General features: G+C 41.7%; 3 protein-coding genes, 1 non-coding gene and 4 pseudogenes across 9 annotated transcripts; 6 read left to right on the forward strand and 2 right to left on the reverse strand.

Annotated features, from left to right (window-relative positions):
* The first annotated feature begins 11,146 nt into the window (after positions 1-11,146).
* On the forward strand, positions 11,147-12,599 carry LOC129018651 (6-phosphogluconate dehydrogenase, decarboxylating-like; annotated as a pseudogene).
* A 3,376-nt stretch (positions 12,600-15,975) lies between these two features.
* Positions 15,976-16,576, forward strand: LOC129018772 (epsin-2-like; annotated as a pseudogene).
* A 59,173-nt stretch (positions 16,577-75,749) lies between these two features.
* RNF125 (ring finger protein 125) lies at positions 75,750-129,296 on the forward strand. 2 transcript variants are annotated; one of them, XM_054460313.2, is made up of 6 exons: positions 75,750-76,347; positions 94,093-94,246; positions 98,846-98,940; positions 102,270-102,360; positions 122,164-122,271; positions 124,563-129,296. In XM_054460313.2, exons 1-6 carry the CDS (start codon positions 76,184-76,186, stop codon positions 124,647-124,649), a joined length of 699 nt encoding a protein of 232 aa, XP_054316288.1. In that variant the 5' UTR covers positions 75,750-76,183; the 3' UTR covers positions 124,650-129,296. The 2 variants fall into 2 exon arrangements, with proteins under 2 accessions (XP_054316288.1, XP_054316289.1); XM_054460314.2 differs by lacking the exon at positions 122,164-122,271 and having other exon boundaries at positions 75,897-76,347.
* A 2,698-nt stretch (positions 129,297-131,994) lies between these two features.
* LOC129018773 (small ribosomal subunit protein uS8-like) lies at positions 131,995-132,391 on the reverse strand (annotated as a pseudogene).
* A 15,861-nt stretch (positions 132,392-148,252) lies between these two features.
* RNF138 (ring finger protein 138) lies at positions 148,253-188,016 on the forward strand. 4 transcript variants are annotated; one of them, XM_054460286.2, is made up of 8 exons: positions 148,253-148,692; positions 149,157-149,342; positions 168,334-168,499; positions 170,343-170,458; positions 180,100-180,156; positions 181,312-181,423; positions 183,268-183,375; positions 185,660-188,016. In XM_054460286.2, the coding sequence occupies exons 2-8, from the start codon at positions 149,233-149,235 to the stop codon at positions 185,726-185,728; spliced, it is 738 nt and encodes a 245-aa protein (XP_054316261.1). In that variant the 5' UTR covers positions 148,253-148,692; positions 149,157-149,232; the 3' UTR covers positions 185,729-188,016. The 4 variants fall into 4 exon arrangements, with proteins under 4 accessions (XP_054316261.1, XP_063509592.1, XP_054316262.1 ...); XM_063653522.1 differs by having other exon boundaries at positions 148,553-148,692; positions 180,106-180,156; XM_054460287.2 differs by lacking the exon at positions 180,100-180,156 and having other exon boundaries at positions 148,553-148,692.
* On the forward strand, positions 151,015-151,117 carry LOC129019208 (small nucleolar RNA U13). The gene has a single exon (XR_008495553.1). It is a non-coding gene; the product is annotated as a small nucleolar RNA U13 (small nucleolar RNA).
* A 59,081-nt stretch (positions 188,017-247,097) lies between the features above and the next one.
* MEP1B (meprin A subunit beta) lies at positions 247,098-277,930 on the forward strand. 2 transcript variants are annotated; one of them, XM_054460289.2, is made up of 15 exons: positions 247,098-247,192; positions 248,858-248,876; positions 249,693-249,737; positions 249,821-249,864; positions 252,910-252,988; positions 260,375-260,492; positions 261,668-261,846; positions 264,733-264,951; positions 265,600-265,752; positions 267,988-268,203; positions 270,615-271,058; positions 272,590-272,769; positions 274,500-274,626; positions 275,272-275,476; positions 277,751-277,930. In XM_054460289.2, exons 1-15 carry the CDS (start codon positions 247,130-247,132, stop codon positions 277,763-277,765), a joined length of 2,106 nt encoding a protein of 701 aa, XP_054316264.2. In that variant the 5' UTR covers positions 247,098-247,129; the 3' UTR covers positions 277,766-277,930. The 2 variants fall into 2 exon arrangements, with proteins under 2 accessions (XP_054316264.2, XP_054316266.2); XM_054460291.2 differs by having other exon boundaries at positions 277,754-277,924.
* Positions 253,318-256,023, reverse strand: LOC134738490 (clustered mitochondria protein homolog; annotated as a pseudogene).
* Positions 277,931-288,358: the final 10,428 nt, after the last annotated feature.

A 288,358-nucleotide genomic window follows, 5' to 3' on the forward strand; every position in this document is an offset into this window, starting at 1 on the left:
TTTAATGGCTCATGTAACTACAGATAGAGGTGGGATAAAGGTCACAGGAAAGAAGGAAGAGCTGCAAAAATAATGGCTTCAAGGACCGAAGGCCAGGACTTGTTACCAGCAAGTCCCTCTATCTCTAATTTCTAATTCTGTTAGGCTTCATTCTTCAGGAAGCCTCTGTCTACATGATAGGGTTTGCCCACATCCCCAGATCATATTGTTGAGGCTCAGAATGTTGACAAAAAGAGTCGAACTCTGTAAAATTTTTGAAGATATTTATTCTGAGCCAAATATGAGCGACCATGAGGTCCTGAGAACATGTGTCCAAGGTGGTCAGGCACAGCTTGGTTTTATACATTTTAAGGAGGTTTGAGACATCAATCAAATACATTTAAGAAATACACTGGTTTTAAGGGAGGAGAGCACCCCTCATATTGTCTTATGCCCAATTTCTACCTCCAAAGAAAGAAGAAGTAAAAACTAAAAGGCAGAAATGAAATCCACCAGCAGACAGCCTGGTGCCGCATCCTGGGCCTGGTTAAAGATCAACCCCTGAACTAACTGGTTATGTTATCTATAGATTCCAGACATTGTATGGAAAAGCATTGTGAAAATCCCTGTCCTGTTCTGTTCCGTTCTGATTACTGGTGCATTCAGCCCCCAGTCAGATACCCACTGCTTGCTCAATCCATCACAACCCTCTCACGCAGACCCCCTTAGAGTTGTAAGCCCTTAAAAGGGACAGGAATTGCTCACTCTGGGAGCTCAGTTTTTGGAGACGTGAGTCTTGCTGAAGCTACTGGCCGAATAAAGCCCTTCCTTCTTTAACTAGGTGTCTGAGGGATTTTGTCCACGGCTTGTCCTGCTACAGTTTGATCCGGAAAGATGGGACAACTCAAAGTGGGGCAGGGCGTTTGGGTTACCGAACACTTTCTGGTTGATAATTGGTTGAGTTTGACTAACTGGGATTCATCCGCTTAGATCGCACCACTGCACTCCACCCTGGGCAACAGAGCAAGACTCCATCTCAAAACACAAAAAACAGAAAGGGAATATTCAGGTTAAGATAAAAATTGTGGCTGGACGCAGTGGCTGACGCCTGTAATCCCAGCACTTTGGGAGGAGGCTGAGGTGGGCAGATCACCAGGTCAGGAGTTCAAGACCAGCCTGGCCAGCATGTTGAAACCCCATCTCTACTAAAAATACAAAAATCAGCCAGCCAGGCATGGTGGCATATGCCTGTAATCCCAGCTACTCAGGAGGCTGAAACAGGGTATTCGCTTGAACCCACGAGGCAGAGGTTGCAGTGAGCCAAGATCGTGCCTCTGCACTCCAGCCTGGGCGACAGAGCGAGACCCCATCTCAAAAAAAAAAAAAAAGAAAAGAAAAAAAAAGATAAAGATTGTGGAGGTCAAAGTTCTTTCTAAGTCTTATAGTGGCTGCCCTTAGAGACAGTAAACAACAAATGTTTTCCTATTCAGATCTTAGTTAATCTCTTTAGGATTGGGACAGTCTGGAAATGAAAGAACTAGCTATGTTAATAGAGATTTTTTTTTTGGGCAGAATCTCACTCTGTCACCCAGGCTGGAGTAGTGGCGCAATCTTGATTCACTGCAACCTCTGCCTCCTGGGTTCAAGTGATTCTCCTGCCTTAGCCTCCCAAGTAGCTGGGACTACGGGCATGTGCCACCATGCCCGGCTAATTTTTTTATTTTTAGTAGAGACGAGGTGTCACCATGTTAGCCAGGATGGTCTTGATCTCCTGACCTCGCGATCTGCACTCCTCGGCCTCCCAAAGTGCTGGGATTACAGGTGTGAGCCACCGGGCCTGGCCAGAGATTCTTTATAGCTGCAAATTTTCCCCCACAACTAACAGCTTTGCACGGCCGTTTCAAAGTATGCCCCCATTCTTTCTGTGCCTCAAGATGGTATATAATTAGCCGGTGTGGTGATTCTGTTGTCCTAGCTACTCAGGAGGCTTGGGTAAGAGAAATACTTGAGCCCAGGAGTTCAAGGCTACAGTGAGGTGTGATCCTGCTACTGTACTCCAGCCTGAGCAACAGAGCAACCTCATCTCTATTTTAAAAAAAAAAAAAAAAAAAAAGAGATGGTATATAAGCTTCTGTAACTAACTGAGGGGTTGAGTGGTCATGCTGAAGTCTCCACGTATATACGTTAAATACATTTGTATGTTGGCCAAGCCAGTGACTCATGCCTGTAGTGCCAGCATTTTGGGAGGCTGAGACAAGGGCTTCACATGAGCCCAGGAGTTCAAGACCAGCCTGGACAACATAGTGAGATGCTGTCTCTACCAAAAGAAAAAAAAAATTACCTGGGTGTGGTTGTGCACACCTATAGTCCCAGCTACTTGGGAGGCTGAGGTGGGAGAATCACTTGAGCCCAGGAGGTTGAGGTTGCAGTGAGCCGTATTCACGCCACTTCACTCCAATCTGGGCAACAGAGCGAGAACTTGTCTCAAATGAATAAATAAATAAATAAATAATAAACTTGTATGCCTTTTCTCCTATTACTCAACCTGCCTCATGTCAGTGATTTTCAGTGAACCTCCAGGGGGTCTGGAAAGGATCAATATATCAATCCCAGGGAATGCCTCTGATTTTCCCTGCTTGTATCACCTGCCTTTCCCTTGAGGACTAACCTCTGATGTTTTTTTATCTTGCCCAAATTCCTAAGGAGTCTGGGAGTCATGCCCTACAAATTCTAAATTATCATCAGATGGGTTTTATTTAACCCTATATATCATAATTTACTTTCCAGCCTGACTCTGACATAACATTACGAGACAAAGAAGAAAATCAAAATATTTTACCCCAAAATATGTTTCTTTGCCATACTTTGAAATGGCCCTGCAAAGCTCTTCTTTGTGGGGGAAAACTTGCATCTGTAAAGAATCTCTATTACCTCCTGGCCAACATGGTGAAACCCCGTCTCTACTAAAAATACAAAAATCAGCTGGGCATGGTGGCGCACGCCTGTAGTCCCAGCTACTCAGGAGGCTGAGGCAGGAGAATCACTTGAACCCAAGAGGCAGAGGTTACAGTGAGCCAATATCCCACCACTGAACTCCAGCCTGGCAACAGAGCTAGACCCCGTATGGGGGAGTGGGGAGAAGAATCTCTATTAACATAGCTAGATCTTTTTCTTCCAGACCCTCCCAATCTTAAAGAAATAAACTAAAATCTAAATAGGAAACATTTGTCACCTATTGTCTCTAAGGGCAGCCACTATAAGACTTCAAAAGAACTTTGGTCTCCACAATCTTTATCTTAACCTAAACATTCCCTTTCTAGCTGTCCCAGATCTTTAGACAAACTCAACCAATTGTTAACCAGAAAATGTTTAAATTCACCTATAGTCTGGAAGCCCCCTGCTTTGAGTTGTTCTGCCTTTCTGGACCAAACCAATGTATTTCTTAAATGTATTTGATTTATGTCTCATGCTTGTCTAAAATGTATAAAACCAAGCTGTGTCTGACCACCTTGGCCACATGCTCTCAGGACTTCCTGAGGGCTGTGTCATGGGCCATGGTCACTCATATTTGGCTCAGAATAAATCTCTTCAAATATCTTACACAGTTTGACTCTTTTTGTTGACACCCTGAACCAATTGATTTCCAGGTAAATGGGCGATATTACTAGCCAGGCATAGGTCATATTTCCATTCCTGTAGGCAGGGAGATAGAAACTATGATGAGTAAAATGGGAATGGGAAAGTTTGCTGGCTAAACAAAAACAATACCCATCATATACCACAAATTACCCATTGGCTTCTCAGCATTCACACATACCCTTCTTCTCATATATATGATTCCAAGAATGCTGCTAACTAGTAATTATCCCCTTTAAAACTGAAAATAGGCTTATCCTGCATCCAAAGGAAAACAAGCAAAAAATCACATCCGGCCAGGCACAGTGGCTCACGCCTGTAATCCCAGCACTTTGGGAGGCCGAGGCAGGCAGATCACAAAGTCAGGAGTTTGAGACCAGACTGACTAACATGGTGAAACCCCATCTCTACTAAAAGTACATCTACATCTCTACTAAAAATACAAAAATTAGACCGGGCTCAGTGGCTCACGCCTGTAATCCCAGCATTTTGGGAGGCCGAGGTGGGCAGATCACGATGTCAGGAATTCGCCCAGACCAACATGATGAAACCCCATCTGACTAAAAGTACAAAAATTAGGCCGGGCTCGGTGGCTTATGCCTGTAATCCCAGCACTTTGGGAAGCCGAGGCAGGTGGATCATGAGGTCAGGAGTTGGAGACCAGCCTGACCAACATGGCGAAACCCCGTCTCTACTAAAAATACAAAAATTAGCTGGACGTGGTGGTGTGCACCTGTAATCCCAGCTACTTAGGAGGCTGAGGCAGGAGAATCACTTGAACCCAGAAGGCAGAGGTTGAAGTGAGCCCAGATCACACCATTGCACTCCAGCCTGGGTGACAGAGTGAGACTGTCTCAAAAAAAAAAAAAAAATCACATCCAGTCACCACACGCAGTTCCAAAGCAAGGGATCTCTTGAGGATGTGTGCTCTTCTTGGTCAGGTCTTCATGGTCCTATTTCAAATGACTAAATTTTAAATAAAAACAACCCCATTTCATCTCAATCCAGACCTTAAAAATAAAAAGTAAAAAAAATTAAAACAACCCTAGTCAACAGTGGAAGAATACAGGACAATCTTTTAATACCATATTTTAAAGGAAAGACAATTTACAATGGCCACTGGACAAGGACAGCAAAAATTCATTCTCCAGTCAGTGGAATGAATCTTGTGGTCTAACTGATCTACTTCCAGTCCTGCTTGCTAGGAGGATATCCCTTAGTCAATATCCTCCAAGGCCATTCCTAAGACCTAAGAGAGATGAAAAAGGCAGAAGTAGAATATTCTCTTGATTCTGCAACTACTTCTTGTTTGCAAAACTATAAGGACTTGGGAATGATCATAAGGTATTTTCTAGAGGAGTTGGAGACAAAAGTCAATAAGGAACAAATCTTTCTAGCTTATTGGTCTACCATCTTCTAAGATGTTATCCTCTTCTACAGGATTAAAGCTGAGTCACTGCCCCATCTGCTTTCTGGCCTGTAGGAATAGGGAAAATAGAATGAAAAAGTACATGTCTAATGGTTTAAAGTCAAATCATAGCTGGGCGTGGTAGCTCACACCTGTAATCCTAGCACTTTGGGAGGCCGAGGCGGGCGGATTGCCTGAGCTCAGGAGTTCAAAACCAGTCTGGGCAACACGGTGAAACCCCATCTCTACTAAAAAATACAAAAAAATTAGCCGGGCTTAGTGGCGGGTGCTGGTAGTGCCAGCTACTTGGGAGGCTGAGGCAGGAGAATTGCTTGAACCCAGGAGGCGGAGGTTGCAGTGAGCCGAGATTGTGCTACTGTACTCCAGCCTGGGCGACAGAGTGAGACTCCGTCTCCAAAAAAGAAAAAAAAAATTTTTAAATTTAAAAAGTCAAATCATAGAAATGCCATTCAATAACTTCAGTCAATCCCACTGGCCCCAATGAGTCTCATGGACACACCTATCTCAAAAACAGGCTGGAAAACAGGCCCAAGGATTCTGTTGCTAAAGGAAGAAGAGTAGAATGAATGTGGGATAATAGTTAGTGATCTCAACCACACTTTATTAGGAAAGAGGTAACCAGCAAGAGGTATTTCCTTGGGGTCTAGGATATCACGTTACTTGTCTGTGTCTCTGAATCATCTGGCATTGGGCCCTGCTTGCATCACATGTCCTTTGGACAATTTATCACGTCCAGTAAAAGTGAGAAGCTATGATTACCCAGGTTTGGTCATGTGCCAGCCTTCAAGGCCAAGAGGACAGGGTCTGTCACTAAAAAAGAGGAAGCTTGCTGGACAAATTAATAACAATAGCACAAGCAATTAAGGACCTCTTTTCCCAGTACTGAAGATGAAACTTGTCAGGCCTCTGAGCCCAAGCCAAGACATCGCATCCCCTGTGACTTGCACGTATGCATCCAGATGGCCTGAAGTAACTGAAGATCCACAAAAGAAGTAAAAATAGCCTTAACTGATGACATTCCACCATTGTGATTTGTTTCTGCCCCAACCTAATTGATCAATGTACTTTGCAATCTCCCCCACCCTTAAGAAGGTACTTTGTAATCTCCCCCACCCTTAAGAGGGTTCTTTGTAATTCTCCCCACCCTTGAGAATGTAGTTTGTGAGATCCACCCCTGCCCACAAAGCATTGCTCTTAACTTCACCACCTATCCCAAAACCTATAAGAACTAATGATAATCCACCACTCTTTGCTGACTCTCTTTTCGGACTCAGCCCACCTGCACCCGGGTGAAATAAACAGCTTTATTGCTCACACAAACCTTGTTTGGTGGTCTCCTCACATGGATGTGAGTGAAAAAACTGTTTCTTTCTCTCCTCAAATGGAAGAATCCTATCAACTGTATGCTATGCCAGTATATAGTTTAATATATATATATTTTTTTGAGATGGAGTTTTGCTCTTGTCGCCCAGGCTGGAGTACAATGGGGCGATCTCGGCTCACTGCACCTCCACCTCCTGGGTTCAAGCGATTCTCCTGCCTCAGCCTCCCCAGTAGCTGGGATTATAGGCACATGCCCTGCCGACTAATTTTTTTATTTTTAGTAGAGACAGGTTTCACCATGTTGGCCAGGCTGGTCTCAAACTCCTGAGCTCAGGCAATCTGCCTGCCTCGGCCACCCAAAGTGCTAGGATTACAGGTGTGAGCCACTGCACCTGGCCTGAGACTAGCATTCTTTATCTTTAGGCTTAGAAAGTTGGGACTCGATTTCTTGTATTCATTTACATGTGAAGCTCTGAGTCTGTCATTCTTTTCTTAAAAAAAAAATTATCTTCTTCCTAGAGATCAACACCAACCAGATATTATTCCGGCTATTTTTTTGTTTTTTTTTTTGAGACAGAGTTTTGCTCTTGTTGCCCAGGCTGGAGTGCAATAGTGTGATTTCGGCTCACTGCAACCTCCGCCTCCCGGGTTCAAGCGATTCTCCTGCCTCAGCCTCCCGAGTAGCTGGGATTACAGGTATGCGCCACCACGCCTGGCTAATTTTGCATTTTTAGTAGAGGCGGAGTTTCTCCATGTTGGTCAGGCTGGTCTTGAACTCCTAACCTCAAGTGATCCGTCCACCTCAGCCCCCCAAAGTGCTGGGATTACAGGTGTGAGCCACTGCGCCCAGCCCGGCTAACTTTTTGTATTTTTATTACAGATGGGGGTTTCTCCATGTTGGGCAGGCTGGTCTCAAACTCCTGACCTCAGGTGATCCGCCAGCCTCTGCCTCCCAAAGTGCTGGGATTACAGGCATGAGCCACCGCGCCGGCCAATAACTGTACATTTTAAACTAAAGAGTGTAGCCTGGGCACGGTGGCTCATGCCTGTAATCCCAGCACTTTGGGAGGCTTACATGGGTGGATCACCTGAGGTCAGGAGTTCGAGACCAGCCTGGCCAATATGGTGAAACCCCTCCTCTACCAAAAATATAAAAAATTAGCCAGATATGGTGGCAAGTGCCTGTAATCCCAGCTACTTGGGAGCCTGAGGCAGGAGAATTCGCTTGAACCCAGGAGGCTGAGGTTGCAGTGAGCCGAGATGGTGCTACTTCACTGCAGCCTAGGTGACAGAGCGAGACTTTGTCTCTAAATAAATAAATAAAATAGTATAATTGGTTTGTTTGAGGGAATGGATACCCCATTCTTCATGATGTGCTTATTTCACATTGCATGTCAGTATCAAAACATCTCATGTATCCCATAAATATATACACTTAGTACCCACAAAAATAAAAACTAATCAATAGAAAAAAGAATGCATGATGAAGTCAATGGACAAGGAAATGAAGATGTATTCTCATGCTGATCACATTTCTCTGTGGGGATCTTCAAACTACTTGCTGGAAGTCAGGGTGTGAAAAACATCTTAAGTTATTTATTTATTTATTTATTTTGTAGACAGAGTTTTACTCTGTCACTCAGGCTGGAGTTCAGTGGCACAATCTCGGCTCACTGCAACCTTCACCTCCTGGATTCAAGGGATTCTGGTGCCTCAGCCTGCCGAGTAGCTGTGATTACAGGCATGTGCCACCATGCCTGGCTAATTTTTGTATTTTTAGTAGAGACCAGGATTTTGCCATGTTGGCTAGGCTGGTCTCGAACTCCTGACCTCAGGTGATCTGCCCGCTTGGGCCTCCCAAAGTGCTGGGCTTATGGGAGTGAGCCATCACTCAAGGTGTTAAGTGATTCTTTTTTTTTAGACGGAGTTTTGCTCTTGTTGCCCAGGCTGTAGTGCAATGGCGCCATCTAGGCTCACTGAAACCTCAGCCTCCCAATTAGTCAGGATTGCAGGCATCTGCCACCATGCCCACCTAATTTTGTATTTTTAGTAGAGAGGGGATTTCATCAAGTTGGTCAGGCTGGTCTCGAACTCCTGACCTCAAGTGATCCACCCGCCTCGGCCTCCCAAAGTGCTGGGATAACAGGCGTGAGCTGCTGCACCTAACAAGTGACTTTTTTTTGTTGTTGTTGTTTTTGAGATGGAGTTTCACTCTTATTGCCCAGACTGAAGTACAGTGGCACAATCTCGGTTCACTACAACTTCTGCCTCCTGGGTTCAAGTGATTCTCCTGCCTCAGCCTCCCAAGTAGCTGAGATTACACAGGCATGTGCCACCACACCTTGCTAAATGTTTGTATTTAGTAGAGACGGGGTTTCACCATGTTGGTCAGGGTGGTCTCGATCTCCTGACCTCGTGATCCACTTGCCTCAGCTTCTCAAAGTGCTAGAATTACAGGCATGAGCCACTGTGCCCAGCCTACAAGTGATTCTTAAACAAAAGTCTTATGATTCCAATGTCAGAGAACCTGTCTGTAGGAACAAAGGGGATGCAAATCAATTCTTTTATTTATTTTTTCTTTTTTTCTTTAAATCTCCTTCCTCAGGTTAAAGCAAATCAATTCTTAAACAGTCTTACAACCCTAACTTCAGAAATCCTATCTATAGGAACAATGGGAATGCAAATGGTCAGTACCTGGTGCTACCTGACTTTTAGCAACAAGGAAGTGGGCCAAAGTACAGCCTGATTAATACTTAGTTATAACTACATATCTGTCCAGAACCCTACATGCAATTCTTGTCAATCCTGTGGGGGTGGTTTCGTATATATATGTATGCGTATATATATATTTATATATATAATCCTTTAATATGTTGTTGGATTAAATTTACTAATATTTTGTAAAGAATTTTTGAGTATGAGGGATATTAGCATATTTTATAATTTATGAGGGATAGTAGCATATTATTTTATTTATTTAATTTTGTAATATATTTGTCTAGTTAGTGGTTATTATGGCCACATAAAACAAATTGAGTAGCCAGGTGCAGTGGCTCACGTGTGTAATCCTAGCCCTTTGGAAGACCGAGGCGAGAGGATTGCTTGAGCCCAGGAGTTTTAGACCAGCCTGGGCAACATGGCAAGACCTAGTCTCTACAAAAAAATTTAAAAAATTAGCCAGGCCTGGTGGTGCACGTCTGTGGTCCCAGCTTCTCAGGAGGTTGAGGCAGGATGATGGCTTGAGCCCAGGAGGTCAAGGCTCCAGTGAGCTGTGTTCACACTACTGCACCCTGCCTTGGGCAAGATAGTGAGATTCTGTTTCAAGAAAAGAAAAAAACAGCTGGGTGCAGTGGCTCATGCCTGTAATCCCAGCACTTTGGAAGGCCAAGGCAGGTGGATCACCTGAGGCCAGGAGTTCAAGACCAGCCTGGCTAACATGGTGAAACCCTGTTTCTACTAAAAATACAAAAAAAATTAGCCAGGCGTGGTGGCGGGCGCCTGTAATCCCAGCTACTTGGGAGGCTGAGGCAGGAGAATCGCTTGAACCCGGGAGGCAGAGGTTGCGGTGAGCCTAGATTGCGTCATTGCACTCCAGCCTGGGCAACAAGAGCAAAACGCCGTCTCAAAAAAAAAAAAAAAAGAAAGAAAGAAAGAACAAAAAACAAATTGGGGTTGAGCTCAGTGGCTCACTCTTGTAATCCCAGCACTCCAGCACTTTGGGAGGTCAAGACAGGAGGATCACTTGAGCTTAGGAGTTTGAGACCAGTCTGGGCAACAGAGGGAGACCCCATCTCTAAAAATGAGGAGTCGTTCTTTTCTCCTCTATTTTTGAAAGAGTTTATATATGATTGATGTTATTTATTTCCTGAGTATTTAAAAATTTTCAGCACTGAAACTGGGGTTTCTTCATGGAAATATTTTTTTCTTTTTTGAGACAGGGTTTTGTTTTGTTTTGTTTGTTTTGAGACAGGGTTTCACTCTTGTCACTCAGGCTAGAGGGCAATGGCACAATCTCAGCTCACTACAACCTCTACCCCCCAGGCTCAATCTATTCTACTGCCTTAGCCCCCCAAGTAGCTGGGACCACAGGTACACACTGCCACGCCCGGTTAATTTTTGTATTTTCTGTAGAGACGGGGTGTCACCATGTTGCCCAGGCTGGTCTTGAACCCCTGGGCTCAAGCCATTGACCCACCTTGGCCTCCCAAAGTGCTGGGATTACAGGCGTGAGCCTCCGTGCCTGGCCTCTTTATTTATTTTTAATAATGTCAATACTCTTAAAATATAAAAGCTGAATTTAGATAGAAGTTATGCTATCACATGAAATGACAGGAGCTAGAGTTCTTTTTTTTTTTTTTGAAACAGGGTCTCGCTCTGCCACCCAGCCTGGAGTGCAGTGGCACAATCACAGCTTATTGCAGCCTAAACTTCCCAGGCTCAAGTGATCCTCCCACCTTATCCACCTTACCCTCCCAAGTACCTGGAACTACACAGGCACCACCATACCCAGCTAATTTTTCTTCTTTCTTTCTTTTTTTTTTTTTTTTTTGAGACACAGGGTCTCCTTGTGTTGTGTGGCCTGGTCTCAAACTCTGGACTCAAGCACTCCTCCCACCTCAGCCTCCCATCATGCTGGAATTACAGGCATGAGTCACCACACTCGGCCTAGGGTTCTTATTTTTGGGTAAAATGCCTTCACAGCATTTCCTATTATCAGTTTTAAAGATCAGACTCTTCCTCCGTGCCTCGTTGCTCTTCGGTTCTGCTCTGTTCACCGCCATGGCCCAAGCTGACATCGCGCTGATCGGATTGGCAGTCATGGGCCAGAACTTAATTCTGACCATGAATGACCATGGATTCGTGGTCTGTGCTTTTAATAGGACTGTCTCCAAAGTGGATGATTTCTTGGCCAATGAGGCAAAGGGAACCAAAGTGGTGGGTGCCCAGTCCCTGAAAGAGATGGTCTCCAAGCTGAAGAAGCCCCGGCAGATCATCCTCCTGGTGAAGGCTGGGCAAGCTGTGGATGATTTCATCAAAAAACTGGTACCATTGTTGGACATTGGTGACATCATCATTGATGGAGGAAATTCTGAATATAGGGACACCACAAGACAGTGCCAAGACCTCAAGGCCAAGGGAATTTTATCTGTGGGGAGCGGAGACAGTGGTGGAGAGGAAGAGGCCTGGTATGGCTCATTGCTCATGCCAGGAGGGAACAAAGAAGCATGGCCCCACATCAAGACCATCTTCCAAGGCATTGCTGCAAAAGTAGGAACTGGAGAACCCTGCTGTGACTGGGTGGGAGATGAGGGAACAGGACACTTTGTGAAGACGGTGCACAATGGGATAGAGTATGGGGACATGCAGCTGATCTGTGAGGCGTACCACCTGATGAAAGACATGCTGGGCATGGCGCAGGACAAGATGGCCCAGGCTTTTAAGGATTGGAATAGGACAGAGCTAGACTCATTCCTGATTGAAATCACAGCCAATATTCTCAAGTTCCAAGATGCTGATGGCAAACACTTGCTGCCAAAGATCAGGGACAGTGCAGGGCAGAAGGGCATGGGGAAGTGGACCACCATCTCCGCCCTGGAGTATGGCGTACCCGTCACCCTCATTGGAGAAGCTGTCTTTGCTCGGTGCCTGTCATCTCTGAAGGATGAGAGAATTCAAGCTAGCAAAAAGCTGAAGGGTCCCCAAAAGTTCCAGTGTGATGGTGATAAGAAATCATTCCTGGAGGACATTCAGAAGGTCCCTCTACGCTTCGAAGATCATCTCTTATGCTCAAGGCTTTACGCTGCTAAGGCAGGGGGCCACCAAGTTTGGCTGGACCCTCAATTATGGGTGGCATCGCCCTGATGTGGAGAGGGGGCTGCATTATTAGAAGTGTATTCCTAGGAAAGATAAAGGATGCATTTGATCGAAACCCAGAACCTCAGAACCTCCTACTGGACGACTTCTTAAGTCAGCTGTTGGAAACTGCGAGGACTCTTGTTGGTGGGCAGTCAGCACTGGGGTCCAGGCTGGCATTCCCATGCCCTGTTTTGCCACTGCCCTCTCCTTCTATGACAAGTACAGACACGAGATGCTTCCAGCCAACCTCATCCAGGCTCAGCAGGATTACTTCAGGGCTCACACCTATGAACTCTTGGCCAAACCAGGGCAGTTTATCTACACCAACTGGACAGGCCACAGTGGCAGTGTGTCATCCTCGTCATACAATGCCTGATGATGATGATGCTGCTCCTGTCACCCTCCACGATTCCACAGACCAGGACATTCCATGAGCGCCTCATGGCACTGCCAGCTGGCCCTTTGCCCTATTTTCTGTTCAGATCTTTTTTTTTTTTTTTTTTTAGTCGGAGTCTCACTCTGTCGCCCAGGCTGGAGTGCAGTGGCGTGATCTTGGCTCACTGCAAGCTCCGCCTCCTGGGTTCACGCCATTCTCCTGCCTCAGCCTCCTGAGTAGCTGGGACTACAGGCGCCTGCCACCACACCCGGCTAATTTTTTGTATTTTTAGTGGAGACGGGGTTTCACCATGTTAGCCAGGATGGTCTCGATCTCCTGACCTCGTGATCTGCCCGCCTCGGTCTCCCAGAGTGCTGGGATTACATGCGTGAGCCACGCCTGGCCCAGATCTTTTTAAAAAGTGTTGTAAGAGACTCCTGAGGAAGGCACACAATTTATTCGTAAAGTAGCTCTGTGAGAGCCGCCGTGCCCTCTGCCCTTGCCTCTTGGGACTGACCAGGAGCTGCTCATATGTGTGAGAGTGGGAACCACCTCCTTGCAGCAGTGGCTTCTGCATGCCCCATGTGCTGGTGTGGTTCCCATCATGCAGACGGGAAGGGTGTTTGTGCACTGTGATCAATTGGAACCTCTGTATCATGCGGCTGAATTCCCTTTTTCCTTTACTCAATAAAAGCTACATCAGACTGATAATAAATAAATAAATAAATAAATAAATAAATAAATAAAGATCAACACTGATTCTCCCTGGGTAGCCAATTGAGGTAGTTTGGATAATTTAGTTCTTTATCTACTTTTATTGCCGATCCTCTAGCTTCAAAAATAAGTAAATTTAAAAATAAAACAAAAAAGGCCAGGTGTAGTGGCTCACGCCTGTAATCCCAGCACTTTGGGAGACCAAGGTGGGCGGATCACTTGAGGTCAGGAGTTTGAGACCAGCCTGGCCAACATGGTGAAACCCTGTCTCTACTAAAAAATACAAAAATTAGCCTGGACGTGGTGGCTCACGCCTGTAATCCCGGCACTTTGGGAGGCAAAGATGGGCAGATCACAAGGTCAGGAGTTCGAGACCAGCCTGGCCAATATGGTGAAACCCCGTGTCTACTAAAAATACAAAAATTAGCTGGACATGTGGCAGGCGCATGTAGTCCCAGATACTTGGGAGGCTGAGGCAGGAGAATCGCTTGAACCTGGGATGCGGAGGTTGCAAGTGAGCCGAGATTGCACCACTGCACTCCAGGCTGGGTAACAGATTGAGACTCTGTCTCAAAAAAATTAGGCCAGGTGTGGTGGTTCACACCTGTAATCCCAGCACTTTAGGAGGCCAAGGCAGGGGGATCACCCTAGATTGGGAGTTTGAGACCAGCCTGACCAACATGGAGTAACCCCATCTACTGAAAATACAAAATTAGCCAGGAGTGGTGGCACATGCCTGTAATCCCAGCTACTCGGGAGGCTGAGGCAGGAGAATTGCTTGAACCCAGGAGGCAGAGGTTGCAGTGAGCTGAGATTGCACCATTGCACTCCAGCCTGGGCAACAAGAGTGAAACTCTATCTCAAAAAAAAAAAAATTAACCAGGCATGGTGGCACATGCCTGTAATCCCAGCTTACTCTCAGGAGGCTGAGGCAGGAGAATCGCTTGAACCCAGGAGGCAGAGGTTGCAGTGAGCTGAGATGGCGCCACTGCACTGCAGCCTGGGTGACAGCGAGACTTCCACTCAAAAAAAAAACAAAAACAAAATAAAACAAAACCAATTTAGTCATAGTTATTTGGATAGTTCAGGCCAAAACAGGTCATTTGGCTTGAATTACATGGTTTCCTTTTCCCAGTTTAATTATTCTACCTTGCCTGGGTATGGATCCTGTCTTAAAGTTGCTGGCACGGAAAGGCAAATGAGAGGTAAATGACTCAATTCACTAAGATAAATTCACCTTGGACTTTAACTCACTGTATTAGTCCATTCTCACACTGCTAATAAAGACATACCCTAGACTGGGTAATCTATAAAGGAAAGAAGTTTAATTGACTCACAGTTCCACAGGGCTGGGGAGGCCTCAGGAAACTTAAAATCATGGTGGAAGGGGAAGCAAACATTTCCTTCTTTACATGGCATCAGAAAGGAGAAGAAGAAGAAGGAAGCCACTTATAAAACCATCAGATCTCATGAGAACTGACTTACTGTCATGAGAACAGGATGGGGGAAACCATCCCCATGGGTCATTTATCTCCACCTGGTCCCTCCCACACATGTGGCAATGATGCAAACTATAATTCAAGATGATATTTGAGTTGGAACACATCCAAACCATATCAATCACTTTCCATTTAAAACTATGTTTATAAAGACACCAAAGGGCACAAAAGCATTAGTAATATATGTAACCCAAAATAAGCTCTGGGTATTTATTTACTTTTGCTTGAAGATTATGGTTTACATGTGTAAGCAATGCTCTAGAGATTATCAGACTATCAGAAGATGGAATCCCTATGCCAGTCTTCCTCATTCATTCCCTGGGCAAGTCCCTTAATCTACATATATCTAAATTCTCTATTTTTTTTTAAAAAAAAGATGATACATATCTAAACATTATATTTACTTTTGTCCATTAATGAAAATTCTGAAAACAGAGGCAGACGTGGCGGCCGTGGCTCCATGGGCTCTGGTAGCTCCCACCTCCCCAGTGCTGGCGGCACACCCACGCCAGCCCGGAGGAGCAGAGGATATTGCAAAGGATACAGATGAAGAGATGCATAGACCAGGTATGGGAGGAGTGCAGAGCTTTCATGCCATACCTAGGTGCCACCCTTCAAGAACCTTCATGTGTTCAGCCATCCAGAAGCTTCCTGAACCTGTCCTTTTACGTTTTTCTGGGGGCTTCATTATGGAGACAAGATTGACTAAATGATTGGCCATTGGTGATAAACTTAACCTTCAATCCCCTCCCGGGACTGATCCTGCTTTGGCCTTTCTGGTGACCAACCCCATCCTGAAGCTGCGTAGGGGCTGCCAGCCCTCAGTCAATCATTCACAGGCAAAAAGACATCACTGTGGAGAGTCCAAGGATTTTAGTGTTCATTTCTGTGTCGGGTGCAGTGCTAAGTGCTAGGTGTTCACTGGTGATGAGGCAGATGGAGGTTACCAAACTTGTGGACCGGAGCCTCATAACAGACATGGACCTCACGGTAGCCTAGTCATGGCTTCCAGCTTTTTGGATCTGAGGCTCCAAAGGAGGAAATGATCGTTCAGGGTTCTTGCTCCAGCTTGATTATGGAAACTGAACCTTCACAGGGTGTGCACTTACCAAGGACAGGAAAGTTTCTCTCTTTGAAGGGCTTTAAATGTGTAACAAAGAAAAATGATGACTTTGTCTATGAGATAGCAGATGAAAAACATTGTGAACAATTACTCAGAGGCAGAAATCAAAGTCCAGGAGGCCACCTCCAATGACCCATGGGGCCCATCCAGCTCTCTGATGACCGAGATTGCAGACCTGACCTACAACATGGTGGCCTTCTCGGAGATCATGAGCATGGTGTGGAAGCGGCTCAATGACCATAGCAAGAACTGGCAGCATGTGTACAAGGAGCTGCTGCTGCTGGACTACCTCATCAAGACAGGCTCCGAGTGCGTGGCCCAGCAGTGCCGTGAGATCATCTTTGCCATCCAGACCCTGTAGGACTTCCAGTACATTGACCAAGACGGCAAGGACCAGGGCATCAATGTGCATGAGAAGTCAAAGCAACTGCTGGCGCTCCTCAAAGATGAGGAATGACTGAAGGCTGAGAGGGCCCAGGCTCTCAAAAGTAAAGAGCGCATGGCCCAGGTTGCCACTGGCATGGGCAGCAACCAGATCACCTTGGGCGAGGCTCCAGCCAGCCCAACCTCTCCACCAGCCACTCGGAGCAGGAGTATGGTAAGGCCAGGTGTCCCCGGGCTCCTACCATGGCTGTGAGTAATGGAAGTGCTTCTCACCCTTTGCCAGAGCAGCAGCAATGGGTGACAGGTGGGATGGGTGTCCCCGGGCTTAGGGAGCGGTGGTCCCCGCAGAGCTTGAATCTATCCTCGGTACTGAGCCTTTGGCAGTCCAGGCACATTGTCCTTGGTCTGGATTGAGTTTGGTTATAAAGGGACTTTCAGCCCCTTGGCTGCTCTGGTTCAGGGGTCTCTAATGCCCTTTGCTGCTCTGTGGGTCTCATTCTGTACATCTGGGCAAAAGGTGGGCAGAGGCAGGTCTTGTCTGCTTCCTCCTCAGAGTGGGTCTGGCAGCAAAGGGTTGTCCTGCTGCATATCCAATGGGGAGTTGACTCTGGTAGCCAGGAGGAAACAAATGCTTTTTCTTGATAATCTTGTTTCTTTTTTTTCTGAGACAGAGTCTTACCCTGTTGCCCAGGCTGGAGTGCAATGGCACAATCTCGGCTCACTGCAAACTCTGATTCTCCTGCCTCAGCCACCCGAGTAGCTGGGATTACAGGCACCCGCCACCACGCCCAGCTATTCTTCATATTTTTAGTAGAGACGGGGTTTCACCATGTTGGCTAGGCTGGTCTTGAACTCCTAACCTCGTGATCTGCCTGCCTTGGCCTCCCAAAGTGCTGGGATTACAGATGTGAGCCCCTGCACCTGGCTGATAATCTTGTTTGTTTAATCTCATATTAAATGTCTTTCCACTGACTGAAAAAAGTAATAAATAAAAATAAAGTAAAATATTGAAAACAGTAAGAAGCATACTTTCTATAAAGGTCTAAGTTTCTAAAATTCTTTTCCTGTTCTTCAAACTCTGTGGTAAGTTAAGAAAACTTGGTGGGGTGTGGTGGCTCACACCTGTAATCCTAGCACTTTGGGAGGCCGAGGCAAGTGGATCACCTGAGGTCTGGAGTTCGAGACCAGCCTGGCCAACATGGTGAAACCTCGTTTCTACTAAAAATACAAAAATTAGCTGGGTATGGTGGCATGCGCCTATAATCCCAGCTACTTGGGAGGCTGAGGCAGGAGAATTGCTTAACCCAGGAAGCAGAGGATGCAGTGGAGATTGCACCATTGCACTCCAGCCTGGGCAACAGGGCAAAAACTCTGTCTCAAAAAAAAAAAAGAAGACTTTTGCTTAATTCTTAGAACTCCAAGTACACATCCTTGAATAATGATAGCTACCATTTACAGAGTGTTTACCTAAATCCAAGCAACATCAAAGTGTTCTACATGTATTGATTCATTGAAACTTCACAACACTTCTCAGAGGTAGATCTTATTATTCACAACTGAGGAAACAAAGGCACAAAATTAATTGACTTCCCTCAGAAATTCCATGTAGTAAGTGGCAGACTTAGAATTTAAACAGTATGGCTTGACTCCCTACTCTTACTTTTTTTTTTTTTTTTTAGATAGGGTCTCACCCTGTCTCCCAGGCTGGAGTACAGTGGCACAATCTCAGCTCACTGCAGCCTCGACATTCTGGGCTCACACGATGCTCCCACCTCAGCCTTCCAAGTAGCTGGGAATACAGGCACACACCACCACACCCAGCTATTGTATTTTTTAGTAGAGACAGGGTTTCGCCATGTTGCCCAGGCTGTTCTCAAACTCAGGGACTCAAGCAACCTGCCCACCTCAGCCTTTCAGAGTATTGGGATTACAAGTGTGAGCCACAGCACCTGGCCAACTCCATACTCTTATCCATTATATGCTATATCCCTTCTGTTGCCATGATGCTTCATAATGTCATAACTGGAATTTTGGCTGTATCCTCAATAAATACTTGTTAAGTGGGTCTGAATATAATTCTTAATATGTATTTGAGAAATAATAGAGTTGGCATTTTCAGAGAAAGACCTTAAGTTATGACTATTAATTTGTGGCCATTAATATATATTCATTGTGATATATAATGAGAATGCTGTTTCTTTGGATATAGTTGAAGAGAGCTGGCCAGCTTTTGCATGCCCTGATAATCTGCCCTTCTCTTGTCCAAAAATACACATCTTCTTTAGCACATTCCTTTATGTATGATTTTAAACTCCCTCTCCATTTTCCCACTCTTCTATATGAATATTTTTGGGCCGGGCGCAGAGGCTCACGCCTGTAATCCCAGCACTTTGGGAAGCCGAGGTGGGCGGATCACAAGGTCAGGAGCTTGAGACAAGCCTGACCAACATGGTGGAACCCCGTCTCTACTAAAAATACAAAAATTAGCCAGGCCTGGTGGCGGGCGCCTGTAGTCCCAGCTACTTGGGAGGCTGAGGCAGGAGAATCGCTTGAACCTGGGAGGTGGAGATTGCAGTGAGCCAAGACTGTGCCATTGCACTCCAGCCTGGGTGACAAGAACAAAACTCCCTCTGAGACGGAGTCTCACTCTGTCGCCCAGGCTGGAGTGCAGTGGTGCCATCTTGCCATCTGGGATTATAGGCGTGAGCCACCGCACCCGGCCAAAGGCTTTTAGTTATTAATTTCAAAAATAATACTCAACATTTCTGCTTTAGTTTGAGGAATCACTGGCACAAGACCTAAAACTACATTAACATAAAGTTTACTAGAATAAACCAGAATAAATATATAAAATGCATCCTAGACCCTTCATGCTTTTAAGCATTTGAGTGAGTGTCCTGACCAAACTCTCTTTGGACAATATTCTGCACCACATAACTACAAACTCTAACTTTCCAAACTACACAGTAGGCTGGAATGTGAGGTTGGGAACATGATCTTTGTATTAGTTATTGCAGGAGTAAAATGCAGACAACATCACGGACACCCACTAAATTCACTGACCATTAATGACATTTGATACTCTGAATTTGGCAGTCAGCAAGCAGGTTTGGGGCTTCAAAAAATTCAAGAAAATATTAACATTTCTACAATGTTATGTTTGGTCCCATAAAAAATGTGAAAGAATTTTGAAAAATATAAGATAGCATTGAGACATAAAGTAGTATTATTACCATCATCAGAATCTGTTAAGTGTCTCCATTTTCAACATCAATGGATTGAAATCTGATTATACAATTCTCCTTTCACCCATCTAAGTGTCCTTCTGGAAAGGGAAAGACACGTGCTTTTTCCACAGTCTCCTTGCATGCATCTTTGCACAATCTCAGCTGCTCTGCTAAAGGTTCTAACCACCACTTTCTGTGACACCTGCCAGTCCTCCCCCTCTCCTGCTGATCTGCATCCTCCTACTTCTCTCCTCCCTGCCCCACCCCTACATATGCATTGTCTGGATCCTGTGACCCTCACACTCATCCCTCACTCAGAGCAGTGCATCCCTGAGTAATACTTTCTAGGGGCACTCTGCCCATCCACCGGATGCGATATACATAGAATATGATTTCCATTCTCCTTCTGAAAGTCAGAGAGCACTTCCCAGGATGAGTCTCTGAAAACTGATAGCAGGTTTTCTTCCAGAAAATTGCAGGACAGGTTGGACTCTATTTTTAAAAAATACCCTCGAAGTTTCAATTTTTAAAAAGCTGAAAAGCTATATTTCTGGCTCTGTAAGTAATCCATGTCTCTGAACTCTGTCCTTAAGGTCATGAGATATTTTACAGTATTTGTCCTTGGAAATATACATTAGAAATACAAATGAGATCAGGCACAACTTTGCAATTAGTTAAGAGCAGTGAGTAACAGGGTTTCAAAAAAAATACCTAGGTTTATGTCAAATTATATAAGCTAAAGCTTTTCAAATGCATTGTAGAATTACAAATTGTGGCCTAAGTTTTCATCAGATTCTGAGTTTCACATTGACTAAAGATCAAGAAGGAACATAAAATCTAATATTCAAAACAGAATTAAAAGCTACATGCCAGGCCTGGTGGTTCACCCCTGTAATCCCAGCACTTTGGGAGGCTGAGGTCGGTGGATCACTTGAGGTCAGGAGTTTGAGACCAGCCTGGACAATACGGTGAAACCCTGTCTCTACTAAAATTACAAAAATTAGCCGGTGTGGTGGTGGGTGCCTGTAGTCCCAGCTACTTGAGAGGCTGAGGTGGGAGAATTGCTTGAACCCAGGAGGCAAAAGTTGCAGTGAGCTGAGATTGTGCCACTGCACTCCAGCCTAGGCGACAAAGTGAGACTCTGTCTCAAAAAAAGTTACAATATTCCAGCAATGTGGTAGTCTAGTCTAAGCCTGTTTACTGCTGATAATCCAGAAGTCATCAAAGCAAAGACCTAATCTAGATCTTAGATTGAGTTGAAACATGACTCCTCATGACTTCTAGCCTTTTTCTGGGTTTTACTTTCCATTGCGATATATAAAGAGAATGCTGTCTCTTTGGACATAGTTGAAGAGAGCTAGCTAGCTTTTTTGTACCCTGATCATCTGCCTTTCTCTTAACACACCGTTTTTTTTTGCGGGGGGTGGTGGGGACGGAGTCTCGTTCTGTTGCCCAGGCTGGAATGCAGTGGTGCGATCTCGGCTCACTGAAACCTCTGCCTCCCGGGTTCAAGCAATTCTCTGTCTCAGCCTCCTGAGTAGCTGGGATTACAGGTGCCTGCCACTACGCCCAGCTAATTTTTGTATTTCTAGTAGAGATGAGGTTTCACTGTCTTGGCCAGGCTGGTCTTGAACTCCTGACCTCGTGATCCACCCGCCTTGGCCTCCCAAAGTGCTGGGATTACAGGGATGAGCCACCGTGCCCAGCCCAGAATAAACACCTTCTTTAGCATGTTCCTTTATGTATGATTTTAAACTCCCTCTCCATTTTCCCCCTCTCTTCTATAAGAATATTTTTATTTGCCTGTGTTGCCCTAAAAATGCAATGCTTGGAATTGAACATGCAGTTCCAGATGAGATCTGACCAGTGTGAAGTACAATGCAATGTTCTCTTCTACCATCTTGACAGTGTACTTCTTCTAATGTCATTTAACAAATAGAAAGTTAAAGAAAAAAGTTTTACAGCTATTGGAATGTATGTAGCTGGCAATCCAAAAGTATTTCTGAATGTTGTTAAATGAAAAGCCAGGCTGGGAATGGTGGCTCATGCCTGTAATCCCAGCACTTTAGGAGGCCAGTGTGGGAGAATCACATGAGCCCAGGAATCAAGACCAGCCTGAGCAACATAGCAAGACCCCTTCTCTACAAAAAAATTAAAAATTAGGCATGGTGGCATGCACCTGTAGTTCCAGCTACTCAGGAGGCTGAGGTGGGAGGCATGCTTGAGCCCAGGAAGTCGAGGCTGCAGTGAGGTATAATCATGCCACTGCACTCTAGCCTGGCCAACAGAGTGAGACCAAAAGAAAGAATAAAGAAAAGAGACCGGGCATGGTGTCTCACGCCTGTAATACCAGCACTTTGGGAGTCTGAGGCAAATCACGAAGTCAAGAGATCTAGACCATCCTGGCCAACATGGTGAAACCCCGTCTCCACTAAAAATACAAAAAAATGAGCTGGGCATGGTGGCACATGCCTGTAGTCCCACCTACTCTGGAGGCTGAGGCAGGAGAATCCCTTGAACCCGGGAGGTGGAGGTTGCAGTGAGCCGAGATCATGCCACTACACTCCAGCCTGGCAACAGAATGAGACTCCATCTCAAAAAAAAAAAAAAAAAGTAAAAAAAAAAAAAAAAAATCTAACCAAACAAAACATGCCAGCTTTTCTATATTATTTATTTATTTTTTGAGATGGAATCTCGTTCTGTCGCCCAGGCTAGAGTGCAGTGGCGCAATCTCGGCTCACTGCAACCTCTGCCTCCTGGGTTCAAGCGATTCTTCTGCCTCAGTCTCCCAAGCGGTTGGGACTACTGGCACCTGCCACCGCATGTGGCTAATGTTCGTATTTTTAGTAGAGATGGGGTTTCACCATATTGGCCAGGCTGGTCTCGAACTCCTAACATTGTGATGCACCTGCCTCAGCCTCCCAAAGCGCTGGGATTACAGGCGTGAGCCACCGCAGCCAGCCTATTTTTGTTTTTAAGAAAACGTGCAGAACAAGGCCAGGCACTGTGGCTCACACCTGGAACCCCAGTGCTTTGGAAAGCTGAGACAAGAGGATCACTTGAGGCCCAAAGTCCACCACCAGGATGGGCAACATAGTGAGACCCTGTTTCTGCCAAAAAAAAAAAAAAAAAATTTTAAATTAACCAGTTATGATGGCTTGCACCTGTAGTCCTAGCTACTCATGAGACTAAGATGGGAAGTTTCTTGGGCCCAGGAGTTTGAGGCTGCAATGAGCTATAATGTGCCACTGTACCACAGCCTGAGTGATAGAGTATGACACTGTCTCTTAAACAAACAGGCTGGGCTTGGTGGCTTATGCCTGTAATCCCAGCACTTTGGGAGGCCAAGGTGGGGAGATCACTTGAGGTCAGGAGTTCAAAACCAGCCTTGCCATCATTGTGAAACCCCATCTCTACTAAAAATACAAAAATTCACTGGACATGGTGGCACATGCCTGTAATCCCAGCTACTCAGTGTTGGAAATAAGAGCTCAGAGTTGTAAAGAAAATGAGCATTCAAATAAAAGATTTCTCAGCAAGGCAAATTTACTTCTGTAGAAGGGTGCTGCTCATTCTTGTCACTGCAAGAGCACACTGAACAAAGAAGGGAATGGGTTTTTATCCCTAACACAGTCAGTCCCTACTACTGTGTCCAGTCCCCATTGGCTGGGGTCGGACTGCACAATCTAAGCTGATTCCGATTGGCTACTTCAAAATGGAGCAGGGGTGGGAGCTACAGCAATGGGAAGAGCAGTTTCGGAACTAAGGCTGCCAAATAATGCACAGATGTGGGTTGTTACAGATTGGGAATGGATGTGGGTTACAGATTGGGAATGGATGTGGGTTACAAATTGGGAATGGCTGGAAATTGTTTACTGTAACTAGGGGCAAGGAGGCAAGGAAGATAGGCTTTGAAAATAGAGGACAATGGATCTTTGAAGAGGAACTCAATGTTTCCTACAACTTCCCCGTCTTGATTTTCATAATTCTTCCTCTTCAAACTCTTTAGCATGTCTTGACTCTGCTGTTCTGCTTGGTTTTCTAAAAGTAGGAGTTTATCTGAGTAAGGTGGGGGAGAATTAAAGGTTTTGGTGAGAGCTGTTTCTGTAAGTCTCTGCACCAATCCATGAATACAGGGTATGATGCAGCATCCTACAAGAATAAGTACACCTATAACAATTGCAAGAGGTAAGGCCTTGTAATGCCTTTGTAATTGTTCCATTGGGGGCTATGTTATTAGGGATGGAATAGGGACAGGACAGACTGGTTTCTAAGCTCTTGGAAGGGCTTAAGCTCACTGCATCCCATTACGTCTCCAAGGAATGCTAAGTTTTCCTCCTGTCATGAGAGACAGGAGGTAAAATTGACATCAGGAGACAGAGGCTGGATGGCCCTCGGAGGCTGACCCACAGGGTGTCAGACTTTAGGGAGTAGCAGAGAAAGAGATCAGCAGAATTCATTACCCCAGGCTGTGGGGTCTTGGAAGAGAGTTACAATAAAGCTCATGCCCTGTCGAATGGAAGACCATCCAAGTGGTCATTGGGTATGGAAGGGATAAAGGAGGTATAGTAGGGTTAAATTGTTATTAGCTTTAGTCTGGTAGGACTCTCCTCTGGAACAATGGCCCATGACTCTGGAAGTGGTGACACCTTCTTGACTCGGGTATGATGGATGAGTCCATCCTCTTTCTGCTGTTTGGACTGCAGTTTTAGTGGTTAGAAGCACTAGGTAGGGTCCTTCCCAAGCTGGTTCTAGTTTTCCTTCTTTCCAACTTTTGATGAGGACATAACATCCAGGCTGATGCTGGTGTGCTGGCAACTCTTAAGGGTGGTACCTGTGCTAAAAGACCTTTAGTTCTGAGAGAAGAGAAAGTGGAAGATAGACCAAGTATATAATTTCTGAGAAACTGATCTTTTGTTTCAAACATAGGAATGTCAGCAGTGGAGTGTAAGTAGGGCAACCCATATAGCATCTCATAAGGAGATAAACCAACATCTTTCTGAGGGGCAGTTCAGATTCTTAACAAGGCAATGAGTAGGCATCTAGTCCATGGCAACCGAGTCTTTAAGACTAATTTGGTTAAGTGACTCTTTATTTTCTCCACTCTTCCCAATGAAGGTGGGTGCCAGGGAGTATGGTATTCCCATGTTATGTCTAGTGCTTGGGTTAATTTCTTAATGACATGCACAGTGAAATGAGTCCCATTATCTGAATCAATATTTTCTGTTAGTCTATACCTGGGTATAATATTTTCAATCAATGCTTTGACTACATTATTAAGTTGCACTTGAAAAGGGAATAGCTTCCACCCAGTGAGTAAGGTGATCTACTATCTCTAATAAGTACTTTAGGCGAATGATTGAGGGCATTCCAGTGTAATCAGCTTGGACACTTTGGAATGGTCTTAATCCTGGACTTCTTCCCCAAGGTGTGGTTTTCTCAGGTCTACTTATTAGTCTTTTTGCATATTAGGCAACTATCTGTAACTTGTCTTGCCAGAGTATAAATTCTTATACATCCATAAACCCTGAGAACTGCATCACACATAGCTTGAGGTCCCGTTTTGATGCAGGTGAGATAAGACTTCTCTTACAAGGGGTTTGGATAACATTCATCTTTGGTCTGGTAGCACCCATTTCCCTTCTGATTTTCTTTGGCCCCTATTTTCATTGATTTCTCCCTTACAGTGGAAGAGAAGATGGGGACTGGTCAGGGGAGGAAGACAAGGGATTAGGTGAAAAACGGGTGTTTCAGAGGAAATGGCAGCTTGTTTGGCTATTTGATCTGCAAAGTTATTCCCTCGACTTTCAAAAGAAAGACCTTTTTGGTGTCCTGGGATATGGACAATAGCTGTTTCTTCTGGCAACTGGAGGTTATCTAATACTTGAGTGATTAATTCCTTGTGGACAAGGTCTTGGCCTTTGCTATTGAGACCTCATTCAGTCCAAATTTTCCACAGGTGTGAGCTACCCCGCCTCCAAGGCGTACTTGGAATCAGTATAAATAGTCCCTTCGTGGTTTTGCAAGTGTTTCAAAGCCTGATTTAATGCAAACAATTCACAAGTTTGGGTGGACGAATTATTAGCCAGTCTTCCTGACTATATTTCTGCAAGAGCTTCCCCATCAACTACTGAATATCCATTATGTCTTTTTCCTCCAATTACCCAGGAAGGGCCATCTGTAAATAAATGCTGTCATGTTTTGAAAGGGGTCTCTCTTAAATTGGGCCTGACTTTTGTGTGATAATCAATTAAATCTAAACACTGATGCTCAGGTCCTTTTAGATTTGGATTCCCTGTTAGAAAACCTGCTGAGTTAAGTGAATTATCAGGGGTTAGTGTTAAATCATCTCTTTCTAATAGGATAGCTTCATACACTAAAATCCTTGAGTCAGTGAGCCACCTTCCTGCTTTCTGGTTTAAAATAGTTCTAACTTGATGGGGTGTGCTTACAACCAAAATTCCCCCCAAAATTAGCTTTCTGCTTTCTTCAGTTAACAAAGCAGTGGCTGCAATAGATTGAACACATTCGGGCCATCCACAGGTTACGGGGTCTAAAACCTTTGATAGAAAGGCTACAGGTTGCCGGTGGCCCCCATGTTCTTGGGTAAGTACCCCTAAAGCTACCCCCTTGTTTACATTAACAAAGAAATAAAATGGCTTTTCTAGGAGTTCCTGCTTAGTTTTAGGCAAAGGTAGGGATACAATTCCTTCAACTCACTCAGGTCCTATCCTTCGTTTGTCCTTACTTATTAAGTGCCCTAAGTATTTAACTTCAGGCTCTACAAATTGGAGTTTTCCCTTTGAAACCTGTAAGCCTTTTTATCCAGAATGGTTAAGGAGGCCAATGGAGAGTAATTTCAGTGGGCCTTATCCTTTGGAGACCCCTGCTGGAAGGTGGATAACATAATACTTGCTTTTTGTTTTTGCCTACGTATACTTTCTGAGCTTCTCTAAGGAGTTCGTTCATGGGACAGTCTTTTCAATTCTCTGTCTTTTGTCTTTAGCATTCCCTGCCCAAGGGGATCTTCATATTTTCCCAGTGAGCTGCATTGTTATTGTCCCACCGGGGGTCTTAGGCGGAGAATTTTTGGTCTGCGGTGGGAACATTTTGACGTGAGAATGTTCATGTTCCCAAATTACCATAGCAGCTCTACAGATTATTCTCCTTTCTTCCCCTGAAAAGAGGATGCCCATGATGGACATTAATTCAGCCCAAGTATATAATTGGGGTCCTAAAAATTGGTCAATTTTATCTGCCACTCCATACGGGTCATCTAACAGTGGCTTGACTTTTTTTTTTCAAATTTCAAACTTCTGAGCTGGTTAAGGGGACATTCACAAAGCCAATGGCTCCCCTTCCTATGGGCACCTCTCTTAAGGGGAAGAATGTTGGAGCTGATTCCTTAGAGGTAGAAGGGAAAGGGAAATTCTGAATATCCTTTTTACATTGCTCTACCTCACGTTGAAATCCTTTCAGGGAAGGGTACTTAGGAGCAGGCTCATGGAATGACAGTTCCCAAAAGTCAGGGTTGTAAGAAGGAGGAACAACATGAGTAAGGGAAGGATCTGGGGCGGCAGTGGCTGTCTGAGGGGGAGGGAGGTTAGGATCAGAGGCATTAAGCAGGGGAAGGTGGTCTACAGGATCCCATACTCTGGTGGACTGTTTGGAGGTAGGGACCCTATTCTTTTCTGAGGAGTAGGTTTCTGACTTACTTCCTGTAGTTTTTAGGGGATAAAGGAGACTTGGGGTTTCCCATCCTGGAGATTTGACCTGAGGCCCAATCCCTTGTCCTAGAGATTTCTTACCTTTCCTTTCTCTAAAGGCTCAACCCCCCTTACTGGAGATTTCTTGCCTTTCCTTTCTCTAAAGGCTCAACCCCTCTTACTGGAGATTTCTTGCCTTTCCTTTCTCTAAAGGCTCAACCCCCCCTTACTGGAGATTTCTTGCCTTTATCCCAACCACCAAGGAAATACTTTGTCACCCCCCACGACATTTCTTACCTTGGTCTGTGCACAGAGTTACCTGGTTGCTGCAGTATGTGAGGATCCTTTCTGCCCACGTTGCTGAGTGTCCAGGTTTATTCATCAAACCGGGTAGGGCCCAATTCCTTACCCTGAGGCCACCACAGCAAGGCAGTGGGATGCTTCTCCTCATGGGAGGGGACTGAAGACCTTTTCCCAGAGGAGAATGGGAATCCCAGACGAGCCCGGGAAATAAGAGCTCGGAGTCACAAAGAAAATGAGCACTCAAATAAAGGATTTCTCAGCAAGGCAAATTTACCTCTGCAGAAGCACTGCTCGTTCTTCTGATCACTGCAAGAGTACACCAAACAAACAAGGGAATGGGTTTTTATCCCTAACACAGTCAGTCCCTACTACTGTGTCCAGTCTGCATTGGCTGGAGTGGGACTGCATAATCTAAGCTGATCTCAATTGGCTACTTCAAAATGGAGCAGGGGTGGGAGCTACAGCAGAGGGAAGAGCAGTTTCGGAACTAAGGGTGCCAAATAAGGAACAGATGTGGGTTGTTACAGATTGGGAATGGATGTGGGTTACAGATTGGGAACAGATGTGGATTACAGATTCAGAATGGATGTGGGTTACAGATTGGGAACAGCTGGAAATTGTTTACCATAACTAGCGGCAAGGAGGCAAGGAAATTAGGCTCTGAAAATAGAGGACAAGCAGAACCTTTGAAGAGGAACTCACTGTTTCCAACATCGGGAGGCTGAGGCAGGAGAATCGCTTGAACTCAGGAGGTGGAGGCTGCAGTGAGCTGAGATCGTGCCACTGCACTCCAGCCTGGGTGACAGGGTGAGACTCTGTCTCAAAAAAAAAAAAAAAAAGCAAACTTGCAGTATATGAGGCTAAAGTTTTATGGGACCTTTAATTTTGTATCCACCTTCTCAGTATATTTGATATACTGGCTTCACATGGATACTTCACCTTTTTCAAGGATCAATTTCATTAGCATCAGTAGCCACTTTCTTTTTTATTTATTTTAACTTTCATTTTAGTGTCAAGGGTACATATGCAGGTTAGTTATATGGGTACACTGCATGTCTCAGGGGTTTGGAGTACAGATTATTTCATCACCCAGGTAATAAGCATGCTATCTGATGGGCACTTTTTCAGTCTTCACCCTCTTCCCACTCTCTGCCCTAAAGCAGGCCCCAGTGTCTGTAGTTCCATTTTTTGTGTCCATGTGTATTCTGTGTTTAGCTCCCACTTACTACTTTCATTTAACTCAACTTTAAAGCAATCTGCCAGCTCAGAAGTGATTCTTGCCTGAACAGAATTCCACTGGATAAGACCTACTCCAAGCATGAATACATAGTGAATGTTGACCAGCTATTGTTGGGTATTGGCAGCAATAAATGATGTCATGTTTTTTCTCCAAGAGGGAAAGGAGAATGTTATCGGAGGAAGCATCCACAACAGGAAACTGGCATGATCTGTTTTCTAATGTCAATATGAGTTATATATTTATTTATTTATTCATTTATTTATTTTGAGATGGAGTCTTGCTCTGTTGCCCAGGCTAGAGTGCAGTGGTGTGATCTTGGCTCACTGCAACCTCCACCTCCCGGGTTCAAGCAATTCTCCTGCCTCAGCCTTCTGAGTAGCTGGGATTACAGTTGCCTGCCACCATGCCCAGCTAATTTTTGTGTTTTTTACTAGAGATAGGGTTTCGCCATGTTGTCCTGGCTGGTCTTGAACTCCTGACCTCAAATGATCCACCCACCTTGGCCTCCCAAAGTGTTGGGATTATAGGCATGAGCCACTGTGCCTGGCATAGATTTATTTTTTTGAGCAGATTACATGTTTCTCTGAAATGAGGAAATGTTTTCTGTGATAATGATAGTGATCATGTAAAAGAATGGCCTGATCTAAAGGAATCACCATTTTGTCCAAACAGGTGATTACCGGGAACAGAATGTAAAAATAATTTGCTCACTGTTGTATCTCCAGCAATTGATACAATGCTTGGTAAAAAGCAGATCCTCAAAAAACAACAACAACAACAACAACAAAAACTTTAGAAAGTAAATAAAGAAAGGGGGAAGAGAGGAAAGCCAAGAGAATGAGGAAAGACGTTTCAAGAACATCAGATAAAAGCCCAAATATTGATGCAGGAGAGGATCTCCAAAATCTATGTCCAACTTCCTTATTTTAGATATAGTAATTGCAGACACAGAAGAGTTCACTAACTTCCCAGGATTATAATATCTCAAGCTAGATGGTTACTGTGTCATTCCCAGATGTTAAGATTTTGGACTGGTGTGTGTGTGCGTGCGTGCATGCACGAGAGTGACTGTTGCCCAAGCTGGAGTGCAGCCTCGGTAATTTTTATGTTTTTGTAGAGACAAGGTATCCTCCCCCTGTTGCCCAGGCTGGTATTGAACCCCTGGGCTCAAGTCATCCACCAGCCTCGGTCTCCAAAAGTGCTGGGGTTACAGGCATGAGCCACTGCACCTGGCCAGGACTTTGGACTTCAGTCTTCTTAATATAACACTAGTGGAGCTGCAGGAAGTATCATCAAAGGAATACCCTGGGATCTTGCACTCTGACTCCAGATTAGCATGCTGAGATTGCAGGAAGCTTGAGAAGAAGTCTTAGCCACAGACTTAGAAGAAACTCTGGGATTTAAATGAGAGAGCAAAAGCAAGACATAGTGGAGCAATTTAATTCTAAACACCAGACTAAGATTGAGCAAATCGACAGGTGCTGTTATTTCCTTACTGTCAATGGTCTATACTTCTCTACACACTTGCATCATTGTCCGCTCTTGCTAACAATCTGGGTTAGACTGCAGTAGTTAAAACTCAGGGATAAAAATTAGCTCTCTTAGAGATTATAATTTGCCAGTAGAATTCAGAGACTGTGATGGCACAGATGACAGTGGCTTGTCTCGACATCAGTACTGGGGCATGTGAATAGATGTAATCCTTGGAATACAGCAAAAAGTTCTGCAGCCAATCATTGGAAAAAGTGTAGTTATGCAGATTTCTTCACAGCAAGACTTTATAAGGCCTTTAACATACTAATATGAGTTTTGAATCTCCAAAAGGCAAATTGGTTCTTAGACTTTCTAAACTTATTTGACCCATATACTCCCTACTTTGATTTTGAAGACTTATTTTCCAAGGGAATATACTTGGGGACAATGGTTTTTCTTTTTAAACTGTGATTTCATATCATAAACCAGTACACACATACTTCTAAAGGTAAAACTAAGACAAAGTTTTCATAAAATATTACCTACTTTTTCTTTTTTTGAGATGGAGTCTCGCTCTATTGCCCAGGCTGCAGTGCAATGGTGCGATCTCAGCTCACTGCAACCTCCGCCTCCCAAGTTCAAGTGATTCTCCTCCTGCCTCAGCTTCCCGAGTAGCTGGGACTACAGGTGCGTGCCACCACACCTGGCTAATTTTTTGTATTATTATTTTTTTTTTTGAAATGGGATTTCGCTCTTGTTGCCCAGGCTGGAGTGCAATGGCACAATCTCGGCTCACCACAACTTCTGCCTCCTGGGTTCAAGTGATTCTTCTGCCTTAGCCTCCTGAATAGCTGGGATTACAGGCATGCACCACCACACCCAGCTAATTTTTTGTATTTTTTTTAGTAGAGTTGAGGTTTCTCCATCTTGGTCAGGCTGATCTCGAACTCCTGACCTCAGGTGATCCACCTGTCTCGGCCTCCCAAAGTGCTGGGATTACAGGCTTGAGACACCGTGCCCACCCTCCCACAAGGTTTTGAGTGTTTTGAAGGTGAGGACTATGTCTTATTCTTCTTGGTGTCACCAGCACCTAGCATAACACTGTGTACAAAGTAGGCCTCAATAAATGCTTGTTGAATTTATTTGAGTTTCCAGAAATGGGGAGGTCATCAGAGAAATGTACAGGCCAGGAAAAGGCGATTGAACTCACTCCAAGGAAGTATTTTTGTTTGTTTGTTTTGTTTTGTTTTTGAGACGGAGTCTCGCTCAGTTGCCCAGGCTGGAGTGCAGTGGTGCAATCTCAGCTCACTGCAACCTCTGCTTCCCAGCCTCAAGCCATTCTCCTGCTTCATCCTCCCAAGTAGCTGGCATTACAGGTCCCCGCTACCACGTCTGGCTAATTTTTGTATTTTTAGTAGAGACAGAGTTTCACCATGTTGGCCAGGCTGGTCTTGAACTCCTGACCTCAGGTGATCCGCCCATCTCGGCCTCCCAAACTACTGGGATTACAGACATGAGCCACCGCTCCCGGCTAGTGTTTTTAAATAAAGGGAGAATTATAGTGACAGGCAGATATGTTTTGGAAAGTATTTTCGTGGCAAGTGCCTAAAAGTAGGAGTCAGAGAAACCCAAGTCCATGAGTTGGCCAAGAGACTGAAAGACCCTCAAGAGAAAAGATGGGATGGGAGGAAGGCAGCTGGAATCACAGTCAAGGCAGCACTACAATGTGCTGGAACTCCCCAGCATTCTGACCCAATACCTACTTCGTGCAAGGTTGGGAGTGCTGTAGATTACAGCAAAGTGTAACAACAGAGCCCTTTAAGTGCAAAATACCCTGTGCCTACGGGCTCTGATTTGAGAACTACTTGTACTTTAACCCGATGATTGGATTAACAGCAGCACTTGCCCTATTGCAGGAAGTGTGACTTTTTTCTCGGAGTAAAACAGGCACTAATTTTGGGACTTGGCCCTGGCTCACACAGGAAGGGGGAGGGAGAGTCTGACTCAACTGACAATGGAAGTCCAGCCAGGAGAGCAAAGAACAATGTCCTCAGGTAAGGCCATTAGTGTCTGGCACATCTGTGGCTTGGTGGTGACTTCCATTCACCAACCAGCCTGGGTTTTGGGGACAGGCTCTCAGGCCCCAAGGAGAGAGTAGGCAAATGCAGGGCAAAGCTCTCATGCCAGAAGAAGTATGGAGAGTGGGCCTGGCAGTACCGTATGATGCCTGCTGTCTTGATATAATGATAAATAACATGCTTTTTTGTCCTCAACGGGTCCTACTTAGGACAATAAATTATATGTCATTTTCCACACAGAATACTTGGAAAAATCCCAGAAAAACAACTTTGCAACAGGAACCAAGGCAAAAGCCAGCTTTATAAACTGGGGCAAGAAAGAATCAAGGTGGGAACTTTGGCCCACCTTGCATAGAAGAAGCAGGCTGTCCTTGTAGTTACTAGAAATCTCAGAGACAGTACTACCCATATCCTGTGCAGAAAGCAACAGGATCTTTGTCCTTATTAACAATGGCGCCTGCAATCCTCCAAAATGCAGGGGGAGAAAGTCTTCCTATATCGGTATTTCTATTATCAGACTCATCATTGAGAATCACTACTATTTATTTAACATTTGAAAGAGTGTTAACTATCCCTGAAGAAGAGAATGTTTTTGCACAGGGTATTCTTTCCAAATATATGGACAAGACACTGTGCTACATCATGCAGAGGTTGCAACTTGCTTATAATCTAATTGGAAAGTTAAATAATTATAAAAGATTTAAATAGTAGTCCAAGAGAGCAACAGAAGAGTTATTAAAAACTCATGCCTGGTTAATAGTCAAACCAGTTGTGTTAGCTGTAATTTTTATGAGAGTTCAAAGAGAAAGAGTAACCACTTCAGATTAGGAAGATAAAAAAATATTTTGCAGGAAATGGGACATCAAGTCTTTTTTTTTTTCGAGACAGAGTCTCACTCTGTCACCCAGGCTGGAGTGCCGTGGTGTGATCTTGGCTCACTGTAACATCTGCCCCCTGGACTCAAGCTATTCTCCTGCCTTAGCCTCCAGAGTAGCTGGGATTACAGGTGCGTGCCACCACACCCAGCTAATTTTTGTATTTTTAGTAGAGACGGGGTTTCACCACATTGGTCAAGCTGGTCTTGAACTCCTGAGCTCAGGTGATCCACCCACCTCAGCCTCCCAAAGTGCTGAGATTACAGGTGTAAGCCATTGTGCCCAGCCGGGACATTAGGTCTTGAAGGACTTCCCATTTATTAAGTACTTACTATTTGTCAAACATTCATTTTCACATATGGATTATTATTTCTCAGAACAATCCTATGAAATAGGCATTGATATCCATAGTCTACAAAGGAGGGAACTGAGACGCTGAGAGTTTAAGCAACTTTTCCTAGGTCACCCAGCCAGTAAAAAGCATAGAGGCTCAGACCCATATGCATGTTACTTCAAAGTTTCTATTTTTTCTGAAGGGGGGAAAAAAAAAGAAAAAGAAAAAGAAAAGAAACCAGAGGTTTCCAGTCAGGTTGAACAATGTGAACAAGCTCACGTAAGTCTAATAATGGAAGATATGTTTGGAGTTCTGCAAATAGCCCTATTTGATAGGAGTAGAAATTTCAGGAAAGTGGAAGGGTGGCATTCCACCTAAAAAGTTAAGGAAGGAGTAGTTTGTGAAAGGCCTTAAATAGCAGTGCAAAGAGTTGTGGGGAACTATTTGTGTTTCAGCTTGGCCCTCTATGCGTGGAGCCAAAGATAGGGCATGGAGCTCAGGGTCCTAGGTTGTACCCATTCAGGTTGAAAGGGCAAGGGCAAGGTTTCTGACATCAAAAGAGAATATAGGCTAAAACTAGAAGGTACAGATAACCTGCAAACTAGAAAGGACAATAAGAAATGCTAGTGTCGAGCACCCAGATTCATAAAGCAAGTCCTGAGTGACCTACAAAGAGACTTAGACTCCCACACAATAATAATGGGAGACTTTAACACCCCACTGTCAACATTAGACAGATCAATGAGACAGAAAGTTAACAAGGATAACCAGGAATTGAACTCAGCTCTGCACCAAGCGGACCTAATAGACATCTACAGAACTCTCCACCCCAAATCAACAGAATATACATTTTTTTCAGCACCACACCACACCTATTCCAAAACTGACCACATAGTTGGAAGTAAAGCACTCCTCAGCAAATGTAAAAGAACAGAAATTATAACAAACTGTCTCTCAGACCACAGTGCAATCAAACTAGAACTCAGGATTAAGAAACTCACTCAAAACCGCTCAGCTACATGGAAACTGAACAACCTGCTCCTGAATGACTACTGGGTACATAACGAAATGAAGGCAGAAATAAAGATGTTCTTTGAAACCAATGAGAACAAAGACACAACGTACCAGAATCTCTGGGACACATTCAAAGCAGTGTGTAGAGGGAAATTTATAGCACTAAATGCCCACAAGAGAAAGCAGGAAAGATCCAAAATTGACACTCTAACATCACAATTAAAAGAACTAGAAAAGCAAGAGCAAACACATTCAAAAGCTAGCAGAAGGCAAGAAATAACTAAAATCAGAGCAGAACTGAAGGAAATAGGACAAAAAAAACCCTTCAAAAAATTAATGAATCCAGGAGCTGGTGTTTTGAAAGGATCAACAAAATTGATAGACCGCTAGCAAGACTAATAAAGAAAAAAAGAGAGAAGAATCAAATAGACACAATAAAAAATGATAAAGGGGATATCACCACCGATCCCACAGAAATACAAACTACCATCAGAGAATACTACAAACACCTCTACGCAAATAAACTAGAAAATCTAGAAGAAATGGATAAATTCCTCGACATACACACTCTCCCAAGACTAAACCAGGAAGAAGTTGAATCTCTGAATAGACCAATGACAGGATCTGAAATTGTGGCAATAATCAATAGCTTACCAACCAAAAAGAGTCCAGGACCAGATGGATTCACAGCCGAATTCTACCAGAGGTACAAGGAGGAGCTGGTACCATTCCTTCTGAAACTATTCCAATCAATAGAAAAAGAGGGAATCCTCCCTAACTCATTTTATGAGGCCAGCATCATCCTGATACCAAAGCCGGGCAGAGACACAACCAAAAAAGAGAATTTTAGACCAATATCCTTGATGAACATTGATGCAAAAATCCTCAATAAAATACTGGCAAAGCGAACCCAGCAGCACATCAAAAAGCTTATCCACCATGACCAAGTGGGCTTCATCCCTGGGATGCAAGGCTGGTTCAATATATGCAAATCAATAAATGTAATCCAGCATATAAACAGAACCAAAGACAAAAACCATGTGATTATCTCAATAGATGCAGAAAAGTCCTTTGACAAAATTCAACAACGCCTCATGCTAAAAACTCTCAATAAATTAGGTATTGATGGGACGTATCTCAAAATAATAAGAGCTATCTATGACAAACCCACAGCCAATATCATACTGAATGGGCAAAAACTGGAAGCATTCCCTTTGAAAACTGGCACAAGACAGGGATGCCCTCTCTCACCACTCCTATTCAACATACTGTTGGAAGTTCTGGCCAGGGCAATTAGGCAGGAGAAGGAAATAAAGGGTATTCAATTAGGAAAAGAGGAAATCAAATTGTCCTTGTTTGCAGACGACATGATTGTATATCTAGAAAACCCCATTGTCTCAGCCCAAAATCTCCTTAAGCCGATAAGCAACTTCAGCAAAGTCTCAGGATACAAAATCAATGTACAAAAATCACAAGCATTCTTATACACCAATAACAGACAGAGAGCCAAATCATGAGTGAACTCCCATTCACAATTGCTTCAAAGAGAATAAAATACTTAGGAATCCAACTTACAAGGGACATGAAGGACCTCTTCAAGGAGAACTATAAACCACTGCTCAGTGAAATAAAAGAGGATACAAACAAATGGAAGAATAGTCCATGCTCATGGGTAGGAAGAATCAATATCGTGAAAATGGCCATGCTGCCCAAGGTAATTTATAGATTCAGTGCCATCCCCATCAAGCTACCAGTGACTTTCTTCACAGAATTGGAAAAAACTACTTTAAAGTTAATATGGAACCAAAAAAGAGCCCACATCGCCAAGTCAATCCTAAGCCAAAAGAACAAAGCTGGAGGCATCACGCTACTTGACTTCGAACTATACTACAAGGCTGCAGTAACCAAAACAGCGTGGTACTGGTACCAAAACAGAGATATAGATCAATGGAACAGAGCAGAGCCCTCAGAAATAATGCCACATATCTACAACTATCTGATCTTTGACAAACCTGAGAAAAACAAGCAATGGGGAAAGGATCCCTATTTAATAAATGGTGCTGGGAAAACTGGCTAGCCATATGTAGAAAGCTGAAACTAGATCCCTTCCTTACACCTTATACAAAAATTAATTCAAGATGGATTAAAGACTTAAACGTTAGACCTAAAACCATAAAAACCCTACAAGAAAACCTAGGCAGTACCATTCAGGACATAGGCATGGGCAAGGACTTCATGTCTAAAACACCAAAAGCAATGGCAACAAAAGCCAAAATTGACAAATGGGATCTAATTAAACTAAAGAGCTTTTGCACAGCAAAAGAAACTACCATCAGAGTGAACAGGCAACCTACAAAATGGGAGAAAATTTTCTCAACCTACTCATCTGACAAAGGGCTAATATCCAGAATCTACAATGAACTCAAACAAATTTACAAGAAAACAACAAACAACCCCATCAAAAAGTGGGCAAAGGATATGAACAGACACTTCTCAAAAGAAGACATTTATGCAGCCAAAAGACACATGAAAAAATGCTCATCATCACTGGCCATCAGAGAAATGCAAATCAAAACCACAATGAGATACCATCTCACACCAGTTAGAATGGCGATCATTAAAAAGTCAGGAAACAACAGGTGCTGGAGAGGATGTGGAGAAATAGGAACACTTTTACACTGTTGGTGGGACTGTAAACTATTTCAACCATTGTGGAAGTCTGTGTGGTGATTCCTCAGGGATCTAGAACTAGAAATACCATTTGACACAGCCATCTCATTACTGGGTATATACCCAAAGGACTATAAATCATGCTGCTATAAAGACACATGCACACGTATGTTTATTGCGGCACTATTCACAATAGCAAAGACTTGGAACCAACCCAAATGTCTAACAATGATAGACTGGATTGAGAAAATGTGGCACATATACACCATGGAATACTATGCAGCCATAAAAAAGGATGAGTTCATGTCCTTTGTAGGGACAAGGATGAAATTGGAAATCATCATTCTCAGTAAACTATCACAAGGACAAAAAACCAAACACCGCATGTTCTCACTCATAGATAGGAATTGAACAATGAGAACACGTGGACACAGGAAGGGGAACGTCACACTCTGGGGAGTGTTGTGGGGTGGGGGGAGGGGGGAGGGATAGCATTAGGAGATATACCTAATGCTAAATGGCGAGTTAATGGGTGCAGCACACCAGCATGGCACATGTATACATATGTAACTAACCTGCACATTGTGCACATGTACCCTAAAACTTAAAGTATAATAATAATAAAAAAAAAAAAAGAAAGGCTAGTGTCATGTCATATAAGAGCTTTAGAGTCAGTTGAGTTTAGATCTTGGCTTTCCCAATTATTATATGTATGACATTCAGCTGGTCACTCAACATCTTTCAGATTCAGTTTCCTAAATTATGAAATATGCCTACTTTATGTTAGACTTTGTGGTTGACTCCCCCAGATCCTTTCCATCTCAGTTGATCCATCTAAAGCCATCATGATAATCCCGTTCTCCTTGCTAATGATTGGTCCAGGGATGGCTAATGAAATATGCAGAAGAATACAATGGACCAAACTGTGTCGTCCCAAAATTCCTATGTTGAAGCTCTAACTCCCAATGTGATGGTATCTGAAGATAGAGCCTTTGGGAGGAAATTAGGTTTGAAAGAGGTCATGAGGGTGGGGCCTTCATGATGGGATTAATGTCCTTGTGAAAAGAGACACCAGAGAACTTGCTTGTACTCTCTCTCTCTGTGCCATGTGAGGACACAATGAGAAGACGGCCATTTCCAAGCCAGAAAGAGAGTCCTCATCTCACCTTACCACGGTGGCACCCTGCTCTTGGACTTCCAGCCTCCAGAACTGTAAGAAAATAAATTTCTGTATTTTGTTATTTCAATCTGAGCTGACTAATAAAAAGGACTTAATGGGCCCGACATGGAGGCTTACGCCTGTAATCCCAGCACTTTGGGAGGCTGATCCAACATGCTCGAGACGAGCCTGATCCAACATGGAGAAACCCTGTCTCTACTAAAAATACAAAATTAGACAGGCATGGTGGTGCATGCCTGTAATCCCAGCTACTCGGGAGGCTGAGAGAGGAGAATCACTTGAACTCAGGAGGCAGAGGTGGCGGTGAGCCGAGATCGCGCCATTAACCTCCAGCCTGGGCAACAAGAATGAAACTCCATCTCAAAAAAAAAAAAAAAAAAAAAAGGACTTAATGGAGGCTGCTAGGTAAGTAGGTAAGTTTTCCCTTGCTCTTCTAAGGGAAACCATAAGTCTCTTTTTAACTTCATATATGAAAAAACACAGAAATAGTGCCAACTGCTACCAGTACCCATTCCACCCCACCAGAGAAACAAACTTGAGAACAAAGCTGATGTATATAATTGGGCAGAATTTCAGGGAAATGGAGAGAGAACCCTGATCAAATCATACCTGAAGTCAATAGTGCAATATTATGGCACTTCCTGTTATTTGAGCCAATATAATTTCTTTTTTTTTTTTTTGAGATGGAGTTTCATTCTTGTTGCCTAGGCTGGAGTGCAATGGCACAATCTTGGCTCACTGCAACCTCTGCCTCCCAGGTTCAAGCGATTTCTTCTGCCTCAGCCTCCCGAATAGCTGGGATTACAGGCATGTGCCACCACACCTGGCTAATTTTGTATTTTTAGTAGAGACAGAGTTTCTCCATGTTGGTCAGGCTGGTCTCAAACTCACCACCTCAGGTGATCTGCCTGCCTCAGCCTTCCAAAGTACTGGCATTACAGGCATGAGCCACCATGCCCAGCTGAGCCAATACAATTTCTTATTGTTTAAGTGAATTAGAGTCAGGTTTATGTTACTTGCAGATTATAGCAACCCAGGGTGACTCGGTTTATTAGGATTTATTAGAATAAATCCTAATAATTAAAGATTTTAGTGTAGTGTGTAGTACATATATATAAAAATGATAGCTATTAATATTATTTTACGTAGAGACCTAATTTGTAAGTCACTCAATGTAGTGATCATGACTGGGAGACCCATTAGAAGTCACCTATTGGTTCCGGGCATGGTGGTTTATGCCTGTAATCCCAGCACTTTGGGAGGCTGAGGCGGGCAGATCACCTGAGGTCGGGAGTTCGAGACCAGCCTGACCAACATGGAGAAACCCCGTCTCTACTAAAAATACAAAATTAGCCAGGCTTGATGGTGCATGCCTGTAATCCCAGCTACTTGGGAGGCTGAGGCAAGATAATCGCTTGAACCCAGGAGGTGGAGCTTGCCATGAGCCGAGATTGTGCCATTGCACTGCAGCCTGGGCAACAAGAGAGAGATTCCGTCTCAAAAAACAAAATGAAACAAAACAAAACAAAGCAAAACAAAAAAACACCTATTGATAAGGGTTGTGATAAGAAGACTCAGTCTCTGAAAAATAAAGAAGACTGGAATAAGAGGTAGAGAATTGATTTGAGATTTGCCTCTGGCAAACCAGGTTTACATTCTGGTTGACAGGCAAGACACTAGCAGAAGAAACAAAGCAAAACTGATATAAATGTTGAGGATGTAGTACCCTTCCTAATTTCCAGATTTCAGCTAGGAGTTTTTACATGGTCCTAATAACTCAAACAGCCGGCTCTGCTTTAGAAACTTCCTTATGTCCTTTCTTTGCCCTCATTAGAGCTCCCATTATTGGTTTCCCTGGAATGTGCTCTTAGACAAACACTACTTCTGTTTAAATGTTTGCATTATTTAAACAGGTGAAAACAGTAAAATTAAAGGAGCTCATTTCATTCTTATTCAGTTGTACTTTTTTAAAGACTCAAATGGCTTAATTACATATTTTAAGCCAAGCAATAAAAACATCTAAAAATTGTTCCAAAACCACATCGTTTGCTTGATGGTGAACAGTTTCTAAACAAAACCAATGTAGCCAGGAAAATAGTTGTCCTAAGCCACTGGACAGCTCTTCCTTGAATTGTTGTAGCTGGTAATTAAGCTGGTATACATGGTATGATTGTTAATATTTTCTATTTTTATCAAATTGCTCTTCCAAATTCTGAAAACTATTCAGTCCTTCAGGGCATATGAAATCATTTCCTTGTTACTAAGAAACATGTAAAGCAGATTAAATTAGCAATTATGATCCTAAAGCAAAAATTAAGGAAATGTGCAAGGTTTGACTACCAGGATGTTCATTGAAGCTTTATTTATTTATGATTTATTTTATTATTATTTTTGTTTTGAGATGGAATCTTGCTCTGTCACTCAGACTGGAGTCCAGTGGTGTAATCTCGGCTCATTGCAACCTCCGCCTCCCAGGTTCAAGCAATTCTCCTGCCTCACCCTCCTGAGTAGCTGTGATTACAGACACATGCCATCACTCCCGGCTAATTTTTGTATTTTTAGTAGAGACAGGGTTTCACCATGTTGGTCAGGCTGGTCTCGAACTCCTGACCTTGTGATCCTCCAGCGTTGGCCTCCCAAATTGCTGGGATTACAGGCGTGAGCCACCGTGCGTGGCCTATTTTTTTTTTGGAGATGGAGTCTTGCTCTGTCACCCAGGCTGGAGTGTAATGGTAAGATCTCAGCTCCCTGCAACCTCTGCCTCCCAGGTTCAAATGATTCTCATGCCTCAGCCTCCTGAGTAGCTGGTACTACAGGCATGCACCACAACACTGGACTAATTTTTGTAGTTTTAGTGGATGGGGTTTCACTCCGTTGTCCAGGCTGGTCTCAAACTCCTGACCTCAAGTGATCCTCCCACCTCAACCTCCCAAAGTGCTGGGATTACAGGCATGAGCCACCGCGCCTGACCCTGAAAGATGATTATGAATATGTGTGCATGTCTTCTATAGACAGATAAAGCATTGGAAAATTTACTCATTTTCACTTTTCCCAAAAAGAATAATTTTCACTACATAAATACAAATGATATATATTTATACATTTTAGAAAAACAAATTGTTTTCAACCACTTTCAACTAATTTGGAAGACTTATTTTGCTAATGAGGTGATGTTGACATTAATATTAGTAATTTCATTTCTCAAGAACTCACTGTATTTCTGCAGTTTATGCTAGGTTTATAGATAGATGAGAAAAAGTTTCATCCTGAAGAGTTCATTTTTAAAATATTAGTAAATGTAGAATAATTGTGAACAACTAGTTACCAGGAACTTCCATTTGCCATTTAACAATCTTTATTCATGTATGTTTGTGTGTGTGTGTGTTTTTGTTTTTTTTGTTTGTTTGTTTGTTTTTGAGACAGGATCTCACTCTGTTACCCAGGCTGGAGTGGAGTGGCATGATCTCAGCTCACTGCAACCTCCGCCTCCCGAGTTCAAGCGATTCTCATGCCTCAGTCTCCTAAGTAGCTGGGATTTCAGGCACGCACCACCACGCCCGACTAATTTTTTTGCATTTTTAGTAGGGGTGGTTTTTCACCATGTTGGCCAAGCTGGTCTCAAACTCCTGGCCTCAAGTGATCCGTCTGCTTTGGCCTCCCAATGTGCTGGGATTACAGGCGTGAGCCACCACGTCTGGCCTTTGGTCATGTTTCCACCATGGTTAAGACCTTGTGATAAATTGTCAGATTTATAAAGCTGAATGAGATCAAGTTCCTAATTGGGGAAACAGACACAACACCCTACTTTACTTAACCATGGACATTATGCATTTTTATTGATTTTTTGGCATTTTTACTTCTCCTTTGACAGTAATGATTGCAAAATCATACCATCTAATGTAAAATGAATAATAAGCCACCATTATAAAAGCAATATAAGTAAAACCAAATAAATTAATTTGCTAATTGCCTCTCCTGGCCACTAATAATCACCTGTTAAACATTTATCTCTAAACTATATTCTAGAATAAATTATGTCTCTTTAGCAATTATTTTGGCTGAAAGTACAGTTTCGGATTCTTGAGTACAGTTGAAGGAGATTATACTGCAAAATTTTCCAAATTTATATCTTGCCCATAAAACCAATCAATCCAATTGAGTCACTAATGATGATTCCTCAATATCCATTACTTCATTTACTATTTTTTAAGCCAAATTATTGAGAAACAGGGAACAGTTATAGGGATGTGCCCCAATTAGATAAACCCATTCCATTCCCCAATTATTACTTCAGGATCCCAGGCCTAAATTATTTAGACCATTCTTATTTTGAGACTGTATATAACCTGATTCAGATTAATAAGATAAATTTGTTAGGACTTTTTGAAAGTGTCACTGTGGGCCAGGAGCGGTGGCTCACTCCTGTAATCCCAGCACTTTGGGAGGCTGAGGCGGGAGAATCACCTGAGGTCAGGAGTTCGAGACCAGCCTGACCAACATGGAGAAACTCCGTCTCTACTAAAAATACAAAGTTAGCCGGGCGTGGTGGTGCGTGCCTGTAATCCCAGCTACTCGGGAAGCTGAGGCAGGAGAATCGCTTGGCGGGAGGTGGAGGTTGCAGTGAGCCAAGATTGCGCCATTGCACTCCAGCCTGGGCAATAAGATTGAAACTCCATCTCAAAAAAAAGAGAAAGTGTCATTTTGAACATCTTATGACCATTCAGTTCTCAGGTAATCTCCATGACCTGGAAAGTCTATCATCAGGAAAGAAGTTGCTTAATAGATATTGCTGTTAGAAGAGGATCTATGCTGATGGTCAAATATGGACAAGGACATGGGATGAAAGAGAACCTTCTAGAAGACAGAACTAGGGCTCAATAAGGGGAATAGAAAGGGCAATCCTCTCAGGGGTACTGCCTGAGACTGCCAGTGTGGTTAATCAAGAGTCTCAACCCTGTGCATGTCACAGAGCTCTTGCTATTCCTGTCCAACAGGATGTGGTATGTGTTCTGGAACAGTGGACAGTGTGTGTTGTTGCCCAGTCTCTTATTTTCTAACTTTTTTTCTAAGACAGAGTCTCACTCTCTCACCCAGGCTGGAGTGCAGTGGCGTGATCTCAGCTCGCTGCAACTTCTGCCTCCCAGGCTCAAGCAATTCTCCTGCCTCAGCCTCCTGAGTAGCTGGGATTACAGGCACGTGCCACCATGCCTGGCTAATTTTTTTATTTTTAGTAGGGATGGGTTTTCACCATGTTGGCCAGGCGGTCTCAAACTCCTGACCTCAAATGATCCACCCACCTCAGTCTCTCAAAGTGCTGGGATTACAGGCATGTCCCACAGTGCCCGGCCTATTTTCCAACTTTTTAATCAGTAATCTTGTTCTTTGAGTACTGGGGTGTTGGGAGGTAAGTTATCATTCTGAGAAGCTATAGCCAGGACTGATAAACATGACAACACAATGCCCAGATTGCTCAGCTTGGTGCTGATATCACAATTAGATGGGTCTTTGGGTTGTCTTCTAGGTGAATGCGTCTTATATAAGTGGGGTTATGACCAAAGCACTCATTCCTGCCAGCTGCCAGGAGTGAAGTCAGCTAATGGCCCACAGCCAAGTCCCACTCTAGGAATTGTCATGTTTCCAAAGTATACCTGTCCTCAGGGAAAGCCTACACCCAACATACTCTCAGGGAAATAGGGAAACAGAAGTGTGGAATGATGAGTGGTACAAAGGCCTCAAGTGTCATCCCTGCTGCACCTCCCCCCTGGGGATAGGCTGAGGCCTCTGTGGCATCTGCATCACTGTTCAACCCCTCTCTCTGCCCAATCCTGCTTCTTTCTCTTATTCACAGTGGTTGATCCCAAAAGTACTACCCAATAACTTTACTACACCCAAATCCTATCTCAGGGTCTAACTAGGTGTCATCCCAGCTACCCAGGAGGTTGAGGCAGGAGGATCACTTGAGCCCAAGAGTTTGAGGCTGCAGTGAGCTGTGATCACACCAATGCACTCCAGCCTGGGCAAAACAGCAAGATCCTGTCTCTAATTAAAAAAAAAAAAAGTTAATATAAAAAAGTCTATCTCAGGCCAGGTGCAGTAGCTCATGACTGTAATTCCAGCACTTTGGGAGGCTGAGGCGGGTGGATCATGAGGTCAAGAGATCGAGACCATTCTGGCCAACACGATGAAACCCCGTCTCTACTAAAAATAAAAAAATTAGCTGGATGTGGTGGTTCACGCCTGTAGTCCCAGCTACTCTGGAGGCTGAGGCAGGAGAATCACTTGAACTCGGGAGGCAGAGGTTGCAGTGAGCCAAGATCACACCACTGCAACTCTAGTCTGGTGACAGAGCGAGACTCCATCTAAGAAAAAAAAAAAGTCTATTTCCTAGGAATGCAACCTAAGATAATACATAATAATGATAATAATGTTAGGAAGCTGGGTGCGGTGGCTCACATCTGTAATCCCAGCACTTTGGGAGACCAAGGCAGGTGGATTACCTGAGGTCAGGAGTTTGAGACCAGCCTCACCAACACGGAGAAACCTCATCTCTACTAAAAATACAAAATTAGCCAGGCATGGTGGCGCATGCCTGTAATCCCAGCTACTCAGGAGGCTGAGGCAGAAGAATCGCTTGAACCTGGGAGGCAGAGGTTGTGGTGAGCCAAGATCATGCCATTGCACTCTAGCCTGGGCAACAAGAGTGAAACTCCATCTCAAAAAAATAATACTACTACTAATAACAATAATAGTAATAATGTGTTAGGAAATACTTAGGACTTATTATGAGCCAACCACTCTTCAAAATGCTTTACATATATTAACTCACTTAATTCTCACTGCCCTATGTGGTAGATGCTATTATTAATTTTGTTTTATGGATGGAAAGAATGTGGCACGGAAAGGTTCAGTTAACCTGTCCAAGTTCACATGCTGGTAAGTGCCAAAGCTAGGATCCAAGCCTAGGCAATCTGTTTGCAGAGTACTGCACTCTTTACTATCATGGAGACACTTGGATAGTATTCATGACATGCTAACACCTTGCACCCAGCACCACTACAGAGAAATTCAAGGCCAAGAAAAATATCAAGTTGCTGTAAGAAGCAGGTGCAGACCAGATAAAATGTGGCAGTGGGCTCAGCTTGTCCATGGCCAACAGGATCACCAACTCTAGGCGTTCCCCGGCTCACCCCTAGCTTCTTGGGCTGTCCCGGAAGGGGCAGTCATTGGCCATGTAGAGGTTCCGGGGAGCACAGGCTCCTTAACACAGACCAAAGACTCCAGTGTCTACTTTAAACGAAGAATGGGACAGGGGCAGCTGCTGCTGAGAACAGGAAAAAGACCCAGAGGAAAGCAAAGAATCTGAAAAATCTCAGGCACTCTGGCTTCACAGCCCGTGCTATTCATACCATATGTATTGCTTCTCAGTAAGGAAGGGGAAGGGGCATGTGTAAGGCCGATAACAAACCCCTGGCTGAGCCCAAGGTGACATTGTGGTAGAATCTCCGTCATCTATTCTGCCAGGCCCTAGAGTGGCAGCTACATCCTTCCAGAAAGTGACCCTGATGCATCTCCACCCTGCTTACCAGATGCTAGTTCAGGGCCTAACCTCAGTACATGACTGTCCCCTGGTCACAGGAATTGCTACAAGAATTAGGACCAGACTGGGCATGGTGGCTCACACCTGTAATCCCAGCACTTTGGGAGGCCAAGGCTGGTGAATCACCTGAGGTCTGGAGTTCAAGACCAGCCTGGTCAACATAGTGAAACCCTGTCTCTGCTAAAAATACAAACATTAGCCAGGCATGGTGGCAGGTGCCTATAATCCCAGCTACTTGGAAGGCTGAGGCAGGAGAACTGCTTGAACCTAGGAGGTAGAGGTTGCAGTGAGCCAAAATCACACCACTGCACTCCAGCCTGGATGACAGAGTGAGACACTGTCTAAAAAAAAAAAAAAGAATTCAGCCCAATGAAAATGTGCTGGGGAACGTTGGAAAAGTTTCCTTGCACTCATAGGCAGCAGTTATCTCACCACTTGCCCAAGGATGAGGTGGACATGGAGGAGGCAAATCAGAAGAACAGCAGTGAAATGGTGCTAGAGTCCCTGGATTAAGTCATCCCAGAAACCTGCACTTCCTCCAGACTCGTAGCTTCCTGAACCACTAAGTCTCCTCACCATTTAAGTCAGCGTGACTTGGACTATCTCCCCTTTTGGCGGAGAGAAGGAGCATCTTCAGACTTCACTCCAACCCTTTCCCCTCCAGACCATTGAGAAAATGTTTACGGCATTTAAAAAAGTATTAATTTGGGTGCTTTTGGTTGCAAGTAACAAGAGTAAATTGTAGATAACTTAAGCAAAAGAGAGAACTTTTCTGGAAAATTGGGACATTTCATGGAATCCAAGGACAGAGTCACAGCCTGGCCCCTGGAATAAGCCAATTGTAAGGAATTCAAGAGTCCTTTTTCTTCATCTTTTTGCAGTGCCTTTTTCTTACTGACAAAAAGGCTTTCTTTGTTCTTCAGTCCACAATTAAGAACATAACTACACACAGCTTTTGAATTTTCTGTGTTACAGCTAATGCAGAGAGAGACTGATTTATTTTCTCTCCCTCTCTTCCTCCCTTCCTCTCTAACTTTTGAAATCTCTCTGTCTGAATTTTGAAATTCCTACAGAACAAACTTAGCCCAGCTTGGGTGAGGTAGCCATACTTGAACTAATGAACAGTGGCTGGTGACTGATGAAGGGGTGTCGGGTTGAAGGCCACTTCTAGGAAAGTGGGTACTATTGCTGTACCAAACGGATAGAGCGGGAGTGGAGAACAATAAAGAGAAAAGAAGTTCTTAGCAACATACACTTGAACAACAATGAAAGGGAATATGAGAAAACAAAAGCATTTATCAAAGTTATGAGATTATTTATGAGGTTATTCTTTTAAATTTTGTATTTTAGGACAGAAAACATAATGCAGGTCGGTAGTGGTGGCTCACGTCTGTAATCCCAGCACTTTGGGAGGCCGAGGCGGGCAGATTGCTTGAGGTCAGGAGTTTGAGGCCAGCCTGGCCAACACAGTGAAACACCATCTCTACTAAAAATACAAAAATTGGCCAGGCCTGGTGGCTAACGCCTATAATCCCAGCACTTTGGGAGGATGAGGTGGGCGGATCACCTGAGGTCGGGAGTTTGAGGCCAGCCTGATCAACATGGAGAAACTCCGTCTCTACTAAAAATACAAAATTAGCTGGGCGTGGTGGTGCATGGTTGTAATCCCAGCTACTCAGGAGGCTGAGGCAGGAGAATCGCTTTAATCCGGGAGGCAGAGGTTGCCGCAAGCCGAGATCATGCCATTGCACTCCAGCCTGGGCAACAAGAGTGAAACTCCATCTCAAAATAAAAATAAAAATAAAAATATACAAAAATTAGCCAGACGTGGTAGAGTGCGCCTGTAATCCCAGCTACTGGGGAGGCTGAGACAGGAGAATCACTTGAACCTGGGAGATAGAGGTTGCAGTGAGCCGAGATGGAACCACTGCACTCCAGCCTGGGCGACAGAGCAAGACACCGTCTCAAAAAAAAAAAAAAGAAAAAAGAAAAAAGAAAAGAAAACATAATGCAGCAGATAGAAAACTAAAACTTTGTTGTCACACTCACCCCCCGCCACCCCATCTGCATTCCAGCTGCACCACCTACAAGCTGCATAGCCTTATGCCATTTATTTAACTGTAAATGAAGATAATACCTGTCCAAAAGGTAAGGATGCAATGAATGAGTCGAAGTAATATTCTCAGCACCATACTGGTACATAATGAGTGCTTTACAAGTAGTAGCTGGTATTATTTATAAATTTTCCTTAATTGGTTAAAATACCATTTAAAAACAAATAAAAGGTGGAAAGGGGGGGATATTTCTGCTGCTTCGTCTGAACCAAGTTATAAATTATTGGTACCATAAGATATAGTTTTTGCTGGGGCCTGTGGGTTGACACTGAGCCGGGTGGTCACCTATGATGGAGGTCAGTGGTTCCTGAGATGGAAAGTCTGTAGAGCTGCATTACTGTATTGATTAACTGTGAGGGAATTTTCTCCACAGGGGGTTTAACAATAGCAGAACCATTAGCAGCATCTCCTTGAGCGCCATCTGGCATTGATTTTTCCACCGTACTTCCTGAGGGAGGACTCTCTGGGGGCCTTAAAGAGAAGGAAACAATGATTCTTCTCTTACCTCTGCAACTGCTGACTTAGAATCATCTGTTTCAGTTTTTTTTTTCTTCATTTATTCACTTCGATAACACAGAGACAAGCTAGAAAAAGGGCACTGCTATGCTGTATTAAAAAAAATCACTTCCGAGTTAGGTCTTATGTGTGCCACAAGCCCTGTAGTTCAGTTTTTATTCCGACAAGACTTATGTTTAGGGTAGAATTAACCCATTATTTACTTACAGTGTCAGCACAGGAAGCAATCACATTATTTGAAAGTAAAGTCTGTAGGTGGGCATAGTTGCGGGCACCTGTAATCCCAGCTACTCGGGAGGCTGAGGCCGGGGGAATAGCTTGAACCCCAGAGGCAGAGATTACAGTGAGCCAAGATGGCACCACTGCACTCTAGCCTGGGCGACAGAGCAAGACTTCATCTCAAAAAAAAAAAAAAAGAAAGAAAGAAAGTAAAGTCTGAAGCATTGACATTCTTCTGAGACAAAATGACAAAAGATGGTTAGTTGTGTAGGTAATAGAAGAATGTCCAATAGAAAACTATTGATATAATTGTTGGTGTTGTGCAGTAAAAAATAAAAAAATTACAAAAAGGCCGGGCATGGTGGCTCACGCCTCTAATCCCAGCACTTTGGAAGACCAAGGTGGGCGGATCACAAGGTCAAGAGATCAAGACCATCCTGGCCAACATGGTGAAACTCTGTCTCTACTAAAAATACAAAAATTAGCTGGGCGTGGTGGTGTGCGTCTGTAGTCCCAGCTACTCGGGAGGCTGAGGCTGGAAAATCGCTTGAATCTGGGAGGCAGAGGTTGCAGTGAGCTGAGATCGTGCCACTGCAGTCCAGCCTGGAGACAGAACGAGACTCTCTCTCAAAAAAAAAAAAAAAATTACAAAAAGATCTTATAATTGCCTGCAATTAATCATGCATGGACTGCTTTGTTATATTGCTTCTAATTTTGTTTTATTTATTTATTTATTTATTTTGAGACAGTGTCTCACTCTGTCACCCAGGCTGGAGTAGGGTGGCATGAGCAGGGCTCAATGCAGCCTCATGCTGCAAACTTAGCCCCAACTAATTTTTTTTTAAAAATTTTGTACAAACAGGGTCTCACTCTGTTACCCAGGCTGTTCTCAAACTCCTGGGCTCAAGCGATCCTCCCACCTCAGCTTCCCAAAATGTTGGGATTACAGGCATGAGCCAACACGCCCAGGCTAATTTTGTTTTAAACTACTATTTAAATAGTTTTTTTTTTTAATGTTTTTACCATTTGTGGTTTTACCTTACCAAACAAGTTACATCCCTTCTAAATAGGCTAGTGCTTTCTAAGTACTGTACTTAATGACTTAATTTTTATTTCAAATGTGTTGATCTGGAATGTTGAAGGATGTAATATTCCAGATACAATATGCTTTCACCTCACTGAGAGTCAGTTTGCTTCTCTGCAAAATTAGAGAATTGGGTCAGATGCCCTTTTTGACTTTTCCCATTCTAAATATGCCATGATTTCATGCATATTGAGCTAGAACACCCCAAATGTGGAGTTGATTCAAACATTACCCAGTTTTTTTGTTTTTCGAGTCTCGCTCTTGTTGCCCAGGCTGGAGAGCAACGGCACAATCTCGGCTCACCACAACCTCCCCTTCCCAGGTTCAAGCGATTCTCCTGTCTCAGCTTCCCAAGTAGCTGGGATTATAGGGCATACACCACCACACCTGGCTAATTCTGTATTTTCAGTAGAGACAGGGTTTCTGCCTGTTGGTCAGGCTGGTCTCAAACTCCCAACCTCAGGTGATCCACCCACCTCAGCCTCCCAAAGTGCTGGGATTACAGGCATGAGCCACCACGCCTGGCAAACATTACCCAGTTTTGTTGCCAACTGACGGCTGCTGAAATATTCACTGAGTTATTCCTGGAAGAAGACAGCATGCTTTGAAGATATGCTGTAATGTGACTGCCCACAGTTGAAGTAAGCTGCAACGGTCAGAATGTCAAGAAGACAGCTGCCCCCAATATGCTATCTGGGGGGCCTAGCAACAAATAGCAATGAGATTGGCTAGCAGAAAAACTGAGGGCAATATGCAAGTTTGAAAATCCAATTGTGCCAAAATCAAGGCAGAAGATTCAGGTTCTTGGCTGTCTTACCTGGGTGAACTCATAAATCCTTCATTCAGCAGAATTTTATTTGTGATTATGTCCTTCTGGCTTTAAGAGATGGTGCCTTGTTTTACCATCAAATGTTGCTTCGGATTGAGGAGGTGTGCTTTTCAAATTCATATCTCAGATGTTTGTATTTCTGTAGAAGAATGTGAAACTTTATTACTCTCAATAGGTTTATAGATAAGAATTTTTTAAAATTATCTTATTAACTGTAGATATATCTATGTTTCAGTGCTAGGATATTTAACCAGTGTAATGTCATCCAGTAGTAAGGAGGCAGAGTTGTGGGCAGAAGACATTAGAATAAATGTGAGTAACTCCCTCCTGCCTCCTGACATCCCTCCTGCTGTCAAGGTAACCTGCAGAGTCTGCTATGGTCCATCACGTAGGACCATATATCTCAAAGAATGGTCTGCTGACCCCTTCAGAATCAGCCAGGCACTGCTAAAAAATGTAGCTTTTGCAGCTCACCCCAACGCACTGAATTGAAATATCTCAGAATGGGGCCATTTTAACAAGCTCCCCAGGTGATTGATGCAAGATAAAGTTTGAGAACCCTTGACTTAAACCGAATGACTTGTCAAAATTGTAGGTATGGCTCTTTCCCTCTTCTATCTAAACCCTTAATTGGCTCCACAAAGCCACAGAAGCATGTTGAAAGTTTTTAACCTGTAAAATACAGCTTTAATGACTTCTCTGCCTAGGTCTCCAGTTTTATTCTCTCCTCACTGTGTGCTGTGTGCTTAAAATTCCAGCAACAACGAACTGTTTGCAGTCTCTGAAAACAGATCTTGCTGCTTCTGGGCTCCTTGTCTGGGCTGACCAGGTCCCCTCTATCTGGAATGCCCACCCACCCTCCGTCCCTCCCTCCCTTCCTTCTTTCCTCCCTCCCTCTCTCCCTTCCTTTCTTTTGTCTCTCTTTTTTTTTTTTTTTGAGATGGAGTCTTGCTCTGTCACCCAGGCTGGAGTGCAATGGCACGATCTAGGCTCTGTCGCCCAGGCTGAAGTGCCATAGCACAATCTCGGCTTACTGCAACCTCCGCCTCCCGGGTTCAAGCAATTCTCCTGCCTCAGCCTCCCAAATAGCTGGGATTACAGGCACCCACCACCACACCTGGCTAATATTTGTATTTTTAGTAGAGACAGGGTTTCACCATTTTGGCCAGGCTGGTCTCAAACTCCTGACCTCAGGCAATCTACCCATCTCGGCCTCCCAAAGTGCTGGAATTATAGGTGTGAGCCTCCGTGCCTGGCCTCTTCCTTTCTTTTCTTTCCAGGCCCCTCTATCTAGAATGTTCTTTCTTTCTTCCTCCCCTTCATTATATCCCCTAAACTAAGTTAACATGGCTGCTCTTTCTCTTTGTAGATCTGTATCATCAGTCTTATCATATTGAATTACAAATGCTAGGGCTATTTTTCTTTTTTTTTCCTAAGATGGAGTTTCACTCTTGTTGCCCAGGCTGGAGTGCAATGGTGTGTTCTCAGCTCACTAGAAACTCCGCCACCCGGGATCAAGAGATTCTCCTGCCTCAGCCTTCTGAGTAGTTGGGATTACAGGCATGTGCCACCACGCCCGGCTAATTTTGAATTTTTGGTAGAGACGGGGTTTCTGCATGTTGGGCAGGCTAGTCTTGAACTCCTGACCTCAGGTGATCCGCCCACCTCAGTCTCCCAAAGTGCTAGGATTATAGGCGTGAGCCACTGCGCCTGGCCTCAAGGGCTATTTTTCTATACATATCACATAATAGGCCATGAGTCTTGAGGACAGGATAAATGTGTTGGTTAGTTTGGTTGCAGGCAACAGAACTCAAATCTGAAGAAAGAAAGAAGTATTGGTGAGATGCTGCATAGCTAAGAGGTAAAAAAGAAGTATTTGAACTATGCTTAGGAAGGACAGACACTAGGGAAGCTGCAGGTCACAGCAATAGGAACTCCTACTCATGCCAAATGAGGGACATGAAAGATAGAGAGTGGAGACTATCAGTGGCAGCCTCAACAAGTCATCGTTATATCACTGAAACATACACATGCATACATACACATACATTACATTTAACATTGTGTGTGGTTCATGTCAGGCCTCTGAGCCCAAGCTAAGCCATCATATCCTCAGTGACCTGCACGTATACATCCAGATAGCCTGAAGCAACTGAAGATCCACAAAAGAAGTGAAAATAGCCTTAACTGATGACATTCCACTATTGTGATTTGTTTCTGCCCCACCTTTACTGATCAACGTACTTTGTAATCTCCCCCACCCTTAAGAAGTTTCTTTATAATCTCCGCCACCCTTAATAAGGTTCTTTGTAATTCTCCTCACCCTTGAGAATGTACTTTGTGAGATCCACCCCCTGCTCCCAAAACATTGCTCTTAACTCCACCACCTATCCCAAAATCTATAAGAACTAATGATAATTCCACCACCCTTTGCTGACTCTCTTTTCAGACTCAGCCAGCCTGCACCCAGGTTGTTGCTCACACAAAGCCTGTTTGATGGTCTCTTCACATGGACACGTGAGACATTTGGTGCCGAAACCCAGGATGGGGGACTCCTTCAGGAGACTGTTCCCCCGTCCTCGCCCTCACTCCGTGAGGAGATCCACCTATGACCTTGGGTCCTCAGACCAACCAGCCCAAGGAATATCTCACCAATTTCAAATCGGGTAAGCGGTCTTTTCACTCTTCTCCAGCCTCTTTTGCTACCCTTCAGTCTTCCTCTCTCACTACCCTTCAATCTCCCCGTCCTTCCAATTCCAGTTCTTTTTCCTGTCTAGTAGAGACAAAGGAGACACATTTTATCTGTGGACCCAAAACTCCGGTGCTGGTCACGGACTTGGGAAGACAGTCTTCTCTTGGTGTTTAATCACTGCAGGGATGCCTGCCTGATTATTCACCCACATTTCATTGGTGTCTGATCACCACAGGGAGGCCTGCCTTCATCATTCACCCATATTCCCTTGGTGGAAAATCAATTGCAGGGACATCTGCTTTGGCTGCTCAGCCACATTGCAGCCCAGGGCTGCTCACCCACCCCCTTCTCCTTGTCTCTACCCTTGTCTTTAAACTTGCTGCCTTCACTATGGGCAACCTTCCACCCTCCATTCCTCCTTCTTCTCCCTTAGCCTGTGTTCGCAAGAACTTAAAACCTCTTCAACTCTCGCCTAACCGAAAATCTAAGCATCTTATTTTCTTCTGCAATACCACTTGGCCCCAGTACAAACTCGACAGTAGTTCCGAGTGGCCAGAGAATGGCACTTTCAATTTGTCTATCCTACAAGACCTAGATAATTTTTGTCGAAAAATGGGCAAATGGTCTGAGGTGCCTGACGTCCAGGCATTCTTTTACATGTTGGTCCCTCCCTAGTCTCTGCTCCCAATGTGATTCGTCCCAAATCTTTCATCTTTCTCTCCTGTCTGTTCCTTCAGTCTCCACCCCAAGCTCTGAGTCCTTTGAATCCTTTTCTATGGACTCATCTGACCTCTCCCCTTCTCCCCAGGCTGCTGCTAGGTCCTGGTTCTTCCTCAGCCTCTGTTCCCCAACCCTATAATCCTTCTATCACCTCCCCTTCTAACACCCAGGCCCGGCTTACAGTTTTGTTTTGCGACTAGCCCTCTCACACCTGCCCAATAATTTCCTCTTGGAGAGGTGGCTGGAGCTAAAGGCATAGTCAGGGTACATGTGACTTTTTCTCTGTCAGACCTCTCTCAGATCAGTCAGCGTTTAGGCTCTTTCTCATGAGACCCCACTAAATATATACAAGAATTCTGATATCTAACTCTGTCCTACAATTTAACCTGGAGTGACTTAAATGTCATCCTAACTTCTACCCTCTCCCCAGATGAACGGGAAAGAATTTTTTATCTAGCCCAATTTCACGCTGATAACCGCTGGCTTCATGAGCCAGACCTCCAGGAAGGCATTAGAGAAGTTCCCTGAGAAGATCCCCAAAGGAACTATCAGGCAGATTCCCCAGGTATAGCTAGGCGAGATTACATGGTTTCCTGCCTAGTTGAAGGGCTTAAAAAGGCAGCTTACAAAGCTGTTAATTATGACAAACTTAAAGAAACTACCCAAGGTAAAGAGGAAAACCCAGCCCAGTTCATGGCCCGCTTAGCAGCAACCCTTAGATGCTTTACCACCCTAGACCCAGAGGGGCCAGAAGGCCGCCTTATTCTTAATATGCATTTTATCACCCAGTCAGCTCCTGACTTTAGAAAAAAGCTTCAAAAATTAGATTCTAGCCCTCAAACCCCGCAACAGGACCTAATTAACCTTGCCTTCAAGGTGTACAATAATAGAGTAGAGGCAGCCAAGTTTCGACTATTTCTGAGTTGCAATTACTTGCCTCCGTTGTGAGAGAAACCCCAGCCACATCTCCAGCACACAGGAACTTCAAAACGTCTGAACTGCAGTGGCCAGGCATTCCTCCAGGACCGACTTGCCCAGAATCTTGCTTGAAGTGCCGGAAATCTGGCCACTGGGCCACCAAGGAATGCCCGCAGCCTGGGATTCCTCCTAAGCCGTGTCCCATCTGTGCGGGACCCCACTGGAAATCGGACTGTTCAACTCACCTGGCAGCCACTTCCAGAGCCCCTGGAACTCTGGCCCAAGGCTCTCTGACTGACTCCTTCCCAGATCTTCTCGGCTTAGCAGCTGAAGACTGATGCTGCCCAATCGCCTTGGAAGCCCCCTAGACCATCACTGATGCTTCGGGTAACTCTCACAGTGGAGGGTAAGTCCGTACCCTTCTTAATCAATACGGAGACTACCCACTCCACATTACCTTCTTTTCAAGGGCCTGTTTCCTTTGCCTCCATAACTGTTGTGGGTATTGACGGCCAGGCTTCTAAACCTCTTAAAACTCCCCAACTCTGGTGCCAACTTGGACTGCATTCTTTAATGCACTCCTTTTTAGTTATCCCCACCTGCCCAGCTCCCTTATTAGGTTGAGACATTTTAACAAAATTATCTGCTTCCCTGACTATTCCTGGGCTACAGCTACACCTCATTGCTGCCTTTTCCCCCAGTTCAAAGCCTCCTTCACATCCTCCCTTGTATCTCCCCACCTTAATCCACAAGTATAGGACACCTCTACTCCCTCCTTGGCGATGGATGATGCACCCCTTACCATCCCATTAAAACCTAATCACCCTTACCCTGCTCAATACCAATATCCCATCCCACAGCATGCTTTAAAAGGATTAAAGCCTGTTATCACTTGCCTGTTACAGCATGGCCTTTTAAAGCCTATAAACTCTCCTTACAATTCCCCCATTTTACCTGTCCAATGACCAGACAAGTCTTACAGGTTAGTTCAGGATCTGTGCCTTATCAACCAAATTATCTTGCCTATCCACCCTGTGGTGCCAAACCCATATTCTCCTATCCTCAATACCTCCCTCCACAACCCATTCTGTTCTAGATAAACGTAGCTGACCCCATAAATCCTAAATCCTTTCCCCACTCCCCTTTCCATTCCTTAAAAAACAGCCCTAAAAGCTGCTCACATACTAGCTCTCCCTAACTCATCCCAACCCTTTTCATTACACACAGCCAAAGTACAGGGCTGTGTGGCCAGAATTCTTACACAAGAGCCAGGACTGTGCCCTGTAGCCTTTCTGTCCAAACAACTTGACCTTACTGTTTTAGCACAGCCCTCATGTCTGCATGCAGTGGCTGCCACTGCTTTAATACTTTTAGAGGCTCTCAAAATCACAAGCTATGCTCCACTTACTCTCTACAGTTCCCATAACTTTCAAAATCTATTGTCCTCCTCACACTTGACACATATGCTTTCTGCCCCCCAGCTCCTTCAGCTATACTGTCTTTGTTAAGTTTCCCACAATTACCATTATTACTGGCCCGGACTTCAATCCGGCCTCTCACATTATTCTGGATACCACACCTGACCCCTATGACTGTATCTCTCTGATACATCCGACATTCACTCCATTTCCCCATATTTCCTTCTTTCCTGTTCCTTACCCTGATCACACTTGGTTTATTGATGGCAGTTCCACCAGGCCTAATCGCCACTCACCAGCAAGGCAGGCTATGCTATGGTATCTTCCACATCTGTCATTGAGGCTGCCACTCTGCCCCCCTCCACTACCTCTCAGCAAGCCAAATTCATTGCCTTAACTTGGGCTCTCACTCTTGCAAAGGGACTATGCATCAATATTTATACTGACTCTAAATATGCCTCCCATATCCTGCACCACCATGCTGTTATATGGGTAGAAAGAAATTTCCTCACTATGCAAGGGTCCTCCATCATTAACACTTCTTTAATAAAAACTCTTCTCAAGGCCACTTTGCTTCCAAAGGAAGCTGGAGTCATTCACTGCAAGGGCCATTAAAAGGCATCAGATCCCATCGCTCAGGGCAACACTTATGCTGATAAGGTAGCTAAAGAAGCAGCTAGCTTTCTAACTTCTGTCCCTCATGGCCAGTTTTTCTCCTTCTCATTGGTCACTCCTATTTACTCTCTTACTGAAGTTTCCACCTATCAATCTCTTCCCACACAAGGCAAATGGTTCTTGGACCAAGGAAAATATCTCCTTCCAGCCTCACAGGCCCATTCTATTCTGTCATCATTTCATAACCTCGTCCATGTAGGTTACAAGCTGTTAGCCTGCCTCTTAAAACCTCTCATTTCCTTTCCATCATGAATATCTATCCCCAATCCTCCACTCTTGACTCCCTCTTTGAGTGGATAAATGATCTTTGCTGACAGGACACACTCCAACACTTTCACCCTGATGAAGTCCTATTCTTTACTTTTATACTCACTCTTATTCTCGTTCCCATTCTTATGCCACCCTCTACCTCTCCCCAGCTATCTCCACCACACTATCAATCTCACTCACTGTTTCCTAGCCATTTCTAATCCTTCTTTAACAAACAATTGCTGGCTTTGCATTTCTCTTTCCTCCAAAATCGCCGAGGCCTCAATTTACTCATTGCTGAAAAAGGAGGACTCTGTATATTTTTAAGTGAAGAGTGTTGTTTTTCCCTATATCAATCTGGCCTGGTATACGACAACATTAAAAAAAAAACCTCAAAGATAGAGCCTGAAAACTTGCCAACCAAGCAAGTAATTACGCTAAGCCCCCTTGGACCCCCTTGGATACTCTCTAATTAGATGTCCTAGGTCCTCCCAATTCTTAGTCCTTTAATACCTGTTTCTCTCCTTCTTTTATTCGGATCTTGTGTCTTCCATTTAGTTTCTCAATTCATACAAAACTGCATCCAGGCCATCACCAATAATTCCATATGACAAATGCTCCTTCTAACAACCCCACAATATCACCAGTTACTACAAATTCTTCCTTCAGCTTAATCTCTCCCACTCTAGGTTCCCATGTTGCCCCTAATCACGCTCGAACCAGCCCTGAGAAACATTGCCCATTATCTCTCCATACTACCCCCCAAAATTTTTGCCGCCCCAACACTTTACCACTATTTTGTTTTATTTTTCTTATTAATATAAGAAGACAGGAATGTCAGGCCTCTGAGCCCAAGCTAAGCCATCATATCCGCAGTGACCTACATGTATATATCCAGATGGCCTAAAGCAACTGAAGATCCACAAAAGAAGTGAAAATAGCCTTAACTGATGACATTCCACCGTTGTGATTTTTTTCTGCCCCACCCTAGCTGATCAATGTACTTTATAATCTCCCTCACCCTTAAGAAGTTTCTTTGTAATTCTCCCCACCCTTGAGAATGTACTTTGTGAGATCCACCCCCTGCCCCCAAAACGTTGCTCTTAACTCTACCGCCTATCCCAAAACCTTGTTGCTCACACAAAGCCTGTTTGGTGGTCTCTTCACAGGGACACGTGAGACAGTTCATAGTAATCAATCAAAATGCTATCTGTTGGATATTGGCTTGATGAAAGAACAATTCCCCCAAAGGAAGGGTGTATGGTGTTGTTACAGAAGAAGGTGAAGAGATGCTTGGCAGCCCAAAACAATAGCTGTTCACTCCATTGGGCCTTGCTCTGGACTGTGCCCCCAGTGTCTAATGAGGTGCTTAACACAAATTAGGCTTTTATTGAATATTTTCAGAATGATTGAAGTCAGAGAGAGAGAGAGAATTGATACTTACTTAACACCACCTACCAGGCAATGACTCAAGGATTTACTTGCTATTGCATTTAACCTCTCACAACAATTCTGTAGGTAAACACTGTGTTTTTTCAGATTGGGAAACCAAGACTAAAGAAAAAACTTGCCAAGGACATTCAGCAAGAGAAAGCTGTGGTCTTGAGTGTGTGGGCATTGACTTCCCTCAGTGAGAAATATAGAATCTTTTTTCTCCATAAGAAGTATATGTGGCCACGCACGATGGCTCACTCCTGTAATCCCAGCACTTTGGGAGGCCAAGGCTGATGGATCACCTGAGGTCAGGAGTTCAAGACCAACCTGGCCAACTTGGTGAAATCTGTCTCTACTAAAAATGCAAAAATTAGCTGTGCATGGTGGCGAGTGCCTGTAATCCCAGCTACTAGGGAGGCTGAGGCAGGAGAACAGCTTGAGCCCAGGAGGCAGAGGTTGCAGTGAGTCAAGATTGTGCCACTGCACTCCAGCCTGGGGGGCAGGAGTGAGACCCTATCTCAAAACAAAACAAACAAAAAACTGAAAAATTTGAAAGAGCACTTAAGTAGAGAGATATACCTTATTTATGGACTCAGCACTGTAAACATGGCAGTTCTTTCCAAATTAACCTGTAATTTAATGTTAAAGTTAAGAATATAAAGAATTATAAAAGGGACACACTTCCAGGTTTGCCAGGAACAAGTAAAGCCTGCTGTCCACAGTTTTTTTTTTTGTTTGTTTGTTTGTTTGTTTGTTTTTTCTGAGACTGAGTCTGGCTCTATCGCCCAGACTGGAGTGCCGTGGCGCAATCTCAGCTCACTGCAACCTCCGCCTCCCAGGTTCAAGCAATTCTCCTGCCTCAGCCTCCCTAGTAGCTGGGATCACAGGTGCCCACCACCATGCCCGGCTACTTTTTATAGTTTTAGTAGAGACAGGGTTTCACCGTGTTGGCCAGGTTAGTCTCGAACTCCTGACCTCAGGTGAACTGCCAGCCTCGGCCTCCCAAAGTGCTGGGATTACAGGTGTGAGCCACCACGCCTGGCCTGATTTTTGTGTTCTTCAGTAACGTCTCTTTTTAGTTAACAATGTCTTGGAAAAAATAGAAGAAGGTTAATATTGCGTAGGGGTTAAGTTCATTGACATTTAGAGTCAGAATTCCTGGCTTCAACTCAGCTGTTTTTTTTATCATAAATGTAATCTGAGGCAAGTTTTTAGACTGTCTGTACCTCTGTTTCTCTGTAAAAGGCAGGATGATAATATTAGTTACCTATTTCATAGAGTTATTATGATGATTAAATGAGTTAACACATATAAAACACTTGGAATAATACCTGATACATAGTTAAGTGCTATCAAAAGTTTTGTTTGTTAGGCTAAGCATTGTGGCTCATGCCTGTATTCCCAGCACTTTGGGAGGCTGGGACAAGAGGATAGCTTGAGCCCAGGAGTTTGAGACCAGCCTAGGCAACATAATGAGACCTCGTCTCTACTAAAAATAAAAAACTTAGCCAGGCGTGGTGGCAGGCACCTCTAGTCCCAGCTACTCTGAAGGCTGAGGTGGGAGGATTGCTTGAGCCCAGGAGGTTAAAGCTGCAGAAACAGTGAGCCACTGCACTCCAGACTGGATGACAGAGCAAGATCCTGTCCCCACTGCCCCCCCGTAAAGTTCTTTTTAACTGCTGCATTTAATATTTATATTTTAAATATATTACACTGTAATATATTTAATTATCCCTCTAATAAATATTAATTTTGTTGCTTGCATATTTTTGGTACTATAGACTGTGTTTCAAAGAACAACAGGCTGGGGGCAGTGGCTCACACCTGTAATCCCAGCACTTTGGGAGATTGAGGAGGGGCTGGATCACCTAAGGTCGGGAGTTCGAGACCACCCCGACCAACATGGTGAAACCCCGTCTCTACTAAAAATACAAAAAAAATAAGCCAGGCTTGGTGGCGGGTGCCTGTGATCCCAGGTACTCGGGAGCCTGAGACAGGAGAATCACTTGAATCTGGGAGGTGGAGGTTGCAGTGAGCCGAGATCACACCACTGCACTCCAGCCTGGGCAACATAGTGAGATTCTGTTTCATAAAAGAAAAAAAAAAAAAGAACAACATTTCTGTTCAAACCTCCTTGTGCACATGTTTGCCTACACATTGGTTCAAGAAGTAGAAATGTTCAGTTAAAGGGTACATGTATGTTAAAACTTATTATTAGGCCGGGCGTGGTGGCTCATGTCTGTAATCCCAGCACTTTGGGAGGCCGAGGCGGGTGGATCACGAGGTCAAGAGATCGAGACCATCCTGGCCAACATGGTGAAACCCTGTCTCTACTAAAAATACAAAAATCAGCTGGGCATGGTGGCACGCACCTGTAGTCCCAGCTACTTGGGAGGCTGAGGCAGGAGAATCGCTTGAACCTGGGAAGTGGAGGTTGCGGTGAGCTGAGATTGCACCACTGCACTCCAGCCTGGTGACAGAACAAGACTCCATCTCAAAGAAAAAAAAAAAAGTTATTATTATGTTTATTTTATTTTATTTTACTTTAAGTTCTGGGCTACATGTGCTGAATGTGCAGGTTTGTTATATAGGTATACATGTGCCATGGTGGTTTGCTGCATCTATGAACCCGTCATCTAGATTTTAAGCCCCACAGGCATTAGGTATTTGTCCTAATGCTCTCTCTCTCCCCTTTTCCCCAACCCCCAACCCCTCTATTTTTTTTTTTTTTTTTGAGATGGAGTCGTGCTATTTTGCTCAGGCTGGTCTCAAACTCCTAGGCTCAAGCAATTCTCCTGAAGCTGAGGGCAAACCTGACGCTGATGTCACTTGCTTTTAGCTGTTTTTTGTTTTTTTTTTTTTTTTCCCTAAAGAAAGGGCCCCTTCAGCCTTACTATAAATAATATCTCTGATGTATGGGTCACAAAGGTAATAGTTGCCTAAGTTGTTTTTCAGGAACATAGAATCAGTTTTGGTTCAGCTCAAACCAGGTGGGACCACTGATCCTTCAACTGGGCCTGCGCGCATGTCTGATGGGTGACCTTTGACATCAGAGGGCTGAGAGCTCCACCTCAGATCATGCTAATGCTGCCATGTTTTTCTCTTTCTCTCTTTCTCTGTTTCTTTCTTTCTTTCTTTCTTTCCCTCCTTCCTTCCTTCCTTTTCCTTCCTTCCTTCTTTCCTCCCTTCCTCCCTCCTTCCTTCTCTCCCTTCTTCCCTCTCTCCCTTCCTCCCTCTCTCCCTCTCTCTCTTGATTTCTTTCTTTCTCTCTCTCTCTTTCTTTCTTTCTCTTTCTTTCTTTTTTTCTTTCTTTCTTTCTCTTTTTTATAGAGACAGGATCACCCAGGCTGGAGTAGAGTGTTGTGATCATAGCTCACTGCAGCCTCAAACTCCTGGGCTCAAGTCATCCTCCCGCCTCAGCCTCCCAAAGTGCTGGGATTACAAGCCTGAGCCACTTGCCCGGCCAGTGCTGCCATTTTTTGAACATGTGTCCTATGAAGAACCAAAAATCTAGACTACACTTTTACAGAACACTGATTACCTCACTTTTCCTTACGCCTAATTATCTTTCCCCACACCTTAGACCACCCTGCTCTTCTATCCCATAAATGTCCCTAAACTCCACCTTTGGGGAGGCGGATGTGAGACCTGTTCTCCCATCTCCTTGCTTGGCAGCCCGCATAAATAAATTCTTTCTCTGCTACAAAACTCATTATGTTCATGGTTGGCTTACTGTGATGTGGGCAAAACAAGCCTGGTTTTGTAACTGCCCAAAGGGTTCACCCTGCCCTCTGCCCAGACAGAGCCGATTCATCAGGACAGGGGATTTGCAACAGAGAAAGAGTAATTCATGTAGAGCCAGCTGTATGGGAGACCAGAATTTTATTATTACTCAAATCAGTCTCCCTGGGGAGCAGAATTTTTAAGGACAATTTGATGGTGGAGAGGGGAGGCCAGTGAGCCAGGAGTGCTGATTGGTCAGAGATGAAATCATAGCAAGTTGAAGCTGTCTTCTTGCACTGAGTCAGTTCCTGGGTGGGGCCGCAAGATCAGATGAGCCAGTTTATTGATCTGGGTGGTGCCAGCTGATCCATCAAGTGCAGGGTCTGCAAAATGTCTCAAGCACTCATCTTAGGAGCAGTTTGGGGAGGGTCAGAATCTTGTAGCCTCTAGCTGCATGACTCCTAAACCATAATTTCTAAACTTTTGGCTAATGTTAGTGCTACAAAGGCAGTCTAGTCCCCAGGCAAGGAGGTCTGCTTTGAGAATGGGCTGTTACTGTCTTTGTTTTAAACTATAAACTAAGTTTTTCCCAAAGTTAGTTCAGCCTATGCCCAGGAAATGAACAAGGACAGCTTGAAGGTTAGAAGCAAGATGGAGTCAATTAAGTTAGATCTCTTTCGCTGTCTCAGTCATAACTTTGCAAAGGCAGTTTCAGTTCAGTAACACTCTCACCTTAGCCAGCTGAGTGGCTGGGATTACAGGCACATACCACTATGCCTGGCTAAAATTATTAATTTTTATTTATTCATATTTAACTTGGCACTGCATACAAACAGTACAAATTTCAAGATGCATAAGAGATCTTACAGTAAAAGTCTTTCTTTCATTCCTCTTCCCCAGGAATCAGTTCCCCTCCCTAGCAACAACCACAGTTATTCATTTCTTGTGTATCTTTTCAAAAAATCAATATGCATAAACAGTATATATACATATTGTGCACCTACATATGTTATACATACACACAAACACTTATACCTATGTGTGTGCACATGTATAGTCTTTCAAAAAATCAATGATAGTGTACAATAAATACAGTTGTGTACTTTGCTTTTTTCACTTAATAATACATCTCAGAGGGGTTTCTCTAGGGCAGTTATAAAGCTGCCTCACTTTTTAATGGCTGCATAGTATTCCATTGTATGGAGATGCCTTTATTTATTTATTTATTTATTTATTTTTGAGACAGAGTCTCGCTCTGTCGCCAGGCTGGAGTGCAGTGGCGCAATCTTGGCTCACAGCAATCTGGAGATGCCATAATTTATTTAACCAGTCACCTATTGGTGGATATTTAAAATGTTTCTAGCTGGCTGCAGTGGCTCATGAGTGTCATCCAAGTGCTTTGGGAGGTGAAGGCAGGAGGATCACTTGAGCCCAGAAGTTCAAAACCAGCCTGTGCAACATAGCGAGACTCTGTCTACAAAAAATTTCAAATGTTTAAATTACCTGAGCATGGTGGCATGTGCCCATTGTCCCAGCTACTCAAGAGGCTGAAGTAGAAGGATCGCTTCAGCCCAGGAGGCCAAGGCTGCAGTGATGTGTGAGCCACTGCTTTCCAGACTGGGTGACAGAATAAGACAGTGTCTCAAAATAAAATAAATACATAAATGAATAAATAAATAAAATGTCTCAAAAATAAAGTGTTTCTAATATTTTGCTATAACAAACAACACTACAATAAATATCCATATGTTATCTTGTCTACGTACTTTTTTTAGTTTATGAAATACTTTCTAATGGACCTAAAAATGGTGGGCCAAACATTTTTAACATTGTTTTATCTATTCATTGAGTGAATTTATCATACTTTACAAAAACATTTCTCTATGATGAACATTTGGGTTTCTTAATGGTTTTGTTAATAAATAAACTTCGAAGAATATAAGAATGTTTTTCTTATTTCTTCAACACTGCTTCAAATTATAAACTAATTTCTTTTCATCTCTTCCATGGAAATAAATAAGTGAAGTACGTATTTTTCTAGATGTTTTAAAGAGTTGTAGCTTTGCTTTCCTTTGGGTTGGTTGAGAGATACATTAGTCTTCTTGGTGACAGGATGTTGATCATAGGCCTTTCAAATTTTCTTTGTACTAATCTATACTTTTGATATACTTCGGGGATTAGAAACTGAATTGTGAATTTATTCTCAGGCTGACACCATCACCATCACTGTTATCATCATCACCCTTGTCATCTATAAGTTTAAAGATTGACCAGCCTGGGCAACACGGCGAAACCCCATCTCTACAAAAAGTACAAAAAATTAGCTGGGCATGTTTGCGTATGCCTGTAGTTCCAGCTACCTGGGGGGCTGAGATGGGAGGATCACTTGAGCCTAGGAAGTGGACGTTGTAGTGAGCCAAGATCGCGCCACTGCACTCCAGCCTGAATCACAGAGAAAGACCCTGTCTCCAAAAAAATAAAGAAAAAGAGAAAGAAAGAAAGAAAAAGATTTATTAGGAGTCTTATTGGACTGGTGTGGTGGCTCATGCCTACAATCCCAGCACTTCGAAAGGCCAAGGAGAGATTGCTTGCGTCCAGGAGTTCAAGACCAGCCTGGGCAACATGGCAAGACCCTGTTTCTTTTTTTCTTTTTTTTGAGACGGAATCTCATTCTGTCACCCAGGCTGCAGTGCAGTGGCATGATCTCGGCTCACTGCAACCTCCGCCTCCCAAGTTCAAGCGATTCTTCTGCCTTAGCCTCCTGAGTAGCTGGGATTACAGGCATGCACCACCATGCCTGGCTAATTTTTTTGTATTATTAGTAGGGACGAGTTTTCACCATGTTGGCCAGGCTGGTCTCAAACTCCTGACCTCAGGTGAACTGCCCACCCTGGCCTTTCAAAGTTTTGGGATTACAGGCATGAGCCACGGTGCCTGGCGAGACCCCGTTTCTACGAAATAGTCTTATTATATCAGATGCTTTTATCCTCCCATATCCCATTTGCCTGCCTCATTTTGTTTAATACTATTTTATTATATTCTAAGAATTTTTATGCTTCTCATACCTACAGCAGAGCCTTAGTGAAAAAATGCATAGATTTTTTGAAAATAAAAGACAATCTAGAATTAAAATCTGGTTCTACAACTTATTTCCTATGTGACTTTTGCTAAATTAAATAATCTGAGCATACAAAATGGGAATAATAATATTCACCTTGTGGGAGCCAGAGGAAGAGAGGCAGAGAATAATTGCTTGGCCAAAAGAAGTTTATTCTCCCTCTCCCTCTCCCTCTCCCTCCTTCGGTCTCCCTCTCCCTCTCCCTCTCCCTCTCCCTTCTTTGGTCTCCCTTTCCCTCTCCCTCCTTCGGTCTCCCTCTCCTTTTTTCGGTCTCTCTCTGTTGCCGAAGCTGGACTGTACTGCGGTGATCTCCGCTCGCTGCAACCTCCCTGCCTCGGGCTCCTGTGATTCTCCTGCCTCGGCCTGCCCGGTGCCTGGGATTGCAGGCGCGTGCCGCCATGCCTGACTGGTTTTTGTGTTTTTGGTGGAGACAGGGTTTCGCCCTGTTGACCGGGCTGGTCTCCAGCTCCTGGCCTGGAGTGATCTGACGGCCTTGGCCTCCCAAGGTGCTGGGATTGCAGAGGGAGTCTCGCTCACTCAGTGCTCAATGTTGCTCAGGCTGGAGTGTAGTGGCTTGATCTCGGCTCGCTACAACCTCCACCTCCCAACTGCCTGCCTTGGCCTCCTAAAGTGCTAAGATTGACTTGGCGATGCGGGCTCTTTTTTGGTTCCATATGAACTTTAAAGTAGTTTTTTCCAATTCTGAGAAGAAAGTCATTGGTAGCTTGATGGGGATGGCATTGAATCTGTAAATTACCTTGGGAAGGATGGCCATTTTCATGATATTGATTCTTCCTACCCATGAGCATGGAATGTTCTTCCATTTGTTTGTATCCTCTTTTATTTCCTTGAGCAGTGGTTTGTAGTTCTCCTTGAAGAGGTCTTTCACATCCCTTGTAAGTTGGATTCCTAGGTATTTTATTCTCTTTGAAGCAATTGTGAATGGGAGTTCACTCATGATTTGGCTCTCTGTTTGTCTGTTATTGATGTATAAGAATGCTTGTGATTTTTGCACGTTGATTTTGTATCCTGAGACTTTGCTGAAGTTGCTTATCAGCTTAAGGAGATTTTGGGCTGAGACAATGGGGTTTTCTAGATATACTATCATGTCATCTGCAAACAGGGACAATTTGATTTCCTCTTTTCCTAATTGAATACCTTTGATTTCCTTCTCCTGCCTAATTGCCCTGGCCAGAACTTCCAACACTATGTTGAATAGAAGTGGTGAGAGAGGGCATCCCTGTCTTGTGCCAGTTTTCAAAGGGAATGCTTCCAGTTTTTGCCCATTCAGTATGATATTGGCTGTGGGTTTGTCATAAATAGCTCTTATTATTTTGAGATACGTCCCATCAATTCCTAATTTATTGAGAGTTTTTAGCATGAAGGGTTGTTGAATTTTGTCAAAGGCCTTTTCTGCATCTATTGAGATAATCATGTGGTTTTTGTCTTTCGTTCTGTTTATATGCTGGATTACATTTATTGATTTGCATATATTGAACCAGCCTTGCATCCCAGGGATGAAGCCCACTTGATCATGGTGGATAAGCTTTTTGATGTGCTGCTGGATTCTGTTTGCCAGTATTTTATTGAGGATTTTTGCATCAATGTTCATCAAGGATATTGGTCTAAAATTCTCTTTTTTTGTTGTGTCTCTGCCAGGCTTTGGTATCAGGATGATGCTGGCCTCATAAAATGAGTTAGGGAGGATTCCCTCTTTTTCTATTGATTGGAATAGTTTCAGAAGGAATGGTACCAGCTCCTCCTTGTACCTCTGGTAGAATTCGGCTGTGAATCCATCTGGACCTGGACTTTTTTTGGTTGGTAAGCTATTGATTATTGCCACAATTTCAGCTCCTGTTATTGGTCTATTCAGAGATTCAACTTCTTCCTGGTTTAGTCTTGGGAGGGTGTATGTGTCGAGGAATTTATCCATTTCTTCTAGATTTTCTAGTTTATTTGCATAGAGGTGTTTGTAATATTCTCTGACGGTAGTTTGTATTTCTGTGGGATCGGTGGTGATATCCCCTTTATCATTTTTTATTGCATCTATTTGATTCTTCTCTCTTTTTTTCTTTATTAATCTTGCTAGCGGTCTATCAATTTTGTTGATCCTTTCAAAAAACCAGCTCCTGGATTCATTTGTTTTTTGAAGGGTTTTTTGTGTCTCTATTTCCTTCAGTTCTGCTCTGATTTTAGTTATTTCTTGCCTTCTGCTAGCTTTTGAATGTGTTTGCTCTTGCTTTTCTAGTTCTTTTAATTGTGATGTTAGGGTGTCAATTTTGGATCTTTCCTGCTTTCTCTTGTGGGCATTTAGTGCTATAAATTTCCCTCTACACACTGCTTTGAATGCATCCCAGAGATTCTGGTATGTTGTGTCTTGGCTAAGCCAAAAGAACAAAGCTGGAGGCATCACACTACCTGACTTCAAACTATACTACAAGGCTACAGTAACCAAAACAGCATGGTACTGGTACCAAAACAGAGATATAGATCAATGGAACAGAACAGAGCCGTCAGAAATAATGCCACATATCTACAAGTATCTGATCTTTGACAAACCTGACAAAAACAAGAAATGGGGAAAGGATTCCCTATTTAATAAATGGTGCTGGGAAAACTGGCTAGCCATATGTAGAAAGCTGAAACTGGATCCCTTCCTTACACCTTATACAAAAATCAATTCAAGATGGATTAAAGACTTAAATGTTAGACCTAAAACCATAAAAACCCTAGAAGAAAACCTAGGCATTACCATTCAGGACATAGGCATGGGCAAGGACTTCATGTCTAAAACACCAAAAGCAATGGCAACAAAAGCCAAAATTGACAAATGGGATCTAATTAAACTCAAGAGCTTCTGCACAGCAAAAGAAACCACCATCAGAGTGAACAGGCAACCTACAAAATGGGAGAAAATTTTCGCAACCTACTCATCTGACAAAGGGCTAATATCCAGAATCTACAATGAACTCCAACAAATTTACAAGAAAAAAACAAACAACCCCATCAAAAAGTGGGCGAAGGACATGAACAGACACTTCTCAAAAGAAGACATTTATGCAGCCAAAAAACACATGAAAAAATGCTCACCATCACTGGCCATCAGAGAAATGCAAATCAAAACCACAATGAGATACCATCTCACACCAGTTAGAATGGCAATCATTAAAAAGTCAGGAAACAACAGGTGCTGGAGAGGATGTGGAGAAATAGGAACACTTTTACACTGTTGGTGGGACTGTAAACTAGTTCAACCCTTGTGGAAGTCAGTGTGGCGATTCCTCAGGGATCTAGAACTAGAAACTCCATTCGACCCAGCCATCCCATTACTGGGTATATACCCAAAGGACTATAAATCATGCTGCTATAAAGACACATGCACACGTATGTTTATTGCGGCATTATTCACAATAGCAAAGACTTGGAACCAACCCAAATGTCCAACAATGATAGACTGGATTAAGAAAATGTGGCACATATACACCATGGAATACTATGCAGCCATAAAAAATGATGAGTTCATGTCCTTTGTAGGGACATGGATGAAATTGGAAATCATCATTCTCAGTAAACTATCGCAAGAACAAAAAACCAAACACTGCATATTCTCACTCATAGGTGGGAATTGAACAATGAGAACACATGGACACAGGAAGGGGAACATCACACTCTGGGGACTGTTGTGGGGTGGGGGGAGGGGGGAGGGATAGCATTGGGAGATATACCTAATGCTAGATGACGAGTTGGTGGGTGCAGCGCACCAGCATGGCACATGTATACATATGTAACTTACCTGCACATTGCGCACATGTACCATAAAACCTAAAGTATAATAATAATAATAATAATAAAAGAAAAAAAATAATAAAATAAAGTGCTAAGATTACAGCCTCTGCCCCGCCGCCACCTCGTCTAGGAAGTGAGGAGCGTCTCTGCCTGGCCGCCCATCGTCTGGGATGTGAGGAGCCCCTCTGCCCGGCCGCCCCATCTGGGAAGTGAGGAGCGCCTCTGCCTGGCCGCCATCCCCTATAGGAAGTGAGGAACGTCTCTGCCCGGCCGCCCATTGTCTGGGATGTGAGGAGCGCCTCTGCCCGGCCGCCCCATCTGGGAAGTGAGGAGCACCTCTGCCCAGCCGCCACCCCGTCTGGGAGGAAGTGAGGAGCACCTCTGCCCGGCCGCCCCGTCTGGGAAGTGAGGAGCGCCTCTGCTCGGCTGCCACCCCGTCTGGGAGGAAGTGAGGAGCGCCTCTGCCCGGCCGCTCCGTCTGGAATGTGAGGAGCGCCTCTGCCCGGCCACCCCGTCTGGGAGGTGAGGAGGACCTCTGCCTGGCCGCCCCGTCTGGAATGTGAGGAGCGCCTCTGCCCGGCCGCCCCATCTGGGAAGTGAGGAGCGCCTCTGCCCGACCGCCCTGTCTGGGAGGTGAGGAGCGCCTCTGCCCAGCCGCCGTGTCTGGGAGGTATACCCAACAGCTCCGAAGAGACAGCGACCATCGAGAACGGGCCATGATGACGATGGCGGTTTTGTTGAAAAGAAGGGGGGGAAGTGTGGGAAAAAGAAAGGAGAGATCAGATTGTTGCTGTGTCTGTGTAGAAAGAGGTGGGCGTAGGAGACTCCATTTTGTTCTGACTAGGAGAAATTCTTCTGCCTTGGGATGCTGTTGATCTATGGCCTTTCCCCCAGCCCCGTGCTCTCTGAAACATGTGCTGTGTCAACTCAGGGTTAAATGGATTAAGGGCGTGCAAGATGTGCTTTGTTAAACAGATGCTTGAAGGCAGCATGCTCTTTAAGAGTCATCACCACTCCCTAATCTCAAGTACCCAGGGGCACAAACACTGCAGAAGGCCGCAGGGACCTCTGCCTAGGAAAACCAGAGACCTTTGTTCATGTGTTTATCTCCTGACCTTCTCTCCACTATTATCCTATGACCCTGCCATATCCCCCTCTCCGAGAAACACCCAAGAATGATCAATAAATACTTCATAAAAAAATAATAATAATATTCACCTTGTGAGATAATTATTGAAAGACATGTATAAATATGAATATATTTGTCACCTCTCATATGCCAGGTCCTTTAGCCCTCAGAGTAGCCACAAGCCGGATAAATAGGAAGGCAAATATAGCAGGCTATGAAAAACTAAGACGATAGTATGAGATGACTGTGATGTGGAAAGGTTTCCAAGGCCAGGCATTGTGGCTCATGCCTATAATCCCAGTACTTTGAGAGACCGAGGCAGGAGGATTGCTTGAGCTCAGGAGTTTAAGACCAGCTTGGGCAGCATATCGGGACACTGTCTCTACAAAAAATTCAAAAGTTAGCTGAGTGTGGTGACACATGACTGTGGTCCCAGGTACAGGAGGCTGAGGTGGGAGGACTGTTTGAGACCATGAGGTTGAGGCTGCAGCAGTGAGCCATGATGGCATCACTGCACTCCAGCCTGGACAGCAGAGCAAGACCCTATCTCAAAAAAAAAAAAAAAAAAAAAAAAGAAAGAAAGAAAGAAAAGAAAGGTTTCTAAACTAAGACCCAAAATTTGGCCAGGGGTGGTGGCTCATGCCTATAATCCCAGCACTTTGGGAGGCTGAGGTGGGTGGATCATGAGGTCAAAAGAGAAAGACCATCCTGGCCAACATGGTGAAGCCCCATCTCTACTAAAATTACAAAAATTAGTTGGGCGTGGTGGCTCACACCTGTAATCCTAGCTACTCAGGAGGCTGAGGCAGGAGGATTGCTGGAACCCAGGAGGCAGAGGTTGCAGTGAGCTGACATTGTGGCACTGCACTCCAGCCTGGAGGACAGAGCGAGACTTCATCTCAGGGAAAACAAAGACAAAAACAAAAACACCAAAATTTGAGAAAGTTGAGTTATGAATGGCAGAATGTTAAGTAGGAAGTGTTAAGTCCAAGAGAAAAATAAAAGCATGGATAAAGGCCTTGAGTCAGAGAGAACTTAACACATTTGAGGACTGAAATAAGTAGAGAAATTCAGGAGCCTGAAAAATAGGGAGGAGAGTGAAAGCAGCTAGGACCCCCAAATAGTTACTTTGGGAAAACTTACTGTTGGTCCATCCGATTGTTTCATCTCCTTTCTTGGTATAAGAACCCTATTTATGTTGTTTCAGACAGCTGAGGTGCCAAGTCCTATGGAATAAATAATGAGTTTAAGCCAACCAGAGTGCTCCCATTCTCTTTTGCTAGTGATTGATTTAGGATGGCAAGGGTGCCCAATTTTGACCAATTAGATAGGAAGGGAAGTCTGCAGAGGAAGGCCTCTAGGAAGCATTTTTCTCCCATATAAAAGAGGAGAGAGCTACAAGGGGGAAATCTTACCCTTTCCTTTTTGTTTTTGGAGGTTGTGTATAAAGGTGACTGTTTCAGCCATAAGGGAGACATGCTGAGGATGGCAAGGGGCTGAGGCTGTGAGGACATAATTGAGCTGCTGAGACATCTCTGGAACTGTTTACACCTGGACTAGTTTACCATATTCGATAATAAATATCTTTTTTTTTTTGGGACAGATTCTTGCTCTGTTGCCCCAGGCTAGAGTGCAATGGCATGATCTCGGCTCACTGCAACCTCCACCTCCTCGGTTCAAGCGAGTCTCCTGCCTCAGCCTCCTGAGTAGTTGGGCTTACAAGTGTCTGCCACCATGCGCGGCTAATTTTTGTATTTTTAGTAGAGACGAAGTTTCACCACGTTGGCCAGGCTGGTCTCGAACTCCTGACCTTGTGATCAGCCTGCCTCTGCCTCCCAAAGTGCTGGGATTACACGTGTAAGCCACTGAGCTGGGCGATAATAAATATCCTTACCGAATGAGGCACTTTTAGTTGAATTTCTGATTCCTGCCATCAAAAGTAAGTCTTGCAGGAATTTTTAGATAACATTAAGGATTTGGAATTTAATCCTAAGGATTAGGAGAGCTATTAAAGGATTTTGTGCATGGGGTGACACAAGATGTCTGCTTTTCAAAAGATCATTTTAGTTGCCATATGGATAATAAACTGGAGAGAGGCAATGATGGATGCAGGTAGAGCAGTTAGGAACTATTGCCATTAAGTCACACAAGAGAATGCAGTGATTTAAAATAAGCGGTGGCTATGGAAATAGAAGAAAATGAGCACGGTGGCTCACGCCTGTAATCCCAGCACTTTGGGAGGCCAAGGCAGATGGATCATGTGGTCAGGAGTTCAAGACTAGCCTGGCCAACATGGTGAAACTCCGTCTCTACCAAAAATACAATAAAATTAGCTGGGCGTGGTGGCGTGCGCCTGCAATCCCAGCTACTCGGGAGGCTGAGGCAGGAGAATCACTTGAACCCAGGAGGCAGAGGTTGCAGTGAGCTGAGATTGCGCCACTGCACACCTCCAGCCTGGGCGACAGAGAGAGACTTCATCTCAGAAAAAAAAGAACTACTGAGATACATATTGGAGGCAGGATTGTGATTCTGATTGATTCAATGTGAATGAGGAAGAGGAAGAAATCAAGGATGACTTCCAGTGTCTAGACTGAGCTATAAAGTGGATCATAGTGCCATTTGCTAACAGAGAGATCAACCACTGGAGGAGGTGAGGAGGTGGCTACTATAATGAGTTCATTATTGGAGACCTTGGGCTGAGGGTGTCTATGTCAAATGGTCAGTGATGTAGGCTATTAGGCTATTGGGCATTTGAATGGCCTGGGGTAGAGATAAAGATGTGAAAGTTTTTGGAACCGAAATAGTGACAGAACCTGTGTGATTTTTGAGAGAGAGAAAGAGAGAAAGAGAGAGAGAGGAGAAGGGAAAAGGTCCTAAGACAGAATCCTAGCATCTCCAGCCCAGAGCCAGTGTAGAAGGAGACTCTGGCAAGGGAGAAGAAACAATAGCCAGAAAGAAAGAAGGAAAGTCAGAGTGTTTCCAGAAGGAGGGGATGGTCAGCACTGACAAACATAGTTGAGGGGTCAAGCAAAAAAATAGCTGAAAAGAATCTATTGGAATTAGTTACATGAACATCACCAGTGACACTGATAATAAAGCAGTTTTTGGACAGATGGAGGTGGAGAGGTTGGTTCAGAACCCAGAGTGGACTGAATAAGAAGTGAATAACTAAGAAATGATGACAAAATGTACAGGATCAGATCAAGAGATTTGGCCTTGAAGGGGATATGGGGCAGGAGTTGAGGCATAAGTGGGATGAAAGGGAGGTTTTTGTTTTCCTTTTGAAGATGGGAATGACTATCTTTTCATCTTATTTCCCCCCACCGCCTGCCCCCCACCACCCATGCTCCAGCTCCGTAGGTCTTTCCTTTCTTTGGTCCTGCCTCATTCACTGTTCCCAGTCCACGCTTTTTCCTAAATCTTTGAATGGCTCACTTCTTTTCATTATTCATGGCTCTGCTCAAATATCACTTCATCCAGAAATTCTTCTCTGAGCTTATTCTTCTCCTCATTGTCATTTACTGTTTTATCTTCTTCGTGGCTCTGATTATCTGAAATGATTTTGTTCATTTGTTTATGGATTGGTGACATATATCTTCCTTTTGTTTGTTGTTTGTTTGTTTGTTTTTGAGACAGTCTCGCTCTGTTACCCAGGCTGGAGTGTAGTGGCGTGGTCTTGGCTCACTGCAAACTCCACCTCTTGGGTGCAAGTGGTTCTCCTGCCTCAGCCTCCCAAGTAGCTGGGACTACACGCATGTGCCACCACACCTGGCTAATTTTTGTATTTTTAGTACAAAAATTTTTACTAAAGAAGTGTTGTATTTTTAGTAGAGACGAGGTTTCACTATGTTGGCCAGGCTGGTCTTGAACTCCTGACCTCGTGATCCACCTGCCTCGGCCTCCCAAAGTGCTGGGATTTCAGGCGTGAGCCATTGCACGCGGCCTGTTTTGGTTTTTTGAGACAGGGTCTCCCTCTGTTGCCCAGGCTGGAGTGCAGTGGCATGATCTCGGCTCACTGCAGCCTCCACCTTTCGGGTTCAAGCGATTCTTGTGCCTCAGCCTCCCAAGTAGCTCACACCCAGCTAAGTTTTGTATTTTTAGTAGAGACAGGGTTTCACCATGTTAGCCAGGCTGGTCTCAAACTCCTGACCTCAGGTGATCTGTCCTCCTTGCCTCCCAAAGTGCTGGGATTACAGGCGTGAGCCACTGCCCCAGCTTGGTTTGCTTTTTGAAACATGGTCTCACTCTGTTGCACAGGATGGAGTGCAGTAGCGTGATCTTGGCTCCTGTGCTCAAGTGATCCTCCCACCTCAGCCTCCCAAAGTGCTGAAATTACAGGCGTGAGCCACGGTACCTGGCCTATATCTCCTAATTAAAAGTAAAGCCTGGGGTAAACTGGGTGAAGTTTACGGCCTGTTAAATACGTACATGTATTATATGCGTTATTATATCCCATGTGTTATATTACATATTATTGTATATATGTATTATATACTATGTACTATTCTTACAACTGTATGTAAATCTATAATTTTCTCAAAGTTTTGGTTTTGTTTTTTAAAGTAAGTTCTGTGAGAACTGAGATTTTGTTTGCTTGTTGACAATTGTGTCTTCATTGTCATAGAACTGAGTCTGGCGTGCAGTGGGCACTAAATAAGTCTTCGTAAAAAGTGTGAATTAACGCCGGGCTAATTTTTGTATTATTAGCAGCGACGCAGTTTCAACATGTTGGCCAGGCTGGTCTCGAACTCCTGCCCTCAAGCAGGAGTTTCAAGCCCGCCTCGGCCTCCCAAAGTGTTGGAATTACAGGCGTGGGCCACCGCGCCTGGCTGATCACGTTTAAAGGGCGGGGTGGGGAGAGTACAAACAACAGAGGAAATCCTGAGCCGCAGAGGAAACTGGAGATGGCAGGGTTTAGCACTAGAATCTCTGTAGGAGAGATAGGATCTCCAGGACTCTTTCCACTACCCAGGCTATCTCTCCATTAATGGGCTATTGATTGGATGACAGAGTAGCCATAGCACTGTCTTAGGAGACGCCCAATCATAGGTCATAGGTCATTTTTGCAGCTTATTGTGATTACAACAGTGGAGGATGGTCCTATGCATCACCTTATAAGCGGCTGTTCTGTGATTATCCTTAAGCATGGCCACGCCCGCACTTAACTTCTGACGGTGGGGAAAGCAGCTGTGTGTGATAGCTTGGAAGGTTTACTGCTGCAAGTCCTCTTCTCTGCAGTTGAGGTTTCAGGTTTCAATCCTCCCAATACCACAAGACAGAGCACCGGGCGGCTGCCGCCTCCGCCTCCGCGCCTTAACCTAGGCGGCTTGCCGAAGATTTCAGCCCCGCGGCCGCGCGCTCGCTCTGCCCTAGACCAGGGTTGGGCGCAGCGGCGGAGGTGGCTTCTGGGCTGCGCGAGCTGGGCGAGCTGGGAGGCGGCGATCGCAGCTGGGCCGGGACTTCCTTCCTCCACCGCACGACAACAAAACAACCCTGCGGCAGGCACTGAGTGCTTGGCAGCTGTCTGGGCGAGAGGCACAGCGATGGGCTCCGTGCTGAGCAGCGACAGCGGCAAATCGGCGCCCGCCTCTGCCACCCCGCGGGCCCTGGAGCGCAGGGGGGACCCGGAGTTGCCTGTCACGTCCTTCGACTGCGCCGTGTGCCTTGAGGTGTTACACCAGCCTGTGCGGACCCGCTGTGGCCACGTGTAAGTTCCAGGGGAGCCCGGTTTGCGCCCACCCCTAAGGAGGGCGATGTGGGGAAGCTGAGGGCATGGTGTGGGGAAGGAGGGGGACGGAAGACAGCGTCTTAGGAAATTGCTGCAGGGAGAAACCTGGACCCGTAGGATGCAGGACCACGGGGAAAACGCTGGTCGGAAGGTGACACAGGATTTCGGGAGGAGAAAAAAGAAACAAGCGGGCCCTGTAGCCCCCTTGCACTGCCTCCTCCCGAAGCCCAGGTGCGGAACTCCGGAGAAGGGGATCCACGCACGGGTCCCGCCCAGAGCCAGGGCTTGCCAACTGGGGAGTGCTGGAGAACCAGCGCTCGCCCAGGCACGGAAAGGAAACGAGCTCCAGCTACAAGGCAGGGGCTCCCGCAAAGCGCAGTTACCCCGCTGAACACGGTGGAACGGGCTGCGCTTCCCTCCGCCCCAGAAACCCGGGACCGTTTTGTTTTGCTGGAGCTGTGCACGTGTTCCCAGGATGCCCACAGAGGCTCGTCTTAAGCAAACAAGGATCTGTGCAAAGTGTCTTTCCACCCCCACCCCTGCTACCCTTTCCCAACACAGACACCCAGCCCCTCAGAGGGCAAGTCAAACTGGAGCTTCCGAGTGACTTTCCACAGTCGTTAGAGTTTAACAACCTGCTAGGGTGGGGCTTGGACGTTAGCCGCAAGCCCCTGAATGTACTCCTTCAAAACCCAGCCTCAACGTGACAGGAGGTGGCAGGCTACCTGCTTTACGCACGGTCTCTCCAAACCAGCGGAAATTACAGAGTAAAATAACTTTCTCAAAACCGCATAGTACTTAGCTAAAACTCGCAGTTGGTGCAAAGCCGTGGTCGTTTCTAAGAAGAATTTAGAAACAAAGTCCCTATATAAAATTGGCACATCCGTAATGTGTGTTTGAGTAACCGGTGGAGTTGGATCTGTGAATTTGTGCGCTCTGTTTACTTTGTGTGTGTGTGTGTGTGTGTGTTTGAGGGAGAGAGAGAGAGACACGTAGTCTGGCTCTGTCGCCCAGGCTGGAGTGCGGTGGCGCTATCTCGGCTCACTGCAACCTCCGCCTCCCAGGCTCAAGTGATTCTCCTGCCTCAGCCTCCTGAGTTGCTGGGATTACAGGCGCCCACCACCACACTCGGCTAGTTTTTGAATTTTGAGTAGAGATGGGGTTTCACCACGCTGGCCAGGCTGGTCTTGAACTCCTGACCTCAATTGATCCACCCACCTCGGCCTCCCAAAGTGTTGGGATTAAAGGTGTGAGCCACTGCACCCAGCCTTCTCTCTTTGCTTTGAATTTTGTTCGCGGATACGTGTGTGTGTTGTGTCTGCACAGATCAGGAGCGGAAGCCTACTTAATGTCCTTTGAAGGGTGACTATAGTATGATGAAGCCCTGTGTGATGCCACAGTGGCTTGTACCAGCATTTGGCTTAGCAGGAAGAAAGAAATAGCGTTTTTATGAATGCAAGTGCACAACATGTTTTTGAGGACCACTTTTGAAAGGATTTAGGTAGTCCTTAACATGTGGTGCACTTGCATTCAAAAGTTTTGAGGCCGGGTGTGGTGGCTCACACCTGTAATCCTAGCACTTTGGGAGGCCGAGGTAGATGGATCACCTGAGGTCAGGAGTTCGAGACCAGCCTAGCCAGCATGGTGAAACCTCATCTCTGCTAAAAATACAAAAATTAGCCAGGTGTGGTGACCCGTGCCTGTAATCCCAGCTACCTGGGAGGCTGAGGCAGGAGAACTGCTTGAACCTGGGAGGCAGAGGTTGCAGTGAGCCGAGATGGCATCATTGCACTCCAGCCCGGGCAACAGAGCAAAACTCAGTCTCAAAAAAAAGAAAGTTTTGAAAGGACTTAGGTGATCCTTAATACCTATAGCCTTGCAACTGAAAAACAGTTTTCACCACTGCCCGTCTGTGAGCCAGGGACAAAAGTGTGCAGCCTGCACAATGTATAAATAAAGAGTGCTTTGGGCATTATTTCGTAGCTGTATTTTCAAGGCCTGTTGTTTCAGCTTTGTTCTTAAAACTCGAGGCTTAAATTTACCCTCCTTTCTGATTACTGATGTTGTTGCTCAGCTGTCCAGATATAGCTTATTAACATAATATCCACAGGCCAGTCTGGAAGCCAAGATGGGCTGTGTGAGTCATAAAATATATTGATTATTTTAGGGCAATAACAGCCTAAAGATACCTCCATTAGAATTGAATCATTATTAGCATTAAAACTTTAAAGTTGTGCAAAACATAAACAGTGGGCGTTTTGAAGATTCTTTTTGGAACAGACCGCTTTGCTATTCAATGATCTGACTGGAGATTGTTTTCCCGGTTTAGACTTTGAATATTATAATTTACCATTTACAATATTTTTCCTTCTACTAAAGGATAATATAAATTTGCAAAATGTTAAATTTTTTGTTTAATCTTTTTCTTTGTTAAAGTGAATAGGAAACTAGCAACTGGAAAAATAGTCATAAAATAGCATTACAAGGGCTGAACAAATTGCCTTTCCTCTCTTTACTGTTCTTTGTTTTGACAAATCTATGTCCATTGTTCTGGCTGTGGGCAGAATTTCCATATTCCTCCTTTTGGCAAACTTACTTGGTCCCCTTCCACTTTATAAATGTTAACCAGAGTCCTTTCTGCAGTAGAGATTGTGAGCGTTAATACCATTTGTACATTCTAAATGAATTACTCTTTTCCATTGAAATTAAGTTGGAAAACGAATAAATGCAAATGAACCTTCTGTATTTTATTATCCCACATTGAAGCTACATTTTCAGACGTGTTAAACTAGGTGGTTTATGCTGATTTTTGTTTGTAAACCTATTTCAAGTCAAACAAGTTTAATAATAACAACAGTACCTTGAATGAATATGTACAGAGCACTTTATAAGTTGTATTGTGATGCAGTAGTAACTGGCCCTTACAGAGAGCTGGATTTGAAATTCACCTCTGCCACTAGCCAGCTGTGTGACCACTGTAGGGAAATTTGAATTTGATTTTTTCCCCTAAAGGTTTGATCATTTGAGTCTATGAAACAAACTGCTAATAGATTAACAAGGGGGGAAAGGCCTACAAATGTATTAATGTGCATAGGGGCATGGGAGTCATACAAAATATGAAAACTGAGAGAAAGGGCCAGATGCTTGATGCTTTTATACCATCTTGAGGTTACAGCAGAATAGGGGCTTGGAACATGGTTATGGGAGGGAGAGAGAAAGAAGCGGCTGGGGCAAAGATGGTCTAGTTATGCAGATGAAACTTCATAGATAGCAGCTCCTAGAAAGAATAGGCGTGAGCCTGTGTTAAGTTGCTCTGTCAGACCTTCACAGGTGTCAGACTTTCAGTTAATAATTTCCTAGGTACAGATAAGGGGGTGCCTCCAAGAAAGCCTGGTTGTTTATTTCACCAGTGTAGATTTTTCTCTACAGATACAAGTCTCCTCCACAAAAGGCAGCTTTTCAGGGTTATTCCTGTATGCGGGAATATATCAAAGAAGTACATTTTGGGGTGAAATATTTTCAGTTTCCTTTAGTCCCCCATTTAAAGCTTAATTTTTAGAACATTAAACATTTCCTTTATTTATTTTTATTATTTATTTATTTATTTTTAGAGGTGAGATCTCACTCTGTCACCCAGGCTGCAGTGTAGTGGTGCAATCATGGCTCACTGCAGCCTCTACCTCCTGGGCTCAGCAATCCTCCTGCCTCAGCCTCTCACGTAGCTGGGACTACAAGTGCCTGCCACCATGCCTGGCTATTTTTTACTTATTTATTTATTTTGAGACGGAGTCTCGCTCTATCGCCTAGGCTGGAGGGCAGTGGCGTGATCTCAGCTCGCTGCAACCTCCGCCTCCCAGGTTCAAATGACTCTCCTGCCTCAGCCACTCTAGTAGCTGGGATTACAGACACGCACCACCACACCTGGCTAGTTTTCGTATTTTTTGTAGAGGCAGGGTTTCGCCATTTTGCCCAGGCTGGTCTTGAACCCCTGAGCTCAGGTGATTTGCCTGCCTCGGCCTCCCAAAGTGCTGGCATTACAGGAGTGAGCCACTGCACCCAGCCAAGAAAGTGACAATTCTTTACATACCGCAAGGTCAGGAATTTTGTAAGGGAACTATATACACAGGGTACCAGGCCAATCTTTTTCTAAGTCTGTTGGCTTTTTAATGTCAATTTCAGTCCCTCAAAACAGTTTGATCATGTATCTAAGTATGACATTCCAGTTAAAGCCTTGCTAAAATAACCACTGTCTCCAATTATGTCCTGTTCAGACTGTTACTGAACTTATGCATGTAACTATATTGCCATGAAATAAGAATACTCAAAAACCGGTTTGTGAATCCAAAGAGAAAAAGGTAAATTATTTTGCTCACAAACGTATACTTGGCCAGGTGCAGTGGCTCATGCCTGTAATCCCAGCACTTTGGAAGGCCAATGCAGGAGGATGGCTTGAGACCAGCAGTTTGTGACTAGCCTGGGCAACACTGCGAGACCCCATCGCTACTACACAAAAGTCTTGTTCAAAAGAGAAAACCATATTTTACTTTTGAATCAATATATCATTTATAAAGCTAATTTAAATAAAACCTAATAAACAAGTCCATCCAATTTCAGTCAGCTTTGACCACACAAGATAAAATTTACATACCTTTTATAACTTCTTACGATTTTTCTTCTATTTCCAACTTTCTATATTCATTTAGTTTTATCTATATCTTTTTTATTCTTTCAATTTGAAACAATCTTTAAATAACTTCTAAACTAGACACAATTAGTTTTCCATTAACAAAAAAAATCACACTTCATACCTTTTTTTTTTTTTTTTTTTTTTTTTTTTTTAAGACGGAGTCTCACTGTGTCACCCAGGCTGGAGTGCAGTGACATGATCTTGGCTCATTGCAACCTCTGCCTCCCGGGTTCAAGCAATTCTCCTGCCTCAGCCTCCTGAGTAGCTGGGATTACAGGCGTGCACCACCACACCCGGCCTCATGCCATTCTTATAACCTTTCTGTCCAAAAACATATCTTGCTTTTTTTGTATATTCTGCCTGAAGAATTGTTTGTCTTATTTCTAGTAGTTTTATTTGTTTGTTTTTAGAGATATGATCTAAGAACAAACTACTCAGTGATGTGATCATAGCCTACTGCAACCTCAAATTCCTGGGCTCAAGCAATCCTCCTACCTCAACCTCCTGAGTAGCTGGAACAACAGGCATGCCCCACCACATCCTGTTAAAATTTTATTTTTTACAGAGACAGGGTCTGCCTATGTCACCCAGGCCAATCTTGAATTCCTAGGCTCAAGTGATCCTCCTGCCTTAGCCTCTCAAAGAGCTGAGATTACAGGCATGAGTGCTCCCAAACTGCTGGGATTACAGGCATAAGCCACCACACCCAGCCAACCAACAATTTAAAACTAGCTTTATTGCTGGGCACAGTGGCTCACACCTATAATCCTAGCACTTTGGGAGGCCGAGGCAGGTGGATCACTTGAGCCCAGGAGTTGGAAACCAGCCTGGTCAACATGGCGAACCCTTGTCCCTACTGAAAATACTAAAAAATTAGCCGGGCATGGTGGCGCACACGGAGGCTGAGGTGGGAGAATCGCTTGAACCTAGGAGGCAGAGGTTGCAGTGAGCTGAGATCGCACCACTGCACTCCAGCCTGGGTGACAGATCGAGAGTTGTTCTCAAAAAAAACAAAAACAAACAAACAAAAAAACCTAGCTTGATTTACCAAAGATTACTGAAGTCATATGAACTTTGAAAAACATTTGGGATAGTTAATTTGTGAGTACTCATTTATTTAGAAGTCAGTTTGGTACTACAGACTATACAAACCCATGTGTAAACATATATATACATGTAGACACAACATATATCACATGCACACACCAGTATCCAAAAGCCAGAGAGATTAGCAAGTTTAATGCAGGAGAGCAGAATATTAGATATGAGAGGATGGACCCTGCCCATGGCTTCTGTGGCTCAGTGAGAAGACAGAGGACCCCCAATGGCCAGGCGTGGTGGCTCACGCCTGTAATCCCAGCACTTTGGGAGGCTGAGGTGGGGGGATCACCTGAGGTCAGGAGTTCGAGACCAGCCTGCCCAACATGGCGAAACCCCGTTTCTCTAAAAATACAAGAAAATTAGCCAGGGGTGGTGGCAGGTGCCTATAATCCCAGCAACTCAGGAGGCTGAGGCAGGAGAATCACTTGAACCCAGGAGGCGGAGGTTGCAATAGCCGAGATGGCGCCACTGCACTCTAGCCTGGGTGACAAGAGAAACTCTGTCTCAAAAAAAAAAAAAAAAAAAGAGAAGACAGAAGACCCCCAAAGAGGGGCGATTGGTGGCTTTTGTGTTTGTGTATGCATGTGTGTGTGTGTTCCTCAAGGGGTCTCAGGGTTCACAGAAGTCCCCTCTAGGCCTCTTCATGTGGTATCAAAAATGGCAAAAAGGAAGGGCAGAAGGGGAAGGAAATGGAAGAACAACTCTTACAGGAGCCAATTTGGGGAGATTTTAAGCTTTCAAAAGGCCAATACAGTTTTAGTTAGTAGGAGTCTGAGTAACGAAAAAAAGTCTAGTTGACTAAGAAGTTCCCAAGGGAGAAACAGGATTTGAAAGAGAACAGAGAATATCAGCTATTAATTAAGCTGGCTTTTGACCACAGAGCCATCTTTCTTAAAAAAAAACTTTTTTTTTTTTTTTTTTTTTGAGATGGAGTCTTGCTCTGTTACCCATGCTGGAGTGCAATGGCGCAATCTCGGCTCACTGCAACCTCCGCCTCCCAGGTTCAAGCGATTCTCGTGCCTCAGCCTAAAAAATCCTTTTAAATATGCAAGCAGCAAACATTTTGTCCTCTGAGCACCCAGTCTGTCTTTTTTTTGTTGTTGTTGAGATGCAGTCTTGCTCTGTCGTCCAGGCTAGAGTGCAGTGGCCCGATCTGGGCTCACTGCAACCTCTGCCTCCCGGGTTCAAACAATTCTCCTGTCTCAGCATCCTGAGTAGCTGGGACTATGAGGGTGTGCCACCATGCCCACCTAATTTTTGTATTTTCAGTAGAGACGAGGTTTCACCATGTTGCTCTCAAACATCTGACCTCAGGTAATCTGCCTGCCTCGGCCTCCCAAAGTGCTGGGATTACAGGTGTGAGCCACCGTCCCCAGCCTGAGCACCCAGCCTTTTGTGGGAGCAGAGAGAATGGTAGCTGTGGCATTTCATGCCTCTTTCTCCCCAGACCCTCCCAGCACCCCCTCTCTAGGGGGTACACACCTCTCCTCACCTGTTTGGTTCCCAGCCGTAGCAGGAGGTGTGTCTCTCTGGCCCCGTAAAGGAAGCAGATTAATGGGGAAAATGTTACTATCACACTCTAAATATAAACCAACGTTTTAACCAAAGGAAATAACTCAAAATCAAAACAAATAAGAACATTTGAGACTGAAACCAAGAAGCTCTTGATGGCTTCAACCAAGGTTTCCTAAGAGGGAGCAAAAGTTGCAACCCTTTCAAAATCCAGATCATTCCCTACAGCAGCTTAAAGAAAGCAAGGTTTTGCCAGCCGCAAATGGGGTACAACCCACATTTTTGTCTGGCCATATTCTCTAGGGTTTAAGACAGAGGAAAACAACAGCTGGATGAGAGGCTTACAAAATGAATGGGTACCCCAAAGGTTAAGAAGTCATACAAACATAAATTAAAAACAATTCAAACTAATTTTTTCCAAGTGTTTCTTTTATTTTTCCTTCATGAGTTAAAGGATTTACGTCTCCTAGGGACTTGTTCCCTGAAAGGGAATTGAATCCAGACTGCAGTGGTGAAAGTGCAGAATCTACAGGATGGAGTCTTTTTTTTTTTTTTTTTTTTTTTTAACAAATTTCATAAGGAATCTAAAGCATGCAGTTTGAGTACAAAGGATTTTAACTTTGTTTTAAATCTGATTTCTACTTTTCAAAAATCTTGCCGAGGGAGTTTCTAAACCTGTATTCCTTTTGTATCATTTCATAGGTACCAATAAGGTAGCTATTTAAGATGTGAGCTCTAAAAAGTTTTCTTTTAAATATAGCCACTCATTTATTTTAAAAGCGATTCAAACCAATACAAGAACTAATTTATATGTTTTTCTCTGTTGATCCAAATTTAGAAAGGGTAAAACACACAGACTCATACCATCCACATTTGACCAGGCACTATAGGCAGAGATCGGAGAGGAGAACTGACTTGGTTAAAAAAAATCAGTTTACCTTTCTTTGCTGGCTTTTCATCCGTTGTTCCAAGATCCCATTCATTGGCTCTAGAATGAACAAAATGACTTACATCCTGATCACAACACCAAAAATGTAGTGAAGCTTAAATTTTTCTCCTAAAGATTCGATACTTTGAGTCTATAAAACAGGCAGATAACAGATTAATGGGATAAAAGCATACACATTTATTAATGTGCATATGGGCTTGGGAGTCATAGAAAATATGAAAACTGAAAGAAAGGGCCAGATGCTTGATGCTTTTATACTTGAGGTTACAGAAGAATGGGGGATTGCAAGATGGCAAAACAGGTTATAAGAGGGAAAAAAAAAGGTAAAGGGCAAAGCTGTTCTTGTTATACAGATGAAACTTCACAGGTAGAAGCTCTAAGAAAGAATAGGTAGTAGTCGGCTGGGTGCAGTGGCTCACGCCTGTAATTCCAGCACTTTGGGAGGCTGAGGCGGGTGGATCACGAGGTCAGGAGATCGAGACCATCCTGGCTAACATGGTAAAACCCTGTCTCTACTAAAAATACAAAAAATTAGCCGGGCATGGTGGCAGGTGCCTGTAGTCCCAGCTACTCGGGAGGCTGAGGCAGGAGAATGGCGTGAACCCGGGAGGCAGAGCTTGCAGTGAGCTGAGATTGCACCACAGCACTCCAGCCTGGGCAACAGAGCGAGACTCCATCTTAAAAAAAAAAAAAAAGAATAGGTAGTGGTCCATGATAAGTTTCTTTGTTAGACCTTCAAACATTTCAGACTCTTGGTTAATCTCCTAGATGGGACAAGGGAGACCTCAGAGAAAGCCTGCCTATTTATTTCACCAATGTAGACTTTCTCTACCAATGTAGACTTTTCTCTCCCCCACAACATGCAGCTTTTCAGGGTTTTTCCTTTCTGCAGGCCATCTCAATAGCCATCTCGAAGTATGTCAAATAATTATTTTTTGGGGTAAAATATTTTGTTTCCCTTTTTTTTTTTTTTTTGAGATGGGGTCTCACTCTGTTATTCTGGCTGGGGTGCTGTGGCGTGATCTCAGCTCACTGCAACCTCTGCCTCCTGAGTAGCTGGGACTACAGGTGTGTGCCAACATGCCCGGCTAATTTTTGTATTTTTTAGTAGAGATGGGGTTTTGTTATGTTGGCCAGACTGGTCTCAAACTCCTGGCCTCAAGTGATCTGCCCACCTCAGCCTCCCAAAATGCTGGGATTACAGGTTGAGCCACCCTTGCCAGCCAATTTTCTTTACCACTAAGTTGCTTAAACTCTTTGAATCTGTTTCTTCATTTGTAAAATGGGGTGAGTAGTGCCATTTTTATGAATATTTAAAATGTAAAAGTATCCCATAGTAAAGGCTCAAAACATGGTTTCTCTTTCCTTCAGTCATTCCATAAGCAAAACCCCAGGAACAGATATTATTTCTTATCTCTGTATTTCTTTTGGAAGAACACTGTGCCATGAAAAATTGATCTATGACATTTCCAAGATGTCTCAGATAGCCTCACTTTTAGCTTAGTTCTTTTTCCTTTGGTGGACTTTAATTTAAGAAGTTTCACTTTAATGTTTTATAATTTTAAATGAACTTTATTCATATTGCTGTATCAGTTGTAAAAAATAGATTTGAGGGAAGAGCCTTCTCACTTCTGCCTTATCTTCTATTAGAGAGCTGGGGTGAGAGCCAGTAGATAACTTGGAGCTGTATAAATGGAGCTTAAAAGGAGTCTGGAGGCTGGGTGTGGTGGTTCATGCCTGTAATCTCAGCACTTTGGGAGGCTGAGGTGGAACTGCTTGAACCCCAGAGTTTGAGACCAGCCTGGGCAACAAAGTGAGACCTCGTCTGTACAGAAAAAAAAAAATAGCTGGGCATGGTGGGGCATGCTGTAGTCCCAGCTACTCGGGAGGCTGAGGTGGGAGGATCACGTGAGCTCGGGAGGCTGCTGTGAGCAGTGATTGCACCACTGCACTTCAGTTTGGGTGACAGAATGAGACCCTGCCTCAAAAAGAAAAAAATGATTTACATTCAAAGGAAATACTCAAAGACATTTGTTGTCAGATTGAAAACAGTAGATGCAAGGGAGAAAGGTATCAAAGCCAATCACTGGGCTTTAAGGCTGGTGAATAAACAGGGGCAGAGAGACTGGCACAGGAGGAAGTGAGTGCACTCATGAATGGGCCTGCTGAATGTACAGCAGTCTGATAGGCAGATATCCAAATAGAAATATCCAAAGGCTCTAGAGGAATAGACTGGGGGAAAGAGATCAGGGCTGGAGACTGAGTTATCTAAAAAGCGTATAGAGGTTGAGAATGGGCTGAAGAGAGCTAAATGAACTGGAGCACACCGTAAGATAGAAAGAGCCAAGTCTCCATTGACCTCAGATACAACTGCTCTAAGTCATAGAATGTACCTAATTTTTATTTTTATTTTTTATTATTTAATTTAATTTAATTTTTTGAACCAGAGTCTCGCTCTGTCACCCAGGCTGGAGTGCGGTGGCACGATCTTGGCTCACTGCAACCTCCACCTCCTGGTTCAAGCGATTCTCCTGCCGCAGCCTTCTGAGTAGCTGGGACTACTGGCGCATGCCGCCACGCCCAACTAATTTTGTATTTTTAGTAGCAACAGGGTTTCACCATGTTGGCCAGACTGATCTCGAACTCCAGACCTCAGGTGATCCACCTGCCTCTCCCTCCCAAAGTGCTGGGATTACAGGCGTAAGCCACCCCACCCAGCAGTGAATGTACCTAATTTTTAGAAAATGAAACTCTGTTTAGGATAATTCTGAAATACTTTCAGGTAAATGGATTGAAACGTTCAATTTGTGGTCAAGTATGAGCAGTAAAGCCTACATCAAATTGGTGGTTTCCTAAGTAGAGTCTGAGAGTCTTCCTGATGAGTTTTAAATTGATCCAGAAATATGCATGAGTGGCTTTCATTCTTACAGGACATTTGCAATCCCAGTGTAAACCAAAAATAAAATTCTAAGGCCCCCAACCAACTGAATGGACCTTTCCTCTCCGCCAAGGGCATTCTAAAGTAAACCAGAAACACTAGTTCACGCCATGATGGGAATGGGTATTTATCAAATACTACAGACTGGGTAATAGATAAAGAAAAGAATTTTTTCAGCTCACAGTTCTGGAGGCTAGGAAGTCCAAGAGCGTGGTGCTGGGACCTGGCTAGGATCATCCCCTGGTGGAAAGGTAGAAAGAAGTTGGCAGAGTGGGAAAATGCACGTGAGAGAGCTCGCTTATTATTTTATTATTTTATTTTTCAGATACGCGGGTCTCACTATGTTGCCCAAGCTGGACTCAAACTCCTGGGCTCAAGTGATCCTCCTGCCTCAGAGAGTTGGCTTTTATAGCAAAGCCACTTCTGCAAGAACTAGCCCACTCCTGTGATAACGGCATTCATCCATTCATCACAGTGGAGCCCTTATGACCTAAATGCCTCCTGAAGGCACCACCTCTCAATACCACCACAAGAGGAACCAAGTTTTCATGCTTGAACTTTGGGGGGACACATTCATTATATCAGGCCTCCTGGTTATACAGGCACATTCATGGTCTTATATTTGTGGCTTCTGCTTGTTACTGGGAAGAACTGAGGTTTCTTGAAAAGACTACAAAATTTGAGGCCCTACCCAAACTGTTTAAGGATCAGAGCACTACTGTCTGTGGCTGCATAAACTTGGCACATTGCTACACTACTCTGAACCTTAGTTTGCCATCAATAAAATGAGGAGAAAGCACAGCAGCATTTTATGAATTCTTGTAGGAGCCTACAAAAATAGGGGATAATGTATACAAGTGTCCCCCATAGGGCTCGGCACCAGTATTACTATTCTGCTTGCATTGGCATACAACTCAAATTGTGGAAAAAAAAAAAAAAAAAAAAAAAAGGGGAAAACTGCTAGTTGACAAAAACAAAATGTTATCTGCTTGCCTCTAAATAATGTAAGCAAATAATTCATGTCAGAACCATAAGTGTTATATTAGAAATGTTAATTGTGAGTTGAGCATTTGAACCATTTGTCGTAAATTTCATTCAAGACTACACTTTGAGAACTCATTCTTAGAGACTCAGAGACATCCAAGGTCAGATTGTACCTTAGAACTTATAATCAGCTGAGACAGAAAGAAGTAAAATATGTATAGCAGAGAACTTAGATTTCTTGATCTTAAAATATTGATCCTTCCAACTGGGGTAGCTGTGGTGGTGGAATAAAAGGTTACTGAAATTTGGGTCAGAAAACCCCAGCTTAAGACCAACCAAGTTCAAGCACTTTCTTTTTTGAGAGAGAGAAATGGAGTCTTGCTGTTGCCCAGGCTGGAGTGCAGTGGCGCGATCTCGGCTCACTGCAACCTCCGCCTCCTGGGTTCAAGTGATTCTCCTGCCTCAGCTTCCCAAGTAGCTGAGACTACAGGCATGCACCACCACACCCAGCTAATTTTTGTATTTTTGTTTTGTTTTGTTTTGAGATGGAGTCTTCCTCTGTCACCCAGGCTGGAGTGCAGTGGCACGATCTCGGCTCACTGCAACCTCCGCCTCCTGGGTTCAAGTGATTCTCCCACCTCAGCCTCCCGAGTAGCTGGGATTACAGGCACCCACCACCATGCCTGGCCAATTTTTGGTATTTTTAGTAGAGATGGAGTTTCACCATGTTGGCCAGGCTGGTCTCGAACCCCTGACCTCAAGCGATCCACCTGCCTCAGCCTCCCAAAGTGTTAGGTTTACAGGCAGAAGCCACCATGCCTGGCTGTATTTTTTTTTAGTAGAGAGAGGGTTTCACTCTATGTTGGCCAGGCTGGTTTCGAACTCCTGACCTCAGGTGAGCCACCTACCTCCCAAAGTGCTGGGATTACAGGCGTGAGCCACCGTGCCCGGCCAAGCTCAAGCACTTTGTATTTATGTGATTTTTTCCCCCCAAGCCAAATTTTATCCAGCTTTATTAAAGATACTTTCCATAAAGAGTCATGGTATTTCAGGCAGGACATGGGCAGACAATCCTTAACAGTATACAACAACTTTCAAACTCCCTTCTTCAATGGACTACCAAAAAACATAAAGCCACTTTAAAACCCAGTGGAGGGCTGGGCTTGGTGGCTCACGCCTGTATAATCCCAGCTACTCGGGAGGCTGAGGCAGGAGAATCACTGGAACCTGGGAGGCAGAAGTTGCAGTGAGCCGAGATTGCGCCATTGCAGCCTGGGCGACAGAGCAAGACTTCTGGCCAAAAAAAAAAAAAACCAAACCAAAACAAAAAAACCCAATGGAGTATTCATTTGATACTCTGAACAAGAAAGTTTAGGGTGAGGTTTGACATTTCACATTTAGCAAGTTGTTTAACATGAGCCGACCCTGACTTTCAGGGAGTAAAATGAAAATGGCAGAATTTGTCTGACGATACACAATGTAGAAATTGAACCACTGCTCTTTTGAGCAGCCCCATCTCAGTGGCATCACTGGAAAGTCCAGATTGCCTGACATGCTGGTAACCAATTATTGGGGGCCAGGCCCCAACAGGTGTCTGGGTTTAACGGAGTTAAGTTTATGCTGAAGATGGAAAGGGAGAAGAGGACATAGGAACAAATTTATTTTTCCATACCACAAGGCTCTTGTGCCAAGGTGTCTGTGTTTGTCAAAGTCAGGGAATCCCTTCTCCTGGGAGCCAAGAGGAAGCCTCTCAAAACTAGAAGGGAACACCAGCCTGGCCAGCATGGTGAAACCCCTCCTCTAGTACTAAAAACACAAAAATTTGCCGAACATGGTGGCACATACATGTAATCCCAGCTGCTTGGGAGGCTGAGGCAGAATTGTTTGAACTCGGGAGGTGGAGGTTGCAGTGAGCTGAGATCATGCCATTGCACTCCAGCCTGGGCAACAAAGCAAGACTCTGCCTCAAAAAAAAAGTCTGGGCACAGTGGCTCATGCCTGTAATCCCAGCACTTTGGGAGGCCAAGGAGTGCGGATCACCTGAGGTCGAGAGCTCGGGACCAGCCTGACCAACATGGAGAAAACCCGTCTCTACTAAAATACAAAATTAGCTGGGCGTGGTGGTGCATGCCTGTAATCCCAGCTACTCGAGAGGCTGAAGCAGGAGAATCATTTGAACCTGGGAGGTGGAGGTCGTGGTGAGTCAAGATCTTGCCATTGCACTCCAACCTGGGCAACAAGAGTGAAATTTCATCTCAAACAAACAAACAAACAAACAAAAAACTAGAAGGGAAAGGTGTTTTCCCCACATCAATCCAGCTTCTAGACGGTGTTTTCCCCACATCAATCCAGCTTCTAGACGTTCTATTAGTGACAGTGACTGATATCCCATCCCCAGGAAACAATAATGAAGTGTACTGTGTGCTAACAACATAACTTAAAAAAAAAAAAGAAAACCAAATTCTGCATTTTTATGAAACTTGATAAAAAATAGTATTTCAAACTGTACAGTCACCACAAATACATAGTTATCACAAATGCACACACTTCACCTGGCACCTCCAGCACCTTGGCTTCCTGTGCCTGGTCTGTTTAGGCATCTGCATTCTCTGCAGGGTTATTCCCCTCCTTGCCAGCATCAGTTCTTCCCTTTTTCTCTTTGGGTACCTTCTCTCCCTTCTTTGCAAGGGCCTCCTTAGACTTGGCTTTGGAGAAGCAGGTTTAACAGACAACCTTGCAGATCTTCTCTGTGGTTCATCCTTCACCTTGGCGTTATCTCCTTAGCATCCCGCTCAGTCTTTCTCTTGAGCAGGGCGGCAGCTGCAGTGGGACATAAGCCCTGGGTAAGGGATGCAACAGCGCATAGGTTATAGTCGGTCTGGGGGTTGTTCTTGCTGCTGCTTCACACTGTTCCTTTATGTGATCTTGCAGAAGCAACTTACCCTGTATGTGCCTTGGTTTCCTTATCTATAAATGGAAATAATGATCTTTCTTGGGAGTTTATTAAGATTAAATGAATTAAGGTATATGGAAGTGTTTTTAAAAACTTTTGTAGAGAACCAGTGTATCAAGCTTCAAATTAGACATAAAAAATTACTGGCCAGGCACAGTGGCTCATGCCTGTAATCCCAGCATTTTGGGAGGCCGAGGCGGGCAGATCACTTGAGGTCAGGAGTTCAAGACCAGCCTGGCCAACATGGTGAAACACAGTCTCTACTAGAAGTAAAAAAAAATTAGCCGGGCATGGTGGTGCACACCCGCAATCCCGGCTACTCGGGAGGCTGAGGCAGGAGAATTGCTTGAACCTGAGAGACAGAGGTTGCAGTGAGCTGAGATTGTGCCTGGGCAACAGAGCGAAACTGCATTTCAAAAAAAAAAAAAAAAAAAAAAAAATTACCATACAATAACAAAAATAGCTAGAAGTAAAGGGTAGGAACCAAGGCAGATATGGAGTTCTACGTAAAGGGAGAAAAGTTCCATCTGGTTGCTACTGAATCAGTCATTATGTCACTGTGTGCAGTGTTCAACTTCCAGAGACACGGTCTATACTTGACTTGGCTTGCCAGGTGCTCACGCCTTCAGCAGGAGTTGGTAGGCACCTTGATTGAGGTCCCACTGAGACTATATGTAATATAAGAGGTATTGTTCCTGCAGAGCAAGAGCAGGATGCTATTGTAAGAAAAAGGAGGAATGGATGCTGGACAGGTATAAACAACAAGTAGATGTCTCAATCACTGCACAAGTGAGCATCCTCTGTGTGCTTTTAGTAATTTGATAACAGATGCAGAAGAGAATACTGTTATGAATCAGTCATGATCCAAGCCAAATTCAACCATAATAAGAAAAAAATAAAGAGGAAAATAATTGGTAATGACTAATATAATTAGGAGTTAAAGAAGAAAAGAAGAAGAATGGTTTGGAAAATAGCTGTGCCTACCCATCACTAAAGTTTATCATCAGCAAGTATTTAAATACTACCCAGATGCCCATTAACAACAGAAGGGTAAATAAATTTGGGTGTATTCATACAATAGACTTCACAAAATTAGAATGGACAATCTCAACTATATACAACAATATAATGAATCTTTTGACCATAATATCGAGCTAAAGAAGACCAAGAATACATACCAGAGGGTCCCATTTATAGGAAGTACAGAAACAGGTAAAACTGATCTTTGTTATTAGAAGTCAATGATTACCACCCTCAAGGATAGTAAGCAGGGATGAGAAAGCTGCGGTCTATAGGCTGGTACAATGTTTGATAAGTATAATTTTTATATATTAAAATACATTTTAAAAACTTGATGATTACTTTGGAGGGGATAGAATTGTGTCTGGAGGCCGGGCACAGTGGCTCACGCCTGTAATCCCAGCACTTTGGGAGGCTGAGGCAGGTGGATCACCTGACGTCAGGACTTCGAGATCAGCCTGACCAACATGGTGAAACCCCGTCTCTACTAAAAACACAAAAAATTGGCCAGGCGTGGTGGTGGGTGCCAGTAATCCCAGCTACTTGGGAGGCTGAGTCAGGAGAATTGCTTGAACCCAGGAGGTGGAGGCTGCAGTGAGCTGAGATCGTGCCATTGCACTCCAGCCTGGGCGACAAGAGAAAGACTCCATCTCAAAAAAAAAAAAAAAAAAAGAGAAGGAAACAAGAGGGGAAATTTTAGGGGCTGGCCATGCTGTTTTTGTTATAGGTACTGGTTATATGGATGTGTTCAGTTTTGAAATTTCATTCAACTATATGCTTATAAAAACTTTCCAGTATGTACAGTATACTTAAAATTTAAAAAGCCTACCTTTTGACATGCATTAATACTCCCAAATAGATATTATGTGCTGAGTAGTTTAAGAGGCATCAGGTCATGCTGATGTGTATAAATTACCTAAATGCTCATTTTTATTTCTATGTTTATGGAGCCTTCAACAACTCCTATAAACAGGTCAGAATTTTCTGGAAATGTTGATTATGTCAAGATTTCATAATGAGGACCTTTAAATAAACCAGAGAACATATTTCTTGACTAGGAAGGAAGGAAGGAAGGAAAGAAGAAGGGAGGGAGGGAAGGAGGGAAGGGAGAGGGGAGGGAGGGAGGGGAGAGGGGAGGGGAGGGAGGAAGGGAGGGAAGGAGAAAATGGTTTTATAGAGAATTATAATGTGTCTGGTATTTTTACTTCCTTGACTTCCTGCTGTTTTCTTATGTGACACACAAAACCCCACAGAAGAAAGACATATTTTCTCAAGAAATTTGAGGTAAAATCCAATTTAGACATTCTTTAAAGTATCCTTTAAACTTAGCCTATAGGAAAGCTATTTCACCCACTTTGAATTCTTACTTTTCTTGAAAGAATGTGTGATTCCAAAGAAGTCTTGCCGGGAAGGTAAGCAATTCTCGGGAAGTGCAGGGTGCAAGTGGACCTGTAATTTGGTAGTATGACTCATGGGGTACAAAGTGTCATTAAATTACAGTTTACACAAATGAATATACATAGTGGTGGCTCCTTATAGCTTTCAAGGAAAGTGATATATTTTTGGTCTGTTTGGGGTAGATTCTGCCGTTCCTGTATTGCTACCAGTCTAAAGAACAACAAGTGGACCTGTCCTTATTGCCGGGCATATCTTCCTTCAGAAGGAGTTCCAGCAACTGATGTAGCCAAAAGAATGAAATCAGAGTATAAGAACTGCGCTGAGTGTGACACCCTGGTATGTGACCCCACCTATGTTCATGGTTACCAGCTTAAGTCCCTGCGAAAGTTATCATTTCACCTCTGCTTCTGACCCCATGGTACCCACCTTTTTTTTTTTTTTTTTTTTGAGACGGGGTCTCGCTCTTTCACCCAGGTTGGAGCGCAGTGGTGCGATCTCGGCTTACTGCAACTTCCACCTCCCGGGTTCAAGTGATTCTCCTGCCCTCAGCCTCTTGAGTAGCTGGGTCTACAGGCACGTGCCACCACGCCTGGCTAATTTTTTGTATTTTTAGTAGAGACACGGTTTCACTATGTTAGCCAGGATGGTCTGGATCTCCTGACCTCGTTACCTGCCTGCCTCGGCCTCCCAAAGTGCTGGTGAGATGTGAGGACAGCTGGACTTCCTGGGTAGAGTGGGGACTTGGGGAACCTTCCTGTCTTACAAGAGGATTGTAAAACACACCAATTAGCGCTCTGTAAAATGCACCAATCAGTGCTCTGTAAAACGCACCAATCAGCGCTCTGTAAAGTGCACCAATCAGCACTCTGTAAAACACACCAGTCAGCAGGATTCTGAAAGTAGGCAATTGCGGGGAGGATTGGAAAAAGGGCACTCTGATAGGACAGAAACGGAACATGGGAGGGGACAATAAGGGAATAAAAGCTGGCCACCCCAGCTAGCAGTGGCAACCGGCTCGGGTCCCCTTGCATGTTGTGGGGGCTTTGTCCTTTTGCTCTTCACAATAAACCTTGCTACCACTCACTCTTTGGGTCCATGCCATCTTTTTTTTTTTTTTTTTTTTGAGACAGAGTCTTGCTCTGTCGCCCAGGCTGGAGTGTAGTGGTGCCATCTCGGCTCACTGCAAGCTTCGCCTCCCAGGTTCAAGTGATTGTCATGCCTCAGCCTCCCCAGTAGCTGGGACTACAGGCATGTGCCACAATGCCTGGCTAATTTTTTGTCTTTTTAGTAGAGAGAGGGTTTTGCTATGTTGGCCAGGCTGTTCTCAAACTCCTGGCTTCAAGTGATCTGCCCACCTTGGCCTCCAAAGTGCTGGGATTACAGGCGTGAGCCATCTCGCCCAGCCTCCAATTTCATATATATACATATATCATCTGCAGAAAACCCTGAACTTCTACCATCACCCCTAATTTGTGAAACAAATGCTTTCATTGACCACCTCCATTTTCCCTTCTTCTCATTACTCCAGTGATCCTCTATGATATGTCCTCCAGTTCTGCTACTCTATTGCAGACCACTAATGAATAGCTTTGTTATCAAACCCAGTGACATATTTCCACCTGTATTGATCTGGACTTTGCAGTATTTGTCTCTATCAAGCACACCTTGCCTGTTGCAATTTTCAACTTGGATACTGTATCAGCTTCCCCAGATCATGTGAGGTCTTGAAGGTTATGCAGAAGATTCTAGATTTTATCTTAAATGCAATAGTAAGCCAGAGAAAGAAAGTTTTGGAGTGCCAAGATCGGGCTTATATCTTTATTTTTATTTTTATTTGAGACAGAGTTGCACTCTGTTGCCCAGGCTGGCATGCAGTGGTACGATCTCAGCTCACTGCAGCCTCCACCTCCTGGGTTCAAGTGATTCTCATGCCTCAGCCTCCCGAGTAGCTGGGATTACAGGGGCCCAACACCACGCCTGTCTAACTTTTCTATTTTTAGTAGAGACACGGTTTCACCATGTTGGCCAGTCTGGTCTCGAACTCCTGACCTCAGGCGATCTGCCCGCCTCGGACTCCCAAAGTGCTGGGATTACAGGCATGAGCCACCGTGCCCAGCCCACGCTTGTATCTTTAAGATATCACTCTAACATACACATAGAAAATGGTTTGGAGGCCAGGCGCAGTGGCTCATGCCTGTAATCCCAGCACTTTGGGAGCCTGAGGCGGGAGGATTGCTTGAGCTCAGGAGTTCATGACCAACCTGGGAAGAGACCTTGTCTCTACTAAAAATCAAAAAAATTATCTGGGGCATAGTGGTATATGCCTGTAGTCCTAGCTACTCCAGAGGCTGAGCAGGAAGAGCGCTTGAGCCCGGGAGATCAAGGCTGCAGTAAACTATGATCGTGCCACTGCACTCCAGCCTGGGCAACATAGCAAGACTCTCTCAACAAAAAAGAGGAGCTGGGGAGAGGATCATGTTCATGTTCGTGTTAGAGGGTGGTTTTAAAGGTAAATGATAAATATATATGTGATATATATAACTGATGATTGGCTTTTAACAGTGTCTGGAATATAGTAAATGCTCAAAATCAATAGCTTTTTACATTCTTAATAATAGATTACTGCTTATTTTTACTTTGTCTTCACATAAAATTCATACAGAAAATCAAACTCATTATATTGTTTAATCATCCAATTCTTGATCCCACCTTGGTGTCTGTCAGAAACAAGAGGATTCTCTCAATTAACTTGTGTGGAAATCCTTTTTTCACCACCTCCCCCTCCCCCATTATCTGATTAATCACAAAGATTTTGATTTTTTTCTTTGAGATACTTTTTTTTTTTTTTTTTTTTTTTTTGAGATAGAGTCTCACTCTGTTGCCCAGGATGGAGTGCGGTGGTGTATGATCTTGGCTCACTGCAACCTCCACTTTCCAGGTTCAAGAGATTCTCGTGCCTCAGCCTCCCGAGTAGCTGGGACTACAGGCATGCACCACTATGCCCGGCTAATTTTTGTATTTTAGTAGAGATGGGGTTTCACCATGTTGGCCAGGCTGGTCTTGAACTTCTGACCACAGGTGATCCGTCCACCTCGGCCTCCCAAAGTGCTAGGATTACAAGCATGAGCCACTGCACCCAGCTTTGAGATACTTCTTATATTCTGTCTTTTCCTTTCTGTGTTATCCCTCTTTCTAGGAATGCTCCCCATTCCTTCTACGCACATTTTGCCCTCTCCCATTTTGCACTCTGTGTGTTCTTCAGAGTCCCGGCCAGATCTCTATTCCTTGAGGCCTGGCCTTAGTATTCCAGTTCCCTATATCAAACAATGTCTTTCTTTTTTTTTTTTTTTTTTTTTGAGACAGACTCTTGCACTGTCGCCCAGGCTGTAGTGCAGTGGCACCATCTCAGCTCACTGCAACCGCCGCTTCCTGGGTTCAAGCAATTCTCCTGTCTCAGCCTCCCAAGTAGCTGGGGCTATAGGTGCACACCACCACACCCGGCTAATTTTTGTATTTTTAGTAGAGAGGGGGTTTCACCATATTGGTCAGGCTGGTCTCAAACTCCTGACCTCAGGTAATCCACCCACTTCAGCCTCCCAAAGTGCTGGGATTATAGGCGTGAGCTACCACGCCCAGCCCCTATATCAAACAATTTCTTATCTACTTGTCTAACATCCTTTTTTCTTCTGTTAGATTGTAAGCACCATTAGAACAGGCACAATGAATTGCATTTCGTTTGCCATTTTTTATAATGTCTCAGATAATTTTGTGTCTAGACTATGAATTGATCAATTCATTTGTCAGTAGATAGTCCACGGCTTGTTAATTTTCATGACTAATGCTTATCTTTGTTGAACAAAGAATACAAATAGAAATTTTTACTAGCAAAAGTCATAAAGACATGAGAGAACGCTAATGTGCAAAGTTGGATGTTACAGATTGTAAAATACATCTGTTTAAGACAGCTTATGCACATCAATCCTAGTTTTTATATCTTTTAGGTGGATATTTGTAAAGCCAGGGCTTTGTTCTTCCTTTTCACTTGCTTTTATTTTTGCCCTTTGTTAAACAATTATAACTGTTTCCTTGACATGGCAGATTTCATGTTTGAGGTTTAACTTCCGTAGCTTGGGCAAAATGAAGCAGAGTGGGTCGGCCACCTTACCACAGCTGTACAGAGCTTCCTTTAGCACAAGATCTTATCAGAGTTTCTAATGAAACATTTAATAGGATGTGTTATGTTAGCAACAGATCCCTCATGGTTAGGCTCTCTGAATGTATATGTGAAAGAACAAGGGCTCTCTATTCTGCATTGATAAAAATGGACTGCAAGAGCTGTCTTTTATGTTTGCTCTTAATGGGACCATTAAGTATACTATGTATTGTGAATTCATGTAATACTGTTGGGTGTGTTATAAAACCATGGTATTTATATCTTTCCCTAAGGCACAGTGTTTCATTTAACTTACTATGGGCACCTCTAAAATGTATCCATTTATTCTTCTTATCTCTCCATTTCTTTTTTCTGTCTCTTTTTCCATCTTAGATTGTTTCTTCTTTCCTCTCTCGTGCTCTTTTTCTTCACCCATTTTTTTCCCTTACTTCCTTCTTTCTAAAAGCTGTTTATGTAATGGCATGCAAAAGAAGTAAATTTGAGTTACCACACATCTATCTACTTTAAAAAATGTATATGCTTTTTAGAAGAACCAAATTCAAGAACTTAACAGTTGGGTCTTCTAAGTGTTGGAGAATTTGAAAAATAGTAGTATTCTTGATAATGCCTTAATTTTTGGTGGTACTGGTGTTACGAATGCATCTATTTAGTTAATTGATCCCACAATATGACCTTATTTGAAAGTTAAAAGGCTGGATCGCATAAGCTTTCAATGAGCCCTTTTTTAACAGTGAGTTTATTTTGAATTTGTTTTTATGTAGGTTTGCCTCAGTGAAATGAGGGCACATATTCGGACTTGTCAGAAGTACATAGATAAGTATGGACCACTACAAGAACTTGAGGAGACAGCAGCAAGGTTTGTTTCAATACAATATAGTTTAATGCTAAAATTGATAATGTTTATAAAGAATTTAATGGGCTGGAAACTTTAACATTCTTATGAAAATATTTACATATTTATGTTTATGTTCTTAACTATGATACCTGGTACTGGTAATCATTTGTTGATAGCAATCATTGTTAAGGAATTTTGCACGCTCTACTTTAAAAATTTCCAGGGGTAACCAACCACAGACTGGAGAGATTGGGGCAACTTCCTCAAACAAGTTTGTGTTAACACGGATCCAAAAATAGAATGCAGAACTGTTACATTTCTGCTAGGCTTTGTTTTCTAATAGATTCCTGAAGTAAATCGTGTTTGGGATTATCCATCTTCTGTCACCACTGCTCATTTCACCAGCTCATTCCTTATCATTTTGCTTGTTTCTCTTTAGAATATAGACAGCAACATCTCAGTATACAAGAGAACAGGCTGGGCAGGCATCCTGAATCCTTTGCCTTTTTGATGGGTAATCTGGTGTGGGGGTAGGGGAAAGATGGAGGTAGCTGGCAGACGTAATGGAGGATATTGATAGTATTTTGTTCTTTAAAAAAAAGGAGAGAAAGAAACATTCATGGGGTGTGGTGGCTCACACCTGCAATCCCAGCACTTTGGGAGGCTGAGACGGGCAGATCACTTGAGGTCAGGAGTTCAAGACCAGCCTGGGCAACATGGCGAAACCCCGTCTCTACTAAAAGAACAAAAATTAGCTGGGCATGGTGGCGCACACCTGTAATCCCAGCTATTCTGGAGGCTGAGGCACAAGAATCACTTGAACCTGGGAGGCAGAGGTTGCAGTGAGCTGAGATCTGGCCACTGCACTCCAGCCTGGGTGACAGAGCAAGACTCTGTCTCAAAAAAAAAAAGAAACACATCTAAGTTGTTATTCTCCTGATGAGAAAGAGAAAGGTAATTTAGCTGCATCAGAGTAGTTATAAATTTGTAATCTGCCCCTGCTAACCAAATAAAGTGATCTGTGCTTTCTAGCAAAGACTGATGGCTTTCCAGCCATTAATCTGCCTATGGATTCACCAATATTGGTATTCTGTATAATTTCTCTCTCCCGGAGAAAAATGTTAGCTCTGCTCATTTTTAGAAAATATACGCAAAATATAGCTTACATTTCTAAACCTAAAAGTCTAAACAATCACCTCATTCTTTTTGTTTTACTAGAGATCGCCTTGCAAAAGTACCTTTTATTATAGAATTAGCTTTATACCCTGACATTATAAATTTCAAATGAGTATTTTAGCTATAAACAGAGTATGGATCCTGTTAGATTGACCACAATGACCAATAGGAAGGAAGGGTTACCAACGGGTTGAGAAAGTGTATGGGTTTGATTGCAAGGTTGATGGCTTTTATGAAAATTTAAAAATATATGAAAGCTAATTTGAATCCCAATTTCTTTTACTCATTAGAATTAAATAGTAAAGAATTAAAGTAATAGAAAATGGAGAGGGTTGTTGATTATTTTACAAGATATATTAATATTTGGATTTATGATAAAAATCTTTGCTTTACAGAAGAATTTACCACATAATTCAAATTTTAAATTTTGAAACAAGTTTTGGGGGACAGGAAGTTACATCTGTAACAGAAAGTGAGCAAACAACTCCAAGACTCCGTATTGTCCCTAAGAACTTAAGGCAGTGTTGTCCAATAGAAATATAATGGTTTTTTTTTTCTTTTCTTTTTTTTTGAGATGGAGTCTTGCTCTGTCGCCCAGGCTGGAGTGCAGCGGCACAATCTTGGCTCACTGCAACCTCTGCTGCCCGGGTTCAAGCGATTCTCCTGCCTCAGCCTCCCGAGTAGCTGGGATGACAGGCGTGTGCCACCATGCCTGGCTAGTTTTTGTGTTTTTAGTAGAGACAGGGTTTCAGCATCTTGGCCAGGCTGGTCTTGAACTCCTGACCTCGTGATCCACCCATCTTGGCCTCCCAAAGTGCTGGGATTACAGGCCTGAGCCACTGCTCCCGGCCTAGAAATATAATGTTAATCACATGTAATTCAAAATTTTCTAGTAGCGACATTTAAACAAATAAGAAGATAAAGTCTAAATTACCTTTCAATATATTTTATCTAACCTAATATTGCCAAAATATTATCATTCGAACGTGTAATCAGTATAAAAATTATCAAGATATTTTACATTCTTTTTTCTTTTTACATTAAGCCCTCAAAATTCAGTGTGTATCTTATACATCCAGCAAATCTGAATTTTTTTTTTTTTTTAAGATAGAGTTTCATGCCTATTGCCCAGGCTGGAGTGCAATGGTGCGATCCCGGCTCACTGCACTTCTCTTTAGGAGAGAAGTGCAATCTGAGCATGCATTAACTGAGAAACTGAGTATTGCAGCACCCAGCTGTCCTTGGATTACCTTTTTCTTCCTCCCTTTCCTAATTCACATAACATTTAGATGGGGTGTTATTTGTTTTCCAACTTCACTAGCATATAACTACGTGCATCAGCCTGTATTGTTAGTTTCCAGTGAAGAATGAAAAGTGACCTGCAGTCCGGGCAAGGTGGCTCACACCTGTAATCTCAGCACTTTGGGAGGTCAAGGGGAGGATTGCTTGAGCTCAGGAGTTTGAGACCAGCTTGGGCAACGTGGTGAAACTCCCACCTCTATTAAAAATACAAAAAATTAGCATGGTGGCATGTGCCTGTGGTCTGAGCTACTCGGGAGACTGAGACAGGAGGAACATTTGAGCCCAGGAAGTGGAGGTTGCAGTGAGCCAAGATTGCACCACTGCACTCCAGCCTGGGTAACAGAGTGAGACTCCCTCTCCAAAAAAAAAAAAGAAAGAAAAAGAAAAGTGACCTGCAGCTACCTTATTAAATCTTTATGTACATTTAGGAATATTTGTCCCTTATGTGTGCTGTCCAAGATGTGTCCACTGGGCACTTGAAATGTGGCTAGTCCAAATTCAGATGTGTGGCCAGGTGCGGTGGCTCATGCCTGTAATCCCAGCACTTTGGGAGGCCGAGGTGGGTGGATCACCTTAAGTCAGGAGTTCAAGACCAGCCTGGCCAACATGGTGAAACCCCATCTCTACTAAAAATACAAAGATTAGCCTGGTGTGGTGGTGGGGGCCTGTAATCCCTGCTACTTGGGAGGCTGAGGCAGGAGGATCCCTTGAACCCGGGAGGTGGGGAGGTTGCATTGAGCTGAGATCATGCCACTGCATTCCAGCCTGGGCCACAGAGCAAGACTCTTGTCTCAAAAAACAAAGAAAAAAAAAGTGACTACTATCTAGTTGCCAGCCATTTTAGTATTATTTGTATTCTGTGCTATTTCCAGGTGTGTATGTCCCTTTTGTCAGAGGGAACTGGATGAAGACAGCTTGCTGGATCATTGTATTACTCATCACAGATCAGAACAGAGGCCTGTGGTAAGGATTTTTGTTACATGTATTACAGCAATGTCTGAATTCAGGACACATTAGGAAAGCCATTTAATAGATTTCTATTTATAGACACATTATAAAGGATAATGATTTAAGTTAAGGTTATGGTAACTCTGTGACTGTTTGCAATATGTGAAAGTGTTGAGTTGAAACTGGTAAGAATGACTAATGTGTAATCACTCATTTATGAAATTACACATTATCTCTAACAGGTAATCGTGGGCATAATCAACTAAAATGATCCAAAATGCACAGTTAAGATCTAAGTTTACCAGCCGGGCCAATATGGTGAAACCCCATCTCTACTAAAAATACAAAAATTAGCTGGGTACGTTGGCGGGCTTGTGTAATCCCAGCTACTAGGGAGGCTGAGGCAGAAGAATCTCTTGAACCTGGGAGGCGGAAGTTGCAGTGAGCCGAGATGGAGCCACTGTACTCCAGCCTGGGCAACAGAGCAAGACTGTCTCAAAAAAAAAAAAAAAAAATCTAAGTTTAGTACACTAACTATGGTTATAGCCTATGTTTAGAACATTTAAAAATAATGCAAATAGTGTTATTATGACACTACACTAGAAACAAAAAGTAGACATTCATCTTCATTAATGTGTCGTTTTATTCATGGTTAATATTTATCCATATGTTTGCATAGTAAATGTACATATTGCTCATTATTTCCTATATTCATTGTGAATGATGCTTTTTTCTTTTCAGCCTTGGCGTTTTAGTTCTTCAAGTGTCTTTTATAATTTTCATTTTTGTATAGTTGTGAGGTAAGGCAGAGTAGATACATCATTGTTTACTTAAGCTATTTTATTTTTATTTTTTTGAGACAGGCCGTAGTGCAGTGGTGCCATCTTGGCTCACTGCAACCTTGTTCTCCCAGGTTCAAGCGATCCTTCTGCCTCAGCCCCTCAAATAGATGGGACTGCGGGCACGTGCCACTACACCTGCCTAATTTTGTTGTTGTTGTTGTTTTTGTTATTGTTTTTAGACGGAGTCTTGCTCTGTTACCAGGCTGGAGTGCAGTGGCATGATCTTGGCTCAATGCAACATCTGCCTCCCGGGTTCAAGCCATTCCCCTGCCTCAGCCTCCTGAGTAGCTGGGACTACAGGCGTGCGCCACCATGCCTTGCTAATTTTTTGTATTTTTTTAATAGAGACGGGGTTTCACCATGTTGGCCAGGATGGTCTTGATCTTCTGACCTCGTGATTTACCCGCATTGGCCTCCCAAAGCCTGGGATTACAGGTGTGAGCCACCGCACCTGGCCTGGATTGTTAACCAGTTTTTAGAATTTGAGTTCATATTCTTGTATGCTTTAACTTTTCCTTATATTGGAATTTTTCTAAGAGGAAATTCCTTACATTACTATTTCTGCAATTAATAATGCAGACTTTTTAATAGCTCTTGAAATGACTTTTAAAGTGCTTTCCAAAAAGTCTGAGTCAATTTATATTTGTGTCAGCAATGTATGAGTAAACCACTTTTACCTTAATCTGACCATAATTGGGAACATTTATTTTTAATTTACCCTGGCTCAACAAATATAAAATGATACTTTGAAGATTATTTTATGTAATATGTAGTTTTATGTAATATATACACAAATGTGTGTGTGTTGTTTTATTATATGAGTTTTTAGGGGTTTTTTAGTTTTAGGGTTTTTTCCATAAAATCCTTTCAGAAAGTGGATGAAATTGAAACCTAAGTATATTAGACAGGTAGGTAGATAGATAATGGATAGAAATAAAGATGACAGAGAATAAAGAGAAAGATAGATACAGCTGGGCACAGTGGCTCACACCTGTAATCCAGGACTTTGGGAGGCCAAGGTGGGCAGATTACTTGAGGCCAGGAGTTTGAGACCAGCCTGGCCAACATGGTGAAACACCGTCTCTACTATTAAAAATACAAAAATTAGCAAGGCATGGTGGCATGCGCCTTCAGTCCCAGCTACTCGGGAGGCTGAGGTGGGAGGATTGCTTGAGCCTGGAAGGACGGAGGTTGAAGTGAACTGAGATGGTGCCACTGCACTCCAGCCTGGGCAATAAAACAAGAACCTGTCTCAGGCCAGGTGCGGTGGCTCATGCCTATAATCTCAGCACTTTGGGAGGCTGAGGCGGATGGATCACCTAAGGTTAGGAGTTCAAGACCAGCCTGACCAACATGGTGAAACCCCGTCTCCACTAAAAATACAAAAAAAAAAAAAAAAAAAAAATTAGCTGGGTGTGGTGGGGGGCACCTGTAATCCCAGCTACTTGGAAGGCTGAGGCAGTAGAATCACTTGAACCTCGGAGATGGAGGTTGCAGTGAGCTGAGATCACACCATTGCACTCCAGCATGGGCAACAAAAGCGAAACTCTATCTCAAAAAACAAACAAACAAACAAAAAACGAAAAAACCCCAAAAAACCTGTCTCAAAAAAAAAGAGAAAATCCTCACAGCAATCCTGTGAGATAGGCTTGATGATTATCCCCATTTTAAAAATGATAAACTGAGGCTCAGAGAGGTTAAGTCAATCATACAAGGTCACACAGCTGGTAAGTAACAAAGACACAATTTGAATACAGTAATCTAGCTCCAGGGCTGTGTGGGAAACCCCTGTGGTCTATAGCAAGTTCAAGAGAAAAGCATGCAGAGATATTTGTTATTGATCTTAATGGCCTAGGGAGTTGGCAGTTGGATTGGCTAAGTAGGAGCTTGTTAAGTGTTGAGGGAGCAGAGGCAATGGTCACGGGCTTTTCCTGCTCAAGTTGCTCTGTAGGAGGAACTGGGCTAGGGAGTTGTGTCACAATAGGTCCCTGGGGAGCTAGAGGAAGTTAGAAGAAAGCATAAGGATGGAATGACAGTGACTACTATCACTGAGTTTACTGAGTTCTAAGTATTTTCTTGTCTCCTAGCAACTCTGTGAAGAAGGTTGAACCCTGACCATTAGTACCCAGGGTGCTGCTTTGGCTGGAAGAATGCCAGGACCTCTGGACTGTGGTCCTAGGCTGCATCTAAGCAGCAATCTGGGGCAGGCCATGTACTGGTCAGTTCCGTGGTACTGTGTACCTGCTCCAGCAGAAATCCAGTCCACATCCTGCTCAGTTTGGCCCAAATTGAAGGTGGCCCATGAAGCTAGGTCCTCCATGATTTTACAGGTCTTCAGGGTCATTGAAGACAGCTGACCTAAGCAGGGAAACAAACTAGGAATGGTGGAATCAGATTGCCTGTGGGATTTTGTAGTTAAATCCTGGGCTTTAAAGGGGATAGGCTTGGTTGTAATCCCAGGAAGTCTATTAAATTCTCTCTGTCACTGTTTCATCATTTGTAAAATGGGGATGGTGATGACATTCATGCCTTTTTCACAAGTAGTAAATGAATCAGGCATATAATAAAGTAAGCACTCTGTCTCCTGGTGATCACTCCATTAATAGAAGATGGTGGTGGTGATAGTGGAGGTTCACTACACTTTTTCAATTCTATAAAATCAGGCCTAGAGAAGATTTCTTAGAGGAAGTGATGTCCTCTCACAGAGAACCCACATGGGGTGGTGGTGTGAGTTGGGGGGGTGGCGGGGAGGAGGAGGATGGGGAAGTGAAGTGGTAAAATCTCTTCGCAAAGACCAGGATGCTATCATGGCCTTGAAGCAGGAGCAGATTGTTCAGAAATCCAAGGTTCTGTAATACTCTAGGGCTGTCTAGAGGTGGTAATTGGAACACAAGACCTTCAGGTGTCCTGTGTTAGTGTTTCACTCTTGAGCAGAAGCTCAAGAGCATGTCACTCTGAAGGGTCTAGAGCCACTAGAAGTCATGATTTACCCCATGGTTAGGAAAAGGCAGGGGACAGATATGTGGTATAGCTGGGGTTCACATGCTTAGGGATCCCTAATGGGGACATGTGGGTGAAAACACACTGAGGAAAGTCCTGGACAAGGAGGGCTGGGTCCAATGCTGATTCTGGATGGGTGTGGAAGTTAACCAGGAATTATTGCTTTAAAGGACTGGATTACAGGTTTTGCAAGCAGATAAGGTCAGTGACATCATCTGACTTACCTCACATAAGAGGTTTCCTGGCAGTTAGAGATTTCCTGGGTAAATGATTCTTCTGACTTCCAAAAATAATTAGATAACTCAGAGATCAAACCACAAGATAACCATCTTTTCTTTCTGAGCTGCTCAAGAATGATAAAATGTTTGTTAAAAACATCAGGGGATTTTGACTTTTCTTATATGCAGCCTTAAGAGCCAATAGCTCCTTTTTGTCAAGCAGTAATTATATTGTTATATGCTGCCATTTTTTAAAAGTTGGAGACAGGGTCTCGCTCTATCACCTAGGCCGGACTGCAGTGGTGCAGTAATAGCTCACTGTAACCTTGAACTCCTGGGCTCAAGTGATCCTCACCTCAGCTTCCTGAGTAGCTGGGACTACAGGTGTGTACCATCACAACTGTATAATTCTTTAATTATTATTTTTTTATTTTTTATTTTTGGTAAAGATGAGATCTTGCTATGTTGCCCAGGCTGGTCTCAAATTCCTGGCTTCAAGCTATCCTCCCATCTTGGCTTCTGAAAGCATTGAGTTTACAGGCATGAGCCACTAAGCTCGGTCATTTATTTTTTTAAATAATTCTATCTCTGGAATATTAGACTCAAAGGAAGCAGATGACACAAACAGCATGCTTTAGACTGAATTATGAGACCACTTTTTTCTTTTTCCTTAAATGTAGATAACATTAATGAGACCACTTTTGAGAGAAATGTATTTTATTCTGTAAAGGGAAGATGTTTTAGCAAGAACCTTGCCCTCCAGCTAGTGTCTCTGTCCAGAGTGCTTTTTTTTTTTTTTTTTTTTTGAAGAGACGGTGTTTCATCATCATGTTGCCCAGGCTGAGTCTCGAACTTGTGAGCTCAAGCGATCCACCCTCCTCGGTCCCCCAAAGTGCTGGGATTACAGGCATGAGCCACCGCGCCCGGCCTCAAAGTTCTCTTTCTTTCACTGGTTGGCTCTTACTCATCCTTTGGAGCTTAGCTTAAATTTTACTTCCTCAAGGAAGCCCTCCCTGACACTCGTTAATTTCAGCTTTTGCTTTTCTCCCGTCTACTTTTCAGTATTAACCACAACTTATAATTGCATATTCATTTCATGTCTGTCTCTCCCTCTAATTTATTAGGCTTATGGAGTCATGGGACCTAAGTCTTTCGTTTAACACGGCATGCCCAGTTCTTTGCAGAGTGCCTAGAACATAGCAGGACGTAGTGATGTGGAAAAAAGATAGTAAAGAAAGACAGGCTGGGCGCGGTGGCTCACACCTGTAATCCCAGCACTTTGGGAGGCCAAGGCAGGTGGATCACCTGAGGTCAGGAGTTCGAGACTAGCCTGGCCAACATGGTGAAACCCCGTCTCTACTAAAAATGCAAAAATTAGCTGGGCGTGTTGGCAGGAGCCTGTAATCTCAGCTACTCAGGAGGCTGAGGCAGGAGAATCACTTGAACCCAGGAAGCGGAGGTTGCAGTGAGCCAAAATCATGCCATTGCACTCCAGCCTGGGCGACAAGAGCAAGACTCTGTCTTAAAAAAAAAAAAAAAAAAAAAAAAAGACATAATTCCATTCACCCTGATTCAGAGGTTCCAGTGAGTTCTATATTTTGGTTTTTTTTTTTTTTTTTTGAGACGGAGTCTTGCTCTGTCGCCAGGCTGGAGCGTAGTGGCGCGATCTCACTGCAACCTCGGACTCCCTGGTTCAAGCAATTCTCCTGCCTCAGCCTCCCAAGTAGCTGGGATTACAGGCATGCACCACTGCACCCAGCTAATTTTTGCATTTTTAATAGAGATGGGGTTTCACCATGTTGGCCAGGATGGTCTCGATCTCCTGACCTCGTGATCTGCCCACCTCAGCCTCCCAGAGTGCTGGGATTACAGGCGTGAGCCACCATGCCCAGCCTGAGTTCTATATTTTCTACGTTACCCTGGGGGCTCATTCCTTAAGGAAGGGACAGGACTTTTGGTTTGAAGTGTAAACTGTGATGATTACATCCTGGGCTACCCCTCTCCATAGCAGTTAATTTCCGTGAGTACTTAGAATATCTGTGACTTGATGCCACAGTGGAGATCTATGTGGTAATAATTCTGGAAGGAAAAAAAAATCCCCTATAGATTTGCTTTCAGTGGCTGGGTGTGGTGGCTCATGCCTGTAATCCCAGCACTTTGGGAGGCTGAGGTGGGCAGATCACAAGATCAGGAGTTTAAGACCAGCCTGGCCAATATGGTGAAACCCTGTCTCTACTAAATATACAAAAATTAGCCGGGCACGGTGGCGTGTGCCTGTAGTCCCAGCTGCTCAGGAGGCTGAGGCAGGAGAATTTTGAACCTGGGAGGTGGAGGTTGCAGTGAGTCGAGATCGTACCACTACACTCTAGCCTGGGTGACAGAGAGAGACTCTATCTTGAAAAAAAATATATATATATATTAGGTATGCAGTCTTGTACCTTGATTTTAATTACATAGTTGCCTGTGAGTATTTTCAGTGTATGTTCCTTTTTTCTTCTTTGGGTATTGGATTGAGTAACCTTTAATTACCTCCTCAAATGGCACTTGTCATCACGTGGAAAGTGTTCTATAATCAGCTGAGTTGCTGTGGAGGTTAATCTAAGCCACAGATAGAGTGGAGTGTCCATTAGAGATATTCTGAAGGATCGAATCCTTTGCATCTTGGGATGGCTGTAACATGAGTGCACTGTCATCCAGCTCTTTTACACTTGTACTCCTAGAATCATCTTCTGACTTCAGGAGAACTTGATAGAACATGCTGTTCACTAAGGATCATTGATATTAGATTGCATACATAGTACTTGGCAACTGAAATCCCTCAATAGTAAAATATGGTGTTCATGCATATGTGCTGTTAGAACCCAAGAAAAGGGTACCAGAAAAAAATTAAGTTCTGACACACTTATTTTCTATTAAATATTAAATCAGTCATGCACAGACTTTAGAAATGGAATTCAAGTTTTATAGTAGAAAATAGATGTCATTGGCTGGGCGTGGTGGCTCACGCCTGTAATCCCAGCCCTTCGGGAGGCCGAGGTAGGCAGATCACCTGAGGTCAGGAGTTCAAGACCAGCCTGACCAACATGGAGAAACCCCGTTTCTACTAAAGATACAAAATTAGCCGGGCATGGTGGTACCTACCTGTAATCCCAGCTACTCGGGAGGCTGAGGCAGGAGAATCGCTTGAACTCGGGAGGTGGAGGTTGTAGTGAGCCGAGATTGTGCCATTGCACTCCAGCCTGGGCAACAAGAGTGAAACTCTGTCTCAAACAAAAAAAAAAGAAAGAACATATATGTCATTCACAGTGAGGGCTGTCAGACCTCCACTGAGTATGATATTATTTTAGGGATTCCCTATAACAATACAAAAATGGGGAAAAACGATCAACTTTAGGCCAACTCTTCAGGCATAGTGGCTCACACCTGTAATCCCAGCACTTTGGGAGGCTAAAGCAGGCAGATCACTTGTGGTCAGGAGGTCAGGAGTTCAAGACCAGCCTGGCCAACATGGTGAAATCCCATCTCTAGAAAACAATTTTAAAAATTAGCCAGGCACATTGGTGTGTGCCTCTAGGAGGCAGGAGGATTGCTTGAGCGCGGCAGGTAGAGGCTGCAGTGAGCAGAGATCGTGCCATTGCACTCCAGCCTGGGTGATGAGAGTAAAACCCTGTCTTAAAAAAAAAAAAAAAAAAAGGAGAACTAGAAAGCCGACTACCCTGTTGGTTATGATCTGTCAGTATTGCCTTTATTCTTAATGGGATAAGGGAGGGGTGTCTTACTGAAAACCCTGGTAAGGACCAGTTCAGAAAGACTAGGGGGAAGACAGGATATTTGACTCCATGTATCTATGAAGCAGTATCAACTCCATTTCTGTGTCTTTGGTGTTTGGTGTGAGAAACTTGAGGAAATGTATCCTAATAGACCTATGTTAGATGCTCTCACCTATGATCCTGATGATCAAAACTCATATGATCCTGTGAAGATGTTTGTACTTTTTTACTTTTTTTTTTTTTTTTTTTTGAGACAGAGTTTCACTGTTGTTGCCCAGGCTGGAGCGCAATGGCGCAGTCTCGGCTCAGAGCAACCTCCACCTCCTGGGTTCAAACGATTCTCCTGCCTCAGCCTCCCAAGTAGGTGGGATTACAGGCGTGTGCCACCATGCCGGCTAATTTTTGTATTTTTAGTAGAAACGTGGTTTCACTATGTTGACCAAGTTGGTCTCGAACTCCTGACCTCAGGTGTTCCTCCCACTGTGGCCTCCCAAAGTGCCACGATTACCGGCATGAGCCACTGCACCTGGCCTGTACATTTTATGTATTCTCAGAAGCCCTTACATTGGTGATTCCTAATATTTTCTCTGTCCCATCACATCTAAAAAATATAATACTGAACAAAATCATTCTTATTTTTCCATAAGTAATAGTGATGCATGAGAGTGGTGAGAACTCCTCTGGGGAGAAAATATGGTTGTATCAGAATTTAGGGAAGGAAGGTTATATCATTGAAAAAGAACTCTCATCTGATTCTGTGTATCAACTATTCTTCTCCTATTTCTGACCTGCCCAAGTGCTCTGTTATAGGAACTGATATGAAGTAGAAGACATTTGGAAAAAACAAAAAGCTAGCAAAAATCCATCAGAAGAGAAAGAAAAGTACTAGAAATCTTTTTCCTAAAAGGAATTCTTTATTCATGAGGTGTCTACTGTGTGTCAAGTTATGCTAGGTCTAGGCATAAGGAAATAAGATAAATATGATTTGTTCTTGCCCTAGGATCCTTTATTCTAAGGAAGAAGAAAATTTGAATAAAATATATATTATCTAATCTGCAAAGTATATATTTTATTCCTACTTTAGATATGAAAAATTGAATTTGAGCTTCTATTATGTGCCAAATCCTATGCAAGCTAACATAGCAAGAATTTAGGCCAGCTGCAGTGGCTTACACCTGTAATCCCAGCACTTTGGGAGGCCGAGGTGGGGGGATTGTTTGACCCCATGAGTTCAAGGCCAGCCTGGGCAACAGAGCAAGACCCTGTCTCTACAACAACAACAACAAAATTAGCTGGACCTGGTGGTGCACACCTGTAATCCCAGCCGCTAGGGAGGCTGAGGTGAGAGGATCCCTTGAGCCCAGGAGTCTGAGGCTGCAGTGAGCTATGATGGCACCACTGCACTCCAGCCTGGGCAACAAAAGGAGACCATGTCTCTAAAAAAAAAAAAAAGAAATTAGACCAAGTTATTCTTATTTAGTTTTTCCTATTCCAACATCTTGCTCCCTGTATTCGTTCTCACACTGCTATAAAGAACTGCCCAAGACTGGGTAATTTAGAAAGGAAGGAGGTTTAATTGACTCACAGTTGCACATGGCTGGGGTGGCCTCAGGAATTATGGCAGAATGCAAATGGCAAGCAAGGCAGCTTTTTCACAAGCAGGAGAGAGAATGAACGCAGGAGGAACTACCACACACTTACAAGACCATCAGATCTTGTGAGAACTCATTTTTATGAGAACAGCATGGGGGAAACCGCCCCCATGATTCAATTACCTACACCTGCTCTCTCCCTTGACACTTGGGGATTGTGGGGATTATTAAGAGAACATTTAGGCCAGGTGCGGTGGCTCATGCCTGTAATCCCAGCACTTTGGGAGGCCAAGGCGGGCGGATCACCTGAGGTGGGGAGTTTGAGACCAGCCTGACCAACATGGAGAAATCCGTCTCTACTAAAAATACAAAATTAGCCGGGTGTGGTGGCTCATGCCTGTAATCCCAGCTTCTCGGGAGGCTGAGGCAGGAGAATCGCTTGAACCTGGGAGGCGGAGGTTGCAATGAGCCGAGATCACGCCATTGCACTCCAGCCTGGGTAACAAGAGTGAAACTCCATCTCAAAAAAAAAAAAAATTTAAAAATTAAAAGAAATTTAAATCCTAATTTTAAGAAACTTAAGAAATCCATTATTATTTCTGGCTGCCTTTATAAAAGACACTTTTTTTTTTAACATCATATAGGACTTTTTTTTCCCTGGAATTTGCAAGGACTCTTACTCTCTTCAATATTCCTGAAAATGAAAGTAAGTGGCTCATGTAGGAAGAAGGAGAGATTTTGTAGACTTTCTGTAAAGCGAACAGACTTTAGGTACTGACTCCTCGTAAATCTAGACTGTTCTAAAATTGCCCTACAAAGCTCTGAGAAAATGACTTACATGAATAAAGAGAAAAAGGACTGGCCTGGCATGGTGGCTCCCGACTGTAATCCCAGCACTTTGGGAGGCTGAGGCGGGCAGATCACCTGAGGTCAGGAGTTTGAGACCAGCCTGACCAACATAGAGAACCACCCCCCCATGTCTACTAAAAATACAAAATTAGCTGGGCATGGTGCCCCATGCCTGTAATCCCAGCTACTCGGGAGGCTGAGGCAGGTGAATCACTTGAACCCAGGAGGCAGAGATTGTGTTGCAGTGAGCTGAGATCACGCCATTGCACCCCAGCCTGGGCAAAAAGAGCAAAACTCCATCTCAAAAAAAAAAAAAGAGAGAGACAATTTTAGAAAAAAAGATAATAACATTAAAAAATAAAAAAGATAACAGCAAAATTCTGTCTCAAAAAAATTTAAAAAAAAGAGCACAAGGAGTGGGAAGTTTTTCTAATTCTCATGGATTATAGTAAGAGAATGAGAACAGGTGCAAAAGGAACTCAATGCCCTTGGCTTTATGCCAACAATGATATTTTTACACAGCAAAAAATTACAAACCTTCTTCCTCATCTCTCTTCCTCAAGCTTATACATAATAGACATACAGCAGCATTTCTATTTCTACAATATACTTGGGCTGTTTATAGTATTGAGCTCATAAAGATTTTTATGCAGTCGTAGAGAAAAGTGTCCTCAGAGGTGATCTAATGTAGCCTCCCTCTCAAGGTGATAAGTAACTTACTGTGTGAGTGCTTGAAGTTTTCCAGAATGGTAACCCAGTTATTACAAGGATTTTGTTTCTACACCTTTCAACATCTTAATTTCCCTTCTGTGTCTATTGCAGTTTATTGATGTTTTCCTTACCCAGCACTTAAAATAGAACACAGCACTCCAAGAATGGTCAGTGAATGCAGAACAGAGGAAACAACCATTATTCTAGATAATTGAATGTTATCCATACAGCACTGTACTAGCTTTTGTATGATTGAGTCATATTTCTGGCCTAATTATGATTCTCAGTAAAATAGAACCCCAAATGACTTTTTTTTTTTTTTTTTTTTTTCTGAGATGGAGTTTTGCTGTTGTTGCCCAGGCTGGAGCGTAGTGGCGCGATCTCGGCTCACTGCAACCTCTGCCTCCCAGGTTCAAGCGATTCTCCTGCCTCAGCCTCCCAAGTAGCTGGGATTATAGGGCCATGCCTCCACACCTGGCTAATTTTTATATTTTTAGTAGAGACAGGGTTTCTGCATGTTGGTCAGGCTGGTCTCAAACTCCAGACTTCAGGTGATCCACCCACCTCGGCCTCCCAAAATGCTGGGATTACAGGCGTGAGCTACCGCGCCTGGTCCAAATGACTGTTTTTTTATAGGTACTGGAGTTAAGAAAGGTGTTCTCCATTACAGCCTAGGTATTAGATTTAGAATTTCTCATTTGTTCACCTACCATTTTATCTTGTTTCTCTGAAAGAAATTATATTGTCTTTAAGGCAGTGGTTCTCAAGCTTTATCATGCATGAGAATCATCTACAAGACCTGTTTAAACATAGATTGCTGGCCTCTGCCCCTAGAGTGTCTGATAAAATAGGTCTGAGCTAGGGCCTGAAAATTTGCATTTCTAACAAGTTACCAGATGGTGGCAATGCTGCTGATCTGAGGACCCCACGCTGAGAACCATTGCTTCCTTTAAAGCGCTAAAGTGGCCAGGCACCGTGGCTTATGCCAGTAGTCCCAGCATTTTATGAGGCCAAAGTGGGAGGGTCACTTAAAGCCAGGAGTTTGTGGTTACAGTGAGCCATGATCATACCATTGCACTCCAGCCTGGGTGACAGAGTGAGACCCCATCTCTAAAAGAAAAAAAAAAAAAAAAAAAATTAGAGGGCAAGTGAGAAGTATGACCATATATGTACTTTCAATTTTTGTGGATGCATAGTAGGTGTATATATTTATGGGGCACATGAAATACCTTGATACAGGCATGTAGCGTGTAATAATCACATCAGGGTAAATGGCATACCCATCACCTTAAGCATTTATCCTTTCTTTGTGTTACAAACAATCCAATTATACTCTTTTTTTTGAGAAGGAGTCTCGTTCTGTCGCCCAGGCTAGAGTGCAGTAGTACAATCTTGGCTCACTGCGACCTCTGCCTCTCAGGTTCAAGGGATTCTCCTGCCTCAGCCTCCCAAGGAGCTGGGACTACAGGCTCATGTGACCACACCCAACTAATTTTTGTATTTTTAGTAGAGACAGGGTTTCACCATGTTGGTTAGGCTGGTCTCAAACTCCTGGCCTCAGGTGATCCACCCACCTTGGCCTCCCAAAGTGCTGGGATTTCAGGTGTGAGCCCCTGTGCCTGGCCTATACTCTTAAATGTACAATACATTATTGTTGACTTTAATCACCCTGTTGCGCTATGAAATGCTCAATCTTATACATTCTATCTAACTATATTTGTGTACCCATTAACCATGCCCACGTCCCCCAATCCCCACTACCCTTCCCAGCCTCTGGTAACCATCATTCTACCCTCTATCTCCATGAGTTCAATTGGTTTAATTTTTAGCTCCCACGAATAAATGAGGACATGTGAAGTTTGTCTTTCTGTGCTAGGCTTATTTCACTTAACATAATGTCCTCCAGTTCCATCCATGTTGTTGCAAATGACAAAATCTCATTCGTTTTTATGACTGAATGGTACTCCATATGTACCATGTTTTCTTTACCCACTTGTCTGTTGCTGGACACTTAGGTTGTTTCCAAATCTTGACTGTTCTGAATAGTACTGCAATAAAAATGGGAGTGCAGATACTTCTTGAATATACTGATTTCCTTTCTTTGGGGAATATACCTGGGAGTAGGATTGCTGGATCATGTGATAGTTTGATTTTCAGTTTTTTGAGGAACCTCTAAATTCTTCTCCGTAGTGGTTGTACTAATTTACATTCTCACCACCCGTGTATGAAGTTTCCCTTTTCTCCACATCCTCGTCAGCATCTGTTATTGTGTGACTTTTGGATAAAAACCATTTTACCTGTGGTGAGATGATATCTCATTGTAGTTTTGATTTGCATTTCTCTGATGATCAGTGATGCTGAGCACTTTTTCATATGCCTATTTGCCATTTATATGTCTTCTTTTGAGAAATGTCTGTTTAAATCTTTTGCCTGTTTTTAAGTTGGGTTACTAATTTCTTTTCCTGTAGAGTTGTTTGAACTCCTTATATATTCTGGTTATTAATCCCTTGTCACATGAGGAGTTTGCAAATATTTTCTCCCATTCTGTGGGTTGTCTCTTCACTTTATTGATTGTTTCCTTTGCTGTGCTGAAGCTTTTGGATGTGATTCCATTTGTCCATTTTTGCTTTGGTTGCCTGTGTTTGTGGGGTATTACTCCAGAAATCTTTGCCCAGATCAATGTCCTGGAGAGTTTCTCCAATGTTTTCTTTTAGTAGTTTCATAGTTTGAGGTCTTAGATTCAAGTTTTTAATCCATTTTGATTTGATTTTGACTATTTTTTTAAATTTGATACTATCTTCACCAACATTGAATAATCTATATCCTAAGGATTTGGAGGGATAAATATCCTTTCAAAAGAATCTTCCTCATCTGATTAAAAATGGAAAGAAACATCTGTTTCCACCCACATCAAGTGTTGTTTTGTTTTAATCCTATTAAAGCAGCCTTGGTCAGGAGATCTTTCCCCTTTTCCTAGCAAGAGGGTTTCTTGGTTTTACATTTGTAAAACAAAGGCAGAGAAAATCTGCTCAATGATTTTGGTTATTTTTGGCTTTATGGTTTCTTGAAAAGAAAGAACAATAAATGAAGATTCATTGCATGCTCAAGGCCAGAAAATAGAAACCACAGGGCTAAGGGGATCAACTGAAGGCATCAGTAGGATGAGGTGAAGCTCTTCTAAGCTGCCAGGTCTCAAATCAGGACAGGCAGATGTCCGGTCCCTGACACACCGGCCTGCACAGTGAATGGGCTGTAAGCTTATCCACTAAAGACCTGTCATTGTTGGGGGTGGGTTGGTGGGAGCATAAGGACATGATAATATCACCATGTCTAGTAAGTGGGAGGCTAATCTTAGAAACAGTTTTCAATTCTCTGAAGTTGGTAGTAGCTTCTAATATGGTAGCTATTATTCACCCATTGCATTCACCATCAGAAAAAGTCCATACAGAGATGAAGCCAGCATATTTTGAAAGTACACTGTACAGTTGTTGGCTCTTAATATAAGTAGTATGGCCTGGGAGCATTGAGTAGAGACAAGTAAGAAAGGATGAGCTGATGTTAGGAAATGGACAACATTGAGTGTAAGTCAATACTTAGGTAACCTTCAGTCTGTCTCTCACCTACCATTTCTTTCTCCTTCCTATTCTTACCCTCTTCCTTCAGGTTTAATCTCCCAATTTAAGAAACAAAAGAAGTTTTTCCACTAGTACCGACTTCAGCCCATTGTTTTGCAATGTCGTTTTGACAGATGTGTCTTTAGTCACACAATTAAATTTTATGTTGACCAGAGACTGAAGACTCCACTAGTTCTCTATTAATGTCAGACTAACAATGGCTTGCACCTGTGATCCTAGCTACTCAGGAGGCTGAGGCAGGAGAATCGCTGGAATCTGAGAGTTCAAGGCCAGCCTGGTCAACAAAGTGAGATCCCATCTCAAAAACAAAACAAAACAAAACAAAACAAAAACTTCTTTGCTTAAAATTCCAGTGTTTTTTTTGAGACAGAGTCTTGCTCTGTTGCCCAGGCTGGAGTGCAGTGGCACGATCTCGGCTCACTGCAAGCTCCACCTCCCAGGTTCATGCCATTCTCCTGCCTCAGCCTCCCCAGTAGCTGGGACTACATGTGCCTGCCATCACACCCGGCTAATTTTTTTGTATTTTTAGTAGAGACAGGGTTTCACTGTGTTAGCCAGGATGGTCTCGATCTCCTGACCTAGTGATCCGCCTGCCTCAGCCTCCCAAAGTGCTGGGATTACAGGCGTGAGCCACCGTGCCTGGCCTAAAATTCCAGGTTTTCTGTATTTGTCTTCTCCACTAGACTCTAATCAGCCCCTTAATGGTAGGGATCAAGGTAACGGATATCTCTGTACCTCTGACTCTTTGCATCAAGTCTACCAAAACCATGTCAGGTGCTTGAATAAATACGGAGCACAGCTAGTTCCAACTTATCATTCCAAACTCATCCCCTACCACTTCCCCAACTTGCCCTACCTTCAGTTACACTGAGGTTTTTTCCATTGCCCTAAGCAGGCCTTTTTCTTTTAGGATTTACTGCCTTTTCCCACATTGATTCCTCTGCTGTGATGCTCCTCCCTGCTGGCCTGGCTGGCTCATTCTTCAAGACCCACTTCAGTTACCAGCAGCTCTGCTGGAGCCTTTCCAAACCCTTGGGCAAAATTAGTAATTCCCTTTACAGGTCTTGAACAGTTGTCTGTTCACACCTTGAGTATGGCACTTGATACACTATTGAAAGTATCTGCTTAAGTGATAATAATGGCAGCTAAAGACTGAGCTAATATAATGACTGAGCTTTATAATAGTAAATGGTGTATTATTTTAAATCTAACAGCTCTGAGACACAGAAAATCAGCGAGAGGCTGAGATGAAATTGGAAACTATTTTCTGGGTACTAAGAATGTAGGGATCAACTAGACACATGGTAGTTTCTTCCCTCGGGGAGCCCCAACTCTTCAAGGACAGGGATCAAATAGTAATAAATATGTGGCATTTATTGAATGTTTGATGTTTACCTGGCACACTGAAGACATTATCTATAAATATTACAGCTACTCTACAAGGCAGGTGTTATTATCTCCATTTCACAGAAGGGGAAACTTACATGCTCAAGATCACACTGCTGGTGCTAGGATTTGAACCCAAAGTGTCTAACTTCAAAGTATCCTACTGATCTCTATATTCTAAGTGCCGAGCATGTAGTAGGGGCATAATAAAGAGTGTTGGATGAAAAAATTTCTATAAGCAGGTTCCTTCTCCCACACTACAGATATTAATAGTGCTCTTTTGTTGAAATATTTCTTGGTCTTAGCTCTGTTCTCATTATACATAGTGGCATCAGGGAAAATTAAATGTTGTCTTGGAATGACCAGTAGTGCCAATTAACCAAGAACATTAGGAAATTGTAAATGATTATAATTCAATAATAATTAGTTAAAAGGATGTAATTTTACTAAAAATAAGATGCAAAAATTAGCAAAGTTGAGCAAAATTCAGAAATAGACCTTTAATTATAGAAATTGAGCATACTGAAACTGAGATCCTCATAAAACAATAAGAAAAGAAGTATATAAAGACCTCATTTAAATAAAGAAAAACATTATCACCCAAATTGATAAATTGGACACTGTTAGAATGCGAAAAGAACATTGGAGGATCAGCGACATTGATTCCAGATCTGATACTTACAGCTGAGTAAATTCAAGCTATTTTTTTTTCTCTCTGAAATTGGGTTCATCAACAAAATAAGGATAGCAATTAATTCACTGAGTTGTTGTGAGGATCAAATGAGAATACTACCTAATTTACTACCTAACAACACATACTTGGCACTCAGTAATAAGTCTGCATCTCGTACTTTAAAAAATGAATACATGGGCCGGGTGGGGTGGCTCATGCTTGTAATCCCAGCACTTTGGGAGGCCGAGGTGGGTGGATTACCTGAGGCCAGGAGTTCGTGACCAGCCTGGCCAAAATGGTGAAACCCTGTCTTTACTAAAAATACAAAAATTAGCTGGGCATGGTGGTGGGCACCAGTAATCCCAGCTACTTGGGAGGCTGAGGCAGGAGAGTTGCTTGAACCCAGGAGGCGGAGGTTGCAGTGAGCCAAGACCACGCTATTGCACTCCAGCCTGGGCAACAAGCGCAAAACTCCATTTCAAAAAAAAAAAAAAAAAAGAATACATGAAGAAATATAATTTTTAAAAAGTGAAACTTTGTTAAAATGTGATAAAGTAATATATGTTAAAAGAGTTATTTATATTAGCCATCATAGAAGTGCAAATTAAAACCATGGTGAGATACCAGTACACATTTAACAAAATGGCTAAAATAAAAAAATTTGGACAATACCAAATGTTGGGGAAAATAAGGAAAAACTGAATAATTCATACATTGCTGGTGGGAATGTAAAATAGTACAGCCACTCTGGAAAACAGTTTGGCAATATTTTACAAAGTTAAACATATACTTATCTCATAACCAGGCAATCACACTCCTGAAAATTTATCCTAGAGAAATGAAAACTTATGTTTACGCAAACATTTGTACACAAATATTTCTTGCAGCTTTATTTGTAGCAACCAAAAACTGGAAACAACCCAAATGCCCTTTAAAAAATAAATGGATAAGCAGACTGTGGGACATCCATACATGAAATACTGCTCAGTAATAAGGAGGGAGCTATGGATACACCCAGCAACTTAGATGGATCTCAAAGTCATGCTCAATGAGAAAAGCCAATCTCAAAAGGTTAAATACTGTATAGTTCTATTTATATAAGTTTCTCGAAATAGTAATAATAATAATATGGGGAAAAGAGCAGAGGTTAGGGAGAGAGAAGGAAATAAAGGATAGCAATGCACTGACATTCCTTTGTAGTGACAGAATGGTCTGTATCTTTTTTTTTTTTTAATCCGTCAAGTCCTTTTTTTTTTTTTTTTTTTTTGAGACAGGGTCTCACTCTGTCATCCAGGCTGGAGTGCAGTGGTGCGATCTCGGCTTACTGCAACCTCCGCCTCCTGGGTTCAAGCCATTCTCCTGCCTCAGCCTCTGGAGTAGCCGGGACTACAGGTGTGCACCACCACGCCTGGCTAATTTTTTTGTCTTTTTAGTAGACACGGGTTTTGCCATGTTAGCCAGTCATGAACTGGCTGGTCATGAACTCCTACCTCAAGTGATCCACCTCCCAAAGTGCTGGGATGACAGGCGTGAGCCACTGCGCCCAGGGATTACACTTCAACATGAGATTTGGGCAGGGACAAATTTCCAAACTATATCTCACACACACACACTGAAAAATATGAGTACAGGCAAAACCTGGTGAAGTCTTTTTCTTTTTCTTTTTTTTTTGAGACAGAGCTGGTGCCTCGGCTGCCTGGGTAGCTGGGATTACAGGCGCCTGCCACCATACCTGGCGAATTTTTTTGTCTCCACACCCAGGGATTACATTTCAACATGAGATTTGGGTGGGGACAAGTCTCCAAACTATATCACACACACACTGAAAAATATGAGTACAGGCAAAACCTAGTGAAATCTTTTTTCAAGCAGTTCTCTTGCCTCAGCCTGCCAAGTAGGTGGGATAGCAGGTGTACACCACTACGTCTGACTCATTTTTGTATTTTTAGTAGAGACAGGGTTTCACCATTGGCCATGCTGGTCTTGAACTCTGGGCCTCAAGTAATCTACCTGCCTTGGCCTCTCAAAGTGCTGGGATTACAGGAGTGGACCACCGCTCCTGGCCAACATTCATAATTGTTGACCTGGTAATTGCCATTTCTGGTCATTTCTCCTAAGGAACTAATCCCCTAAAAGGTAAACACTATAGTTATTCTCATTTGTGATAGTAAAATATCCACACACAAACAAGTATTCCAAGAGGTAGGCAAACTAATTAAGTAAATTATGGTACATTTATTAACTGTAATATTGTTTAAATAATAAATTGATGAATATGAAACAAATAGTTATATTGTTATGTATGTATATGAGCAAGAAATGCATGTGAAGACAAATGCAATTTTATTTGCTTAATGTTGCTTTCATGTTTATGCAATTTTATAACATAATACTGAGGTATGGCTAATGGATGAATAAAGTTGACAGTTTATTTTTGAATGGTTACCTGTTGTTGTTTTTTGTTGTTATTGTTTGTTTTGTTTTGTCTTGTTTTTTGAGACAGAGTTTTGCTCTTGTTGCCCATGCTGGCGTGCAATGGCATGATCTCGACTCACTGAAACCTCTGCCTCCCAGATTAAAGTGATTCTCCTGCCTCAGCCTCCCAAGTGGCTGGGATTACAGGCACCTGCCACTGCGCCCAGCTAATTTTTGTATTTTTAGTAGAGACAGGGTTTTACCATCTTGGCCTGGCTGGTCTTGAACTCCTGACCTCGTGATCCACCTGCCTCGGCCTCCCAAAGTGTTGGGATTATAGGTGTGAGCCACTGCACCCCGTCTTGTTTTGTTTTTTTGTGTGTCGGAGTCTTGCTCTGTCGCCAGCCTGGAGGGCAGTGGTGTGATCTTGGCTCACTGCAACCTCTGCCTCCGGGTTCAAGCAATTCTCCTGCCTCAGTCTCCCGAGTAGCTGGGACTATAGGCGCATACCACCACACCCAGCTAATTTTTGTATTTTTAGTAGAGACGGCATTTCACCATGTTGGCCAGGATGGTCTCCATCTCTTGACCTGGTGATCCGGCCACGTCGGCCTCCCAAAGTACTGGGATTACAGGCGTAAACCACCACGCCCAGCCGTTGTTTTTAATTCTGACACTAATAACGATTTTAAATTCTTTCTTGAACCCCGGTCTTGTTTGTTTCCAGTTCTGTCCACTTTGCCGTTTAATACCCGATGAGAATCCAAGCAGCTTCAGTGGCAGTTTAATAAGACATCTGCAAGTTAGTCACACTTTGTTTTATGATGATTTCATAGTAAGTATATTTTCGTATTTTTACATTATGTTTTTATGCTGTCTTGTTAAGCTTACCTTTCTGATCCAAGTGAATAAAATTATAGAGGAAAAAATGTGTATATAGCTATAGTGTTGAGTATTAGCATTAAGTAAGACGTCATGAAAATAGAATGTTTTGGCCTGGCACAGTGGCTCACGCCTGTAATCCCAACACTTTGGGAGGCCGCGGTGGGCGAATCACTTGAGGTCAGGAGTTCAAGACCATCCTGGCCAACATGGTGAAATCCTATCTCTACTAAAAATACTAAAAATAAAAAAATTAGCCAGGCATGGTGGTACGCGCCTGTAGTCCCAGCTACTCGGTGGTAGGCTGAGGCAGGAGAATCGCTTGAGCCCAGGAGGCAGAGGTTTCAGTGAGCTGAGATCACGCCACTCCACTCCAGCCTGGGCAACAGAGTGAGACGTTGTCTCAAAAAAAAAAAAAATGAAATGCAGTTTCAAGATAAAATTTAATAACGATTGAAGATTGTCATTTGAGAATTTTCTCCATGCTTTCTATCTGCCAATTATTATTATCCAGGTTGGACACAAGGAGCTCAGGTTCTAAAGTAGTTTTAAGCAATAGCTCTGTCATATATGTGCGACCTTGCAGAAAGTATTTAACCTCTGAAACTCAGTTTGTGCACTGGTTAAGGGAAGAGATTAAAAGCACCTACTCCCAAAACTCTTCTTAGGATTAAATGAGATGATGTATATAAAGTGCTTTGCACAGTTCAGGCGCAGATGTTAGGCAAATTGGAGATGGGATGGGAGTGGAATTGTTAGGACCACTTGAGGAACTGAACAAGGAACATGACAGAGGCTTTAAATTCTCAGCTCCATATCTCTAAGCATGTCTTTTGTGGCCCATATGGCACACAGGCCTCAACAGAACTTGGTTCTGGTCTATGTGTTCTCTCTGGTAATACAAAGAGGTTTCTCTTGGCCGGGCGCGGTGGCTCACACCTGTAATCCCAGCACTTTGGGAGGCTGAGATGGGCGGATCACGAGGTCAGGAGATCATGACCATCCTGGCTAACACGGTGAAACCCCATCTCTACTAAAAATACAGGAAAATTAGTTGGGCGTGGTGGCGGGCGCCTGTGGTCCCAGCTACTCTGGAGGCTGAGGCAGGAGAATGGCGTGAACTCGGGAGGCGGAGCTTGCAGTGAACCGTGATCGCGCCACTGCACTCCAGCCTGGGCGACAGAGCGAGACTCCGTCTCAAGAGGTTTCTCTTTACCTTAGGTCTCTGAGGTGTTCTAAAAGCCAGGTCGATTCTGTGGCTCTTCTGTCTAATCATGCTCAGTCTATTCTCAAGATCTTTCAAACAAAGCATGATCCAGAGCTAGGCAGGATGAAACCACTTTGATAAGAATACTTTCCAGCCACTCACAGCCATATTCTTGGGTAGGGAAGTGAACTTGAAGTAGTGTTCTTTGTTTTGATTTTTTGCTTCCTGAGCTACTATATACTAAGCTAAGCACTCTAGATGTATATCACATTTTATTCCTTGTAGCAACTTCCGTGAAGTGAATACTGTATTTTTATCTTCATTTAACTGAAATATCTGAAGCTCAAAGGTTAACTGAATTATCTAAGAACAAGCCAGTATCAAGACCAAACCTTGTGCTCTGCTGTGCTTTATGACTTTCCTTTGGATTTTGTGAGGTTTTTTTTGTTTTGTTTTTATATTGCAGAATGGACTTTGAATAGGGATTTCACCTTTTGTTATTGCGGAAGAGGAGAGGGATTGCAGAGGATAGGGTTCTTAATGGTTTTTGTTTTACTTATAGAATGTGCTGACAGAGAATTTTGAATTCCACTTTGACACATAGGAGGCAAGGAGAAAGTTTTGTTTTTAACATTTTCTTCAGAAATAGCCATTCAGTTGTACTGCTGGCATTGGTGAAGCCTGTGGGGGAGCCTGAACTTTGCTCCATTTTACAGGTTTGTGTGGAACATAGCACTCTGACCAGGATTTGTAATGGTGACTAAAAACTTCTCATTATATCAGATAAAAACTTCAAATTTCAAATCAAGACTTTTTATTATGACAGTAACTAGTTAATCGATAGACAACAAAGTGAAGTGGAAAATTCATTAGCCCCAAAGCAAAAGTTCTGGGTTCTATGACAGGCTTAGTGGAACCTTGGACAAGTCTCCTAACTTTAGTTCCCTGCAAAATGAGGGTGTTGCATTGACCCTCATCGTCTAGTTTCTGAAATACTATTGATTCTGAATATTTCTAATTATTTTTCTTTATTGTAGGATTTTAATATAATTGAGGAAGCTCTTATCCGAAGAGTCTTAGACCGGTCACTTCTTGAATATGTGAATCACTCGAACACCACATAATTTTATTAAAACGAAGGGAAAAGGGACCACTGAATTGCACCATTTAAGATGCTGCTTGAACAAATTGGAGGGAAGTTGTCAATGATTGATGGGCAAAAATGTACAACACAGTTATATGTCCATGTTTGTTGTTATAGTGCACTTAAAAACTGCTTTAATTTTAATGGTTTAAATCTGTTTTACATCCTTGAGATTCTTACACATCTAACAACAAAAAAAATTGTCTACATCAGTCATTATTACATGGAAAAGACACATGGTAGGCAAGTAGGTGGAGGATCTCGGTTTGCAAATTAGATAACACTTTGTGTATAATGCTACATATTAATAACTACCATCATGGTTAGGCACGATAACTAATCTTTGTTCTGTGTAAAAAAAATGGAGAGTGAAACAAAGTGCAGACATTCAAAGAAATAAGAAATCTGCTCCAATGCTCTTGTTCTAATCTCTAATAGATTAACGTTAATAATCTTGTATGGGAGTTGGAAAGGAAAATTTTGGAAGTCAAGAAAGTCCATTTAGACCGGACGCGGTGGCTCACGCTTGTAATCCCAGCACTTTGGGAGGCTGAAGCAGGTGGATCACGAGGTCAGGAGTTCGAGACCAGCCTGGCCAACACTGGTCTCTGTGAAACTCCATCTCTACTAAAAATACAAAAATTAGCTGGACGTGGTGGTGGGCACCTGTAATCCCGGCTACTTGGGAGGCTGAGGCAGAAGAATCACTTGAACCTGGGAGGCAGAGGTTACAGTGAGCTGAGATCGCACCAGTACACTCCAGCCTGGGTGACAGAGCTAGACTCCATCTCAAAAAAAAAAAAAAAAAAAAAATCCATTTAACCAAATTGTCTTACATAATACTGTAACAAAACAAATTTTGTGTTAGAAAAGTATACTTAATTCTTTGACTTTTTATAACTGCATACATAAGAATTCAATATTTTTCAAATATTTATAGCTTATTTAGAAATATTTCTATAATATAGGCAATTTCTTAAAAACCATCAGATGATACTTACAGTAGAAGTATTCACATCCAGACTTTTTAGTAGAAAACCCTAAGGGCTTTGATTTCTTTTTTGATTGTAACATTTTAAAAATTATGAAATAAAAATACTGAAAACCAGACACAAAATTTATAGCTGAGTGCCTTATTATAAGGAAATACTCTTTTAGGACTCAGCCAGTCACCCCACGTGTCCTTTTTGTGTCCTGTCACAATTACAACCCCACAAAAGTAACTGCTAGACTGATTTAAATAGTAATCACTTTGTTGCATTTGATTACTGCTGCAACACCTAAATGCATATATCTATATTTTAATATCAATTTAAAATTGTTATTAAATGTATATTTTATTTTACATCTCTTTTTTAATCTAGAAGTTCCTCCTTCTTTCCAGTTCCTTAAAATTTACCTGGTGAAGAACCTGATCCTAGGACCTATAGAGTTTCCCATGCTTTGTATTTTGCTGATTGCACACTCATGGCACGGTTCAGCACATTCCCCTATCCTCTAGATATTAGCACACGGTGCAGGTTCAGGCACATTGAATTTGAGAAGACTTAGGTTCAGTTCTTTGGCAAGACTGTCAATCATGGTGTCTTTCTTTCTTTCCTTCCTTCCTTCCTTCCTTCTTTCTCTTTCTCTCTCTCTCTCTTTCTTTTTCTTTCTCTTTTTTTCAGAGTTGCACTCTGTTGCCCAGGCTGGAGTACAGTGGCACAATCTCGACTTACTGCAACCTCCATCTCCTGGGTTCAAGCAGTTCTCCTGTCTCAGCCTCCCAAGTAGCTGGGACTACAGGTGCATGCCACCATGCCTGGCTAATTTTTGTATTTTTAGTAGAGACGGGGTTTCACCATAATAGCCAAGCTGGTCTCAAACTCCTTACCTTGTGATCCGCCCACCTCAGCCTTCCAAAGTGCTGGGATTACAGGTGTGAGCCACTGTGCCCGGCCCACAGGGTTTTTATCTAACCTTTCTGTTACAACTATACCTCTCTTCTATACTGAAAGTCCTGGTTTTCAAGAACACAGGGCACGATAGAATTAGAACATCCCACAATTACTCATTTCTTTTATTTATCTTACACTTGCAGCTGTCTCAGAATAACAACAGAAATACAACCACAACTAATATGGCAATTGAAACAATTAAAAAGTTTTCATTTGCTTTTCTCATTCTTTCCCAGTTTTTTTTTTTCTTTTTTTTGAGATGGAGTCTCATGCTCTTTTTGCCCAGGCTGGAGTGCAATGGCGCAATCTCTGCTCACTGCAACCTCTGCCTCCTGGGTTCAAGCAATTCTCCTGCCTCGGCTTCCCGAGTAGCTGAGATTATAGGCATGCGCCACCACACCCTGCTAATTTTGTATTTTTAGTAGAGTCAGGATTTCTCCATGTTGGTCAGGCTGGCCTCAAACTCTCGACCTCAGGTGATCCGCCCACCTCGGCCTCCCAAAGTGCTGGGGTTACAGGTGTGAGCCACTGCTCCTGACACCCCAATTTTTAAAATAGTTATACTATGTCAACATTTTCAGAACATACTGGTATAGCATACTGTACTTTCTTCCTTTTATCCCCCATTTATTCTTAGTTCTTCAATTATATATTTAATACTTGCCCCCAGTTTCTTTTGTTTTGTTTTGTTTTGAGGCGGAATCTTGCTCTGTTGCCCAAGCTGGAGTGCAGTGGTGTGATCTTGGCTCACTGCAACCTCTGCCTCCCAGGTTCAAGTGATTCTCCTGCCTCAGCCTCTCGAGTAGCTGGGATTACAGGTGGGCACCACCGCACCTGGCTAATTGTTGTATTTTTAGTAGAGATGGGTTTTGCCATGTTGGCCAGGCTGGTTTTGAACTCCTGACCTCAAGTGATCCACACGTGTTGGCCTCCTAAAGTACTGGGATTACAGGCGTGTGCCACCGCGCCAGGCAATTGCCCCCAGTTTTTATTTGATGGCTCTGACTGTTTCTCATATCTGACTCTTTAATTATGAATCCAGGGCATAGATTAGTATCTCCATCTTGTAAGGATGCAAAGAAGCCATGAAAATGAGTAATATCAATTCCTGAGGATAAAATGTTACTTGACTAGAGTTAGCTTTTTAATTGCAATCACTTATAAACTTCTTTGTTCCTTACATATAAGCATAGTCATAACCATGGTGCCCAAAATTTTCTATAAGTTATTGTAACTCCTTAAAGGTCTTGCTACAGTTCTTCTATCCACTACAAATAATTGGGAAAATGTAAAGCTGAGTGAAATCTAGTGAGTCTCATATCCTCCCTTTTAGATATTGGTTTTAAGTTTGCTTTTCACAGCTGCTAAAAAGTAACAACTGATTTTTAGTTCCACAACCTCTCTTTCTTCAATTTGGATGGATCATACAATAAAGCAAAACCTGGCTGGTTACAGTGGCTCACACCTATAATCCCAGCACTTTGGGAGGCTGAGGTGGAGGATCACATGAGCCCAGGAGTTCAAGACCAACCTGGGCAATATAGTGAGACTCCTTCTATTAAAAAAAAAAAAAAAAAAAGCTGGGCATGATGCACACGTTTAGTTTCAGCTACTAAGGAGGCTGAGGTTGGAGGATCACTTGAGCCCAGGAGGTCAACACTGCAGTGAGTTATGATCATGCTACTGCACTCCAGCCTGGGCAACAGAGCAAGACCCTGTCTCCAAAAACATAAGTAATTAAATATAAATAAAAATAAAGCAAAATCTGTTGGGAAACAAGAGAAAAAGGAGAGGAATTTTTCAGGAATAATCATAAAAAGAAAAATGATCATCAGACTGAAAGTCCAGAGCCTGAGAAATGAAAACATATTTTTAAGCATTGGTGTTGACCATGCAGACAAACTTTTGTTAATTCAGAGCAATACAAAAGGCACCTTTGAATCTATAAAACTTGAAAAAAGTTAATTGTGTTTCGGATAAAGCTTTAAGTCATCTGTCACTATTAACCTCAATGCAGCAATTCTGACTCCTGTGCCTGGATTCCTCTTATGATAATTTTGCCACCTACAGGACAGATTAGGTGCTGGTCGCCTGAATTATTTTGTGTTCTGAATTATTTTGAGCTCTAAAATGGTAAAGTGCAAATACTCATTGTTTTACTGTGCATTTGGTCTTTTATAAAAAGGTATTTATAATTCGTTGATAAAAACCAATATTTGAAGCTGTTGATTACCAACAAAAAAGTTTCACTGTCTTTATAGTGCCTCAGGATACAACTTTTTCAAGGCCTTATTAGAGAAAAACTGATTCACATGTTATTCTTCTAAAGCTAAATTATTAAAATGTAGGTTGAAAGATTGGATTGATTGTGAATCTACACTAAAGATATGGTTCCAGGCAGACCTCCTCAGAGACCTCCAGGCAGACCTCCTTACTGTCTTCAGTGATGTTTAATTTCATTACTGTTACTGGGTGCCAAGTGTCTTTCATTTGGAAGTGAACTTACTCCAGTTATTGAATGTTTATCATATCATAATTTGCATTTTTCAAACATTGAAGGTATTTTAAAAAGTCACTGAGAGATTCATTCCTTTATTATTCAACTACAAAAAAATAGTGTAATGATCAGAATTTAAAATGTATGATTCTTTTTCTTCTGTAAGTATGTATTGCTATGATAAATAAAAAATGGCAGGACCATTGTTTTTATTAAAATATCTACTGTGTCTATTCTTAAACATTAATCTTGGTTACTTTTTTACTCAAACTTAATAATGCTTTTTAAATTTTCATCATTGAGCAACATCTATCACAAAGGTGTACATTCATTTAGGCCAGTAGTTCTCAACTGGGGGTAATTTTGTCTCCCAGCAGACATTGGCAATGTCTAGATACATTTTGGGTTGTCCTAACAGGGCTCGGGTGTGCTAATGGCCTGAGATCTAGATACAGGTCAGGGATGCTATTCAGCATTCTACAGTGCACAAGACAGCCCCTCGCAACAAAGAATTATCCTGCGCAAAATGACAATAGTGCCTAGGCTTAGAAACTCTTATTTGGTCAACATAATACTGAGCACTATGGAATTATTATTCGTTCTGCTAGCAAGAGGCTTCACTGAAATTTAAAAGGTAAGATGTAGATAGATTCTTCCCCTGCTAAATCCATACTAAGTTTTGAATGGCTGTAGCTGTCATGCATACCCATATGTCATAAGCATATTAATTTTTTGATTTTTTGCAAGAACATGTACAGGACAGAACACAAGTGTTACTGACGAAACCTCTGATGCCTCTTTGCTGAGTGACGTTCTAGATGATTGAGGGAACCCAGATCAGTTGAGAAGATTTACCTTCATCATTTAGATTATCTTTATTGAAATAAGACAAAATATTACAGAGGGACACTCATGTCTGAGATCCTTGAAGCTAATAGTTATGTTTTTGTATTATTACTAGAAAATCATGTGGTATTTTAATCCTAAAGATTTCAGCAAAGACAGTGCATGGATCTTAAAGCTAATCATTGCCACCAAAATAGCCATGTAAGAAGCCCAGCGAAGGAGAATCAGAGGGAATGGTATTGATCTAGGTAAACTGGATTATGGTACAATTACAAGTCTCAAATCCCAGTGCTCACCCAAAGTCTACTGTTGTTCCTGGCTCTTCTCCAGGGAAGCTGTTCTCCAGCTTCAGAATTCCAGGGTACTTTCATCTCATGGCATTTGTATATCACTGTGTGTTCCTATATCACCCCTCACAACAGGCTGCTGAGTTGGCTACACAGGTAATTTCTGTTCATTGTTTGCCAATGCAAGTCACATGGCCATATGTAATATCAAGGCATTGAGGAAGTGCAGTCTTCTCATGTAGAAGAGAACTGGATACTGGGGCATAATAGTAATACCAACCATGAAGGTACAAGCCAGGCAGAGTTGACAAAGAAGACAGGAAGTACACAGGGTAGACATTCAAAATATGTGTGGAAAGGAGGGGTGAAAAGTCAAAATGAGACTAGCTTTCTAAAACATGAAGTCATGTTCATTTTTGCCATGGTAGTATTTTCTTTTTTTTTTTTTTTTTTTTTTTGAGATGAAGTCTTGCTCTGTTACCCAGGCTGGAGTGCAGTGGCACGATCTCAGCTTACTGCAACCTCCACCTCCCAGGTTCAAGCAATTCTCCTGTCTCAGCCTCCTGAGTAGCTGGGACTACAGGCATACACCACCATGCCTGGCTAATTTTTGTATTTTTAGTAGAGACGGAGTTTCACCATATTGGTCAGGCTGGTCTCGAACTCCTGACCTCAGTTGATCTGCCCGCCTCGGCCTCCCAAAGTGCTAGGATTACAGGTGTGAGCCACCACGCCTGGCCCTGCCATGGTAATATTTTTGTTAATTTTACTTAAAGTTTGGGATTATTTTACCAAATGAAAGACCTGTCAGTTTCTCAGACATAAGATAGTGATTTCTTTTTTTGAATCGTTCTTTCTTATTTATTAACAAAAATGCCAAACGTGTTCTCTGTCCCTTACAACAGTATTTTCTCAGTATACTCCTTGTGTGCCGCCATCAGAACCACTTGGGATACTTGTTATAATTGCACTTTCCTGGGCCCTCTCCAGATGTACAGAATCTCTGAAATTATCATGGATTCATCAGGAAGTCATTGATACGTATTCCAATCTGCCCATTTCTCACCACCTCCATTTTTACACTTCCATTCCATCCATCAGCGTCTCTTGACTGGATTCCTAGAGCTATCTAATTGGACTCCGTGCCTACACTTAAGAAATCGTCCATTTCTCAGCCAGTCATGGTGGCTCACGCCTGTAATACCTGCATTTTGGGAGGCTGAGGTGGGTGAATCATCTGAGGTCAGGAGTTCGAAATCAGCCTGGCCAACATGATGAAACCCCGTCTCTACTAAAAATACAAAAAATTGGCCAGGCACAGGGGCTCACGCCTGTAATCCCAGCACTTTGGGAGGCCAAGATGGGTGGATCACCTGAGGTCGGGAGTTCAAGACCAGCCTGACCAACATGAAGAAATCCCAACTCTACTAAAAATACAAAATTAGCTGGGCTTGGTGGTGCATGCCTGTAATCCCAGCTACTCAGGAGGCTGAGGCAGGAAAATTGCTTGAACCTGGGAGGCGGAGGTTGCAGTGAGCCGAAATCGTGTCACTGCACTGCAGCCTGGGCAACAAGAGCCAAACTCCATCGCAAAAAAAAAAAAAAAAAAAAAGTCCATTTCTCATACAGCAGTTGGAGAGATCTTTAAAAGCATCCATCTGATTGGGCCATGCCACCTTTTCACTGCTTAAAATGCTCCCAGGGCCTCCATTGTTTTCTTTGTTGTTGTTGTTTGTGTGTGTGTGTCCAGGAGTCATTTTATTTGTAAATATATATTACATCTCTAGAAAAGAATCCTAGGATTTTCCCTCCTGTGTGTTTTCATCCTGCTTCTTCATGGTCCATGATGCCAGCTGAGGTTGTCAGTACAATGAAACCAAACTGGTGGGATGGGAGCAGATTATTCTGCCATTTTTCTAGATCTTTGAGTTGCACATCAAATCTGGGGCTAATCACTCCGCACTTGTTCAGCCTGCCTGTGGGGTTCACAATCCCAGCTCTGATCATCAATGATTTCAGACTCGCCAATGTAACCGTGCTTCATTATCAGAGTTAGAAACCAGATGATGACCTTGGAGCACAGCCCAATAAGAACCTGGTGTTTGCCTCTCTTTTTGGCATTGTTGATGCTCTTGAGAGCATCAGCCAGGACATGACATTTATGCGCACCATTGTGGTGATGTGGAAAGATAGTGGAAAGAGGTTTTTTGTTTTTTTGTTTTTTTTTTTTTGAAACAGGGTCTCGCTCTGTCTTCCAGGCTGAGTGCAGTGGTATGATTACAGCTCACTGCAACCTCGACCTTTTGGGCTTGAGCCATCCTCCCACCTCACCCTCCCTAGTAGCTGGGATCACAGACATGCACTACCATGCTGGGCTAGTTTTTAAAATTTTTGGAGAAATGGAGGTCTCACTATGTTGCCCAGGTTGGTCTCTAACTCTTGGACTCCAGCCATTCTCTTGCTTTGGCTTCTCAAAGTGTTGAGATTACAGGTGTGAGCCAACACACCCGGCCTCCATTATTATGAGAATAAATTGTGAAGGCCTTTCCATGCCCTTCAAAGCCCTTCACAACCTGGTACCTGCCCCCCTCTCCAACTTCATCTCACTCCACTCTCTCCCTTGATCCCTATACTTCGGCCACACTGTTAGGTTTATTAAACAGACCAAACTTACAGTGGGTCCTGCATCTTGGCACTTTCTATTCCTTTCTATTCCAGGGAAGAGTTTGAAAAGCTCTTCTCTGGGAGTTTGACATGACTGCCTTCTAAATCATTCAACTGTCAGCTCAAATGTCATCTTTTCATAAAGGAATTACCTTGTAATTCCAGCCAAAGTCACTCCTCCACCAAATCTGTCTATTGTTTTATTGTAATGTCTCCATAACTGTACTAGAATGAGAAGTTATCTTATGTATTTATTTTCATTTTTATTGGTTATTTCCTCTCTCTAGAATATAAATTTTTGATTGCAAGTATTCACCACTAAATTCTCCAAAATCTAAAACAATGGCACATGTCAAGTACTTAGTAAATATTTCAGCTGTCTAATCTATCATGAGACCTACTGATGATATATACACATATACATCATCAGTGTGTGATGATAACACACATATAAAACATCCAGCGTGAAGTAGAAGGATTGCTTGGCCCAGGAGTTCAGGAGTTTGAGGCTATAGTGCACTATGATAGTGCCTGTGAATAGCCACTGCACTCCAGCCTGGGTGACATAGCAACACCTCTCCCCATTTTTTTTTTTTTTTTTGAGACATGTAATCCCAACACTTAAGACGGAGTCTTGCTCTGTTGCCCAGGCTAGAGTGCAGTGGTGTGATCTCAGCTCAATGCAACGTCTGCCTCCCGGGTTCAAGCGATTCTCCTGCCTCAGCCTCCTGAGTAGCTGGGATTACAGGCATGTATCACTACGCTCAGCTAATTTTTGTATTTTAGCAGAGGCGGTGTTTCACCTTGTTGGCCAGGCTGGTCTCGAACTCCTGACCTCAAGTGATCTGCCCACCTCAGCCTCCCAAATTGCTGGGATTACAGGCATGAGCCACCTCGCCAGGCTGTAAAACCCCATTTTTGAAAGAAGAAAAAAATCCTAATATTACCAGTAATCAAAGACATTAACTTGACCACTCTAATCATGTACCATTTTTCTCTCTTAGCATAATGTCTGGCATAGTGTAACCTCTAATAATTTTTTTTTTTTTTGAGACATGGTTTCACCCTCTCACCCAGGCTGGAGTGCTGGAGTGCAGTGGTGTGACGTGGCTCCCTGCAGCCTTGACCTCCCAGGTCCAAGTGATCCTCCTATCTCAGCCTCCTGAGTAGCTGGGACTATAGGCACACACCACCGCATCTAGCTAATTTTTAAAATTTTTTGTAGAGACAGGGTCTCACTATGTTGCCGAAGCTGGCTGCAAACTCCTGGGCTCAAGTGACCCTCCCACCTCAGCCTCCCAAAGTGCCGAGATTATAGGCATGAGCTACCAGGTCCAGCCTTCAATAAATATTTTTTGATTCAGTCTATTAGCAAAATTTGTCAATTAATAATCCCCCATGAAAGGATGATATGGTGAAACTGGCATATTGTGCTGGTGATAGCAGTATAACTTACACATTTCAAAGCAAGTTGATAGTAATATCTTACCTCTTGGCCCAGTAATTCTACATCTGGAATTATTTCCTGGCACTCTAATCCAAAATGGAATCTATATGCAGGATGAAATTTATTGCAACACCATTCATAATGACAAAAAAAGGAGTGGGACGTAATAAAGTCTAATAACAGTTAAATAGTGGCACTTTTTGATTGTCACTGTCATTAGATAGGTGAATATCCTTCCTGTAGGATATAGCTTAAAAATAATAATAATAATAATAAAGATCGGTGAATACATGATTCATAGCTGGGCATGGTGGCATGTGCCTGTAGTAGTCCCAGCTACTTGGGAGGCTGAGGCATGAGGACTGTATAAGCCCAGGAGTTCAACGCTGCAATGAGCTATGATCATGCCATTGCACTCCAGCCTGGGCAACAGAGTGAGACCAAATCTCTAAAAAAACAGAAAAGAAAAAAAATACATCATTCAGTTTACTGTCAAGTCAGCTTGGGAATAAATGTGTATCTTTAAATTACTATATTTAAACTTTGCTTTAGTTAGTTTTAATTTAATTCTCATAGAGCAATCCTTTTCACTATTCCTAAGGTTTTAGGAAATATTTTATTGTTGCCCTAGTCCTTCCATCCCCAACACATGATGTTGTTTTATGCCTCTGTGATTTTGCACTTTTTCCTCAGCCTGAAATAAACTTCATTATTTTTCTGAAAAGACTTCCTTGACCCACCCAAGTAGAGTCAGTCACACCATCCTTCATATCACCAGTATCCCTTGACCATACATCTATTTCTATGGTTATCACATTATATTTCTTTGTTTATATATCTGAGATCCATGAGATGGGGAGTTCCTTGAGGGCAAAGGTTGGGATTTATCTTTGTAATCACAGGGCTTTACTAGAAATTCAATTCATGTGTCAATCTGTTCAGGCTACAATAAAAAAATACCATAGACTGGGTGACTTCAGTAACAGATTTTTGGACAGCCGACTTCTCACTGCGTCCTTACGTGGTGGGGAGGGAGAGAAAGAGAGAGAGAAGATCTCTGGAGTCTCTTATAAGGGGATTAATCTCCTCTGAGGGGTCCACTCTCCTGACCTCATCGAATCCTAATTACCATCCAAATGCCCCATCTCCAAATACTATCAAATGGTGAGTTAGAGCTTCAACATATGAATTTTGGAAGACACAAACATTCAGTCCATAACAACATGTTCATTGACTGGATGAATGAATGGCTAAAAAAATGGATGAGAATATTCATGTTAGCTTTTCAGTGTATTTTCTTAGCAATAAAGCCTACATGGGGAGCAAAATTATAATGAAGAAAGCAGCCCTATGCCTAAATTTGTGCATTATTGTTTCTGGAACTTAGCACAGTGTCATGCGTCTCTGTAGGCACTCCATAAACATCTGATAAAGAAATTAGTGAATAAATTGTAGTTTGATATGCTTACACAAGATGTTCTTAATGAATAATGTCTTCAAGCCAGATGCATTCCTTCTCTTTAGAGAGATGCCCATCAAGTGAACCAAACTACCAGACAACTTCTCTCCTGGACAGAGTTCTAAAGTGAAGATTTATTCCAGTAATATAGCTCTTACAGGAGAAGCAGTATTATTTTGTGTTCATTTTAAAGCTATAGTGCTAATTCTGAAGGACAACTGTATATATTATAGTTGCTGAGTTTAATTGGCTCTAGATGTTACAGTGTAGTAATCTGCTACAGAGTCAACCTAGGTAACAAAATAAAATGGACTAACCTAGGTAATCAGGTAAAATGAAGAAAAACGTCTAGCTCTTATATCCACTATGTTTTTGTTTTCGTTTTTGTTTTGTTTTGTTTTGAGATGGCGTCCTGCTCTGTCGTCCAGGCTGGAGTGCAGTGGTGCAATCTCGGCTCACTCAACCTCCGCCTCCTGGGATCAAGGGATTCTCCTGCCTCTGACTCCCCGGTAGCTGGGATTACAGGCATGCACCACCATGTCCAGCTAATTTTTGTATTTTTAGTAGAGACAGGGTTTCACCATGTTGGCCAGGCTGGTCTCAAACTCCTGACCTCAGGTGACCTGCCCACCTCGGCCCCTCAAAATGCTAGGATTATAAGCGTGAGCCACGTACCTAACCCCAGTACCTTAGAATGTGACTCTTTTTGGAGGTATGGCTTTTAAAAAGTAATTAAGTTAAAATGGGGGTGATACTAACTATAACTGGTAACTCAATAAATATCTAACAGATGGTACAATCACTGCAAATGGCCTATCCACTATGTTTTGATATACCTCTAAGGTTATTTTACTTTGTGCCTTTGAAACACTCTTACTAATGTATGCAAGAAGGTCAAAGTCTTATAACAAAATCATACTGTCCTTTGACAGTATTTCAAGGATGTTTCCTCCAGAAATTTTGGCCTTGAGGCATGCTGGTTTTAAAACTACCTTAAAGAGAGAAACAGTAACTTTCTAATTTAAAAAACTTAATAAAGTGATCAAACTCTTAGAATGGTAGTTGAAAGTAGAAAAGGGGAGTTGTTCATGGGTATGGAGTTTCAGTTCTGCAAGATAAAAAGTTTTAGAGATCTGTTGCATAACAAGGTGACTATAGAGAACACTACTGTCTTATACACTTAAAAAAGGTCATGAAACCACGTCTCTACTAAAAGTACAAAAAATTAGCTGGGCGTGGTGGCGGACGCCTGTAGTCTCAGCTACTCGGGAGAATGGCATGAACCCGGGAGGCGGAGCTTGCAGTGAGCCAAGATGGTGCCACTGCACTCCAGCCTGGGGGACTGTGCGAGACTTCATCTCAAAAAGGAAAAAAAAAAAAGGGTCAGAATGGGCCGGGCGCGGTGGCTCACGCCTGTAATCTGAGGACTTTGGGAGGCTGAGGCAGGCAGATCACGAGGTCAGGAGTTTGAGACTAGCCTGACCAACATGGTGAAACCCCGTCTCTGCTAAAAATACAATCATTAACCGGGTGTGGTGGTGCAGGCCTGTAAGCCTGTAATCCCAGCTACTCAGGAGGCTGAGGCAGGAGAATCGCTTGCACCCGGGAGGCAGAGGTTGCAGTGAGCCAAGATCTCGCCACTGGACTCCATCCTAGGCGACAGAGTGAGACTCTGTCTGAAAAAAAAAAAGGTCAGAATGGTAAATTTCATGTTTTTTGTTTTTTAAACACAAAGAAAAAAACAACAAACACAAAATTTTAAGCAAATACCATGGTGTATATATAGTTCTATGACACCCAGTTTAGGAAATTATAATTGTCAGTGAAATTTAGGAAAGAAGAAATGTCATCTTACTGGCAAGGCTCTTGGGGTTTCAAAAATAAAGTATTTAAATATAGAGACAACAACTTTACTCTCTGTTGCTATTTTTTTCACCCACTGGTCTCTCTCCAGACTTTGGATGAAGCTTAAAGCACAGAACATTGTTTGCTTGTTTCCCCCACCATTTGCAGTGATTGTACCATCTGTTAGATATTTATTGAGTTACCAGTTATAGTTAGTATCACCCCCATTTTAACTTAATTACTTTTTAAAAGCCATACCTCCAAAAAGAGTCACATTCTAAGGTACTGGGGTTAGAACTTAAACATAGGAATTGGGGAGAGAAAAGGATACAATTCAGCCTATAAAATCTATTATAATTTAAAATTTTTAATATTAAACTTTCTCTGTTCAAATTATTGTGTGGTTTCTCTCTCATGATTAGACCCAGACTGATAAATCAGATTGTGTTGATTTTTCCTGAGACTTTCAATAAGGTACAACCAGAAATTTACATTCTTCCACGGAGATTTTTCTGGATGTGAGTAGAAAAAAGGAAGTTGGGAATTGAGAATGTGGAGGTCCAAATGAAGAAAGTAATCAATTGATGGACTGAGGTACAGAAGTCAAGTTCTTTGATTCACTTCCTTTTCCGTATGTAAGTTTGAAATGCTGAGTGGGAAAGTTTGAGATCCTGGCAACTGGAGTGGGAAGGAATGAATGGAATGGAGGGTTTGGGGAATCTTGGCTCCCTGAGCTACATTAGAGAACCTCACACTGGCTTCCCTCCTGGCAAATCAAATAGGAAATCAAAACCTCACACTGGCTTCTCTCCTGGCAAATCAAATAAGATGTCACTACCTGTACAAACTACATTGGACTGGTATATACCTATATACACACACAGACACACACACACACACACACACACACATGCACACACATCATATATATTATATTTGTATTTATATTATATGTCTGTTTAAATATAGGTAGAGAGTTTATTTGGGCCAAGTTTGAGATCTGCAACCTGGGAGCATAGATTCAGGATGCTGTGAATTCAGATCACCAGGCAATATTTTAGGGAATAGAGAAGACTTCTCTGCCAGCCCAGGTAGTCTTCTTCACGCTGTCCTGATATAAAGTTTGTCAAACAGAGTGTACTGGGATATACATCGCCCCCAGAGTTGCTGCTAAGGAGAGGAAACTCTATGTGTGTAGGCCAGCCTTGGCTCTTCAATTTAGCAGCCCTGCTGACCTGACATTTTTGGTGTTTGCTTTTAGGAATTTCCCCTAAAATGAAACTGATGGACAGGTGACTAAGTTTTTATTAGAATTATAACACTGGAAAAACACAATTCTTGTAACAGGACTGTGATTCATTGAAACCAATGTCCCAGTTCCTTGGAGACCCTAAGGTCCTCAGGGCATTTGAGGACTCCAATACCTTTAACAAAAAGTGAATTGTGAGATATACCCATCCTCTCTCCCCAAACAGAGTATTCTCCTCTAATGTCCTTTCAGATGCTCCCTTGACAATAGAAATGATCCCAGAAGGCAATATCAGAGAAACTAGATTTGTTGGCAATAGAGCTCTCACTGTTGCAAAGTCAACCAAATGATGCCCATGAGATGCTGTGGTTCTCTGCTTTGCTTTATTAATTCTGTCCAGCAACAGATGGTACATGTCCTGTGGTTTCTTCCCCTTTTTCCATGTTCTAAATGGAAGTTTTCATTGTAGTTGTATTTGCTCTCCATTGTGGTACATAACAGGTGGTTGATAGGAATTACATTTCTTATTTGGTCTAAGGTTGCAGTATCATGAGATCTCAAAATTGGACCAGATTAAGACCCAAGTAAAGGGAGAGGTAAATTATTTGGCGATACTGAACTGGAAAAATAGTGGTCTCATGACATTGTGACATTGCTGCTAGAAGGGACTTTGGATTACCTCCTTTCGAGAAAATAATAAACGCCTATGTATTAAGGGGTAAGGCTGGAATTATTGAACTTCATGTATAGAAAGAAGGGCTTATATGTGGGCTGGAGGGTTCTTCTGTTTCCCTAAAATGTAGGCTTTGTTTGATTTTTACTGGTGTCAGGCTTTTGCCTCCAGTGTGATACTGGAACTAATCTTGTTATAGTTGCCTCTGTCCTGGCGAGGAAGCCAGAGCAGAACAATGCCCAGAGGATGTTAATAAATGTGGAGTAGGTCAGACACGGTGGCTCATGCCTGTAATCCCAGCACTTTGGGAGGCCTAGGTAGGCAGATTGCTTGAGCTCAGGAGTTTGAAACCAGCCTGGGTAACATGGCGAAACCCCATCTCTACAAAAATTGGCTGAGTGTGGTGGTGTGAGCCTATAGTTCTCACTACTCAGGAGTCAGAGGCAGGAGGATTGACTGAGCCTGGGAGTTTGAAGCTGCAGTGAGCTATGATTGTGCCACTGTACTACATCCCAGGCAACAGAGCGAGACCCTGTCTCGAAAAAAAAAATGTGGAGTAAAGGAAAAACAAAAAGGGAAAAAAGAGGAAGGAGGGAGGGGGAAAAGGTAAGAAAAAGAAAGGGAGAAAGGGAGAGAAGAGCGAGACAGAAATGGAGAAAGATCTTTTAGCTTCAAATTTAAATGTTTCTCTCAAAGATTAAAAAACAACTGACCAGGCGTGGTGGCTCATGCCTGTAATCCCAGCACTTTGGGAGGCCGAGGCAGGTGGATCACCTGAGGTCAGGAGTTCGAGACCAGCCTAGCTGACTTGCTGAAACCCCATCTCTACAAAAATACAAAAATTACCCAGGCTTGCTGGCGCATGCCTGTAATCGCAGCTACTTGGGAGGCTGAGGCAGGAGAATTGCTTGAACCCAGGAGACGGGGGTTGCAGTGAGCCGAGATAGTGGCACTGCATTCCTGCCTGTGGGATAGAGCAAGACTCTGTCTCCAAACAAACAAACAAACAAACAAAAAAACAAAAAAAACAACAGTGTCAAAGAAAAGTTGAAATGTGAGTTGATTTGTTGAAATCTATTCATCATTACTGGTCTAATCTAGGGCTCTGCCTCCTAGGACAGCATAGTTTATTCAGTGAAGCGACTTTAGCTGCATTCCGAATATCTGTTTCATTGTTGGTTTGCTCTCTTTCTACTGACTGATTTGTGCGTTTGGGCAAGGGAGAAGGTGGCTGCCCCACAGCTCCTGTGTTAACATGCCTTCCAAATTAAGGGATTTAATAGAGACTGACTAGAATATCAGAATCTCAGTTCCACAGTCCTGGGAGAGAGAGTGTGGCTATCACAGGCTGGGATTATATTCACCTCTATTCTAATCAACTGTAACATAGAGGCCAGATTCCACAGGATAAACAGGGTCACTGGGGCTACTCATACGAACATTGTTAAAAATGGAAGCTGTATCATAATACATAAAATATGGATGATATGAAATTAAATGTCATGAAAACTCCTGTTCATAACAACATTTATGAAGAAGTTGAAATGTAACTGTCTCAAACTGGGGTGAATTCAAAAAGGATAAATTCCTTCATTTTCTATAGTTAATTTAATCTCACTTTTGAACTTCTATTTCAGCTACTTTGCAGAGGTGTGAGGAGAGAATTTAAGCTTACAATGAAAAGTAACCCAGTTCCTTGTCTTTGGGAAGGAAGAACCACTTTGCGGCATTTCTTTCTCACTTGTCTTTCCTCTCCTTCTGAACTGTTGATTCAGCTAGGAAACTGGGACAGGGGCCAATCAGGAAAGCAGAGCTTGCCAGGGTGGTTCAGTAGAGGATGATTAATATGGGAAACTAATTACAAAGACATTAAAAGAGCAGAAAGGCCAAGTGTGACAGTGAAGCAAATACACAAGGCATTGAGAAAAGGAAGGGCCTGCCCAGCAGGAAGCAGGACCAAAGGAAGTGCAGCCTCACAGAAGCCAAAACCGCAGAAGAAACGAAACCACTGCCAGAAGCAAAGAGAGAGAGAGAGAGAGAGAGCGAGAGTGTGAGCGAGCTGGGCGAGGTGGCTCACACCTGTAATCCCAGCACTTTTGGAGGCCGAGGCGGGAGGATCACCTGAGGTCTGGAGTTTGAGCCCAGCCTGACCAACATGGTGAAACCCCATTTCTACTAAAAATACAAAAAATTAGCCGGGTGTGGTGGCGGGCGCCTGTAATCTCAGCTACTTGGGAGGCTGAGGCAGGAGAATCGCTTGAACCTGGGGGTGGAGGTTGCAGTGAGCCGAGACTGCACCATTGTACTCCAGGTTGGGCAACAAGAGTGAAACTCCTTCTCAAAAAAAAAAAAAGAGAGAGACAGAGAGAGAAATAACTTGGTTTCGTCCTTCCTTCCTTCCTGATCTCTCATTGGTGCCTCGTATTGGCTGAATATAGCCAGAAGTCAGCTGGCAAGGGAAACTGGGAAACAGTTTATAAGAGTCAGCTCCAACAACAAGAGCAGAACAACAAGAGCAGAACAGGGAAAGAGATGCGGAAAGGCAAATGCCTAGGTCAGATACTTCCAGCTACAAATAACCAAAGAACCCACTGAGAATGGCTCAAACTAGAAGGTGTTTAATTAATCCTGATTAACAGATAGGAGGCAGGGCAGTTTCAGGGTTGACTAGAGTAATTGAATAACTCAAATATTAATACATCAAGAACCTATATATTCTTTCCATCTTTCAGCTTTGCCACCTTCAGCACATTGGCTTATCTTTTCACGGCTGGCTCTTTGCACGGTTTCATCCTGCTTGCAGTTCCACGTAGCACATATAGACACAGAAACATCTAGATGGGGGAGTAGATTTGTCTTTTTTTTATTTTTATTTTTTATTTTAAAGAGACAAGCTCTTGCTATGTTGCCTAGGTAGGACTCCTGGGCTCAAGCAATCCTCCTGCCTCAGCCTCTTGAATAGCTGGGACTATAGGTGCATACCACTGCACCTAGATATTTGTGTTTTTTTGGGTTTTTTTTTTTGAGACAGGTTCTCTATTGCTCAGGCTGGAGTGCAGTGGAGTGATCATAGCTCACTGCAGCCTTGACCTCCCTGGCTCAACCAGTCCTCCTAACTCAGTCTCCTGAGTAGCTGGGATTACACGTGTGAGCCACCACACCATGCTAATTTCTAATTTTTTTTTTTTTTTTGAGATGGAGTTTTGCTCTTGTTGCCCAGGCTGGAGTGCAATGGCATGATCTCGGCTCATCGCAAGCTCTGCCTCCCAGGTTCAAGCGATTTTCCTGCCTCAGCCTCCTAAGTAGCTGGATTACAGGCTCCCGCCACCGCACCCAGCTAATTTTGTATTTTTAGTAGAGGCAGGGTTTCTCCGTGTTGGTCAGGCTGGTCTCAAACTCCCGACCTCAGGTGATCTGCCTGCCTCGGCCTCCCAAAGTGGTGGGATTACAGGTATGAGCCACCATGCCTGGCCTCTAAAATTTTTTTGTAGAGACAGGGTCCCACTATGTTGTCCAGGCTGGTCTCAAATTCCTGACCTTAAGCTATCCTCGTACCTCAGCCTCTCGAAGTGCTGGAATTACAGTAATGAGCCACCATGCCTGGCCTTGTCTTTGATCATCAAAGTACTTGCCGATGCCCCTCATAATAATTCCCTTCACAGCCTTTTGGTCATAATTGAGTCACATACATGCTCACGCTTAAACCACTGGTAAGAGGAAAGGGCCAATCCAGGGAAGGTATGGAAGCTCTGCACCTCTTCCCCCATATCTTACCCTATGCATCTCATCATTTGTATCTTTTGCAATATCCTTTATAATACACCAGTAATCGTGTTTCTCTGAGCTCTGTGTGCTGCTTCAGCTTCAAGTTGCGGTTCCCAGAGCTCACTCTTCGGGTTTCATTAATTTGCTGGAGCAATATCCTTTATAATACACCAGTAATTGTGTTTCTCTGAGTTCTGTGCACTGCTCCAGCAAATTAATGAAACCCAAAGAGTGGGCTGTGGGAACCACAACTTGAAGCTGGTTGGTCAGAAGTTCTGGAGGCCCGGACTTGTAAGTGGTGTCTGGGGGTATGGAAGCCAGTCTTGGGAACTGAGCCCCCAACCTGTGGGATCTGACACTGTCTCTGGGTAGGTATGAACTGAATTAGAGGACACCTAGCTGCTGTCTGCTGCTCGGTGTGAGGGGAAAACCCTCTACATATTTGTTCACAGAAGTCTTCTTCTGTGTTGATTGTTGTGGTGCTGTGAGAATAAAGGTAAAATATGATTAGAGCTTTCCCTGCACAATTGGTTATTGTGGAGGTAAAAGAATTCCATCATGGATGTTGACATGCTAGGTTGACTTCTGATTAACCCCAGTTCCAGGAATGCCCCTAAGAGTTCTTCTTTATGATTCCTTGTGTAAAAAGAGCATGGTCTTAATCATAAATCCTGCCCTTAAGCAAATTATAGGCTGTAATGCACACAGTATTCTTGTCTTTCCCTCAGGGGTGAACTTTAATTTTCCTGCACATTATGTATACCCTTTCCTTATGGTCTGCAGGATAACAGTATGAAGATCCACCTGTCTTGCTGCTGCCCGAGATCACACTTCCATCCATAAGTTCCCCAGTAAATCACCTGCTACCAGCAAACTGGATTTGTTTGCTTCTTCTTTGGATTTTTGGCTTCTTCTGCATTTGAGAGTCACTTTGCATATATAGCCCTTTCATGGAACAGTTATGTATGTACATAGTCAAGAGTAATATTAAAAATATTTAGCAACTGGAACCAAATTGGCACTGGTCATTCAGGACAAACTACTGACCAATCAGGATGGACAAGGCTGAAAAAGACTAGGAAAATGGTACTGGTACAAACCAGCTGTCAACACTGCACATGGTACTAATTTACAAAGATACCAAAGGGTAGAGAGTGAAACATGAGCCTCTCTCCCGTTCCATCCTTCAGCTTCCCAGTTCACTTCTTCAAAGGCGATCACTTTTACCAGCAAAACAGGATTTTGAGGGTTTGTAATAAGATAAAGCCAGGCCTTGTCAAGAAATCATTACTCTAAATTATTTTATTTTTCTCTTTTGCATATCAAGATCCATTAAACTTGACTGGAGAGTTTTATTTATTTATTTTGATTTTTTATTTTTTGAGACAGAGTCCTGCTCTGTCACCCAAGCTGGAGTGCAGTGGTGCCATCTCAGCTCACTGCAACTTCTGCCTCCTAGGTTCAAGCCACCCTCCTGCCTCAGCCTCTGGAGTAGCTGGGACTATAGGCATTCACACCATGCCCGGTTAATTTTTGTATTTTAGTAGAGACAGGTTTCGCCATGTTGTCCAGACTGGTCACGAACTCCTGACCTCAAGTGATCCACCCACCTCGGCCTCCCAGAGTGTTGAGATTAGAGGCGTGATCCACCATGCCTGGCCTTGACTGGAGAGTTTTAGAGCAACCAATCAGCAAGAAGTGGCAAGGGGAAAAGTCCATTCCTTCTAATCCAAGAGACTGTAGGAGAAGAAACAAAGTAGGGGCTTCATGCTGGGGGGGAAAGGTGGGTTAGATGGGTTGGAGTGCGTGCCCTGGAAGCACATGGCCTTACAGGCTGTTCAGAACCAGAGGGAGAACCACAAAGGATGTCATAGACAGTAGTTGTGTTGAGAGCCAGAGAGCCTGCTAAGGAGCCTGCCATGTTGAGGGTTAAGGAATTGGAAGATGATCGTGGCAGAAATCAGAAGGTTTTACAGTGTTGGTGAAGCTAGGACATATCTCAGGGCCTTGGCCCACCTGAGAGACAGGTCCGAGCAATCTTCACCAGCAAGTTTCACCAAGAGAACACCCAGGACACATTGCATCTCAAGGAGGAGCGAAAATTAGTCTTGCTAAAGAAAATCCGGCAAAAATGCAAAAGAGAACTTGCGGATTTCGGGACCCAGATTCCCCTATAGTGCCTTGAGTTTATGTCAGCTACCCATCATCCTCCCTTCCCTCCTCCCAAATGCCATTTTGAGAGAAGCCCACTGAGAGGGGACTGGTTTAACCTAAACTGAAAAGAACTGTTTAAATTATTGCAGCACAGTTTACCAAATCGGTTTAACATCTAGGGTTTTCCCTCCTACTGTCCAAAGGCTCAGGACATTTTATTTACACAGCTGAATGCATTTTGAGTAAATCTATGACATTCTTATAAAAATATCAAGTAGCTTTTCACCTGAAATGTTGCCAAGACGGAAGATTGTGTCATTGGTAATTGCAACTTATTTTTTTAAGCTTAACTTTCCAAGGGTATCTATATTTTTCTTATATCCAAGTTTTTGCTGGATTTCCATATTGCCAGCTATATGCTTACGTGTATACCGAATGACTTATTAGAATATATGAGGGAGTGATACAAATATGTTTGGATTAGATATAAGTAAAGCTGCTGTTGCAGAGAAAGAATGAAGCAAATAAAATTAGGGTCACAAAATTAATGTTATGGTTAGATATTCCCAATGAATAATGGGAAACACTATTATACAGAAAATACATCTTACTTCCTAAATGGTCAGAATGAATGAAATGAGTGGAATTATCAAAAAAGTAAAATGTAGGCCAAGCACAGTGGCTCATGCCTGTAATTCCAGCACTTTGGGAGGCCAAGGTGGGCGGATTGCTGGAGGCCAGGAGTTCGAGACTAGCCTGGCCAACATGGCAAAACCCTGTCTCTACTAAAAATGCAAAAATTAGTTTGGCATGGTAGCGCATGCCTGTAATCTCAGCTACTTGGGAGGCTGAGGCAGGAGGGTTGCTTCAACCTAGAAGGCGCAGGTTGCAGTGAGCTGAGATCATTCCACTGCACCCCAGCCTGGGTGACAGAGTGAGATTCTGTCTCAAAAGAAAAAAGAAAAAAAGTGAGTTTTCTTCTCCGGGCTGTTAAAAATTTGAACTCAAAGAACCATTTTATAAGTGAATGTGAAAAGCACCTGAACTACTGCTATTAGCTGCCCCTCTCGTCACGTGCTCTTCCTCCTTCCAGGAAATCTGAAGCTAGTATTAGCTTTCTTGTCTTGCTTCCACTGCGCTTGCTGCTAAGGAGGAAAAGCAACAAAAATACAAAATGTAGTTTGGTAGAGGGAATTAGCTATTCATTGGACAAATAATTATTATTCTAGGAATCCTTGCTTTTGAGATGTACATTAAAACCCATTTCCTCCATAAAGTTTTCTGTTAAATCCATGTATTTCTAATCATTCCATTTCCTATCCTCATTATAGCCATCGTTTAATGCAAAATTTAATACTTTGGCAAATACCATTTTTTCTCTCTCATTCTGATAGATATGTAATAATGTAAACAGGTTGAGAGCAAAGTTCATGACATCTGCATAACACCTAACAATGCCAATGTCAACATAGACAATAAATGGCAGAATTGATTTAAATAGTCCCTTAAATGGCTTCTATTTATTCATTTAGACCATGGGAGAGGGTTTTAACAAAGGATGGTAATAAAATCTTTCTTTTCTCTGAAGCTAATTGTAGATGCTGTATAATGTTCCAGATGTTCCTTAGTTTCTTTCACGTCATTGTGATCCCATCTTATCGATTTAACCTTTTTTTCTTTTTTTTGAGACAGAGCCTCACTCTGTCGCCAGGGCTGGAGTGCAGCGGCGCGATCACGGCTCACTGCAACCTCTGCCTCCTGGGTTCAAGCGATTCTCTTGCCTCAGCCTCCCGAGTACCTGGGATTACAGGCTCCCACCATCATGACCGGTTAATTTTCGTATTTTTAGTAGAGATGGGATTTCATCATGTTGGCCAGGCTGGTCTTGAACTCCTGACCTCAAGTGATCCACCCGCCTTCGCCTCCCAAAGTGCTGGGATTACAGGCGTGAGCCACCGCGCCCGGCCTTTTTTCTTTCTTTTTTTTTTTTTTTTTGTGACGGAGTCTCTCTGTTACACAGGCTGGACCATCTTATGGATTATCAATTGTACAGATATATCTGGAAATTAAGGACTCATCAAAAAACAAACAAAAAACAAGCAGGGCATGGTGGCTCACGCTTGTAATTCCAGCACTTTGGGAGGTCCAGGCGTGTGGATCACTTGAGGTCAGTTCAAGACCAGCCTGGCCAGCATGGTACAACACTGTCTCTAATAAAAATACAAAAATTAGCGGGTGTGGTGGCACACGCCTGTGGTCCCAGCTACACGGGAGGCTGAGAGGGGAGAATCGCTTGAAACTGGGAGGCAGAGTTTGCAGTGACCCGAGATCGCGCCACTGCACTCCGGCCTGGGAGACAGAGTGAGTACCTGTCTCAAAAAAAAAAAACCAAACAAAAAAATCACTTAAATTAGTGAACAACCTTGGTGAAAACCCACGTCCATGCTTCTACGGCATTTCTCTTCAAAGCTAAAAAAAAAGAAAAAATCAAAAATCAACCCAAAGGTGTAGTAGAAGACTGCATCTGCGACCGTATTTAAGCATCAGTCATGCTGTTAAAGGAGAAAGTGGACATCCTCTCAAGGAAACGTTAATCCTGCCCCCAAAGGATTAAAATCCCGTAACAAATATTTGTTTATAACACATCTTGACAAGATCAAAACATTCTGGTAGCGCAAATAGTAAAGACTAAATCTTGAACATTGACGAAAACTTCCTGAAAGGCCCAATGTATTTGACAGGAGAGGTAACCGGGGTCCCGGGCCTAGCGAGGCGGGGCGGGGAGGCGCAGGTGTCACCGCGGGCGCCCAGCTGCTTACGTCACAACACGCGGAAGGCGCCGTGCGCCGGTTACTATGGAGGCCGCACTTCACATCTCGTGCCGCCCCGCCTCTCCTGGCTCCTCCGCCCAGATCCCCGGCGCTCCCGCGTTCGGTGACGGCCGGGTAGGCTGTAGGCAGCGCAATGCCAAGACAGAGCTGCTGGCGGCGGCAGGCGAATCTCCCTGCACCATGAGCCTCGGGTCCGGCCCCGTTTGGGGCCGATAAGCACAGCGCACGCCGCCCTCCATTTGCCCCGGGGCCTCGGCTGCGAAGATAGCGGCGGCCGGACAGGAAGCCCGAGGAAAGCGCTGGGCCGCGTCTCTACAAACACGTGAAGGAAAAGCAGCTCCGTCCACAGCGCCGCTTCGGGGCTCCTAGGTGAGAGTCTCCCCGGCGGAAGCGTGGAGGGGCTGGGGTGCCGGGAAGCGGGGCGGGGAGGAAGCCGCGGACACGGGCTGTCCACTCGGGGCTCGGGGTCGGGGTGAGTAGAGGCGGAAAAGCAGTGAAAAGGAGACCTTAGGCGAAGACGGGGGCTGAGGGCGGGGCGCCAGCCCGCGCCTGGAGCCCGGTGAGGGCGTGGCCTAGGGCGTGAGGCCGCGGCCTGGGGCGGGGTGAGGGGCGAGTGGGGCGGGCCCACGGCACGCTGCCTGTCCAGCCTCCCGCCAAGCACCGTCCCCCATCCAGCCCCCTGTGGGAGGAGCCGTGGGCGGGGTCGCCTCTTGGCCGGCGCGTGCGGCAGTAGCGTTTCTGCGTTCCGCCCCGCCCTACCCAGGGCCCCGCCCTCTTCCTGGCGCGCGCTGTATCCTGACGCGATCCCCCTCCCCCCCTCTGGGTTCCTGTAGGGAGTCGGGCGCCGGGCCGCCACCATCACCTCTGCCGCTGCTGCTGCCGCCATCGCCTTGTTCCCCCACCCCCGCCATGGCCGAGGACCTCTCCGCGGCCACGTCCTACACCGAAGATGATTTCTACTGCCCCGTCTGTCAGGAGGTGCTCAAAACGCCCGTGCGGACCACGGCCTGTCAGCACGTGTGAGTAGACGCCCCCTCCCCCGCGCGGAGCCGGGTGGTCGCTTAGGCCCGGCCTCCGGCCCGGGACCCCGGGCTGCCGCCTGGCGGGAACCGAGCCTGCCGCGGCCTGCCCGAGCGTCGCTGCCCCCCGGAGGTCCCGTTCCCCGCCCCTCAGAGTCCCGGGCCGCCCTCCTCCTCAGCCTTGGGGCCCGCTCCCCGCGTCCGGCCCCCTCAGCCCGAGCTCCCGCTCTCCCGCTCTCCCGCTCTCCCTGGCTTTCGCACCCCCGGGGCAGTGGCCAGGCCGTTCCCTGCGGCGTCTTCAGGCCCCGGAGGCCCCTGTCGTCTCCGCCAGGCCCGGGAAGAATTGCGGGGATCTTGGAGCCTTTTTGTTTCTTAGCAACCCGGGTGAAGGCTGGGGTGTCGAGTGTCAAAAGCGGCCGGCGGTGCCCGCGCGGGCTCGCTCGCCCCGCGACCTGCCCTGCTTTCAAGTTTCCTCTTTCAGAACCTTGGTCCGTCCCCTCGGTCCAAGAGCTTTTCTGTAACTTCTCCTCAACCCTGCTTCACAGAACACCCTCGAGAGCGTTTTGTTTCGTTTCCAGTCCACTATGTGTTAGAGGGGTCTAGAATGAGTTTTCTTCTCTGGTCTGTTAAAACTGACAGGATTTTCGGGCATTGAAATGAGGGTTCCCCTTTGTTTTACTTTTCTGCTTATTACTTGATTAATACAAGGGTGGAGAAGAGAAAGGAAGAGTTCTGTTACGAGGAATGGGCCGAAATTGAGCTGCTACCCAGGGTGGGGGAGAACACAAAGGGGTTGGGTGAGATAACGCGTGCGTTTGATTGGCAGGCATATTTACAAGAACTTTGATAAAATTTTATGGACGGCTAGGGTGTGAGTAAGGGTTGGAAAGAGCCCTTGTTGAAAAGGTGTCTAGCCTTCTGACAGACCAGACTGATGATCAGAGTCCCCGGGGAACTTTTTAAGTAAACATACCAATTCCCAGGCTCCATTCCAAACTTAACAAAAGAATGTTCGGGCAGGTGGGGCCTGGAAATCTTTATTTATTTATTGTATTTTTTTTTAGTAGAAACGGGGTTTCACCGTGTTAGCCAGGATGGTCTCGATCTCCTGACCTCGTGATCCGCCCGCCTCGGCCTCCCAAAGTGCTGGGATTAAAGGCGTGAGCCACCGCGCCCCGCCCGGAAATCTTTGTTTTTAAAAAACACACTCAGGCTTGAAAGTGACGTGTGCTTGCAAATAACTGAAAAGAATTGACTAACCTTCCAAATGTATTTCATTCTCCTTCCACTTTTTTTTTTTTTTTTTTTTTTGAGGTGAGGTTCTATAATTTTGTAAAGGATGGATTGAATTTTTGGTTCTTAATTGCAAATGCCCTTACTCTAGTTGTTTTCTTGATACCAACTCTTCTCATTTTTTCCACAATCTTAACTGCACTGTCTACTTTATTTCTATTTTGTGCTGGTTGTGTGAGCCAAGAGTGTGTGGATTTTCATGATAGAAATCGTGCCAGTTACGCTTTCGCTCTTTAAGGGAGATGAATGACATCTTAATATTTTGTACTCTTTAAGGGAGATAAATGACATCTTAATATTTTGTGCTCTTTAAGGGAGATGAATGACATCTTAATATTTTGTGCAACAAATGCAGATTCTTAGAGAAATGTTTTGAGGGATCCTTTTGTGGTTCATAGTGTGATGATTGAGTGTTCACAGGCATGTGTGAGATGTGCCACCCTCAAACCTTGTTACAGGGTCAGCACATTACCTATCTGACATGAAAAAAAAAAGGTTTGGAGATGTCTAGGGCACAATGTAGATCTTCCACCTTTAATCTAGCATAACTTGGTCCCTTTACAATATTTAAAAAAAGTTTAAGTGCCGTGTTGGCAGTGGGTAGGTAAAAGGGAGGGAGGAGAGCAAGGTGAGAGGAAGTTGTAATAGCTGCTAACTATATATATATAAAGCAGGTCTTTTTTGGATAGAATCATTCTAATTATCCTTTGGGTCATTGACCTAATGGACCTCATTGTAGTTTTTTAGCACTCCCCAAAATTCCGTGTAGATTGCTCTAGTCCACTTGTGGGACATTTTAAATCAAGGTTTATAATTTGGTTTGACCTCAAGACTGTGGAAAATGTTGGAGATGATTGTTTTTAATTCAGGACCTTTCTCAAATCAACTCATTGTGCATAGACAGTTCTGCCTGAACAATGAATTAAAGAATAGGCAGAGGGAGAAAAAAAGTTTAATTTGGAAGAGGTGGTAATGGAGGAACAGGATCTTAATCAGTTGGAAGGAGTTTAGTGGGGGAATTGGAGAGAAATTTTAAAAATTATCATTTTTTTTTGAGACATGGTCTTATTCTGTTGTTCAGGGTGGAGTGCAGTGGTGTGATCACGTGTCATTGCAGCCTTGACCTCCCCCGTTCGAGCAACCCTCCCGCCTCAGCCTCTCAAGTTGCTGGGACTACAGGAGCGTGCCCCCATGCCTGGCTAATTTTGTTTTCTTTTTTATAGAGACAGGGCCTCACTATGTTGCCCAGTCAGATCTTGAACTCCCGGGCTGAAGTCATCCTCCTGCCTTGGCCTCCCAAAGTGCTGGGATTACAGGCATGAGGCATGGCGCCTGACCTGTTTTTTAAGTAACATAGTTATCTATGTCATTTGCCCTACCTTCTTCACAAAGGACAGACCTATGCCTTTAAAGAAATTTATATTTGGCTGCAAAATCAATTTTTGATTCATGAATAGAGAGTTGAAGTGATAAGGGCTTTGGGTTACTGTGGATCAGTTAGAAAATGAAAAATTTTAATTGCCATTTCAATGACAAGAAAGGATTTGACTACTGACTATCCTAGTTAAAGGAACAAGTTCATTATCATTAGAATAACATTACTAAAATATAAATTCCCGTTTAATCCCCATTCATTCCCTGAAACTGCAGTTGTTGAATGCTCTTTGTCTGGTGCAGGGACTAAGTACTGTCTCTCTGGAGACTTAATAGTCCGCTGGAGAGACCTATAAATGAGTGTGATTGATATAGAAGAGATTTTATGTGAGCATCTAGAGCAGGTATCTAAATTAGCCTAAAGGATAGGAATGATTTCCTAGATGAAGTAATGCCTTAGGTCAGCGTTTGTATTCAGGGTTTGTGGGGAATGCCAGAGTCAAGGAGGGTACAGAGGATGAATGTGAGCTGGACTTTGAAGTTTGGCTGGAGCCAAAGACAGCATAGTGGAGATGGAGCTTAGAGTTATTGGCAGGAACTTACTGTGTAAGCTAATTTGAGCGTTTTCCTGAAAACCTGTTAAATAATTAGATAACCTAATGAATAACACTAGACCTAGTAAATAATTTTTGGCAGGGGAGCAGCATGGTCACATTTCATTTTTAGAAAGTTTACCTTCATAGCAGGGTTTTCAGCTTGGTAGTGGTGAGACTAGTGAAGAGGTTGTTCATTGATGTGTCAGGGAGAGAAATGATTAGAACCTGAACTAAGGAAATGATAGTAGGAATGGAGCAGAGAGACTCCTGACATTTTAAGGACAGTGTGTAAGATTTGATGACTGTGTGTTCAATAGTTAAGTGTGTATACCGTATGTAGATCTGGAATACATGGAGCTAAAGCTGTGGGTGTTGACGTGGTCACCGAGTGAGGTATATAAATGGAAAGATTGAAGAGCATCTAGATAGAGCAAAGTGTTGGAGAATACTTACTTAAATATTGAGTGGGGAAAACTGCAGCCAGACAAGGAACGAACAGAAGGATAGGAAGAAAACCAGGAATAAAGTGAGTGTGGAAACTAAGGATTCAGATCATCTGCAAATGATTGTTAAGGAAGCAGTCAGCATTTTCAGATGCCTTAGAGTGGTCAGATGTAATTTGGTTTTTGTTTTTGTTTTTTTTTTTTGAAATGGTCTCGCTCTGTTGCGAGGAGTGCAGTGGCATGATCATAGCTTACTGCAGCCTCAACCTCCCAGGCTCAAGAAATCTTCCCACCTCAACCTCCCAAGTAGCTAGCTGGGACTACAGGCACTCACCACCATGCCTGGCTATTAAAAAAAATTTTTGTAAAGATGGGTCTTGTTTTGTTGCCCAACCTAGTCTCTAACTCCTGGGTGCAAACTGTCCTCCTGCCTCAGCCTCCCAAAGTGCTGGGATTACAGGCAAGAGCCTCCACGCCTGGCGGATGTAATATTTTGAAAAACATGTTAAGACAAATTAATATGAAAGTTAAGCAGGTAGTCAAAGCAAGGCTTCAGAAGAAAGTACAGACTGGCGTAGGAGTAAGGTGTTTATCTCTTTTGGTGTTTTATTCTGTAATCTTCAAAGGCTCTTGGAAACCTCTGTTCTTCCTTGTTTTGAACAGTCAAGGAAATAATTCTTGTACATGGCAGAAGTAAGCTACTATTGCAATAAAAATTACATATAACAAGTTTGATTCTTTGCTAAACTCTTAAAAATGGAAATCTAATCTGTTTTTGCTTTTAGGCCTGTCTGTAAGGAGGCATCTTTTAAAATGAACTTCTACTTCTTGTTAAGCACAAATTTGTGTAATTTCCTATTTGACCAGCTTGAACATCCAGTTCCTGAGTTTTTAGTTCATATTTACTTTTTTTAATCCTTAATTTTAAAACAATTTTAAATTAATTAATTATTTATTTTTGAGACAGAGTCTTTCTCTGTTGCTCAGGCTGGAGTGCAGTGGTGGGATCTTGGCCCACTGTAACCTCCACCTCCTGGATTTAAGCGATTCTCCTGCCTCATCCTCCTGAGTAGCTGGGACTACAGGCACAAGTAGCTGGACTACAGGCATGCACCACCATGCCCGGCTAATTTTTGTTTTTTGTTTTTTTGTATTTTTAGTAGAGATGAGGTTTCACCATATTGGCCAGGCTGGTCTCGAATCCCTGAGCTCAAGTGATCTGCCCGCCTTGGCCTCCTGAAGTGCTGGGATTATAGGCATGAGCCACTACCCCCGGCCTAATTAATTAATTTAGAAACAGGCTCTCACTCTGTTGCTCGGGCTATATATATGTATATATGTGTGTGTGTATATATATGTGTATATATGTATATAGGGGGGTGTGTGTGTGTATGTGTGTGTGTATATATATATATATATACACACACACACACACACTTTTTTTTTTTTTTTTTTGAGACAGTCTCGCTGTGTTGCCCAGGCTGGAGTGCAGTGGTGCGGTCTTGGCTCACTGCAACTTCCACCTCCCTGGTTCAAGCGATTCTACTCCCTCAGCCTCCCAGGTAGTTGGGATTAGAGGCGTGCACCACCACGCCTTGCTAATTTTTTGTATTTTTAGTAGAGACAGGGTTTTACTGTGTTGGCCAGGCTGGTTTTGAACTCCAGGCTGGTTTTGAACTCCTGACCTCAAGTGATCTGCTTGCCTCGGCCTCCCAAAGTGCTAGGATTACAGGTGTGAGCCACTGCACCTGCAATATATTTCTTACAGTTTAAATTTTTTTAGAGATGGGGTCTTGCTATGTTGCTCAGGTTGGTCTCAAACTCCTGGCCTCAAGCAGTCCTCCCACCTGAGCCTACTGAGTAGCAGGGACTACAGGTGAGTGCCACAGCACCTGGCTTTTGTAATTTTAACAGCTTTATTGGTATCTTGTTACTTGAGTAGTTATGCTCTAAGTATATACTTTAAAATAATTTTCTTCTTTCCTAAAATCTGTGCTATTTAATTATATAATAAAAGGTTGAGGCCGGGTGCGGTGGCTCAGGCCTGTCATCCCAGCACTTTGGGAGGCCGAGGCAGGTGGATAACGAGGTCAGGAGATCGAGACCATCCTGGCTAACACAGTGAAACCCCATCTCTACTAAAAATACAAAAAAATTAGTCGGGCGTGGCGGTGGGCACCTGTATGTAATCCCAGCTACTCCGGAGGCTGAGGCAGGTGAATGGCCTGAACCCGGGAGGTGGAGCTTGCAGTGAGCCGAGATGGTGCCACTGCACTCCAGCCTGGGCGACAGAGCAAGACTCCGTTTCAAAAAAAAAAAGATTTACTTAATTTTAAATCTTGAAGACTAGTTTAAAACCTTTGATTTTTTTTTTTTTTGAAGTTTTTTTGGGGAATGATCTCGATTATCGACTAGGAAGATAGATAGCCTAAGTGCCAGATTTTAAATTATTTAATTTATACTGAAATTGGGAGCATGATGAGTGGGAATATTGTTTTTCCTCTCCCAGTGTTGTTGATTAGCCTTTTGTTGGGAGAATGTGTAACGGAAATTCATCTAGCATCTGCTAGTTTAAAAAAGTTGAGAGAAATGTAGAGAGAACTTTTTGGTTATAGGGTAATGCACTACTCTGAAGATACCAATGCCTTTTCAGAAACATGAAAATTAGTTTTAGTCATTCTTGATTTACACCTTTTTCCTTCCTACTTCTGCTTTGTTTTGAAATAAGTTCTGTCTAGCACTTTGATCCATTCCAGCCCAAAGTGAGATGAGAATAATTCGTTTTATGTCTGAAGAAACATGCCTCGTTGTAAAGAGGAAGAAACAGTAAAATTGGAGATAAAATACCTGAATATCTCTATTTTATTTTATTTTATTGTTAGACAAAGTTTCGCTCTGTTGCCCAGGCTGGAGTGCAGTGGTGCCGTCTCGGCTCACTGCAACCTCCACCCATTGGGTTCAAGAGATTCTCCTGCCCTAATCTCCCGTGTAGCTGGAACTACAGGCATGCACCACTATACCTGGCTAATTTTTTTGTATTTTTGGTAGAGATGGTGTTTCACCATGTTGGTCAGGCTGGTCTCCAACTCCTGACCCCAAATGATCTGCCCGCCTCGGCCTCCCAAAGTGCTGGGATTACAGGTGTGAGCCACTGCACCCAGCCATTCTTTGTACCTCTTATCACAGTTTGTAATCATAACATTTTTGGAATCAGATAATTTGACCAATGTCAGTTTCACTGGTTAGGCTGCAAGCTTTATAAAGGAAGCATCCAAGATCTCCTGTTACTTATTTAAGCCTACTAATATATCATTTCACATATGAGAGTTTTTCCTGCCAGCTAAATTCTGACAAATGGAATTGCTGGGTCAAAGGGTAGATACAAACAAATATTTCTGATACATCACACAAGAATAGTTGCAGCTCTAGTGAAGTGTCTTGTTCATGGAAAGTGCTCAAGGTTTTGATTTGAGAACTGTCAATTATACCTTTTGGTTAAGGGATTTAATACTTTTTAAATTAAGGTAAATTGGCATTCATTGCTTTAGCAAATATTAGGACTGCCTAATAGGTGTCTGGCACCGTTAGGTGCCAGGGATATTGTAAAGAGCAAATAGATAGGATCCCTGCCCTCTTGGAGCTGGGTGTTAGTGATTGATATATATATATAAAATGTTTGGTTGTACAGAGGAAGGAACAGTAAAAATTGGACATAAAAGACCTGAATACCTCTATTTTATTTTACTATTTTATATATATATTTGAGACAGGGTCTTTCTCTGTTGCTCTGTTGCCCAGGCTAGAGTGCAGTGGCATGATCATGGCTCACTGCAGCCTTGACCTCCCTGGGCTCAAGTGATCCCCCTTTAGCCTCCCCTGTAGCTGGGACTACAGGCATGTGCCACCACCACACCCAACTAACTTTTTTTTTTTTTTTGAGGTGGAGTTTCGCTCTTGTTGGCCAGGCTGGAGTGCAGTGGCACGATCTCGGCTCACTGCAACCTCTATCTCCCGGGTTTAAGCAATTTTCCTGCCTCAGCCTCCCAAGTAGCTGGGATTACAGACATGCGCCACCAGGCCCAGCTAATTTTGTATTTTTAATAGAGACGGGGGTTTCACCATGTTGGTCAGGCTGGTCTCGAACTCCCAACCTCAGGTGATCTACCCACCTCAGCCTCCCAAAGTGTTGGGATTACAGGCGTGAGCCACCGCGCCCGTCCTGTATTTTTTGTATAGACTGAGTTTCACCACATGTTGGCCAGGCTGGTCTCAAACTCCTGAGCTCAAGCGATCTGCTCACCTTGGCCTCCCAGAGTGCTGGGATCACAGGCCTGAGCCACTGCGCCTGGCCTGAGATATATTTACATTAAAATAAACACTCAGAAAAATGGTGTAATTACAAATTTATAGGTTTTGAGAGAGTATAAGAGAGGGACCAGATCTAGTGGGTGAGTATCGATGACCCTTTCTTGAGGAAGTGATATTGTTGCTGATATCTAAGTGAAATGTAGGTATTAATTTGTGGAGGGCTGTGCTCATGCATAGAACATTCTGGGGAGAAGAAACATTCTGGACAAAGGTCCTGAGGTAGGAGGGAACATGCAGGGCTTTGTGTTTGAATGACAGAAGCATCTTCTGGGCTTCAACCTCTTATAGGTTTCTTTTTTTTTTTTAAAAAAGACAGAGTCTGGCTCTGTTGTCCAGGCTGGAGTACAGTGGCACACGCAATCTTGGCTCATTGTAACCTCCGCCTCCTAGGTTCAAGCCATTCTTCTACCTCAGCCTTCTGAGTAGCTGGGATTACAGGCGTGCACCACCACTCCTGGCTAATTTTTGTGTATATATATATATTTTTTAATTAGAGTCAGGGTTTCACCATGTTGGCCAGATTGGTCTCGAAATCCTGACCTCAAGTGATTTCCCTGCCTTGCTCTTATAGATTTATTGACATTTTATTTTTTTAAGCCTTAGTTTCCTCATCTGTAAGATAAAGGAACTTACTAAGAAAAATTTATTTTTTTTTAAGAATTCAAGATCATGAATGGATAGTTTCTGGGATCCAGCCTAGCACCTAGCACATATTATGTACTCAATAAGTGGTAACTGCTATTTTCATAAATGTCATGTTGCTTTCCCCAAAATTGAGCTAATTTACAAAATGCCATTAGTACTGTAAAAGTAAATTTGTAATCCATCATCTTTGCCAATTTTGTTTTTTTAAGCATTTTTATGCTATTTTAATACAGTTCATAATGGTGTCTAGAAGTCACATTAAAATGTATTTCTTTAGTTGCTAGCAAGGCTGCATGCATTTTTCCATATTACATTTTTGCTTGTTTGAGACAGGGTCTAACTCTGTTGCCCAGGCTGGAGTGCAGGGGCATAATCATGGCTTACTACAGCCTCAACCTCCTAGGCTTAAGTGATCCTCCTAAGTAGCTGGGACTATAGGTGTGCACCACCATGCCTGGCTGATTTTTTTTTTTTTTTTTTCAGTAGAGAGGAGGTCTCACTGTGTTACCCAGGCTGGCCTCAAACTTCTGGACTCAAGTGATCCTCTGGCCTAGGCCTCCCAAAGTGCTGGTATTACAGATGTGAGCCACCACACCTGACCTTTTTTTAGTTTCTTTTTTTTTTTTTTTTTTTTTGAGTCTCGCTCCGTCACCCAGGCTGGCAGTACAGTGGCGTGATGTCGGCTCACTGCAAGCTCCACCTCCCAGGTTCACACCATTCTCCTGTCTCAGCCTCCCGAGTAGCTGGGAATACAGGCGCCCGCCACCACGCCCGGCTAATTTTTTGTATTTTTAGTAGAGATAGGGTTTCACCATGTTAGCCGGGATGGTCTCAATCTCCTGACCTCGTGATCCACCTGCCTTGGCCTTCCAAAGTGCTGGGATTACAGGCATGAGCCACCACGCCCAGCACTTTTTTTTAGTTTCTTATATGAATGTTTTTAATAATATCACTAGTCTGTAGTAATGCAATTAATATTTGAAGAGTTTGTATTGTACAGTTTGTCACCTGATTTATCACATGTAATTTTGGGGGTTAATTTGGGATTTTCTTTTTTTCTTTTGAGAAATAGTCTCATTCCGTTGCCCAGGCTGGAGTACAGTGGCACTATCTCAGCTCACTGAAACCTCCATCTCCCAGGTTCAAGTGATTCTCCTGCCTCAGCCTTCCGAGTAGCTGGGATTACAGGTGTGCAACACTATGCCCAACTAATTTTTATTTTTAGTAGAGATGGGGTTTCACCATGTTGGCCAGGCTGGTCTTGAACTCCTGACCTTAGGTGATCCACCTGCTTTGGCCTCATAAAGTGCTGGGATTACAGGTGTGAGCCACCATGCCTGGCCAATTTGGGATTTTCTAACAAAATAGTTTTGTGATCTAAATTGATTTTTTGCTTTTCTATATTTTTATGCCTTTAAAATTTGCTTTGTTTTTATAGCCTATATATATACGTGTGTGTGTGTATATATATATTTTTTTGAATCCAGACCATTCCATTTATTAGTTGTGTGTCAATATTTTTGAAAGTAAATGCTGAATAGAAATTGTTGGCTTTTTTCTCCTTTTTAGTAAAAATTCATTCAGCATTTGTTTATTTTTCATTTTTTGGTTAGAGACTAGTTTTAATTTAACTCTGTTGCCCAGGCTGGAGTACAGTGGGGTGGGGTGATCATTGTTCATTGTAGCTTTGAACTCCTGGAGTTAAGGAATCCTACTGCCTCATCCTCGCAAGTAGCTGAGACTACAGGTGCACACCACCACACCTCACTAATTTTAAAAAATTTTTGTAGAGATGGGGTAATCTCACTATGTTGCCCAGGCTGGTCTTGAACTCCTAGGCTCAAGTAATCCTCGTGCCTCAGCCTCCCAAAGTGTTGAGATTATAGGTGTGAGCCAGTGTGTCTGGTCTCATTCAGCATTTGATTAAACATTTTTGTGTACCTGATATTCAAGGCACCAAGAAAAAAAAAAGGTTGGTCCTTCAAGAAACACAATCAATAAACAGCAATTTTCCACGAAATATTTTTATTATCCCTTTTTATCATTAAAAATTTTTCTTTAGACAAGAATACATGTTGAGCTTTTGAAAACTTCATGGGCCGAGCGCGGTGACTCACTCCTGTAATCCCAGCACTTTGGGAGGCTGAGGCGGGTGGATCACGAGGTCAGGAGATCGAGATCATCCTGGCTAACACAGTGAAACCCCATCTCTACTAAAAATACAAAAAAAAATTAGCCAGGCGCGGTGGTGGGCACCTATAGTCCCAGCTACTCGGGAGGCTGAGGCAGGAGAATGGCGTGAACCCGGGAGGCGGAGCTTGCAGTGAGTTGAGATCGCGCCACTGCACTCCAGCCTGGGCGACAGAGTGAGACTCCGTCTCAAAAAAAAAAAGAAAACTTCATAGCAAATTAGGAATAGGCTAAAAAACTTTTTTTTTTTTTTTTTTTTTTTTTTGAGGCAGAGTCTAGTTCTGTTGCCCATGCCAGAGTGCAGTGGCCTGATCTTGGCTCACTGCAACCTCTGCCTTCTGGGTTCAAGCGATTCTAGTGACTTAGCCTCCCAAATAGTTGAGATTACAGGCATATGCCATCACGCCTGGCGAATTTTTGTGTTTTTAGTAGAGACAGGGTTTCACCATGTTGGCCAGGCTGGTCTCGAACTCCTTGAGGTCAAGTGATCCCCACATCTCGGCCTCCCAAAGGGCTGAGATTACATGCATGAGCCACCAGACCTGGCCTAAAACTTAAAAAAAAAAAAATCCTCATTAAGGGTGGCTTCCCTAAAATCTATAGCAAATATACCTAGTTGTAAGCTTTAGGTGCTTTTCTAGTTAGGAACTAGTCAAAGAAGTCTGCATCACCCCTGACTTTTAACATTGTATTTCAGGTTTTAGACAATTCAGTGAGAAAAGAAGAAATCAGATACCCAGAGACGGAAAAGGAAGAGATAAAATTGTCATAATTTGTCGATTAAAAACAAGAGAAACAGTAAGAGTACAGAGAGGTTTGATGCAAGAACAGACAAAAATCAACAACATATCTTTATACCAGCGGTAATCAGATAAAAATTTAATAGAAGAAAAACGTCACTTACAATAGCAACAAAATTATAATGTTATTTGGACTAAACAATAAAAATATACACAGCTTCTTGAAGAAAATTACAAAACTTTATTGAAAAGCATAAGAGAACATGACATTTACGGTTAGAAAGATTTAATAAATTTAAGGTATCAATTTTCTCCACATAGTTCTAAACATACAGTTCTGGTGAAGTCCCAACATGATTTTTTGGTAGAACTTGAAAAATGGATTAAAAAATTCTAATAAAGAGTTAATGACTATGAATAACTAAGAAAATATTTGAAAAAGAAGAACATACAGATAGCACAACCCTATCAGATATAATGAGATATTATAAACAATAGAAATTAAAATAGTATGGTTGGCTTCTTTGGTTTTCCTGTGAAAATATTATTAAATTAAAAATATAAAAATACAAAATGAAAATAAAAAAAATCACATACTTTTTTTCTTTTTTTTTTTTGAGATGGAGTCTCCCTTTGTCCCCTAGGCTGGAGTGCAGTGGCACCATCTTGGCTCACTGCAACTTCTGCCTCCTGGGTTTAAGTGATTCTCCTGCCTTAGCCTCCTGAGTAGCTGAGATTACAGGCACCTGCCACCATACCTGGCTAATTTTTGTATTTTTGGTAGAGACAGGTTTCACCATGTTGGCCAGGCTGGTCTTGAACTCCTGACCTCAATTGATCCGCCCACCTCAGCCTCCCAAAGTGCTGGGATTACAGGCATGAGTCACCACACCGGCCAAATCGTATGGTGTTCATTCAGCAGTAGATATTTGACTAGAATATACTACAGAGTCCAGAAATAGTTCCACATGTATTTTGGAACTTTTTATCTTTGATAGACGTGACATTGCAAATGAATGAGGAAAAGGTGGCTTTCATCAGTAAGATAGTATTTGGGCAATAGCTTTATATGTAGAATCTCTGCTGTGTGCTATACATGATAATATTTCCAGATGGATTGAAAACTTTAATGAGCAAAGCTTAAACTTTAGAAGGAAATGTGGGGGAATATCTCTGATGGTGAAGTGGGGAATTCTTAAGACTGCAAAAGCATAAACCATAATTTTAGGAAAAGGCCATGACTGAAAGTTAAAAAATTTCCATATCAGAAGACCACAAGCAAGGTTAAAGATAATTGATGGACTGAACAGTGATGTAGTCTGTTCTACTTGCTACAACAGATATCAGAACAGATAGGTTTATATGTGACTTTTTTCCCCCTGAAAATTGTTTTGGTCCATCAACAAATGGTAGCTGAAGCAAAGCACACTAAAACGTAGCTGAATATAACAAACCATAGAATTAAGCACTATGACACAAGGTGCCCAACGTTCATTCTTCTTAGTTCAGTTTGGCTATGAGTTCTCTCTTGGAATACCTATTGCATGTTTCTCCTTTCCCTTGTGCATTTTAAATTTATTTCCGTAATTTAACAGCTTCAACCACTTATCCCTCTCTTTTAAAAAAATTTTTAGGGTGAAGTGTTTATTAGGAACTTTACATACCTTTTCAGAATCGTTCGTATTTTTATTTGGATTGTTTGGGTTTTGTTAGTAGTCTGGCGACAAGGTTGCATGAGTGGTCTATTCCAACCGTTTTTTTCCATAAGCCCTATAAGTTTTAGTGTGTGGGTATGCAGAATGCAAAGGTTTTCAGTGTTTCATATGTTACATTATATCAGAAATGCCTTAAGTGATATAAAATGATTTAGTATCCAGAAGATGCAGTTCTAGGTTATAAATCATTTCTCCTCAGAACTTTGAACACATCATTCTATTATTTTGTCATTTGTTATTGCTCATGAGTTTGATGCTAATCTGATTCTCTTTCCTTAGTAGGTGATCTATTTTTACTTCCTCTCTGGAAGATATTAGAAGCTGAAAAATTATTTTTAATTAAATTAAATTAATTAATTTATTTATTTGTTTATTGAGATGGAGTCTCACTCTGTCACCCAGGCTGGAGTGCAGTTGTGTGATCTCGGTTCACGGCAAGCTCCGCCTGCCGGGTCCACGCCATTCTCCTGCCTTAGCCTCTTGAGTAGCTGGGACTACAGGCGCCCGCCACCACGCCCGGCTAATTTTTTGTATTTTTAGTAGAGACGGGGTTTCACCGTGTTAGCCAGGATGATCCTGATTTCCTGACCTCGTGATCCACCCGCCTCGGCCTCCCAATGTGCTGGGATTACAGGTGTGAGCCACTGCGCCTGGCTGAAAAATTATTTGAAGTTTTTCCAGTAACCTATCTGGTTGTGACTCTTAAATTTATTGTACAGGTCCTTCACTTGTCTCTATTCTGCTGACATATTTTTTAGCTCTGGAAATTCCCCTCACACTTTCACTTTCTCCTTTTGTTTCTTTAAAAATAATTTTCTCTTTCTGTCTCCTATGGCTATTGGGCCACTGGATTAGGGCATTTATGTGTTAACTGTCTCTGGTTAAATTCACTTTCCTTTTTTCTTTTTGGAGATGGAGTCTCGCTCTGTCACCGAGGCTGGAGTGCAGTGGCGCGATCTCGGCTCCCTGCAACCTCTGCCTCCCGGGTTTAAGCAGTTCTCCTACCTCAGCCTCCTGAGTAGCTGGGACTAGAGGTGCACGCCGCCATGCCTGGCTAATTTTTTTTGTATTTTAGTAGAGATGGGGTTTCACTGTGTTGCCCAGGCTGGTCTCGAACTCCTGAGCTCAGGCAGTCTGCCCTCCTCGGGCCTCCCAAAGTGCTGGGATTACAGGTATGATCCACTGCACCTGGTCCACTTTCCTTTTTTTCTAGTAATTCTTTTTTAAATTTTAGCAGTTTTTTTTTTAAAGGCCAGTTAGAAGATAATCTTAATTTAGTTTTTTGTTTGTTTGTTTGTTTTTTTTTTTTGAGATGGAGTCTCACCCTGTCACCCAGGCTGGAGTGCAATGACGTGATCTTGGCTCACTGCAACCTCTGCCTCCCAGGTTCAAGTGATTCTCCTGCCTCAGCCTCCCAAGTAGCTAGGATTACAGGCATGCGCCACCACGCCTGGCTAATTTTTTGTATCGTTAGTCAAGATGAGGTTTCACCATGTTGGCCAGGCTAGTCTTGAGCTCCTGACCTTGTGATCCACCCGCCTCAGCCTCCCAAAGTGCTGGGATTACAGGCGTGAGCCACTGCGCCTGGCCTTATTTAGTTACTTTTATAATAGTTTTAATATAACTACCCTTGTTTAAAGGGTACTCTTTTTTTTTTTTTTTTTTTTTTGAGATGGGTTCTCGCACTGTTGCCCAGACTGGGGCGTGATCTCGGCTCACTGCAAGCTCCGCTTCCCAGGTAGAAGTGATTCTCCTGCCTTAGCCTCCTGAGTAGCTGGGATTACAGGCACCCGCCACCACACCTGGCTGATTTTTGTATTTTTAGTATAGATGGAGTTTTGCCATGTTGTCCAGGCTGGTCTTGACCTCCTGACTTCAGGTGATCCACCCGCCTCGGCTCCCCAAAGTGCTGGGATTACAGGCGAGAACCACCATGCCTGGCCAAATATTTTTTATTTAAGTATAAAATGCATACAGAAACGTGTCCCTATCACAGGTATCCAGTTCAGTGAATTTTCCCAAATTGAGTACACCCATATCAAGCAACCATTCAGCACCTATGTCAAGCAACAGATTATTAGCATCCCAGAAACTCCCCTAATGTTCCCTTCTCTAAGGGAACATATCCCACCTGCTTCAGGATACCATTATCCTGACCTTTAACATAGTTTAACTGCTTTTTGTACATTCTAAAAAAATAGAATCATGCAGTTTGTACTCTTTTATATCTGGCTTGTTTAGCTCAACATTATATCATTATGTTCATATTGTTGCTTATAGCTGTAACATTTTCATTCTCAATACATCATACTGTAACTTTCATTTTGTGAATATACCATAATTAGTTATGCATTCTTCTGTTGGCGGACCTATGTATAGTTTTCAGTTTGGGGCTATTATAAATAGTGTGGCTATGAACTTTCTAGCAAATTTTTTCTGATTATATATGTAATTTTTGTTTTGTTTTGTTTTTAAATAGATGCAGGGTCTCACTCTTGCTCAGGCAGGAGGGTAATGGAGTGATCATAGCTGACTGCAGCCTTGACCCCCTGGGCTCAAGCAATCCTCCTGCCTTAGTCTCTCAAGTAGCTAGGACTACAGGCATGCACCACCGTGCCCAGCTAATTTTTTATTTTTATTTTTAATTTTTTTACAGGAGCAAAGTCTCACTATGTTGTCCAGGCTGGCCTCAAACTCCTAGCCTCAAGTAATCCTCCCGCCTTGGCCTCCCAAAGCGCTGGGATTATAGGCATAAGCCACTGCCCATGGTTTTATGTATATAGGTTTGATGGGTATATACTTCAGAGTGGAATTTATGGGCTCTAATGGATATTGCCACCCAGTTTTCCAAATGGTTGTAAAAGTTTATACTCCCATAGCATCCAGTGTGAGTTTAGGTTGGTTCATATCCTCCCTAACACTTGGTATTTCCCACCTTTTTTCATTTTTGTCTTTTTCTTTTTTTTTAATGAAACAAGGTCTCACTCTGTTGGTCAGGCTGAAGTGCAGTGGCACGATCTCAGCTCACTGCAACCTCCGCCTCACGGGCTCAAGTGATCCTCTCACCTCAGCCTCCTGAGTAACTGGGACTACAGGCATGTGCCACCATGCCAGGCTAGTAGAGATGGGGTTTCACCATGTTGCCCAGGCTAGTCTTGTGAGCTTAAGCCGTTTGCCCCGCTCAGCCTCTCAAAGTGCAGGATTACAGGTGTGAGCCACTGTGCCTGGCCGTTGTTTTAGTTCAAGACTAGCCTGAGCAACTGGCGAAATCCCATCTCTAGAAAAAGTACAAAAATTAGCCGTTGCAGTGGGGCATGCCTGTAGTCCCACCTACTGGGGAGGCTGAGGCAGGAAAATTACTTGAGCCCTGGAGGTGGAGGTTGCAGTGAGCCAAGATCGCACCAGTGTACTCCAGCCTGGGCGACAGAGCAAGGCTCTGTCTCAAAAAAATAAAAATAAATAAATAAAACTAGTTTTTAGTTTGACAAGTGAAAACTGGCATCTTGTTTACTTTGCGTTATTTTGGTTTCTGGCTATGGTAAATATTTTTAGTTGTTATTGTTTTTTGAGAGACAGTATTGCTCTGTCACCCAGGCTGGAATGCAGTGGCACCTTCATAGCTCACTACAGCTTCAACCTCCTAGGCTCAAGTGATCCTTCGCCTCAGCCTCCTGAGTAGCTGGGACTGGACGTGCATGCTACCATACCCAGCTAATTTTTTTTATTTTTAATTTTTGTAGAGACAGGGTCTTGCTGTGTTGCCCAGGCTGGTCTTCAACTCCTTGCCTCAAGCCATCCTCCTGCCTTGACCTCCCAAAGCACTGGGATTATAGGCATGAGCCACTGCACCCTGCCTAATGTTTTAGTTTATGGTGTTAATTGGTAGTGACTTCTAGTGCTGCTTTAATGATATTAGCTACTATTTATTTATTGATTTATATATTTTTTTGAGACAGAGTTTCACTCTTGTTGCCCAGGCTGGAGTGTAGTGGCACAACTTTGGCTCACCACAACCTCCATTCCCCGGGTTCAAGCGATTCTCCTGCCTCAGCCTCCCGAGTAGCTGGGATTACAGGCATGAGCCGCCACACGTGGCTAATTTTTGCGTTTTTAGTAGAGACGGGGTTTCACCGTGTTAGCCAGGCTGGTCTTGAACTCCTAACCCGGCCTCCCAGAGTGCTGGGATTACAGGTGTGAGCCACCGCGCCTGGCCCTAGCTACTATTTATTGAGCACTTTCCTGACCATGACAAATAGTGTGTTAAGCATTTTATCCTTGTTATCTATTTTAATCCTCTGAACAGCCCAATCAGTTGTAGATACTTTTATTATTTCGTGAGTGAGGAAACTGATTTTAGAGGGGAAAACTGACTTGTTTAAAAGTGCTGCATAGTTAGGAAACTCAGGTAATGTGATCTGTTACCGCACCATTTCCTCTCAACTTTTGTTAGTATAGAGGAGGAATATTCATATATATTTATAGGAGATTGGATTAAATGTATATGTATTCTAGATCCCAGATATATATGTCTGTAATTTAACTGGTTCTCTTGAAAGCAAAATGATCAAATAAGGTATTTGGTGGGGCTAGAAAAGATAAAAAGATTTTAGTTTGATTCTAATTAGAAAGTTGGTTATAGACGTTTAAAGTAATCTTTTTTTTTTTTTTTTTGAGATGGAGTCTCGCTCTGTCGCCCAGGCTGGAGTGCAGTGGTGAAATCTCGGCTCACTGCAACCTCCGCCTCCTGGGTTCATGCCATTCTCCTGCCTCAGCCTCCCAGGTAGCTGGGACTACAGGCACCTGTAACCATGCCCGGCTAATTTTTTATATTTTTAGTAGAGATGAGATTTCAGTGTGTTAGCCAGAATGGTCTTGATCTCCTGACCACGTGATCCGCCCGCCTCAGCCTCCCAAAGTGCTGGGATTACAGGCGTGAGCCACCGTCCCTGGCAAAGCCGGAAGTATTCTTAAGTATTTCTCAAATTATGTTCCATTGCACACTGTTTGGGAAATTTTCCTATTTCTGGACCAAATAACTTTGAGGAACACCTGTTAACACGCAGATAACCTTGGGTAACACCTAACTTTGGGTAAAACCTATTAACTTTATCCTAGAACTTCCCAAACCAATGTGTGTGCTCTTTTGTAGTAGACCTGTTTATGTCTTGTGGAAAAACATGTTGATATACATCAGTTTGAGAGAAAAGCTTATGTTATTCATCCTTTTATTTTGTAAGGGGAGGAAATGGAGATCCAGTGTGGGTTAATTTGTTGGCCTAAGATTACACAGCTACTAAATGGCAGAGCCAGGATCCAATTCTTCCTTTGTACCGTGCTTCCTCTAGTAATATTATTAATATGTAGCATTAATATTTATTCATCATATATTGTGTTAGGAAGTTGTAAAGCAGACTTGAGTGTAATTGTTAAAATATTCCCATCTAGTCCAGTTATCAATCTTATTCTCTGATACATATACAGTTACTAAACTACTGAGATTTATGTACATATGAGTAGCCTAACTTATTTAATATGAATACATATTTATAATCACTTGTTTGTATTTAATTATAGAGATGAAGAGAGTAATTTTTTTTGTAATTAATGTGTCACAATGTTTGGTTTAGTTTCTGTAGAAAATGTTTCCTGACTGCAATGAGGGAAAGCGGAGCACATTGTCCCCTATGTCGTGGAAATGTGACTAGAAGAGAGAGAGCATGTCCTGAACGGGCCTTAGACCTTGAAAATATAATGAGGAAGTTTTCTGGTAGCTGCAGATGCTGTGCAAAACAGGTAGAGTAAATGTGACATCTCTCTTCTTTGGAAGCCAAGTTTCTACTCTTGAAATTCTTATTTGAATTTTCTTGGTTGGTGCTTTCCTTTTTTTTTTTTGAAAAGATGAAAGGTATTTAGACTGGGAATTGGATAGAAAAGGCCAAAAAAAGCTGTGGTCATAGATCTTACTAGATTATAAACTTATTGAGAAATGAGACTGAAAAAAAAATCACTGAATTTCATAATACTTAGCATGGCATTTTTCTAAAAGTAATTTCTCATTGATTACTTACTAAAGTAACTAAATTAGCAAGCTGGCATTTAGCTCATTTAAACCCCATTCTGGTACAAATTCACCCCTTAAGTTTTTCTCATGGTAGCATCATTATTGCAGCTTTGCACATAGAAATGTTACTAGTTCGGGCACATGGATTTATGTAGTTAAGGAACTCTCTAGCTCCTCACTTTACTTATGTATTTATGTATGTATTTAAGAAATCACAAGGGCCGGGCATGGTGGCTCATGCCTGTAATCCCAGCACTTATGGGAGGCCAAGGTGGGTGGATGACCTGAGGTCAGGAGTTCGAGACCAGCCTGACCAACATGGTGAAACCCTGTCTCTACTAAAAATACAAAAATCAGCCAGGTGTGGTGGCGCATGCCTATAATCCCAGCTACTTGGGAGGCTGAGGCAGAATTGTTTGAACCTGGGAGGCAGAGGTTGCGGTGAGCTGAGATTGTGCCATTGCACTCCAGACTGGGCAACAGGAGCGAAACTCTGTCTTTAAAAAAAAAAAAAAAGAAGAAGAAGAAAGAAATCACAAAATATTTGGTTAATTTTAAGGAACATGTAGGAAAATCAGGTTTTAACAAATAACCAGCATTAATTCTCTAATCTGGATTTTATTCTGTCATTTGGAGAAGGAATAAAATAGTGAGAGGTGGTTAGGCTTTGAGTATATCCATGTGTCTATAGATTTATCACCGACATTTTTTCTAATAGCTAATGAATTCAGTGAGCAAAGCTGGTTGCTATTTCATGCATTTACACAAGTCAGATCTGCTTTTACATCTTTTTGAAGGAAATGTTTAACTGACAGGGCAATGAAGTGAAGCTGGAAAACACACTCGAGAGATTCTGGCTATTCCTCTCAGTGAGAAACTGAAAAATGTTCTAAGTATTCCTGGCAACTTAATTTTTTTTGAGACAGGGTCTCACTTTGTCACCCAGGCTGGAGTACAGTGGCACAATCTTGGCTCACTGCAGCTTTGACTTCCCAGGCTCTAAGCGATCCTCCTGCCTCAGCCCCTCAGGTAGCTGAGATTACACCTGGCTAATTTTTGTATTTTTTGTATAAATGGGATTTTGCCATATTGCTCAGGCGGGTCTTGAACCCCTGAACTCAAGCAGTCCACCCGCCCCAGCCTCCCAAAAGGCTGGGATTACAAGCGTGAGCCACTGCACCCAGCCAGGAACTTAATTTTTTTAAAGTGCTTTCTAACTCTGCCAGGCTGCAGAAGTTAAATAATAAGACATGCTCAATAGCATCGGGCATCCTCTTAGTGCTTTTAATTTTTTTTGTCTACTGCTGGTAGTGTCTTTTCAAGTGTGAAGTTATTTGCTGTTTTTTGCAGTGAATTTATGGACAGATGGACTCTTCTCCATCTCTACATTTAATGAACAGAAATGTATTATCTATTTTTAACTCCTACTTAAGGATGAAATCATTTACTTTAAAAAAATACAACTCCTGTTTAAATGGAGTATTTAGTTAACTTTTATTTTTTTCCTCTTTTTACACTATCTCACATCTTATGAGTTCTATTTTAAATTAAAAGTCACATTTTAATAATTTACAGATTAAATTCTATCGCATGAGACATCATTACAAATCTTGTAAGAAGTATCAGGATGAATATGGTGTTTCTTCTATCATTCCAAACTTTCAGATCTCTCAAGATTCAGTAGGGAACAGGTAAGCAATACTTATTCCTAAATACAGAATTTTCATAATTGAAATGGAAATTGTTTTGGGAACTATATGATAAGGTATTTGGGGGGATGTGTGTGTGTATGTGCACATGTGTTTTTAAAGTGAATTGCCAAGTATCAGAACTACAGCAGTTGCCTTAAAATCTGTTTGGCACACGTAAGATCTCATCTGGGAGATGAACTTCATGAACTTAAGCTTACGTTATTTAAAATCATTCTAAGAATTTTCATTTTTTTGAGTAAAAAAGTTGGAGATTTTTCTCTTACTGATTTTGCAACTGAAATGATTTGAAAAACTAGAAAATTCTTTTCAGTAATGTATTTGCAAACTACAACCTGTTTTTCTTTGCTATCTAAGGGATAGACTTAAGAGTTAGAAATTTTTATTCTAAAATGTCATGTAAAAGTGAAACCAGGTGCAATGCAGTTCTATTTGAGTCTCATTTCTTTTAAACAACTAGATTTGGATTGATTTGTATCTTATCTCAGATTTATGTACATTAAACATTTTTATGAAATGTATTTTACACAGAAAAATGGCCAAAATGCACTTGTGGTTTAGAAAAATAATGATAAACATCCAGTTACCTATTAACCCAGGTCAAGAAAGAACATTTTTCAGAACTTTAGGATCTCTATGTGAGCTCCTGCCCATTTGAACCCTACACTCCTAGATGCAATCACTATTCTCTTATTTGGATTATTCATTCCTTTGATTTTCTTTATGTATCATCACCCATGCATGTATCCCTAAACAATGCATTGTTAATTTTGAAAACTTCAATAGTAAGCACATATGTAACTGTAAGGAAAGACAATATTGCCACTATTATAGAAAGGTTCCCAGGAGACAGTATGTTAAGCAGTCTCTAATATTTTATTTTAGTAGCCTTTCATTTTATATATTGCTAATTTTTAGTAACTTAACTGCCCTTAAGCACTTCATGTTGATCATACTACATTAGGCGTCTTCTCTACTCAGTTCAAATTTCTGGTAAAGATCTTTAGTGATTGTCTGGTAAAGATCTGCAGTAGTTTTCTGATTGCCTAGTCTGAAAAAACTTTTCAGGTTCTCATTTTACTTGACTTGTTAGTGTCAAGGAAATTTGTTTGAAAGTTGTTGCTCTTATGGTTTTTTTTTTTTTTTAGTCCTTCTGGGTTTCTTCATTTCTATGTTTTTCTTACTGTTGTACTTCTACTTTATTGTAATTTCCTATCTGCTTTTTTACCCAATAGATTGTTCTTAAGTGAAGGGATGGTGTTTGTCTTGAGCATATCTCCAGCTTTTAGTAAAGTTCTTAGTATACATGATTGTAATCATGCTTGTAATGACCAAATTTTCTTATCAGGAGACAGGCCTTCCTCCCCCTTACTTCTTAGATCCACTTGGTCATAGACACTTGATTCCTAATAGCAATATTCCTCATCTGTACTTTTATTTTATCTTGTCACTTCCCTAGCTCAGGCCCTCATCATCTCTCACTCGAACTATGATAATAGCCTTTTAGCTGGTAGTTATCCTCTAATCTGTTTTACATTCTATCGCCAAAGTAATATTAATGAAGTATAAAAGACAAAATTCCGGCTGGGCACGGTGGCTCACACCTGTAATCCCAGCACTTTGGGAGGCCAAGGTGGGCAGATCACTTGAGGTCAGGGGTTCAAGACCAGCCGCCATGGCCAACATGGTGAAACTTTGTCTCTACTAAAAATACAAAAATTAACTGGACGTGGTGGCGTGTACCTGTAGTCCCAGCTACTTGGGAGGCTTAGGCAGGAGAATCACTTGACCCTAGGAAACGGAGGTTGCAGGGAGCCGAGAGCACACCACTGCACTCTAGCCTGGGCGACAGAGTGAGATTCCGTCTAAAACAAACACACACGCATGCACGCACGCGCGCACACACACACACACCCACGACAAAATTCCTTATTCCAAAGCCCTTTCTGATCTGGCCCTTTCCTCTCTTTTTATAGCCGCTTTCTTGGTTATCCATCATTGCATCACATGCCTTAGCCATGTTGATTTATTTGTTCCCTCTCTTTGCCATTCTTGAAAAACAGTATGACTATGGTTAAAAATGTAGGCTTGGAGCCGGAGTGCTGGGTTCAAATTTCAGATGTCACTTACTAATTGTATTACATTGTCAAGAAACTGCCTCAGTTGTCTCATCTGTTTAAGGAAAGGTATGAGAGGCGATGATGATGATAGGTCCTCATTGGGTTGAAGTTAATAAATAAGTTAATACAGGTAAAGAAACTTGAATAGTACTTTGCTTGGAAAATGTTAATTCTTCCTCATCATCATCATTATCACTCCCTCACCTCCACACTTTTACCAGTAATATCCCAACCTGCATTTTGCCAGCTGATCGACTTTTTCCTTCTCCTTGAAGACTTAGACCAAGGGTTAGCTACTCAGTAAAATCCTTCCTGAGCTCTAGAATTTCTTCTTGATGGAACTGTTCTTTATGCTGTTAGATCTCTAAACTTTATTGTATTTATTAATTAATTTCAGCCTGTCTCCTCACCTAGAATGAGCTTTTTAGTCTTATTTATTTCTATATCCTATGCAGAGTTCTGATTGCAATGGAAGAATTGAGTTTGAATATGGATTTTTAGTCAGTAAGAAAATTGGCAAAGGAAGGAAAAGCGTTTTTTTTTTTAATTTTTGAATTTATTTTGTTCGTTCTGTTTTGTTTTTAGACAAGGTCTTACTCTGTCATCCAGCCTGGAGTGCAATGGCGTGAACATGGCTCACTGTAGCCTCGACCTCCTGGGCTCAAGCAATCCTTCTGCCTCAGCCTCCCATGTAGCTAGGACCATGGGTGCATGCCACCATGTCCATCTAATTTTTTGATTTTTTGGGGTGGGAGGGTGGTTTTTGGTGTTAAACACATTGAAATGGGGTCCTCAATTTGTTGCCCACGCTGGTCTCAAACTCCTGACCTCAGGTGATCCACCTGCCTTGGCCTCCCAAAGTGCTGGGATCACAGGCGTGAGCCACCACGCCTGGCCAGAAATGTTTATTTTTATTTTTAATTTATTTATTTGTAGACAGAGTTTTGCTCGTCGCCCAGGCTGGAGTGCAATGGTGCGATCTCAGCTCACTGCAACATCCACCTCCCAGGTTCAAGTGATTCTCCTGCCTAAGCCTCCTGAGTAGCTGGGATTACAGGTGCCCACCACCATACCCAACTAATTTTTGTATTTTTTGTAGAGATGGGGTTTCACCATGTTGGCCAGGCTGGTCTCGAACTCCTGACCTCAGGTGATCCGCCTGCCTTGGCCTCCCAAAGTGTCGGGATTACAGGCATGAACCACTGCGCCCAGCCAGAAATTTTTTTTTTTTTTTAGTGGTAGGAAAAATATGATCCGTGGTATACTCATGGTCTGAGCAGGAAACAGTGGGCTCTAATTATGCGATTTGAGGAGAATTTAGTAAAGAGACTATTTTCAAAGAGTAGTATGTTAGGTACACTATATAAGTAGGGTATAGGAAGCCACAAGGAATAGTGGTGTGCTCTGGGTCTACTGAAAGCAGGAGAGAGGAGGAAATAGATACCAGAACCTGAAGAAGAGAGCTGAATAGAGCATGGCTATGGAAATTCTTAAAGTGGCATTTGCATGCAACTATCTGAGTAGAAAAAAAAATTGCAAAATAAATCCATAGGTCATTTCACTAATTCATACTGTTTATTATACATTCTGAAGTGCTGGACACACTCCACGTTATGAATATACAGGAATTGGTAAAACAGACATTATTTTTTCCATGTATCTAACTGTAATCTATAACTTCCAGTTGAGCCATCTAAAATAATCTGTGTCACTTTCATTCATAATCAGAGTAGTACTGTTTACTATAAATTAGTAAATATTGGAGGATATTTTAGCAAAATTATTGCATTGGTGTGGGGTAGTTTCTTATATTACATAGCAGTGCTAATTTTACTAAGGCCATTCCTATTTTCTAACAAAATTCTGCTGCTAACATAAGATTATATATTTTTGTTTTCTTTAGCCACAGGAAGTGGGGAGGAGGAGGGAAGATGAATGTAATCATTAAGATACAGAAGACATTTCAATTTTATCTTCCTTGGAAATCATTTGGTCTGTTTTCAGGCTGTTCCTACTAATCTTGACTTTTTGTAAACATTAGTAACTGGATATCAGTAGGCTCATACAGTTTATTTCAAATACAGCTCTTCACAAAAACTAAAAAAAATTACCAGCAGTCTTTTATTTTTCCTAATAAATTTCTCTCCAGATTGTTCAATATTTTAAGTGGCTAAATAGCTATGAAGAAATCTGGCATAGTATTAAAATGTTCTTTTTCTTGTTTATAGGCATTCTTCATATATTCTGGATAATAATCCTTTGTTATGGCTGGGCGCAGTGGCTCACGCCTGTAGTCCCAGCTTTGGGAGGCCAAGGTGGGCAGATCACCTGAGGTCAGGAGTTCAAGACCAGCCTGGCCAACATGGGGAAACCCCGTCTCTACTAAAAATACAAAAATTAGCCAGGCGTGGTGGCACACACCTGTAGTCCCAGCTACTCAGGAGGCTGAGGCAGGAGAATTTCTTGAACCCAGGAGGCAGACGTTGCAGTGATTTGAGATCTGGCCACTGCATTGCAGCCTGAGAGACAGAGCAAGACTCTTTCTCAAAAAATAATAATAATGCCAGGCGCGGTGGCTCATACCTGTAACCCCAGCACTTTGGGAGGCTGAGGTGGGTGGATCACTAGGTCAGAAGTTCGAGACCAGCCTGGCCAACATGGTGAAACCTTGTTTCTACTAAAAATAGAAAAATTAGCTGGGCGTGGTGGCACGCGCCTGTAATCCCAGCTACTCAGGAGGCTGAGGCAGGAGAATTGCTTGAACCTGGGAGGCCGAGGTTGCAGTGAGTCGGGATCGTGCCACTAACACGGCAGCCTGGGCAACAGAGCAAGACTCCGTCTCAAAAAAGGAAAATAATAATAGTAATAATAATCCTTCATTACATGCATTGCAGATATTTTTGTTTAGTCTTTGGCTGGTTTTGTATGGTGTCTTTTGACATAGAAAAGTATTGTATTTACATGTATATGCATATTCTTTAATTTTCTTTTTATATCATACCTGAGAAATTTTTTTCTACATGAAGGTTATAAAAGATATTTTCTTCTTAAACTTTAAAAGCTGAGCTTTTCACATTTATTTGGGATGTGTAATGTGTGGTAGGAAAAATTTTCCCCATGGGATAAACCGTTTGTTTTGGTACCATTCATTGAGGAGTCAGTTCTTTGTCTACTGATTTATAATGCCACTTATGTTCTACACATCTCTGCATCGTGATTTTTTCTTGGGGGGAGGGAGGCCAGTAGGAAGTGATCCATTGTTCATTCCTCTAGAAATATGACCTCTCTCATTTTACTATTTATTTTATTGAGGCAGGGTCTCGCTGTGTTGCCCAGGCTGGTCTCAAACTCTGGGGATCAAACAGTCCTCCCACCTTGGCCTCCCAAAGTGTTGGGATCACAGGCATGAGCCACTGTGGTGCCTAGCCTCTTTCTCATTTTATTTTATTTTATTTATTATTTTTATTTTTTTTGAGGCAGAGTCTAACTCTGTCCCTCAGGCTGGAGTGCAATGGTGTGATCTCAGCTCACTACAACCTCTGCCTCTGGGTTCAAGTGATTTTTCTGCCTCAGATTCCCAAGTAGCTGGGACTACAGGCGTGTGCCACCACGCCTGGCTAATTTTTGTATTTTTGGTAGAGACAGAGTTTCGCCATGTTGGCCAAGCTGGTCTCAGCCTCCTGGCCTCAGGTGATCTGCCTGCCTTGGCTGGGATTACAGGAGTGAGCCACTGCCCCCAGCCTCTTTCTCATTTAAAAAAAAAAGGATTAAAAGTTCATTTAGAACATTAGTAAGTGTTTTATATCTTTTTCTAGTAAACCTTATAGTTTTTGTTGCTATAAAAATGAGCCCCCCTTTTTTTTCCTGTTTGATAATCTAATTAGTTATTACTAGAGAGTAAATTGATTTTTATGTTAATCTTGTTTTCAGCAACTTTGATGATTTGTTAGTTGTAATAGTTCTAATCTGGCAGTTCTTATAATCTACCTGTTGATTCTTTTAGATGTATTATATAGAAAATCATTATATTTTCCCATAGTTTGTCGGCTTCTTTTAAATCTAATGTTCTGTATAATACTTGATTTATTGCATTGAATAGGTTTTCTATTCAGTGTTAAATAGCAGCCACCTTTTTCTTGTTCCTGATTTTACAAATAAGTATAATATTTATTATAGTTTTTTAGTGTAGATCTTTTAGTTTTACAGTTTATCTGCTCCATGTCAGTATTACCCTGAATTTAAGGTTTCCCCATTAATAGTTTTACTCAAATCAGAATCATGTATGAAATTAAAAACATATATACATCTGGCTAGAGTTCCAGATATTCTGATATCTGGAGTCTAGGCATTTGCATTTTTAAAAAGCATTGTGCTTACTATTTAACATTGGATAGAGATCCTATTGAATGCAGTAAACCAAGTGTGATATAGAACATTAAATTAAAAAGCAACAGACATAGACATAACTATGGGAAAATAATTTTTTGTTTTTGTTTTATTATGGAGATTGAATTTTATTGGTGTTTCTGTATCTGATAAATCATAAGTTTTTAAAAAAATGATTTGCTGTCAGTAATTGATTTTCTATTGTTGAACCTATTCTGAGCTAAATGAGCAGGCATGATACAACAGCCCAGGCTTGATACAAGGATGACTAGGAAGAACTAGAATGATGATGATGACAGTAATAATGGAAAATTGAGAGTTATAATGGTAGATAGAAGGGAGAACGTGTTTAAAAAGGGCATTAACTTTGATATTAAATGCTTTAAATCAGAAGTTTTGTGATTGCATTACCCTATCAGTGAAAGAATTGAGTATGTACCCCCAGTGTTTGTGTTTATTTAAAACAGCATAGTATACTGGCTGGGTGTGGTGGCTCATGCCTGTAATCCCTGTACTTTGGGAGGCCAAGGTGGGTGGATCACTTGAGGTCAGGACCAGCTGGGCCAACATGGTAAAACCCTGTCTCTACTAAAAATACAAAAATTAGCCAGGCATGGTGGCATGGCCGGTAGACCCAAGCTACTCGGGAGGCTGAGGCACGAGAATCACTTGAACCCAGGAGGAGGAGTTTGCAATGAGCCGCGATTGCGCCACTGCACTCCAGCCTGGGAGACAGAGGGAGACTGTCTCAAAAAAAAAAAAAAAAAAGCAGATCCAAATGGAAGATGTATGCCATAGGATAAAATAAAAATTTTTTCAATCCTGGCCAGGTGTGGTGGCTCACGCTTATAATCCCAGCACTTTGGGAGGCCAAGGCGGGCAGATCACCTGAGGTTGGGAGTTTGAGACCAGCCTTACCAACATGGAGAAACTCCGTCTCTACTAAAAATACAAAACGAGCCGGGTGTGGTGGTGCATGCCGGTAATCCCAGCTTCTTAGGAGGCTGAGGCAGGAGACTCGCTTGAACCCAGGAGGCGGAGGTTGTGGTGATCCGCGATTGTGCCACTGCATTCCAGCCGGGGCAATAAGAGCGAAACTCCATCTCAAAAAAAAAAAAAAAAGTTTTAATCCTATTTTCTAAACATAAAAAGGACTGTTGCTGAAATTTTCATCTTCCCCAATGATATTATAGTTCTGTAAACCAATTAGAAGTTGTTACGGTATTTTTAAAGGGCACATTCAAAACCCAGTGATTATATTAATTTGGAAGATTTTTTAAGCTGGTTAGAAACAGCTACCAATTTTAAATGTATAGATATGAGTTGTTCTTTAATTGGTGACACATGCTGTTTTTGGTAACAAAATCATGTAACACTCCCTTAATAAATGCACTCTCCATAATTTGACTTTATTTTAAAGAGCGGGTTTTTAGTTCCAGAAAGGTACAAATAGTAGTTTAAGTCTTCTATTTAGGTTATGTACTTTTTTTTCAGACTGAGTTTTGCTCTTGTTGCCCAGGCTGGAGTGCAGTGGCACGATCTTAGCTCACTGCAACCTCCGCCTTCCGGTTTCAAGCGATTCTCATGCCTCAGCCTCCTGAGTAGCTGGGATTACAGGTGCCCGCCACCACACCCGGCTAATTTTTGTATTTTTAGTAGAGACGGGGTTTCACCATGTTGGCTAGGCTGATCTTGAACTCCTGACCTTGTGATCCGCCCGCCTCAGCCTCCCAAAGTGCTGGGATTACAGGTGTGAGCCACTGCGCCCAGCCTGGGTTATGTGTTTTAAAAGTGAAGTTTGCTTGCTTGCTTGGGCTATGTGTGGAGAGATAACATTGTTATCTTCACAGAAGTGAACTGAGTGTCATTGGAATGGGGCCTTTTCACTGTGTACACATTGTTGTATATACATTTATTATGAAAGTAAACAGAAAAGAAAGATCAGCTGTTAAGTAGATGATATAGTACTCCTTGTCTTTTTATAAAGGAAAAATGAATAACCAGTTTAAGTTCAACTTTTTAAACTCTGGCATTGAGATATAGAACCAACCTGTGTTGTACAATTTTTCTTAGCCACTACTTATCTTATTACTGTGTTAAGATTTCTACTATTGAAAGACATTGCTTTTATAAAATTGACCACATTGGGCCAGGCGCGGTGGCTCACGCCTGTAATCCCAGCAGTTTGGGAGGCTGAGGTGGGCGGATCACCTGAGCTCAGGAGTTCAAGACCAGCCTGGCCAACATGGCGAAACCCCATCTCTACTAAAAATACAAAAATTAGCCGGTCATGGTGGCTCACGCCTGTAATCCCAGCTACTTGGGAGGCTGAGGCAGAAAAATTGCTCGAACCCAGGAGGCGGAGGTTGCAGTGAGCCAAGATTGTACCACTGCACTCCAGCCTGGGCGACAGATTGAGACTCCATCTCAAAAACTAAATAAATAAACAAATAAAATTGACCACATTGATCAAATTCTGTAGCACACAAATGGCAGTCCCTGTATGTAATACTTACTCTTCCCTCAGGATTCCTCTGATATTCCATGACACATGACTCTCTGGCATATGGTAAAAGTGGGGATGTTAAGTTGTTCTGTATATTAAATGTTAGTGAAGCCTGGTTTCTTTCCTTTCTGGAAATAACATATAAACATAATGAACATTTACATATTTTCTTAAATTACTCCACTTTGGAGGGCATAATCTTATACCATGTCCTAGTTTCAAGTAAAAAAGTTCACAAATTCTGGAGTCTACCGTAGCATTTAAAACCTTACTAGTCTAGGTAAAGGTAGAGGAATGGGATTTAAGGTAATTCTGCAAAATTCTCTATATTTCTGTAACTGTGCATAAGTTAATTTTAAGAACATGAATAAGAATCTAGTGAGCAGTCAATTTATTTAAAAGTAATTAATATTGTAATTATTTCATAGTTCAGAACCATATGAAGTTCAAATTTTGTTTTTTCAAGGACCCAATAGGAAAAAGGAGTATTGAAGTTCAGACTTTTAAAACAAATTCAGACTAGTCTTCTTCATTAATGGTTCAAGATAATGAACCTTTAGTGTGTTTTCATTACTTTGAGGTATTAACTTTTTCCCCCTGTGCTTCTTAAGCAATAGGAGTGAAACATCCACATCTGATAACACAGAAACTTACCAAGAGAATACAAGGTAAGCTTTTGAAAAATCCTGCCACTTTAGCAAGTAATATTATATTTATCATTTATCAAATAGCTTTTTAAATTAAACTTTTTTTTTTCTTTCTTTTTGAGACGGAGTCTCGCTTTGTTTGCCCAGGCTGGAGTGCAGTGGTGCAATCTGGGCTCACTGCAACCTACGCCTCTCAGGTTCAAGTGATACTTCTGCCTCAGCCTCCCAAGTATCTAGTATTACAGGTGCCTGCCACCACGCCCGGCTGATTTTTGTATTTTTAGTAGAAACAGGGTTTCACCATGTTGACCAGGCTGGTCTTGAACTCCTGACCTCAGATAATCCACCTGCCTTGGCCTCCCAAAGTGCTGGGATTACAGGCATGAGCCACTGCGCCTGGCCGTAAATTAAACTTTAAAAAATAAAAATCAGTTACATCATTAGGCATAGTGTTTGAAGTTAGCAGTTTAGAAATAGAAAATGCAGTTACTGCTTTTAAGAATCACATTAGGTTAGAAGAGTTTAGTTATTCTCTTTCACTGTGGTCAGGTTTCTTCCACATACAATTCAGGTAAAATTGTCTGTGTTGAACTGTCCCTTCCTGAAATTCAGAAGTATTAAAACTCAGTGGTGCTTGATCCTCAGAATGTTTTCGAGTATTTCATTTTCATGATCAGTGCTTCTGTTTTTTTCTTTTCCTTTGAATTTTGGATGTTGGATTCCTAGGGCCTGGTATTTATTAGAGATACGATATTGATGGAAGTCTTTTATAAGTTTTAAGTTCCTAGATGAAAGGTATGCAAAATGTGGAATACTACAGAATATTAAAAATTTTCAAGGGACATACAATGACAGCTATTGGCATCAAACAAACGACTACAATTAAGTTTGGACCTAACTACATAATAAATGAAGTCAGCTAGGTTTTTGTTTTTGTTTTGGCCTAGAGGCGCCATGAAAAAATTTATTGAGGACACTAAGAGTACTGTAAACTGAGATTGGGAACCTCTGTAATGCATCATTTCCTGAATACGTATGTTCAAAATGAGAGAATCTTTGAATAGTCTAATAATTATAACTTTTTAAAAAAATGTATGGTGATTCCTCAAAAAATAGAGCGTTATTTTTGTGTTATGATTCTGAATTAAGTATGTTTCATTTAAAATTGTTTTATAGTTCTTCTGGTCATCCTACTTTTAAGTGTCCCCTGTGTCAAGAATCAAATTTTACCAGACAGCGTTTACTGGATCACTGTAACAGTAATCACCTCTTTCAGATAGTTCCTGTGGTAAGTACATATGTTTGAGACAGTCTTCTGCTTAGAATAAAACACGCTGTTCTATTTATTTCACTTCATGTATGCGAGGGAAAGTAGTTGATTTATATTTGGTTGGGGCATTATCAGTAAGGTAGATTTTTGTCAACAAAGGATTGTGATGACTGTGAAGCAAAATGAGATATTTAAAATTGCAGTAACTCTCATTATAAAAAGGGAGATGCATAGTGTGACGTAATATAGCACAGTCTGGAGAAGAGTGAAGTAATGAAAGATGAACCGGGAACTCATTCCTGCGCAGTAGCACAACCTGTCTATTGAGGCCTCAGTTACTTGCTCTGTAGATGGCAGACAAGTAGATCTAGTCAGGTAGATTGCTGTAGATGAAAATACCTGTAAGTAAGAATAAAGTCAGTAGGTATTTTTATTGTTTTCTTGCAGCATATAGTATGTGAATGCATAAAGCAAGGAAAGAAAAGACTTAGACGTTTTATTTGATGCCTACATATTTTTTGACATTTTGAGGGTATGTAAGAAAATGGTGAGAGCTTTTTGATAAGGAGGGAGATAGAGCAGAATTCAGGATTCCAACATATAATGATCCTAGAGAAGTGTTTCACAGGTAAGTTATTTCAGCTGTGAATAGAACAGGAGAAACTGAGCTGGGAGAGATATTTCCCTTTCAGCTGAACATTTTGATATATAAATATTGTCTTCAGAAAGGAGAATAGGAAGGAAAATGTTATCAATAAGAACTGTAGATATTTCTAAGTTGTTTTAGTGAGTATGCTAGGAAAAGTTGTGAAAGAATATGCTTCAGGACTGGGCACGGTGGCTCATGCCTGTAATTTAGCACTTTGGGAGGCCGAGAGGGGGTGATTGCTTGAGCCCAGGAGTTCGAGACTAGCCTGGGCAACATAGTGAGACCCTGTCTATTTAAAAATAAAGAAAATAAAAAGAATATGCTTCAATAACCATTGAGGATGACCTTAAGCTCTCACATACCATCTAAGAAGGCGTACTACCTACTTTGCTTATTAGAATGGGTTCAGTTATGCTTAAACAGACAAATACAGTGCCAAAGATGTTCCAGGAAATCTCGCTCATATTAAAGATTGTACTTAGTTTTATATTGGATTACCAAATTTTTATTCATTTCTGCATAATATTCGATATAAACTTTGACTAGAGTTTAATTACTGAAGTTTTTTTTGTGTTATTTCAGTTATGTTATCCATTCACTTTTTAAGATGTACTTCATTTAAACGTAAGGATATGGCTGGGTGTGGTGGCACACGCCTTTAATCCCAGCACTTTGGGAGGCCAAGGCAGGAGGATTGCTTGAGCCCAGGAGTTTGAGACCCAGCCTGGACAACAGTGAGACAGTGTCTCTAGTTTAAAAAAAAAAAAGAAAAACTAAGGATACAATTTAAAGTAAATTTTCCAGTTTACTTCATTTTTATTTTACTTACAAATGAAATAAAACTAATAATAATTATATGGTTATTGTACAGATCAAATGAGATAATATATTGGCTATGTTGCAGGCAGCCAGTTAGTGATAACTGTCATTACAGTTGGTATTATTAAAAGCTAGATGTGGTTTTTCTGTTGAAACATTTGTGTAATAAGAGATTTAAGGAATAGAATGTCTAAGATCTCTCTTACTGTTAGATTAATGTCGTTTATCTAAGGTAATTGATTGGGAAATGATCTAGTCATGGAACTTGGCCTTTAAAAATGCTTCTCACGTAGATATTTTTGGTAACATATCCCTGTGTTATTTTAATACTCTCAATTGTATAATATTTCATTGTTTTTATTATTTTTTGTTTAAAACAATCTGTTTCTTATAGACATGTCCTATTTGTGTGTCTCTTCCTTGGGGAGATCCTAGCCAGATTACCAGAAATTTCGTTAGTCATCTAAATCAGAGACATCAATTTGATTATGGAGAATTTGTGGTAAGTGAATTCTTCAAGATTAAGAAAGTACTGTTTAAATATTAAAGTTAAAATAACTTTTTTTTATCGACTTAAATTTTGTGGCAAGCTGTTGTATCTTACTGGATGGATTTAGAGCAAGTTCTTAGGTTTTTAATAATATTGGTGAACTTTAGCTTGTAGAAATGGTAAAAATTGAGTTTACTGTCTACCTCCTGTACTAGAGAGAGAATTAATAGAGGAACAACAAGCACCCAGATTAACAAAATGAAGATTTACATGAAAACTCTCAAGATTTAAGGGAAAATTGTACCTACAAAAGAAGTAAAATTGGTACAACATATGGAGGATATATTTCTCATGTAGTATAAGTTGCTTGTATTATGCTAGAAATTTTAGATTTCTCACATCTAGCATGTAAGACACAACGTTTTTAAAAATGAGGGAGCTTAGTTATCAGGCAAAGCCAGGTTCCAAAGAGACTAAGAGTGTAAGAGAAGTTATATAATGTAAAATGAATTCATAAAGCAAAACGGATTAATTTCTACTTCTAAATGTGTGATATACTTTTTTAATTAGGTGAAAACCTGTTTTATTAATTATTAAATTGCATTTTATTCAACTTCAGTTTAATCAAAAGTTTATTTAAGATTAGTCCTGACAAAGAATGGCTATTTGTTTTCCAGTTTAGGTAAGCAGAGTGATATGAACAAAATCTACATTTTTGTCTGCCTTCCAGTGTTGAAATTACATCATTCTTGTTAAATGGTTTTTAAATTTTGTAGAATTTGCATTATTTAGCCAATTTCAAAATAAAAATTGAAATATATGTAAAATTTAGGTGTGCTTTATTGCTTTAGCAATTTTATGAAGTAATTCTAGATTATTATTAAATTTTCATTGTAAGAAAGATTGCTATGTAATGTATTTGGAAATACAAAAATTTGTGAACCACTTTTGATCTAATTGTCAAGTTGTTTTACCTTGCCATAGAAAAGTAGGTAATCTAGGCAGGGTGTGGTGGCTCACACCTGTAATCCCAGCACTTTGGGAGGCTGAGGTGGGTGGATCACAAGGTCAGGAGATCGAGACCATCCTGGCTAACACGGTGAAACCCCATCTCTACTAAAAATACAAAAAATTATCCGGGCGTGTTGGCAGGTGCCTATAGTCCCAGCTACTCGGGAGGCTGAGGCAGGAGAATGGGATGAACCCAGGAGGCACAGCTTGCAGTGAGCCGAGATCACGCCACTGCACTCCAGCCTAGGTGACAGTGTGAGACTCCATCTCAAAAAAAAAAAAAAGAAAAGTAGGTGTTCTAATTATTTCAGATTGTCAAATAGAGGCCTTGATTTTAAAGCCAAACTCATAGGGCATAAAATTGATAGCAAATATAATTTTTAAAATTAAGGAGTAGTTTTATAATGGATTGAATAAACTGTAGGCTTCATGTTATGGTTAAGAATTTATTACTCATCTGGGCACGATGGCTCATGCCTGTCATCCCAGTTCTGTGGGAGGCCAAGTCGGGTGGATCACCTGAGGTCAGCAGTTCGAGACCAGCCTGGCCAACATGGCAAAACCCTGTCTCTACTAAAGATACAAAAATTAGCTGGATATGGTGGTGCGTATCTGTAATCCCAGCTACTTGGCAGGCTGTGGCACAAGAATTGCTTGAGCCCAGGAGGTGGAGGTTGCGGTAAGCCAAGATTGCGCCACTGCCCTCCAGCCTGAGTGACAGAGCCAAACTCCCCCCCCCAAAACATTTCTTGCTCAACTCATAATTCAATAAATGCTTGTTTTCTTAAAATCAGTTTACTGTCAGATATTTGGCATTATTTTCTAGAGATGACACATTTATAATTGTGTGTTATGATTAACTTCAGTTGTATTTTTTATTTTTATTTTTTAAAGAGACAGTCTCCCTGTGTTGTCCAGGCTGACCTCAAACTCATAGGCTCAAACTATCTTCTGCCTTAGCCTCCTGAATAGTTGCAACTGCAGGTGCATGCTTACCCAGCTTTCCAGTTAACCACATTTTTTATGAATGACTTATAAGGCATTATAACACTCAAATTTTGTTCTGCGATGATCCTCTCTGTTATTCTTGAACAGTTACAACTGAACTTAATTTCTTATTAAAGTTCAGGTATTCAAATCTTGTATCTTAAAAAGATACTGTTATATATGTTGTACATAACTGTCCTGAGTGTGTGTAATGTGTATCAAGATGTCTAATGTTTTGGGCAAAGTATTGAGTAGTTGAGTATGTTTTTCCTGTTGACATGAATGTTATTGTTTTTAGAATCTTCAGTTAGATGAAGAAACCCAGTATCAAACTGCTGTTGAAGAATCTTTTCAAGTAAACATCTGAAGGCTGTAGACATCTCTGCATCTTTGTACCTGCAAGTGCCATCTTTAAGGGGGAAACTACATGAAGTCACCGTTTCAGTAACTTGATGTGTATATTAATAAAAGTAATTCAGTCATTTTAGTTTTTGATTGAAAATAAAGGTAGGGCTTCTAAAAACTTCATCCTCTTGATAAGTTAAAAAATGAAAGTTATGACATTAGCTTTAAAAGTGTAAAAAAGATGTTTCACTAATGTAACGGTGAAAGAGAATCCCTGTTGTACTTTATCTTTTTGTAATATTAAATATTCTGAATTTTTCATTATTATGTTGCTTTTGAAATTTGGTGCATTCCTCCCATTTACTTTATTATTGTACACATTTAACACACAGTAGCAAATTTTGAACGATGTGATTGATATAACCTAACAAATCTGAGCCAGTTATTAGAGTTGCAGAATAGAAACTTGAAGTGCTAAATGGAATAATCCAAAGGAAATTTTTTAAATGCAGATTCTAGCTGAAAAATTCAACTATAAGAAAATTGTATTTATATAACATTTACTATTTTTGAAGACTAGTGAGATTTCTGTAATAATTTTAATTCTTTAAAAAGTGAAAGCTTCTTGTAAAAATATTTTCTTTTTGTTATTAGAAGGGAATACAAAGAGAAAAATTTATTTCTTTCATGGGCATTTGATAATTTCAGTCTTTGACTGATTTGTGAGCCTAGAATATACTAAGCTGAATAACAGCTCTTTGGCCTCAGAATTTTCAGTAGCCAGTATTTCTGATTAACTAAGTTGAAACTCTTATTAGAAACTTTCAGTTGGTGATATTGTATTCTAGAAGATATAAATGAGAGGTTTGGCTTCATCTCAGTTTAGAAATTTATTCAAAGCTAAAGATGTATATGTATATATACATATACTTTTGTGTGTATATATACACACGTATGTGTGTATGCAGTTTGTCAGGTTATATATAGAATTTCTATTAAGGATTTTTTAAATGGACAAGCAATAGGGGGTTGAAGTGTTGTTTATCTGATTTGTTTAAAATTTTGTATATCACCAAATTTTTAAAAAGTGATAGTCACAGTGCTAAGTGATCTAGTTGGCTGCTATTAATTACACCTTAAAAATTGAGTTTACACACACACACAATTACCTGTTTATATGGTGCTCATTTGTTATTCTCAAATATAATGTGTGACCGTGATATAGTGAAAAAGATTCTACCAACCACTGTTTCACTACTTTTTAGTCAAAATTGGGTATGTTCTTAATATTCATTAGTGAGAATCATAAAGTATTTTGTAGAAGGCCCAAATCACAGAATAAAGGACTAAGAGTGGATTTGCTGACATTCCATACTAATATACATTGTTTATGCTTTCTTTAAAATAACTAAAAGAACATAAAAGAGAATCTCAGAAGTAGTTTGCTGCTAATATATACATATATTGTATAAAAAGGTATATTTTGGTTTTGTTAAAACCCTTGTTGACTTTTCTACACTGAACATTTTTTTAACTTGATTTAATAAAAATGTTAATTTTGGAAGTGGAGTTTTGTAAAAACCTTTTTCAGTCAAACAGTAAAGACTTTATTTATGGATTGTAATAACAACCACAAGAAAAGCCATACATCTTGATGAACATGCGCCTTTGTTCTGTCATTTTAAAGAGTGATGTTTACTATGTGTGTGCTTGAGCATTTTCTCTCAGCTACATGGGTGTAATTTAAAAAACAGCTCCTTTTTAAGAGACTTTTGACCATAGTGTTTTCCAGTTTAAAGCAATAACTTTCATAGTTTCTTTCAAAGTTTAATACATCCAGTATGTCAAGTTAAACCATTCTGGGATTTGGGAACTTCTTTAAAGGAAAATTGTAGTAGAGGTCATGTTGATGGAATTGTGTTTTAAAGTTTTGTGAATGAGTTAAATACCATTGATAGTCTTGTGTGTCTCACATATCAGCTTTTTCATAAGGAAAATACTGACTTTATTTGCTTTTATCTGAGAATTTCTCAGCAAAAAGGGGAATTGTTTAAAATTTCCCCTTTTGTCAGTGAATTGGGAATAGGGATAGACTTTACAGATTTACGGAAATTAAATTTATGGGGAAAAGTTTTAATATTACTTACAGCTGAGTCAGGATTAAAGGAGGGAATTGTATTGATACTCCAATACCTAAATTTCGCAATACCACTTAGGAAAGCTATTTCAACAAATTACAGTTTTGTTGTTAAACAGAGTCTTATTTGAGATGTATTGCTTTATTTTTCAATTAAAAGTGGTTTTCTCCTACTCATGTGTCTAATTAAAATTTTGTCTGGAGGCAAACGTTTAACTCATAATTCACACTGAAAGACATGTAGGAGATAACCCATCATTTTGCACTTAAAAAAGTGGATAAGAAAAAGCTACCACATGCTGGTGCTATATGTCAGACTTTATAAACCGATTTTATCCATTTCAAATGTTAATCACCTTATAAAGCAATTTTATGAAGTGTCCATGGAGCAAGATTTTCAAGCCCTGTTAGCAGCTAGGCAGAAAGCTTAATAGCTTAATTGCTTAATAAACAGTTTTATATGGAGCTATTTTAAGTAAGATATCAGGGTTATAAGACTATATTGCCAAATACAATGTCATATACCTATGGGCTGCTTGGTAAGTATTTTAATTATGATCTTCAGTACATCGTAACTTCTACAGAAACCCCTTACAGCTGCTACTCAAACCCCTTGTAGAAGCGTGACTTTTTAGCATACTATGTAGAAAAGGTGTGACCCAGAAAACACACATACTATAAAACTCATAATAGACATATAAGTAAAGCACTCATTCTATGATACCACTTAGTGTATAACATAATTATCTGTGCAGTACAGTTTTGAAAAAAGATGGGGAAGGGAGGTGAGTTAAAGGGGGATACAGGAATCTCAGGAAAATGAGTGTCACAGCCTGTCTCCCTGCTTCAACAGCAGTGGTCCAGTCCTGGGATTGAGAAAGATGACATACACTGCATTCTTGCCCAATATGAGTAAAATGGGTGTATTCCATTATGTACTTTATTGACAAACAATTTAAACTATATTGTACAATGTCCTATATAACGAATTCTCCCAGCCTGGGCAACATATATCCCCATCTCTGCAAGTAATCAAAAAATTGGCCGGGTGTGGTGGTGTGCACCTGTAGTCCCAACTACTCAGAAGGCTGAGGTGGGAGGATGGCTTGGGCTGGGGAGGTTGAAGCTTCAGTGAGCCGTTACTGTGCCACTGCACTCCAGCCTGGATGACAGAGCAAGACCCCTGTCTCAACAAAACAAAAAACGGGAATTTTTTTTTTTTTTTTTTTTTTTTTTTTTTTGAGACGGAGTTTGCTCGTTGCCCAGGCTGGAGTGCAATGGCATGATCTAGGCTCACTGCAACCTCTGCCTCCCAGGTTCAAGCGATTCTTCTGCCTTAGGTGGGATTACAGGCACACGCCACCGCGCCCAGCTAATTTTTTGTATTTAGTAGAGACAGGGTTTCACTATGTTGGTCAGGCTGGTCTTGAACTTCTGACCTCAGCCTCCCAAAGTGCTGGGATTACAGGTGTGAGCCACCATGCCTGGCCAAAAAACAGGAATTCTTAAGATTGTAATAGTGAAAGACATCCTGCAGAATTTAAGACGAGCAAGGCAGGGGAATAAATACGGAAGACTGGTAAGCAGATGAGTCACAGCCATTTGGTGGAGAATATGGAGAGGAAGAAAACAGGATGTGAGGGAGATTTCATATTTGTCTAAGTGGTCAATAATGGCACATGATACTGAAAGTGCACAAAGTAAACAATAACCTGAAGTAATCCACGCTCAAGTCAAGAAAAAAAATTGCTAGAATCTCCTGAGTCTTTGTTTCTACTTCCAGTCACAACTAAGTATTATCACTACGTAACTTCTAATACCATAAATGGGTTTGCGATAAGTGGAAGCACACTAAATATTATTTCATATTTGGCTTTTATAACATTGAGATTTTTCTGTCTTTTTCTTGCATTTACAGCAGCAGTGACTTGTCCTTTGTCCAGAACAGAAAAGCTTACTCTTCTTATTTTAATTTTTTTTTTTTTTTTGATGGTGGAAGAGCAGGTTTATTGAAAGTTGAAATACATTTTTTTCTTTTATTATTATTATTATTATTATAATACTTTAGGTTTTATGGTACATGTGCCCAATGTGCAGGTAAGTTACATATGTATACATGTGCCATGCTGGTGCGCTGCACCCACCAACTCGAAATTGGAAATCATCATTCTCAGTAAACTATCGCAAGGAAAAGCTTACTCTTCTAAAGTTACATTTTAATATTTGTAAAAGTTGTGTGAAATGTATTACAAGTGATTCTTTTATGTATGCTGGTACCCGGGGATGCCAAATGTAGGTAAAAACAAAACAGGCTGGTCTTCCCCTCATAACTGAGGAAGGAAGTGAAGAGTCTAGCCAAATGGCCTTCCGCTGCTCTTACCCGACTTTCCATGAGCTGTGTATGGGATGTTCTATCTTTCTTTTTTTTTTTGAGACAGTGTCTCACTCTTACCCAGGCTAGAGTGCAGTGATGCAGTCTCTGCTTACTGCAACCTCCATCTCCCGGGTTCAAACGATTCTGCCTCAGCCTCCTGAGTAGCTAGGATTACAGGTGTGTGCCTCCATGCTCGGCTAATTTTTATACTTTTAGTAGAGATGGGTTTCACCATGTTGTCCAGGCTGGTCTCAAACTCCTGGCCCCAAGTTATCCGCCCGCCTCGGCCTTCCACAGGGCTGAGATTATAGGTGTGCGCCACCGTGCAGGGCCTGGATGCTCTTTTGTTTTATCTTTTGGGGGGATGGAGTCTCGCTCTGTTGCCCAGGCTGGAGTGCAGTGGCCTGACTTCGGCTCACTTCAACCCCTCACAGGTTCAAGCGATTCTCCTGCCTCAGCCTCCCGAGTAGCTGGGATTACAGGCATGTGCCACCACACTCAGCTAATTTTTGTATTTTAGTAGAGACAGGGTTTCGCCATCTTGGCCAGGCTGGTCTCAAACTCCTGACCTCAGGTGATCCGCCCGCCTCAGACTCCCAAAGTACTGAGATTACAGGCGTGAGCCACCGTGCCCTACCTCAGCCTGGATGTTTTCTTTTCAAGGCATTTTTGTAGGTATAGAATTTTATTTTTCTATTTTTTTTTTTTTGCTAGGCTCCCTCAAATCATGGAAGTATGAGATTTTAATGAGTGTTTAAGGACTATATTTTCTGGGATAGGATCTGAAGCCACCAATAGAAACAAAAGTGGTTGCAGCAGATACAGAAGGGTGTTGGGTAGATCTTTAACAGAAGACCAAGCATTTAAAACAACTAAGCCTACTTTCTTGGACCAGACAACCTGGTTTTGATGATTCTGCTGGTTGCTACTTGTGTAGTTTGGACACATTTATTAGCCCTTTTTACCTCTATGGTTTGTGAGGATTGAATTAATATTACAAAGAGCTTGGAACAGAGCATGTTAAGTTTACTGTTACTGTGTATCCAGTACAAGTCAACCTATTGTATTTATATCTGGCAGGTCCTACTTTAGTCTAAAATCCTGTCAAGACAGTCTGGATTTTTTTCCCCCTTAAGGATATAGAGTCTAAAGGGTTACTAGTCTTTATTTGCTAGCCCCAACTGTTTGTATTTTTTGTAGAGACAGGGTTTCGCCATGTTGTCCAGGTGGGTCTCAAACTCCTGAGTTCAAGTGATCCTCCTGCTTTGGCCTCAAGGCCTCGATCCCTTGAGCCTAAACTCCTTGTCTCAAGGGATCTTCAGCCTCTTGAGGAGCTGAGACTGCAGGTGTGCATCATACCTGGCTTGCTAGCCTCAACTTTTGTGGGAAGATCTGAGACATTGTCTTTGTTTCCGAGAAGTACAAATACCCCACACATGAAGAATTCTAAATAAAACATATCTTTTAAAATAATTGCACCATTGTACTCCAGCCTGGGCAACAAGAGCAAAACTCCTCAAAAAAAAAAAAAGAAAAAAAAAAGGAAGAAAAAATAATAAAGAACAATCAGCTGATGATTATACTTCTCAGTCGAATGTATACCTAGGATTTATGATGAGAAATTTACTTAACCCAACCATTTTTTAACGTTTGATTCTTAGTTTAATAATTAGAATGAAACTATTGTCTCTAGGAAAAAAATTATTTTGCAACATTAGCAAATCACTTGACTAGCTTACATATGATTATCTAGGTTATTTGGTAGTATCAAAGGGTGTAAAATAGTTTTTCTCACCTTTTTGAAAATTTTATGAGTAATGGTTGAGAATACTACTCTATACCAACTGTTTATGTTTCCAGATAGAATTGATATATCACAATAGCATTTTCTGTGTTTATGAAGTAATTTTAGGTTTACTTAGACTCACACTTTTCAAACTTCTTGCCTCAGGAGCCCTTTACCCTTAGAAATTATTGAGAACCCAAAAGCAGTTTTGTTTTTGTGAATATAGTCATGCACCACATAACGACATTTTGGTTGTTGATGGGCCACATATACAATGGTGGTCCCTTAAGATTATAATACTGTATTTTCACTGTACCTTCTCTATGTTTAGATATGTTTTCTATGTTTAGATGTTTAGATAAACTGTGTTATAGTTCCTTACAGTATTCAGTATAGTAACATGCCATACAGTTCTGTAGCCTAGGAGCAATAGGCTACACCATATAACCCAAATATGTAGTAGGCTTATGCCATCTAGGTTTGTGTAAATTTACTCTGTGATGTTCATGCAGTGAGGATATCACCTAATGGTACGGTTTCTCAGAACATATTCCTGTCATCAAGCAATGCATGACTGTATTTATCACATGTTTATCACATAGGAAACTGATAAAGTGGACCAGGCCCAGTGGCTAATGGCTGTAATCTCCTCACTTTAGGAGGCAAGGTAGGAGTATCCCTTGAGGCCAGGGGTTCAAGACCAGCCTGGGCAACACAATGAGACCCTGTCTGTAAAAAAAAAAAAAAAAAAAAAAAAAAGGAATTGACAAAGTGAAAACATTAACATTTCAAATAATAAGCTCATTACATTATCATTAACATTTGTAATGGAAAATAACTTGCAAAAATATTCAGCAGATCTCTCAAATATCTAGGTTAATGGAAGACAGCTAGATTGTTCATATTGTTCATATATGCATCAGCATTCAACATATTGTGGGTTATTTTGCTTAAAGGATACGAAGATAATCTAATCTCATACAGATAATGTTGTTGGAAAAGGGAGGAATATTTTAATAGCCTTTTAAAAAAGATAACTGAGTTCCAGCAAGGTGGCTCATACTTGTAATCTCAGCACTTTGGGAGGCTGAGGCCAGCAGATGGCTTGAGCTCAGGAGTTTGAGACCAGTCTGGGCAATGTGATAAAACCCTGTCTCTACAAAAAAAATACAAAAATTAAATGAGCGTGGTGCCATGTGCCTGTAGTCCCAGCTACCCACAGTGGCTGAAGTGGCGGATTCTCTTGAGCCCAGGGAGGTCGAGGTTGCAGTGAGCCATGATTGTGCCACTATACTCCAGCCTGGGTGACAGAGCAAAACTCAGTTTCAAAAAAAAAAAAAAAAACGTTGGCTGGGTATTCTTACATACTGCATCAAAACAAAAACAACAAATAGTAACTTCTTTTTTTTTTTTTTTTTGAGATGGAGTTTCGCTCTTGTTGCCCAGGCTGGAGTGCAATGGCACGATCTCAGCTCATTGCAACCTCCGCCTCAACCTCCGCCTCCCGGGTTCAAGCGATTCTCCTGCCTCAGCCTCCCAAACAAATAGTAACTTCTTAAAAGTTAGTTGTAATCTGAACCACATCAAACTTTTTGTACACTTAACAGGAAAATCCATAGATCTATCTTGTATTTGAATGGACCTTTTTACCTGCACATGATTGCATAGCATTATGTAATGGTCAGTCCAAAAGATGGTGCACTGAGTTATGGAGATCTTCCAAATATTTACTTACTTTTTATACTGTAGCAATTATATTAATATCACCATGGATCTCATCAAGTCTTTAAAAATTGGGAAGCCAGGAAGCTTACAAAACTCTGATTTTTGCTTAAAACCTCAAATTTTATCTTTGACAACAAATGGTTTTTACCTTGAAGTGACATGCTCATTTTCTCCCTCCAAATACCCACATATAAATATTTTGCCAGTCACTCTTTTAAGTAAAAGTGGCCATGCCATGAAAAAAAAAAGTTGGTTGAGGTCATAACTCAATATAATTTGCACAAATATATTTCCTTGAGACAACCATTGTACCTCCTTATGCAGGAAATGTGCTTTGTGTGTCTTCCCCCTTTTGTTTTCCAGAATATTAAAAAAGACTTCTACTTAAGGGTCAAAATTTTATTTTATTTTTTAGTTTTTTTTTTTTTTTTTTTAAGACAGCATCTTACTCTGTCACCCAGGGTGGAGTGCGTTGGCATGATCTCAGCTCACTGCAACCTCCACCTCCCGGGTTCAAGTGATTCTTGTGCCTCGGCCTCTGGAATAGCTGGGATTACAGGCACAAGTCACATGGTTATGAGTATTTTTTTCTATTTTAGCCATTCAAATAGATATATAATGACATTTCATTGTGATTTAATTTTTTATTCAGTAATAGCTAATGGTATTTGACATCTTTTAGTGTGTTATTGGCTATCTCTCTTTAGTGAAATGTCCTTTTATATCTTCTTATCATTTGCCCATTTTCTAATTGGATTATTTTTCTACTGCATATTTTCTCCCCATCTGGATCTGTTGTTTCCTTATTCTTATAGGGACATAAGGGATATAAAAGATGTCAAATGCCATGATCTATTACAGAATAAAAATTTAAACCACAAATGAAATGTCATTATATACCTATTTGAATGTTTAAAATAGAAAAAATGTTCATAATACCAAATGCTGGCAAAGATGCAGAGAAACTGGGTCTCTCATATACTGGATCTCTCATCTTACAGGGAAGGAGGAAATAACAGATACACATGGGGAGAAAACATATAAGTTTTTGATAAATTAAAAACCTTAAGAGAACAAAGTTTTTAATATTCATGAAATCCAATTTATTGATTTTAACTTTTATGGATTATACTTTTGGTATCATACCTAAAAATTCTTTACCTAGTCTTATGTCCTGCAGATTTTTTTCTGTTTTCTTCTAAAATTCTTTATAATTTTATGCTTTACATTTAAATCTACTCCATTTACAGTTGATGGTTATATAAATGGTATGGTTTAGGCTGACATTATCTTGTTATTGCTTATCGTTCTCCAATTAATCCAGCACCATTTGTTGAAAACACTATCCATCCTGCATTGAGTTTGCTGTTGCAACTTTGTAAAAAATCATTTGAGCATACATATGTGAGTTTCTTTTGGGGTTTTCTGTTCTGTTCCATTGATCGATGTGTCTTATCACTCTGTCACAGGGTGAACCACAAAACTGGGGCTCAGCCCAGAAGGCCAGGTAGGTTCTTTGCTTTGCACAGGAAAGAATTCAAGAGTGAGCTGACAGAGTAAAGTAAAAGCAAGTTTATTAAAAAGTAAAGGAATAAAAGGGTGGCTACCCCATAGGCAGAGTAGCAGTGTGGGCTGCTTGACTGGCTATACTTACGGTTATTTCTGGATTATATGCTAAACAAGGGATGGATTATTCGTGAATTTTCCAGGAAAGGGGTGAGGAGTTCCTGGAACTGAGGGTTTATCCCCCTTTTAGAGCATGTAGGGTAACTTCTGGATGTAGCCATGGCATTTATAAACAGTCATGGCACTAATGGGAGTTTCCTTTAGTATGCTAATGTATTATAATTAACATATGAGGAGCAGTGAGGATAGCCAGAGGTCGCTTTGGTCACTATCTTGGCTTTGACAGCTTTTGACTGGCTTATTGCATCCTGGGTTTTTTTATTTTTATTTTTTCTGTAATACCAAAGTGTTGGGATTATAGTGTGAGCCACTGTGCCCAGCCGCAAATTTTCTTTTTTTTTTTTTTTTTTTTTTTGAGACAGACTCTCGCTCTGTCGCCCAGGCTGGAATGCAGTGGCGCGATCTCCGCTCACTGCAAGCTCTGCCTCCCGGTTCGCGCCATTCTGCCTCAGCCTCCCGAGTAGCTGGGACTACAGGCGCCTGCCACCATGCCCGGCTAATTTTTTGTATTTTTAGTAGAGACGGGGTTTCACCGTGTTAGCCAGGATGGTCTCAATCTCCCAACCCGTGATCCGCCCGCCTCGGCCTCCCAAAGTGCTGGGATTACAGGCGTGAGCCACCGCGCCCAGCTGCCCAGCCGCAAATTTTCTTTAAGTTTGGATTTATTTCAAAAGAAATAAATGCGTGAACATTTTTTAAAAAGTACTTTTATTAAGGAAAGAAGCTTAAATTGGGTCTTTTGAAATGTAAACCATGTCCTCAACTGACAAGCAGCAAACTGCAGCAGATTATGAAGATTAAGTGGAGCAGAGATGATAGTTTAGCAAAAAAACACCAAAAATAATAATAATAATAATAGTTAATTCTGTGGAACTAGTGCCATGGAGCTGAGAGGACGACTTTCTGAGCTAGTAGGCTTTTACAGAATGTTTTCAGGCTGTGGCATTGAGAGGTGACAGCGTGCTGGCATTCCTCACAGCCCTTGCTCGCTCTGGGCGCCTCCTCTGCCTGGGCTCCCACTTTGGCGGCACTTCAGGAGCCCTTCAGCCAGCCGCTGCACTGTGGGAGCCCCTTTCTGGGCTGGCCAAGGCCGGAGCCGGCTCCCTCAGCTTGCGGGGAGGTGTGGAGAGAGAGGCGCAGGCGGGAACCGGGGCTGTGCACGTTGCTTGCGGGCCAGCTTGAGTTCCGGGTAGGCGTGGGCTCGGCTGACCCCACTTTCCAAGCGGCCAACCGGCCCCACCGGCCCCGGGCAGTGAGGGGCTTAGCACCTGGGTCAGCAGCTGCTGTGCTCAATTTCTCGCTAGGCCTTAGCTGCCTTCCCGCAGGGCAGGGCTGGGGACCTGCAGCCCGCCATGCCTGGGGACCTGCAGCCCGCCATGCCTGAGCCTCCCACCACCTCCGTGGGCTTCTGTGCGGAACTAGCCTCCCCAATGAGCGCCGCCCCCTGCTCCACGGCGCCCAGTCCCATCGACTACCCAAGGGCTGAGGAGTGCGGGCGCACGGCATGGGGACTGGCAGGCAGCTCCACCTGCAGCCCCCGTGTGGGATCCACTGGGTGAAGCCAGCTGGGCTCCTGAGTCTGGTGGGGATGTGGAGAACCTTTATGTCTATCTAGCTCAGGGATTGTAAACACACCAATCAGCACCCTGTGTCTAGCTCAGGGTTTGTGAATGCACCAATGGACACTGTGTATCTAGCTACTCTGGTGGGGCGGTGGAGAACCTTTATGTCTAGCTCAGGGATTGTAAACACACCAATCGGCACTCTGTATCTAGCTCAAGGTTTGCAAACACACCAATCAGCACCCTGTGTCTAGCTCAGGGTTTGTGAATGCACCAATCCTAGCTACTCTGGTGGGGACTTGGAGAACTTTGTGTCTAGCTCAGGGATTGTAAATGCACCAATCAGCGCCCTGTCAAAACAGACCACTCGGCTGTACCAATCAGCAGGATGTGGGTGGGGCCAGATAAGAGAATAAAAGCAGGCTGCCCCAGCCAGCAGTGGCAACCCGCTTGCGTCCCCTTCCACACTGTGGAAGCTTTGTTCTTTCACTCTTTGCAATAAATCTTGCTACTGCTCACTCTTTGGGTCCACACTGCTTTTATAGGCTGTAACACTAGCCACGAAGGTCTGCAGCTTCACTCCTGAAGCCAGCGAGACCACGAACCCACCAGAAGGAAGAAACTCCGAACACATCTGAACATCAGAAGGAACAAACTCCAGACGCGCCACCTTAAGAGCTGTAACACTCACCGCGAGGGTCCGTGGCTTCGTTCTTGAAGTCAGTGAGACCAAGAACCCACCAATTCCGGACACAGCATGATAACATTCCATCCAAGTGATTGCCATAAAACAACTTCATAATTCTGTAGTCTAGTCTTACCAAAAATAAATGACATAAAATTCTGTCGTTTTATAACGTAATTTTGAATGCATATGAGTCTCTTACAATATCAGCAAAATTTTACTTCATTTCAAGGTAACACCCTCATTTGCTTTGATCATTCCTCATGGCCTGGTTTTAGGATCACTTCTCTTCCTGGTTTCCATTGTCTGGCCTCAGTTAAGCTTTGTCAATGCCCTAAATTGTTGGCTCCTTAATTGCAGTCCAGTGCTTTAAATTGTTTTCCCATCAAAGCAAAATAATTTGGTACCATTATGTGCATTGTGTTAGAAACCACATTTTAATCAAAATTGCTCAAGACTACATGACCACTGATGGCAGTTTATGTCAATCATAATCCCTAAAATGTTTTTCATAATTTAGGACATTACTTTTAAGACTATTAAATTTCATTGTTTTTAGTTTTGGCCATGGTTCTCACCTATAAGATGTTTTGAATTTTTATTTTGGCACTCAACATATTAGCTACCACTCCCAGATTCATGTGCAGACTAATAAGCAAGGGCTTCACCTTATTGCACAGGACCAAGGTGAGCCCAGGAACAAATCATTAAAGGCTATTTTAGACTGGCATTCATCTATTAATCAATAATCTTTGAGTGTAGTTATTAAACTATTACTTTAATATTTATGCTTAAATGTTCTAGTCTCCAGCCCTTGCATAGCATATTGTTTGCAATGATAACAATTCTTAATCTTCCGGCCCATTAAATGTGTTAAATTGTGAAATGTATTTAGTTTGATTTGACTTAGTGAATATACCTTGAGTGTTTTAATTACTATTTCATTTTCTAATTCCTTACAAGTCAGATACTCTAGAATTTTGTCAGACAACATGATTCTCACTGGTAATTTCCAGAGCATGCATTCTTTTTCTTTAGAAAGATAGGTTGGCTGGGTGCAGTGGCTTACACTTGTAATCCCAGTACTTTGAGAGGCTGAGGCAAGTGGATTGCTTGCATCCAGGAGTTCCAGACCAGCCTGGGTAACATGGTGAAACCCTGTCTCTACAAAATATTTAAATATATATATCACTAAAAGGTGACCACATGTAAAATGTTGTATATGTTTCACTGGTGATAGGTGTATTATTGCAAAAAAGCTGGAAGTTTTTGTTTCCTCCTCTTGTTATTTGGGCCGTGAATGTTGGCGGACATTTCTGATAAAAGTATCTCTTTCAACAAAAAATCAGGAGCAGTTTGATCCAGATAAGGTTTCTTGAGTACTGACTGGCTGGGGCTTATCAAGGGCCTATGATATCATGAGTATGAGACTCCTCAGTACAAATATGTCTAAATTGAAGTGAAGATTCTGTTTGCAGCCTTGTTTCTTTCATATTTCTCATAAATACCCTGCTGTTTATTTTGTAATATGAGCTAATATCACAATAAGGAAGCAAGTTGAGGCCAGCTGCAGTGGCTTATGCTTGTAATCCCAGCATTTTGGGAGGCCGAGGTGAGCAGATCGCTTCAGCCTGGGAGTTCGAGACCAGCCTGGGTAACAAAGTGAGACTCCATCTCTACAAGAAGCCCAAAAATTACCCGGGTGTGGTGGCGAGTGCCTATGAACCCAGCTACACAAGGAGGCTTAGGGAAGAAGACTGCTTAAGCCCAGGAGGTTAAGGCTGCAGTGAGCCAAGATCACACCATTGTACTCCAGTCTGGGTGACAGAGCAAGACCCTATCTCAAAAAAAAAAAAAGAAGCAACAGCAAGTTGATCTGAGGCTTGTGAAATTTATAACATAGGAAAGAATGTATTTATTTATTATTATTATTTTTTGAGACAGAGTCTCGCTCTGTCACCCAGGCTGCAGTGCAGTGGTATGATCTTGGCTCACTGCAACCTCCACCTTCTGGGCTCAGGCAATTCTCCTGCCTTAGCCTCCTAAGCAGCTGGGATTACAGGTGTGTGCCACCATGCCTGGCTAATTTTTGTAATTTTAGTAGAGACGGGGTTTCACCATGTTGGTCAGGCTGGTCTTGAATTCCTGACCTCAGATGGTCTGCCCACCTTGGCCTCCCAAAGTGCTGGGATTATAGGCGTGAGCCACCACACCCGTCTGAATGTTGGTTTGTTTGCTTATTTATTTATTTTGAGATGGAGTTTTGCTCTTGTTGCCCAGGCTGGAGTGCAGTGGCACGATCCTGACTCACTGCAATCTCCACCTCCCAGGTTCAAGTGCTTCTCACATCAGCCTCCCAAGTAGTTGGGATTACAGGCACCTGCCACCACGGCCAGCTAATTTTTGTGGTTTTTTTTTTTCCCCCGTAGAGACAGGGTTTCACCATGTTGGTCAAGATGGTCTCCAACTCCTGACCTCAGGTGATCCACCTGCCTTAGCCTCCCAAAGTGCTGGGATTATAGGCGTGAGCCACTGTGCCCGGCCAATGTCACGAATTTTAAAGGGACAATTTTCATCATCATCATAGTTTGATACTCAATCCACCTTGAGTATGTGGCAGGGCTGGGCTATATATCTTGGGTTGTCTGTGAACCCAGGTTCAGAAAACAAAATCCTGAGATAAATCCAGAGGCCAGTGATGGTGTGACCAGTTCAAATGCACTGAGCCAAGAGGGAAGATGAAACTACAGTGAACTGGATGGGGGATGGAGACACAAGTCAACAGAAACAGACACAGAGCAGGAAAAGAGGAGATGAAGTACAACTATGCTGTGGTTTGGGTTTGGTTCAGGCAACTCTTAGCATGAATAGATCCTGGAAGACAGGTATCCCTTCTGTTCTTTTCAGGCTATCCACAGGTTGGATGTGAAGATTTAATGAGGAAGGTTTTCAGCAGTTTTTGTCATTGTCATGAGGTTTTCACTCTCATCCTCATACTAGGATGAAATTTATCTGGACCTAGAGATATGAATTCATCTGAAGTAGTGAGTTACTTTTATTCATGGATCTTGAGCTTCAATTCAGTAGTAACTATGTTATGCCACTCTTCCTTAGAAAAGATGCAAGCTAAGGTTTGCAGCCTGGAGAACCTTACTGATGAAAAGCCCCTTATTTCCTAGGCGGGGTTCTCATAGCTAGTTAGTATTTGTTTTACTGTACTACTCAGTATTGGGTTGAAATACTGCTTTCTCTTGGCCTCATGTGGCATCCTTCTCTCCTGGTTATCCTCACATTCCTCTCTACTTCTTCTTTGCTGGTTCACCTCCTAAGATTGGGCATGTAAATGTCAGAGTTCTTTAGGGCTCAGTCCTGTCTCTCCCCTTTTACTTTATCTCAAGCTCAAGTATTTTCTTCCGTCATTGTGCATCAGTGATCACATTCATCCAAGCGTCAAGTTACCATCTTTATGGTAACCAGTCTCAAATTTTCATTGCATCTGTCCTCTGCATATCCACCTATTTGTTCAGCAGCACCAATGGTCACACAGGTGTCTCAAACTCATAACAGCTAAGACCAAACTTATCTTCTCTTCACATCTGGTCTTCATATTCTGAAACTCAGTAACAGTAGTATCTTTTAGCACTTGCTGAAGCCGAAAGCCTAGGAGTCATCCTTGTCACTTCTGTTTTCCCTATATTACACATCTAATTCATTAACGAGTCCTGTTGATTTTATTTCTTAAGTCTCTTTTGTCTTTCTTCCTATTCACCTGTCATTCCACTACCCAAAGATATCATCCCTACTTCTGGACTGCGATCAGTATTCCTGAATAGGCTTGTGTTCTCTTTAGTATATATCATCAAATTTCTTACGATTGTTTTGGTTAAAATCATCCAATGATTTCCATTGTTCTCAAGAGAAAAAGAAACAAATGCTCTTAACTTGGCCAACAAACCTACAGGGTCTGTATCTTACATAACATCCCCAGCCTCATTTATCATCACTCTTCATACTAGAAACACGGGCACTATTAGCCATAGATTCTGTTCCTCAAAGTTGCTATGCCCATTCCCACCAGAGGGTCTGCATACATGCTGCTTTCTCAACATAGAACACCACCTTCACCCTCCCTTCTCCATCTAGCCGTAATCTGTTCATCTGAAAGCTCAGTTCTCATCTTACTTGTTCAAGGCAGTCTTGATGACCCAGCTCTCTTCTGGTCCTGCTGTACCCTCCCATAGCACCTGTTCTGCTTCCTAGCATTTAACCCAGTTATAATTAAATTAAATAACTTCTTGCCAGTCTCCCCCAGAATGTAAGCTCCATGAGGACACAGCAGCAATGGACTACTCAGTGGGGGAGGCATAGCAATGCCCAGTACACAGTAGGAATCAACTGTGCTTCTGCATCGTCAATTGCCAGAATCTATATCTCCACCTCTGATGAGGCCTTCCTGTAACACCCTGGAGGTCCATAGTTTGGAAGTGTTGGAGAATTAACCAATCTCTTTTATCAACACTCTCCTCCATCAACCCTCGATCAATGCCCAATGGAAGTTGATGTATAAACATCCTACCTCTCTGGCCCCTTTTGTGGAACAACTCTGAGGTCTGTATTTTACTGTTTCCCTGTCTCATTTTCCCCTCCTCTACAGGTGTTTATCCTCTTTCTTTCTTTCTTTCCTTTTCTCTCTCTCTGTTTTTTACAGGATCTTGCTCTGTTGCCAGGCTGGAGTACAGTGGCGTGATCATAGCTCACTCTAGCCTCAATTTCCTAGGCTCAAGTGATCCTCTCACCTCAGCTTCCTGAGTAGGTGGGACTACAGGTGCTTGTCAGCATGTCTGGCTAATTTTTGTATTTTTTTGTAGAGGCAGGGCCTCACTTTATTGCCCGGGCTGGTCTCCAACTTCTGGGCTCAAGTGATCCTCCCACCTTGGCCTCCCAAAGTGCTGGGATTACAGGTTTTTTTCTCTTTCCCTCCCTCCCTCCCTCCCTCGCTTCCTTCTTTCCTTTTTTTTTCTCTCTCAGTCTTTCTCTCACTCTCTCTCACAGTCTTGCTCTGTCACCCAGGCTGCAGTGCAGTGGCATGATCATGGCTTACAGCCTCGACTTCTTGGGTTCCAGCAATCCTGAGTCCCTGGGACCACAGGTGCACAACACCACACTCAGTAATTAAAAATTTTTTTTTTTTTTTTGTAGAGATGGGGCCTCACTATGTTGTCCAAGCTGGTCTGGAACCTGGCCTCAAGTGATCTTCCCTCCTTGGCCTTCCAAAATGCTAGAATTACAGGCGTGAGCCACTATGCTCAGCTCCCTACAGGTGTTTTCTGTACCTCCAAAATAAATTACTTACACTTGAATCCTTGTCTTAGTGTCTACTTGTTGTGGAACCCAAACCAAGACACACACTAAGTCAGTCCTGGAGCATGGTGCCTGTCCCAGCAGCATCAGCATTACTTGGGAACTTGTTAGAAAATCAGATTCCTATCTCAGTCCTCTGAATACAGAAGCTCTGGAGCTGAGGTCAGCAATCTTTGTTTTCATAAGGCCTCCATGCGATTCTCATGCAGGCAAAGTTTGAGAACCACTGGAGTAAATGAATGACATTATATATTCTGCTCCTAACAGAAACCTATCAGTCTTTTTTTCTCTTGTTCCTAAAATTTCTCTCAAAGGTTAAAACATAAAATCTTCAGAATTTTTCAAGAGTCTTAGATATCTGGGGTACTAACCTTCTTGAAATGATTCACTGCTATTTATCCTTGTATACATGTCTCTTTTATAGACTGATTTTTCATCTTGTTAGAATGGCAGTTACTTTAATTTCTTCAAATATTCCCCCTTTCCTTCCTTATTGGGATCAATTTATAATAACATTGTTAGATTATCCTCTCTACTAACTTTTTCTTTTTAATATCTCTTGCCTAAGGATCATATTACCTTAGTCTGAACTTGTTGAAATATGACTTTTTTTTTCACTAATTCATGAGTCTTCCTCCAAAAAGAAATTTTCTTTAAAGAATTGCCTTTCCAATCTGTTAAGACATTAAATTCAGAATTCTTTTCAGGTGTACCTAGTTTTATAATTTCCTTTATCTTAGGAGATACTTATTTCCAACAATGTTACATATTTTCAGTATGTAAATCCCAATATTTCAATATTGCTTCTCTAATGTAATCTATGTTTGTGTCTTGTGCTTCTGTAACAAAAGCCAGGCCTATCTACCAGTTTAGCGTCTTTGATCAAACTATTAGTGACGTTTTAAACACAGGAAAACTGACCTTATCAACTTTCTTCTGCTAAAAAAATGGAGGCAGTCATCTTGTTAATAGGAATCCAGGTCCATAAAGAGAAATGTTTGATAACCTTAGAACTTGAGTGTTACTTTTGAAAACTATAAATTGTGTACCATTTTGTTCTTTGGTACCTTACCAATTTTTGCACACTACAGAACAAATTTCTTTTTATAGAAATAAAAGGAGTTTTACACTAGTCTCCATTATACACTATACATTATAGATTATACATTATAATCTAGCTTTAGTCAACTATTTGAAATTTTTCCCATACGTGCTGCACTTACATTCATGTTTTTTTTTTATTTTCCAAGTACCTCTTCTTTGAATGCCTTTCCCATACCTTGCCTTGCTGACATTCTATTTGTTCACTTTTAAAGCTACAGCCCAACAATATGAATTGAGTGGCTATGCTAGAAATAAAGGCTCTAGTGCTGAGACATATCAGTAAACAAAACAAAGGCTTCTACCCTCATTGAGCTCATATTCTATTGCAGCCCCAAGCAGAATGTATGATTTAAATAGCACTTTTTTCATGCCTCTATCACAGCATTACCATCAACTTGTGTAAGTCTCTTTCCCAACTAGATCTTCAACATTGTCTGCTCAATAGAATCATATAAGAATCTTTGGAAAAACAACTATATCCCAGGTCTCACCTCCAGAGATTTGATTTAGTTTGGGGCAGGGCCCAGATGATTCTAATGTACAGCTTTTGTTTGCTGTTTACTTGTACGTCCTTCAATTTTTATTTTTTGGTTCAATATCTTTTATTTACTTATGTATTTTCTATTTAGACCAAATATACGTATATAATTTACCATCTTTACCATTTTTAAGTATACAGGTTAGTGGTAATAAAATACACTTATATTATTTTTTCCCCTTCATCCTCCCATCTCCCTCTCCTGGCCTCTGGTAATCATTAATCTACTCTCTATCTTCATGAGATCCACTTTTTAAGCTCCCACATATGAGAGAGAACATGCAATATTCGTCTTTCTATGTTTGGTTTATTTAACTGAACATAATGGCCCCTCAGTTCTATCTATGTTGCTAAATGACATAATTTAATTCCTTTTTATGGCTGAATATTATTCCATTGTGTATATGTACCACGTTTTCTTTATTCATTCATCCATTGGTGGGCACTTTGAGTCCATATTTTGGCTACTGTGAATAGTGCTGCAATAAACACGGGAGGGCAGATGTCTCTTTGACATATTCTCTAATGATTCTATTTCTAAGGTCTCTTTCTCATTTCTGATTTTATTTATTTGGGTCTTCTCTCCTTTTTTCTTAGTCTACCTAAAGCTTTGTTGATTTTGCTTATCTTTTCAAAAAACAACCCTTTTGTTGATCTTTTGTATTGTCTTTTAGTCTCAATTTCATTTATTTCTGCTCTGATCTTTATTATTTCTTCTACTAATTTTGGGTTTGGTTTACTCTTGCTTTTCTAGTTCCTTGAGGTGCATTGTTATTTATTTGCAGTCTTTATACTTTTTTGATATAGGCATTTATTGCTGTAATCTTACCTCTTAGTACTTAGTATTACTTTTTCCATATCTCATAGATTTTGGTATGTTGTATTTCCATTTTCATTTGTTTCAAGAAAATTTTAATTTCCTTCTTAATTTTTTCATTGACCCATTGGTTGTTTAGTAGCATGTTGTTTAATTTCCGTGTGTTTGTGTATTTTTTGAGATTCCTTTTGTTACTGATTTCTAGTTTTATTCCATTGTGGTCAGAAGAGATACTTGGTAAATTTTTTTTTTTTTTTTTAGACAGAGTTTCACTCTTGTTGCCCAAGCTGGAGTGCAATGGTGCGATCTCAGCTCACTGCAACCTCTGCCTCCCAGGTTCAAGTGATTCTCCTGCCTCAGCCTCACAAGTAGCTGGGATTACAGGCATGTGTCACCATGCCCAGCTAATTTTGTATTTTTAGTAGAAATGGGGTTTCTCCATGTTGGTCAGGCTGGTCTTGAACTCCCAACCTCAGGTGATCTGCTTGCCTCAGCCTCCCAAAGTGCTGGGATTACAGGCGTGAGCCACCATGCCCAGTGATAAAATCTGTATTTTTAAAAAATTTGTTTTGTGGCCTAAGATAGGGTTTATTCTGGAGAATGTTCCACGTGCTCATGAAAAAAATGTGTATTCTGCAGCAGTTGGGTGAAATGTTCTGTAAACATTAGTTAGGCCTATTAGATCTAGTGTTCAGTTTAACTCCATTGTTTCTTTGCAGATAATCTGGATGATCTGTCCATTACTGAGATTGGGGTATTAAAATCCCCTACTATTGTTTCATTGCAGTCTATCTCTCCCTTTAGATCTATTTCTTATTATTTATTTTTTGGAGACAGGGACTCACTCTGTCACCCAGGCTGAGTACAGTAGTGTGATCATAGCTAACTGCAGCTTCAAACTCCTAGGCTCAAGTGATACTCCCACCTCAGCCTCCCAATTTGCTAGGACTACAGGGACAAGCCACCATGCCCAGCCCAGGCTGGCCTTGAACTCCTGGCTTCAAGCAATCCTCCCACCTCTGCCTCCCAAAGTGCTGGGATTACAAGCATGAGCCACCATGCCTGGCCCTTCCTTTAGATCTATTAATGTTTGCTTTATATAGTTGGAGCTCTGGTGTTGGTTGCATAGATATCTATACTTGTTATATCCTCTTGCTGAATTGACCCCTTTGTCATTATATAACAATCTTCTTTGTCTTTTTTTATAGTCTTTGATTTGTCTGAAATAAGTATTTCATCTGATTTTATCTGATATAAGAATAGCTATTTCTGCTCTTTTTGGGTTTCTAATTGCTTGAAATATATTTTTCCACCCTTTCGCTTTTAATCTGTGTGTGTCTTTCTAGGTAAAGTGGGTTTCCTGAAGGCAGCATATAGTTGGGTCTTGTTTCTTTATCCATGCAGACACTCTATGCCTTTTAGTTGGAGAATTTAGACCATTTACATTCAGTGTTATTACTGATAAATAGGGGCTTATTACTGCAATTTGGTTGCTTGTTTTCTCGTTTTGAGACTCCTCCCTTCCACTTTTCCTTCTTTATTTTCTTCCTTTGTGGCCAAGGATTCTCTCTGGTAGTATATTTTAATTTTTTTGTATTTTATTTTTAGGAATTGTATTATAGGTTTTTGTACTGTGGTTACCATGAGGCTTACAGAAAACATCTTATACATATAACAAGTTATTTTAAAGAGTTGATAACTTATCTTTGATTCCAAATAAAAGAATAGAAGCAAACAAAGGCCAAGAAAAGCACACGCAAAAAAATTCTACTTCTTGAACTCTATCCCCTCCTCCATTTTGATTTAGTTGTCTCAAACTATATATTTTTATATTACCTATCTCTTAACAGGTTGCTGTAGCTATTATTGTTTTTAACAGATTTATTTTTTGGGCTTCATAATAGAGTTATGAGTGGATTGTATCCCACAAATACAGTAATAGAGTATTCTGGGTTTGTTTGTGTACTTAATTTTAACATGGGTTTTATGCCTTGAAATGTTTTCTTTGGGATGTTGGTGTGTTTTTGTTTTTGTTTCATATTGAAGAACTTCCTTTAGCATTTCTTGCAAGATGGATCTGGTGTTGATAAATTCTGGCAGCTTTTGTTTGTCTAGAAAAGACTTTATTTCTCCTTCATATTTAAATGAGAAATTTTGCTGTATACATTATTCTTGAATGATAGTTTTTTTTTTTCTTGGCGCACTTTGAAAATTTCATTCCATTCCCTCCTGGCCTCTGTGGTTTCTGTTAGAAGTCTGTTGCTAGATGAATTGGAGCTCCTTTATATGTTATTTGCTTTTTTTCTCTTGCTGCTTTTAGATCCTTTGCCTTTGACCTTTGAGAATTGCATTATTATATGCCTTGGGTTAGTCTTATTTGGGTTAAATCTGTTTGGTGTTCTAAGACCTTCCTGCACCTGGACATTTATCCTCCTCAAGTTTTGGAGACTCTTCTGTTACTGTTTATCTTTCTACCCCTTGCTCATGTTCGGCTCCCTCTTGAATGCCAATAATTCTTAGATTTGATCTTTTGAGCTAATTTTCTATATCTTGTGGGTGATCTTCTTTCCTTTTTATTCTTTTTCATTTTTCTTCTTTGACTGCATATTTTCAAATAGCCAGTCTTTGGGCTGATTCTTTCCTCTGATTCATTGTGCTCTTGAGAGCCTCTAAAGGGTTCTTTAGTTCTTTAAATGTACTTCTCCATTACAAGATTTCTATTTTTTAATTACAATCTCTTTGTTAAATTTCTCTGATAAATTTCTGAAATGCTTTTCTGTGCGATCTTGGAGATCACTGAGTTTCCTTAAATGAATTATTGGTCAGAGAGCTCACAAATTGCTATCTTGTTAGGGTCAGTTACCGGATTTTTGCTTTATCCTTTTGGAGAGGTCATGATTCCATGCTGTTTCTTGTGGATGTCTAGGTCTTTGCCTTGGATGATTATTTATCCCAGTTTTTTCAGTCTTGTTTTGTTTTTTTATTGAATATATTTGCTTAGCACATGGCCTGCAGGTCATTACTTCCTTTTCAGCTTTAGGTGACACCTTAAGCCCAGGTTTGCCTCAGCTTTAGTTAATGCTCAGAGTGCTCCTGGTCCTAAATGGAGGAGGTCCCAAAGGGATTATCCTGACAGTGTCAGAAGGCTGGCTAGAGGTTCATGCCCAGGAGACCTGTGGGACTTACTTCCTACAGTGTGGTGCTGCTGAACGGCCACTCTGATTTAACATCTCCTTTGGCTGAGTTACAGAGAAGTCCTAGGGCTGGAGGGTAGTCCTGTCTCCCCACTTTGTCTCTTCCTGTTCTCAGGGATATTTCTGCCATCAGGCAGTCACAATGCTTCCCATAGGTTAAAGCAAGGACAGGGTTCCTGCCAGGGAACCCGAGAAAGTGGGGAAGCTGGTTGACCACCTCGGTTTCTCTTTTTCTATTGTAGAAACTGTGAGTTTGGGAGAGATTTTTCACATACTTGGTACTTAGCAGAATCGGGGTGAGGGTCATTACAGATGTAGAAATCCATTTCTCCTATTGTCTGCTCAGAGGTTTTCCATTTCTCTAAGGCCCTGAAAACTATCTCATCCTCAGATCTGAGCTCTGGATTATTGCTGGTGAAAATCTCAGTGCCATATATATACTTTTTGGTATTCTATGGGGGGAGACTGAAACCAGCTTACCTCTACATTGTCATTTTGAAACCAGAAGTCTCCCGGCTGTGAAATTTTTGAAACTGTGATGTTGTATTACTCATTTGGCATTAACTAATATTTAACATGTAGTGGGGTAATCAATAAGTGTTTGTTGATCTGCTTTGTGACAGTAGGAAGAAATGATATTGGCTCTTGTTCCACTGAGCTACTAGGGCATTAAGATAAATAGTCTTTACGGGACCTTTGAGAAATTGGGTTTATTTTAGGTAATTATTAGGAAGCATAATCAATAAAAGTTAACAGATAGACAAATATGCAGAAAAACTATAGAAACTTAAGCAGCCTGGGAAACATGGCAAGGCCCTGTCTCTACAAAATTTTTAAAAATTAGCCAGGTGTGGTGGTGTGCGCCTGTGGTCCTAGCTTCTTGGGAGGCAAAAGTGGGAGGATTGCTTGAGCCCAGGAGGTTGAGGCTGCCGTGAGCCATGATTGTGCAGCCAAAAAAAAGAGAAAGAAATGGGAAAAAACTGAAGGTTTAAAAAGAAAAGATAATGTTTTATAAATTAGGAGAAGCTGAAGAGGAGAATCATAAAAAGGAAGCACAGCAGGGCCTCAAACAACATGACTTTGTTCAACACGGTTTCATTGTAATGTGGAAAAACTGCCTGTAATTCCAGCACTTTGGGAGGCCGAAGCAGGTGGATCACCTGAGGAGTTTCAGACCAGCCTGACCAACATGGTGAAACCCCGTGTCTACTAAAAATACAAAAATTAGGCATGTGTGGTGGCAGATGCCTGTAATCCCAGCTACTTGGGAGGCTGAGGCAGGAGAATCGCTTGAACCCAGGAGGCGGAGGTTTTGGTGAGCCGAGATTGCTCCATTGCACTCCAGCCTGGGCGACAGAGTGAGACTCTGTCTCAAAAGAAAAAAAAGAAAGAAAGAAAGAAAAAACTGATTCCCAATGGGGACTACTGTCTGTGTGGGGTTTGTATATCCTCCTCATGTCTGAGTGGGTTTTCTTTGGATATTCCAGTTTCCTCCCAAATCTCAAAGCTGTACACGTTAGGTTAATTGGTGTGTCTACATGGTCCCAGTTGGAGTGAGTATGTGGGTGTCTGTGAGTGTGTCCTATAATGGAATGACATTCTCTCTAGGGTCATTTCCCACCTTGCACACTGAGTTTCTGGAAGAGAATCCAGCCATCTGTGAGCCTGAACTGAAATAAGTGGGTTAGAAAATGAATAAAGGAATGAATACATATGACGGTAAAATAAAACTTCACATTCATGTCTAAAACACCAAAAGCAATGGCAACAAAAGCCAAAATTGACAAATGGAATCTAATTAAACTAAAGAGCTTCTGCACAGCAAAAGAAACTACCATCAGAGTGAACAGGCAACCTACAAAATGGAAGAAAGTTTTCGCAACCTACTCATCTGACAAAGGGCTAATATCTAGAATCTACAATGAACTCAAACAAATTTACAAGAAAAAAACAAACAACCCCATCAAAAAGTGGGCAAAGGACATGAACAGACACAAGACATTTATGCAGCCAAAAAACAAATGAAAAAATGCTCACCATCACTGGCCATCAGAGAAATGCAAATCAAAACCACAATGAGATACCATCTCACACCAGTTAGAATGGCATCATTAAAAAGTCAGGAAACAACAGGTGCTGGAGAGGATGTGGAGAAATAGGAACACTTCTACACTGTTGGTGGGACTGTAAACTAGTTCAACCATTGTGGAAGTCAGTGTGGCGATTCCTCAGGGATCTAGAACTTGAAATACCATTTGACCCAGCCATCCCATTACTGGGTATATACCCAAAGGACTATAAATCATGCTGCTATAAAGACACATGCACACGTATGTTTATTGCGGCACTATTCACAATAGCAAAGACTTGGAACCAACCCAAATGTCCAACAATGATAGACTGGATTAAGAAAATGTGGCACATATACACCATGAATACTATGCAGCCATAAAAAATGATGAGTTCATGTCCTTTGTAGGGACATGGATGAAATTGGAAATCATCATTCTCAGTAAACTATCACAAGAACAAAAAACCAAACACCGCATATTCTCACTCATAGGTGGGAATTGAACAATGAGAACACATGGACACAGGAAGGGGAACATCACACTCTGGGGAGTGTTGTGGGGTGGGGGGAGGGGGGAGAGATAGCACTGGGAGATATACCAAATGCTAGATGACGAGTTAGTGGGTGCAGTGCACCAGATGGCACATGTATACATATGTAACTAACCTGCACATTGTGCACATGTACCCTAAAACTTAAAGTATAATAATAAAAAAATAAAAAAAAAAGCATAGCCAACTAAAGAGAGAGAAAAAAAAAGAGTGGAATACCAATTTAAATAAACAATCACATATCTACTAAAAAAAAAAACTTCACAAAATATATGAAAATCATATAAATACATTGATATTGTGTAGCTGTGTCCCCACCTAAATCTGACCTTGAATTGTAATAATCCCCATGTGTCAAGGACAGGACCAGGTGGAGATAATTAAATCATGGTGGCAGTTCTCCCATCCTGTTCCCATGATAGTGAGTTTTCACAAGATCTGATGGTTTTGTAAGGGGCCTCCCCCTTTGTTTGGCACTTCCTCCTGCCACCCTGTGCAGAAGGATGTGTTTGCTTCCCCTTCTGCTATGATTGTAAGTTTCCTGAGGCCTCCACAGCCCTGCATAACTGTACGTCAAGTAAACCTCTTCCCTTTATAAATTGCCCAGTCTCAGACAGTTCTTTATGGCAGCGTGAGAACAGACTAATACATGCATGAAAATAAATGATGCAGGACAAAGGCGCTTATTGAGCCTGCTATGTTTGTGACTGTTTTTGAGCTGCATAGTGGTAGGAAGTGCTCTGATATTTTTTGCTTTGCGAACATTTATTCCTTGATTTAATCCACCACTATTGCAACCCCCATCACTCACTGATTCATCAAAAAGTGGGTAAATAATTATGCTACTTGTTTTTATTAATATTTCTTAAAGGTATATATAGCTCACATTTATTTCAATGTTTAATATTAGAAGTGTTTTGTGTCTTTATTTAGAAGTTTGGTGATGTTTCTGTGACCAGAAAAATGCCACAAGAAACTAAACTCTTGTTTATATCAATTAGCCTATGGTAAAATTGTTTTCGTTTTGCTTAAAGTTGCAGTTTCCAAGCACCTATTGATGACATTGAGGACCTATTGTATTTAGAAAAAAATGCCACCGTTATATTTCTCGAATACTCTATAATTTCACTGTACTTTAGGGTCCATCATTTTGCTTGATTTTCACAATGATGATGTAGATAGGGCAGACATCATCCCCATTTTACACATTAAGAATCTGATTCATGGTTGATGAGGTTAGCTGTCTAATCCAAGGTTATATGCCAGGTTGATGGTAGGTAGATCCAGAACTTGAACCCACTATGTAGTTCCTAATCTAATGCCTTTTTTTTTTTTGAGACAGAGTCTCGCTCTGTCGCCCAGGCTGGGGTGCAGTGGTGCAATCTCGGCTCACTGCAAGCTCCGCCTCCCGGGTTAATGCCATTCTCCTACCTCAGCCTCTTGAGTAGCTGGGACTACAGGCGCCTGCCACCACGCCCAGCTAATTTTTTGTATTTTTAGTAGAGACAGGGTTTCACCGTGTTCGCCAGGATGGTCTCGATCTCCTGACCTCGTGATCCGCCCGCCTTGGCCTCCCAAAGTGCTGAGATTACAGGCATGAGCCACCGCACCCGGCCAATCTAATGCTCTTTCTAACACTGAGAACTGTCCATAAAAGGTGGAATTGCCCCTGACTTTGGCTGTTAGGCAGGATACATTTATGAGCTCCACATTCCCCTTCCTCTACATATCTGGGTCTCCTCCCCTAGGAGACCTACTTCTGGGTCTAGGTCTCTGGAGATAGCTACCAGCCACCAAGACCTTTAGATGGTTTACTTTGACATGTCATCCCTGGATTTATCTCCTAGGACTGGGACACAGGAACTTTTAGCTTATTGTACTTATTTATTGAGTGAGTTATTAGTGTGTGCTAGAAACTGTGCTGAACCCTGGACAGACAATATTGATCAGGAAGACATAAGGCCCGCCTGTATGATGTTTTACAGTAGTGGGAGAGAGATATTCTATATCCACATTCACAAACCCTTAGGAGCCTTAGACACTATAAGGGGGCCACGCCTTGTGGCAAATGTTATCTGTATAGTAATAACATCTCACAAAAATAAGAAATATGGCTCACAACTCTAAAACTCCAACTGTGTTAAGTGCTATGATGCTATGAGAGCACATAACAGCAGAATTTGGTTATGTCAGGGAGGTCACAGAAAAGATGCCAGTTAAAGCCAGATCTGAGGGAAGAGTAGGCATTAACTAGACAAAAGTGTTGTACAAAACTAAACGAGTGCTTCCTGTCTTGTCCAGCATGGTAAAATTTTGAACCTCACAATATTTCTCAGACTTCTTTACATGATGAGTAGCCGATTTTTTAATTGTCTTCTGTGGAAGGCTCAGAGTAGCTGATTTTTAACGACTGGGGAAATACACAGTCCTATGAATCCACTAACAACTCTAAATAGATTCATAATTTATTAATCAACCAATCTTTAGATACATTTGAACCACATTTCTTATTTTTGTGGGATGTTATTACTATACAGATAACATCTGCCACAAGGTGTGGCCCCCTTATAGTGTCTAAGGCTCCTAAGTGTTTGCTGCCCATGAGTTATCCATCTCTGAGCTAATTTGTGGGCATGTACTGTTGAGACAAGAGAAAACAAGAGCTTTCCTCTCCTCTTTCTTTCCTCTGCTACTAGGTACCAAAAGTCCATTTTTTCAGTGGCTTCTTGGGGACATCAGTGTCAGCCAGTTTGCAGTCCAGTTTCAAGAGTGAACAGGCTGTGAAAAGACCTAGTATTGCTTTAGAATAAGTAATTGTGAAATGGAAAAACTATTAAGGGAAGAGAGCACAAATATTGGGTAATAGCAGTGGTTGGTCAAACTGATTCGGAAATCCCTTATGGTTCAGTATATTTTATTTGGGTAAAAAGGGAGGAGTTCTCTTAAGAATGTTTAAATACATTATTTTAAAAAAATTGAAACAGAGTCCCATTCTGTTGCTCAGGCTGGAGTGCAGTGGCTCATTCATAGCTCATGGCAGCCTCAAACTCCTGGGCTCCAGCCATCCTCCCACCTCAGCCTCCCAAGTAGCTGAGACTATAGGAATGTGCTACCATGCCTGGCCAATTTTTAACATTTGTAGTAGAGACAGGGTCTTACTATGCTGCCTAGGCTGGTCTCAAACTCCTGGGCTCAAGTGATCTTCCTGCCTTGGCCTCCCAAAGCACTGGGATTGCAGGTGTGAGCCATTGTGCCTGGCATAAATACGTTCTTAAAAGCACCTGGAGTGCTGTTTGGGCTGGCAAAGCTCTGGGGATCAAGTCCCAGAATGATGTGTGCACTTCCTCACCAAAATAGTGCTGCTTTTCCTTCTGTCTGGGATGTCTAACCTGTCTCCAACCTTGGTCCTCTGACCTGCAGGTTTAAGCTTCAGCCTGGACTCTTCTGTGAAGGCATTGCTGACCCCTTCAGAGAGATTCTACAGTGATTTCCCAGGCCCCCATGTACAGCGGTCTACCTGCATTATTTGCAATTGCCACATGGCCCCACATGTCGCCTCATGAGGCTGGGAACTCCCAAAGGCAGTGGCTAACAGGTGCTCAATAAATGCTTGGGAAAGGAATTTGTTGTTGCTTTTCGGATACTGGGGCTTTAAGATAAATATTACAAAGTATTTTGGGAGAAAAACATAATTGTGCCTACTAGAGTTCAAAGCAATGTGCAACTCTGCCATAATTTTAAGCTCTTGGTATACTTGTTATCCTGAATGATGTCAAGTATTGTAATCCAGTTTCGTGAATCTATGACAGGACAACTAGCAGCTCTGGGGGAAGGAAGCACAAAACGCAGGAAGCAAAAGGAACCGCATCAAATTACAAGTATAGCTAGGCAAGCGGCACATTGAAGAGGCTGTTTAAAACACACATGTGGGACAGCCACAAGGTGGCAGCTTAGAACCGTGACATTACGCATCGACGGTTCAAAGACCGAACAGCGGGGAATATGGCAGGCTGGAGAGTGGAGAGCGGGTTTATTGGGGCAATTAGAACCGGGAAAGGAGAAAGAGACCGTGATTTATTGTATTTGGTGCGCACATCTTTATAATTTTGTTTGCCCTAGAGAAAAGCACAGGCACGCACACTTAAACGCATATACGCAGCAAAGATTCATCAATTTCACTCTTAAGAAGTGTTAACCCCAGAATGAGTCTGCTGTGCTGTCGCGAGCTGGCTGTTTCCTGAGGTGGCCTCACGTCCTTCGTACCTTTTATGGCGTGCTTTTGCAGGCTGTTTAAGAACTTTTTTTTTTTTGAAACGGCGTCTCGCTCTGTTGCTCAGACTGGAGTGCAGTGGCAAGATCTCGGCTCACTGCAACCTCCGCTTCCCGGGTTCAGGTGATTCTCCTGCCTCAGCCTCCTGAGTAGCTGGGATTACAGGCGCACGCTACCATGCCCGGCTAATTTTTGTAATTTTTTTTTGGTAGAGACGGGGTTTCACCATGTTTGCCAGGCTCGTCTCAACTCCTGACCTCAGGTGATCCGCCCGCCTCGGCCTTCCAAAGTGCTGGGATTACAAGCGTGAGACACCGCGCCCGGCCAGGACTTCTTAAGAGTACTTTTACTTTCACTGGGGTTCATGTAACATATTTACTTTAGAACCTCACTCTTATAAGTTGCTACTCTACTCTGCTTATAAAAATATACATATAGAAATCCATATATTATTATAGACTATATACATCTATATTATATATTATAATAATATGTAGCATTAATTGATGAATCAGAAAACCAGTGCTTTCTACTATGCCTTTGAAATAGTGGGTGCTCAATATATGTCTGCTGAACTGAAGGGAAACAGAATACATATTCTGGAAAATGGAAGGTGTGGACACAGTAGCAGAGGAACATTGCAACACAGTGTAGAGGATCATAAAGGGACAAAAGGGAGAAGAGAATGTCTACCTCTCTGCCGCTTCTCAGAGCAAACCTGCTGTACCCAGCGGTCCATGAAACTCAAGGTCCCGTTCCCTAGTTTTTGTTTTGTTTTGTTTGTTTGTTTTGAGACAGAGTCTCACTGTCACCCAGGCTGGAGTGCAATGGCGTGATCTCCGCTCACTGCAACCTCCGCCTTCCATGTTCAAGCCATTCTCCTGCCTCAGCCTCCCAAGCAGCTGGGATTACAAGCGCGAGCCACCAAACCCAGCTAATTTTTTTTTTTTTTTGAGACTGAGTCTTGCTCTATCGCCCAGGCTGGAGTGCAGTGGCTCGATCTTGGCTCACTGCAACCTCCACTTCCCGGGTTCAAGTGATTCTCATGCCTCAGCCTCCCGAACAGCTGGGACTACAGGTGCGTGCCACCACGCCTGGCTAATTTTTGTATTTTTAGTAGAGATGGGGTTTCACCATGTTGGCCAGTCTGATCTCGAACTCCTGACCTCAGGTGATCCACCCGCCTTGGCTTTCCAAAGTGCTGGGATTACAGGTGTGAGCCACCATGCCCGGCTCTAATTTTTGTATTTTTATTTTTATTATTTTGAGACAGAGTATCACTCTGTTGCCCAGGCTGGAGTGCAGTGGCGTGATCTCAGCTCACTGCAACCTCCACCTCCCAGGTTCAAGCAATTCTCCTGCCTCAGCCTCCTGAGTAGCTGGGATTACAGGCACCCTCCACCATGCCAGGCTAATTTTTAAAATATTTTTAGTAGAGATGGGGTTTCACCATGTTGGCCAGGCTGGTCTTGAACCCCTGACCTCAGGTGATCCACCTGCTTTGGCCTTTCAAAGTGCTGGGATTACAGGTGTGAGCCACCATGCCCAGCCCCCTTCCTTATTTTGATCCATACTATCACCATGTCTACATGTCCTTCTAGTGATTTGAACAGCAGCCTTTATAACATAATCATGAAACTTTGGATTTCTAGAAGGCAAATGACGTAACGGTCAACGCCTTGTCTGAATGATCATATTTCCATACCTTGCCCAGACTAGGCATTTAATAAAGATTGGTTATAAATTTAACCTATCCAATAAGAAGTCCAAAAGCTAAGCACTGAACCACATGAACGTGGGAAATTACTGAATTAAAAGGAAATGTTATTTACAATAAACCATATAGATAGATACTACCTAAAACATAGCTTTTGTTAAACTTCCAACAAATGGAAATTATATTTTAGTAAAATCATATTTCCTCAGACCAGTAGTAGGGTAAAAACCATGGATATAGGGCAAAGGGTGTGGTATCATCCTGTCTCCAGGAACTTATAACTTACCGGAAAACGATAACATATCTATAAATGCACTTTCAACAACATATGGCAAAAATAAGTGCTACAGATGCTCAGAGGAGGGAGGAAGTCTTCACAGAAGGGATTAGCATTGGCCTGAACTTTGGAAGGTGAATCATAACTATATAATAACAGGAGGGGGAAGCATTCTTGGGGCAGAGGCTCAGGAAGGTGTGTTCAGGTGAGGGTGAGTAGAACAGGGTGCCCAGAACAGAAGTTCAGGAGGGTGTGGCGCGGGGAGATAAGACTGAGATGCAGAGGGGCCAGATCGTGAGGACACCTGGGAGTCTGTCCTCAGAGAGTCTGTCCTTTACCGCAGAGGCACTGCAGGCCTTTGAACAGGGTAATGAGCTGGTGGAGGCTAAACTTTTGAAAGATTATGCAGGATATATTGATATGGGTATAATTAGAGACTTAGATGTTATTTTGTTTTATAAAAGTCATCCAGACAAGCTGGGCACAGTGGCTCATACCTGCAATCCCAGCGCTTTGAGAGGCCAAGGCAGAAGGATCACTTGAGATTAGGAGTTTGAGACCAGTTTGGGCAACATAGTGAGACACTGTCTCTACAAAAAAAAAAATCAAAATAAAAAAAATTTACCAGGCACAGTGGTGCGCTTGTAGTTCTGGCTACTGGGGTGGCTGAGGTGGGAGGATCACTTGAGCCCTGGAGGTCACAGCTACAATGAGCCATAATTATGCCACTGCACTCCAGCCTGCGTAACACAGCAAGACCCTGTCTCAAAACAAAACAAACAAAAACCAAAAAAAGTCATAAAGTACAACCTGTAGCTATTGTACATATATAAATCTTCAGACATATGATAGCCAGTAGGTTTATCATATAATTATAACTGGATGACAAAATAAATTTGAGAACCATATGCTATTTTAAATATATTAATTTTTATTAGTTGAAAAGATTTTAAAGATATACAGTATTTGAGAAAATGACAAAAACAAATCTCATGAAATATCTTTCATTTTCAGTTTAAATATTTTTTATGAACAAAGTACAAATAATGGCCCACATTTCTTATAAATAGACTAATTTTTAAGGATGTAGCTGGGGAGTGGATGATGAATGAAGAGGAGAATGACTATGACTTTATTTAGAAGCAAACCCCACCTAAAGCGCCAAGGGCATGGGCTTGCTTTTGAAAGGGGCTCTTTGCAATCAGCTGGGCAGTGGTTTGCTATGCACGGTGGCCCTTCAGAGGACCAGCTAACCTGAAAAGTTATCTCTACCAGGATCACCAGCCAACTGCAGCACAAACCTTCTGTAAAGAAAAATGGGCTGGGTGCGGTGTGGCGCATGCCTGTGGTCTCAGCCACTGGGGAGGCTGAGGTGGGAGGATCAAGGCCAGGAGTTGTGGTGAGAACAGCCTGGGCAACATAGTGAGGCCTGGTCTTAAAAAGCAACTTAAGTTTCACTCAGGTATCCACAGTTTCATTTGGGTAACAGAAAAATATACCTGCTGTAGTCTGGCAGTTCCTCAAAAGTTTAAATATGGAATTTCTTTCTTTTTTTTTTTTTTAAGAGAGAGTCTCACTCTGTCACCTAGGCTGGAGTGCAGCGGTGCTATCTCAGCTCACTGCAAGCTTCGCCTCCCAGGTTCATGACATTCTCCTGCCTCAGCCTCCCAAGTAGCTGGGACTACCGGCACCCGCTACCACGCCAACTAATTTTTTTGTATTTTTAGGAGAGACGGGGTTTCACCATGTTAGCCAGGATGGTCTCGATCCGCCCGCCTTGTCCTCCCAAAGTGCTGGGATTACAGGTGTGAGCCATCGCGCATGGCCTAAACATGGAATTTCAATATGACCCAGTAATTCTACTCTTAGGTATATAGACAAGAGAAATGAAACATATATTCACATAAAAACTTGTAAGAGAATATTCATAATAGCATTATTTGCAATACCCAAACATTGAAAACCACCTGAAAGTCCATCAACTGATGAAGAGATAAATAAAATGTGGCATATCCATACAATGGAATATTCTCTGGCAAAAAAATGAGGTACTGATATATGCTATGAGATAGCTGGATCTTGAAAACTTTATGCTAAGTGAAATAAACTAAACAAAAAAGACCAGGTATTATATGATTCTATTTATATGAAATGTCCACGATAGGCAAATTGATAGAGTCAGACAGTAGATTAGGGCTGCACAGGGCTGGAGAGACTGTGAAGAAAGAGGGAGGGACTGCTAAATGGTAGAAGCATTTGGGGAGGGGGGCAATCAAATGCTCTAAAATTGTGGTGGTGACAGCTAATGCTGTGAATATACTAAAAGCCAGTCTTCATTGTATACTTCAAAAGGGTGAATTATATGGTATGCGTATTATGTCTCAATAAAATTGTTACCAAAAGAGAAATATCTGTTGTAATATCATAGTACTGGAAAGGACTTCAAGATGTTGTCTAACATGGTTTAATCAATTAAATGTAGTTCATCTAATCTATATCAACTACGTCATGGAGCCCTCATGTGCTGGGTTTTGGATGTGATGTTGTGAGAGCCCTGAGGAAGGGCACTTGGCTCAAGCTGGAAGTCAGGAAGAGTTCCCGGAGGAGATGGTGCTTAAGCCAAGAGTTAAAGGATAACTAGGCATTAGCTTGGAGGCACTAAGCAATTTGAGAGGGTGGGCACAGTGGCTCCTGCCTGTAATCCCAGCACTTTGGGAGGCTGAAGTGGGAGGATTCCTTGAGCTCAGGAGTTTGAGACCAGCCTGGGAAACACAGAGAAACTGCATCTCTTAAAAAAATTTAAAAATTAGCTGGGCGTGGTAGTGCACAACTGTGGTTCCACTACTTGAGAGGCTAAGGTAGGATGATCTCTTGTGCCCAGGAGGTCAAGGCTGCAGCAAGCTGTGATCACGCTACTTCACTCCAGCCTGGGTGACAGAGTTAGACTCTGTCTCAAAACAAAACAGTCTGGGGATGTAGCTTTGGGGAGGACTGTGCAAGGAAGCTGTAAACACTTGGTATAATTGGCATATTGAGTACAAGGTTGGAGGGGACAGGAGATCTACAACTAGGCAAAGTTATAAATATAGATGGAAGACCTCCAGTGCCATGCTGTCTAGATTGTATTTACTGTTGTAGCTTCTAGGCTACCACTGAAGGGCTGAACCCAGAAAGTGACACGGTGTCTTGCATTTTGGAAAGACCATTCTGTACATATAGAAGAGGGGGTCATGTTGGCACAAGGAGCCAGTTAGGAGGCCAAAGTTCAAAAGAGAGAGATGCTGAGAGTCTGGAAGGATAATGTGGTAGGGATGATGGGTGGGGAGGAGAGAAGGGGGTTTCCAAAATGTTGAGGAGGAAAAATGAGCCACGCTTGATATGGCTTAGGTGTGAATATGAAGGACAGGATGAGAGCCAGAAAACTCAGGTGTTCCTATTGATGTGCCCAGGTAGTGGGAGGAGCCATTAACAGAGAGAAGCTTGCAGGAGATAGATTTTCCCTAGGAGGAACAAAGTGATTTGGGTTCTAAATGAGTTGATTTTGAGATACGTCCAGCAGGAATTGGATTTTGAATGTGAAGGTTAAGGATAGGAGGTCACCGAAACCATGAGAACAAATTAGGTCATCCAGACTAACATGGAATAATATCTAATAGTTGCTAACATTCACTACAATCCTCCTATGTGTTTATATGTATTAACTTACTTAATTCGCCCAAAACCCTATTCAGGTGATACTTTTACCCAATTTATATAGAAATGAAAGGTTAGAAATAATAAGAGAACTTCCACAATCTCCCTACCCACACACCTACCTACCTATCCACCTCAGTCTGCTGACCTCAAGTGCTTGGTCTTCTATGGATGAAAGTAACTTTTCTCAGAGTGCAACCCCTCCACAGTGGAACAGATCTCATCCTCTCTCACCTACTAAAATAACATTGCTTCAGCAATTGTCCCCTCCCTCTGTCCTTCACAAAATCCAACCTCCCTGTGGATCATTCCTATCAGTATACAAACATACTATTATTTCTCCCAGTTCGAACAAAACCAAAACCACAACCACAACCAAAACCCTTGACCCCATTCTGCCTTCCAGTTCATGTTCCATTTTTGTCCTTCCTTTTACACCTCAGAAGAATTGTCTGTACTCATCGTCTCTAACTTCTCTGTTTCATTCTCATGTGAACTCATGCTGGTATGGCTTTTATGGCTTCTAGTCTGCCTAAATCGTCCTTAACGAGGTAGCCAAAGGCCTCCATTTTGGTAAATCCAACAATCAGCTCTCAGTTCTTCTCTAATTTGACCTGTCTGCAGCATCCTGACTCAGCTGATCACCTCCTCCTTCTTCTGTCACTGGAGTCAGAGGCTACTAAGCTCTTGGTTCTTCTCCTACCTCTCTGCTCAGTCCCTTAGTTTCTTTTGCTCATTTCTCCTTGTGTCCCTGAACTTTTAGTGGAGACCAGTCCTTGTACCTTCTCTTCTCTGTTCATGCCTTGGTGATCTCATCCAATCTTGTGGCATTAAATATTTCTCATTGCATGCTGTTACTCCCAAATTGGTATCTTTATCCTGTACTTACCTCTTCATAGATCCAACTGTCATTTCCAATTTGGTGTCTAAGAGAAAATTCAAACTTAGTTTGTCGAAACTGAACTCCTGACCTCCTCCTATCCCATCCAAGCTTAGTTGTCCTTATGCTTTTCCAGGTTATTTAATAGCAACTTTATTGGTATAGTTGCTTAGCTCTAAAACTTGGATTCATCTTGGATTCCTCTTTTTTTTTTTTTTTTGAGATGGAGTCTCGCTCTGTTGCCCAGGCTAGAGTTCAGTGGGGAAATCTTGGCTCACAGCAAGCTCCGCCTCCTGGGTTCGCACCATTCTCCTGCCTCAGCCTCCTGAGTAGCTGGGACTACAGGCGCCCGCCACGATGCCCGGCTAATTTTTTGTATTTTTAGTAGAGATGGGGTTTCACCGTGTTAGCCAGGATGGTCTCGATCTCCTGACCTCGTGATCCACCTGCCTCGGCCTCCCAAAGTGCTGAGATTACAGGCGTGAGCCACCACGCCCGGCCTGGATTCCTCTTTTTCTTTGATACTCCACATCCAGTTCAAATTTCCACGGACTTCACCTTCAAAATATTCCTGGGAACTGACCTCTCTATACCATCCCCACTGTGGCTCCCCTGGTCTAAGCTGTCCTCAGTTCCCCTGTGGATTTCTGCAATAACCTCATAATCTGCATTTGTCAATCTTTCAGTGTATTCCCAATAGAGCAGCCAGAATAATCCTGCTAAGACTCGTTTGATCTTGTTATTCCCCTGCTCGAAAATCATCCAGTGGATCCTTATGCCACAGCGAGTAGGAGCCAAAGTCTTGGAATGTCCTACAAGCCCTTCCCTCTCTCTACCCCACTCAAACAAATTGACCTCCCCTCTTGCTACTCTCTTCATTTGCTCCCTCTAGCCACACTGTTATCCCTGCTGCTCTTTGAACATGTTGGTTGTGTCCACAACTCAGGGCCTTGTATTTGCCATCTCCTATGGCTGGAACTCTCTTCCCATAAAAATCCCCAGAGCTTGCTCTCTCACTTCCTTCATATCATTATTCAGATGTCACCTCCTCGTTAAATCCTTCCCTGACAATCCTATTGAATATTTCTACCCTTGCCCCGACACTCTTTATTCCCTCTCTTAACCATGGTGGATGAGTATTGTGCTAACTTAGCTGAGCTGGAGTTATCACTCCCAGATTCTCTTCCCTGGAGAGCTCTGAAGTTACATTGGCCACAGATATGTGTCTCACACGCTTAGGAGGCAGAATTGGAGGAACCACCATCTTGTTTTACACTTAGAAGACTGGTGCAACTCAGTGCATTGTTGCTACCTGTTGGCTCGCCTGATTGGCACAGGGCAGTGGCTGGACCCTTGACAACTCCTCTAGCTCTAGCTGGATCTTCCTTTGGTTTTTCAGACTCTTAGGTGAGGGATGTGTTTAGCTCCATGGTGAAGGAGGCCAGCTTCTCCCTCAATACCCCTCCTCCCACCCTCCACATCACCCAAGTTGGAGGCTTAGAGACGGTGAGAGATCCATAAGAATTCCAGTCAATCCTCTTGGTTTACAGCTCAGCTGTGCAGGTTCCATCTTGCTTCCCTTTACTTCATGACCATCTTCCTTTTTTTTTTTTTTTTTTTTTTTTTGGAGACGGAGTCTCGCTGTGTCGCCCAGGCTGGAGTGCAGTGCGTGATCTCCGCTCACTGCAGGCTCCACCTCCCGGGTTCACGCCATTCTCCTGCCTCAGCCTCCCGAGTAGCTGGGATTACAGGCACCCGCCACTATGCCTGGCTAGTTTTTTGTATTTTTAGTAGTGACGGGGTTTCACCATGTTAGCTGGGATGGTCTCGATCTCCTGACTTCGTGATCCACCCGTCTCGGCCTCCCAAAGTGTTGGGATTACAGGCGTGAGCCACCGCGCCCAGCCCATCTTCCTTTCTTGACTACCTGCCCTATTGATTTCAGGCACTAGTGCCTGACACAGAAGCAATAGCCTCCATATAGACTGTTTAACCAGCCCCCACATTTGCATAAAGGCAAATCCCTATAATAAGTCCTTATAATAAGCCATTACACATGTTTATGTTTGTGGTATGAGGATAAATGTTTAACAACCAGCTTTCTGGAAAAGGAAAAAAAAACCAACCCTAATTTGTAGCATTTGCCAATTTCCCTGGTATAAATATTCTTACCATGGCCAATTTCAAGCCACCAATGTGACATCACTGAATGGGGAGAAGAGAGAAGATGCTGATAGCTCTCTCAGGCCAGTACCAGCCAGCTCCAGCCCACCACTGTCAATACCTCTTAATGGTCTTGTTTCTCTGGTCAAATCCTAATAAACCTATTTTTTCCCCCACATCTCTTAGCACCTTCTCCCATTCTCTATATTTTAGTTATCTGTGTCCTACTTGGAAATGTAAATTCTATCAAGGCAGGGAATTTTTGCCTGTTTTGCTGTATCCTTGGCTCTCAGAACAGATTTTTTTTGCCCTTTTATATAATCATAAAATTAAGTTTATCAAGTAAATTTGATCTCAAAAAATGAGTATGTAGAGTAGCTCCTTTATGGTAGCCTCTATATATATTAAAATTGTTTATTATATTTATTTATTTTTTGAGACAGACTCATTCTCTCACCCAGGCTGGAGTGCAAATAGTGCCATCTCAGGTCACTGCAACTCCCGCCTCCTCAGTTCAAGCAATTCTCATGCCTTGGCCTCCCAAGTAGCTGGGATTACAGGTGTGTGCCACTGGCTAATTTTGTATTTTTAATAGAGATGAGATTTCACCATGTTGGCCAGGCTGGTTTCGAACTCCTGGCCTCAAGTGGTCCACCCATGTCGGCCTCCCAAAGTGTTGGGATTACAGGCATGAGCCACAGTGCTCAGCTAGAATTGTTTTTTTTTTTTTAATACCAAGGTAGCTATTTTAACTCTGCTTCCCTAGTTTCTTGTATGGAAAGAAGACTTTTCTGTACATTTCTATCTTATCAGAACAGATCTTGGCACTTAATAGCCATTCCACATATATTTACTGAGTGAATGAAAGTAGTGTGGGAGGATGTGGCAAGAATAGAACCCTGGGTCTGGCAGAGGAAGAACCTGAGTAAGAATTCTTGGAGATTTGTCAAGATGTGACCTGGTTTGGTTTAGTTCAGCAAATTTTTGTTGAGTACCTATCATATGTCAGGTATCTTGCTAGCTACTGAGATCATAAAAAGAATATGGTATGTTTGACAATCTGGCTGAATTCAGCAAGGTTTGAGAAAAAGGGAGAGAGGTTTCAGGGTAAATAGGACATAAAGAGTTTCTAAAATGAAGAAATATTCAATAGAGCCAAAGTCAGCATAATGGATGATTAGGAAAGAGATTGAGAAGTATCTTCTTTACAGAGCAATTGGAAAAGTTACAACAGATTTTCTCTGAGACGCTACTTTCTCTGATGTTATATTCTCAAATACTTTGGCCATGTTCTGTTGTAGCCATCTTGATGTAATTAATTTTCCAACAGCCATCCTTTTGGCCTTTTGGCAGTGGGATCTTGATTTTTTGCGGTGGTTTTTGTTTTTGAGATGGAATCTCACTCTGTCACCCAGGCTAGAGTGCAGTGCTATGATCTCGGCTCACTGCAACCTCCGCCTCCAGGGTTCAAGCACTTCTCCTGCCTCAGCCCCTGGAGTAGCTGGGATTACAGGTGCATGCCACCACACCCAGCTAATTTTTATATTTTTAGTGGAGATGGGGTTTCACCATGTTGGCCAGGCTAATTTTGAACTCCTGACCTCAAGTGATGCACCTGCCTTGGCCTCCCAAATTGCTGGGATTACAGATGTGTGTCCCGCACCCAGCCTGGCAGTGGGATCTTAAAGGACAGGGCTGTTAAAAACTTGTACCCTTGGCGTGGGCAAGGACTTCATGTCTAAAACACCAAAAGCAAAGGCAACAAAAGCCAAAATTGACAAATGGGATCTAATTAAACTAAACAGCTTCTGCACAGCAAAAGAAACTACCATCAGAGTGGACAGGCAACCCACAGAATGGGAGAAAATTTTTGCAATCTACTCATCTGACAAAGGGCTAATATCCAGAGTCTCCAAAGAACTCAAACAAATTTACAAGAAAAAAACAACCCCATCAACAAGTGGGTGAAGGGTATGAACAGACACTTCTCAAAAGATGACATTTATGCAGCCAACAGACACATGAAAAAATGTTCATCATCACTGGCCATCAGAGAAATGCAAATCAAAACCACAATGAGATACAATCTCACACCAGTTGGAATAGTGATCATTAAAAAGTCAGGAAACAACAGGTGCTGGAGAGGATGTGGAGGAAAAGGAATACTTTTACACTGTTGGTGGGACTGTAAACTAGTTCAACCATTGTGGAAGACAGTGTGGCGATTCCTCAGGGATCTAGAACTAGAAATACCATTTGACTCAGCCATCCCATTACTGGTTATATACCCAAAAGATTATAAATCATGCTGCTATAAAGACACATGCACACGTATGTTTATTGCGGCACTATTCACAATAGCAAAGACTTGGAACCAACCCAAATGTCCATCAGTGATAGACTGGATTAAGAAAATGTGGCACATATACACCATGAAATACTATGCAGCCATAAAAAATGATGAGTTCATGTCCTTTGTAGGGACATGGATGAAGCTGGAAACCATCATTCTCAGCAAACTATCGCAAGGACAAAAAACCAAATATCTCATGTTCTCACTCATAGGTGGGAATTGAACAATGAGAACACTTGGACACAGGAAGGGGGACATCACACACTGGGGCCTGTTATGGGGTGGGTGGGGAGGGGGAAGGGATAGCATCAGGAGATATACCTAATGCTAAATGACGAGTTAATGGGTGCAGCACACCAACATGGCACATGTATACATATGTAACTAACCTGCACGTTGTGCACATGTACCCTAGAACTTAAAGTATAATAATAAAAAAAACAAAACAAAACAAAAAAATCTTGTACTCTTGGTGCCCAGGTCAGTGCTCGGCACTTGAAGACACACAGCACCATGTTTGATCAACAATTACATTACGAAGAGATTTAAAACATTTTAGACATCCCAGCCATTTGTTTCAGGCTTTTCTTAGTTTGTCCCATTGTTTTTCACAGAAACTTATCAGAAATTGAAATGTTATAATACCAACTGTATCCTTCAGTTCTCCAAAATTCTGATTTTTGAACCAGAAATAAATGTTAAGTCACAGTTTATAATGAGACAAGTCACATTTTGGATTAAGGGAAGGTTGATTTGAGGCCCAAATAAATCTTTAGTTGGGAAATGCCACTGTATAATTGATAACTAGCCTAGATTTCTTTTATTTATTTATTTTCTTAGGAGGTTGTGTTTTACAGGATCGCTAATCCTGAAAGGTCCTTTTTTTTTTTTTTTTTCCTCTCAGAGAGAAACATTTAATAGGGACTTACGAATAGAAGTCATATCTCAGGTAGACATGAGGCTAATCCTGGAACTTTGATTACTATGCCTACCATTCACTAAATTATGCTCTTCTGGTCTAAGAAAAATGTCATCTGACTGGAGATTCCTCCTCTGACCACATCATATAAAATAGCTCCCCTCCTCAGCCTTGCTACCTACTTTCCTTGAGTTCTATTTCTTCCCCGCACTTACGACTCCCTGACATTGTGTTCCGTGGTAATTGGTAATTGTCTTCTCTCCCACGGGAATGTAAGCTCCACTAGGGCAGGGGCTTTATCTGTTTAGTTTACTGCCTCATCCCCAGGACTGAGAACAACACCGGCATAAAACCGGTAAAGGAAATAAGTTAAATGGATGATTCTGAGCTTTCTAGAGCAATAAGTTGATTTGTCCTTTTTATTAGGCATATTATCCTTTTAGAATCAGTTTCCAAAAACTGGTAAAGACAAGAACATGAGTGCTGAGTATGAGGCCTGCTTAGTGCATGACACTAGCCCATTCCCCAAGTTAGCCCCTTTCTCCTTTTCATAAAATTAAATAGATGGGTCTTGGCTGTGCCCCAACCCTTCCCTGCCCCACTCCTCCCCACTCTCCCCAGGCCTCCCTCTCGTCTTCTCCTCTCCCCTGTCTCCACTGGCTCCTGCTTTGCTGCCAGCATGCCAAGGCTAGGTCTAAGCTTTGTTAGAACCTGCTGCTCCCTTAGTTACCACCCTACCTTTCTCCTTTCTCTCACCACCCAAATCCTAAATCGTGAGGATAGTGCTGACAACTCTCTTTTCTTTCCATCAATTCCTCCCTGAAACTTTTACAATCTGGCTCCTATTCCTAGATATTTCTGGAACCTCCTTCTTATGTAACTATCCTAAATGGTCTCTGCATCCCATCTATATTAGTCTGTTCTTATGCTGCTATAAAGAACTGCCCGAGACTGGGCAATTTAGAAAGGAAAGAAGTTGAATTGACTCACAGTTCCAGAGGGCTGGGGAGGCCTCAGGAAACTTACAATCATAGCAGAAAGGGAAGCAAACACGTCCTTTTTCACGTGGCAGCAGGAGAGAGAAATGAGTACCTAGTGAAGGGGGAAGCCCCTTATATAACCATCAGATCTTGCGAGAACTCACTGACTATTATGAGAACAGGATTGGGGAAATTGCCCCCATGATTCAATTATCTCCACCTGGTCCCTCCCACAGCACGTGGGGAATTCTGGGAACTACAATTCAAGATGAGATTTGGGTGGGGGCACAGCCAAACCATATCACTATCTTAACCTTTTGGAACCCATTTGCTAAACAGGCAGCAGAGTAATCAACCTAAAAGGAACACCTGATCATGAGAGTTTCCTACTTAAAAACTGCACAGGCTTCCCATCTTTTTTAGGATCAAGTTCAAGCCTCTTTTGAATGGCATCTTCAGCTGACATGGCTGGCTCCTGACCGCTCTGCTCCCCTCATCTCTCAACATTTCTCTGCTGGGCATTGATTGGGTTCTTTGTCTGAATCCATTGTTTCATTCATGCACGCAGCAACTCTTTCTTTACTGTAATTCCTTTGCTCTGGGTGCCCTCTGTCTAAAATGTCTGAATTTCTTCTCTCATCTCCAACCAGCTTACTCCAGTTGATGGTTTAATACCCTAGTCTTTTAATTTTTTTGAAATAATGAAGAATCTAGCTGTCCCAATGTCATCTGTTGACAACCCATCATTTCTCTACTGATTTTCAGTGTCACCTCCAGCATGTGGTAGATTCTCATATTTGGGTCTCATTTGGGGCCTTATATTATTTAATATTCTATTAATATATCCATTCTTGTGTTGTTACTATTTTTATTATTATAAATTTCAAATGACTTTTAATATCTAATGTGAGGGAAGGCAAGCCTCTCCACCTTTTTCCTACATAGCTACTAATATCTACCACCCCATCTGTCAATTTTTTTCTTTCTTTTTTGAGACTTTTTTTTCCAATTTTTTTCTTCTTTTTTTTTTTTTCTGAGTCTCACTCTGTTGCCCAGGCTGGAGTGCAGTGGCATGATCTCAGTGCACTGCAACCTCCACTTCCCAGGTTCAAGTGATTCTTGTGCCTCAGCCTCTCAAGTAGCTGGGATTACAGGCACACACCACCATGCCTGGCTAATTTTTATATTTTTAGTAGAGACAGGGTTTCACCATGGTGGCCAAGCTGCTCTCGAAATCCTGGCCTCAAGTGATCTACCTGCCTTGGCCTCCTAGAGTACTGGGATTACAGATGTGAGCCACCGTGCCTAGCTATATCAGTCAATTTTTTTTTCAAATTTTCTTGACTATTCTCAGATGCTTACATTTCCAAGTGAGTGCTAGAATCTTTTTCACATTTCTCCTTCTTCAAAACAAAAAAGGGATTTAGATTGAAACTACTATAATTATAAATAATTTTATAAAGTATCATTTTATTGTTATAAAGTCAGAAAGAGGAAAATGGAGGAGCTAGCAATTGTTCACTTATAATTTGTGTAGCCCTTACCATTAATTTGTTCTGTGCGTTGGTTTTTGATAAGGTAAAATTGTTGATAAAATGATGTATTATCAAGAAAATTTGTCCAAGGCTTAAAAATTGGCTAAACAGAATGCACGGTAACCTTTCAGTGGAGTTCCGTGCACTGTCCAGAGAATGTTATCTGATTTTATAGGATGTGTACCTTTGATTGTCTCCTAATGACTAGGGCAGAATTGAACTTGCACGAAACTGGTAGTCATGGCAAACAATTCTTGTCAACAGAAACGCAAATGCTTTTGTCCAGTAGAGATATAATTGATTTCTGCCATGTAGAAAGATAACCCCCAAATGCTACATTTCATTTTCTTACATAATATTAATAAGTTTTACAACCATTAGCATATTCATTTCAGCATTCCTAATTGCCTCTCTATATATGATTGTTGTTCAAATTTTCTCTTAAACTGGTTCTTACATCTTACTGGTTTCTTTCTTGATTAATTGAATACAATCTTTGACATACATACATTTTATATTTGCATGAGGGTCATAATATGAGCTTCTAAAATATTATATTGTAATAGTATTGTACCTTAACAAAACTATGTGAGAAATGTGATTAAACCAAATTCCTTTGCCTACACTCTTTAAAGGAATTCTTCTAGAAATGTAATATATGCTTATAAAGCAACTCAACTGTACAGAAGCCACCATGCTTAGACTTACATTTCCAAAAGAACATATTGCCTAACCCCTTATTTGAAAACAAGAACAATAGACATGCTAAACTTCTCAGACAATTTAATCATAAACAGATAAAATTTATGACAACGTTGCATAAATAGGGAAGGCCTTTGGGAGGCAAATTGAAAGATTTATGCTCAGTAGGAGTATTTTATAGAAAAAGAGAATATTTATATAATCCTTGTTAGATTAAATACAGAAATTTTACAAGTTGGTCAAAAGCAGCTAACAGTAACACAGGGGGCAGGAAACTAGATTCCCAGAACAAATCTTAGTCCTATTAAACCTCCTCAGGGCTGGGCGCAGTGGCTCACACCCGTAATCCCAGCACTTTGGGAGGCCGAGGCGGGTGGATCACCTGTCAGGAGTTCGAGACCAGCCTGGCCAACATGGCAAAACCCTGTCTCTACTAAAACCACACACACACACACACACACACACACACACACACACACGAAAAAATAGCTAAGTGTGGTGGCGGGTGCCTGTAATCCCAGCTACTCGGGACGCTGAGGCAGGAGAATCACTTGAATCCGGGAGGTGGAGGTTGCAGTGAGCGGAGATCGCACCACTGTACTCCAGCCTAGGCAAAAGAGTGAGACTTGGTCTCAAACAAAAAAAGAAACAAACAAACAAATAAATCTCCTTAGAAAATGGCTTATGAGTTTTATCAGGAATGCTAATTTCTTCCCAGGAAATTCTTTCCAAGTCTAGGCTTTGGGACAATTTTGTTTGCACAAATCTTACATTTTAATGTAAGCGTGAGGAAGAACATTAACGTTTTGATTTTTCCCTGTTTGGTGCCTTTAAATAAATGTATCAAATTTCAAATATTTTTCAATTTTTTTTCTTCTTTTCTTTTAATTTTTAATTTTTGATATGTAGAGATGAGATCTTGCTATGTTCCCCAGACTGGTCTTGAACTCCTGGGCTCAAGCCATCTTCCCACCTCGGCCTCCCGAAGTGCTGGGATTACAGGAGCGAGCCACCGTGCCCGGCTTATTTCACTAAACTGGGTCTTCTTTACTTTTCTCAGAGAGTGAAATGCCCAGGAGAGGGCAGTAAGGCTGAAAGTGAGGGCTTAGAGAGGGCAGCAGGAGGATTGGGAAGCCCATGGGAGGAAGGGGAAAGGGATATCAATGCTGGAAATCTTCCCAAGTCCTGAACTCTGAGACTGTGCTCCTCATGGGAGCCGAGAGGACAAGTCACAACTTATAGTTGTCATGGTTTTGCAACCTAGGAAGACTTAACCCCCTTCCCATCTTGTTTTGAAGCCCACTTTACACCCCGTCAAACATATTAAAATGCAGACATTCCACATCACATAAATAGATTCTTCTTCCCATAAAATATTGGGCATATTTTTATAATTCTGCCTCTGAAAATATTTGGCTATGAGTAACTTTTAATCTTTTATAGCCTTTCTTCATGATCATGTTTACTTGAGGCTTCTTGCAAAGTGAGAAAATCTGACATGTCATTTTTTATGCAAAAATATTTATGAATATTAAATTTAATGATAGATGAGTTTGACATATTTGGTAGAATGTTTAATTAGACATTTATTGATTTCACATCTGTAGCTTTATTTTTAGGTAGGAGCAAATCATTTTTCCCCCTAGGTCTGTCTCAAGCATGTTTGTAGACAGCATTGTTCAAGCTCATTGGCCCTGGGCCCTGTTTCTATGGTTCCTAATGGATAAAACAGCTTGCTGACAGTCCTCTGACTTGATGGTTTGGGCTGCTTCCTGGAAATGTCATGAAAAAACTGCCTATCCCTTCATGAGAATTCAGGGCAATGTCTATGCAGGGACAGTGGGGACAATTGAAAGAGGCAGCTCCCATTCTAACATTTTTGAGCCATGGACTTGTTAGTCTAATGAAGCTCATGGATTCCTCCTCAGAATAATGTTTTAAATGTGCAAAATAAAATATACCCAGGATTACAAAGGAAATCAATTCTTATTGAGATACTGTTAGGAAAAAGAATAAATTTGTGATATAGTAATACACACGTTTCTTTTTTTAAGCTATTAAATGACAAGATCTAGCTGTGGGCCTAAGAACTACAGTAATTTCAAAGTAGCAATGAGTACAAACGATATTTTGAGATATAGGACCTTAATGTGGTCTGACATGAAAATATTTGATGTTTCTATTGATGACAAAGTCATAGGTACTTATACCGTGACTATGACTTGTTGCCTATTTTATTTTTAAAATTTCTATTTATGTATCTATGTATCTATTATCTATCATCTATCTATCTATCTATCTATCTATCTATGCATCTATCTATCTATTTTTAAAGCCTACAGCACCCAATATTCCCAGGCTGGCTCTCATCCAAATACTAACCGGGACTGACCCTTTTTAGCTTTTGAAATCAAACGAGATTGGGTGGATTCAGGGTGGTAAGGATGTAGATGTCTATTTTCACAATGGAGAGAAATGCCACATTTTAATTACAAGCTAACGAAATTAAGGTGTAATTATTTTTTTCTTTCTCAGTCTCAGAACCTGTGATTTCTATCCATGGCTGTGGGCCCCAAATTAAGATCAATGGAGGTGAAGAATGCCCCCACATTAGTGAATTATTATGGCGAGAGGATTATAGATACCACACGACTCTCTAGCCTCAGAGATCCTGAAGCAGAGTCTATGGATCTCTCAGCCCTCAAAGACACTGTCTTGAATTCTCCTGATGTAGTATCAGTGGAACAAAAAGTAAGTGGCTTTGCTGATACAGAGTGTTAGAAATTTTCACAGGATTTCTAATCTCCTGTTCTAGGCCGAGATTATGACTCTCAAGTCTGCTTTCTATTCTCTCACCAAATGGCCCCCAGAAAGCTCTCCTGAGCCACCCCACCTTGGAAGCTTTTAATTTCATTCTAAAATTTATGTACTTTAAAGTTCATACTTCACACCAAACCACCCACTAACCCACCTTCCCATCCATCCATCCATCCACCCACCCATCTACCCATCCACCCATCCATCTACCCATCTACCCAACTATCCATCCACTCATCCATCCATCCATCCATCCATCCATCCACCCACACATCCATCCATCCATCCATCCACCCACCCACCCATCCATCCACCCATCTACCCATCCACTCATCCATCCATCCATCCACCCATCCACCCATTCACTCATCCACTCATCCATCCATCCATCCATCCACCCATCCATCCACCCATCCATCCATCCATCCATCCATCCATCCATCCATCCATCCATCCATCCATTTAGTAATGAGCCCACACAATGAAGGTATGAATGTGTAACTTACCTCCCTTTTCAAATTATCTAATTTGAGATAATGAGAAATGTATGAGAAATAATGTAGATAATGAGAAATATCTACATTAGTGCAAAGGATTGTGTATGATAAAGCCATCCTCAGATGTTTCTAGCATAATTGGAGCAAATAAAATCATTGCACTATGCAGTTTTTAGGCCAGTTTGTGAAAACTGGTGGTTATTCTTGGCTTCTGGTCCTCAGATCTGGAATGTCTAATACTGATGGTAAAATTGCCTATCCCACATGTAAGTGTGGTCATGATTTCCAAGCTTGTTCATTATTTCGCTTTGTTTTTCTTCTTTCCTCTCTCAGATGAAGATAGAACAGCAGCTTGTACTTCCTGTATGTTTTGTCATAAAAAAATGATAACCTAATATTCTGCGTCTGTATGGTGGTGTTCTTTCGTGTTCTGGGCCCTGGCATACCCCTTCAGAACTCTCATCTGGTAGCTGACTCCATGGAAACACTTACCTGTGGCTTACATTAAGACATTTGAACTGGGAAGCAAATGTTTTTCTTTCCCTTTTACTCTAACCAAAACCTGCAATGAGTCACATCTCACCCACTCCATGCTCACCTGGCCCTTCTGGCCACATGGAGCAAAGTCAACAATCAAGGCCCACCACATGCAGCAGCTGTCAAAGCAGAAGTCCTCAGTCATTGAATGGCTGAGTATTATCATAGATCCTAGGGTTCCCACAGTGCATATGTAGGGGAAGCAGCTTCTTCTCACCACCATGGCGGGGATCTGAAGACCCAGTACATGTGACAGTCTCGCCTTGACCCACTTCCCCATCCAAGGGCAGCGTTTGCAGTTCAGAATGGTGCAGCTCCCTCTCTCCCTCTCAGCCCATCAGGCCCTTTGGTGACTTGGTAAACCTTGCCAAAACTAGGCTTTCTGTTCTCTTCTCGACTTGGACTGACCCAAGAGTCCATCCTCCCTTTTAAATTGGCTTCTGAGGTCTAGACATAGACTATGAGCAAGTATTTCACTGCTTGACCTTAGCACTTGGTGGATACCTTTCTTATAACTGATCAGACGAAGCCCTTACAGTCTATTTAAATGCTTGTGCCCCCTGTAAACTATTTAAAAGCAGGGATCATGTCAATTGTTTCTACGTCCCCAGTATCTAGCACAATGCCAGGATGTGGTTCTCCATAAATATTTTGAATAAATGCATGAATATGTTAATTAAAGAACACTTTAGTTTTCTCTAATAATTCCCTTTTGCATGAACTTCCTTACATACGTGTCTCTGGTCCATATTGTAGTGTTTGGTCTAATTTTCAGGCACTTACTTTACATACATAATTTTTAATGTGCTAATCCTGTCCTTTTATTACTTCCATTTTATACATAAGAAAGTTGAGGCTGGGCACAGTGGCTTAGGCCTATAATCCCAGCACTTTGGGAGGCCGAGGTGGGAGGATTGCTTGAGCACAGGAGTTCAAGACCAGCTTGGGCAATATAGGGAGACCCCATCTATACAGAAGAAAAAAAGTTGAGGCTCAAGGAGTTTAACTTTCTTACGCTCAGGTAGCTAATGCAAAGCTGAACTTCTCAGCTAAGGGTTCAAACACCAGTCTTTTTTAGTGCAGCTCTATCTTCCCATCACCATGAGGCAACAGTTTCAAGGTGTGGTCCATAGACTCTTGAGTGTCCTTGAGACTCTCTCAGAGTCCACAGGTCAAAACTATTTTTACAACAATACTGACTCTTTTTGTCTTTAAAAAAAAAACTACGTTGACAACTGTACCTTGGTGCAAAAGCAGTGATAATGGTAGTCATTGTATTTTTCATCACTGTGCACTTACAGTAAAAACCATAATAACAAAAGTCTCACTTTAAAATGTCCAGATGATGCTATAAAAATTAATTTTATTAAATCTAGACCCTTGAGTACACATCTTTTTAATATTCTGCATGACAAAATGTGAAGTACACATTTGGAAGAAAAGCATTTGTGTGATTGAGTTGTGGAAAAGATGCCTTTCTCATGGCACACCATATTTACTTGAAGAACAACTGATAGACAGACTATGGTTATTAGGCATTTGTCAGAAACGTACTCGAAAGCGAATGGAGGACAGGCGCGGTGGCTCACGCCTGTAATCCCAGCACTTTGGGAGGCTGAGGCGGGCGGATCACAAGGTCGGGAGTTTGAGACCAGCCTGACCAACATGGTGAAACCCTGTCCCTACTAAAAGTACAAAGATTAGCCAGGCATGGTGGCATACACCTGTAATCCCAGCTACTCAGGAGGCTGAGGCAGGAGAATCGCTTGAACCTAGGAGGCAGAGGTTGCAGTGAACCGAGATCACACCACTGCACTCCCAGCCTGGGCGACAGAGGGAGACTCCGTCTCAAAAGAAAAAAAAAAAAAAAAGAGAAAAGAAAAGAAAATAAAGTGAATGGAGTGAGCCTAAAACATCAAGAAAATCAATTGATGGTATTTATTGGCAATGAAAAAAATTAAGCTTTCAAGAGAAAGTTGGAATTTTGGAAAGCTTGTATCTGCTACTATGAACCTGACAGTTTCCCAGATACGTCTAAAGTTTTCTGATGAGATTGGTGGTGATATTAACAAAGTGATTTATCTGATGAAGTATAACTAAATGTGTCAACATTTGTAAGATCTGCGTAACTCAGTGAGCCTAGATTTTCTAAAAGATGATGTTAGAAAATCATGCATAGGTAAAGGATCCATTCAAATGTAAGATAGACCAATAGATTTGAATGTAACAGCATATGAAATGGACTTAAAAATAACAGAATATGAAAAGTTCACTGATGTGGTTTAAGAAACTACAGCTTGTTGAGTTTGGGTGTAGTACTTAAGTAGAACAGCCACAATTATCTAAAAGGCTATTTCAGCTTTTTCAACTACATTTCTCTTTGAAGTCAACTTGAGCACAGGAGATGTGCTCTCCATCCACCCATCTACCCATGGGTGTGTGACAAGTTTTTTTTTTTTTTTTTGCTTTTGTGCAGGATATTTTCTACTGCGAGGTACAGCGAATGCTTAAACAATGCCATGGACCCCCTCCCACTTCAGGAACACATTGTAGTGGAGTCTCCAAGGCAACAGTGTAGTCTTGTAGTAAGTGTGTGACCCTGTTTACTTTTTGGCCTCTTTCTGTTGTTGCACTGCAGGTAGTGTCATTTACATCCTTTGGAAAATGTTTGTTATTCTAGTAGTTTTCTCAGAAGGCACACACTGTAAAACAAAACAAAAAGTCAATGCAGTAGAGCAGAAGCAAGATGATGCACAGTGTTGGGTGCACAGAAGATGCCACCTGCTAGTGGTTAAACTTGATTAATTGAATCTTGGTGATCCTGTATCAGGGGCCTATAACATGTACACCTGATACTCTCAGCTTACGTGTTTTTGTTAAAATACTGAATGGTTTTTGTTTCTTAGATTAATTTTTTTTTCTTGGACTTTATTTTTTAGAGACTGTTTATTTTAGGTTCATGGCAAAGTTGGCTGGAGGGTACAGAAATATCTCATATATCCTTCCCTCCACACATGCATGGCCTCCCCACATCAACATCCCCAAAAAGCTTGGTACATTTGTTACAACTGATGAACCTACATTGACACATCGTTCTCACCCAGAGTTCATAATTTACATTAGGGTTCACTGTTGGTGCTGTATGTTTTATTTTGACAAATGTATACTGACATGAATCCACAACTGTAATGTACGGAATAGCTTCACTCTTTTAAAAATCCTTTATGCTCTGCCTACTCATCCCTTCCTGTTCTCTGTCCCTTTGCAATTGCTGAACTTGTCACTGTTTTCTTAATTTAGCCCTTTCCAGAATGCCACATAGTTGGAATCACACAGTGCGTAGTCTTTTCAGATTGGCTTCTTTCACTCAGTAATATACATGGAGGAAACATGGAGTTTCCTCCATGGATTTTCATAGCCTGCTAGCTCATTACTTTTTAGTGCAGAATAACATTCCATTGTCTGGAGGTAACACAGTTTATTTATCCACTCACCTAGTGAAGTACATATTGGTCACTTCCAAGTTTTGGCAATTAGGAATAAAGCTGCTATAAACATTCATGTGCAGGTTTTTGTGTGGCCATAAGTTTCCAACTCCTTTGGGTAAATACCAAGGAACACAAATGCTGGATGATATGGTAAGGATATATTTAAGAGGTGAAAGATTTATATGCTCTGACGAGAAACCAGAGCATAATAAGGCTATGTTTAGTTTTGTAAAAAATTGCCAAACTGTCTTCCAAAGTGGCTGTACCATTTTGCTTTCCTACCAGCAATAAGTGAGAGTGCTTGTTGCTCCACATCCTCACCAGCATTTGGTGTTGTCAGTGTTTTGGATTTTGGCCATTCTAATCAGGTTTGTAATGGTATCTCACCATTGTTTTGATTTTTAATTTCCTAGATGACATATGATGCAGGGCATCTTTTTATATGCTCCTTCACCATCTGTATATCTTCTTTGGTGAGGTATCTGTTAAGGTCTTTGGCTCATATTTTAATTGGCTGTTGTTTTCTTATTGTTAAGTTTCAAGAGTTTTTTTTAATGTTGAACCAGCCTTGCGTATCTGGGATGAATCCCACTTGTTTGTGGTGTATAATTCTTTTTATACATAGTTGGGTTTGACATGCTTCATCCCTTTGCTTTTAATCTTTTTGTGTCTTTATATTTAAAGTGGGTTTCTTGGCCAGATGCAGTATCTCATACCTGTAATCCCAGCACTTTGCAAGGCTGAGGGTGGGGATTGCGTGAACCCAGGAGTTGGAGACCAGCCTAGGCAACATAGTGAGACCCTGTCTCTACAAAAAACTAAAAAAAAAATTAGCTGGGTGTGGTGGTGCATGCCTGTAATCCCATCTACTTGGGTGGCTGAGGCAGGAGGATCGCTTGAGCCCAAAAGTTTGAGGCTGCAGTGAGCCGTGATAGTGCCACTGCACTTTAGACTGGGCGACAGAACAAGAACCTGTCTCAAGAAAAAAAAAAAGTGATTTCTAATAGACAATGTATAGGTGGGTCTTGTTTTTTGATCTACTGTGACGATCTGTGTTTTTTAATTGGTGCATTTAGGCCATTGATGTTTTAAGTGATTATTTTATATATGGATTAATATCTACCATATTTGTTACTGTTTTCTGTTTGTTGCCCTTTTCTGTGTTCCTATTTTTGTCTTTCACTCTTTTCTGCCTTTTGTGGTTTTTGTTGAGCATTTTATATGATTGCATCGTCTCTCATTTCTTAGCATATCAGTTATACTGCCTTTTAAACTTTTTTTATTGGCAACCTACAGTGTGCAATATACATTTACAACTAATCTAAGTCTGCTTTTAAATGAGACTATATGGCCAGGTGCGATGGCTCACGCCTGTAATCCCAGCACTTTGGGAGGCCGAGGCGGGCGGATCACGAGGTCAGGAGATCGAGACCATCCTGGCTTACACGGTGAAACCCCGTCTCTACTAAAAATATAAAAAATTAGCCGGTCGTGGTGGCGGGCGCCTGTAGTCCCAGCTACTCTGGAGGCTGCGGCAGGAGAATGGCATGAACCCGGGAGGCGGAGCTTGCAGTGAGCCGAGATCGCGCCACTGCACTCCAGCCTGGGCGACAGAGCGAGACTCTGTCTCAAAATAAAATAAAATAAAATAAAATAAAAAATAAATAAATAAATAAATGGGACTATATGACTTCATGGGCAGTGTGAGCACCTTATAATAACAAAATAATCCCAGTTCCTCCTTCTGATCCTTACATCATTGCTGTTATTCATTCACTTATATATAAACATACATAAGCATATATATGTGCATACATAATCAAATACATTGCTATACCATTTTTTGAGCAAACTGTTATCTGTTAGATCAATTAAAAATATGTATAATAGAAGGTTTTATCTTACTTTCATTTATCCCTTCTCCCATGCTGTTCCTTTCTTTATGTAGATCTAAGTTTCTGATCTATATAATTTTCTTCCTCTCTAAAGAACTTCTTTTAACATTTCTTGCAAAGCAGGTTTAGTGGCAAAAAATTTCACCAAGTTTTGTTTCTTCAAAAAAGGCTTTATTTCTCCTTCACTTTTGAAGGATAATTTCCTAAGGTAAAGAATTCTTGGCTAGTTTTTTTTTTCTCTCTGAACACTTCAAATATTTCTTCACTCTCTTCCTGCTTGCATAATTTCTGAGAATTCTAATGTAATTCTTATCTTTGTTTCTATATAGGTAAGATGTTCTTTTTCCTCTGTCTTCTTTCAGGATTTTTTTTCATTATCTTTGATTTTCTGTTGTTTGAAAATGATATGTTCGGGTATAGACTTTTTGGCATTTATTCTGCTTGGTATTCTCTGAGCTTCCTGGATCTGTGTTAATGGTGTTTGACCTTAACTTGGGGAAAATTCTGAGTCATTGATTCACGTATTTTTTCTGTTCATTTCTCTTTTTCTTCTCCTCTGGTATTCTCATTATGTGTATGTTGCATCTTTTGTAGTTGGCCCACAGTTCTTGGATATTCTGTTTTGGATTTTTTCCCTCAGTCTTTTTTTTTTCTCTCTGCTTTTCAGTTTTGGAGGTTTCTATTGAGATATCCTCCAGTTGTGAGATTCCTTTCAGCTGTGTCCAGTCTACTAATAAATCTATCAAAGGGCTTCTTCATTTCTGTTACAGTATTTTTTATTTCTAGCATTTCTTTTTGGGTCTTTCTTAGAATTTCCATCTCTCTTCTTATATTACCCATGTCCTCTTGCATGCTGTCTACTTTATTTGTTAGAGCCCTTAGCATATTAATCATAGTTGTTTTAAATTTCTGGTCTGATAATTCCAACATATCTGCCATATCCATTGCTTGCTTGGTCTCTTCAAACTGTGTTTGTGCTTTTTAGTATGCCTTGCATTTTTTTCTTGATAGCTGAACATAATGTACCAGGTAAAAGGAATTGCTGTAACTAGGTCTTTATTAATGTGTTGGTAAGGCGTGGGAGGAAGGGAAGCATTCTATACTCTTACGATTAGATCTCAGTGTTTTAGTAAGCCTGTGCCTCTGGACTGTGAACTCCACATGTGCTTCTCAGACCTCCCCACCTCACCCCCATAGGTGGGGCAGGATGGCTAGAGTGGACTGGAGTTGGGTAGTTCCTCCACACGGAAGGGTAGAGTCAGATAGAATTGGGTGTTTTCCTTCCGTGAGGTGAGTTAGGCTCTGATAAAACCCCAGCAGGTTTTATCAGAACCTAAAGCAGAAGAACATAGTGCTTTTATGGTTTTCAGAATAGTTTATTTCCCCTGCCTTTGTTGTAATCATGAGGGAATTTTTCTCTGATATTCACTGTGAAGACTTGATGAGGCTCCTGGAGGTAAAACTTGCAAAAGCATGCCCCCCACCCCTTCCCCATGACAGGTCCCCCTGGAGTTTTTATCACTCAGATTTGTCCACATTGACCCTCCAGGAACTTGTCAGTTACAGTTCAGGTTTCCTTAACCCAGTGATGGTTCCTTACGGCAGATTCTGCTCTGTTGTGATTCTGGGAATTCACCTGTTGGTCTCTCCCACTTTAGCAACAGCATTTTGTCCTCTAATCTAACTTTTATAAATCTAAGAAGAATTGGTTATTTTTCAGTTTGTTCATGTTTTCACCTATTGTTAGGGCAGAGTGGTGACTTCTTACGTGCCAGACTGGAAACTGGAAATCCCATGAATGGCTTTTTAAACCGTGTTAGTGTTGGGTACACACAATCCCATCCTTGGGAAACACAAGAAAAGAAGCAAAAAAAGTAACCGTGATGGTTAATTTTATGTGTCAACTAAGTTAGGTTATGCTACCCAGATGTTTGGTCAAACACCAGTCTAAACATAATTGCGAAGGTATTTTTTTTCTAATGATGAAATTAACGTTTAGATTACTCCATCCAGATGCGGGTGGGGCTCATGCAATCAGTTGAAAGCCTTAAGAGAGAAAAGAGTTTCATTTTCTTCCTCTAGGTCTTTAGAGGAAGAAGAAGCGAACTGCCATGGTACTGTAGCTGCAACATCAACTCCTGCCTGGGTCTTTAGCCTGCTGGCCTACCCTGCAGATTTTGGACTTGCCAGCCTCCAAAATCATGTGAGCCAATCCAATCTATCTATATACACATCCTATTGATTCTGTTCCTTTGGTAAACTTTGACTAATATAGTAACATACTACGATTTTGAAAAATGGGGTAAAATATGGTAATTTGGGGGAGGGACTTGGAAGACCTGTGTGGAATATGTGATTTAGTCTGTCCAATATCAGGCAATGCAGATGTCTTGGGAAGATGTCTTATGAGCCCTTCCACCCCTTAGTTGGCTGAGCTCCAATTGAATTTGTGTTCTCATAGCTTCCCAGGGACTTCTATAATTACTCTACCTTCATTTTCTTCTTTTTCTTAAATCCATTTAATTTAATTGAAATTCAGATAAATACGTAACTTTCTAATATGTTAGGCAAATGTTTGTAAGATTTCATAAAGAGCTAGTATTGGGAAACTTATGACATAACTTACAAAAACTTTTTAAGAATCACATTCCTAAGAGAAATATGCTTTCCTGATGGTGCCAGGGGATCTCAGAACAGTATATAAATCCTATCATTTCAGCATTGGGTTTCCTGTTGATGATACTGCTTGGGGAAAAATGAACACCAGAGGTGGACCAATGACCAAAGGCAGAGACAGGTTCCTGGGATCAGATTCCTAATGCCATGATGAAGCTTGTAAAGGCTTTCTAGGGGCAGGATACAAGTGATGAAAGCTGGAGGTATGTTAGACCAGCCAAGTGTAGCTTCTGTAGTAGAGCTTCATTGACAACCTTAGAAAAGAACAAACTGTAAAAGATATCTATTTATTGTAGGCAAAATACATTTTTCGGAAATTGGATTTCAGCCATGCCTCAATGACTTCCATGAGATTCCTAGTGAGGCTCTGCCCATGTTCTGTAATTAGGGTTCAAAACAGACTCCAACATCCTGGGAATGATTGCTTCCTGTTCTTCCTGCTTCCACTTTTCCTAACTTCAAATATGAACTGCTTTTATCAACACAGAGAATTCACTCAGGTGTTTCAGTTACAAATCTTAGCTCATAGAAACAACTGTGCTTAATAAATGTCTTTTCTTTTCTTTTTTTTTTTGAGACAGAGTTTCACTCTTTTCGTCCAGTCTCGAGTACAGTGGTGCAGTCTCAGCTCACTGCAACCTCTGCCTCCCAAGTTCAAGCAATTCTCCTGCCTCAGCCTCCCTAGTAGCGGGATTACAGGTGCCCACCACCACTCCCAGCTAATTTTTGTATTTTTAATAGAGATGGGGTTTTGCCATGTTGGCCAGGTTGGCCTTGAACTCTTGAACTCCTGACCTCAGGTGATCTGCCCCACCTTGGCCTTCCAAAGTGCTGGGATTACAGACTTGAGCCATTGTACCCAGCCTGTCTTTATTTTTCTATAATCATACTTTTTTCTTTTTCTTTTAAAATTTTTATTGATATATAATTGTTTATATTTTGGGAGTACATATGGTGATCTGATACCTATATACAATGTATAATAATCAAATTAGGGTGATTAGGGTATCCATCAACTCAAATATTTATCTTTTCTTTGTGTTGGGGACATTTCAAGTAATCTTTTCTTGCTATTTAAAAATATATAGTAAATTGTTAGCTATAATTTACCTACTGTACTATCAAATACTAAATCATTTATTTTATCTAAGTGTACTTTTGTACCCCTTAACCAGCTTCTTTTCATCTCCTCCTCCTCCCTTCCCTTCCCTTCCTAGCCTCTGGTAACTACCAATCTACTTTCTACCTCCATGAGATAAATTTTTTTTAGCTCCCAGATATGAGTAAGAACATTTGATATTTGTTTTTCTGTGCCTGGATTATTTCACTTATAATGACCTTCAGTTCCATTCATGTTGCTGAAAATGACAGATTTCTTTTTTATGGCTGAATAATATTCCATTGTGTGTATAGACCACATGTTCTTTATCCATTTATATGTTGACAAATACTTAGGTCGAGTCTATATCTTGCGTATTACAAATAGTGCTGCAATAAACGTGGGAGTGCAGATATCTCTTCAATTTACTGATTTCCCTTCTTTTGGATATATCCTCAGCAATGGAATTGCTGGATCATATGGGAGTCCTATTTTTAGTTTTTTGAGGAACCTCTATACTGTTTTCCGTAATATCTCTACTACTTTACATTTTCACAGTGTACAAGTCTTCCTGTTTCTCCACAACCTGTCCAGAATTTGTTATCTTTTGTTTTTTTTGATAATAGCCATTCTAACTCAGGTAAGATGATATCTTATTGTGGTTTTGATTTGCATTTCCCTGATGATTAGTGGTGTTGAGCATTTCTTCATATAGCTATTGGCAATTTGTATGTCTTTTTTGAGAAATGTCTGTTCAGGTCTTTTGCTCATTTTAAAATCAGAATTTTTTTTTGGTACTGAGTTGTTTTAGTTCTTTATATATCCTAGTTATTAATCCCTTGTCAGATGGATAGTTTGCAAACATTTTCTCCCATTCTGTGAGTTGTTTCCTCACTTTGTTGAGTGTTTCCTTTGTTGTGTAGAAGCTTTTTAGCTTGATGTAATCCCATTTGTCTGTTTTTGCTTTGGTTGCCTGTGTCTTTGAGGTCTTATCCCCCAAAAATCTTTGCCCAGACCAATATCCTAGAGCATTTCTACAACGTTTTCCTTGAGTAGTTTTATAGTTTCAGGTCTTACATTTAAATCTTTTTTTGTTTGTTGGCTTTTTTTTTTTTTTTTTTTTTGAGACAGAGTCTTGCTCTGCCACCCAGGCTGGAGTGCAGTGGCGCGATCTCAGCTCACTGCAACCTCTGCCTCCTGGATTCAAGCAATTCTCCAGCCTCAGCCTCCAGAGTAGCTGGGATTACAGGTGTGCACAACCACGCTCAGCTTATTTTTGTATTTGTAGTGGAGACAGGGTTTCACCACGTTGGCCAGGCTGGTTGTGAACTCCTGACCTTGTGATCCGCTTGGCTCGGCCTCCCAAAGTGCTGGGATTCCAGGTGTGAGCCACCGTGCCTGGCCACATTTAAATCTTTAATCCATTTTGAGTTGATTTTTGTATATGATGAAAGACAGAGATCTAGTTTTATTCTTCCGTATATGGATATCCAGTTTCTCAGCGCCATTTATTAAGAGATTGTCCTTTCCCCAGTGTAAGTTCTTGGCATCTGGTTTCTCTGGTTTCTCTACTCTGTTCCATTGGTCTGTTATAATAATTGATATTTTAGGTTCCCATTCACATAGATGTCAAAAATGTAATTGCGGCTAATTCAGGGTTCACATTTTACCTTTAGGCTTGTGCCTAACCTTAATTAACAGTCCCAATGCATTGGGAAGGTCCCTTATGATCCCTGATGTCATCTATCCTCACAGGCATCCTCTAAAATGTCAGTCCCTCTGTCTGGTCCTTATTTGTGATTCTGTGCAGCCTGCAGTGGAGACATCCTTATTCGTATCCACATGGCTCTTCGGGCATGGCAGCTTTTTCTGATACTTCTGTGCTTCCCCTGGCCTCAAGAGTTATTCTCCTTTTCCCGAGATGTGCCTTCTTCTGTAGAATCCCTTTGCTTCCTTGTAGCTCTAGCAAGAAACAGGACCATTTGATTTTGGATCCTATAATATATCTAGCGGATCTCAGGGATCAAGTGAAGAACTGACTATAACTACAGTTTTCAGTTTTCCCATTTAATTCTCATCTTACCCTCATAGGGTGGGAAGGGCTGGCTTGTACTCAAGAAGCAACCTCTCAAACCCCTTGTCTGTGCTACATGTATCTTGATAGTCTTCCTATTAGCACAAAGTGGGGTGAAGGCTAAGCTGGAGAGGGGAAGGGGAAACTAGAAAAATATCAGTTTTTTTTTGTTGTTGTTTTGTTTTTTTTGTTTGTTTGTTTGTTTGAGATGGAGTGTCATTCTGTTGCCCAGGTTGGAGTGCAGTGGTGTGATCTCGGCTCACTGCAACCTCCGCCTTCCAGGTTCAAGTAATTCTCCTGCCTCAGCCTCCCAAGTAGCTGGGATTACAGACATGCACCACCACACCTGGCTAATTTTTGTATTTCTAGTAGCGATGGGGTTTCACTGTGTTGGCCAGGTTGGTCTCGAACTCCCAACCTCAGGTGATCCACCCACCTTGACCTCCCAGAGTGCTGGGATTACACATGTGAGCCACCATGGCCAAAAATTAGTATTTGAAAAATATTATCCTGCATCATAAGTAAGTTGAATATGAAGCCATGGGAACTGAGAGAACAGGTTGTTTCTAAAGAGAAATTATCTCAAGAAAAGAAGGAAAAAGTGAGAAAGAATTAAGAGATGGATTGGGAACATTATTTTATTAGAAAATCAGTGACCATTCCTACTTTTATGACCCATGTCCCACCAGTGTTTGCTTGATGGGAATTTTTAGGGATGGGGTACATTGCTATCTTACTACTTTATATGTGAATAATGGGTGTGCCTGATTTCTAGCACATTAATGGATTTTATAACTCAATAAATTGTAGGCACTCAATAATTTTTATTAAATGAGTGAATGATAAAAAGCAGTGGACATAACTGGATATATTAAAGCAGCATGGGGCTATATGAGCAGGAGGAGTTTCATAAGATCAAGATTAAAAATTAATTTGATTTTTTTTTTTTTTGCTTAAGTGGTGTTTACTAGTCTTAGGGACCAGTACATATACATTAGAGAATGTATTCATTAAGAAGTCTCAGCCAGGCACTTAATTGTTGACACAGGAAAAAAAAAAAAAAGCCAACAAACCAACTCCGCAGAGCTGTGTTAAAAATACTGGACTTTCATCCCTTGATTGGAGGTATTATTACAGTGTCGAGCTGACCTGCAATATGGATCATTGAGATCAAAGGCTATAAATTATAATGTTTGCCTTTAAAGAAGTCAATTCAACCCTGAACGCCATAGTTAGCTACTTTCAACTGGAAGCTACAACATGGATTTATGGAATCTGTCTTGGTTTCTGTTCTTGGATGCTCTTCTCGTGATTTCTGGCTTGGTAAGGAAACAATATACAGAAAACACTTTAAAAATTTTGGGGCAATCGATATTGATTGTTAAAGAACAAGTGTTTGTTAATTTTTTGTTTTTTATACATCTTGAAATGTTGATCTCAAATGAGTGTTTCTTCTTGGAGATTAGGGGTGGGAAGGGTGTAGGGAGTGACAAATAGCCACACCAGAGTAGAGACATTGATATAAAGTTACGTTTTCCTTTTAGTTTCATCATTGTGTAACAAGTTTTCTTTTGATGAGATTATAAATGTGAATTTTGAAAATCATTCCATTTTTACTGCTGAATGAAATACAGATTGCTGCACAGTAACTTGAGACATGAATGAGTGTCACAGGCACCGTCAGTAGTTACAAAATTTTATAATGTGGTATTTCTCTTCTGCTTCTTCATCAGTTTAGACTAATCCTTCTACAATTTGTTGTATCACAAACCAACCCAAGGTTTTAAATGAAGTTTCAAATGGCTAGTGGAAAACCTTCAGTTGTTATTTTAAAATAACAATTATTATATTGGGGTGATATTCTATGAATAGGAACTAGAGCATTGCAAACAAGAGATACTGATGAATACATGTTAAACAGTAATTAGGAATAAATCCTTGATAATTTTATTCCGTAGGTTCACTGGCATTCCTCTATGAGTGTATGCCTGTGTGTGGTTATAGTGTGAAACATGCAAAGCACTTGTTAATGTCAAAAATGACGTAACCATCCATCCAGTTCATTCCCACATTTTGTTAAACACTCCAAATGATTCTAGTATTTAGATATGTAAGCTGTATTTGGATAAAATTGTACTTTACACTTTTGTGACAATTGATTATAGCTTACAGTGAGCCTTCTTTCACATTATATACTGTAACCCTCACAATACCCATGCAAAGCAGGTACTGACCATATTTTATGGATAGTCTCAGTACCTGGAAGGTGAACTGAATTACCCTTAGTTAGTAGAACCAGTAACATAACCCAGACACTCCTATGAGCTTTTTACTTCAATTACACCAAGACATTTCTCAGGTTTACTTAGTTTTTTTTTTTTTTTTTTCCTTTGGACATGTAGTCTGAGTTTCATTGACCATTTGTGGAGAATCTATTTTCAGAAAAAAAATTAATCACAAAATGTACCCATTTTTTTTCTTAAATACTTGTATTGTCTTTGAAGGCAGAATTATTCTGGGAGAAACACGAACGCAAAATAACTTGATTAATGAGTCTTGAATAACATTTCTTTTTAAAGAATTGTTATAAATTACAGTATTATTTCAACATTGAGAATAAATTATTTGGTTTTTCAAACATTGCTCCATGAATGCTTTAGAAAATCATGTGTAAAGTGAGCACTTATTTGAGAGCTAGAGTCTTATGTTCTGCCTTTTTTTCTCCCAATTTTTGAAGTTGGTTTCTTGTTTCTTGCACCTTCAAATTGATTTAACAGGCAGTTTCATTTTCCATATGAAATGAGAAGACCCTTTGGTCAAAAAGTCATCTTAAACTTCAATTTAGCCATCCTAAATACATGTCAGGAAGTAATCCATAATATTAATGACAAAACAAACGAACAACAAATGGTTAGATATAAACTGAATCCAAGAAGACCATTCATGGGCATTATAATAATATGTTTTGTTTATGTGTTTATTTCCCAGCCAACTCCAGAAAACTTTGGTGAGTCTATTTTGAGTTTTGCTCTAGGTTATAGAGAACCTAGGACATATTTAATGCTAAACATCATACATAATTACATATGCATAATTGATGCATAATTGCATTGAACTTTGATCTAACACTGGATTCTTTTGATTTATGGAGGGACATTTTATTGTCCATGTTCCAGGGTTCATACGCCCAGCAGAGAAATAGATGGTGGTATAGGAAAGGCCAAGCACAGTGACTGACACATAAACATCCCATAAATGCTTGCTATTACTGTTTTTGTTATTTTGTGTCAAATCAGATGGACCTAATAATAAGTCTACTCAGTATTCACTTGCATACCTAGAGATTTGGCCATATTATATACACCTTTGCAACTTAAAATAGTAATTCAAGTTTAACTTAAGAATTTTGCTTGAAAGTTCTAAGGTATACTACTAGCAAGTGATATACATGTATGAATAGATTGGGCTAGTTTGACCAAATTTAATCACGTTTCCTATTTAATCTAGCCTTCTAGTCTTTCAAATTAAGCTTAATAATATACGGAGCAACCAATTTCTTATTCCTGAAGTCATTTGACATTCAAGGAATGTCGATAGGACAGAATACATACATAAAAGCTCTTTAGAGCCCAACCTGGCTCATACGAGATTCTTAATCAATCAATCAATCAATCAATCAGTGTATGTTGAGTCTGAATCTAGTAGTCACTTACCGGAGGCCAAAAGAAACTCGCTTATTTCTGATTATATAAATGATAAAGGTTTTCTCCTTTTATAAACATAATGTTCAATTTTGTTGTTGTTGTTGTTGTTTTAATCACAGACGTAGATGGCGGAATGGACCAGGACATATTTGATATCAATGAAGGTTTGTGGATTTCTTTTACATAATCTCTTAAGTAGAGAGTTTGAATCCAATTTGCTAACATGAATTTTTATCTTTACTCTTAGGTTTGGGACTGGATCTTTTTGAGGGTGACATCAGTCTTGATAGGGTGAGTTGAAACAATATAAGGAAGAATCTTCCATTAACCACTGCAAGCCAAATTCAGAGTAACTGAGAAAGATTAGACAGCATGAATTTTGTTAAGCCTAACTATCTCTAAGGGTGCAGAATCATGGTGACACATTTATTCAATGAATATATTATACTCGAAGAAATGCATGTAATTGTGTCTTCATCTTTCATTACTCAGATTTCTGTGTGGTTCAAGCCACCATAACTCATTACATATGTCTTAGTCTTATTGATTTGATTGATTTTCATTATTGGAGCAATATGACATTTTGATTTTAAAATAGGACCTCACAGATTCAATCTAGTGGAGGCAAAATTAAACTGAATTTGTAAACATCTTCAATGAATCAGGCTTTTTACCACAATAAATAGATTTTGTGACTTCTACCCTGGCCTTAGCTAAAAATAATGTTGCCAAGTTAAGACCCTCCCGAACCTATTTATAAAGAGTGCTGATTCTCATCTAAGTCATCATGCCACACAGATAAACACAAGAACCTTGCATGTAGATTAGGGGGACTAAAAATTCACTATCATGAAAGCACTGTTTTTTTCAGTGTTCTCTCACAGAATGGAAATAAGCACTATTTTTCAAAAGACAAGATATAGTTTATTGCCCACTAGATTGAAAAATATTAAGAAACTTACTACTTACTATCCCTTTTGGTGATGATAGAGAGAAACTAGGATGCTTGTTTAGGAATGTGTTTAGAACATGTTATTATACTGGAGAGTGTATAAATTTGAAAAAAAGAAAGAAGACAATTTGATAAGAGCTAGCATAGTTTAAAATATGTACACCATGTGGCCTAGAAATTATCCAGTAGATCTTTTCCTGTAAAATTCTGCTCTTCCTTCCAACACAGTCCTGAGTCACTCCCTTACTTCCTATATCATAAGCATCAACATCCCTCACAGTCCTCCCACCCCCAGGAAAAAGAGCTGCAGTGTCCTAGGCTTAGTCCTGGGCCTACTCTTCTATCTGTGCTCTCTCTTGATCTCACTTTGGTCCAGGGATTTAAATGTCATCTCCATGCCAATGAATCCAAAGGCATATCTCTGGTCCTCTCCTTTGCCTGAGCTCCAGACTGGTCTATCCAAGCACTAATTTGCCAGCTCCACTTGAATGTCTACAAGACATCTCAAACCTAAGGTGTCCTCTGATCAGGTGAACTCTGACCTTTCCCCCAAACTGTTCCTCCCCACTCTCCTCTCTTCATAAAGTCATCCTCACAACCTGACTCTACTCAACTGAACACATAAAAACCTCGAGTCTCACCTTTGCTTCTCCTCTCTCCTTCACTCCCCATCCAGCCTGTCAGCAAGTTCTGTCATTTCTAACTCTAACATACACTGCAAATCATCCACTTTTCTCCATCACTCTAATTCAGGCCCCATCATCTCTTGCCTGGTTTTTTCCATTAGCCTCCTAATTTGTCTTTCTATTTCAGATATTGTTCCCCTATAATCTTTTCCACCCTGTTACATGTCCTTATCTCTCACAGCAAAGTCATTTTTCAAACAGGCGGTGACTTCATTTCACCTCCTGGCTTGAAACTCTTCCATAGCTGACTATGGGTTTAGAATCATCTCCGGATTTAGCCCCAGCCTTCTAAGCCTAGCATGCCTTAGCTCCTGCTTCTGTCCTCCCCTCTCCCCTCCCCTCTCCTCTCTTTTCCTCTCCTCTTATCTCATCCATGTTCTCTCTTAGACTCATCAGGCTACTGGTCTCAACACATATTCAAAACATCCCAGGCATATTCCCACCTCAGAACCAGAACAACTAATGTTCCCTCTGCCTGAAACCACCTTCCCAGGACCCCTTTCAATGCTGGCTCTGTCTTGCAATTCCTATTTCCCCTTAAATATCATCCCTTCAGAGAGGACTGTCCTGATCACTCCATCTCATGTACTCCATCATCCCTGTGCCCTTGTTCACATCTCTCTTTCTTTTTTTTTTTTTTTTTTTTTTTTTTTTTTAGGACACAGTAGATATTTATTAATTATTTGTAGACTTGGGTTGAACAGAACTGAATGACATTTTTTGAAAGGTGTTATGAATAGTATTTTTATCCTAAACTTTGTTCAAATTTCTCATCCATCATTTCTCCTAATTTTACTGCCCTCCCCCAAAAAAACATTTTTTGGAAAACAGCTTTTGTATAAATAACAGATTAATTGAAAGGAACATGTACTTGCTGGCACATGAGAGGGCAAGAAATAAATGATGTGATGAGCATATTATTATTCATTTTATCAAAAGGTGCTTCCTCAAGGAGGATACTATTGTGCTCCTTATTAAAGGAAATTAACATAGGTATCTGTTAATATAAATATAACTTCCATAAGGAACTCTGAAAGAAGTCAAAGGCTTCAAACACATCTCTCTTTCTAATTTCCTCCCTGTTGCATTCATCCTGCTTAAACATTTTTTTTTTTTACATACTCTTTCTCTCCTCCACTAGATATAAGCTCCATGAAGCCAGAGACCTTTATTACCAAGGAATCTCTATTCTCTAGGACAATATTCAATTTGTGGACTGAGTAAATACATTAGTAAAATATTACTCATTTTCTATTATACAGTTTAAAATCCTTTAAAAATTTTTGAAAACTTTGGCCCAGCTCATGTGTGACTTTTTCTGATATTGTGAGATCCAGATTATCAAGGTCTTGCTATCACTGTTTTCTTGCAAATTTTTAATCTTTAAGTATAGGAAACTAACCTATAAATCTACCAATATTTGTAGTTCAGTTTTCCAACAGTTATTTTTTGCATTATTCCTTCTTAAACTGTATTAACAAAATTAATGATAGAAATTAGTAATTTCTTCCTAGAAACTTTGTTATATTATGATAAAAGTAGGGCTACACACAAACACACACACACACACACACACACACACAATTTGTGCGAACTGGGAGAGCTTTAAACTTCATTTATTTCTAGATTAACTACTGATTGTTTCCTAAGTGTTTGCCTTATTCGTTTAACTAGCCTTTTTGCATTTATTTTTGACAGGCACAAATTAGAAATTCCATCATTGGAGAAAAGTATAGATGGCCTCATACCATTCCATATGTTCTAGAAGATAGCCTGGGTTAGTATGCACCTTGGAGTATTCATAACTAATGTATGTTTCTGACAAAATATGATTACAGTGTTTCAAAGGGTGGGCTTATATGGTCTTTAAGGTTTTGTTTGGTTTGCTCCTTTGTGTGGCTATGTACATTTACTTTGAAAAAAAAAAAAACAAGCAAAACAAACAATGAAAGTAACCTAAATGACTGTCTGAAATATTTACAGTGTCTTGACCAATATAGCAATGAGTTCAACCAACATTTATGGAGCGCCTACTCTATTATGCTAGGGACATAACGATTAGGGAGCCAGTCTTTTTTTGTGGGGAAGGGGCTCTGCATAATATATTCACTGAAGCAGTGCAAAAACATCTTTTGGAGAGCAGACAGGCCAGGCCAGGGTCCCAGGAGGATGCTGGGGGTGTGGTGAGGGTGAAACATGGAAGAAGAGGGCCTTGCTTCCTCTTCCCATGGCAGGTATGCTCCCTTCCCTAGAGTCTGGATCCCTGGTGAGTGGGGCCACTGACTGACTGTCCGTCTGCCTGTCCCTCTCTATCCCTGCAAGTTCGGGAAAGATGGATGGGTCATTGGCAGCTGGGGGCTGGGAGCCCAGGTCCTCTGGTGCCCCCGCTGGCTCAGGCTTGGTGGCCTTGGGCTCCTCGGCCTTATCCTTGTTTCTGCTGGCCTTCTGGAGCTGGTATCACTGCGCCACCTCGGCTTTCAGATTCTCCAAGTCTTTTTGGCTGAGAGGAATGAAGAGGATGCCACTGAGGCCTTTGAACAGCTCCAAGACGCTGGCCATGCCGGGGGCTGTGAAGTTGAGGGGGCAGCGTGTTGTTGCTGGAGCCGTTGCGGTAGATCTCATGCATGGCGCGCCGCAGGGCCACGGCCGGCTGGGTCAGGCACTTGAGGTACTCAGAGTTCTCCTTGGTCTTCTCCTGGTCCTCGCCCAGCTGGGTCTTATGGAGGGTGTGCAGCCCTTCCTTCTGGTGCTTCAGGGCCGACGGGAACTCAGCTTTGCTCTCATAGACCCAGGTGACGAAGTGGTGGCCAAGGGCCACCTTGAGGGCTTTGGGTCCTTGGTACTTGGTGCTGACAGCCAGCGCATTGTCCAGGAAGCACGGCGACAGGTCGTACTCCATCACCCTGTGCAGCACCCGCCCAATGTTGTCCAGCACACCACCCCGGGGTGTCTTCCCCAAGCACCAAAGAGTGAGGTAGCGGGCGCCCTGCAGCGGGCTCAGGGCTGGGGACAGCTGCCTGCTGGTGAAGCAGTGCAGGGCCAGGTGCATGTTTTCCTGGATGGTGTTGGGGTGCTCGATGCCCATCACCTGCACGCTCATCAGCACTGCCTTCTGCTGGCTTCTCAGGGCCTCTGCGTACTTGCCCATGACATAGTGGAGGCGGGCAAGGAGGCACAGGCAGGCTCAGATCTCCATGTGCACTGCTCCCTACGCTTTGTTAAACAGGTGCAGGGCCTGATTGATGGGCTCACAGGGAGCCAGTCTTTATTTTAAAGCAGTGGTTTCCCCTGTGATCAACTATACATATGAGAAAATGCATAAAATAACCAACTAAACAAAATTTGAGGAACTGGCATTGTTTTATCAACATTTTATTTTGCCAGGTCAGGAACTTAAACAACAACCTAACATGATAAAAGAGCTTTCATCATCCTCTTTTCATACAATAAATAATGTTATTAGTGTAGTATTAAAATGTTAAAAAGTCAGAAGAATCAAATCCAAAACTAAGAACAGCTTTTCTATAGAAGAAATTTAAATGTGTTGGAAAACTCTAAACATGGTCTTCATTTTAATCTATGGACTAGTGACAATGATGTCACTGACCAGCATTAGCTTAGAAATTGCTGTTTGGGAAAAGTTTGAGTAAAAACCCTGCTATAGTTTTTTAATTTTTAATTTTATTTTTAATTTTATTATTATTATTTTTTTGAGACAGAGTCTTGCTCTGGAATGCAGTGGCACGATCTCAGGCTGGAGTGCAGTGGCATAATCTCGGCTCACTGCAACTTCTACCTCCCAGGTGTCAGCGATTCTCCTGCCTCAGCTTCCCGAGTAGCTGAGATTACAGGCATGTGCTAGCACACCTGGCTAATTTTTGTATTTTTAGTAGAGACAGGCTTTCATCATGTTGTACAGGCTGGTCTCGAATTCCTGGCCTCAAGTGATCTGCCTGCCTCGGCTTCCCAAAGTGCTGGGATTACAGGTATGAGCCACTGCACCCAGCCTGTTATAGTTTTTTAAAGTTTCAACTTTTATTTTAGATTCAGTGGGTACGTGTGCAGGTTTGTTACATGGGTGTGTTGCATGATGCTGAGGTTAGGGGTACAAATGAACCCATCACCGAGGAGTTGAGCATAGCACCCAATAGGTGGCTTCTTCAACCCTTTTCTCCCTCCCTTTCCCCTCTTGTAGTCCCCAGTGTCTTTTGTTCTCGTCTTTACATCCATGTCTATGCAATATTTAGCTCCCACTTATGGGAAAACATATGGTATTTGAAAACCCTGCTATTTTCCTTAAAGATCATGCATTTCAGTGGAGATTCACATAAATCAAAAGTGAATTATGATAGAATGGAATAAACATTATGATTAGTGATCTGTTCAAAGAGCTATGGGAGCACATTGGAGGGGCAGTAAACTCAACCTGGATAGAAAAGCATATGCATTATAAGCAGAGGACGCTATATAGCAGGACTGCCATGAAGATTGTGTAAGTTGTACACCGTACAACTGACATGACCTCCTGGAGCTGGTGCTGCCATGCCACCTCGGCTTTCAGATTCTCCAAGACTTTTTGACTGAGAGGAATGAATGAAGAATGCCATTAATGATGTAGAGCTGCTTCAAGAGGCTGCTCTCAGGTGGCTGGGCCAGGAAACAAGTGGAGCTGATACCAGGTTTACATTCTTTCTGTTCACCAGGAGGCATTTGTTTCTTTGTGTGAAAGTGCTGTTCACCCATCTGGCCAGCCAGCAACTGCAGCACCTGCTCAGATGTCGTGCCTCTTTCTAATTGGCACACAGGCACCATGTGGGCTAGTGTGGCCTCTGATAGCAAGGGAAGGGTGCTTTAGCCAGATGCACCACGATCTGCTAAGTCTTGAAGAAGGGAGAGAATCCTGAGCTGGAATTTGGATTGAGATTGGGGAGATAGGAAGTTGAGCAGGTAGGCAGAACCCAAATGGGGAAGGACTTGGGTCTTTCCCATGTTAAAGAACTTGTGTATACTAATAACATGGAGCCACCAAAAGTATTATTGTGGCAGTAAGACTGTTAAAATTGCAGTTTAAAATAATCACTTGGGTTGAAGTATAGAAGATGTGTCGTTAGTGGGGTAAAAAGAAGGTAGGGTGACCAGTTAGAAAACTACTGAGGAAATTCAGAGAAAGAATTAAGAGATTCCTAACCAAGATAAATCTAAAAGCTATTTGGGATGCATTTGTTAGATTTAGTGATTATCTGTAAGAGGTCAAGAAGAAGGTGGGTGTAGGGAAGGAGATTCTAATGCTCAGGATTCAGTCCTGGGTAGCTGAGTGGATGGTAATATCTTTAACAAGAATGGAGAATTTAGCCTTGAGGAGCATGAGACAGAGAAGTGTGGTGGAAATTAGCTTTTGGCATGCAGAATTTCAAATGCATCAGAGTCACTGTGGTGGAGATACCAAATAAATTGTTGGTATACGACCTGGTCATTCAAGGTCGAGAAATGTTTGGGAGTTATTAGGATGTAAGAGATGGTTGAAGCCGTGAGTATGGATGAGCATTTCACACAGCACCTTGCATAGAGCAGGTGCGCCATGGATAACTGGATTTTATTGATTTATCCTGGAAGGTTGTGTTGAATAAGTAAGAAGATGGTTGAGAATGAAACTCAGTGCCATTTTTTGGAACTGGTATAGAAGGAAGATCTGGTGGAAGTTATTGAGAAGGGGGAATTGGCCAGAAACATAGATGAAAAACTAACAGTAGGGTAGGGAAAGCCAGGGCAGGAGTAGTTAGCGGGGTTGGAAGCCATAAAGACCACAGGGAGCATGAGGAGAGAAAGATGTTCATTGACTTTTGGAATCAGGAAGCTAAAAGATTTTGAATATACATGTTTTTTGGTTTAGTCTTTTGATTAAAAAATTTTTAAGTTCTTTTGTTTTAATTCTTCCTTTCCTTCCTTCCTTCTTTCTTTTTTGAGATGAGTTCTCACTCTATCACCCAGGCTTCAACCTCTGCCTCCCAGGCTCAAGTGATCCTCCCACCTCAGCCTCCCAAGTATCTGGGACCAAGATGCACGCCACCATGCCCAGCTAATTTTTTGTATTTTTAGTAGAGATGGGGTTTCACCAGGCAATCCACCCACCTCGGCCTCCCAAAGTGTTGGGATTACAGGCGTGAGCCACCACATCCAGTTATATTTCTTTTTTAAAAAAAATTATTCTCCTAAGTATGTTCAATGGAAGATTAGGGAGCTTTAATTTTATATAACTCTTAGGCTATTTTTTTTGCCATGTATTTAACCAAAGCCATCTAACCTTATGAGCTTTATTTATTTTTTAAACAACATTATAAACAACATAATGAATGCCTTGAGGATAAGAGCTATTTTTCACCTTGCAAATTGGAGGATTACCATAGTCTCTGGCATATTATATGTAATAGCATTTTTGAAATAAATTGATAAGCATATGCATATATATAAATGAAAAATGTTAAGTAAAAATTCAGCCTAGATCCTACCATCCAAACTGTGCACATTTTTACATAGTTATAACTATGATGTCTTAAATTTTTTGTTCTAATTTTTTCACTTAATGTTATTCCATTTTTTCATATTGTATAGTCTTTATAATATAATCAAACTTCAAATTTTTATAGACCAATTTTTTCAGTTATGTGATTTTGATTATTTCTTATTTAGAAAATACATTTGTTTAATATTGTAGAATTCAACTTGTTTTCTATGTTCAAATTAAGAAAAGTATCCTTACATTTCAGAAATGTATACCATCTTCAAATGACTCAGACTAAGAAAATTACTAAGCAAGGCCACTCTTACAGGTAGCAAAAGTAAATACCTATGAAGGGTTGATTTCTAGAAGGCCCTATTACTCAGATTCTAGTAGGTCGACCTGTGAAATTCTACCAGTAGGGTTGTAGTCTTCAAGCATGAACTTCAGATGTTACCTGGCTGGTAGATGCAACTTCCCCGAAGGGAGTAACACTCAAAGCAGCCATTTATACTTTCCAGGGCCTAAGTTATAATTCCTTGCCTTAGCACCAAGGGAGAAAAGGCAGTGGGGGAGGCTGAGGGTAAAGAGTTGGGGATGGAAATGAAGGGGAAGGTGCTAGAAACCTGAAGGGGCTACTAAGGGGAAACAATCCTGAACAGCTGCTTACTGAACTCCTAGGATTGCCAGCAACTTGCCTCATTTTCCAAAGCCTGGCATGGTTCCAAGTGGAGCTTTCTGCATCTATAACGCAAGGTTAACTAAGGCCCTTGGTAAATAAAGGCACATGGAAAACAAAGATCTTATCTTGGTAAAGGGCCTCAGTGTTTATAAAGCTTTCACGTGTTACTTTATTTATTAATTCAAGAAACTATCCTCATTAAGTTTTGATAAATGGCCTAAACTAGTACGCTCTTTTACGTTCTATTTAAAACAGTGATATGGTGGTCAGTATTATCATACCTTATTTGAAGGAAATACTACATTTGAAATAATGACCCAAATATGATACTTATAGGACAGAACATTTTGAATGTTACAGCCATACGTAGATACACATACACACACACACACACACACACACACACACTTGGCATACTATTTCAGGGTGTTCATAGACCTTCCCATCTCAATGTCCTCAGATTAAAAGCCCAGCTGTGAGGCTTTAAATACATATTATAGCTTCTCAGATTAAGTATGTGGTGGCAATTTATTTTGATTGCCTGTGATCCAATGTCCAATGGATCCAATTTGTAGTCCTCTATTCATTAAAATGATAAAAACAATACTCAATGATGAAAAAAGATTTTGATGACATAATATTTAGTAAAAAAAAGTTTGTAAAATGCTATGTAGATGACTTTATTTTTTATAGAAATATTAACATATGTATGTTATATATGTATTCAAAGGCAAAATGTATGGTAAGGGTGATTGATTATTCCTGGATGATAGGATTTTAAATTTCTTTTTATTCATATCAATTTTTTAACTTGTTTATAATGATAGTGTATTACTTATGTGGTATTGTAAAAGTCTGAACTTAGTGCCTTTTACAACTTATGGATTTTAGGGTCTTCCCTATGTGAATCCTGTTCTTGATCTTCTTAGATCTGCCTCAACAGAGGCATACCACGTAATCTTCCTTGAACATCTATGCAGTGGTTACTCAAGTAGGGAGAAAGGAAATGAACATTTGACAAATGCTAATTTTACTTGGAACTTCACCTTTACTTTTTCTTACTATCCTCACAATATCCTGCAAAGTTGATTTTATTTCCTCACTTAACTGATAATAACACCAAAGCTCCAAAGGTTGATTGAACTGGCAAAAGTTTTACGTCAAAAGTGAGTGGTGAGGATAGGGAAGAACTTAGGTGTGTCTGGCTCCAAAGTCCAAGCACTTTCCCCTCTGCCATACTGTCTTCCACCTCCTGGCAGGCTCCCATCTTTCAGATAACTAGGACCTGGCCCATGTGATGCCTCTCCATGTGCATCTGATACAGCCCATTCCTCCTGGTCACTCACAAGTTTCTTTTCCTGCATGTTGTTTCTTCCATGCCTCTGCCTTCTTTGAGCTCCATATCCATATCACTCTTATATCCAGAGCATTGGCTCTTACCCCTATTTTGGGCCCTGAACTCACTTGCAGACCTCATGAAAGCTCTCTCTAGAAAATGCACTTTGCATATGTAGATATGCACACACACACACACACACACACACACACACACTTTGCATACTATTTCAGGGTGTTCATAGACTCTCCCATCTGAAGATCCTCAGATTAAAAGCCCAGCTGTGTGGCTTTAAATACATATTATGGCTTCTCAGATGAAGTATGTGATGGTGATTATTTATTTTGATTGCCTGTGATCCAATGGATATGTTCTCTGAGGTAAAGAAATGCATTATTATTGTTTAGTAATGCACCATTAGTGAGTGCTAGAGAAATATGAGGCCAAATAAAGGATCTGAAGAATAAGAAGATACTGTATATGATATTCAATGGGTACTGAATTCTAATTTTTGTAAAAATAAAAGACTCAACATTCACGAAGGGACTAACTCATGATAAGCAATATATTGCAATGGCCTGCTTCCATGGAAGATTTTTCAGTGGTGATTGTTTTAATAAGCTTATTTTTGTTTGTTTTCTTCCTTCAGAAATGAATGCTAAGGGAGTTATCCTCAATGCATTTGAACGTTATCGCCTAAAAACATGTATTGACTTTAAGCCTTGGGCTGGAGAAACAAACTATATATCAGTGTTCAAGGGCAGTGGGTAAGTTGAAGACTTAGTCTTCTAAGGCATCTAAGGAGAACTCTAGTGCCTGGGACATTACATTGCAGCAATCATCCTAGGCTCTGACCTTTAGGAAGGGGTGGGGACTTTCTTGCTAGTTGCTGGAGAGTATAAAAAACAACTGGATCTAGTTTTTGTAGACATAGAAATTATATTCCCATACATGTAACCGCCTTTAGACAAAGTGGAAAGTGGATGGGATTGCATGCCATCAGACCCACAACCTTGTGAATTTCAGCCCGTTTGTAATTTACATACTCTTTATCCCTTTCAAGTAAAAAACATGTGTATTTATGTGTGTCCATGTCTGTACTTAAGCTTATTTTTACCTAACCACTCTTATTTCTTGAGTTAAGAAGGCGACAGTATTATTTGTCTTGAGCTCAGCAATTCTGAGTGGTTGCTCTCCCTGTAAAACCCTTGTTAATGGGCACAGGCATAACAAGGAGGATCTCAAAGACTTTGAAATTCACCAGAAAAACCAGGTCTAGACCACCTTGGGGATGATTTGCTCCTAGGTAATATTTGGTGTTAGGGCAAGTTCTTTAAAGATCACCTGGTCTGTAAGGTTTTTAATATTATACAATACCTGGTATATTAGGCCATTCTTGCATTGCTGTACAGAAATACCAGAGACTTGGTAATTTATACAGAAAAGAGGTTTAACTGCCTTTCAGTTCTGCAGGCTTTATAGGAAGCATGGTGTTAACATCTGCTCAGCTTTTGGGGAGGCCTCCAGAAGCTTATAATCATAGTGGAAGGTGAGGGTGGAGCAGGCATGTCGCATGGCAAAAGCAGGAGCCAGAGAAAGAGTGGGGAGGGGGAGGTGCTACACACCTTTAAGTGACCAGATCCCATGAAAACTCACTATTGCGAAGACAGCACCAAGCCATGAGTGGTTTGTCCCACGACTCAAATACCTCCCACGAGGTCCCACCTCCAGCACTGGGAATTACAGTTCAACATGAGATGTGAGTGGGGACAATTGTCCAAACTATATCACCTGGGTTATGAGAGAAATGCACAGTGTTCAGATGTAAGAGCAAAGGTGGGTAATGAAGTGGGTAATGAAGTGGACTAGGCAGTGGGGATTCTGCCCTGAGACCTCAGATTGTAACATCCTCTTCCCCCTTTCTTGTAAACTCTCCTATAAGCTGCTGGTCTTCAGTAGGAAATATGCAGGTTGGGAAGCAAGAACTTTCCATCGGGGCAAACTGTGACCGAATAGCAACGGTTCAACACGAGTTCCTCCATGCTCTGGGATTCTGGCATGAGCAGTCGCGTTCCGACCGGGATGACTATGTCAGGATAATGTGGGACAGAATTCTGTCAGGTACATTTCTCTTTTTTTCCTATGTTTTTAGTTAAGGACTGAATTTCTAAGCATGTGTCCTCTCTTGTCATCTGTGGCAACTGTTAATAATTTTAAAACTTTGATGTTTTGATGTCTTAATTCATTCAGCTTGAACTCATTCTGAGTTATTGGAGCACTAGTATTCCAGAACCCATATGAGCTAGATATGCTCTAGAAACTGGTTTTGTGGTTCTTCAAGCATATTCAGTCCCACAATATGTTCATGAGTATTATGTGGAACGGAGTCTGTGGCCAAATTAGTTTTGCAAATCCCCAAGTCTTAGTCCGTCTTGCACTGCTATAACAAAACACCACAGACTGGGTAATTTATAAAGAACTGAAATTTATTCATCATTGTTCTGGTGGCTGGAAAGTCCAAAATCAAGGGGTGGGCATTTGACGAGGGCCTTCTTGCTGTGTCACATACCATGGCAGAAGGCAGAAGGGCAAGGGAGAGTCAGAGAGAAAAAACAGGACCAAATCTGTCCTTTTACAAGGAATCCACTCCTGCAGTAGCAAACCTACTCCTGCAGCAATGGGATTAATCCATTTATGAGATGGAGCCCATGCCCTAATTACCTCTCATTAGGCCCCACCTCCCAACACTGTTGCAGTGGGGATTAGGTTTCCAATACATTCTTTTGGGGGGACATATTCAAGCCATAGCACCTAGGTTAAAAGAAATGAGGCTTACTTATCCTGCTATACTGCTCTGAGTGTTTATTGGGTGACAGGAATTGTAAATCTCTAAGAAAAGCAGCATTTCCCAAAATGATTTGATCATGGTCTTCTTTTTTCTTTTTGCAGAGTAGCTTGTAGAGTATTTGGATTTATTGTTTCATGGAACAATTTTCAGTAATAGTTGAGTAGCATGAACTGTTTGTGATTTTGTGTTCAAAGTCACAAAGTCTTAATAACCATGTCTGACTAGAGCTCATGTTTTCCACATTCCACAGTGACACTCAGCTTCCTCATTTGTCCTGCCTGTGTGGGGCGAGACAGAGGAAAGGGCATTGCTATTATGTATCAGGCACTGTGAGGAGTGCCCTATGCAAGGTCCCCTGCCACCACACTTCTTGAAATCACAGCTCTTGCTCTTCATCCCCCGCCTCTGCTTATCTCAAATGGGGTCAGGCATAGCAGCAAACTAAAAGGTTTCTAGAGAAACAGCAGTGTTCAGCTTTAATTCACAGCCACACTCTTTAGGATTCCCAAAGTCTTATTTTTGATCAAAACTTCTGCTCACATTTGATAACATATCTTTATGTTTTGGAGATTAGAACCATCTTAATGTGTCCACAGAATCATTCCATTTCAAGTTGGAATCAGTTGCCCATTAGTATAATGCTAAATGGCCTGAATGTCTTCTCTAAATATATTCATTTTTGTTTTTTATTATTATTTTAAACTGACAAATCATAATCGTATATACTTATGTGGTACAGTGATATTTTGACATGTGTATGCAATGTGGAATGACTAAAACAAGCTACTTAACATAGCCATCACCTCACTTATCATTTCTGTGGTGAGACTTTTGAGCTTTATTCTCTTAGCAATTTTGAAATATACAATACATTATTATTAACTATAGTCATTATGCTTTATTTATTTATTTATTTTGAGACAGAATCTCCCTCTGTTGCCCAGGCTGGAGTGCAGTGGTGCGATCTTGGCTCACTGCAACCTCCGCCTCCTGGGTTCAAGTGATTCTCCTGCCTCAGCCTCCCGAGTAACTGGGATTATAGGCGCCCGCCACCATGCCTGGCTAATTTTTGTATTTTTAGTAGAGACAGGGTTTAAACATGTTGGCCAGGTTGATTCATTATGCTTTAAATATATCTACACCTATTCCTGTAACCATGAATTATGGTTAGTCAATAACCGCATGTCAGTGGTTTTTAATGACTTCTTTGTAGGATAACTAGAAAGTTATCATGCCCAGGTTTCATCTCACCATCCCTTCAAAGTCTTCTTACTTCCATCTCCATCTACTGTGGACGTCCTCAGGCTGCCATCATTGCTGGCCAATGCCCTGACCGGTTCAACAACACTTTTTTTTTTTTGAGACAGAGTCTTACTTTGTCACCCAGGCTGGAGTGCAGTGGCATGATCACAGCTCACTGCAGCCTCAACTTCCCAGGCTCAGGCAATCCTCCCACCTCAGCCTCTGGAGTAGCTGGGACTACAGGCATGCACCACCATGCCTGGCTAATTTTTAAAATATTTATTTTATTTTATTTGAGATGGAGTCTCATTCTGTCACCTAGGCTGGAGTGCAGTAGTGCAATCTTGGCTCACTGCAACCTCCGCCTCCTGGGTTCAAGCAATTCTCCTGCCTCTGCCTCCTGAGTAGCTGGGATTATAGGTGCGCACCACCATGATGGACTAATTTTTGTATTTTTAGTAGAGTCAGGGTTTCACCATGTTGGTCAGGCTGGTCTCGAACTCCTGACCTCATGATCCACCTGCCTCGACCTCCCAAAGTGCTGGGATTACAGTCGTGAGCCGCCACGCCCGGCCTTAAAATATTTATTAGAGATGCGGTCTCACTTTGTTGCCCAGGCTGGTTAGCAGCACTTTCTAGAATCCTCCTTTCCATGAGCAATTTTTACAGCCTTAGACTAAATGCCAATGTCCTAACTATGGGCTGCAATACAACCTTAGATATGTTCAGTGTGACTGCTGGTATCACAGTTCTAAGCTTGAATATTATATTGTAAGATGGGAATAATGAAACTGTTGTTAGTTGTAGCAAAAATTGCTTGAGTTTATTATATTCTCCATTTCTAAGTGAGCAGTATTTGGAGTAAGATAAGCTGAATTTTCTGAACATCAAGTAAAGATTTTTTATTTATCCTTTAGGCAGAGAGCACAATTTTAACACCTATAGTGACGACATATCAGATTCCCTGAATGTTCCCTATGATTACACTTCAGTAATGCACTACAGTAAAACTGCATTCCAAAACGGAACGGAGCCAACAATTGTCACAAGAATCTCAGACTTTGAGGATGTGATCGGCCAACGAATGGATTTCAGTGACTCTGATCTCCTAAAGTTGAATCAACTGTATAACTGCTGTATGTGACAGTTTCTTTGAAATGACTTATATTTTCCTCTGTTATGTAGGAAAAAATGACGGTCTGTGCCATTTTGTCGAGCATTGGTGGGGTTTCTGAGATTATAGAGATTTGATATTCAAGAAATAAACAGAATAGCACCCAGATCTCAATCTACAACTTGGAAGCAGCATTTTTCTTTTCACCACGTCTGGTGTTGAGATCTAGAAACAAATTGGGTCCTGTAGGAATATGCCTCAGGCAGGTTTTTAAAGCTGTTACTAATTCAAATGTCGGTCAGATTGATACTCACACTTCCTTTTAGCCAAAATGATATGTCTAGTTGTAATATGAATGGGATCAAATAATCTGGATTGTGGCTTAATGATTCGAATAACTAGGGGAGTATAGACTCAGGTTTCTACAAATTAGCTAATTTTTTTTAAAAAAGAGTTGGGGCAGGGAGCTTATTCAGATCTACAGAATTAATTACCTTCTTTGTAGGGGTTCTGCAAATAAAGAGGGATCTTTAAGCCACCATCATCCAGAATCAGCTAGGTGTTCCCTGTAATACCAACCTGGCATTTCTAATACTGTGATAAGTTCAGTTTTTGTTACTTAGATTATCATGTTGTATGAGTGTCAATAATTGTTTTTGGCTTTTTGTAGCCTCTTCCTTGAGTTTTATGGACTCGTGCAGTTTTGAACTGGAAAATGTGTGTGGCATGATCCAAAGTTCAGGAGATAATGCTGACTGGCAACGGATTTCACAGGTTCCTGGGGGGCCGGAGAATGATCACTCCAACATGGGCCGGTGCCAAGGTAACAGGAGTGAGATATTCCTAGATTGTATACTCAGTGGCTACAGCTACGTACTTCTCTATGAAAGAATGGGATTTTATCTCTAATTTCTATCAGAATTATTAATGATTATTCATTAGGTTACTACTGAGAAGTAGGCCTTGCACCTGATAAAGACATTGTTAATTTCTTTGCTTTTCCTTCCTGAGTTTATTTTTCTTTCTACAAGTCAGAGCTGGGCTCTGTGATGCCTCTGCCAGTGCGTTCCCATAGGAGAGTGTACCAGACTGGGCCTCCTGCAAGGCCTCTTATCTCAGGGGCAGTACTATTGTTTTCTAGAACTTTGCAGAATACAAGAGACTCTTTCCAATGGACAGCACTAGGCTGTGAATTGTTGTTTCAGAACTGTAGCTGGATGTGATTATATGCTCCTGTTACAAAAATATCTAAAAAGCAGAGTTTATTTAATTTTCTTCAGATGCGTATCTTTTTCCATTTTCATTTTGTTTTGCCTTAGGTAGTTATTTGGCTGCAAGGACCAAATTTTTACTTATTTGCTTATTCTGGCAACAAATATGTAAAACTAGATTTCAGACCTTAGGGCCAGTGCTTAATAGCTCAGATGATCTAGGCAGGAATTGGAGGCCTCTAATGGCAAAAAGGTGCTTTTCCTTTTATTTTTCTTTTTAAATGCATATTTGGATAGTGGATAGTGGTCCTACTCAGACCAGAGGAAAGTAGATAGGGAGGGAGGGGGAAAAGAAGAAGAATCCAGACCAGGTAGCTCTCACTTTTTTCTGTTTTTGAAAGCTAATTTCTGTGGTAAGGGAAAGGTTCCCTAATGTCTCTTTCATAAATCGCCTGCTCCTAGTGCCATATTTAAATGCCCAACACAATTCCCTGCATATAGTGGAAACTAAGCAAATACTTGAAATAAGGTAAAGAAAATTGGGCCAGGTGCAGTGGCTCATGCTTGTAATCCCTGGCCTTTGGGAGGCCAAGGTGGGTGGATCACCTGAGGTTGGGAGTTTGAGACCAGCTGGGCCAACATGGTGAAACCCTGTTTCTAGTAAAAATGCAAAAATTAGCTGGGTGTGGTGGCGCATGTCTGTAGTCCCAGCTAGTTGGGGGACTGAGGCAGGAGAATCACTTGAACCCGGGAGGCAGAGGTTGTAGTGAGCTGAGATCATACCATTGCATATCAGCCTGGACAACAGAGTAAGACACTGTCTCAAAAAAAAAGGAAAGAAAATATATATACACTCAAACCAGAATTACTAGCTCTGCCTTCTTTAGAGATGGCTTAGAAGGTTAAGTATTGCAGATAATGAAAGCAGATAAGTGGGAGGTGCCTCTGAAATTATCAGGTTCAGTTATTCTCAATTTTTTCATTACAAATATCATTTAAAAAATATTAAAATGTGAATCTCCCCAGATGGTTGCTGTAGTTACAATATCTTCTGAAAGTTGAATTTCTTTCTTCCTTTTCTTTTTTTCTTCCTTCTTTTTTTGTGACAGTTTGAAGCCAAAGAAGTTAGAAAGTGTTTAAAAAAAAAAAAAAAGTTGGGGGGCGGGCGGTGGGGCAGGTCAGCCAAGGCCCTGGTTTCCTGGCTGGACTCTCACCTCTGTCCGCAGTGTGTGTTCACCTCTCCAGAAAGACCTAGAAGTTCACGCTGAATTAGCCTTGGGAGAGACAGATGCTACAACTCTCTACCTACCCAAGTTTCAAACCCTCCTTTTGACTTAATTTCCATTTTTCTTTTTCATATTCTCAGCGGGGGAACAACCCTCTGTAGCATCTTTTTCCAATGGTAAGCTCTTCCCACTTGGAGCTGGACCAGGGTTGTGGACACTTGAAAGGTGTCCCATGTAGAATCTACCTTTTAGCCCTGCTATTTGGGCTTGACCTGCAGCCTTACAGTGGATTTTTAAAAAGTTAGCATTTGATACTTAAACTTGCTGTATCTTTATAGCTCATAACAAATGAAGATAAGCAAGGATTAGTGCCCACAGAAAACTACTATTGTAAGTAAACGTTTTATAAATAATAGAGAGGTTTGAGTTTTATACTGTTATGTCAATCTGCTAGCTTTTGCAAGTGCCAGATATGTAGCTTAGGCTTCTGTCATTTCTCCCTGGTGATTTATATATGGATGTTACTTACACCTCGTGTAAAGAATCTAGCACCACCATTAACAAACACACATTCTTATACCCAGTATCTGTTTTTCTCTCAATTCTGCTTTTCTTTAACAGGTTCTGGTTTCTTCATGCATTTCGATAGCAGCTCTGTGAATGTGGGGGCCACAGCAGTGCTGGAAAGTAGAACGCTGTACCCTAAAAGAGGATTTCAGTGCTTGCAATTTTACTTATATAACAGTGGCAGTGAAAGTGATCAACTGAACATCTACATCAGGGAGTATTCTGCAGACAATGTGGATGGCAATTTAACCCTTGTGGAAGAAATAAAAGGTACAATGTCAACATCCTTATTGTTTGGATTCAAAATGAGGCAATCTTAGGTCTTTTCTTTAGTTAATGCAACAATTTACAATAGGGCAGGGGCTACTGAGTCACTACTCTTTAACTAAGAACTAGATTCTTCTTGTTTTAAGCCGTGGAAAGGAAGCTAGAATGAAGATTCTTCCTGAGTGCGCTGTTATGTAACACTCACTTAAGAAAGTGTAGATCAGTCTCTTGGAGACTGTGGAGGTCAGTCCATAGACTTGGAGTCTATGGAGGTCAGTTCTTGGCAAATAATAAAAATACAAGGCTGGGCGCAGTGGCTCACACCTGTAATCCCAGCACTTTGGGAGGCCGAGGTGGTCGGATCACCCAAGGTCACGAGTTCGAGACCAGACTGGTCAACATATAGTGAAACCTTCTTTCTACTAAAAAAATACATAAATTAGCTGGGAGTGGTGGCACACACCTATAGTCCCAGCTACTTGGGAAGCTGAGGCAGGAGAATTGCTTGAACCCGGGAGGCGGAGGTGGCAGTGAGCCGAGATCACGCCACTGCACTCCAGCCTGCGCAACAGAGCAAGACTCCATCTCCGAAAAAATAAATAAAATAAAATACATAAAAATACAATGTGAACTAGCTTAGGCAAAATAGGACGGGCTCCTGGCTGAAGGTTAGTTACAGCCTGTGGGACAGATGAGGGAGACACTGGCTTGAGGGGGAATTATTAATAGATCTGTCTCTGAACATTGCTGGGGACCTCTTGTTTTATCTCAGAATGGCTTTCTTTATAAGACTGGTACTTTGGTTGTTTCACTTCCCAGCTTACATTTGACCAAATTTGTTATCAGTCTGGAAAAAGGACTCTTCCTCTAATATAAAGCTTAAAACATAAATCCCAGTGAAGAACTGGGATGCTTATGTCTTAAGTTAAACACAGCTTCTGGAGCAATTCCTAAGTGGGAAGTGGGTACCCACCCTTCATACCAATAATGTGTCAGAGAGGAGAGCCATGTTGACCACCTATGCAAGTAGATGGTTAAGGGGGTGACTAAGAAAGGGAAGGGCTGTGGACTGGCAAATATATTACTGTCTATTCCACTTAATCATCTCATGACTTGACTGAATTGAGTAATTCAATTTGTTCCACAATTGGATCTATATTATGCAATATAGTATGCCATTTTCCTCCTGTTTTTAAAAATGAGAAACAATCTGAAATACAGGTGATATTTTTCTTTGTGAACACCTATAAGCAGTAAGGTTCTTAATCTCACTAAGAACATACACACATTATACATATATATTATTTATGTAACAATATAAAATATATAAAGAATAATTATATATAATATATATTATATATTATATATATAAAAGCCATATATAAGCCATATATGTTACTATAAATATTATATTTTATGTATTAATATCTAAATACAAATATTGATATAATGTATCTATAATATATATAATTGTCTAGGATTGGAAGGGGGGTCCTTTCTATTAGCAATCTGTGAGTTCGTCACTGATACACAATAACACAAAAAGGCACTTAAGAAGCTTGCTTATTTTCTGTCATTTGGGTATGTCTAGCTTATTTTCAAGTAGCTGTGTTTCACATTAAGTGCCAACATATTTTTGTTTTAAGACTTTGTGTTAACCACTAGTTTGACATGAATTCCTCAGCTGTTGTTATCTGGGGGCTTCTGCAGATTATTTAGTATACTGCTTCTTATTTGAGTATGTGATATAAGAAAATCAGACAAAATGGCATATCATGTGCTGCTAGCGAGGGGTATGGGCTAATAGTTGGGGAGGAAGTGCAGGTTGGAAAGAAAGGAGGTGGTACCAAATATCAGATAAATACTTACAATGCTGAGTCACTGGGAAGTGATCTAAAGAGTAGATTGCAGGATGTGGGCTTTCTAGGGTTTGGTGGATTTTGTTTAATATTACCAAAAAGTTGATTGAAGATTTTGTATGTGAGGGAAGTATTCCAATCAAACTATAAATACATTAAAGAAGGCTTTGCCTGAGTATCACAGGAATCTTGGGTAGAAGTGTTACAAGTGTTGGGTTTGCTGGCCCTTTAATGGAGAATGGCAGGTAACTCATAGGTAGGGCATGAAGTACTCATGAGCTAGATGTTGTTATTTACTCACCGATCTCTAGGAAAGGGTGATCTATTTGAGAAACAGCTAGACAAACATTCAGCTATTCCAGAGAACAGTGTGACCCCACAGAAGAACCTTGAAGTAAATAATTCTAGGTTGGAGCTTTGGCAAAACCATACTTCTGACCTGTAGAAATAAATCGGTTTTGGATGACCCTTTGTCTAAGAAGGCTAGAAATCTAATGTTGACATGTACATGATTTGAACTTCTTTGTCCTTGAAATAATAATGACTCTTTTGCAGAAATACCCACTGGGAGCTGGCAACTTTATCATGTAACATTGAAAGTGACCAAGAAGTTTAGAGTGGTGTTTGAAGGACGCAAAGGCTCTGGTGCATCACTGGGTGGTCTGTCTATTGATGACATCAATCTTTCGGAAACACGGTGCCCTCATCATATCTGGCATATAAGGAATTTCACACAGTTCATTGGCAGCCCAAATGGAACTCTGTATAGCCCTCCATTTTACTCTTCTAAAGGTTATGCCTTTCAGATTTACTTAAATCTAGCCCATGTGACTAATGCAGGGATATATTTCCACTTGATCTCTGGAGCCAATGATGATCAATTACAGTGGCCATGTCCTTGGCAACAAGCCACAATGATACTTTTGGATCAAAATCCTGACATTCGACAGCGTATGTCCAATCAGCGGAGTATAACTACAGACCCATTTATGACCACCGGTTCGTAACTCATTTTCTTTATTGCTAATAAATAATCATTGCTCTAGGAGGGACGGATAATTTTGGGAATGAGAGGTTGCACAGTTAGTTACCTAGGGAATTTTGAGCCCCAAATCTTAAGAACAGATATTTAGGGGAAAGGTTTCAAGAATTGTGGACTGAGTCTGTCAGACAGGAGCTCATCAGAAATGTCAGCAAGGATTCCAACAAATAGAGAAGATACTGACTGTATTCCTAGGAATTGATGGCCCTCCTCAAATTTCCACGTCTGTGCAAGAAGTGTTGGTTTTAGAGTCTGACATGCCTGAGTTCAAGTCCAAAGTTTGCTTCTCATTAGCTATGTGACCTTGAGCAAATAATCTCTTAGGGCCCCAGTGTCCTCAGCTGTAAAGCCAGGGCTGTAGTAACCATTCCACAGATTTGCTATGAGAATTAGTACAGGTCAAGTGTGGAAGCTGTGGAAAGGCCTGCGGTGGAGAGGCCCTCAGATGTTGGGTTCTCCTAACTCATGCTACCTTGTTCACGTCACTGGGATTGTCAAAAATAATTCAGCGTTTGAAATGGGGGTAGTTTTTGACCAGAAGGAAGGTATTGAGCAGGTGCATTCAAGTGTTGGTGGGAAGGGTATGAGAATGCATTATAATTTCTTAGTAAAAAGTTACAGAGGACTTGCTAATCATGACATCATTCCCCACCTTTCCCATCTCAAAAAGAAGCAACCCACTGAAAGCAATGATCACACTACTAAATTTAATAATTCTTTGCTTCTGAGACCCTAGTAAAGGAAAAAATGGAATTATGGCAAGCTGAATATTTTTGCCAAATGTGAATTCTATATATGAAAAACATGAACCAAATCAACATAGAAAAAAATCCAACTTAATCTCATAGGAAAACAATAATATTCACCAATGGAATTGTAGGGACTTGACATTCAGAATTTCTTCACTTTTTCCTAAAGTGTTTCTTCCTAAATGACATTAAAAGCAGCTCAGGGCTGGATAGGTTATTATCTTTTCCCACAAGCAGTGCTTCTTGTTGTCTTCTACTTCTGAAGCACTTTGCTCTGTTAGGTGAATAATTCAGTTAATAAGATAAATCATTCTATGCTGATATTAAAAACTCTCTCAGCAACATATTGCTTTAACTGGACAATCTGTAACTTTGTAAAAGGACTCTCTTAGTAGCCTTGAAGGCTATTCTAAATTATTCTAATAGATAGGAGGGTTTCTATACTGGCCAATAAGTAAAGATATGATATTCCCAGGAATATCTGGTACCTAGGAAACTTCTGGTACCTCTCCACTCTTATTCTAGAGTGTGGTCCTCCCTGCCAGGCAATCTCATTTCCTCTAGGACAGTATAAATGAACAAGCCCCAGTGATTTGCCAGGGAATACATCACAGGTCAATAGCATCATTTAATTATTTTGAGTTCCAGCCTAATTGTGTTTCACATTGCCTGTTCTTTCCTACCACCAAAAGCTACAATGATGATAAACACACTCCATTAATATAAATTGCTTTTTCAGATAATGGAAACTATTTTTGGGACAGGCCTTCCAAAGTGGGAGCAGTGGCTTTTTTCCCTAATGGAACTCAGTTTAGAAGAGGTGGGGGCTATGGAACCAGTGCCTTTATAACCCATAAGAGGCTGAAAAGCAGAGATTTTATAAAAGGAGACGATGTATATATCCTACTGACAGTGGAAGGTATGTCAATAAAAATAGTTTTATATAAACTAGTTTTTTTTTTTGTTGTGGCCACTGATTATTTTCTGTTTTTTTTTCTGCATTCCACTATTAGATGTATTATATAGAGATGTGGGGGGAATGGGCATGAGTGGGGTTTGGGAGGAATATGAATTATTAACAATATGAAAATAATTTAATTTGAAACGGTGAGGATTCCAGAATAAAGAATTTAATGACCACCACATGAAGCTATAGTGGAAACCTTTAGGTTGGGAAATTTCTTTAGAAATAAGTTAAAATAGGCCGGGCGCAGTGGCTCATGCCTGTAATCCCAGCGCTTTGGGAGACCGAGGCGAGTGGATCACGAGGTCAGGAGATCGAGACCATCCTGGTTAACGCAGTGAAACCCCGTCTCTACTAAAAACATAAAAAATTAGCTGGGTGTGGTGGCAGGCGCCTGTAGTCCCAGCTACTTGGAGGCTGAGGCAGGAGAATGGCGTGAAGCCAGAAGGTGGAGCTTGCAGTGAGCCGAGATCGTGCCACTGCACTTCAGCCTGGGCGAAAGAGCGAGACTCGTCTCAAAAAAAAAAAAAAAAAAAAAAAGAAAAGAAAAGAAATAAGTTAAAATAGAACTATTATACTCTAGGATTCCTGAAATAAAAATATCACACAAGCACATGAAATTAAATGACTGGAAACGTCTGTGTCTTATCTGTTTCAAATGTACATACATGCATACATATATGCATATATATATATATCTCTTGACAGAAATGACATTAATCTCTTGTTAGATTAATGTTAAATTTCGTACTCCTGGCAGCCAATAAATACATTTTGCAGCAATTCTGGTGGTTTCCATTTTTTATGTGGTAGGATTTTAACTCATTTTCTATTAAAGACTCACTTGGATCTCAGTAAATCAGATTCTTGTTTGTGCTGAAAGGTGGTGCAATTAAAACCCACAAAATTTTGACTCCAGTGTCCATTAGAGTAAATCTAGATGACACCTCTTGGAGAAATTATTCAGAAATAACTTTAGTTAAGAGAGAAAACATTTTATGTAGTAAAGAAAAAAAATCAGTATGCATCAGTTCTCTTTGACCATAGTGATTTCAACCAGAAGCAATAACAAATACTGCAAAGAACGTAACACTGGTTGTCAGGGCACTTGGTGTCTTGCTCCAAATCTCCACCAACTTGCTCTAGCAAGCCAGAGACCTGTGACCTTGGGCAATGCCCTCAATTACTTTACATTTCTGAGTTTTGGTTTCCTTATCTGTCTCTTGAAAGTTGGTATCAGTGGCTTGTACCCTTCTGGGCTCCCACAATCCAGGCTAGCATGTGGTTGAGTTGGAGCCCCAGTAGGCTGGCCTAGTTTCCCTTTGCCTAGTTCTTATCTCACTGCCTATGAATGTTGCTAGACTGTGCTTCAAGGATACCTGAATTTCTCACAAGCCTAAAATCTGATCATTGTCTATTCTGAAACTTAAGATTGGGCTTGGCATCATGGCTCACGCCTATAATCCCAGGACTCTGAGGCCAAAGTGGAAAGACTGTCTGAGCCCAGGAGCAAAGACTAGCCTGGGCAACATTGCAAGATCCCACCTCTAAAAAAAAAAAAAAAAAAAAGAAAGAAAAAAGGAAAAAAGAAACGTTAAAAGAAAAAGAAACTTAAAGATCCTTAAAGATAAAATGATTGTTAAACAAAAGCTGATTTCCATCCACACTCTTCCCCATCTTCCTAGACATATCTCACCTCAACTCTACACAAATCCAGCTAACACCAACTCCTAGTGTTCAAGACCTCTGCTCAAGAACCACCTGTGAAAATGATGGTGTCTGCACTGTTCGAGATGGCAAAGCTGAGTGCAGGTAAGGATGATTTGGAAGAGATCTCTGCATTCTTTGGTTAGAAATTTTATTTCCATAATGTTGGATTAATTACTTGATAGTTCTTATGAATGAAATCAGTTGATTCTCGTCTCACAGCCATTCATAGAATTTTTTTTTTATTCTCCTTTTGGGGCTTTGGATAACCACAAGAACTATCTTTGTGATAGCCAACACAATTTTTTTATGAAAAGAAATAGAACACTATATTCTAACTGTCTGAAAAGGTCCTCCTAACAGTCCAGTCATTTTAAGTGTAGCTGCCTTCATTTTCTAGATGAAGATACTGACGTTCGGAGGAGCCCTTGGCCAAGATGTGAATCTGGAGGGGTGGTGGGCATGGGACACTGAGAACTAAACTTTCTCTGTTATCTGTGCTATCAGCCTTTCCTAACTTGGAGATACTGTTTCAGTATCAGATTAGGAGGAATTCCATTTTTTCTTTCCATTGCTTATACCTGTGCTCTAGGTGCTAGTCTCTCTCCAGTCCAGAGTGGATAAAATAGTTCCATATAGCAATGACCTATGGGTGATCAAATAGACTAAAGGTGATCCACATCTTTAACTGTGAAGATTTCTGGAGTTAGATATCAACTCATAACTCTGAGTCATGCTCTCAACATGCAGGTGCCAGTCAGGGGAAGACTGGTGGTACATGGGAGAAAGGTGTGAAAAGAGAGGCTCCACCCGAGACACCATAGTCATTGCTGTTTCATCTACTGTTGCTGTGTTCGCCTTGATGCTGATCATCACTCTTGTCAGTGTCTATTGCACCAGGAAGAAATACCGTGAAAGGATGAGCTCAAATAGACCAAATTTGACTCTGCAAAATGTAAGTTGAGGCTGATGTTTGATTATTCACAACCTATTGGTGAAATCTTATGGAGAGGAACTAGGACATTTTTCATATACTTTGGTTCTTGCCTTCTTCTCTCTGTTTCCTATGCTGGGACAACTGATTTCAGTTTATAAAAGTTCCTATTACTTTCACTGTAAATCAATGATTCTTAAATTGGGATTTATGGAGGTTCATTTTCCTCCTGGAATTGTATCCAACACTGTGTACAGTTGTGTGTGTGGGTTTTTTTCCTGGAGTGTGGGGTGGTCTGTGACCTGAAAGGCACAACTGATTTTGCCTGCAAGTTCAAACCTTCCTGGTAAAGGGGAGAGGTGGCCTGCAAGTGTTTTTGTTCTAAAGGCCTTGTAGTGGTGCTGAGCTGAGGCCTGTAGGAAGGGGATGCAGGCATGTTTGGGGAAGCTTTTTCATTAAAGAAGGTTCCAGTTCATTCTGGCTTCATGTGGAATAACTAATTCTAAGGCAAGTTTTCAAGTAAAGGATTTAAAGTCTTGCCTCAATAAATCTCTAGAATGCTAATAGACTCCTGAAATGACCCTGTTTCCAGTGGGTCCCTTGGGAAGCTGACTCTGAGATGGATATTTGTATGCAGGAGGTTTATTGGGGAGGGCTCCTGGAACACGTATAATAGGCTGAGGGAGCTGGCCTGGGCAGAGGGTGAGGTTGGACTGTGATGTGGTTGCAACTGAGGCCTCAGCCCATCCTTCAGGGAGCTCTGGAGTGGGGAAGACTCCCTCTTAGGCACGTCCTGAATCAAGGGAGGGGGCCAGGCCTTTGTACTCCCATCACTGGAATGGGGCTGCCCTCACAGAGGCGGCATAAAATTGGGCAAGGCAACGGCCTTTTGGGGAGGGCATTTCTTGCATAACAGCCTTCATTCAAAGGGCAGGACCAAGCAGCAGTTCCCTAGCGTCCACTACATACTCCAGCAGTAGAGTACAGAGTTTTACATGCAGATTCATATTCTTCCTCACAAAGAAGCACAGAGAAAGTGGCATAAAATCTGAACATTACTTGAAAGTGAAGCCCTAAAATTCTTCCATTTCTATTTCATTCCAATTGGAGTCTCTGAAAATTGCTACTGAAGCTAGTCAGAAAAAATGCCCAATTAGAATATCTCCAAAAATAAAAATACTGCAATTGGCTAAAGCAAGAGTACATTTTCTTAAGAAAAATGATTATTCAAGACATACTATATTTAAAGCTATGAGTTTTTAAAGGGGACAGCCTGGTATCAAGATATTATTTTTTGGCCAAGTCAGTCAAAACATGGACAACGATAATGAACTGAAAGCAAATCATTGTATTATGGTAGGCTGTTGTCCTATTTCCTCAACATCAGGAAGATGTTTAATGCTAATAATAAGGCAATAGATCAATTACCTCACAAAATTATTAGAAAAGTATTTAAAATATAAACAGGTTGTTTTGTTTTAAGACAACTTTCAGCTTATTTTATGACTCAAAATAAAAGGGAAAGATCAGCAAATACTTGGCCTGGTAGGTCAACCTGATGGCAGCTGTGCCTTCAAGTTTGGTCTCCTGGGCCACTGGGATGAGCCAGGAGTTGGTGCATGGAAGGCGGAAGAGTGGCAGGGCAGGAGGAGACAAGTTAACTGGGTGGATGGGATTGCCAGGATATTTCCCTGACAATGGGAAGTGTAACAGCTGTTATAAGGGCTCTAACTTAGCAAGTAAAAACTGGAAGGAGTTAAAGAAAAATGACAAAACCAAAGAGAAGAGAAAGAAGGAAGCTAAGAAGCTAAGTCAATAAAGCGGGGAAACCATGACAGTATCAGGGACATGGTAAAGGTAGTAAGTGGAAACACACATGCACACACACACACACACTCCATAATATTACAACAGAGCTGTTTTGTTTCTGGGTCATTTAAACACATTCCTAAGGACAATGCAGTTGACTTACATTATCTTAGGCTAGGCATTTCTACAGTTAATTGACTGGTAACAGATCTCCCAGATGTCGTTTAGATCTTAAATGAGAATGACCTTTTTTTCTGAGGCGAACGTATGTGTTCACCCTAATGTTTTAGCATCTGAATAATGTGGGCCCGAAAAGCCAGGGCTCTAAATGGAGACCAGGAGCAGGAGCCATTGCCAGCTAGGAGGGAGGCCAGGAGACTGCTGATGGCGACTTCATTTAAAGACTACATCGTTTTATTGTGATTCATTTAAATAGCAGTTTTTAAATTTAGAAATTAAATCATCAATTGTTCTTTCCCCTTTTAGCAGCATGCTTTTTGAAGATTAACTCGACAATATGGCCAGCAAATGAAATTAAAAAGGATTCTTCATCATGGATTTCGCCTAAGTGATATTACAGCCACCTCATTCTTCTAAAAGTGGATATTTTTCTGTAAATAGCTGGAAATACTATAAATCACTATTTTGGTCAAGGTCAAATTGGTGAAATGCTGTTTGTGTTTCCTTCTTTTAAATGAGAGAAAAGCAATTCAGGCTCTTCTGGAAGTATAATATTGTCTAGAAAAAAGGGAGAGCAACAGTTAGAGATAGCTTTTCAAATTACTGATCCTTCCATACGGGGGCCAAGTGTGGTGTCCTCACAAGTGATTCCTTAGAAACCCACTAGAAACACCCAATGGGAATGATCGTCCATGCGGAATCACAGCAGTTTCAGTGCCATCGTTTCCCAGCATTGGGAAGGGTAATGGGACAGCTCCCCACTCTCTGTCAATATACATTCTTCTCCAAAACTGGCTACTCTCTTGTTTTCTTATATAATCCCTTTGGTACATGAGCTTGGTTTAGAATTTGTTTGAGCATACGACTGTAATCAGCAAGAAAACCTTTCACTCTTTGAGTGGCAAGTCTCAAAGTTTTGGATCTCAGGAGTCTTTACACTTTAAAAATTACTGAGGATCTCAAATAGGTTACTGAGGATCTCAAATAGATTACGGAAGATCTATTTTGCTTACGAGCAGTTCATTGATTTAAATAAGTGTTTATTAGAAATTCAAACCAGGAAAAACTAAGTATGTATTTATTAATCACAAAAAATAAGCCCCTTATATGCTAACATAAATATGAAAAGTAGCTATATTTTTCAAAACAGGAGAATATTTAGCAAAGAGAGGGGCATTGGTTTGCATTTTTTGGGAGAATCTCTAATGCCTAGCTCAATAGAAGACAGCTGAGTTTTCACAGATGCTTCTGCATTTATTCTGTTGTGATATATTAATTTGTTTGAAGGCTGTGAAGAAAATCTAACCTCACACAAATATGTACTTGGAAAAAGGAGGCATATTTGAATAGCTTTCTCAGGTAAATATGAATATTCTTTTGAAATAATTTTGTTAAAAGTTGACAATGGTAACTTCTTAAAGGTTAGTTGCAATCAAAATCCGAAACCATATCAATGAACTTCTGTACTCCGTCCTGTAAAATCCATTAGTCTATCTTGTATTTTGAGTCTTTCAGCTATGTCTGATATTGCAATACTGTGCATTGATCATTTAGAAAATATTGGTTCACTGAGTTATGCAGCTTTTACAACATTTGACACATTTCATTATACAGTATGAAAACAACATTAGTTAATTGCACTAATGACCTCATTTTAAAGTCTTTCATGCCTGTAACCCCAGCATTTTTGGGAGGCCGAGGCAGGTGGATCACTTGAGTCCAGGAGTTCAAGACCAGCCTGGACAACATAGGGGGAGACTCTGTCTCTACATATAAAAAAATTATCTGGGTATGTTGGCACATGCTTGTGGTCTCAGCTACTTGGGAGGCTGAGGTGTGAGGATTGCTTGGGCCCAGGAGGTCAAGGCTGCAGTGAGCTGTGATTGCACCACTGCACTCCAACCTGGGGGACAGAGCAAGACTCTGTGTCAAAATAAATAAGTAAATAAATGACTAAAACCCCCCAAATTAAAATATATATATATATTTTTAAAGTCTTTAAGTCTTGGGAAACTGTTATGCTCATGGTGGCAGAAACAAATTTTCCAAAATTTTAACTTTTGTTTGAAAGATTAAATTTTATCATTGGCAACAAATCCCATCTTTCTTGTAGCATCGGGCTCACTTTACTCAATTTTTTAAATTCAAATTTTATTTTGAGATAATTGTAGTCACATACAGTAATATGAAATAATTCAGAGATCCATGTACCCTTCACTCAGTTTCCCCTAATGGTAACATCTTGCAGAACTATATATACTACAATAGCATAATCAGGATATTGACATTGATACAATCAAGACACAGAACATTTCCATCACCACAGGAATCCCTAAAGTTGCCTGTATAGAGCCACATCCATTTCCCTTTTCTCCCACCTCCTGTTTATTCTCTGGCAACCATTAATATGTTCTCTATATCATTTTGTTATTTTTAAAACGTTCTATTAATAGAACCATTCAGTGTGGCACATTTTGGGATTTGCTTCCCCCTGCCCTCTCAACTTAATTCTTTGCAGATTCATCCAGGTTATCATGCCCATCAGAAGTTTGTTTCTTTTTATTGGTGTTGTCCATGATATGGATGAACTAAAGTTTGTTGAATAATTCATTGTTGAAGGACATCTGGGTTGTTACCAGTTTTTTGACTATTACAAATAAAGCCGTTATAAATGTTTGTGTACAAGCTTTTGAGTCTTCATTTCTCTGGAATATTGCATGTTTAGTTTTTAAAGAAACTACCAAAATGATTTGCAGAGCACTATACCATTTTGCCTTCCCACCAGCAATAGATGCATGATCTAGTTTCTCTGCATTTTCTCCAGTTCTTGGTGTTGTCATGATTTTTTTAAAATACAGTTTATTTTTTAGAGCAGTTTTAGATTCACAGTGAAACTGAACAAAAGTACATATACCTCTGTTCCCACAGAAACACAGCCTCCCCCCGCTATCAACATCCTGTACCCGAGTGGTACATTTGTTACAATTGATGAACCTTCATTGAAACATCAGTATCACTGAAAGTCCATCATTTACATTAGGCTCATTCTTGGAGTTGTACAATCTATAGGTTCTACAAGTGTATAATAACGTGTATTCACCATGGTAGTATCATACAAAATAGTTTCACTTCCCTAAAAATCCTCTATACTCTGCCCATTCATGCTTCCTCCCCACCAACCACTGGCAACCACTGAGTCTTACTGTCATCATAGTTTTGCCTTTTCTAAAATATCATAGAGTTGGGATGATATGGTATGTAGCCTTTTTAGATGCACCTTTTTCACTTATCGTCAGTATTTTTTTATTTTAGCCATTCTGATAAATATGTGGTGATATTGTGTGGTTTTCATTTGCAGTTTCTAATAGCTAATAATATTGAACCTATTTTCATGTGTTTATTTCCCATCTGCATATTCTCTTGAGTGAAATATCTCTTCATGTCTTTTGCTCATGCTCTAATCATCTAATCAGATTTTTTGTTTGTTTGTTTGTTTGTTTTAGACAGTCTCACTCTGTCGCCCAGGTTAGAGTGCAGTGGTGCAATCTTGGCTCACTGCAACTTCAGCCTCCTGGGTTCAAGTGATTCTCAGCCTCAGCCTCTTGAGTAGCTGGGATTACAGGTGTGAGCCACCACTCCTGGCCCTAAGCTTTTTTGTTCTTACATTACTGTATTTTGAGAGTTCTTTACATATTCTATATACTATTCCTTTGTCAGATATGTCATTTAGAAATACATTTTCCCACTCTGTAGCTTGTCTTTTTATTCTCTTAACAAGGTGTTTAGCAGAGCAAAAGTTTTAAATTTTGATGAAATCCAATTTATCAATTTTTCCTTTTAATGGATTGAACTTTTGGTGTAAAGCCTAAGAACCCTTTGCCTGGCCCTACATCCTGAGCATTTTCTCCTATATCTTAAAAAAAGTTTTATAATTTTATGTTTTACATTTAAGTCAGTAATATAGTTTGAGTTAATTTTTGTATAAGGTGTGAGGTTTAGGTTAAGACTCATTTTTTTGGGGAGGATGCTTATGGATGTCCAATTGCTACAGCACTATTTGTTGAAAAGCTATCTTTCCTCTATTGGTTTGTTTTTGCATTTTTGTTTAACATATTTGTGTGGGTCTATTTCTAGATTCTCTATTCTATTTCATTAATCTATGTATCTACTCTTTTACCAATACCATAGACTTTTGATTACTATATAGTCTTGATTATATAGTCTTTCTCTGCCAATGCCATACAGTCTTGATTACTACACATATACTATAACTGTGTTGTAAGTTTTAAAATTGGGTAGACTGATTCCTCCCACTTTATTATTTTTTCTTCAAAATTGTTTTAGTTATACTAGTTTCTTTGCGTTTCTACATAAATTTTAGAATAATCTTGTCTATATCTGAAAAAAGCTCTTGCTGAGATTTTGACAAGAATTGAATTAAATCTGAATATCAATTTTGGGAGAATTGACACCTTTTTACTAAGTTGAGTCTTCCAATCCATGAGCATAGTTTCTCTCTCCCTTTCCTATGTTCGTTTTTGATTTCTTTCCTCAGCATTGTCTAGGTTTCAGCATACAAGTCCTGTGCATGCTCTGTTAGATTTACATCTGTGTGTATCTCATTTTAGGAGAAACTATTTTAATTAATTAATTTATTTAGAGATGGAGTCTCGCTCTGTCACCCCGGCTGGAGTGCAGTGGTGCGATCTCGGCTCACTGTGACCTCTGCCTCCCAGGTAGCTAGGATTGGCCTCAGCCTCCCGAGTAGCTGCCTCAGCCTCCTGAGTAGCTAGGATTACAGGTGCCTGCTGCCACACCTGGCTAATTTTGTAGAGACGGGGGTTTCACCACGTTGGTCAGGCTGGTCTCAAACTTCTGACCTCAGGTGATCCACCGCTTCTGCCTTCCAAAGTGCTGAGATTACAGGTGTAAGCCACCACGCCCAGCAAGGAAACTATTAGTATAAATGCTATCATATTTTAAATTTTGGTGCCCATGTGTTTATTGCTAGTATACAGTAATATAATTGATTTTTATATATTGAACTTGTGTCCTGAGCTCACTTAATTCTAGGAGAGTTTTTTTTTTTTTTGTCGATTCTTTGAGATTTTTTTTTTTACTTAGACGATCATGCTATTCACAAATAGGGATGGTTTTATTTTATTTTTTCTAATCTGTATGCCTTTTATTTCCTTTCTTGCCTGTTGCACTGACTAGAACTTCCAGAACTACACTGAATAGAGTGATGAAAGTGGACGTTCTTGCCTAGTTTTCAGTCTTGGAAAAGCATTCAGTCTTTCATTATTAGGTATAATGTTGTCTGTAGGATTTGTATAGATTCTCTTTTTCAAGTTGAGGAAGTTTTTCTCTATTTCTATTTTTCTGGAAGTTTTTATCATAAATGAGTGTAGAATTGTTTTAAATGCTTTTTCTGTACCAATCTATATAATCATGAGATTTTTATTCTTTAACTGGTTAATACTGTAGATTACATTGATTGATTCTGAATATTGAACCAATCTTACTCCCTGGAACAAGCCACACTTGGTCATGGTGTATGATTCTTTTTATGTATTGCTGAATTGTATTTGCTTATATTTTGTTAAAGATTTTTGCCTCTACATTCATAAAGGATATTGGTCTGTTGGGTTTTCTTTTTTGTTTTTCTTTTTAAGACCGAGTCTCACTCTTGTCACCCAGGCTGGAGTGCAGTGGCATGATCGTGGCTCACTGCAACCTCCGCCTCCCAGGTTCAAGCAATTCTTGTGCCTCAGCCTCCCAAGTAGCTGGGATAACAGGCACCCACCACCACACCCAGCTAATTTTTGTATTTTTAGTAGAGACAGGGTTTCACCATATTGGCCAGCCTGGTCTCGCACTCCTGGCCTCAAGGGATCCACTTGCCTCTGTCTCCCAAAGTGCTGGGATTACAGGCGTGAGCGACGGCACCTGGTCGGGTTTTCTTTTTTAGTACTGTCTTTATCTGGTTTTGATATCTGGATACTACTAGCTTCTTAAAATGAACTGGAAAATGTTGCCTCTTCTTCTATTTTGTTGGGGGAGAGGGAAGGGATTGTGTAGAATTGGTGTTAATTTTTTAAATGTTTAGTAGAATTTTCAGTAAAACCATTTGGGCCTGGAATTTCTTTTGGGAGAGTTTTAAAATTATGAATTCAACTTTTTAAAATAGTTACAGGGCTAGTCAAATTATCTATTTCATATTTCATGAAGGTTATAGTGGCTGTTTTTCAAAAAATTTGATCAACTTCTTCAAAGCTGTCCAAGTTATGTGTGTATTGTTGTTTGTAGTATTTTGGGTATATATCTAGGAGTGGAATTGCTGGGCCATATGGTAATTTTGTGTTAACTTTTTGAAGAACCATCAAATTATTTTCCATAGCAGCCGAACCATTTTACATTCACACCATCAATGTGTGAGAGTTCCAAATTCACCATATTCTTTCCAGTATTATCTTCTAATTTTAAAAGTTGTATCCATCCTAGTGGGTGTGAAGTGGTATCTTGCCATGGGCTCACCATTACTTTTGCACTAGGAGTTCAAATGTAAACACAGTGAAAGAGGCCAATAACGTCTTAGTAGTAATAGGAAAATATTTTGAATCTCAATGACCCATGGAAGGATCTCAGAGGTTGCAAGGTCTGTGAACCACACTTTCAGAATAACTGCCCTAGTTGAACTCTATGCAGGCAGTAATGGTAGACCTTTCTTTACCTGGCTAGTGACATTTCAGATGATTTTTCATGGCTTCTTGCCTTTCATAAGGGGGTAGTGGTTAAGACCATGAGCTTTTGCATCAGATAGACCTGAATTTCAATCCTGGACCAGTAATTACTGTTATGCAATTTTGGGAGGCTTCCTAATTCTCTGAGCCTCAATTTCCTCAGCTATAAAATGGGAACAATAATCACTGCACCATGGAATTCCTATGAGGTTAAATAAAATAATAAGTACAGATTTTTTGGTATGTAGCGGACATTCAACAAATGGTAGATATAAAAAGTAGGTAGTTTTAAAAGTGTGATGTACTTTATTACCTAAACAGGAACAATTTTGAGGGTGAAAAAGGTGATGTCAAAAATGACTGTGGACTGGGTGCGGTGGCTCAAGTCTGTAATCCCAGCACTTTGGGAGGCCAAAACTGACAGATCACCTGAGGTCAGGAGTTTGAGACCAGCCGGGCCACCATGGCGAAACCCCGTCCCTACTGAAAATACAAAAATTAGCCAGACATGGTGGTGCATGCCTGTAGTCCCAGCTACTCCGGAGGCTGAGGCAGGAGAATTGCTTGAACCTGGGAAATGGAGGCTCCAGTGAGCCAAGATCACACCACTGCACTACAGCCTGGGCTTCAGAGCAAGACTTCATATAAAAAAAAAAAAAAAAAAAAAGACTGTGGACAGCAGACTTCGGCTGTCCCTGGCAAACCTGGAAGTGTGGTCACCCCCAAAAAAGGAAGGTGTAGCAAGTCACTTTAGTGACAGAAGAATAATTGTGGCCCACATGCTGGCAGTGAAGGTGGAGACTCTGGAGCCAGATGGCTTGGGTTTGAATCCCAGCCACACACTAACTAATTGTGTGCATTTAGACAAGTTACTTAATGTCTCTGTGCCTGAATTCCCTCATCTCTATAATGAGTAATAAAAATACACATCTTGCAATGTTGTTGCAAGAATTAAATTACATAACAACGTAAAGTGTTTAGAACAGTGTTTGGCACATCATAAGCTCTGTGTAAGAAAGAACGGCTAGTGCTAGAAAAGGAAATATAAGGGGATGATAGAAAGCAGGGGGCGGTAGAAAAGCAGGAGGAAGAACATTAGAGAAAATCCGATTATTCTCAATGAACTGGGGAAAGGAAGAAGGAGGATAAAGAGGGGGAACTGATTAAAACTAGTTTTTCAATAGGTGATATGGTTTGGCTCTGGGTCCCCACCCAAATCTCTTCTTGAATTGTAATCCTAACTTGTGGAGGAAGGGACCTGTAATCCCTATGTGTGGAGGGTGGGAGGTGATGGATTATGGGGGCGGTTTTCCCCATGCTGTTCTCCTGATAGTGAGTGAGTTCTCACGAGATCTGATGGCTTTATAAGGGGCTCTCCTGCTTTGCTTTCTCCTCTCTCTCCTGCTACTATGTAAGACGTGCCTGCTTCCCCTTCCATCATGATTGTAAGTTTCCTGAGGCCTCCCCACCCATGCAGAACTGCTAGTCAATTAAACTTCTTCCTTTATAAATTATTCAGTCTCCAGTATTTCTTTACAGCAGAGTGAAAATAAACTAATATGAGTCTGATTAGCAAAAGCAATAGCATATGTGCCTTTCCCTTGCAGTATGTGTTTACGATGGTTTACAATCAAAATCCTGATTAAGAAAAGTCAGCCCTTTGAAGGTTGATCTCATCATTGTTTTCTATGCAGAGTCATGCCATTTGAGCCACAAGTTCTATGGTTCTCCTGGGTGGTTACCTGCTACCAAGTTATGGGTAAACTGTTACTGCTCCATAATAAAAAAATTCTCAAATTGAGATCAAGATAAGTTTTGAGAATTTTATATTTTACTCTAGGGTCAACAGAAGAAAAAAACCTTCAGTTTCTTATATGGGACCATAATCATATTATTCATATGTAATATAAGAATATATCATAAGGACAAATCAATGAGCAGGTATCTATACATTTTAGTCAAATGACATTTATTAATATAATGTAGCTATATTTGGCCCAAATTTTAATGATCTGTTAGTTTCAGACCTTAAGTTTTTTGATAGTATATGGATTTTTGCTTCATAGTTGTTTTTAAAGATTATGACTGGGGCACATAACAGTTTACTTAGTTGTGCATAATCGGTAGCAAACGTTTCCTCTTTTTCCATTATAGGAGAACTCCCATCCCATATCCAGTTATTTTTAAAGTAAGAGGAGAAATGGAACCATGTCAGTCTGTCATGGCCTGGTACTTACAATGGGTACCAGGAGTACCAGGTAGTAAGTACCAGGAGACTTTCATTTGATTACTTTTTCTATGGTTCCCTGTGATTATTTAAGATAAGTGTCCTAAGGTAATAATTAACTGCTTCCCAAGTGGGAGTTCAAGAATTTTCAGTATCGTTTCAAAGCAGAGAATAAGTCCCTCTATGGAAGGTCTCAGTGCCGTAGAAAAAGGGGATTGGCTTTGCTAATCTCCAGATTTGGTTCCCTGCTAGCCTTTGATAGTTCCATACCCCTTATGACAGCGAGCTGTCAAGATAGACTTGTGAGGCCTACCATTGCACGTTTGTGATGCCATTGGGTTCTACCAGTTTTGACTGACAAGGGACAATGGATATCTGTGGAAAATGGACTCCTTTGTGGCTGTAACATAATTAATTTTCAATTCATGTGGACTACTAGCTTTAAAATGATGAGATTCTTGAAGAGTTTTTAATTTGGGATGTTTCACATTATTTTAAATTTTGTACAGAGACTTTATGACTGCATTTAATAGTGTGTTATTTCAAATTTAAAGTTCCACATTTTGCATAGAATTTTGCCACATCACATTTCATAGGCAAAATTATCCTCTAGTAGTTGAATACTCAGGGAAGCATATACACTCATTCTCTCTTTTGGGCCTATTGGTACCCAGGGAAATTAATGAGTTAATCTATTTTCTTAAATACCAGGGAGAGATTGAACATTATTTAATCTGTGGGCTCAAAATGGCCTTAAAGTTCCTGCATTTCTACTGATATCACTAGTTAGGCCCTGGAAAAAATAGGACTCCATTCAGATTCAGATCATCTTCCATATCAGTAATCGTACTTAAATAAGTGTGTGGACTGCAGGAAAGACAATTATCCTTTGGTATCTACATTCTTAACATAAAACCAAATTTCACCACTGAAGTCAAGTCTGACTGCTAGAGTCATTAGATTGGAAGCTTCTATAACATTAACCCCAGTGTGAGATGTATTTTACATTAGAAATGAAGGGCTTGCCATTTTTAGAGCTGCCGATTATAAGAAATTTCTTCAGTGTTCTCAGATGCCTGTGAAAAACTGTTTTGGAAAGATATAATTAATAACCACTGGCCATTTAAATGGCCATGAGATTTTATTTCAGACTAGCTTGGGAGGTGGAAACAGACCCTTCAAGGTGGATATGCATGAGTTTTGGGATCTTAGAGATCATCACTCCCTGCTCTGAGGGAATAATGCGGTTTTGGAGGAAGGGACACCGTACTCAGGTCTAGCCTCTGTGTCAGGTGTTTTGTATATGATCTCATTTAATCCTTCAAATAGTCTTTTGTAGGAGACATTGTTAATCGTCATTTGGCAGAGGAGAAATACTGGGGTTAGAATTTGGTCAGTCTGGCCATCAAGCCTCTTCTGTGAGGCTACCGTGCAGTCCCCAGGCAGCACATGCCACCCCAGGAGGGTCCCATCATGCCTCAGGAGGGGGAGAGGGTGCAACCTGTCTCCCCTTTAAGTGCAACTTACACAGAACCTACATGGAGATCTTTAAGCTGGTAAATGACCAAGCAGAGCCCAATCAAATCAATGCTCTACCACCAAAACGAATGGAAAGGAAATTAGACCAGTAAGTGTGAGAATGGAGGTAAAAATCTGATTTGCAATTTGACTGAGACTACAAAGCCATTCCTCAGACTCAGCAGCCTGCTGTACTAGGGAACTTACTTGACCTGCCAATAAAAGGATTGGTCCTCTCACTTAAGGCCTTTTCTCATCTCTGCTTTTAACTGCTTTTGACCTCCCTAAGACTTAAGGCTAATTTCCAGGTTTCAAAATTCAGTAAGCCCTTCTGCCCAGGAGCTGATGGCCATAGCAGTTTCCAGAAGGACAGCTTGAGGTCCTCTTCCTGCTACAGTTCCACCCACACATGTGTATGGACCTGAA

Source organism: Pongo pygmaeus, chromosome 17, assembly GCF_028885625.2.
Source record: "Pongo pygmaeus isolate AG05252 chromosome 17, NHGRI_mPonPyg2-v2.0_pri, whole genome shotgun sequence".
Lineage (NCBI taxonomy): Eukaryota > Metazoa > Chordata > Mammalia > Primates > Hominidae > Pongo > Pongo pygmaeus.

Coding starts and splice junctions, on each gene's coding strand:
- RNF125 (XM_054460313.2), top strand. CDS start 76,184: ATGGGCTCCGTGCTGAGCAGCGACAGCGGCAAATCGGCGCCCGCCTCT. Junction 102,361..122,163: donor GATCAGAACAGAGGCCTGTG/GTAAGGATTTTT, acceptor GTTTGTTTCCAG/TTCTGTCCACTTTGCCGTTT. Junction 122,272..124,562: donor TGTTTTATGATGATTTCATA/GTAAGTATATTT, acceptor TCTTTATTGTAG/GATTTTAATATAATTGAGGA.
- RNF138 (XM_054460286.2), top strand. CDS start 149,233: ATGGCCGAGGACCTCTCCGCGGCCACGTCCTACACCGAAGATGATTTC. Junction 168,500..170,342: donor GCAGATGCTGTGCAAAACAG/GTAGAGTAAATG, acceptor AATAATTTACAG/ATTAAATTCTATCGCATGAG. Junction 180,157..181,311: donor ACTTACCAAGAGAATACAAG/GTAAGCTTTTGA, acceptor ATTGTTTTATAG/TTCTTCTGGTCATCCTACTT.
- MEP1B (XM_054460289.2), top strand. CDS start 247,130: ATGGATTTATGGAATCTGTCTTGGTTTCTGTTCTTGGATGCTCTTCTC. Junction 265,753..267,987: donor CAACATGGGCCGGTGCCAAG/GTAACAGGAGTG, acceptor TTTCTTTAACAG/GTTCTGGTTTCTTCATGCAT. Junction 274,627..275,271: donor GATGGCAAAGCTGAGTGCAG/GTAAGGATGATT, acceptor CTCAACATGCAG/GTGCCAGTCAGGGGAAGACT.